This window comes from Typopeltis vanoorti, chromosome 3, assembly GCF_054136105.1.
Source record: "Typopeltis vanoorti isolate ZY-2024b chromosome 3, IOZ_Tvanoo_1.0, whole genome shotgun sequence".
NCBI classification, from domain to species: Eukaryota; Metazoa; Arthropoda; class Arachnida; order Uropygi; family Thelyphonidae; genus Typopeltis; species Typopeltis vanoorti.
The window spans coordinates 85,052,956-85,341,313 of record NC_143551.1 but is presented as its reverse complement, the minus strand read 5'-3'; the positions used below and the strand labels follow the sequence as shown (position 1 = coordinate 85,341,313).

Below are 288,358 nucleotides of genomic sequence, written 5' to 3'. Positions count from 1 at the left end.
CGAGCCAATTGCTAAAACATGACCTTCCTTTAGTAAACAATTTAAGAGATACTTCAAAAGCTCAAATTCCGTGTTGCTGTTATGATATTTGGAATTACGACCAAAGAAACTAAGGGTTCTGACGTCAGTATTTGCTAATGGTGCGTGTTCTTCTAGCCTGTTTTATGAGATGAAAGACTCAACTTTTACGGAGGGGGAGAAGAACCCTTCCAGCTGTTATGAGACCGAGTAGCATATCTTCAGTTGAAAAATGAATCCAGGTCTTTCTAGCCAAAAGAGAAAATTCTGTTTGCCAGAGAATATACAAGCCGAAATCTGGAGAAAAAAAAAAAAAAAACTACAAAAAAAAAAAGGATAAATTAAAAATAAAATAAAAACAAAATACAAATACAAAACTAAATTCTCGTTTTGAACATATTACTTGGGAACATATCTTGTGACCATATCATTTGTTTTATAAAAATAAATAAAAACTACACAGAATATTAAAATTTTTATTTAAAAATACAACTTAATGGTCGACCGTGTTTTAAATGAGTATAATTGCAGCATTTTTTTCCACACCGAAAGAAGAGATATGAAGAGATAAAACTGTGTGAGGTTATAATCCCACTTGACTTCGAACTTAAAGGAAGCATTTATGAAGAGAGAATGAAAGAAAAACAGTTTGTCATTTATGCTATTTGGAACTGTTCACAGCCAGAATGTATTTTCTCCTTGAACTCATTAGTTGCTAACCTTATCGTAGTCCCCTATTGTTTTGTGCAGTGTGGGTGTACCCTGTTTATGATGTACGAATTGTGTTGGTACAACTTTCAATTAGCGATTCAATGTTCTGCACTGTTTAGGCATTTCAAGTTGTGTAAGTAGGTTGTTGAGTAGTGCGGGTACTATCTTTTTACAGTTCCATGGTATGAGTTTTTATAGCGTGTGATGGTATAAAGAATTTGTTGGGGTGTGTAATATTTCTGTTATTACGGTAAGCACTATTAAAGCAATGACAGTTATTAATAAATTAATAATTTATTATCACACCCATAAGGAATCTGATTATAAGCTAATGTACACACATTGCACCCTGAGGGAATGGAGTTCCTCGCTGTCCCTGTTGTAACTGTGTACTGGGGTCTATGTCTATATACTATGGCCATGATCTGTGCCTAATTTTGTTACTTGGATATCATGTCATACAGAATTCCTAAACTAAGCATGCACAGTTCCTTTAATTCCAACGGAGTCTAATTTGTCCTGTAATTTTATGATCAAGTATGTCGAATTCTTTGGTGAAATCAACAAGTATATGGATAACAAATTTTTTTTTTATTTGTTACTTACTTTGGTTAATTCAAGAGTATCAAAAAATTTGTTTTTATTTGTTTTGTTTTGTCAATAAATGTCATAATTGTACTTCCTTCATTTCTAAAAACCGTATTGGTTTTGAGAGATGTGGCTGTATTTTTGTAGATGGTTTAATAGTCTTGTATGTCTTCTATTTTTTTTTAAAGAATTTTAGAAATAGCTTAAAGAATAGATGTAGCCTCCGATATCGCTTTTTTTTTTTTTTTTTGCTGGTCCTTTATTAATAGCGTAAGTATTGAGGTGATTAATTGATGGAGACTAATGCTTGTATTACAGATCACGTTCACAGCTTTTAGAAATACTGGATGAAGTTCAAAATGTACTATGAAATCCGGAAGTCAGATTGTGGCTAAGAGGACGGTAAGAGGATATTTAAAATCAAAAGAATCTCATGTTTACTTTGAGCTAGAATAAGGGATTTAAATAAAGTTGCCTGTAAGCAGAATGATAAATTATGCAGGTTTTATGTTAGCGGGAACGAATGATTTAAAACTGGATTTATTTACAGTAGTTTCCCCCCCCCCCCTTATCTGCAGTCCGAAAATATTAAACCCGGACGTGAATCATCGCTTTGTCGAACTAGCCATGTTGTACTCTATACGCTACCCACCCGTTAGTCACTTAATAGCAGTCTTAGTTATCAGATCGACTGTCGCGGTTTCGCAGTGCATGTGTTCAGCTAAGACTAATTTTACTTAAGAATGGCCCCAAAGCGCAAAAGTAGTGATGCTGACAATTCGGATATGCCAAAGAAAAGCCGTGAAGTGCTTCCTTTTAAGTGAAAAAGGTAAAAGTTCTCGACTTCATAAAATAATAAATAAATAAATAAATAATATTAATAATAAAAACGTATGCTGAGGTTGCTAAGATTCCATTCACATAACTTTTATTACAGTACATTGTTATAATTTTTCTATTTTATTATTAGTTGTTGTTAATCTCTTATTGTGCCTAATTTATGAATTAAACTTCATCCTAGGTATGTGTGTGTGTATAGGAAAAACATAGTATATATATATAGAGTTCGGTACTATCAGCGGTTTCAGGTCTCCATGAAGGCGGGGTGCACTTGGAACGTATCTCCCGCAGATGAGGGGAGACTACTGCTTTTTATTACAATAAATAAATTGAAAACATCCACTATATCTTGAATGGTGAACCTACAGAACAACTTGTACTTGTTCTGAACAAGTAAAACATTTCATCTACCTAGGCAATTTTTATTGAAGATAGCAAATTAAATATAAAAATGGACCACAGAATTAGTAAAGCTAGTATGGTATGGTAGGAAGTTACTGGAATCAATTTATATGACATAAGAGAGAAATTAGTCAAAACACTAAATTAGCTGTATACAAAACACCAATTTTAACTAGTGGATCTGAGAGCTGGGTCAGAAGTAAAACAATTGCCCAAAGACTAGAGACCGCGGAGGAGTCCTGAGAAAGATTAGGGGTATGAACAGATGGCATCAATGGCAATATCATATTAAAAACGAGGATATTAGGAAAGAACTTGACATTGTCAGCATCTAGGAATGCGTTAGCAGAGCTAATCTCAGGGTAGTATGGTCACTGAAACAGAATGGGCGGGGAAAAATCAGCAAAACAATAATAAGATTGAATAGTGTTCTCTGCCAGGCTGGCAGAGAACACTATTCAAAGGTTACAGGTGGATTGATACAATAAAAAGTGCCTTAGAAGACAGAAATATAAGCTCTGATAATGTTGGAGTCTTCACAGATAACAGATTGATTTGGAGGAAAATTGTAGATGGTAAGTTAATAATGATGACAATTTTTCATGTAGTACTAACATAATATCCTGTACACCCCCTGAGGGTACATGGCAGGAATGTGATGATGATGCAGGGGTATTTTTATGCTTGGTTTGTTGTTAAATCAAAAAAGTTAAAAAAATGAGACTATCTCATTTTTTAAACTTTTTTTTTAACTATCCTGAGACTATTAAGGCTCTTTTTACTGTATCAATCCATCTACATCTTGGCCTTCCTCTAGGTCTTTTCGTAATATTCAGACAAGATACGAATGTAAACTAACAGAATTGATGTGAGAATGCAGATTATTCCGAATAGTAACAGGAGAGGTACTCTGCTTATTTAATAGTAAGAGAAAATCGACATTGAAACAGTAATTTATATTCTTCTATATTAATGTACTAAACTTAAAACGGATAACGATATTTAGAAGATGGGCTGAAGCATATTGACCTTTCATTCTATTGACCTTTCATGCTAATTATATTAGCAGTCTTCGTACTGCTAATATATAATTCTTATATATTAGCAGTACGAAGAATTAGCATTCTTCGTACTGCTAATATATAAGCTCGCCTTTGAGGGCTTATATATTAGCAGTACGAAGCTTAAAGAACAAATTGACGTGACTTTTTAAACTGGAGAAATGAAGGCACACATTCTGATTTCTGAGTTTTGGTTCATACGGATGACCGAATTCAGGTGACTATTCAATCTCATTATTGTTAGAAATAGTTTTCTATGTGTTTGTCTATAAACATCTACAGTAAAAAAACAGATAATACAGAAATTACAAAATTAATAAAAAATACTGGTTAGTTAGGATGTGGTGATGCGACGACCATGTTTAAAAATTTGTCGTTGTAATCAAATTTTAAAAGATTATTATACCATTATTTTGTTAAAAAAATCTATCATTCTTTAAATTTATACTATACTATTAATTTTTTAAAAAATTATTTTCTATAAAATATTTTATTATTTTTACAGCAATCCTTCGATTAATGCGATTTTTGCAATTTTTTTTTCGATAAACAAATTCGATTAGTGCGCCTCTAAAATTCGATTAGTATACATCTTAAAAATAAATGTTATAGATTTTTAAAATGTTCTATCTATACATTTTTTTGTGGTTAACTATTTTAAAAAATCACTCACGAGAATGAAATAATTTAGTTACCGATTTAAAACATTTTACAAAGTTATTTTTAATGGCATACTACACTACTTCCAATGTACGCTATGTATACCATGTTCCAAATTTTTACCGCCAAAATTTATGTCGTCTACTAATTACATAGCATTTTCTCGTACCTGCTTTGCAATTATTTTCCTTCCATTTTTTTTTTATTTTAAAGTATTTTCCCAACCTTTCATCGTGAGTAAAAGAATTAGTGAGCAAAAAAGTGAAAGTGTGAAAAGGATTCGAAAAGTGATCTCACTGGAAGAAAAACTTGAAATAATAAAGAAAGTGAACAAGGCGAGTCCAGAGCAAAGATAGGACAAGAACACAAAAATGGGTGAATCAACTATAAGAGCAATTTTAAGCAAAGCTGCTGAATACAAAGTATTATAATGATTGAATCGGAGAGATTTCTTTGTACACGGATCGAAGATTGTAACCAAAAACGGATCCTAAGAACTGACCTTATTAAATCAAAAGCATTAAGTCTCTTTGCAACCTTGAAAGAAAGGGCTATCAATGATGGAAAAGAAGAATTCCACGCTAGTGCTGGGTGGTTTGAGAAATAGCCTACATAATGTTCTAATCACAGGCGAAGCTGCAAGTGCCGATAAGGAGGTGGCCTCAAATTATCCAGAAATTTGAAGAAAATTGTATAAGAAGGTGGCTATTGTGACCAACAAATATTTAATGTCGACGAAACTGGCCTTTTTTTGGAAGCCAATGCCTTCTAAGACTTTTCTGGCTAAATCAGAGAAATCTCAGCCTGGTTATAAAGTCGAATGAAATTACTGCTAGCAATATGCGATCCATTTGGAAGCACATTCTTCCACATTGTGCAAATGATTTTAGAGGCTTTTCAAATCAATCTAAGTTAATTCAATCTCATTCTGAGAAACTGAGTGATTCCGACCTGCTAAATTTAGATGCACAGCGGGAAGATCCTGAAGAATATGAAGAAAATTTAATCACTGACAAGCCCAAAGATATTTCACAGAAACAAATTTAAAATATTTTTCGTGCAACCGAAACTTTTAAGTAGCAGTGCTTAGAGACTGGTTCTTGCGAAGAGAGAAGCAGAAAAATTTGCAGAAGAGAAGTTGTATGAAAAAAAAAAATAAGAAACAGAAGGCCGAATAATAGATTTATATTTTGAATATGTTTTATTGCCTTTCAGCTTCATAGTTTTCCTTTAACTAGACCCTCAGACATACCCTAATTCTTTTATAAAAAAATCAAGGGTAAAAAAATAAATTTGAGGAACGAATTATACTTTTTTAGTGCGTTATCGATTAATGCGCCTGTTTTAAAGAACGCATTAGGCGCACTAATCGAGAGATTGCTGTATATCGCAAATCAGTGTCGTCTGTGAGTCAAATTTGACTCACAGACGACACCGATTTCCCACTTGAAGATCCCTCACGAACGATGGAGTTGAGATAAGCTAGCTTAGGCCATAATTTGCATTATTGAGAGTTTAAGTATCCATAGCACAGTTTCTTTACCTTTGAAATTATATTGTATTGATGATAAAAAGAAAATTCTTCAAAAATTCTTTAAAAAAATAATCTCAAAAGTTCGACTAACGGCAGAATATTGGAATAACTTTCTAATTGTCGGTCAAAGGTTATCCTTAAAGAAATAAAAAAGACACACACACACACACACACAGAGAGAGAGAGAGAGAGAGTCTTGCTTCATTATGAAAGAATAATTAAAACATACTTAAGGTTAAAGTGTCCTATAGATAGATCTATTTATAGTTCCTATGCAGGGTGTGTCGTTCAAAAGTTTACCCAACTAATGATTTTAAATATTTATAACAGAAAGAATAAATATTTCAAAAAGTCACTTGAGTAGACTTTTAAAAGCCACACCCAACTTTGGCGTGGTGATTATAATTACCATCCCATAGGAGAATTTCTTCTTCTTAACATACAACTTCAGTATATAAAAAAGTGTTGTTGGATTTTTTTTTTTGTTTCAAATAAAGAACATACGTCCGTATTATACCGTCTAAGACTGATACTTTGAAACTTTGGTTGCTGAAGAAAAATTGGGTAGTATTAATATCTGGTTTATCGCAAAATGATCTGCTTGTTACCTCTTTACATGAAATTTAAATCAATAAAGTAACTTTCTTAAAGCTATTTGCAATTCCTGATGAACTGTGAATTCTTCTTCGATGAGATAAGGACAATATCGGATATGTAAAACAGCGAATTGATAATTTCAAAGTCGCAATTGAATAAGTTAGTAAATACGTAAATGAGCTTTTTTTTTTTTTTTAACGTATACTGAGGGAAAAAGTTGTTTATATCAAGCATTTTCTTCTCAGAAAGATTTGCAGTTTCTTTTATAGTTTATATACGAGTAGCTCTTCAATGGCTGTAAAAATAATTCGCGTAAGAGAGAACAATAAGATTAAAAAAAACATCCGAAATTAAGTGTCAGTGAGGGTATCGAAAATTTTCGTTACTGAGCAGATTTTCTTTTTGAGTTCTATAACTTGACACCATTCGCTTTTAGGTAGCTGAGCTTGATAGAACTTTTAGAGGGAGGGGTGGGGTGAAAGGAATGTTGCTGCTAATTTTTTTTTTTTTTTTGTGCGTGAATTATTTCAGTTTTCTTAATATAGCTTCAACAATATTTCTAGGATTCAAATTGGAAATATTTATTGAAAAAAAAATTAAGATACAGCAATAACAAAAATTTTGAGTAACAGTCAGAGTTTTTTTTTTAATTTTTTAAATTAATAGTGAACAAGTTCACTGTGAGCTACCTAAATTTTAGGTTGTTATGCTTAACCTTCATATGAATATGAAGGTTAAGCATAACAACCTAAAATTCAACTCTTGCTTTGTGAGTCCCAACATTTCCTGAACTCTTGTAGTAAAGTCACTTGTGATGTGTACACTTTTTTTCTTTACGTAATTTCCCTCCCCCCAAATAAGATATGTTTGAAATTATGAGGTGAATGACGAGTAAATTGGTCCTTTTATATTTAATCTGTTCTGGAAATAGCATCCAAAACTACAGAATTCAAACACCCAATCGATCATTAATTAATTTTCAAGCATAGCAGTTATGGTAATATTACAAGCAACAAAAAAAAAAAAAAAAAAAAAAAATTGTTCATCTCTGCTTTTTAATCGTATTACATTATAACACAACAATGGTTTTAGTATGGTGCAATACAGTTAAAAAGCCATTTATATAATAAAAACAGGTATTAATTTTATAAATGACGTATTTCTTCGGATTTTAAACCATTTCAGATACAATTACTAAAGATCCTAGGTTATCATAATGATAGTAACATCATCCACATAACGCAACCACACTAAAAGTTTTGAAAGTAGCTATTTTATGAGTTAAAAGTAGCTGTGCTCTAAATATGAAATTATTCCATAATTATTCATAACAACACTTTTTTTCTTCATTATTCATAACAACATAGTTTAGAGAACAATACAAGTATTTGGAGAACAATGCACTTAGCACCACTGGTTTCAAATTCTTTCAACTCTTTCTTTGACACGTCCATCATAAGCTTTTCACATGGTTCTACCCTTTTCTATTTACAGAACGCCAACACATGAAAAATACTTCATAAACGATCACACCGTCATTCAGCCTATAGTATACAGCCAGAGCTATTTATTCTGGCGACGTACCTCTTAGCCACATAATTCGCTGTGTTGGTCAATGGCCAAAGTCCTTCAAAATCGACAAAATACCATGTACTCTTCTACCAGTCCTCTATCTGAACACCCAAGGCCAAAACACTTGTTTCTATCCATATATCCAAAATACAACCGCACTTCAAACTAGCAATCCTGATTTATTCACCAGGAAACTAACTCCATCCGCTTTCCCAACGTCCACTGCATTGAAGTGACCAATGATATACTTGGACTACTGTTGACAGATAGAAAGATCTATTGATATTCACCTTGTGGATCACAAGAAGTATGCTCACTACCATCATTATGACAAGTCAAGACTGGATGGCCATGCTTTAGACACTCCATCGCACACGATTAAATGGAAGAAGACCAATTTGGTCATGGCAATGAAACACATTCCTAACATAGCACGCATAGTTTCATTAATCTGCTAAATATTTGGGAGACGATTATCTAAAGATGAGCTGCAACCCAACGACTGTAAAAAAATAATAAAAAAATAAAAAAAATCTATAAAACACTAGAGATTAGGACTTCAGATATTGATGCCCGTTATAATTTGAATTTTTTCCTATATTTATTGTTGCTTGTTACTTGAAACAAGTAATTGTGCTCTGAATATGGGTTTGAAATCTAGCGAAATATAACTAGCTCCCCGAATTTCATATATTAACTGTTTTGGGGTACTGAATAATTTTTAAAGCTTGCTGTAATATAGAGGATCGAAAATCCACCTCCCTCTTCGCCCAAAGATATATATCCCGAAATCCTCGTATTTTAAACCTACACTGGATCGAATTTATACTGGACTTACAGTATAAATTCGATCCAGCACCGCTGAATATTAACACCACCGCTGAATCAAATCCACTCGCATCTCTCTCTCTCTCTCTCTCTCTCTCTCTCTCTCTCTCTCTCTCTTCCCTATCAAAATATTGCGTGAGTTTAAGTCTCTCATCACTGGCTTTTTGAGTATTAAATTGGCCCTGAGATTCAGCAGACAGAAGAGAAAGAGAAACAGATAAAGTGAGATAGTAAAACAGGAAAGAAATAGACCTCCGTTGACCAGTTTGAGCTGTTAACCCATGCGGGTACTTCTAAAACAGTCGTTTGACTTTTCACTCATTAAAAGAAAGTTCCAAAAAGGAAAAATATACATTAAAAACCTAACAAATAAAATATAAATAATGGAATACATTAAAAATACTATAAAAAGCAATATAACCCAACGAAGAATAAAAACATGTAAACCTAATAAACGGATTAAAACAAGGAAACAAATTTGGGGAGACCTGGCCCGGAGATCCCACCCTAAAAAGGACTCAAGACCGTTTCGATGTTCGCCTTCGCATCTCAGGTTTGATCAGGCCAACCCCCCCCCCCTACTTTGAAAGAAAATCAAAGTAATCTAAAATGAAAATAATGATATTAAAATCTGAGTTTGAAATGTCATAAAATCAATGATGTTAAAGTTTGTCCCTGAGTGATATGACAAATGGTGGATAGGCTAAACCAACTCCTTATGAACCGTTATTCACCCACGAAGTATCTTCCCTGTTCCACGAATCGAAGGAGATAGGCGAAGGAGTTCCTAATTCAAATGGTTGGTTCTGTTTTCCTCGGTGAGGAGATGTTTTACGTATTTTCCATATGTGATACTTTAGAACATTGATGAGAAAAATGTTTTGTTTTTTTTTCTCACCGGGAGAAAGGCAGGGGGGAAGGTAACTGCAATATTACCACCTTAGAGAGTTGGCAGTGAGATCCTAAGCACTTCAGCCAGCCTTCGCCAAATACGCTGCAGCGGTAGAGGAGGTGCCGGACAGCAGGGTTCTCAACCTTTGTGTGACCGTGGTCAGGGAAAATTATTTTTTTATAAGACCTGTCCCAACAAATTTACTCGTACGTACCTTTCCAAATTTTTTAAAGTTCATACATTAAACTAACATAAGTACTAATAATTAATTATGGCATAATCATAAAGAGTATTATGTATACGGTGTGGCATGTTAACAAATATAAAATTATATTTAAATCAGTTATCAATCACTGGACTAATGAAATCTTGTAGCATATTGTAGTTTCCTCAGGCCAACATCATTAAATTAATTTGTGCTGATTTTCATTGACGTATCCCATTCTGATCACCAAAAATTTATAATATTAATTATAAGTACTTACGAGTGAATGCAAACTTTTTCTCCTGAGTGCTGGTAGTTTTCCCCTCCTTTTGTACATCCTGGAGATCGCTTTGTAGGCTGGAGGTGAATGACTCACTATCTGTTGCGTCACAAACACCTTCGATAAGAGATTTCTTAACAGCAAAATTAAACAAAGTCCTTTGTCTCTTATTCATATTAGAATTTAAATCTGTAGGCCTATTACTTTTAAAAAATCACGGCACTACGGTTTCGAAACAAGCACTTTCACCCTACAATACGAACTTGCGAAGAAAGCATTCAGTATTACTAGATTTGAGAACCAGACACAGACTACCTTGATCTTCAATTTCAGTGGAAAAATGTTCTTTATACTTCCTTGCTGATTGGTCACTGACATTTGCAACACAGATGTTATTTCGTTCAGTTTTGAGAACAGAGGATACGCCGCCCATTGTTGTAATCGACTTACAGGCAATTTTTATGACCGGTCATAAACAGCGGTATTCCCTTTCCCAAATGTTGAAAGATTTCGACGTCTGAAAATTAACGATAATTCATGAATACTTCCATGTTTAAAAATACGCGGCTTGGCCACTGACATTTGCTACTGAGATGTTATTTAGGCGTTCTGGGTCTCAGCTTTTCGACACATACACGAATATTTTATTTTCCTCAGAATATTTCCACTATAAAATATTTATGCATGAAAAATGCTTAGAAAACTAAAATGACAAATTCCAGGAGAACTTATCACGGTCCAGCGGTTGAGAAACAGTACCCTACAGTTTCAAACGCATTACGTACTTCATAAAAGGGATCACAAGGTCGTGGGCGGTATTGTGATTTCACTAATTTCACTGGGAGTTGGCCTAAGCGATCCTCCAGGCGAAATCTCGGTGAAAAAAGGCTGTTCCCCAGGTGTTTTTGATATGTTTGAAGAGCACCTCTTCATTCGTGCCCAGATCAGCCGTTTCAAAACCGAAGAAATCAAAAATTTTCGAAGATTGTTTGGAGTTAGCTGCTGTACCCGAAACCCGTCTATTAAGAATCTTTTTAGTGTTTTGCATATGAAATAATACCATTCTGATGTTCAGACCAGAAAGTGGTCCTAAAACAGAGCAGGGCTTTCCGTATGGTTCGAACAGTGTTAATGAAATATGAATATTTTAAGTTCAACAGGGCGAACGTTCCTTGCGTGGTGGGGGGAGATGAAGAAAAGCCCTGCGTATCTGATGTTTCCTTTGACTGCAGTAGAAATCAATAAGCAGTCGATAATTAACTATCTTGTGCGTGATAGTTAACACTGCCGATATTATAACTCCGCAACTTCTGTTGTGGAATTTTTGGTCTTCCTGTAAATGTTCTGATTAGGAACATTTATAGGAATATTTAGAAACATCATAAATCATATTGATTGATGATGTTTGTTATGTTAATCGTGCGTAGTAATATTTAGTGCTATGATGACTGTTGCTTTTATGACAGATAATTTTCACGAAGGAATTTATCAGTTTTTGTATCCTCCTACCAATGTACCGTAAACACTGAAAAAACTTGGGCGATCCCTCAAGTCACCCAACCAATGAGTTTTTTTTTTTTTGGGGGGGGTGGGAGATAGACCGAGTTTGACTCTTTATCCCTTCATCTGATTGAAGAAAATGCGTGGATGGGGTGTTATTGAGTGTTAAAAGCTCTAATCATGGCTGGATAACGGCAATGGCCGAGCCTCAGTCAAAACTTCATTGGCTACAGCATTGCCATCCCTGGGTTTGTTCTATCCACTTCCAACCAATGATTATGCTTACGGGAGCAATTATACTATAGAATGTATTAATAAATAAATAATATAATATTATATTATCCAAAAATGAAACTAAATTTAATATTTTAAATAAATAACACTTAATATAAAACTTTATTTATCTATTCTATATGAAATAGTTACATTTTTAGATTATTTACCTAATTGCTTTACTTTCTTTGTAATCTTTATACTAAATATGTTTTGTGAATCTAAGAACGTTGCAATTTAACTTTATTATTAGGGAAAACAGATTAGAAACATTAATCTACCCTGCTTACACGACTTCGTCGACTCTAAACCTAATTGTTATAACGACTGTTGCATTTTGATTTGCTGTTCTCACGAGAGAATGATATATTGATTTAACAAATAATGAGAAAAAAAGTTTGGCATTGTACAGTTAGGACATTTTTTTTTGCAAGTTCTTTTACACATGCGTGATGAGGTGAAAGAAGTCAATGACGTTTATTCTGTAATAGACTTCGCCGTGTAATCAATTGAAAACATGGTCATGAATAAAGTGACGTAGATTACTTTAAAAGGAGTAAAAGTTAATTAATCCAGTCCTTGTTAGGAACATTTTTCAAGGAGTTAGCTACTGTTTGAATAGTAGAATTAATCTTTTTTTATAGCACAATAAGGGGGAAAAAGCCATTTTTACGGTATACCGATGTCAAGATTCAATGGCTAGGAGTGATCAAAAGATGCCGTCCCAGCTGGAAGTGACATAAGAAACTACACAACAAATCCATTAGTCTTCAACATCCCACGAGCTGTTGCCCAAGACAAGGGCAAAAGTGTCAGGGAAGAAATCACTAAGCAGGTAATTAGAGAAGAGTAGGGCTTTTAAGAAGAGCTAATCACACTGCAGCTGTAGCTACACGACGACCTCGGGGATTTACCTCCCCCCCTACTCTTACCCCATCAAGTAGCTTCTTCCTCAAATTAATGACGTATATTTGTCTAAGTCCGAGCAAATTAAACGCGCCAAATCTTGTCTACGGTTTATTAGCGGTTCTTTCGCCCGTCAACTTGAAGAGAGAGAGAAAGACAAAATCCCCCCCCCCTCTCCCTCCTGTGCTTTTCTAAGGACCGTAGTATGTATGCGAGAAAGAGAGAGTGAAGAACACCTGGTTAGTGGCACGTGCACGTACGACTCAGATGTACTGCAGTATTCAGAACGCGAACGGGGCGACTGTCGAGTTTACAATGGTGGTCAGAATGATGGGTAGGCGGCTCCAGAGGTGATAGAACGCTGCTGAAACTAGACAGCTACTGGATGCACGTGAGTGGCGACTTACCCTCAAGGCTTCCTCAGAGCGTTTTTCAGAGCGGAACGTTGTTGGTCTTAATGGGAAGTTTGAGTGGAAACAGTCATGACTTCGTAAATTATAAAGCAGTTGAACTTTTCGGAGTCTAGAATGGCTGTAGATCTAACCCCCCCCACACACACACGTTTCTTCCCCTCTGCATTCTCGTGATTCTTCCTGATTGTTTTCCACATTTTTTTTTAGTTCATTTCGCATTTTTATCTCGCATTGTTTTCATGTTTTAGTAGGTGTCTTATTTTGTTACCACTCTTTTATAACAATGTTTAAAATTCGAAGTTCGAAACTTCGGACTTGTTCTAGGACCACATTTATTTTTTTTAGTTTTTTTTCCCGCCCTTATAAAGTAGTCATTCATGTTCAAAAAAGGTTGTATAATACCATCGGATAAAGAAGGAACTTATTGGAATTGTTTATTGAATAATCCGCGCGGTTAGCCTAGTGGCTTTGCGCTTCGCAACCATATGCCTGGGGAAGGAGTGTCCTAGGTTCGATTCCCGTCCACAACGTGAGGAGCTGAAGGATCTTCCTCAGCCATAGCCAAGTTAGCCGGTCTTGGGCAGCAGGGTTTTTTCCGCCAGTTTATCTGGGGTTTTTCATTCCGCAAGCAGGCAAACCGGCCCCGTGAACACACAGGTTACAGTCATAAATACTTACGGCAAGGAAGGCAACGGGAAACCACCTTGCTCATAATCATCTCTCCCTAGAATGGTAGCATTTAGCTACCCTCCCGCGGCCGTATGGCAGATGGGAACCAGAAGAATATTGAATAATTGTTGTAATCCTCAGGAATCAGACCAGGAAGGCTTTACCAGAGGCCCAAACGTAATGAAAAGATAGAAAATACAACTGTTTTGGTAAGTGTGAATTTGCACAGCATGCATTAATGGTCAATACCTGATTTTCAAGGTTTGGGGTAAAGTAGACGGTGTATGAACACCAGTTCTGTCAAGCAGTGTTCATGTAAATACCCACAGAAATGGTATAAAAGAATACATAACCATCTTTGTAACAGTGCCGAGTAAGATAAAGAAGGACCATTAATCCCAAAAGATTAATATTTAAGGTAAAGTTAAAATTTGTATAATGATTACTGAGGCATCAACAGATGGGATGTATCTATGCCCAAGAAAATGATCTTGTCTAAAGTTCGCAATCTTATCGAAGGTGGTTATTAAAGGTAGAGGAACTTGGGGTATGTGAGATCCATAACTCATATTCAGTTAAAAAGCCTTTATAAATATCTTCCATAGTGTAGTCGCCACTGCTGACTACACTATGGAAGAGTTATATCCTGGACACTCGCATGTTGACTTTTATCTGTGCACTAGTCTGACCGAGTGGAACTTATACCCATTCTTCAACCAACACTCTGCGAGTTCGAATCCCGTCATGGGCAGGGATACTTGTGATTATCCTTTGATTGGAGATGAATTTTATCTCCCGGTGTGAGACTACCGCCCAGCTTATTGGGAGCTGGAAGTAGCTTGAGTACGTTCTATGTTTAGTCTCCTATAGTAGGATAAAAAAACCTTTAGCTCACCCTCAATGTTAATGTACTATAGCTTTACAATCTTTTGTGGGTGAGAATCGCGTTAAAATCACATTTTAGAAAAAATATTTGAAATCTACTTTTTATGAGCGCCATGAGTATCGAACTCAATAAACCTTACAACTTCATGACATGGAGTTGTAAGGTATACTGCGTACAACAGACCAAAAGTTTTATAACTGCATGAAGGCCACCGTACAGCTGCTAGGCTGTTGTATTTTCAACTCTGAACCATCAGAACATTTATAGGAAGACCAAAAATTCCACAACAGAAGTTGCGGAGTTATAATATCGGCAGTGTTAACTGTATGCACTTAAAAAAAAAAAAAATCAGAATACCAATAAAAAAATCGGACAGCTTCCCACCAACCAATTCAAGATCATTATTTAAGTTGTCTGGAAGTTTCACGTTAATGATGAAAAACCATCAAAAGCTTCTAACAATGAATGCGTGTTGGAAATCGAGTGAGATGTGGTTCAGTTAGAACGAACTGAAATGCCAGACATTCCAACAGGAGTTCTTTACATGACGAGGTCATGCAGTGGTTAGAACATCGCTGTGACCGCCACGTAGGTCAAGTGAAGCTTCGAAGAAGTCCGTAGAGAGTACCCCGAAGCACAAGCAAGATTGATGAATAGTTCATTAAGTCAATCAATCACCTAACCGTCTTCGTTACCCTCCGTAATTAATTACAGGAATCCAAGTCCTAGCGATATCCGATTATCTCCATCAGATCAGTCATGCTTAATCAGTCTCTTGTGCGTCATTCTTCTTCTTTTTCTTACGGACTATTCTACATCCGACTGGTTACCTGACAACTCCCCCCCCCCCTTCATTTCTTCCCGCTGTAGTCGGTGCTCTGAAGTAGAACATTTCCTGATACAACCCAAACACAATGCAATCGAGTACAATGAGAAGCCAAATGTCCACAGTAAGCTGTCTGATCTACTTGTCGAGGAGCGATGACTCATGAGACAGACCACCTGACTTGACTTATTATTTCGATGAAATTGTGTCACACAACAATGTTGACTTTAAGGTCACCAAAGTTATTTTTCTTAATTTAGATTAAAGGACCTCTTAGAAGAGAGCTTTAAGTCGTGATTTTCCCTCTCCATTATTATCCCTGTTTCATTCTCTCTCTACTATCTTTTCCCCATATAATTTGTTCCTTTCTCACGAGCGGAAACGTGTTGTCAGTGGGGGTGGGGGGTGGAAACCCAGATCATAAAAGAAAATCTGTTTAAATCTTTTATTAAATGCGTTACATCTTGTATTGTTTTACAATTATTTGTTTTAAAAATCATATAAGAAATAATTTTGAATATTCTTAGAAATATCGTTTTAAAGTCCTGATGTCTCTTTTATTTGCTGTCTACTACCAAAGTAAATAACGTCAATGGATAAAAAAAAAAAATTCTGAAATTTATTCCAACTGCTAACTTGAATCATCAAAATATGTTTGGGATTCATACTAAAATCGGAAAACCCATCCGGACATTTATAATACAGTTATTATTAAAGGTTCTGAAGTTTAATTTGAAATGTCTTGGGTTTATAGTACAAGCTCTCTGCATCTGAACTAAAGCAGAAATAGCTAAAATTCAAATACTATTACCTTCTTTCTGTTCGACGAAGTATTGCTACAGATTAGTGAATCTATAACTAAAAACAATGAAGCTAACAACAACAACATCACTGACCCAAGGGGTGAAGCAAATGCTTTTCATATTCCTCGCTATCTGGAGAGAAACTGTGAGTGGAGAAAACTTTATGAGCTAATTGCTGGGCTTGAAGATTAGTCCTCAGTATTGTAGTTTAGGATGGCTTTTGGTCTTTTATGTTTGAAATAATTCGTTGTGTCATAATCCGCAGCCAATCAGTTGGTTAGGGTGCACAGATGCTTTGGAGACGAATTTTGTTGCTATAGTCTGAATGAAAGTGTAAATATAGGGGACATTTTTGTCCTGATGAAGTTGCACAGCACGCACGAACCATGGGGTGTTCAGGATCATTCTGAGACATTTATTTTGCACACGATGTAACTTAAGAATATTAGTATTAGCGGTGCGGCTCCAGGCCGGAGAAGCGTAGGTGAGTACTGGACGAACCATCAATTTGTATATCAGTAGTTTGATTCTGGTGCTCAGCTTACTGTTCCTGTTAATTAGTGGGTAGAGCTGGGCTATGGTTTTTGATGTTTTTACATAGAGAGTCTTGATATGGGAGATGAAAATCAGTTTTCTGTCTAATAGTACGCCCAGATATTTGATCTCAGTTAGCCATGGAATTTTTGCGTTAAATAGGAGGATGTCTCCTTTAGGAAGCATTAATCTTCGGGAGAATAGCACGGCTACGCTCATCTGAGGATTCACTTGGAGTCGCCATTTGGCGAAATATTGTTCGATTAGCAATAGGTTTTCCTGTAGTTTCTTGATGGCTAGGTGCGGCTTTAAAGATCTGGCTAATATCGCTGTATCATCAGCGTATAGGGCTTCGATTGATAACAATGGGTTGTGCGGGATATCATGCATGTATATGGAAAACAGTATCGGTGCCAGTAAGGATCCTTATGGGACTCCAGCCAAGATGCGTTTTTGAGTCGAAACTGTACCGCACAATCCTAACTTGCATGCACCTATCGTAGAGGTATGACTTGATTAGATGAATCATTCCCACTGGTATTCCAGTTGATATCAGTTTGTATAGCAAACCATAATGCCAAATCGAATCACTGGCTATGTCAAGGAAAACAGCCCCAGTGCACTGACGCCAGTTAAAACCCGTGGTGATATATTCCACTAATCTGTATATTGCGTGGTGCTGTGAAATTGACGAAACCCAAACTGCTCCTCAGGAAGAATATTTAGCTTGTGTACTGATTCTTGGAGTCTGATAAGAATTACCTTCTCGGCGATTTTCCCCAGGTTTGAGATGAGGCTGATTGGTCTGTAACTTTGAGGCAATAGGGGTGTTTTCCAGACTTATGGATTGGCATTATATCCACCATCTTCCAGTAGGAAGGAAAATATTTGTAGTGAAGAATGGAGTTTATTATATTTGTCAGATGCACAAGAGCTCTGCGAGGTAGTAGCTTTATCACCTTGTTGGTGATGCCGTCAGGACTGGGAGCCTTTTTGTTGTTTAGCTTTTTGATTATATCATGTTACAGCAGGTGATGTGGGTGCAGTTTGACTGGAGTATGTGACAGAAGATTTGAGTGAACATCTGACGTGTCGACAGATCTTATATATGTGATTGAAATCGATATAATCATATGAGGATTTACATTGCTTTTCTAAATGTTTTGCTATTGCTTCAGCTTTATCCGCATCAGTGCGGATGAGGCCTAGATCTGTTTGGAGAGGGGAAAGAGATTTATTTCTGTTTTTAATCTTTCTGATAAGATTCCATATGGAGTGATTATCAGAAGAGATGGAGGTCAGTTTTTCTTCCCAAAGTTGACTTCTATGGGCTGTGAGGGCATCTCTCACTGCGGAGTTGAGTCTGTTCAATATCCATTTGTCTTGTGGTGTCCTGGTGTTGTGGTATCTTTTTCTTGCTTTGTTTTTTTTCCTGATCAGGTTCATACTATCTTCTGGCAAGTGGTTGGATCTGTGGGTAGTTGCGGAGGTTAGTAACTGCTGCACAGGCTGCATTAATTTGTTCAGTCAGATCTTTTACAGCTGTTTCAATTTCCTCTCTAGATTTTATGATGGGTACGGGACCAATATATTTCGGGAGTACCTTGGACAACCTTTCCCAAGGAATGAATGAGTGGGAGGGGGATAGAGAGAGTTTTTCTTGGTTTCCCAACATTAACAGTATTGGGTTGTGGTCAGATGATAGATCATTAAGTGTCATTATGCTGTATTGGAGTCTGATATTCTGTAGCATGGCTATGTCCAAGACATCAGCCCGACCATACGTGTTGTGATGGGTGGGTTCGGCGGGACCTACCACAACCACGTTGTTGAATCCCGTATAGTTTGCTAGTATGTGTCCGTTTTTGTTTGTAGAACGGCTATTCCACACTGGATGCTTGGCGTTTAAGTCGCCGACCATGATGGTAGCTCTCTGGTATCCAATATGGCGTTCAAATCTGAGGACAGTAATATTTTTTATGGAGGATTATATGCTGCGAAGATTTTTAGTTTGCCAGCCGAGCTCGTGAGAATCTCAATGCCGGTGACCTCGAGGTTACTGGTAGGAGGGATGTTTATAGAATGATGAGTGATGTAATTCTTAATGAAAATGTCAGTACCGCCACCTCTGTGGGACAGTCTGTCTGTTCTGTACAGTTGATATCTCCTAATTTTGGGATTGTCTGAAGGTCTTAGGTGCGTTTCATTTAGTAAAAGTACTGGCTGATGTCTTTGGGCGAAGTCCTGGAGTTCTAAGATCTTACTCCTCAGGCCGTTCGCGTTCCACGCGATGATCTCTAGTGAGTCTAGTTTTAATTTATTCCTGTTCATTAGTGAGTGCTGTGATGTTAGTTTATGTGTCCTTTAGGAATCTTTTAGTGGAGGACGGTGAGGGGTTGGATCTGCTAAAGTCCAGCAGCATATTTGCTAGAGAGGCGGTGATGATAGCTGTCAAATTTGATAGTGGTGCTAGCTGAATCCTTTCCTGGGTTGATTTTTTTGTACGAACTACGTCTGCATATGCCCATGTTTGACTCTGTTGAGATGATCTTTTAGAGACCTCTGGTTTCGGAGGATGGATTTCTGAGCGTTTTTGCTTGTCCGTGGGGGACTGTAGAGTTGTGATCTTTGGGATAGATCTGCTAGGGGAGGAAGAGAGTCTGCCTGCTTCCGACTCTCTGTTTTTCAGTGCAACCTCTTTAATTAGCGGGGTGAGGGGGGGGGCCGCCGTAGTTGGTTCATTTTGCCGGGATAGTTTTTGGTTTTGTGCAGGTGTTAGTATGGTGACTTTTTGCACACTTCAGGCATTTGTACTCTGCCTTGCAGAGTCTCTGAGCATGACCGAATCTCTGGCATCTGTGGCACTGCCTAGTTGACGCCTTCTTTCTCAAAGGCTCTGGGAAGATTCGGAGTCCACATACTGATTTGAGATCATAGATGTTTTTATAGGCTTGATGTATCTCTATTAAAACTAGAGGCATAGGGTTTTGTCCGCTAATGGGTGTTACAGAGATTATATCCTCTGTAATACCCCTTAGGACCACCTTCAGATTTCGTTCCGAGCCAAGAGAGAATGTATAGTACTGGATATTATTTGAATCCAGTTCTTTTGTTAGTTTTTAAAGTCAGTTACAGTAGCAGGCTGGATTTTAATGCTATCATCCGTATTTTTAGCCGAGACGTACTGTATTTGTAAGTTTGTAATGGTGGACCTTAAGTGTGTCCATTTTTTCTTTTCCCGGAGGACAATCGGAGGTACCCTCTCTTTGGGGGAGGCTGTGAGTTCAAAACTGCGAGTGTCTTGTTCCATACCTAAATCCACGAGGTTCTACGTGAGAGGTTTTACGTTTCTTGCGTGGCCGAGCTTCTTCGAAGTCTGTAGAAGGAGAAATCACCGAATCAAGTTTCTCCTCTGTCTGGGGGAGAGTCTTCACACTCTTCGATTTCTCCTGGCAAGGAGTAGAATTTAAGACTACCGGGCCATTCATTTTCCACTTTTTTCAGTATCTTTTTGAGAATGCTAATCACATGCCCTTTGTTGTTGAGCGATTTAATGTAAGCATCATCATCTTCTTCTTCGCTCATTGTGAAGTATTTAGTATAGTAAGTTAGCAATGGCGGTTAGGCCTAGCGAATCGCCCTCTTATAAATACAGTTCACTTACCTGTGTGTGTTTTGTTTCAAAAAACCTCAATCAATTCTGTTCTATTGAATCTTGCAGTTTCAGGATTCCAAAATGCAACTCACTGACTAAAGATACTCGCGAACTACATTAAAAAAACTTCTTCTTCGCTAAAGACAAATTACTATCAAAACCTCACTTCAACGTTGTAGTCAGTATTCTGCCAACAATGAAGTTACGCAGAACGCTACTGTCTATAAGGCTGAAGCAGAATGCTTTACAGAATGCTGAAGCAGAATGCTATACAGTAACCTATCAGATAGCAGAATCCTGCTATCTGATAGGTTACTGTATAGGGAAAAATTTATGAGCTACGCGCTCAGCCCGAGTTGGGCAAATTATAGATCTTGGAAGGGAACTAGGATGGTCTTAGGTCGTCTACATTTGCATAATTCCGATTCATCATAATTTGTTGCTTGTTGAACTAGTTCATTTGGATGTGAGGACGATTTTGAGAAGTACTTTACTGTGAGAGATTGCAGGAAAGAGTAGATATAAAGGATATTTGTGTCTCGATGAAGTTGAACATTTCTAATGTACCATGGTGCATTTAAGATCATGCGTAAGCATTTGTTTTGCAGTCTTTGCAGTGTAAGGATATTTGAGTTTGAAGTATGGCTCCAGGCGGGGAACGCATAAGTGATAATGGGACGAATCATCAACTGGTAGAGGAGCAATTTGATTTTAATTCTAGTTTGCTGTTCCTATTGATAAGAGGGTAAAGTCGTGCTATGACTTTTGATGCCTTTGCACATAAGGATTTTGTATGCGGGCTGAAGGTTAGTTTTTTATCTAGCCGAACACCTAGATATTTGGCTTCTGTTTTCCAGGGAATCCTGATGTTAAATAGAAAGATGTCTTCTTTGGGAGATTTTGAATTTTTTTGTGAACAGAAGAGCACTGCTTTTTTGAGGGTTTACTTGCAGTCTCCAACTGGAGAACCAGTGTTCCAGTTTCAGCAGGTTATCTTGTAGTTTCTTTGAAACAAGATGCGGTTTAAGAGATCTGGCCAGTATTGCTGTATCGTCGGCATAGAGAGCAATGATAGATGACGTCGGGGTATGCGGGATGTCCGCCATGTAAATCGAGAAAAGTATCGGCGCCAGGAGGAATGCTTGAGGCACTCCAGCCAAGATCCACCGCAGGGTAGAAACCGCCCCCATTTAGTTTAACTTGCATGCGTCTTCCAGAAAGAAAGAACTTAATGAGGTGGATCAGATCCAGTGGAATGCCGGCTAAAATCAACTTGTATAGGAGTCCAAAGTGCCATAATTTATCGAAGGCCTTTTTCTAAGTCAAGAAAGACTGCTCCAGTGTATTGATGCCAGTTGAAGCTGGTGGTAATAATGTATTCAACTAGTCTATGGATCTGTTGAGTAGCGCTGTAGAGTTTGCGAAAACCAAACTGACCTATAGGTAGGATATTTAGCTTGTTAACAGAAACTTGAATTTTGGAGAGGATGACTCTTTCAGCGATCCCAAAAACAAATGGAACGATCCAAATAATCAATCTACCTCGTCATCTAGTGCGAGAGCTCCTGAAGTTCAGGCTCCTCAGTCCTCCAAGAGTGAGAAAATGACAACAGGTGCTCTCCCACCATTAACTGAGTCCCTTAAGAAAATGAATCTTCAACATCAAGCGAGAACGTATGCTGATGTGGCCCGCTCCAAACAGATAGTACAAACCCAGAACAACCTGGCTAATCCACATTCAAATCTATCACCTATTATCACCTCTTCTCTTGCAAATATGCTGCAGGATTTTAGCAACTCAAATACATCACTAAGTGTTACAAAAAATATTCTTACAGCAAACCCAATCCATATTATCTGCACTCTCTGATGCATAGGAAAAAAATCACCCCAGATTCGCTTAGGATTATCGCTTGGAACGCCAACGGTATCAAAAACAAAGTGTTGGAAATCCATGAATTCAATAATAGATATAATCCAGACATATTTCTAATCAATGAAACTCACCTGAGGCCTGCTGACCTGCTTTTTAGGTTTAAAAATCAGAGGGTATCAGATTTACAGATACGACAGACTTGACTATAGAGGTGGAGGTACAGCCACCCTTATCAAAAACTATATCAACCATCATTCAATAACCAACCCTGCAACCACCAACCTCAAAATCACAGGCATTGTCCTCACAAACTCAATTGGAAACCTAAAAATGTTTGCTGCTTACAACCCTCCATCAAAAACATCGTTGACCTCAGATCTGGATGCCATCCTTGGAGTAAAAGGACCGGTCATCATCGCTGGAGCTTCAATGCAAAACATCCTGCCTGGAACAGTAAATCTACCAACAAAAATGGCCGTATACCGTTTAACTACTCAAGTTCCAATTGCATAGCTATGGCTGGTCCTTCTATACCAACTCATATCAGTCCAGTTGGCTCCTCCGACGTCCTAGATATAGTTGTCCTCCAAAATGTCAAATTGCAGTACAACTTGGATTCATTTGACGAATTAACCTCTGACCACAATCCTATTCTGCTCCAATTAGGCAATCAGAAGGGACTGTTCCCCCCGGCCTCACACCTTCATACCTTGGGAAAACTATCCAGTGTGCTCCCCAAACTACTTTGGTCCTATTCCTCATATTAACTCTAAAGAAGAAATTGCAATCAATAAATTTACTCAACATATCAATGCAGCCTTATCATCTATCACCTCAAATACGCTGCTTCTAAGCCTAAAAGACTTCCAGAAGATATTATGAACTTAATCAGGGAAAAAAATAAGGCAAGAAAAAAGATACTTTAATACCAGGGCTCCCCAGGATAAAAAGTTACTCAACCGGTTGATTGTGCAGTGCGAGATACACTGAAGGCCCACAGAAACAAACTATAGGAAGATAAATCAGCTTCCATTTCACCCAGTGATCAAACCGTTTGGAAACTGTTAAGAAATATCAAAAATAAAAATAAAACTCTTCCTCCTCTCAAATAGGATTTAGGCAGAGTTCACTCAGATGCTGAAAAAGTTGAAACTATAGTCAAAAACTTAGAAAATCAGCGCAGTCCATCTTATGATAACCTGAACTTCAATCATATTTATAAAATCCACCGCCACGTCAGATACGTACTGAAACAGTGTGATATTGTACCAGCCAACTCACACCTACTTCTCCAGCCGAAATCTACGACATCATACAAAATTTAAAAAATAAAAAAGCTCCTGGACCTGACGGCATCCCAAATAAAGTTATTAAATTGCTACCCCGAAAAGGCAATTGCACATCTTACATCAATAATAAATGCTATGCTTAGATTAAAATACTTTCCCTATGCTTGAAAGTTGGCAGATGTGGTCCCTCTTTATAAGCCTGGTAAGGACCCACAGCTGCCACAAAGTTATCGCCCCATCAGTCTTATTTCCAGTTTGGGCACAATGAAGTTATAGTCCTTATAAGGACTGGCTTAAAGGGGCGAAGCAAGAATTCTTTTTATCTTCCCCGTTATCTGTAGAGGACAGTGTAGGGATAAGGTGTTATTGAGCTATTAAAGCTCTGATCATGGCAGGAGGGTTACAGAAATAGCCGAGCCTCAGTTAGAACTTCATTGGCTACAGCATTGCCATATGTAAAGGTAAAGCCGTCTCTAAAAATTCGGACGATCCCTAAGCCACTCAATCGTGGGCGAAAGACCGTCCATCTCAGCGTTGGCTCCACTCGGTGATGGCCTTCTACCCACACACCACCACCGAGAAGAACCGCTCATATTCCGAAGAAAAGCATTCACCGACAAAGCCCCTCACCGGAGAACACTTTCTCCGGAGACTCAAATTGCTCCCTTAAGGCAAAAATCTTAAGAGAGCGAACTCAAACTCTCGAATCTCTGCGTCCAAGGGGGTAACAGCAACAGCCGAACCTCAGTTGAACTTCATTGGTACAGCATCATCCATTACCCTCCAAGGGTATTAATTGCCCATGAATCTCCACAATGAAGTTATATATAAGGACTGGCTTAAAGGGGCGAAGAAAGAATGCTTTTCATATTCCCCGTTATCTGTAGAGGACAGTGTAGGGATAAGGTGTTATTGAGCTATTAAAGCTCTGATCATGGCAGAAGAGTAACAGCAATTGCGAGCCTCAGTTAGAACTTCATTGGCTACAACATTGCCATCCATTACCCTCCAAGAGTATTAATCACCGCATCTCACGGTCGATCAATCCTTAACTACCGAGATTCACAATGAAGTTAAATCCTTATAAGGACTGGCTTAAATGGGCGAAGCAAGAATGCTTTTCATCTTCCCCGTTTTATCTGTAGAGGACAGTGTAGGGATAAGGTGTTATTGAGCTATTAAAACTGATCATGGCAGGAGGGTAACAGCAATAGCCGAGCCTCAGTTAGAGCTTCATTGGCTACAGCATTGCTATCCGTTACCCTCCAAGGGTATTGAACTGGTTCGAGCCAAATCAACCCCTCCAACATATATAGTCCTTATAAGGACTGGCTTAAAGGGGCGAAGCAAAAATGCTTTTCATAATCCTCGTTATCTGTATATCTGTATAGGACAGTGTAGGGATAAGGTGTTATTGAACTATTAAGGCTCTGATCATAGCAGGAGGGTATCAGCAATAGCCGAGTCTCAGTGAGGACTTCATTGGCTACAGCATTGCCATCCATTACCCACCAAGGGTATTAATTAATCACCACATCTCATGGTTCTCATGGTCGATTCTCACCACTCCTCCCACACCCACCTCCAACTAAATTTGTAGTGGTTGGCCTTATAGTTTGACTTGTTTAACATTATAAGGTGTTCTTTCTTATTACTAAATTTTATAAGGTGTTCTTTCTTATTACTAAATTATTAAGGCAAAGCATTAGAATTTGATTTAATCAAAATAATACAACGAGAATATTATAGATCCATCTTTATTTTATAGCTAAAATATTAAAACTTTCTAAACTTTTTTTCTAAAAATTTACTGCTTCCTCAACTTTTTACAACTTTTCTTTCTAAAATCGTAAGAAATCTGGCTATGAAATATAGATGGATTCCTAATATACTCCATTGTGATTTTCATTTTTTTAAAATATATTTTTACATATAAACAATAAGATGCTAAACTTTGTCTATAAATTATCTTTGTATTTCTTAAACTTCAGTTACAAAAAAAAAAAAAAAAAAAACTCTCATTTATTTAAAACACACAACGCCATATTTAGAATGTTTTCCCCAACGATCCAACAACGTTTTGAACTTAGTAAAAGGTACAATTATTACTAAAATGACATTCGTTTGAAAAATCGCATCTAAGTTGTCATTGCTTATGTTGGAACCATAACATTACAGTGTCATATGGAGATCGCTGTGCAGTGAAAATATTGTCATTATACAACACTCCCTTATGTGTATTTATCACATGACTCGGTGGTACGCACAAACACACACGCACACTAGAGATCGATTAATTCACTTGCCCAAGGGAAAGTCGATGTAATAAGAGTCTGGAACAAGACAATCACTCTAAATACCCTACCAAGACTAGCTATAAACCAACACGGATGTCCATCACCTTAATGACACAGGTTACGTTCGATGAGAGACACCTCGTGTAGGATTATCTGTTCCCCATCTTTCCATTGACGATTACCGCATGTTTTGGGATAGGCATTGTCGCAAGGAAACCATTTATTGGGCGTTGTCTGGTCAGAATATCTTTTAAGTTGTTGTCTCACAAATCTTTCTTGTATGTGTGTGCATCAACATAGATCTTGCGATACATATTGATAACACTGACATTAGTGGGTCGAACCTTGTTTAATACTCTTTATTATAATTAAAAATAGATTTCTTGGACCTCACATAGGGACAGTTATTTACCGTAGTTACCCGTTTGTGACTTGCAATATATTATGAGTGTCACAGTCCCACGTGTGTCGTTAGAAACGAAATAGTATTTAAACATCTTTCTGAAATTTCGAGATAAGATGCTTAATGAATCTAGTTGAGATAAAATTTACTTTTACTCGTTTTACGGTAACTAAAATAATGTCTTAACTAGCATAGTACAAAGTCTTTATGACACCTGCAACGGTATTTCTCGTTGACATACTGTGGTTGCATTTTATGGCTGGTCACTGCCTAAGAATACGGCAATCATGCATCACTTCAATCACTAGATAGAAATCTATCCTCTTACTGTCTCTATCTACTGGATGATGCGTTTCTTGTTTCTCCGACCCCCATCGCGAAATAACATTCCATGAATTTTAGTTGGCCTTCAAGACACACATCAAGATTTGTATTGTTTATTACAGACTAACAAATTCCCTTTGGGGGGGGGGGGGGATTCAGGGTCTTTATCTGATGACGACAGGTATATTAAATCCTCGTGTAGTAGCTAATGGGTCTTGCTGTATACACTACATCGCCAAAATATCAGGAACCCACATGTACAAAGCTGAAATGCGAATCTATTAGGTCATTTAACTGTACCGTGCAAATCACACACATACACTACAACTTGGGAATTAGATCATAAAATCAATATTATATTCCCGGTACTATACACGATCCCCCCCCCCCCCCCCACCCACTCCCATAGCGAACCAAACAGACTGTTATGAAGACTGTCCCTTTGTGTACATGCAGGCATGCTAAACTCGTGAGTCACACACACCCTAACCTCACTCATGGCATGGCTGTTCGGTATGCACAGCCGCCCCAAGTGAAGACAACCAAACAGGTAATCAGCCAAGGACGGGCGGGAAAAAAACGAGCTACCCACGTGGAGGGGCGGCACAAGGCGGGCCTGAGGGCGCACAGGGTCAGCCTCAGGCACGCGGCTACAGTCACCCCTCCCTGACTGCAGTTAAGGTTGATCACAGCCACCGCCACTGTGGGAAGCAAACGGAAAGAAACTAGAGCAACTCCTTTGGGGCCATGAAGATGACAGACGTTGATACACGACGACACTGGAAACTCCGTGTTGCTCTCTGCTGGGGACGACTTCGGAACCCACGCATGACAGATACCGTAAGATCGTTACCTGCCGCTTTAGCAATGGAAAAAGTCGCAACAGAAAGAACACAAACCGGCAATATAAATTTTAATGCCGTTTCTTGATGAATGGGAAATGGCCATTTTTTCCCCTTTAAATTATGTTTTTTAATAGCCAGAGAGAGAGAGAGAGAGAGAGAGAGAAACTAAAAAATGAAAGAGAAAGAAAGACGAAAATGGAAAGGAAAAACAGAGAGAGAGAAAAGCAGAAAGATGCTGGGGAACAAGACAGAAGGAGAAAGACTTAAAACAAAATGGAGAAAGAAAAGATCGAGAGAGAAACCGAGAAGTAAGAAATAAAAGAAAAAGAATGAGAACGAACAAGTGCGAGAGAGAGAGAGAGAGAGAGAGAGAGAGAGAGAGAGAGAAGGAACAAATAAGAAGAGAGGGCAGGACCCGAGTATCTGGATGTGATCAAAACGTAAGAATCAGCAGAGGAGCAAGTCAACGCGCTATGATTCAAAATGAAGGAAATTTTGCTTATTTGAAAATTTCATTAATTGAGTGATGTATTCTCTTCCTGATGCAGAGTCCCAGTAATTCTGTCGGTTTTGATGAAGCTTTTTGACTGGAAAGACCGGGAATTAGAATCTCGTCTGGGACTCGGGAAAAAAAAAATTACTAGATTTTTTTTTTTTTTTGAAGGTATATTAGTCGGTCTCATGTGAATACCACCTTACTGTTTCCCTTCTGAAAAATGTTTTTTTTGTCCCGCAATCAGGCAACCCGAAGAGAAAAACACACAAAATTTACATACAAGAATATATATTTAGGCATATATTAAAATTATGATTACGAAAGCCATTCTGAGCAGATCGCAGGCGTTAAGGGTCTGTGACTATCCCAGATTATCGTCATAATTTTTGTTCTTTCTGTGATAATAATAGTTATGGTGACAGAGCCTCCGTAGCTCAGTCGGTATAAAGGAAGATGTCTTGGTCAGAAAGGCCTGGGTTCGATTCCCGTCAGTGACGTCAGGAACCTTTATCTGGTCTCTTTCGACGAACGGTGAGTTAGCCCGTCTCATACGGAGGTAGTGGGGAGTTTCCACTCGGAAACTCGAGTTTCACGTCCCTCAGAACAGGCAAACCAGCCCCGTGAACACATCTACAGACAAAGTACACTCCTGGAATAAGAATTAACCGACCTAGTGCGTAAATCAGGAAGAATCTGTTGACAAAAGCGAAAAGTACGACATCACTCGGTTGTTTACAGCAAAGAAACCGTGAAAATTGAAAGAAGTTATTGACATTGAGAAAAAGCACTTATTTTCTTATTCTGTTTCTTTTTTTTAAAGAGCCTTGTGCGCCAAAAGAACAGTGTATATAAATAAACTAACAAGCGCTTCTTTGCTGTTAAAAAGAGAAAAAATAATAATTTAGAGGACATTGTATGAGATTCACATAGTAACGTCCATTTTGTTTTCTTTTGATAAATTCTTTATTTATATGGTATTCAATAACCAAAATGTAATTTATTTTCCATTCCACAAACTGTCATATTCTTATTAATCCTCAACTGGAAGTTCCTTCTTCGGTGTGTCATATTTGCCACAAGAACCTTAAATGTAGAATATCATTCTGCAGTTGCTTCGCTAATAGATTTATGGTAATATTTGAATTAGCAGCAATTATTACAAGAACTGAATTCCAGAGAAACTAGTAATGACTGGCCCATTGTTCTTCAAAGTAACAAAGTGTTATTATGTTATAGCGTGCCACTATCAACGCCGATGATTTGAGTCTGGCAACAGTTATTCTGTATACAGAAATGGTTGTTAAGGTATATACTTAAACCTTTAGTCACACATGTTCTAGTGACGTCTTATGAATGTTATATCTCTCTGTAAGATATTTTAAATTCTTGTTGTCAGTGGATGGCATCTGAAAATAAATAAATATTAATAAATTTTGTGTTACGCACGTACATTATTAACTACACAGACAAAAAAAAAAAAAAGAGAGAATTCGGTAGTTCCTTGTTTCCATGTGTCAAAGCCATCTTGACCAAATATGGTCAACAGGTTGTGGGAATGATTTGTGACGCCATTTTCACTGTGCCATGAAGAACAATGTACAAGTCAACGAAGGGTTTTTCCAAGAATGATTTTCAGTGTCCACACCCACTTACAGACGCCTCTTACGTAATTTCTGTCTGAATGTTTTTTTTTTTTTTGCAAAGCTGTCATCTTAGTTCGAAGGATGCTCTTGTTTTCTATTGTGTTGCATCGAATTGTGTGGGAAGATTAGATGGAGCAGCGAGACATTAACAAGAAAGATGGTGTCTCTCTCTCTCTCTCTCTCTCTCTCTCGATGAAGGCTTTATTGTTCAAATGAGAATTCGTACGTGGGTGGTTAATCCAATTTCAATAAATCCGCATTAAATTTATTTTGAATAGTTTTTCCTTTTCCATCTGCACTTCTAATTTTACTCAAACTGTTTTTAACGATTTTAGTGACCATTTTAAGTTCAAGCACAGGTGGAAAGGTACCGGAAGTTATGTAGGGAAGGTCAGGGTCATTCATAACCGTGCATAATTAATGATTCGTTTGAATAGAATCTTTGAAAGGATGCAAATGTAACCCTACGACGGCGACACCTTTTGTCATTAATTAGGAAAGCATAACTCTGACCTGCATCCTGTCTTAATCCCACCCATCTTTTGGAGGACATCTACGGGCGTCGGAAACAGTGTTAAGAAGTGTCAATTTTCACGAGCTAGTAGCTTTTATTCCATCGGATATCCAATCGGGAGGATTCCAAAAATGGGACGAGTTTCTAGGTAAATGTCTTTTCTGCTCTGTGATTACAAAAGAAAGAAAGATTGAATGAATACACCGAAAAGAAAGAAGGGGGGAAGAAGAAGTAGGAGGAGGTACGTGCGGCATTCACCTAATGTGATGGTAATTAGGGGCACCTGTTTAGTGCATTGCCCTAACTTTTGTGAGATGCCAGCCGCGCCCTCTGTCGTCAACGGTTTTTTTTTTTTTGAAGTACAGATGTAATAATTTCGATCGAAATTTCCAATGTGTGAATCTAGACGTTTCGAGTGTAGTAGGTTGACCTTTATCAGAATAAAATCAAGTGATAAAAAAGTATGTCGAGAATTCAATGTTTCGAATAAAATCTCGTTTATTTTACATTGAATCCTGCCAGCTGTGTACTTTCTTTGAAAAGTGTATACATTTATTTCAAAAGCATTTATTCTCTGACAATCTTTAACAACGATCGATCATGGCTTAGGAATGATAATGCGTAAATAGAAATAACGTGTGAACGCACAACAGATGTACGAAACAGATAAAAATATCGCGTGACTTCGCTCCAACTAAGCTCAGCAGCTCGAATGAAAAACGATTCTCCGTCACGTTACACTCGGACTCACTTTAATGGCAATCCCCTTTAATACTCCGTATAATTTGATCTCAGTCATAAATTATAAACAGTCATTTTTCGGAAGATTTTGGTATCATGTTAGTTCTCGCCACCTACGTGACTCTATTCATCATTATAACAAGACAACACGTGACCAAGTCATCCCCCCACTCCATCCCCAATAGTTATACCAACGATATGCAATGAGTAGCCATTGGGTTGCCGAACATTCATAGGCATCGACTCCATGAGGTCCGCTAACACTCAAATATTCTACTACCCCAGGCGAACATGATGGAATTTTTGAAGTTAAAGCAAATTTCTTTGGCGATGAATCCCCATGAGCATATCGTTCTACCACATCCCATCAATGTTCAATGGTATTACGATCTAGTACTGACGGGTGTTACAAGCAAAGTCGTCATTACGTTCCTATCATACCCGGATGATAGGAACGTAGTTGCTCTGAAACTTAGCGCGTTATATTGTTGGAAGCGTCCAGCACATGCAGAGTAAATGTTAACATGAGTGGTTATAGATGTCAGTAACTGGGTTCACATTAGCACCGTTTAGCTTTTATTCAACTGATATGAGGGACTAGAATATCACGAATACATTCCTCAGATATCACCATTTCAGATCTACCACCTTGTAGTTTTGCAATCGACCATGTTGGATTCTTGTGCCTCCATTCGAATGAAATAAGAATCGGGATTGATTAGCTCATGCAACTTTTTCTAGTTCTCTGGCGTCTACTGATAATCCCTCGTAATTGGAAGCTGCTCGTTTTTATTGAGCAAGAGACAAACTAGAGACAAACCCTCAATGGTTTGTCTCTAGTTAAACACAACAGCAACAACAACAAAAAGTTGTGATCAGTAATTTTCTGCCAAATGTCCAACGTTGACTATCCATTTTGACAACTGAGTGAGTTGTCCAAATGGATAGAAAGCCGAAATATGAAAACCACTACTGACTTCATATACGTCAGGAATCAAGCAACTGTCAATTGCCCATGTAAAGATTATTTTACTATGGCTCACATACTGCCGTGTTTCGTTTTAAACCACTGACTAATAGGGAGGCAGCCGAAATAAAATAAAACGGATATAGAGTAAGAAAAAAGTATAGAAAGGCAGAGAGACTTTCTTTAATAACATCTGCTAGCAAGAAAGGTCACAAATGCCTTGCTCTTGTACGTGATGCGTCTATGCTGTCACTCTTCTTGTTGTGTGTCCTTCAACGCGCACACTCAGGGTGACAATCGTTTTGCCATTTACATAGTCGACGTGTAGATTACGGACAGATAAGAGAACACGCAAATGGGGCATTAACGGGGATCATCGTTAGCCCCGGGTGGAGGGGAGGGGGAGATGTAATGGGACAGCCAGTCAACACTTACCGAAAACGGAACGAACGCAAATCGGGTTTCATTCAGACATCTCCCTTTCGGAGAGTTCATTTTGCCTTCAAAATTGTTCCATCGGAGTTCCATTGGGTCGTTGGCCGTCTTGATCAGTGTGCATACGAGCATATTTGTATTCAAATGTTACACGGTGGAAGACCGAATCGCCAATGAATTTTCATTCCTAGTGTGTAAGAAATAGGTCTTGTGCCTTGAGGGATTATCCTGTCCTAGTACTTCTCTTAATCAGGTCAAAGTCGGAGGGCCACATTAACACCAAATGTGGAAAGCAATTGTCCTATTTACAAGCGCTATAGTTTATTTTTGGTCAAAATTCGTAAGAAATATTTGACTTTCGGCACTAAGTTGGGCTTCATCCATCGCGTTTTAACTCATATGTACAGTTCGTACTGTGGAAGATTATTATTCTATCGCTGCTGTCGTACTTTTCCTCCACTTTATTTTGTCTTTTTCTTTCATTCCATTTTTCAGTTTTTTTTTTCTTTTTACAATTCCCTCTGTCTCACTTCTTAAATTATAGAGAAGACAGACATAAGAAATATAGTACAATATATCAAGGTCAGACTTGGATGTGTATGTCTGTCAAGTCTCGTTATTTCATTATCGATGTCACACCGTCTAGATCCTGTCCGGATTCTTATCTGTCTGCTTTTCTACTGCATTTCTCTGCATATCTACTTATAAATATATATCCGACTCTGTATATTCATCTATTCGTTTTTCTCTGTCTGCCTGTCTGGTTACGCTGTCTATCTATCTATCGGTCACTGATTGTTTTGAAATACTGATTAATTCCCTGCTAGGCCTTAAGAAGAATTTGTATTCGGCACATCTCTCTCTCTCTCTCTCTCTCTCTCTTCCCCCTTTTCCCAAAATCGTGGCTTGAAAGTCGAATTGATTAACTTATTGTTATGTTCCTTCACCACCTTTCTTATTTTGTTACTGTGATGCCCGGGTTGCCTGGAATAATCCAACGAATGGAGAATGTGTGTAATATAAGAGCCTGCTCTAACTTTGAAGATAAATATTGATGATGATAGATGGGAAAATGTCATGGAAAGACACGTATAGAAGCAGCGGTAGGAGGCAAACACTCTCAGTTCTGTCCCCGGGCTTTTGTCGTGTGTCCAAACAATTTTCTTGTGTAGTTAGAATGTGTTTCATTGGGATTTTTAAAAACGAGACATCCAACCGAGTGAAGAATGCAGGCGTTTTATCAGTGTCGCAATAATTTGCATGAAAAGAAAGAAAGAAAGAAGAAGATAATGATTACAACGTTACCAACCAAGAGACAACAACGTTAAAGAAAAGAAAGGGATGTCACCATACTGCTGCACGATTCTTTATCTCTAGATTGAAGGTGTAATTGAAATACAATTCAGTACAGTATTTAGTACTGATCACAATGAAAAATGACTTTGTTATTGCACATACCTATCATCGCTCATGGGACTACATAGGAACCCTTACGCATTCTTAACTTTAAAACATGCAAAGAAAAAAAAAAAAAAAACTTCCTCAGCCATCGAAATCCTGTTGAACTGTGATTATCAATTCTTTGAAACTCGAAGCTGATACATCTGATTACAGCCAAATTTACATAAGGCTTTAGGCTATGCGTATTTTTTTTTATTCTTCTTAACACCAGATGGCGTTCCTGCATCTGGATTCGTAGACACATTACATAAAAAAAGAAGATGTTAGAGAGAGACTTATCATTGGAATACACCAATGCGACGTCATCACTTTATCTTGGATAACCAAAAACAAAACCAAAACTGGAAGTTGCGTCATCTCTCAACTACCGATTAGCTTTCATCAATTATTGCTGCGGACGCCACTAATCGATTCCGTAGATAAGTGTGGGATGAAACCAGAGATGTGGCTATGATGCTGACAGCCACGATTGATTAACGTTCGTTGGTCATATAAGAGAATTTTCAAAACCGGTCTAATTACAGAAGAAGTGATAAATGTCATTGCAAAAGCTTAGTAAAGAGAACAGAGAAAGGGGGGGGGGATTTATTCTTTAATAATAATACCTAACAAGCCAAAAAGAGAAGTTAATAATAATAATGATAATAAAATTACATCAATTCGTCCTGTTAATAAATTGACAAATTTCCCCTTCGTTTTAATTGAATACGTTTGTTTTTACTTGTCACCTTGGGTGCTAATAATGATTCGCTTTCTCAATTCCAAATTAAACGATGTGATCAACCTATCGGTGGTCACTTAAGTAATGAATTTAGTTATTCGCAGAACGGTTTTTAGTATGAACTGGTTAAAACTTTGACATACAAAGACGAGTGGAGATGTCACTCGCTGAAGATGCGTTAAGACAACACTAGACACGACTCCAAAGTACCACAAAGGTTAGCTGGACGGACTTAGCACATCCAGCACGATTCCGCCTTCTTTTTGACATCCAATATCGAGGTCGTTGGAGTGGTTAAAGCGACAATTAAGAACTCCGAATCTCCATCAAGTCGTGTACAGGAGTTGTCTTCTCTTTGCTTGGCATTTCGCAGCGGCCGACAACACACGGTGGGGGAGAGAAGAAGGGGGGGATTAAAAGACTGAACGATCCGGCCAATCAGGATGCCGGTGCTCACAATGCAAACGGCTACCTTCGATGCTGAAGCTCGGCTTTGGCCCTAGGGGTGGAGATACTACGGTAGCTCAACGTGCATGGGAAAAAAGAGAGCGAGCCTTGGCCGATCTGCTCGAGAGGGAGGGAACACCTTTTTTCTCGTAGCGTCACCGACGCTGCTGCTGCTGCCTGTGTCTGTCTTCTTCCATGGCTGATCCGTTACTGAGTACCGCTCGCGCGGACTTGCTGTAGACACACCTGCTTTGCCGATATCTCGACGCTACAAGAACATCGGAAACGGGCAGAGAGAGAGAGAAAAAAAAAGGTGGCGCGAGACAAATACCACGCGGAAGCAGCGGCAGCATCAGGCGGACGGAATCCTTGTGTTTTGCCGGTGTTTTTCGAGAAGCTAAAGGATGCGTGTAATGTGAAGATGCACGAGGGTTGGATGGTTCCAAGGGGAGTTCTGCTATCTGTGTTGTTCTTCTGGCTGTTGCACTCCACTGCCAATATCAGGTGAGTTGATTGCGGTGTCAGACATTTCATATTATATGTGATCTTTGGGAAGGGTTTTATACATCGTTTTGAATACTTCCTCCCCCCCCTTTTTTTTAAAGATAATTTCCTATTCAGGAGAACCAACAAGAAGTATTCATTCAGCAAAGTTCCGATCCTTTCAATCAGACAGAATGTTTTTGTGTATAACCTTTAGTTTGTTCTTACTTTTGTGTGGTCGAGGCGAATACTGATCATATAGGTACACTTTATTTTGAAATATTTTATATTAATTGCCAACTTATCGAAACAATTAAATAACATACAATATAAATTTTTTAATATTGCGCGCATTTTAACCGCAGTTTTTAATTAAAAACTATTAAACGAAGACAATGTCATATTGAAAACTGAAGACCCATAATCATCAAATAAAAGCTCAAAAAATCTCTATTTAATTTGATTTAGAATTCTAATTTAACTTTAAATATATTTTTAGAACATTTCATCGGTCTTAAGTGTGATAATTTCTGAAGCCCGTTTTAAACAGGATTTTTCTGCTAGTCAATAACATTTAGCGAATAATGTCGTTTTGTTCCTATGTCATGGAAACAATTGATTCGTATTTCTAGAATATTTTTCTGCTTATTGTAAAACAAGACATTCGGAGTGCATTAACATTTAATTATGTCTTAAATGGAAAAAAAGGCGATCGCCTATTGCGAAAATGGAATCATTTATCGCCTATTTCGTCCTTGATCACGTCATTTACTTTTACGATTCCATATATAACTTTTTTACTTTACTTTTACACTGGCTATACATTTCATTTTGAATATTGGAAGCATGATGTCACATTTCTGTCAACGGTAAACAAACCATTTTATTATAAAGTGAATAATATGTTGATAAGGAAGCTAAATATAATATATCGATACTATATACTGTCTTGTGGGAAACGAAATTATTCTGAAATTGTCCGCTTATTTTGGGATATCTCCATACTATGGAGTTTGGATCTCAAGGAATTATACATTCTATACAATGTTTTTAGTATGGATCGTTTAAAACCTTTAAGGGAAAAAAAAAATATCACTTGCTCAAGACACGAAGACATGACTCGATATTTTTTGAATGTGATCTTCCGTATTTTATTTTAAATGAATAAAGAAGAGAGAAAATCTTGGTTTAGAAACTGCAGACAATATGACCAACAGAATCTAACGAACTGTTAGTAAATGTATCTCGAAATTGCATCTGTTGCCAAAATATCTATCTCTATCTATGTTTATGAGCGAAAATTATCTAACGCCACATTATTACGATCCTTATCCTTATAAGGACTGACTTAAAGGGGCGAAGCAAGAATGCTTTTCATCTTCCCCGTTATCTGTAGAGGACAGTGTAGGGATAAGGTGTTATTGAGCTATGAAAGCTCTGATCATGGCAGGAGGGTAACAGCAACAGCCGAACCTCAGTTAAAACTTCATTGGTACAGCATTGCCATCCATTACCCTCCAAGGGTATTGGAGTGAATGAATCAATCACCGCATCTCACGGTCGATTCGATTCACCCCATCCATACTCATTTCTACATTGAAATCCCCCATTACGATCCATATAATGATCAGTAACTTTATTTAGGATTTGTATAAAATTAAAAACGGTGTAAATAATTCCTTCTATATAATTATCTTGTTAATGTGATTTTAAAGAGAAATATCTTCTAGAAATAATATCTTTTTAGAGTGCAGTATATTTTTATTTATTAGATTTTATTTATTAGCATTTATTAGATTTACAGACTGATAGACAACACCGTTTGAATTTATTTAACCTCGTCAGAGATTAGTAAACTTTCAGAATACTTGAAATAGTTTGGGTTTCTACATGGATATCGAATTTTTTTTTTTTTTGAATTTTCTTTCTTTTCTTTTCTTTTTACTTGTATATGTTTCTTTGCTCATCCTGTTCATAACTTTTGTTTCAAATCCTTCAAAAGCGTTTGGCTTATTCCTTTGCCTGTCTATATATCTATAATATAGACGTTCTAGTTGAATGAATTTACGTAACATTTAGAATATTTATAACTATGATATAAAACTCATAGATTTGATATAATTTCAAATCATTTTTAAGTCTCTCCAAATCATTTTCATACTTCTTTTTAATCTCTGCAATATCCATTTATCTCCTCAAGATTTCTTTTACTTTTTTTTTTTTAAATTAAATATTTCATTATTGGAACTGTAAAAATATTGTTGTGAAATGTCCAATACTTGGAAACAGCAAGCCCAAGTACACAGAGTGCTGCATATCTCATCCATTTCGTTATCCCTAGCACCTCATTAATGTTATCGGTAATTAAAGATACCGTTTGGTTAACAAGACCAGGTTCAACTCCCATTTCAGTACGAGAAAATTCTTTATAGGATAATTTTTAACTAAAAGTGAGTTAGCTGGTCTCATGTGGAGATGACAGAAGTTTTTCGTTTTTCCTTTCCACAATACAATCAAACTGACTAGAGAACACACGCAGTTTATAGACAGAATACATTTGCCAACATAGCCTTCATCTACACCACCTCTGCCAGAATCTAAATAAACACCCAATCTTTTACCTATATGAAAAACAGCAGAGGTAAAATCTCTGAAAAAAAACTAAAAATCGCCAATAAACAACTGTAATTACCTTACAGTATCTTTTATTTTACTTTTTTTTTTCATTATGGGGATGGATTCGTTAAAACTCATGGTAAGGGTGAAAATGGCACTCGGGGTTACCATAATCACCTGTGTGGGGAGGGGGGGGGGGGAACTAAATCTAGGTATGCAACTGACGTCATCCCAAAGACTTCATAGGAGAAAATTGATCGCATGTTGTTACCGCATCCCATCACGATTCCGATGACCTCTCCATTCACCTATGAGTTTGGCGGGTAATTGCCGACACTAGCAGTGCAGGAGGGTGTAGGCAAATGGGAACTAAACAACAGTTATTACCAGTGTACCGGATGACCGAGTAGACGGCGACCATTGCCGACACCGAGAGAAAGCTACTCGGTGGGGAGGTGCTTTGCCATCGGACTGCTCCGTTACACTCGACCCGAAAAGCAACCCTGGGGAAGGTTAAGAGAAAGATACATCTGTTGACACGAGATAAGAATCGCACGGACCCAACCGAAGATTCATGATCACCTTCACCCGAAGCGGGAAAGAACTCTACGCACGTGGCGACTGCTAACCCCATCCGTTGTCAGCGTTCGTCTTAAACGTATAATTTACCTGCGTCACATCTACGGGACCGAGAAACGGACGCCCTGATATCTTAAAGAAGACGACGAAGAACCGCAGACGAGAGAGAGAAGAGTTCCGTACTACTGCGAATAATACACGAAGGGTGTCGTTAGTGAGGACAAACAGTCACTTTTTCCATTGCTTAAAATAATATTAAAACAAATATACAAATAGCTAAGTTTATGTCCAACAAATAAATATATATATATATATATATATATATTAGGCTTAAAGCATGAAGATTATTTCAAATCAGTACATGAATTTTTTTTTTCTGTACTAATTTTTATCGCTTCGTCAGTTTTCAAAGATATATAAACGCCTAACCTAATCAAAGCACAGATAACTTATAGGAGAGGTAATTTAATGCATAGACGAAGATGGAGAGAAGAACTATAAGCTTTGTCTCCGAACAATCACTAGATTAAGTTGTTTAAAGATGCTTTTTAAATTTTTTTAAAGATAATTCTTTGGTGCTAATTTCATATATGATAAGGATTGTTTGTTTGTTTGCTTATTTTCTGTTTCGTTGGATCTATTACCATTAAAACTGTATATGTGCACTCCATTGGGATGATTGTGGGCAATATTTTTGGATCTCAAATTTGGATTAAGTTTACCCTTAGTAGTTTCGGGTAAGTGTTACGAGAACAATTGACAGTAGAGACACTCATATTTTTTTCTTCTGTCTTTGTCAGTTTGTACACAATAACACCAGTTAGAATTAGAAACATGAAATGGCAGCAATTGTCTACCGTACAATAAATTTTACCGAATTAATTAAAGAAAGTGAGCTGAAAAAAAATCCCCTATATTGGCAATATCTATTATTCTCTACAAAATTTTATTTTATAAAAAAACTGCTTATTTTTTTTCTATAAATTTTCAAATTTATAGAAAAAAAATACTTTGAATGTACCTTAACGTCTGCAGAGTTAGTATATTAGTTTTCAGTGTGTTGATATGTTAACTGGAATTTGAGAAATGAAGCCAGAAAATGAAAAACCGAATTATATAATAAAGGGATATTATGAATCCATCATTATTTCAAAGCCAAATATTTTTAAGAGAACACAATGTTCGCCATTGCAGTTGGTTTGCACCATTAAAAAGACACGTATTTAAAAGACAAAGGAGTCCATATGTTCACTTTTATTAGTGAAAATGATTAATATTTTACTTGCTTGATAGCTTTTTCGAAAAAGAGAAAAACTCCTCGATATCTTAGCAATCCTACGTCAGAATTTGTATTCTGTATAAGCGGACTCTCGGTCAGTGCATGAATCTACAAGAACCATCAGAGTTCAAAATTGCATTTTTATGTTTTTAAAAGACTAATTGAGTAAAACTGACACATTTAGTAACAGAGACTAATTAAGTTTGCTATGCTTTTTCTATATAAATTATATTTAATAAACTTAATGTAGGAAATGCCTTTTCCTTGGCTAATTATTTTTATCTTTCATTCTTTCTGCACTCAAACAATAGTCAGACTTGAAAATTATCTGAGTTGATAAGACTGAACTTATTATAGTTCTAATCATGTAAAAATGTTTTAATTTGGTGCGTCTAAAAGTTTACGCCATGAAAGAGGAAAGAATATCAAACTTGTCAATAAAGAGTGCGCGCAACCGCCAACTACTTTGAATTCCATGGCATTTATATATAGTTCCTCTCTAATATTTATATAAGCAACAGTTCTTTTCGATCTGTTCCGTATATCGCATATTGGTTCGATACGTGACTAATAGATATCATTCTAGAAATGGATAAAGGATCCCTAGATGTTGTTAAGCAGAGTGGTTTTTCTCGGAAGAAAGACAATCGAGTTTTTAATCCGAAGATTCAAAAAATGGACCGGAAAACTCATATATATGATTCACACAATATTACTAAGGATGTCAAGAGATGGTTGTAACTATCTGACGTATTCTTGTGTCAGTTTCTTTTCTGCATGTCCACACACACACACACACACACACACACTGGAAATAACTGACCAAAACAACAATTCAAAAGCCGGCTAGAATTTTAGTTGCATTGCAAATTTAAGTTTGTAAACCAAACATCGTTTTTTTATTCAGCCAAAGTTCTATTAAAATGTCACGCAATAGCTTTCCCCCATTGGTATGCTTTATAGATGGCAGTTCTGTCCAACTTCAGCCAGACATCAAGTCATAAAATACAGGTAGAACGTTATATTCGCACAGTGAAGAAGATCGATGATCGAAAACTTAGCAAACCTAATACTGTCGGTTGTCTCTTCAATTATCTCTTGGTGTGCATGTCCTCCCCCCCCCCTCCTCCCGACGTATTTGTTTCTAGTTGATATTCCAGCGGTGTGCCTTTTTCTTGTGTCGTACAGGCGGTAACATGTTCTGGAAAGCAATGTTTGGCATGGTCACTCGAAATGACAATGCACGAAGTACTGTTTGTCCAAACATATTTTATCAGGAGTGTTGTAAGAGGGCGTGTCGGCTGTTTTTCAAGATCATCCGTGTCTTAAAGTTACCACCCACTAAGGTTGCAGCGACTAGTAATTTACTTTAAGATTACATCGCCTTTAACAATTGTCTAAGAGGTGTCGTCTGAACAATGAGTGAGTTTCGAAACTAAGAAAGACGCAAGCTAATAACAGAGCTTTCTTGTGTCAGAAACATCTTAAACTTTTGCTTACACACACTCTTAAGTTGGTATCATGACAAGATGTCATTTATTACCTTGTTATCTGCGTTGCTCATTACACGAAATGGAGATTTATTATGCTAATGCTTAACACCTGCTCTACTAGCTTTTCCAGAGAAGGAGTGTACGTAATCTTAGTAAATAAAACGACAAAGCAGCCCAAGAATATTGAAAAGTTGGAAGGAGGAATGTTTCTCTTTTTTTTTTTAGAGGTATTCCTTAAAACTGACACCAAAGAGAAATATTATAAAAGAGAAATAAAGAGCGATGCCATCTGAATTCATTATTATCAACTCAAAGTGATGCGATGTTCAAGAGAAACAAATATGCAAATGATGAGACAATCCTATAAACAAGGTTTTGTAATTGTATTCTTGTATAATGACACTTATTCGCTATTATAAGTAAAATCTTAGACTTTTTTTTTATGTACCCGTAGGTTAAGCAGTTCTGTGGGAAGTTTTTGGCATTGTGGCCACATTATAATATAAATAAGGAGTTTAGTAAAAAAATAAGCAATTAAAACCCAAGTTTCGCATGTCATCAGACTTTCATCATCAGGGGTAGTTTTACATGAAAGTTTTACACAACAAAAGCCTATTAACGATCGATTATACATATTAGATGTTTTTGATAACTGTTAAATATAATTGATAAATCAGAAAAGCTGAATCAATCTGCCTTAAATATTCATACATTGAACCAAAAAAAATATAAATAAATAAATAAATAAATAAATAAAGCGATAAGCGTACGATGGAAATCTAAATAAAATGGTATGAGATCCTTAGTTCAGTTGATATAAACGAGTCATTTGGTTGGATCGAGTTCAAATCCCTTCCATGACAAGAGAAAACCTTTATCAGGTGTTTTCAATCAAATGGTGAGTAGAGTCTTCTCATACTGAGCTTGAGGGTTTCTTCTCCTGGAAATTTAGGTTTTTCGTTTCCCAGAACAGTCGAACCAGTCCCGTGAACACACTGATCTATAGATAAATGTTTACCCTCAGGGAATGCTACCGAGGAGGAGCATGACATGCCGACGGCAATCATTTGCAGTAACTCTACCGTGGTAAGGGACGAACGAACAAATTATTAACTAGCTGCTGGTTTTTTTATTTCGTTTTATTTCCGAAATAACAATTAAATATGATAATTATTAATGGCACCCATTAATAGTTTCCTAGAATGTTTTTGGTAAATTGTTGTCATCATAAAAAGTTTAGATGGACATCGGATGAATTATTTCTAAATTTCGATAGGCTGATGAAAATAATGAACTTATAAAGATCGCTTAGGAAAGTTGCTGTGGGGAAAATGACTCGGGCAACAGTCGAAAAAAAATATAAAACAATTATTAGACGAGTACAGTGGCAGAAATGGTTTCAAAAAGTAGAGATTAGTCATAAAATTCAAATGTGTAAAATTACAAACACGGACTCATTTTCCCATGGATTTTTTTTTTAATGCTATAGAATTTGAAAATCTTTTTCTCTCAGAAACTAGTGAATGATACATATAAAGCAGCAAAAAATACATAAATGATATTAGAAATTATCAATACTCAGAAGCAGTGTCATGCCTTAACCACGTGATATACCATTGAGCGAAAGAATATTACTTCATCTCATTAATGAGCGATGTTATTGAATCAGAATCACCTGCTTTGATCTGTTATGACTGGAAGTGAGGCTTGTATACTTTAGCTCGTAATAAGTTTCGTTTATAATTTTTAGTCGAAGATCAAAAACATTTTTGGCAGTTAAGACTGTTTCATTAAGAGTAAAGACTGTTTCATTGCTATTTAGGATTTGTCTTTATGTTGCATTGTTTAGGATGAAAGAGAATATTAATGATAGGATAAATTTTCCTCAGGATCAGTAATAGGATAAATTGTCATCAGGATCAGTAATAGGATAAATTGTCCTCAGGATCAGTAATAGGATAAATTGTCCTCAGGATAAGTAATAGGATAAATTGTTCTAAACACCATATAAATAATAGGATAAATTATCTTAAAGAGAATAGAAATGATGGATGAATTGTCCTAAAGAGAATATAAATAATAGGATAAATTATCCTTAGTTACTTTATTTCTAATAAAGTAACTAAGTTTACATTTACGAATCGAACTGTAATTTCTTCGACTAAACTCTTATACAATGTGATAGTTCAGTCCGCAGAATAAGAAGATTGGTTTGTTAAAAAAAATCGTTTTAAGGTACAAAGGATGCTCTGAAGCATGGCATGAACAAGTTGTTCTGCCCTGAAGGAGTGAATGTGAAGGTCGGAAAGAAAGGAAAAAAAACTTTCGGAAACAGAAATCCAGTTTTTATTCAGACACCGATCTATTTATCAATATTATTTGCAAAAACTGGGATATATGAACTTTATTAATTTAGTTTTTTCCATGTTAGTTTCTTATGTACATGTACCACATAAGTGAAATTCTTTTAACTGTAATCATTTTTTTTTGGGGGGGGGGGACAAATTCAAGATATTATTAAGAGAATCATTCTCCTCGATAGACTAACTAAAATCTTCAATGCTCGTAATTCTTTCTCTCTCTCTTGGAACTAATAAAAGCATCAATGTGAGTTTCCCCCTGTCTTCCCGTTCCCCACAAGAGGGCGTAGTGATCTCCTTAAAATAGCCATCTCAAGTTCAAATCTAAGCGACAAAGAAAAAGACCCACAAGTCTTTTTTTAAGGCTGTCTTTTAGTCGGACGGGCGCGGATTCAGAACAATTCTTCTCCGCTGCGTCTCCTGACACCAATTACACCCCCTGGTGGTGACAAGTGTAGCTAATCAGGCGGAGACACCGTGACTAGACGTTCTTTACCGAGAACACAAAACACGTGAATTGGATGAAGAAGGAAGAAAAAGCCTTCTCTAATCCGGCTGCATGCGTGTATTGTTTCCTGGTCACAGTTCTTTATATCCCCCCCCCAGTAATCGGCCTACACTCAAAAGAAGAAAAAGAAAAAATCATTGTCTTTATCCCCCTCCCATGTTTCCCTTCAAGCCTTGGCAGATTCTTTCTACAAAGGGTTGAAGGAGATTGAGTGTGAGGATCAGGTTATCTTAACTTTTTTTTTTCTTCGCTTTGCTTTATTTGGGTTCTTCTACTCTTTTAATGCTCATGTTTTCTTTAGCACTTTTCTTTATCTTCCTGCTTTTATATTTCCCTATGTCATTGGTATTTATAACTTCAGAGTTTTTCAATTTCATTTTTTAGTCCTTAGGCAGATTTTTCGTTAAATTTTTGTTCCGTTTTCATTTTTACTTTTATTATTGCTTTTGCGTGCGTTGGATGTCTCCTTGCTTCTCATTTTAAGCACATTTATTTGACTGAAAACAGAATATTTTATATATATATATATATATATATATATATATATATATATATATATATATATTTAGGCAACTCTCCGATTGTAGAAAAATAATCAGTAGAAAAGAAAGATCACAATGATAGAATGAAACAGTACGTTAAATGCATACAACAGTGATGTACTTTAGCGTGAAGTTGCAAGAGAGAGAGAGAGAGAGATTGGTTTCTTAAATTCCGTAGGTTTGTATCTACGTGGAATGCAAACATAGAACAATAAACATGAAAACTTCTACCAGTAACATATCAAGGCGATTTTTAATGAAAGCCCGAAAATAAAATCAATCTCCCCCACAACACACACATGCACACACACCACCTAATGTAACAAGTTTTCATAGATACATCCGAATTGCTCGAAAAAAAAAAAACCTCTCACCTCCGTTTGAGACTGGATTCACTAGGTTATTCTACGAAGGCTTCATATGACTTCATCGTCCTTCTGTCTGCTATGGAGGCGTTCGGTAAATACGAACTTCTTCACAAAAGTAGATACCATATTCTTGAGATTCATGGCAAACAGAAGAGATGGTAGTTCGTTAATAGTTATCGACAGTTAGTGTGTCTAATTGCTTGGATTATACATATATTATAGTAAGGTTAACCAAATACTATTTAGTTTATTCCGTCTGTTTAAATTAATTTGAGTCTGTAGGATTTCTGACGTTCCTTTGCCATCTACTTGAAATTTTGATCGCATTAAAAATCAAAATCTTTTCTCCGAATCCTGCAATTGTTATGGTCTGTTCATTTAGATCTTGTCATGTTCAGAAATGTAATATCACCAGCGTTTTTATCGATATCTACTGAAAAGCTATCCACAAACATGAACCATCCTTCCACCTTAAAGATCGGTAGCACATTAATATTGGTGATAACTCACCAATATTAATCAGAAGCAACTTAATGGGAAAAGCGTTTATAACAACACGATATTAAGTACGGGTATCAAATTCAAGGTTTGGCAGCATATAATATGAATTTTTAGTGATTCGAGAAGGGGCAGGTAAACATAACATAATATTTTATGAATTCTGTTTTCTATGTATAGTTTTTGTTATAAGGATGATAATTCATATAAATTAAAATTAGAAATTTTGTACAACTAAATAATTTTATAATTTAATTATAAGATATATGTAAATATTATAAACAAAACAATTTAATGTTTTATTTTAATTAATTTTAGAAATCTGTGAAATATTTATAAAAATAATTAAACACCTTTTAAATGTTAGAATAATGAATAATGACATGGAGCAAAGTTGCAATTGTATTGTTTCAAGCTCCTGGACCAGACGGCATTACTAATCGTGTGATTAAACTTCTGCCCCGGAGGGCAGTAGTGTACCTGACCAGTATAATAAATGCAATTTTAAGATTTCACTATTTTCCTTCCACCTGGAAACTGGCTGACGTAATTCCCATACATAAGCCAGGCAAAGACTCACACCTACCCCAAAATTATCGTCCAATCAGTCTCATCTCAAATCTGGGTAAGGTTGCAGAGAAGGTCATCCTCTCACGACTTCAAACCTCAATAAATGACCTAAACATCCTTCCAAAAGAACAGTTTGGTTTTAGGCAACACCATAGTACTACCCAGCAAATCCACAGAATTGTTGAATACATCACAACCAGCTACAACTGGCGCCAGTGCACAGGTGCTGTTTTCCTAGATTTATCCAAAGCATTTGACAAAATCTGGCATTTTGGACTCCTGCACAAGCTTATCTCACCTAAAATGGTTCATTTAATCCACTCATATCTTCAAAATAGATCAATGCAAGTAAAAATCAACGGTTCTACATCCTCCCAGCGCCACATCTTTGCTGGAGTGCCGCAGGGATCTCTGCTGGCTCCATTGCTGTTCTCTGTATACATGTCAGACATCCCACACAATCCGATGACTTCCATTTTGGCCCTATATGCAGACGATACGGCAATACTAACCAGATCTCTCAGACCCCTTTTCATTACCAGAAAGCTTCAAGAAAACATTCTAAAGCTGGAGGGTTGGTTCTCTAAATGGAGATTGGAAGTCAACCCCCAGAAAAGCTCAGCCGTTCTTTTCTCAAAAAGGCCAATGTCTCCTGTAGGAGATTTGTTACTATTCAATATTAAAATTCCCTGGCAGTCAGAAACAAATTACCTGGGTGTAATTCTCGACAAAAAGCTATCTTTCAATCAACACACCAAGTCTGCATGCACAAAGGCATCTAAAGTCATAGCACAGATCTATCCGCTAATTAATAGAAATAGCAAGCTCAGCAACAGAATCAAATTGCAGCTATACCAGTTGACGATTCGTCCTATAATCACCTATGCCTCTCCGGCCTGGAGCCACACCTCTAATGCTAACATCATCAAAATACAGCGAGTGCAGAACAAGTGCCTGAGAATGATTTTGAATGCTCCGTGGTATGTTAGAAACATTCAACTCCACAGAGACACAAATATTCCCTATATCTTCTCTTTTCTACGATCCTTAGCCACCAAGTTTTTCCTAAAGACGTCCACACATCCCAACGATTTGGTTCAACAAGCTACAGCATACGATCCAACGGACATATTCAAATACAGAAGACCAAAAGCTATATTGGCCTCCTTTAGTGATGCATAATCTCCATGCCCAATCAGGGCGAGCATTCTGCTCATAAATTTTACCTTCACTGCAACCACAACAGATAGCGGGGAATATGAAAAGCATCTTGCTTCACCCCTAAAGACATAAATGTCAATTGTCAATTGTCAATTGTATTGTTTCGCGGTTGGGAAGGGATGGTGGTGATTGATTCATTCAATCCAATACCCCGTGGAGGGTAATGAATGGCAATGCTATAGCCAATGAAGTTCTAACTGAGGCTCGGCTATTGCTGTTACTCTCCTGCCATGATCAGAGCTTTAATTGCTCATTAACACCTTATCCACACACTGTCCTCTACAGATAACGGGGAAGATGAAAAGCATTCTTGCTTCGCCCCTTTAAGCCAGTCCTTACTTATAAGGAGTATAAGAATTGTATTGTTTCATTGTGTTAATTTTATTAGGTGGAACCTTTATCCATATTTAAGAGTTTAAGAATCACTAAGAATAGTGATTCTTCAAAAAAAAAAAAACAATAAAATAATATAATGTGATAAATGAAATGGAGAAGTTTTTTTTTTCTGGAATTTGTTTTTTTCTTGCAACTAGCACATGTGTAAATTAATGATATTCTCTATTCTTGGATTTGTGAAAAGATACAGAGCAAACTATGAATATTTTCATGAAAGAGTAACGCAAAACGAAAATCTTAAAATACCTGAAAAATTTACCTTGTAGATAAATAATATACAGTAATTCTAGTAAAGTGTTAGAAAAATAAAAAGAAACATAAGGATTCTGTCTTGAAAGGTTGGCGCCAAAAAGATATTTAGCACTGCACTATATGGTATTAAGCAAAATGAGACATTTAATAAGGATTAAATGTAACTATGAAATAATAATAAAATGGAGTAAAAATTTACATCAAGGAATTAAACTTTCAGATACAGTTAACTTAAACACTCTCCTCTTTGCAGACGACCAAATAATAATTACAAATTCTGAAGATAACTTACAGAAAGCTATTTTAAATCTAAATGAGATATCCAAAGATTATGGTATGATAATATCAACGGAAAAATCAAAAACTATGGCCTTTAAAGGACAAGATCCAGCAAGAACTAAAATAGTATTAGATAACAAGATCTTAGAACAGGTAAATTCATTTAACTATCTAGAATGTATGATCACTTATGAAAATGAAAAAGATATAAACATAAAAATTGCAAAATATTTAAAAATAACATGAGTAATTAACTCTATATTTAAACCAAGCCTAGTTCAAAAACAAACCAGGCTAAAAGTATACAATACATTAGCCCTACCGGTCTTAATGTATGGAAGCGAAATCTGGACAATAAAACAAAAAGACAAACAAAGATTAACAACAGCAGAAATGAAGTTTATGAGAAAAACTGCAAAGTATACCCTATTTGATCACAAAAGAAACGAAGATATTATGAAAGAATTAAACCAAGAACCAGTAATTGAAAAAATTAAAAAATATAAACATAGATGGATGGAACACGTTCAAAGAATGAAAACAGAAAGATTACCAAAACAAGCCTTAAAGTACAAGCCATTAGGAAAAAGAAAACCAGGACGTCCTCTTAAACGATGACTTCTAAGGCCGGAACAGGCCATACTAGACCTAAATCCTTGATACGTATGATGATGAATGATGATAAATGTAACTAAGAATAATATTTATTCTAAAACTTCAGTACCTAGTTCAAATCTAAATTTGTGAAAACTCTTAAGACTTGAACGAGTTTTAGAATGAGTTCTGCAAAGAGGAAAGGGTTAGGTAGACCCTGATATTATCAAAAAACATGTAGAAATCCTTATAAAAGAAGATGGTCATAGACTGAGATATAGTTTATGGCTACTGAAGTGGAACATGCAGGTCACCATAGCTCAGCCAGTATCGATAATACTCTTGGGTTAAAGAGATTTCGGTTTGAACCCTGTCGAGGACGCTAAGAATCTTCATCAGGGCTTTTGAAATGAAGCTAAGTTAGCTGGTCTCGTACGGAGGTTTTTCCTTCCGGAAACTATGATTTTTCATTCTGTCAAACAGGTATTTACCGTATCCTAATCATATTAAGGTTATGAAAGCTCAGGACACTTGGCAGATTGTGGCCTGTAAGCATCACCGATGATGATAGCAATGAGGTGGAACAGGAACATATTCTTCTCTCAAGGGTAACCTCAGATCATATAAATGACTGTTAACAATTTCACTCAGAAATTAAAAATCTTCCTATGATACTTTCTAAATGTGTTTCATGAAACATTATTGTGCCACTAGTAGCTTAATGCGTGTCAAGTTTCCGTTTCCAGTTCATTTATGGAAAATTAAATATTATGTGTGAAATGAAAATTAAACATAATTTTGACCAATAAATCCATCATGGATCTTTCTAGATCCATGATGGATTTATTGGTCAAAATTATGAATTAAAAAGAAATTATGAATTAAAAAGAATTATGAATTAGAAAAAAAATGAATTAAAAAGCGAATTTTTTTAAAGTTATTTATTTTTCTAAGTCAATTTTTTATCCAATTTGGGCTAAACACACTGAGTTTTAAATATATAAATCTTGAAGCATTAGTAGCCCCCGACATCTTAAACTTTGATTTCTAACCCCATGCAAAGCAGACATACCAGTCAGCGAATTTGTATCCGTTGACTATTGTGGTTACTAGCTAGCTACTGAGAAGGGTCCAAACAGACTAAAACTGGCTATTAATCCTTAAAACGTTATAACATAATATATATATATATATATATGATAAAATAATAATATAAGAAGATAGGACTTATGGATATGAGGGAAGGACACTTTTTTCCTCTCCATTTTGCTTCAAGTTCCCGCAATATGCGACAAACGAAAACTTACACGAAGCGGTGACTGTCAAGAAAAGGGGAGAAAATAAAAAAAAAAAAAAAAAGAAAGAAAGAAAGAAAAATGAATAGACAGATAGAAGGAGAAAGAGAGATGAATTATTGAGATAGCGCGTGAATCGAATGTCATCGTGATCTAATTCCTCTTCTCTGTCTGGCTTCTGCTGGGGATGTCTTGTACGGCGTAGATCCAATGCGACGAATGGTGACCGGTTCTTTACCCCTGCCCCGCTGTCTATTCAGGTGATAAAGATGGAGCCGTAGAAACGTTTGATATTTATTACGCCACCTTCGTGCGACATTCCTTTCTTACCGGTCGACGGGCAGCCAAGAAGCTCATCACTTTAGCGGTGACAGAGGCCGTAAATAGACAAGCGGTAAAAAGCTCCGAATCGTACACCGTCGTAAATCTGAAGTGTGCAATCGAAGATTTGTCATTTAATTGGCGAGTAATTGTTTTCGGTAGATGCATTCTGTATCTCTTCTTCCTCCCCTCACCTCAGTTTGAAGAATTGGACGCCATTTTTCATAAGTTCGTAGCGGCACAAAGGATTTCTCTTATTTGTCGGGGATCGCCTTGAAGGATGAAACTTTTAGCTGGACGGAACGGGCACGGTGATAAGCTTGATAAATTTATATTGTAAAGCCGTAGATAAATCAGCATTTACGGGGTTACCTTTTAGATGTAATCCCACAGTCTTTTTTTTTTTTTTTTTTTTTTTTTTGAGACGGGAGAACATTTATCACGTAATGCGAACAATTTAAAAAGCTTGGGAACAAAAGTGTTCATCTGTAGCTCTTCCCCACCCATCTAAAACGTTTATCAACTTCGATTTTTTTTTTTTTTTAAATACTTGTCAGACTAGCAGATGTATTCCGTCACTTATTTTTATAAAGTAGCACAGTTTTATTTTTTTTTTCGACATAGGTGGCGTGACAGATCTCATTGTTCGTTTGGAATTCATAAGTTACAGTAACGACATCATTATTTCCCAAACTCTAATGTCAGTCAGTTTTCAAAATTTATAAATAATAAATTAATTAACTGTCTATGAAATAATAAATTAATTTATACTATCCTCTATGTCCATAATTTTATAACACCAAATTGATGCTTTCTAGACTCCTCCATCAACTATTTATAATTACAGTATTTATGTTATGTTAAGAATTAAATTTAGGAACGTGGAAATAAAAAAAGAAATTTATAAATACCAAACGAAACTTTTTGATCATTAAGTAATCATCATGTTTGCATTTAATAATATTATTCTATTACCACCTTTTTAAAATACAAAACTCCGTTGAATTTTAATATGATGCTAGAGTGTCCTACACCATACTGGATAAAATATAACCCTTATTTATCATTGGAAATTTATTCATTACCTAATTGCTTTGGTGAAAATTCGTGAATGGGTTCGTTTTTATTAGCTCATTGAATTGATATATTAACATCCAAATATGATCACAGCGTTAATAGGTTTACCTTATCGAAAACTAAATCAATGAAATGGCGACAAAACGAGGACACATTTTTTATCATTATAATAGACATTGACAGACATTTTTTCTTAAATTAATAGGTTTCGATTAGTTTTATGGTGAAGACAACATCTTAAGCCGATAGTTATAGAAGATTAATGTTTACCTACCTTACGTGGAACACTACGACAAATAAGAGGACATTCTTCATACGCCTATGTGTCTTTGTGCGTAATTGATGGCCCTTAAAGTATGACTGTAAACATCATATCGCTGCAGCTGTCTCATGTTGCACTTCCAAATACGGATTGCTGGGTAGTTGGCTAACAAAATACAAAATATGAACTACTAATATGAGTTTATTTTCTTTATTTTTTCCACATTTGTTGTGAAGTTTATTTCGTTCTCCATTCTAGTTTTTAGACTAAGACCAAATCCACAAGAGAGTATGTTGTATTTCCACTTTATTCGTAGATCCGTTTGTCTCTTTTACAGGAGAAAACTGAATTTACGAAGTAAAATCTTGCTCTAGACTAGCTAAGTTAGCATTTTCTTTGAATAAAAATGTTTTGGATGGCTCATCTTTAGTTCAAAAACTCATAAATAATTCTCTCTGTCGCATAACTAGAATGGACTCAAATGAAAAGCATTATCACTACCATCTACACTCGGTGATCTATAAACCGCTTGGGAAGGCATACTTCTTGAATTAATACTATACTTGTTTGTTCTTTTAAACTAAAATTTTTAATGTTTTTTCTTTATCAGTATGGTCTGTATGGTTAGTTTTTGTCTGTATGGTTTTAAGATTGTTTGTGCTATGGTAATTGAATTCTATTTGAAGTTTAACAGTTGTTGTCCTGTCAAGTGTCATCTCCATGAGGAGATGACACTTGACAGGAGGAACTTAAGGATTTTCCTCAGTCATAGCCAAGTTAGCCGGTCTTGAGGCCGGACAGCAGGTTTTTTTTCCACCAGTTTATCTGGGGTTTTTCATCCCGCAAGTAGGCAAACTGGCCCCGTGAACACACAGGCTACAGTCATAGGATAAAGTACGGCAAGGAAGGCAACGGGAAACCACCTTGCTCATAATCATTTCCCTAGATGGTGGCGTATATATAACTTCCCCTGAACAGCCGAAAGGCTATAACCACAATATCGCATAACAAGAATCTTTTATTTTTTTGGTGAAAAGTAGCACTTGATTTTTCTCATGTTATGCGAGCTTAATGAATTACATTTTAATTAACTCCACGTGCAAAAACAATTCTAAACCATCCTTTTTTTTTTTTTTTGTAAAATAGTAGCAACTGAAGGTTAAAATATTACTTTAAAAAGCATGAATTGAAGAATTTTTAACAAATTATTTTTAAAAGTAGTTTTTTTCTTCTTCTAGCAACTGCAGTTTTTTTTTTTTTTTGAGTAGTGAAAAGCAAGGAACAGGTTATTACATAATTTATCTTATAGCCCTATAGCAAGTTGTAATTAAATTATTAATTGTTGATCTCATTAATACTCTGACAGTTCATTTGATTGATGTAGTTCCATTCTTCAAGAGACAGCTATGTAGTCCAGAGGGCAAGGCAACAACAGTTTTTATAGAGGGCTTTGTTAGGAATATTTGGGCTAAAACTTGTTCACAAGAGAATCGTGGATGATAATGTGAAAAATTTAAGTGACCTTTCCTAGTATCTCAATTTTTTTTTCTTTATTTATTATTCTCTCTCTCTCTCTCTCTCTCTCGTCTCTGTCTATCTGTTGTTATCTATTCTGCTTCTAATGATGTGAAAGTTTGTAGTTAACCAATGAGATGGACCGCAGAGAACTTCAAAGATGTAATTAAGTTTATTGGCAACTAGTTAAATGTACTGACAGAACCATTATCAAGTCTTATTAGTGTTTCGTGTAAGATAAAACAAAAAGTCGAGATTTTCATCGATCCAAGTTATGCATCTTAATTAGTTTATTTTTATCTTATTTTTAAAGGCGTCGCATTACGTATAACCATTTCAAAGAAGTTTTAAACGAATCCAATTTCTAAAAGAAGCTTATATGAAGGCAAGGTTACAGAATCAGGAAAAAAAAAAAACTCTGCTGTATTATTATTTTCAAACCAAATAATTTTTTTTTGTTTGGGCCACGTCTGTTTTTCTGAATGTACAAAGAAGACATGTAGTTCGTAAAATATGTCGTAAAAGATTTGATTTTATATTTGAATGAATTTGAATGTACTTTCTTTGAGTTCAACACACCTCTTTTGCTTTTTTTTTGTACTTAATAATCATTGTTATATTCTCAATACAGAAGTTAAATAAGATCCCATGACGTGTTTGTTGCAAATCAAAAATTGCTTTCTGTATATCACTTAGGTAAATTATTTCTCTGCCATTTCTCTGTTATTATACTGTTGATCTACTACTTCATTTTTGTCAGGAATTTCATGTCACAAGTCATTAAATTTAATAAGAATTGGAAATAATTAACTTTTACAAAAAATGTTCTGGTGATGAATCCCACAGTCGGGAAAACTGGACAGGAGAACATGCGTAATTTACATATAAAGTATGCTTCATAAGAATAGGAGACGCTAACTGCCTTATCCTAGAATTATAGTTAAGAAATCCAAGGCCGTTTTATCGCCCTTAAACCACTAATGATGATGATGAGATGAATTTTATCGCTTGGTGTGAAACCACCACCTCCATCATAGACCTAAAGTAGCTTGAAAGATATCTAACCCTTTACGTTTACTACCTAAGAGTTACGACCATAGGTTTACTCCCTTCCTTGGATTATCAGATTGATTAAGATATTCATATTATCAACTTAGCTTCTTATATAATTTACTTTAATTGTAATATAAACTTGTTGGCATATTCTAATATACCTATTATTGTGTGTTCTCTAGCTGGTTTATCTATTTTGTAGGAGTAAAAACTCGCAATTCCGAGAGGGATGAAAACACCCCCATTGCCATACGAGACCGGTTGACTTACCTTAAGATGAAAAAGTCCTTTAAAGTTCCTCGCATCCTTGAGATCATTCGAGCTCAGGTTTTTCTTACTAAGAGAAAGATCTGGTGCTTAGATTACTCAATGCACTACCGAAATTCCTTTTGCATATTTTTCAATTACTTCAGCGAAGTAGTCATAAAACGTGGAGCGCATTGATGGTTGTTTATCTTATGGCTAGTAATTTATCGTACGGACAACTTATAATTAAATCATTAATTGTCTTTCTCATTAGTATTCTTGTAATTCCCATGACATATTAATCTCTCTCTCATCTATTCATCGATTTTGTTGTCGTTGTATTTACATTCACATTTCATCTTTCTCGAAGTAATTTTTTTCTCCTTTTTCTCTTTCACACTTTTTTCTTTCTTCCAATATCTCTTCCATCTTTTTTTTTTTCTTTTACTTTCCAACTAAGAGGGATTTTTATACTAACTATTCGTACATTAATTCACGTGCTATGATACCAGAAATAGCTGCGAAGATAAATGTTCTCTTTTCTCCAAGACTCGTAGTCGAAATACGTGGAGTGTTCAAGTATAAAAGAGTCAATGGCCATTATCAGATTTTCACCAGCAAGCTGAACGTACGAATCATCGAGAAGCCATTTATAACGTGCAAGAAGAAAGGAAGAAGGAGGAGGAACAAGCTAATATGAAATAACATTAATTAATTTAAAAAAAAAAACCCGGCAGAAAGTGCTTAAACGTGATTTGAAAATCCCCTGCAGCTCATCCAAATTGTTAATGTGAAGATGTAAAAAAAAAAATTTGTAATGTTCAACAGTTGTTGTTATGATCGTCATTACAAACATTGACTGTAAACTGATCACGTTAGTCTTTTGGAAAAAAAAAAAAACAGACAGATGGAATAGCATTTAATATGTGATCAACACAGAATATAATTAACTATAATTGATGTTGGCTAACTCAGTCCACTACGATTTGTCTAAGATTAAAATTTAGTGTACGTGTGTGTGCGTGTGTGTGTGTGTGAGAGAGAGAGAGAGAGAGAGAGAGAGAGAGTTGAAGTTAAAACGCTATCCACTTGACTAACAAGACCGGCTAACTTGCTTTCTATCCAAACCTTAAAACAGGCTGAGCACAACGTGCAAAAAAACTGAAAGTATTTTCTTCATAATTCGTTCCAATTTATCAATTGAAAAATATTAAACCAAAGAAGATAAACTATGATATTAAACATAACAAATTCACACCATTAATTAATATTTTTGTATTTTATTACATTATCTCTGCTTATTTCATATCGACAAGGAAATATGCTCAAAACGTTTGCATTTGTTTAGAAGAATATGTCAAAATACCACAAAAAAAATCAAGAACAGCTACCCCTTACCTAAGTAGCACCATAGACGCATGTTCAGTAACTGATGTTACCTCACCATCATTGTACTTATAGAGGAACCCAAAGTGGCAAAGGAAGATTGTTTAAGTTATAAGCGCGGTTTCGGTTTTATATAATCGAAATAAACGAAGGTATTAATGTGGACAAGAGGTTTTAAAACATTAATCTCTAGTATATATCATCTCCTTATAAGCAATGCATAATATAGTAGAGTTAAACCTCCACATGCACCTTAACATTTGCAATGGACAATTTTTTTTTTTTTTTAACCAGTATGCATGCCTAACATAAATCAATGCTTCGTCCCCCATTTTCTTTCTGGTGACCACAAGGAAGTAATGACACGATTTTACCACAGGAGTCCTGCTGTGAGGATAGATTCCAAAAGAACTCATGGAATGATTCTTCTAACGTCACTAAGCTTTGAATTAATGATTTCTTAAATCCTCCTGTCATAACAATCTCTCTGTTGTTAACTTCCTCATGAAAGGAAGACTTAAGCCAGTGTGGTTCACTTTCGGTACTGAGGGTCAAAAGGTCGCTCTGAATATACGATACAATAGCGTCATTATGTTCCGAAACGTTCTGAAAGTTGTACATCAGGAAATCTTTGGACCTAAATTCGTCTTGAGGGTTGTGTGAAAAAGAATCTTTCTTCTTCTTTTTCTTCTTCTTATTATTTAATTTTTGTATTACGGACAATATAAAGAAACACATTGGTATAGAGGATACAATCAATTTTGGTCTCCAAATGAAAAATTTTCGATTTATTTTTGATTGCTTTATTTGTTTTATTTTATTTTTATTCTTCAGTTTCCTAAGCTTCAGCAGTGCTTAATTTATTCCTCAGAGTTAATGTAATTTTTTTAAAAATATTATTGGAGATAGGGAGTCGGCAATCTGGTTGCAAAGACCTAGGTTGAATTTTCATCCATCGCACGAGCAATCGTAATGAAAGTTTTTCAACTAGCGGAGAGTTAATCAGTCTCATATAGAAGCGAAATAGATTTATCTCTAAAACGGACAGACTATAGAATATATTCCGCCGACAGCCATTAACGGACTATATAGAACGAATAAACTGTCCTGTCATAATATTAATTAGGATCATATGAAGCCAAATTATTGGAGTTTATCACGTCAAGGGATGAGATGAGACGAATCACAGCTAGTTTGCTGTGTCTTAAATATTTCTTTGTAACTTCATTAAGAGAAAAAGAATGGAAAAAGAATCGATGAATGCCACTAATACGTTTATAACTTTCTCCCTTTCTCTCATGCGCGCACACGCACACATCTCTCTCCTTCATCCAGGGGTGAGTATGGTTTTGTGTTAAATAAAACCTTAATAGCAGGTGGGGAGACGACAAAAAAGTGAAAAGTAGAAATTTCCCTTTAGGTTCCAAGCACGAAGATTCACCTTTTACAACACGAACTGTTAAAAATGCCTGGATGTTTTGTTCCTTGAGTGCCCTGAACTTTGGCTTTCCGAAACATGACATCTACATCAAGTTGAACGATAAAACAGTCCGAAAGGTACTTCTTTATTGAAACTTTTCATTGACGGAATTCGTCATTATCTTTTGCTACCTATCAGTTATCAAAAGCCGCTCGACCCGGGTCACTAAGAAACCTGCGAAGACCAATTGGGAGGGTTATGTAGCTCCGTAGAACAACTAATTACACTTGGCCTGCAAATTAGAGGGTTGGTTCACCATGATCCGCTATTCTTGTGTGCCTTCGAGCACACCAAGAGGCGAGGTACGAATTAAGGGGATCCCGGAGACCATGTTTATCTTCGGGGTGGTCAAAATTGCCGTCAAAAAAAAAAAAAAAAAAAAAAAGCGAGAAATTTGCTTTTTAGATCCCTCATATTCACAGTCTAGTTTCTTGAATATTTCCAGAAAGATAACGCACAATTCTTTCAGTTTTTTTTTGGCATGTAAGAAATCAAATATATTTACAGAAAAACGTTAATGAGAATATAATGTTAGGATAGAAGAGCTGGAGGAGGATACGTATAACACTGCACATAAATTTGTTTTCTTTTGTTTTCGGGAAAAAAAAAAGCGACCTGAAACTTTCAGTATAAAACAAAAGATAATAACATTAACGAGACAACAAAATAACGTTGTCAGTGTACTTTTGTAATCTTCTTATTGGTTAGTAATGTGGAATTTTTTTCTAGTTTGGATCTAGGATCAATGAACCATTAGTAAGGCCGAGGAGAAATCTTAAAAATTCACTGTTGTTACAGTGAATAGTAGTAGCTAACAAGAGCATGCATTATTCACTCCTAAATTCCAGAACTTTATCAAGAAAATCAAAATAAATAACTCCGCTTGAGTTTATTAACTTCCGACTGTTATTTTATCAACAGTAGTCAATAATATTGGCAGTTCAAATAACAAGATTTTAAACAGATGAAGTTTTGCTCATTATTGATTCGTTTATTTTGTCTTATAATATTTTATGATAATATTTATCTTGTTCAATTTATTTAATTTTTGGGTTTATAAATAATTTTCATAATAAATATGAGAGAGAGAGAGAGAGATAATCTCATGTTTCCAATGTTGAACAGAAAGAAAGACAATCCTGGGTGCATAACGTATTATATGCAATAGGCTTATTGCATCACAAACGAGCCAAGTCTAAGATTTTTTAAGGAGATGGTTCGTCTCTTCCAAAACAAGTTCGAAGATTACGGGAAACCAAATAATCTTCCAATCAAATATTCCCGCATAAAGTGGAGTCCAAGGTAAATTATATCGAACATAATACTAAAACCAAATATTGGTGAGAAATCAAAGAGAAGTGACGTATATCTGAGAAATTGTCAGTTACAATCTTAACAAATTTAGCTTCACTTGCTATTTTAGACTCAGCCAATACGATGCTTTATTACTTTTTTATTTAGCACCCTTGATAAGTTCTGGTATGCAGCAATTTGTTTAACGATTATCAAATGTTATAAAATCAACTTTACTTAATATTAATGAAATAATTAAGATATCAGCTTGGTTAACCAAGCTGTGGTTAGCGTATTCGCTTTCCAACTAGCATGCTGAGATCGAATCCTGTCATAGGCATGGATGCCTGTCATTGACCTGGGAAATGAATTTCATTGTCTCGCTTGCTGGAGGCGTGACGTTCAATTTTTGGTCTCCCATGTATGGCGTTTGGTTTGGTTTGCTTAGATTTACGGCCGAAGCAACTCAAGCTACGAAGCCAGTGCATTATGTGTGTTAATTGCGTGTGTTCTAATGGCTGGTTTGCCTGCTTTGAGGGATGAAAAAACCCTGCCACCTCCGTATGAGACGGACTAACTCACCTTCAGTTGAAAAGTTGGATATTCTTTGCGTCCTAGATTGGATTGGAACTCAGGTCTTTCCAATCAACCGAATATGCGCGTGTATGGGAAGACTATACATATATTTTTTCTTGTGGCGTCCTTAAGGGATTGTTTTCGGGGTCATAACATCCTGTGGTTTAGTGTCGAGACACACACAAAAAAAAAGGGAGGGGGGGTCTTATTCAGCGCAAAAAATCTAGGAATAGTATTATGCAAAAGTGTTAGTATCGTCCGAGTTTAATGTACCAGATACTTTTTTTCAAGATCATCCACAACTTATTGAGAATGAACGTTTTAAGAAAAGGTGATGAGAGCTAGAAAGTATTCTCAGTCAGTATAAAGAAACATGCCTAACTACGTATAGAAACATTTAAAGAAAACTCCTGTTGTGGATTCAGGAGATAATTAAATAAAAATCTCTTGAAATCCCCGGTGGTTGCAGCGCTTTTAGCAACATCTCAAACTGGAAACGAATACAGCATTATTAGAATAATAACCCCGTTGATTATAAAACTGTATTCCACTCTTTCACCGTTCTTTGGCTGGCCTCGTTGGCCGAAGGGGTTAGCGTATCCGCTCAAGGGCGGGGGTTTGAATCGTGTCGTAGGTATGGAAGTTTGAAGTTATGTTTAAGTGGAAGATAAACTTCATCTCCCGGTGTGGGATTTTAATTTAAAAAATAGAAAAATCCTTAACCCACCTACACTACTAATGTCCTATACGCTTACAACCTTTCCGAGGGCGGGAGTCATATAAACCAAAAAAAATGTATGCTTTTTTTTTTTTTTTTTTACAATGTGTATTTGCAAGGATTTGAAAGAAAGGCTTTAATAATATTATTAAGGAAACTGAGAATGCTGATAGTTATCTCCAACAATTATTTCTACCATTCCATGAAAACAATGTCAGCGTTATAATAAAAATAACGCTTATGTCAAACAACGCATCCAGAAAGGGCATTATCCACGCCCATTCGTTTCAGCACGTGAAGACATTCAGATTTTGCATCCTTTAATAGACAATTTCATACACGCATTTAAAGTCAGTCTGTTTGCTCTTCCATATCAAGTCAGAGCATCAATAAAACAAATAAAAACCTACATATTTTGTTGTCCCCCCCCCTCTTTTTTTTTTTTTCTTAAAGTATCGAACGTATTTCGAGAAAAGCAGGTTAAAGGTGGACAATAATCAAATATAAAGACTGGGCGGCAACGCCTTCACGCACGAACAGCTGATATTACAGTCTTATCATGCTTTAAAACAAGATGGGCGTGATAGGCCAAGAAAATGGTTGCCCTTGGAAACAATTAGTCAGCCCGGTGATAAGGGGGGAGTGGTAGTGCGAACCATATTTCGAAACAAGCCGTCTGGGAATTGTGATTTATTTTTCGTGCTGTTTAGGGAAGAAAAACTGCATGTCACTATTCAGCAATTGGCCCTTTGTGGGTGGTATCTCTTGAGCCCCCTCCCCTACCTCCTGTTAGCTACGGGACGGTAGCATTCCAGTCCCCTCTCGATATAACAGAGAGAGAGAAGGAATGATTTCTTGTTATTAAAAGAAAAACAACTACACTAAACGTGGCGTGGTAAAACTATATATTTGAATGACTGGAACCAAAACTATTACAAAATGAAAAAAAAAAAAAACATAAAGAAACAAATAAAGCAGAGGACTTTCTGTTCACACAGTCTTCTCCAGTCAAGAGGAGGGCATCGTTTGAGTTCCACTTCATTGTATCGGACTGCAATTCTTCTTTTCTTGTGATATTCGAGCGAGAGCCTGCTTTGGAGTTTCCTGCGCATGCTCCATATGAGGTGTTGTTCCAACTTAGTGCTTGATGATCAGCAAACACGTAAGAGATGATCAGCATCTCTTACGTGTTTGTAGTAAAAGCTGTAGATTACGGCTTTAGTGCATATGAAGAGGAGGTTGCATCTTCTGTCACTTCTTATGTGTATGTCTTCGTCTTCTCGGTTATATGCGTGGTTTTATAGGTGATAGAGGCAGTGTCCAGGGCACATATGTGATAATCGCTTTGTTTGAAGGAGCAGGTCAAGTGTGTGTGTGTGTGATCTGGGATGTTGCAAAATAAAAGAAAAATGATCTTTGGATCTAATCTAGTATACATTGTCGTGTAGGAAAAATCTTATTGTAATTTGAGTTGGTCTATGGCCATATGAAGATGAGGATGCATATGAAGAGGGTGAGGATAGATGCACCTCTATAAGGAGATATAAATTCTCTTGAAGTTGCCAGGTAGAGCAGAGTAAAGTACAGATGATTAGAAGACGTTGTGAGCTGAAATATGGATTCTTAATTTCGATTTTGCTTTTGGAGTCAGCACGTTTTTCACAGTTTTCCTTTTCAGGTTCTAGGTTAGGATGTTTCCTATAGTTCTTATTCTTGCCCAACTTCATATTAGAAAAAAATGTTGGTCAATTGTGATGTTTATTTTGTTTATGTTTGAAAACAGTGGCTCCGTAAGCACACCAGACTGGATTCCACTCAGTGGGATGAGGCTCTGTGCTTTACAAACATCACAAAGGTAAACAAAATCATTCAAATGGAAATTAAACTACATGAAAAAAAATATATATTTCGATTTTTTTTTTTATTATTAGCGTCACTCACGGTAATTAGAGAGTGCGAACTTCAACTCATAAACGAATACGTCGCGCCATTGAATAAATTAAAGTTCAGTCAACCAGGTGCGAATATTTTTTCAGCAGCGTTTCTCAGCATGACAGTGAATAAAGGACACGGTAGATTCTTCTAAAATATATTTTAACCAAATATAGTTTAACCCATGGACGCACAAGCGTTTCTTTACTTTTTAGACACATTTTTTTTTAAAACATTTTATTTGTGGACCAGTCATTTTTCTTTCAGACACAACAGCAGGTTTGACAACTTTTAAGTAGCGTGAGATATTTGGGCTCTCCAGGAAACCATGACATGTACAAAATATCATGTTTCGCATGCCACGAAACAAACTGAAAACGCTAGATGAGAGTAATAACTTACACTGTAGAGAATGATTTGTATATACAATATTAAAAATCTTGTAAATGATAGAAGGGACAGCGTTGCAATATTTTTTTCTTCGACCTACTGACACAGCTGATGTAACCTACTGTTTCGATCGCAGGCTCTCGTAATTCATGGGAAATATTCGCAGTAAAAGACGAAATTTGAATTCTGTGAACAAAGTAATATTTGAATAGAGATGTTAGAAATATCGCATTCTTTCACAAGAAATACTTGAACCTATACAGATCTTGATTCTTTGAACTTTAAGCCATGCTATTTCTTATATCCCTATAAGGACTGGCTTAAAGGGGCGAAGCAAGAATGCTTTCCATCTTCCCCGTTATCTGTAGAGGACAGTGTAAGGATAAGGTGTTATTGAGCTATTAAAGCTCTGATCATGGCAAGAGGGTAACAGCAATAGCGAAGCCTGGTGTACGAAGCTTGAAATATTTAGTTAAAGAATATTAAAGAATACTGAAAATTATTTTCTGAAAATTTACTGAGTATTTTAAATTAAATAATATTTTATAGATATTCTCAGCTGATTTTAGCCGATTCTTACAGCTAGTTTGCAAACCAAACTTCTTGATAGATTCATTATTAATGAGCAAATAAAATTTTTTTCGTGTTTGGTAGTTCAAACATCTATTCTGTTATAATAGATATGTAACAAATCTTCACGCAGTTCTTACAGGTTATTATCACATTTATTACGAATGTTATTTGAATTCCATTCAAGTTGTTTTGGTTATGATACCAACAAATGGAATTTTTTTCCCCTTTTCTTTTATTTTTTTTAAAGAAACCAATCTATCTTATGTAAGAAATCTTCGATTGTAATTGTTAAATCGTCTCAAAAAAAAGAAATATGCCTTTCATACATTTTTAACACGAAGAAATATAGGAAGATAAACAACCTGCTTCCCCTCCTCTTAGCAATCAATTCCATGTAAGGAGACAAGGAAGTGAAAATTCCTTTCAGATGCACACATAAATCAGTACATATATTGGCGTTCATCTTCCTCGTTCATCAGCAACTACATTTTGCTCATTGATATTCAGGCCACTAGTTAAACTTCGACAGCCATATCCTGTTCGTTAATATCCGACAGGTCAGAAGTTGAGAGTTTCTTCACGAGGACAAAAGTTGTTTAGAATGCTAAAAACCTTTCACGTGTAATTGCATACTTTTTAAACAGAAAATTGAAATAATGAGAGAGAGAGAGAGAGAGAGAGAGAGAGAGAGAGAGAGAGAGAGATGGGTTCTTTGAAATCAACTAAAATTATGAGGTCCTGTACTGTATGTTTTTCTGACATTGTTTTTTGTAGAATGTAAAAACTAACAGTCACCGCAAGGAATATGTTAAGAACAATGGGAGTACCAGAGCATTGCATTATCCTTCTGAGGAATCTTTATTAGATTCCTCAGAAAGATAATAACTCCAAACAGATCTTGGAGTAACTAAGTCTTTCACAATAGGTAAAGGGGTGCCACAAGGATGTATCTTATCTCCGTACCTGTTTAACTTGTACAGAGAATACATTTTAAGAATGGCAGGGCTGGAGGAGTCTTCAGATGGAATTAAAATTGGTGGAAGAAATATTAATAATTTGAGGTATGCAAATGATATCACCTTGCTAGCAGAATGCAAAGAAGATTTGAGGAACGTATGAAAGTTAAGAAGAAAGTGCTAAATATGGCCTTAAACTTAACCTCAAAAAGACAAAAGTTATGGCAACATGTGAACTTAATGATTTTGAAGTAGATGGGGAGAAAATGGAAGTAATTAACATGTGCTCCTAGGAGGATCCAGAATTGATAAAGATGGGTATCGTACTGAAGAAGTTAGAAGAAGATTATTACTCGAAAAAAAGCAATGACAAATTTAAGCAAGATCTTTAAAGATAAAGATATTAGCCTCACAACAAACATCAGAATCATGAACGCAATGGTATTCCTATGGCACTGTATGGATGTGAAAGTTGAACCCTGAGAAAGAGTGAAAGAAGGAAGATAGATGCATTGGAATTATGGGTTTGGAGACGCTTACTAAGAATACCATGGGCTGCAAAGCAAACCAATAAATCAGTGATAGACAGAATAAAGCCAGATTGCTCCCTTGAAGCTATGATCATCAAGCAAAAATTGTCATACTTTGGACATATTATGCGAGCAAATGACAGTCTGGAGAAGATGATGATGCTTGCTAAAGTTGATGGAAGCAGGAGAAGAGTTAGATGGCTGGATGGAGTTAAAGAAGCAACTAGAATGCGCTTGGAAATTCTGAAAGATATGGCCAGGGACAGATCTGAATGGAGAATGTTTGTTCATAGAATCACCAGGAGTCGAAAACGACTCGATGGAACATAACAACAACCGCATGAGACCGGGCAACTCACCTTCAACTGAAAAAATGACAAGACAGAGAGAGAGTAAAAATTACATTATGCAATATTTATGGTTAAATATTGCGTAATTTATCTTACATGTTGTCAAGAGGTTGCAGAACCTACAACACACACACACATCGATACTGTGTGTTGGAAAGAACAGTTAAAGATTAGCAGCCCTTGGATGAATGCTCAGATTGGGCCAACAGAATAAATATCAAGGATATAAATATAATACAAGTGCAAACTAGGATTCGTTGTTGTTTTTTCAGTTAAGGATTTCTGTTAAACAAAACCAAATATAATGAACAACTCAGAACTCCATCTATTGCATTAATAATTTTTGAACATTCTATCAATAAAAATAAACCAGCCGTGTAGACATTTTAGACTAAGCCTGGCCAAAGCGGTAGCGCACAAGCAAGATAAAACGTCAGTGCGCATGTCGACATGCCTCCTGGTATCCTACGGTGCTATACTTCATAGTGATCCCTAAATTACCGGTCTTGTAACCTGCCGTCACTCAATGGGCGTCTTAGAAATGAAAGTTTAATCCGCCGGAAGGCTTGGGTGTTGACAGTAGGGAAGAATGACCTGTGAGTGACAGGGAAGGGTACTTGGCACGTTAGACGTTGCTTTCATCTAAGAGGTCAGGAAGTACGTTAAAGTTAACTCCTAAGAGAAATTTCGCATTTAATAAATTGAAATCCCTTCTTTATCGGGTATTGTGAATGAGGTGTGTGTTTGTGCTTTAGCTTTGCATAGAAAACTGGAATAGTATGGAACTGTTCTGGCTGGGTAAAATATCTTAAAATCGTATTTTGAAATCCAATGAAAGTAGGAGTGCGAATTAATTAAAGCTGCTCATCGTACTTCGTAAACATTCGTAATTGCTTCGTAAACATCCGGTTCTGCTTCGTATACATTCGGTTCTGCTTTGTCTGTATTCGGATTTGCTTCGTTTATATTCGGACTTGCTTCGTCTGTATTCGGACTTGCTTCGTCTGTATTCGGACTTGCTTCGTCTGTATTCGGACTTGCTTCGTCTGTATTCGGACTTGCTTCGTCTGTATTCGGACTTGCTTTTTCGAATCGTAAGAATTTCGAAATTGTAATTATTACGATTTCGAAAAAAATTGTTTTCGAAGAAACAGGCCCAAGTAAAAATTCTGAGTTTTTTCATCCATTGTGTCATATCTGAAACATAAATTCAGATAGCTCTCGTTTATCCGATGTCTGCACATCATATGATCCTCCGTAGTTTACAGTAGAATATGTGTCCTTAAGTTCGAAAGACTTGGGTTCGAGTCCAGCACATGAAACGCGAGGAATCTTTATCAGAGATATTCGGTCAAAGGCGAGTTAAATGGTCCACACGATGGTGGAGATTCTCCTCCAAGAAATTAACTTCTGGAAAACAGACAAACAATACATGCATTGGACAATCATAATTAAGCTTTGGCTCATCACATCGTACGGATTCATCATTAATACCATTCTATTCACTTATTAGATAGAAGCTAATTATCTCATACTCGAAGAAACTTTAATGTTTCAACAAAAGAAAATTAATTTTGATGTCCCCTATTATGGTCCATTTTATTTGGTTATTCTTATTTCCGAATAAGTAAAAAAAGAAAAGAAAAAGTCTTCGATGTCTTTAGTAGAATTTTGAAACGCTGAGGACTCTGTTAGGCCGTACGTACTCAAAAGACAATCCGAACAGTAATTAATTTTATTGCAGGATGGAAAAACTCAAAATCTGGAATAAAGAATTATATTCAGCGTTGAATGTCTATTAATGTGGCCACAATATTTAAAATTGCATTGTAAGTTGAAAGATATACAATAGGACTTACAATAAGAATCTTAAGACACAACATAAGATTCTTATTGTAAGTATTCACGCACTTATTGTACTAACGAAGTATTTACAGCAGCACAGTCTTAGCCAAGACCGTGCCTCGCTACTAGCGTTGCTGCTTAGGGTCAGGCAAACTCAATGGTTGGATCTGTTGGTAAGGGTTCCCTTAGGCATTTTAAAGCAAGGAAAACTTGTATAAAATTAAAGGGAATGTTTTTTCGGTTATTTGATCATAAAAAGATCACGAACCTAAGGATTATTTAATTGATAATACTAACTGTAACGGGGAAACAGATTATGCAATATTTAATAAAGGAATGTTTGGAATCAGATATACGGACTGCTCGTAATATCATGTTTACCTTCCGATGTAGATAATTCTACAGCAGAAGTTATTAATTTATATTTAGATGATTATTGTTTTGGCAACATGCCATGAATATCACATTAAACATAATTCTTTCTTTAGCCAGCAGAGCTAAATTTTTCTATCGATATAACTATTCGTTCATCGGTGGTACTTACAAGACTCAATAACCCTAAATCTGACTATCCTTGATAGGTTTTAGATATCCTTGATAGGTTATCGATAAAAACCTATCCTTGATAGGTTTTTATCGATAGGCTTCTATCGACAGGCTTTTATCGATCGACAAGATTTTGTCGGTAAATTGCGTGCGTTCTTTTGCTCAGTTTGTCTGTTTATCAGGATGAAAATCTCACCTCTCTGTAAGACTATGGATATTTTCTCCCTAATTAACTTAATCTTTTTGTTAATTTTTTTAAAAATTTGACAATGATTTATATGTCCAAATTTTTGTTATCCCGATGGATCAGAACATTAATGGTCAAGTCACTGAGTCGTTCTTCCATCTGGAATATTATTACCTTCCTCTTTTCTGGCATCTTATTTTACAGACGTATGTCAACGATGTCCTGTGCATCGGCGAAAGAAGCTGTGTATTATATTTACAAACTTCACTTAATGACTTTAGAAGTAGATCACATTTTACAAAAGAATACGAGTAAGATGACTCTATTAATTTCCTTAATTTGACGCTAACCACATCAAATAATCACACTGAAACTAAAATCTATCACAAACCGACGCATATGGGCATTTGTTTAAATTTTAATTCCACTCATTCCTATTCCATAAAAAATGTCATATTTATGAATATAAGTTCTCTACAACTTCAGAATTTAAATGAGAAAACCAACAGAAGCTGTTATTCAGCTTACCCGTAGCAATTAATTCATAACTTCAATATCATAGCCAAGATTTGAACCATTACCCTCTCTCTCCCTAAAAAATGAAAATTAATTTTGATGTCCCCTTCTTCCCTTCTTCCAATAAAATATTATGGTTCCCTTATATACAAATACACGCAAAACCCTTAAATATATTTTCAAACACGCCAACTATAAAACTGTATTCACCGCCAATTGAAAATTTGAATATTTTGAAACTTCCTAAAGAAGCAGACAAAAAATAAAAGTTCAGCATCACAATATCGTTGTACACAGTAGCGTAACTAGGGGGGTGCGGAGGGGGTGGTCCATCCTGGGCGGCACCTTGAACCTTTTTGAACTTTTAAAGTTAATTCTAAAATACAGTCTGGAGAACTCAGTTCGAAATATTGTAATACTTTGCGAATTTTCCTCACAATTGCTGTAAGTGTTGCTAGTTGTGAGAGGAGTTTTTCTAAATAAAATTTGATTAAGAATTATCTACATTACTATGAAATAGACTTCGCCAATGTCATCGACGATTTTGCTAACAGAAAAGCAAAAAAAAAAAAAAAAAAAAAAAAAAACCATTTTAGAATGTTGAAATTAAAGTTTTACATCAAAATTTTATTTTAATTTATTTCCTTATACGTCGTTTTGACTTTTTGTAGTATTTTTGGTGTGAATTGAGAGGGGCGGCAAACTCAGAGACTACCCCGGGCGGCAACAGCTCTACTCTAGCTATGCCACTGGGTGTACAGTTTTTCTTGTTAATCCGTCTTTGAGTTTCTTTACATCGATTCCACAGTTAGATCGTTATGGTCTCAGTCGCAAGAACATTTTACAGAACTGTAATATTCCTATTCCAGACAACCTTCATAGAACTAGTGAAAAGAAGAATACTCAATAAAAAACCTAAAAGTGTAAAAACAGAAGTTACGATCGATGATATAGAAAACAACCACATACCACAGATTGAAGCAACTATTATTTTAGACTTCCAAAACACTGAAACAAAATCACACATTTCAGAAACCCTCGCAACCAGAACTATTAAGTCATAAACATCCACCGCCCCCTGTGTGCTATCAGAAAAATGACAACTCAACATTAAGAGTAATCCTAAACGCTAACCAATAAGAATGCTCTCGGCTTTTCGATGCCATTGGTCAATATTTTATGTTGTTGTTTTTTTATGTTCGAGAAAGAGAAGATCTAAATATGTCGAAGGTGGGCCATTCCATTTATCTTTACAGATCGAGCATGTCTGATTGCTTAACTTATATGGTTGATTAATGCTCCTTGTAGAATAAACTTATAGGTTTTTTTCTGGACGCGATTCGAATCTAGATCTATCCAACCAGGCATCATTACACTAAGAAAATTCTCATTGTAGCTATGTATTAACGTTTTAATTTTAAAAGTTGGAACGAATTCCCGAGTTTACACTATTCACAATTTCGGCATCAATCTTGCTCTCCTATTATGAAGAATCAACAGATTTCCCTGTGTTTTATTGTTTTTTATTAAAGCGCTAGTATTATAGTATCCATCTAATTCGTTCACGATATCACACGTTTTTTAAAGAGAAGATAAAACAGTCAAAACGAAGAAAAAAACAGAGTAAAACTAATGTCCAACACCTAATGATTACGGTACATAGCAAAGGCATTTAAATTACATATTGATGTCGAATAACTTATGGCATTCGTAGGACAGTAGCTGATTAATCCAAAAACTAGATGCGCTAAGCGTATATTTAAAGAGATATTTTTCCATTTAGTTCCCATTAATTTTTTCCCCACATCATTTTTATATGATACGCTCATATGCATTGCATCTCATAACAATGATGTTTGATGGCACCTGTACACGAACAGCGCATAGTTAATGTGTGAAATATTTTTAATAGCCATCCTTTTTAACACTACCAAGAAAATGTGCAATTATCAGGTCTAAATGATAAATGAGATTTAAAGGAAACCCTCATTTAGGTACGTACTCATCACGATTCGAGGCCGTTTAATTTATAATATTAGTTGACTGACAGAACATGAATTGATAAGTAGAAAATAATAGAATATTTTATACCGATTAATAAGCTATTATAATAAGGGTGTAAGTACTTCTAAGAAATATTAATCTTATTATTAATTCTTTTTTTTTAGATAAAAAATCACATACGACCAAAGTTCTATAACAATATTGTCGGTTCAGTAGATAATGAACCACATTCCCGCTGGTACGTTATTACTAACCATGTAAATCGTTCTGGAAATTTAAAGCTTATATAAACTTTATAGGAATATTCAAATTTCTGTAACTGTTTTTGTCAGATTTTCACAAACAATATGTACATTTACCATTTGCAGTCTTGCAAATAAAGCACGGGTTATGAGGCTAAATCATAACCATGTTTGTTCGTCAATAATTGGACGAGGGGCGTCGAGTTCCCGGAAAAATTAGGGAGAAAAAGGGTGGAGCAGACATCGGGCTCTTGACAGACTAGTTTTGTCAAGCTCGATGTTAGACTAGTTTTGTCATTCCTAATTAAATGTATGAACAAAATAAGGCAGACAATCTACGTATACGAGACTATATTAATTCGAATATACGTAACATACGTGCACGTGCTTTATTTAAAAATGCAGTAAAAGTTATCGTTTTTATTTGTATGTGTTTCATTTTTCTGAAACTAATAATAAGGAATACGTTTTAGAATTTGAAATACCTGATTTAGAAGAAAGATATTTTTTTTATATCTTTTGTTGTTAATGTCCAAGGCTAATAACGTTATAATCATCATATCCTAAACAATAGGATAATAGCTAGTCCGGAGGAGTTATGTTGGACAGCAGTCAATTAACATCGCCTAACAATTTTACTATCTAATAGGCTTGGGGGGGGGGGGAGTGCACTAAGGTCCATAGTTCTGATGTAACCCTACTAGGGTTTGCTTCACTTTCAGAGATCATGAGAACTTTGTCTGTATTATTTCTTTTATTTATATTTCACATCAAATAATAAAATCGCCAGGCTAATTATGTAAGGCTAACTCAACACAGACTGTTGTTACTAATGTCGAACGGAACTGGAATGAAGAATAGACAATTTTAAATATTCAAATAATGATATCCTAAATGCATAAATTGCGCCTTTTTTTTTGTTAATGCATAATAAATTTGATTGCACGTTTTTTTTTTTGTGTTTTTTTTTTTGTAATATAAGTTACGTATATGCTCGTGGCGACTCATTTTTGCATTATTTGCAATTAGCATCGCGTGATTTAAATTTAAGAAAAATCCATGTAACTTAAAATCTGACTCTTCATCGAAAACACGAACAGACGTTACACACGAAGCTGATTACATATAATCAGCTCTGTGGTCTTGGTCGATTAATGTAAGTGCGAATATATGGTTTCTTTTATCAATATCACAATGTCTCTCATCCTTGTGTTTTGTTATTTTTTTTTTTAAAACTCAGTTGAACACACGAACAATTGTTATTAGATTTTATTATTTTACTAATAACATAAAGTTTATTTTGTACAGAAAAAAAATATTCTCCGACAAATGGCACCGGCTACATTTCGGTTGCAGCACATGACGAAGAATTAAACATTTCTACTTCGAAAACGATCTTATCAAAGTAATAAGAAAATATTCTTGGACAAAAATTGAGCTCGTCTCCGCGAATAATGTGGGGGCTTCCAGAAACGTGTGCACAAATCAAAATCCTAACGTTCATTGATCCCATTAGGCTTACAATTTCATCTATCAAAATTATAATCGTTATAATCCGCAAATGTGTTTATTTGTTAGCAGAATTGCTGATAAAGTGTTAAGAATATTTCCAAGCTCTATCATTTTCTTTTTCTTCTTCTAGAGCGATGTCCTCAGTTGTAGCTTTCACAGCCAGAGTCATCTGTAGCAAGATTCCAGGTTTAACACCAGCTCAGCAAATCATGTGCCAAGAACGTCCCGATGCCATCGTGGCCATCGGAGACGGAGCTCGCATGGGAATCACGGAATGCCAACGACAATTCAAGCATCGACGGTGGAACTGTACGGCCATTGGAAGCAAGGCAGTATTTGGACACGTCATAATCGTCGGTAAGTTAGGAATGTTGCGTTTTTTTTAGCGATCCATTTAGAAATCATCCGGATTCGCAACAACCAAGCGAGTTTCGTGCTACCCAGCGTTAAAACGTGTATTTATGACCGATGTTCTTTCAGGTAAGAAGAACAAATTTAAATTTCACGAGCCATTGACGATCTTTGTTTGGTAGCGGCGTTCGCATTGCGACCAAATAAATAGTAGGGCCTTACCGCATCTTAAAATTGACGTAAAAAATAGTCTGCAATGGCTCGCAGTTGAATTTTCGATAGTCCGTACGAATCTAGACGTTTTCGCAATTTGCGAAAACGCATCTAAAAAAAACCCAGTCTTAAGTTGTATTGTAATAATGATATACAATAATAGGCTGCAATAATATTGTTGCAAAACTCACCTTTTTTTTTTTAATGATCGTCTCGGAATTATTTCTATACTTTTTCAAGTCTTTTAAAGTGTTTGCAGGAACTTAACAAATGTTAAAATTGTTCCCGACTAAAATCTACACACGATTTCCCTTTATAGTTTTTCAGATGCTATTTATCGTGTCTATTAGATCACCCCCCCCCCCTCAACTCTACATTTGTAAAGATTCGAGACATGGCAGTCTTTTATTTTATTTATTTATTTATTTTTTTGCTCATCCACACATTTCAGTTTCTTTTGATATCGAAATGAGAGAGTTTTAAGCATCGACTAAGAAAAAAAAAAAAAACATTTAGTAAACATTAACACATTACACTGACTTCAGACCGCTGACCCTATTCCTGCAGGTGGTCTCATGTCTCCGCAACCGATTAACGACAGTGTCAGAAGTGATCCAGGTGGGTTGGTTCGCCCACCGTGGTAGATACTTTCGTCACCTAGTAGGTGGCCCCTATCACTCAGTCAACTGAAGTTGCGTTCGACAACTGTACAGATGGTGTCGATAGCCTTTCAAACAGAGACGTAAGTTGCTTACAAAACAAGACAAAACTGTCTCTCTTCCCCCCCGATTGCCACCCACCCACTACCTATTAACTAACTCGGTGCATCATGATAGAGAAAGCTGTCGCGGAGATAAAAACAAAGTGGGGAATATTTTCTTTACAGCAATGCCGAAGACGAATAGCAAATTGCCAACAGCAGTGGTTGAGCTCAGTGGGAAGTTAAAAGATTAGCGTACAAGGCAGGATGTTTATCCCATTCTGTAGAATGCGGATAATAATTTATTTGCCTTCTCTTATGCCAAAATAAGGGTGGTAGTTTGGCTGACGGAAATGATAACAAATTTCCTAAGCTTAGGAAGAATTAAGAGGTATAGTTGAAGTCTTAACAGGTTCTGAAGAAGTGGCAACATCGTGGTTGTCCATTTGAACGAATGATGACTGGAAATATTTGTAGATGATGCAGACAGCAGAAACACGGCAACTATATGATGAATCAGAACTTATTGTTGTTGTTTAGGATTACAGTTGAAGAAACATCGACTGTGTATAGAAAAACAACTTTTTGGGAGGGGAAAAAAACGAATGCTGTCATTTCCATCTGGGACCGCTCACTCACCTTTACAAAAGTCTTTATAAACAGTTCAGAAACTCAGCATTTGCGTTTCAAGAAGCGAGATCAATTAGTGAGCACTCATCCACTCTCTTTTCTGATTCGGATGGAAAGATCTGAGCTCGAATTCGGTCTTAGATGTGAGTTACTTTAAAATAAGGATGTTTTTTTAATTGAACTTAAAGTAGACAGTCTCATATGATGGAAGGAGGGATTTCTCCTGGAAACTCGGGTTTTTCATCCTTCAAACAGGAATAAAATTCAGAAGAACACACATAATTAACAGAACACAATGTACTGGCCTTATAGTCTTAGTTACAACCAACGCAACACTTTTTTTTTTTTTTTGAACTTGTCCAGTTACATGCTTTACAACATAATCTTGCGTATGAATGATATCCAACTTATACATCAGAATTCTGACCAACATTTACTACTAAAACTATCTTAGACTGCTATTTGATTTTAATAGAGGACTTTGTGTACAATCCTTGTGTGTGTGTGTGTGTGTGTGTGTGTGTGTGTGTGTGTGTAGTTTATTACGGATGCAACGTCATACTTTCATGTTTCCGTGGTCCAAATAGATCTGCTTGCGTATCTTCCGCTGTCATCCAAATGATATTCGGAATGACAAATCATTTATTCTATTTAGCTTTTGTTTTTTTTGCTACTTAATCGTTTTATAAACTGGGTACCCGCATTCTCTTCTACTGAACGATGGGGTTCACGACTGTCCAATGCGAACATCTCATCGGTCTCCTTTCATCAGCGTATAGGTCTACTTAAAAAATAATTACTCTTGTCACATAACGTAACTTGTATGCACGTGATTCATTTCTCATTTTTGCTGTCTCTCAGGCGATCAGTTAAAGTCAACAAGAACTCCAAAAGCTCATTATTATTTCGAAGTCTCCACAGAAGTTTTTTTCTTCTTACATTCCGAAGATTCAGACATGTCTAAGTGAGTAGCAAACGAAAGAAATACTGACAGATAATCACAAAGATCATCATTTCCTTTTTTTTGTTTCTTTCTGTCTTTCAAAACCAACCGCGACCCGAAAAGGTGACTAATAGAGACAGCGAACGAAAATTTATCTTCAACGTTTATGAAGGGAGGAGGTCGTTTTGTCTCCGGTGATTCCGTGGTTTTTCTTTACCTGCTTTAACTTATGTTTCTGTTTCCCTCGAAGGGTAGATGTCATAGCTTTCCGCTACACGGCAGTCTAAATGTAGCTGTTCGTATAACTGCCGGGGAGGGAGGGTGGTCATGGGAGCATCATTCATACTGTGATTTATCGCAGTGAGGATAAGCTGTCTTCCACTTGCAACCGACCGCAGATTTAATGGAAGAGAACTAAGTGTTAACATGCTGGGGACTAGCAGGGGGTGTGTATGGGGAACAGACTGAATGGCTTTCAGGTAGCCGTGTTCTGAACACTAAATTCCTTGTTTGACCCCATGGGTAACATATCCAACAATAATGATATCGGCTCTTTTCGGAATCGCTACCTACTATGAGTCCGCTTGAAAAGTTTGGAGTCTCTTTTTATTTATTTTTTTTTCCCCTGTAAAAGCCTTCGTTCCCTTGAGAAAAATATTTTCTTGTAGGCCACACGCATACACACACACACACATAGAGAGAAAGAACGTAAATTGCCGAAACGATCATTAAAAAGAGACACCGAAGGTCATCATCTCCAAATAACAGTTATCGCATCATCGTAAAGGAAATATATGAGTCAAGTGATCCAAAGTTTTAAAGATTTCCTCAATTACGACATCGGAGTGTTCCCCCCCCCCCCCCCAATACACCAAACTGTTCGCATTTCGAAATGGATTTCCATCCACATTCTAAAACCTTTTATCGTGGTTCTTTATTCATTGGACTTAACTTTCAATGGTTTTTATAGTCAAAACATTTCCGCATTCTTGACATGAATAACTTAACGACATAAAAAAAACTATTTAAGACTGGATTACTCTACCCTGCCGTTGAAAGAACAAGGGTTTCCTCCTCTTTCCTCCAACTAGCATCTCATTTGCTGGCGCAAGACTCTTCATCTTTCTTCTCCGAATAACAATTCCATCGCCGTCTCTAGGAGAGTCTCGGTAGTCCAGTTCGCATCGACGAAAGACGGTTGAATTCCGTCTATGATATGAAGAACCTTTAAAGGACTTTTTTTTTTATTCATGTGAAAGTGAGTTAGACTATTATAGGGAGGTCGTAGAGGTTTTCTATCTCGTAAAACAGATAAACTGGACAAAAGAACATACGTAATTTACAGAATTAACATGGTCTTATAGATGCTTTGGCTGTAAATCAAAAGTAACAAGCGACGTCTCAAGGAAATTGGTAAAATTTATCAGAATTTCAATTAATCTTAACAGAAATGACAGATCATTTTTCAAGGATATATGGATAATGATTTTATTATAACATCCTCTGTTCATGTGGATTAATTTACATTGGTCAGACCTCAAGAAGTTTGGAAATTAGAAAAAAAGAACATGTAGAAGATGTAAACAATAACAGAGAAGACAATTCTGGGTTAGCCCTTCATTTCTCGAGGACAAACCATACCATTGAATGGGACAAAAGCTCCATGCCTTACTTAGAGGAAGATTTCCGCTCCCGATACATAAATGAAGCCATAACAGTCATCCATTCTAAACACAAACTCAATAGAAACCAAGGATTAATTCTAGCTGATATTTGGAAGACCCTCATAAGATCATTAAGCACGCCAGAGTTAAATGTCGCTGCTAATTACAGAGCGTTTCTGCATAACAACTGTTGACATCATACACGCTCCATGCGGTTGATGTAAACGTTCTTCTGTATTGGTAAAAAAATACAATTGCATTCGATTCATTCTTTCATGAACAGTTTAAGTTGTTTTGTATCTCTTTTATTTACCCTGAATAAGCCAAACAGCTAAGTTGGCGAAACTTTGTTGGTATTCCTTATTTACAATTAAAATCATTCGGCCAATATAAAACCCAGTTTATGTCATTTTTTCTTAAGTTTAGATGGTCGAACATAACATAGAATCATGGACAATGATTATTAGTGATAATAAGCACTTTTATGGCAATATTTTATTCTGATCTATGTCTTGATTTGAATAGACTGGAATTGCGGGCATGGAAAAATGGATGTCAGTTCACTGTCAGTAAATGTAAAGTCATTCACTTCGGCGTGATTAGATATCCAATTATGCTAGAAGAAACTGATGAGACTAGGAATCTTGGACTGTTAATAGATAGGAAGTTAAGATCAGGGGTCATGTAGCAAAGATTGTAAATACAACTCAAAAGATAATGGCAATGCTGAAACGAACTTTAACATGTAAAAACAAGGATGTCATTTTGCCTCTTTACAAGGCCTTGATAAGACCTCATTTGGGCTATTGTGCGCAGATCTGGTCTCCTGATTTCCGCTGTGATTAGGATATATTGGAGAAAGTACAAAGGAGAGTGTGTTAAAAATGATATCAGGATTGTGGAATACTGATTATGAAGACAGATTGAGAATTTGTAGACTGCAGACACTAGCAAACAGGAGAAAGAGGGATGATATGATTGAGACTTACAAACTTCTGAAAGAGTCATACAGGATTTCAATTGATGGAATTTTTCAATTTATGGAGGGTGGAGAAAGGACATCTTTGGAAGCTGAGAATGAATTCCGCTAAGAAGGGGGTGAAGGCTAAATTTTTCTCTGAGAGGGTGGTGCGTAATTGGAATGGATTACCATTGGATGTGACATGTGCACACAGTGTGAATGAATTCAAGAATAAGTATGATAGCTGGTGCGTGTAGTGTGTGGCATCCCTCGATGAGTCCCGGACTCCCTGGAGGTCCCTCTTAATAATGATAATCTCTTCTCTACTTAGTGGCCAAAGTTGTTTTATTCACTTCTCCTACTGTAGCATCAAAAGACATTTCAATCCAGCATACAAGAACTGCGCATCCTTAACCAGGAAACCACTCGTGCCGCACATCGCCATCGGTTACAAATCGTTCGTCCGCAAAGTGCTTCGTCAGTTGTCCTAAGAGATGGAAATCACTGCGTAAAAGATTAAGACGGTGCGGTAATGGTTCACATTTAATTTGGCACTCAGCGCCCCCAACCTTTTCTATAGTCAACACGGTCACACTACCTAGTGAGATGTTAAAGCTCTTAGGCAATGTCACGCAGTTTAATGCGTCTGTCTTTTCTGATTAAGGCATCTACGCAATAAACGTTGTCATGTGGTGGCCAAGCTTAGATCCCCCTTCATGTCTTGGACGTCTTTCTTGACATTAATAAACGCATTACATGAAACGGAATGTGACATGGCGTTGTATACACTCCTCAACTGGTGGAGATTATGTCGGTGTGCTCATACCTGCTGTTCATTCCTGATTATGTTTTATTTATTTGCATACACACGTACAAAGCCTATTTGGAAAGCTTATTGGCCATAAATTGTGTTCATGTTGTTATAAAGAAATCAACAGGTCGAAACATTTTTGATTTTTTTACAGTTAACACCTTTCATGAACATATTTTCACAATTTCACAAATTTCTTATGTTTCCGATTGTTGCAATTGATAATGTGGCCGACGATGTTGTTTCCATCTAGTGGTCGTATGAAGAAACAGAAGATGCAAACGATTTTTTCACTTATTCCCCATCTCTTTTCTATGCCGTTTTCTCATGCGATGAACTAATTTTTTGAAATACTCTTGGATATTTCTAGCAACGTATGTGCGAGAGGAACAAGCTGCATCATTAGTTCGTTCCGTTGAGTACCCTTTTTATTTTCTTATTGTCACTAGGTATGACTAATGGAATAAATGTTTTATTCAAATGTCAATTATTATCTCTCAAAATAATCTCTCGTGCAAATAATAGGAACGACTACAGGAATTTATTCTTATTTCGTTGATGATTTTTAAGAATAAAAAAAAAAAAGAAATGCCAAGAAATAGATGAAGAAAAAAATTAGTTTAAAACGTAGAACAAACTTTGAAACTGTTTCTAATTTGTTTGGTTTCTTGTTTATCTAAAGTCTGTCATGTTCGTCCACGATTGTTACTCAGAAACAGTACTATCCAACCTTTTATTGTCTACGTGACATCTTCAAGGGATTATCGAAAACTTTGTGACACTTTATTTAAAAACAAAAAAGAAATACAGATTTATTTATAAGAAATGAAAACAAGTACATAAATTTCAACACTTTCTACCACCGAAACCTTCGCCGCGGTCTTCACCCGTCTAAAAAGACGTCTTTAAAATTCTTCACCATTTTGACATTTGTGCATACTCGCATTCTCCTAATCTAAAGTTCAAGTGAAATGCTAATTAAGCGAAAAATTATTATTAAATTAGATGAAAAGAATCAACGAAAACTAAATTACACGAATGGCGTTCCAAGTGTATTTGAAGTCGGTATTTCGATCTTTATTCATTCATTGCGATAAGCTTGTTTAGACTAAATTCATTATTATTTTAATTCAAAGAATGGGAATAGTAACGGATTTTCTTTTCCAAACTCAAATGTTCGCCTATAAATGCGTACTGACAGACATTCAAATTATCCTTAACAATACCCGAGCTGTATTTCCTTAAGAATTTCTAAATCCTTTGCAATGTCATTTGGAGGAGCAAAGATATTTAAGATGTAATATGACTTGTATCGACTGTTGAGAGAAGTTAAAATGATCTCAAATGACCACGTTTAGTAAATTAAAGGACAAAGATGCCTTTACTGTGGAGGGGGTGCGTTAGTGGAGAATATCGAAGTCTTTAAAATCCAAGAAATGTCACGAGGTTTTATGAATCCCGATGAAATACGAATATTCTAAAAAAACACTTTCACAACATACATGGAATAATGTACGTTATCCTTTGCGGTGGGGAAAACACATGGTTCGAATTCCGTTTGACATGAAGATACATATAAGAAACTGAGATAAGTCATCCAGTCTCCTACGAAGGACAGGATTATCCTCACTATAAAATAGACATGTCAGTTGCAGAAAACTCACAGTTAGCAAATACAGCGCCCTCTCACGGTCGTAGCAAACATTGGATAATATCAAAAACAACAACACGAAATCAACAATGCTCATTTCAAATTCTCTCTTTCTCGTGCATATTCATGAACACACCAAGTCTACCATTCCAACATTTTTTGGTTTGTCTTTCGAATACTTAATACTTTACATATGATAATTTTATTGCCTGGAATATCAAGTACGCTGCTAACATCAGCATTATTCAAAAAAGCATTGGGAGGGAGGGCGAAAAACACATTTCCGGTCCAGTCGCGTGCAGTTATGTAATCAGAAGTGTATCTTTAATATTACCGTAGGCCTAAGCATTGTTTTCCCTAATTTCCCATGTCGATTACCTATCATTAAGGCAACCTCCCCTCTCGTTATCGGCTTCGATCTTCCTAAACATGCAATCAACGTACTCGTAAACCTTATACGATCATCCACACGCTTCACGAAAACTTAAGTCTCAAATAAATTATTAGCATTTTTTTTATATTGAAATTGTAAAATAAAATAGCTCTGTACTACCGTCATTATTTAATAGACCGATTCCTTCCCCCCCTACTCCCCTTACCCTCATAAACCTACCATCAAAGAAGCATAGGAAGGTTAATAACCAGAAAGCGGTCCTGATGAGTCGGTGACAAAGTGATTTCGGCCGTTCCTAGTGCCTGACTGGCCAACAAAGAGCTGAGTGACAGCCGTAATTTCCCTGGGAGACATTGCGTCCGCCACATTTTGACATCTGTTATGACCCCGATTCTCCCTTACCTTTAGGGACCATGTTTCCACTGCCAGGGTTCTTTACCTCCTAATGTGCTACTCTGTGTTTTATTGCCTACCCAACCGTACCTTCGTCGCCACTCTATTCACATGGCGCCACTTTTGTCGACACCCGGGGTTAGGTGGACGGATCCTCTATTAGTTGCTTGCCGAGCACATTAGTATGTGTTTGGAATAATAGAATCACCATGCTTTGGATCGTCATAGAGTAGCGAAGTGAGTCTGAAAAAGAATATGCTAACGCATGGCTAATTTAGTTTCTTGTAGCCGAAATAAAGATTTCGACTCTTTTCCCAGATCCGCTAAATTACGGCCAGCCAAGTGGAGTCATTCAAAATACACCAACGTGCTTTGAACAAGTCGATTTTCTTTGCTACGTATCGAAAATATACTCTCGTGCACAAACAATGCTCTCCGTATTAACACGTCTAGCTAGTTTTGCGAGCGCTGTTGTTAATAAGCTCCATTGTTACTCACGTGTTCTTTTTTGTATGGTTTCTTAACTCACAAATGTTAACAATCACAGAATCCTAACAGCACCATTGTTAATAATACGAAGTCTTTTTCCACGTGGTTTTCCAAGCGTCATTGTTACTAATTTGTATCATTTAAATTCAATTGTTACCTTTGTCATACTCACAAATCACGTTCCAAGTTGTGAAATTTACAAAATTAGTTGTCATGGTATTCTATTTGATAACTTATTGGCTATTTAACTTACTTAGAGCGCGTGCACTTGCGTGTAATTGTTATGTAACTTTCTTTTTACTTCACGTGTACAGTCTCACTAACGACTGTGTATACATTTTTAACCGCAGGAAGCCGAGAAGCAGCCTACACGTATGCCATCAACTCTGCAGGTGTCACATATGCCGTCACTCAAGCTTGCAGCCGTGGGAATCTTAGTCAGTGTGGCTGCGACAAGACAAAGGATGGAATCTACGTCCCAGGAGGGTGGAAATGGGGAGGATGTAGCGCCGACGTACGCTACGGAATGAAGCTTGGACGTAAGTTTGTTGACGCTAGAGAAATTGAGGGAGATGAAAGATCGCTAATGAACTTACATAACAACAGAGCTGGAAGAAAGGTAGGTGATTGGAAAACATAATGTAACATTTTGATAGCAGACAAATATGGTAACTGTAAAACAGTCATTGCAAATCTTTCTCAGTTGAAACAATACTCGGTGTTCTGACAAATCAGTTTATAGGCCATTAGTCAATCGATGCAGGCTTTGAATTTGTAACAAAAGAAAAGTTATCGTGTAGAGCTATGCAAATAAAAGGGAAGGCCCTTGTTTTATACGAAAATGTAAAAAGATGTTTTTGAAAAAAAAAAAAAACTTTTGTGAATATTTTTCTTTTTAGCAACTCTGTCGTCAGGGGCATAGTGGATAGGCCTCCAGATTCCTAAATAATGCAACGGATGGACTGCCAAAACGCCTTTGCATTTTGGTAGTCCATCTATTGGCCCTGTTAAAACCCGATTAAGCTGTGAATAGAACCATTAATCGTCTTATTTCCATTACCTGCCATGTTTGTCAATCCTGTGTATTCTTCGGCCGATTTATCTGTTTTGTGGAATGAAAAATCCATGTTTCTGGAAGGTAAAACCCTGTCATCTCCATCTGAGGCCGGCTAACCCACATTCACTTCAGAAAACCTTATAAACGTCCTCTGAACCCAAAATGGGATTCAAACTCAGGTCTTTCCACGTGCACCGTCGTTACCCATTGAACTATGGAGGCTGCCTATATTGTTGCTTTGATTTTAAATTGAAAACTTTCCAAAAATAAAAATTAAAATAAGGCAGCATTCATTACTTAAGCCCAAAGATAGTAGTTTTTAACGTCTAGTTTTTAAACTTCGTTTTGAAAAAACAAGTATAATAATCTTGCATAGTTAATGGTACGACTACAGTGAATATTATTTGTACATAATGTGCTTATAAGTAAAATACAGCTATTTGTTTTAAATAACGTAGCTCTTTATTTTTTAATCATGTATCTGTTTTTATGGTAGTAACGTTATCCATGTATAACGTAAAAGACTTATTTTGTTTGAGAAGGGTATGGCACGCTTCGATGTTAGCAATAGGTTTCATGCTAGCTTAGTGGCAACATGCTCGTTATTACTTTTAAATATTCTGCTTTCTAGTCGCCCAACAAATATGAAGGATGGACTTCAACCAGTAGGCGGATTATAAGAGTGACTAAGGAAAACATATTGCTGAGAAATTTTCATTGATTTGAGAGAAATACCCTAGTGCATCCAAGCGATAGTATATTTATTTATTCTTTCATATAATCCTATCATCAGAATATTATACATATTTTGACGTTACTTTAAAATCCTTAGATTACTAATGTAGTACTGTAGGTTTAAAACCTTTCTTCAGTGATGATTGATACAACAGAACTTGCTACATTTTATTAAGAATGTTTTCATGAACAGAAGCAAATGAGATGTATAACATAATGTTCGGCGATTTTTATATGCACGTTTTTTTTGCCAACCTTAATTTATTTTCAAAACAAATCTTAAAAATAACAATTGTATGCGAATGCTAAACAGTTAATGACAATTGTTGTTATTATCGATGCCGCTTTAGGTTTACATCAATGATATAATCGATGCCCTACGGTAATGCAATTAAAATAATCAAAATCGGAGTTGATTAATTAAGAAGTGTTTAATTGCAGGTCATGAAAATAAGCACGAAATCACAATTTGACACTTATTTTCTTAATAACTGGAAGTAATAAGTTCACAATCAAATATTAATTTCTATTAATGACATAACAATCATATATTTCCACACATGTTAACATTTTATGTTTACAAATTCCAATACTTATTTACAAGCAACCCATAAAACTAAGTAGTTCTAAATAAAAGTCTTCACAGAAACTAACTAACTTCATCTAGTTACAGCCTCAATTGATCTGATTGCACATATTCATTCATTCTCGGCTTTTCCTTGATGCGTTAACAGTTACCCCTGTATATCCCGATTTCCCGTATAACACCTCAGTTGCGCAAGGAAATATCAAGAGAAAATTAATTAGGATTCTAATTACGAGTAGTTCACAATCTATGCTATAGATGGGTCTTCCCTTTTCGTTAATGTATGTCAATTGCGTGTGTTGTATCCTTCAAGTTGCTTGACGTGACGCTAGATCTTCTAAATGAAAATCCTCCCCCCCCTCCTTCTCTGCCTTACCATGAAAGATAATGAAAATATGTTTTTATTTTTATTTCATATGATCATACAACAGCCGTGGGTCCCTTTTTTACGAGGAGGTACGGCACCATCTCAATCACCCCTCCCTAATTTTATCCTAGCTCGGGACCGGCATAACTGACGAATCAGGCCTCTGGCTGGGTTCTTAAGTATTCCTGATTGTAATCCGTGTGTGTGTGTTCAAGGTGCCGTTTTGGGGAACAAAAAACCCGAGTTCCCGAGTGCAAAAAAAAAAAAATTCCTCGCCCCGTGGCTAACTTACTTTTCGTCGAAAAAAACCAGATAAAGGTTCCTCACCTCACGAACGGGAATCGAACCCAGGTCTTTCCGACCCCACAGCTTCATCTATGACGACTGAGCTACGGAGGCTCACAAAATATGTTGTGTCTGGTGGAGATGAAAGATATTTGAACTTTTATTAATAATATGAGGATAGATTATCCCAATTAATAATAGAACAATATCAATACTTGAAATTCTTTCATCACAAGAGGCAGCGGACTTCTTATTTTAGCATGAATGCTTATGAAATTATGTAGGTGGATGATGATTTTTATCACACGGTGTGACACTCGTCTCCTGCTTACTGGATCTCACGTGACAGGGGAAAAAAAAGCTGAGAACGAACTCAGCGGTTTTTTTTTTTTTGTGTGTGTGTGATTCTAGTGGAAGAAGGAAGTTTATTATTTGTTTAACGAAGACCACTTATATGTAAATAAACCCAAAAAGGCAATAAATGATCATTTTAAACAAATGAGTGACAGAAAAAAGGACATCGGATAGAACAATTTACTTGACGACATTTTTGACAAATATTTGGAATGACATTCTGGAAAACTGTTTACAGTAACAAAACAGACCATTGTGGTGTGATAAGAACCCTATTATGGACCGAAGGAAGTTCTCTAAGTCTTTCTTAGCTGAAACTGAATTAGTCGGTCTCCAACCATTGTAGCAAGGTTATAATTTTCGCCAAACATACAAAACACAGATGCATAGCACTTAGGAAGTAGCCTTTCAGGAACATCCTGAAAGTTTTGGTAAAAGCCATTGGATATTTGTCATAAAAAAAAAAAAAAAAAGCTGGCTCGCATTTTCCGTAAGACATATATTTGTAAACTGTACTCTAAATAAGATAATAGCACTTGAATTATGCCGTAACATTTAGGTTTCTTTGTCAACATATCCCATGGCTGACTGTATAGACTGGCAAATAATTAGTCAAGTGAATAAAAATATTAAAATTATGAAATATTCATGGCCTGAATAAAACGTAATCTAAATTTTCACAGTTCATTAGCTACCTTCAAAAACTAGTTAAAACTAACAACTCTATGATGTAGTTATAGTGGTCAGTAATTTTTACTGTTATGTGTGGCAGCAATAAATAAAATCAGTTAATTTTAGAACGATATATAAAAAAAGTCGAATCTTCGTGTGATTTTTAGTTTATTTTCTAGTTTAGTGTCAACATAACAAAAATGATTACACGTAAAAAACGCCTACAAATTCTCCTTGTTCTAGCAAAATAAAGGCCTACAGTAATTACGTGGTTCGTCATGACAAGTGTGCATTTTGTACAAAATACGGTATCAACACATACCACTTAATGTGATGCGTGGTGTCGGCACTACTTGGGGAGTCTTGACGAACCTCGAGAAGCAAGGGGAGGGGTGGAACGCGGCACACATATAAACCGTAAACATGGGCTACTATGTCACTCCATTATCCTGATCGCCCCAACGGTCACCCGAAGTCTTAGAATACGGACAATGGCCACAAGACCTCCTGGGTGGATACTGTATTTCGGGCTCGCCGCTAAATGGTGATGAGGTCTTTGGAAGATCCCCCGCTGACAAGTCTGCCTGTTTCTCAATGGAGATAGCCTTGGAAATGTGATCAGTGTCGGACATAAATCAGGTATGGGTCGGGCGTGTCGGGACGCTTTGTACTTTTGCCGCTAGCTACTTTCTCCCTCTTGTGCTCACCTGGAACAGAACCCAGGAGGAGTAACAACAATAATCCCCTTTGCCAGACCCGAACTAATGAATCTACTCTTTGAAAAATGCCTTAACTACAGTATACGTGCTGTACTAACGACCACAATGATATTTCTCTCCCATGGTTCCGCGTCACAATTTAAAATCTTCAGGTCACGTGGCCGAACAGCAAGTGACCTAACAAAGAAACCCTCAGTGTGGGAATATTTTCAACTATTTAAGTTCCTTGAAATAGTTTAGCGTTGCTTCTTCCTTTTTTGACAAGAGTAGCCTATTCAAAAGATGAATGACTTTCACGTCCAACTAAACAGGATTAATTTCAGAATGTTGTGAGGCAACATAACATGAATTTGTACTTAAGAGTTGATGACAATGAAGTAGCCAAGGAGTCCAATACATTCCAATGATAAAAATGGTCATGTAATTATGAATTATGAGGGAATTTCGCGTTTGGATCCTATCGAAATTCAGAGCACAAGGCATATGTAAAGACAGACCTCATTAAAACATTATTAGTTTGTTTTACTAGTCTGTGTCTTCTTCTTAATCTTAATTACAACTTGATAAAGAGTAATCATAAATAGATACTTAAAACGTACGAGTTTATTGAGGTTAAATGATTACAGATTTTTGAGATCATCTACGGTACTAATGACAATAAACGGCTTGAAGGTAATCCTTCGACCACCCAACGACTAGGTGGAAAACCAGAAAGAAAAAAAAAACGAAAGAGAAATTATTTTTTTCTTTCTTTGCTTTTTAAGCAAGACGAATACATAAAGAACTCTTCATACATCATTAAGTTTGGAATGAATATGATATTCGCTACTAGATGATAAGGCTGATATGCAATGTCATAAAGTTGTCGTGAACTTGAAAGTAATGGTGATTTTGTCATGTACTTGGGTGACCGAAAGATCCCTAAGTAACAACTTAGCTGTCAACTCTAGCCTCCATTTTTAACAACGTCATCAACAATGGTAGTCATCTAGTTCTACATGACCACCACTCATCTACAATTCTCAGCAGCTTCAGCATATGAATAATGCAAAAAGCATCCCCCAGGTGGCGGGAATGAATCATGGAGACACATGAAGAATTTCTGGTTGCCCTGCGGATGTCTAAGAACTAAAGAATTCTTTATGATATAATGCAACAACAAAGTTGCTGTCCTAGAAAAAAAAAAGATTGGATTTTATGTCTTGACTAGTCTAAATGCATCCTGCATTGATCTAAATCACGACAACAAAACAAAAGAGAGAAAAAATACTTCGGAAATATAAGCTTAAGATGATAATATCCGAGTATTTTGAGGAATGTAAAACTAACTGAATGGTATTATCAACGAACAGAGTTGTATTAATCTCTAAACACTGTTTAAAGTTTCCCAACAGCCTGATGGGAAAAAAGTAACGAACTGAAACGGATCTTGGAACTTCTAGAAAAGACTCAAGCAAGTGGAACCCCGTAGTGTCTATTAACGTCTTTGAAGTGTCTCTCTCTCTCTCTCTCCGTAAGCTAAGCAGCCGTGATTCGGCTGCGGCTGCCCGGAATGGCCGTTTGTTCCGAACCCACCTTTTGGGAGAAGCCAACGACTTATTTGTCCACTTAGAGCTCGTGTGCGTCTGTCATCAAGAGTCAAGTGGGGGAAAAGCTACTTGACGGCCTTTAGTTCGACGGCTTGCGCGACGATTGTTGGTAGGACGGTGGGGGATGACGAGAAATAAGCTGCCGATTACACTCCGGGCATACAGATGTTCTCATTAGCGATCCTGAAAATCTTACATTCTCTACATCATTTGTATAGACAAATCCCTTCCCACGCATGCCAACACTTATTAGAATGTAAGTTTCGATAAGGGGGGGGGGGATATATATCACACACGAGAGGCCACAAAGTTCAAAGCAAAAATGTATGAGGGCAGGAATCAAGAGAAAAGTAATTTGTTGATATTTTTCTTTTTTGAAAAACTGCAGACTCTAGTTTTCCAAACATTCATGTTTGTGATGGTCCTACTAACTCTGGGTAGAAATGGAATCTGCAACTTTACCATTTCTTCTAGCAGAAGGCTTCACTCCCACAATCCTATGCGGTACGGACGTGACCATACGGCATCCAGTGACACCAAATGTGAATAACTAATCCGCATGCACTTGAAAGGCTTAACCCAGTATTTTCCAACGATTTTTGGATCATGCCCCGTCTCAACGCCTCAAAGATTTTGATGTCCCACCTCAACGCTGATAGTTGATGGTTGAGTATATCAGTGATGAGGTGACGAATGAAATATATTTTCTAATTTCTCCCCAAAATATTCAAATCCCCCCCTTCGGTGGGGCGTAAGCCCCACGTTAAGAAACACTGGCTTAACCGAAGTGTTTGAAGAAAGGGCGTAAGGTCAGTGAGAGAGGATCATTTATATCTGCGTGTATATATTCATATTGGATAATAATAATAATAATATTCATATTGGATAATAATAATAAAAGCATACGATGGCATATTCTTTCGTTTAGTATTATGATACAGTGGGAACGACAGAAGCAAACACAATATTGAAAAATTATCAAATCAGTCAATGCTCTTTAAACTTCCTATTCTTGCTTACACCCCAAACTCTAGACCAGTGAAAGCTTAAAGGGTTGCCTGTATATTATATGTTTTTGAGGTTCACAGAATTCTTTTTATAAATATTTCACTTCTATCAAATAAACTGTACAATCAAGTCCACAAAATAATTTTTTGTTATAAAAGATGATTCCATATGGCTATCAGGACATCAATACAACAGTGATTGTCCAATATTATCGCAAATAATTGTTTTGGAAACAGCTGTTTGTCCCAAAGTTCCAAATTTTACACGTTTTCTTTCTGAACAAGTGGACTAAATTGGCCAGTTTTTATTATTAGTATTTTTAATAGACTTTAATAATTTTACTGATGCACTGTATTAGAAATCTGTTTGCGTAAAAACAGGTTCATATGAAGTGTTAATATCCAATTACTTTTAATATGTAAAATAGTTGCAGATGATATTCACACACACACACACACACGCTTGCTCGATGTTTTTAAACAGATTACTTATTATTTTTTTTTAATATTCATTTTGAGGCAATCTTTTCAACTCTCTTTTGTAAAATATTTTTTCGACAAAATATTAGTTGATTAATATTTTCAAAAACATTTCTAATAAAAAAAGACTATTTTCACGGCTAATTTGTTTATAACAACTCTTGGATGGTAACGGGTTCACAGAATCCACCCGAATAGTAACATTGGCTGGGGATATCGTGATCAAATAGACAGCGCATAGACTTCCAGCTTTTGCCAGCCACACGCACACACACACAATCTCCAAATCACCCACTCACCCGCCCACACATGCTGCTGATTGAGATAGCACTAAGTAATGAAAGTGAGTCTGGATCTGAACAGTCGTTTGAATAACTGCGTACCTTACTACACGGTCCTAATTTAGTCTAGTGCTTTTATCCATAGAAACATTTATTACATAAATAAATATTTATGTAATAAATGTTTCTTCAGAGAAGATAAATAAAATATACTGCTAAGAAAAAAATCAGTGGACAGGGTAGATCATGCCATGTAACGAGTCATGTGTTTCTATCAGGTATAAATTGCAGGATGCTCTCAAAGAAGTGCAACTGTGTACCTGTGAAATAGCTGCTAGAAGGGAACTGATGGAGTTTGAAAGCGGCGTTGTGATAGGATGCCATGTGCAGGCCCATCTGGTCGACAAATTGGGCCATCGCAGGTCAAAAATCAGTGATACCATAATGAAATCAAAGTGCAGGGTGTCAAGTGATCAGTAATTATGCTGTTGTCAAAGCATCGTCTATCATCGCCGATATCACTTATTATTCTTGACGACGTAATTTACTTTGGTTAGTTCCTTGTTTGTTTTCGTACGGTAATTGTAATATTTCAGCTATTTGAAAATATAAACTAGGCTATCGCACTTGGGTTAAATCAAATGCGACACCATTCTATGATACCACAACCGCATCGATGACCCAATATCAAGTTATATAGAGGGTGGTCTGAAACGTTTTCGGCCTCGACCATAAATGGCAACACTATCGGCAAGATATTTTGTTTCTAAGTTGGGACATCTGTCATAAGCATCCATGTGAAATTGCAAGTCATTCCATCAAGTAGTCTGTTTTATACAGCTGTCTAAAGCAAACGTGTTGTCTGTATTCCCTTGAAATGGATAAAATTGAGTATCGTGCGGTTATAAAATTCTTTGTAAAAGAAGGTTTAACGCCAAAAGAAATTCATCCGAAGTTCATAAAAGTTTATGGGCACTCTTCTCCTTCGTTTTCGACAATTAAGAAATGGGCTGCCGAGTTTAAACGTAGCCGTACCAGCCTTGAAGATGATCCAGTGAAGGACGTCCAAAGAGTGTAACAATACTAGAAATCATTGATCAAGTGCATGATATGGTATTGGATGACCGGCGAGTCAAAGTGTGTGAAATTGCTGAGACTATTGGCATTTCAAAAGAACGTTTAGGATATATTTTCATGAAGAATTGCAAATGAAAAAGCTTTGTGCAAAATGGGTGCCACGCTTGCACACAGCAGATCAAAAACGCACTCGCATGAAAATCTCTGAACAGTGCCTGGAGCGTTTTAACAAGAATAAAACTGGTTTTGTTCGTCTATTTATTACTATGGACGAGATTTGGATTCACCAATACACACCAGAATCCAAACAGCAGTCAAAACAGTGGACAGAAGCCGGTTGTTCAGAGCCAAAGAAGACGAACTCGGTTCCATCAGCAGGAAAGGTCACAGCATCGGTGTTTTGGGATGCTAAAGACATTTTGTTTATCAGTTATCTTGAAAAGGGTAAAACAATAACCGGGGAATATTACTCCGATCTTTTAACCAGACTAGACAAAACAATTCGTGAGAAAAGACTCGGTTTGCAGAAGAAAAAATCATCTTTCATCAGGACAATGCACCTGCCCACAAAGGTGTTTTGGCAATGGAAAATTAAGGGATCTGCACTATGAATTGTTGGAACATCCACCCTATTCCCCAGATTTGGCTTCCTCTGACTTCTATCTCTTCCCAAAACTAAAACTCTTCCTCGCTGGTCAGCGTTTTATTTGAATCAAGAGGTGATTGCAGCTGTAGAGGGGTATTTTGCAGATCTTACTGAGAAACACTACAGGAATAAATGTATTCCTGTAATGCTGGAATAAATGTATTAGTCTTACATTTCAGAACTTTTCAGACCACCCTCTGAGAGAGAGAGAGAGAGAGAGAGAGAGAGAGAGAGAGAGAGAGAGAGAGAGAGAGAGAGAGAGAGAGAGAGACTGACTGACTGACTGCCGGGCTTGGTTGGCCGAGTGGTTAGCGTATCCGCTCTCCAGCCAAAGAGGCTGCGGGTTCGAATCCCGCGCAGGCATGGATGTTTGTGACACTCTCCCAATGTGGACTGGGTCACCATGGGAGTAGTAGACCCAAAACATCCCGCAATGGGAGAGGCCTTCATCCTGCAGGGGGTAGAAATATAGACTGTTCATTTTTTTGTCATTACATGACACTATCATGGAATCCAAAGATACCACGAGAGGGCACTTTACACCGTGCAACTCACTTTCTGTAATACTTAATCTGCCCTCTAAGCGCTACACCATCTACCTCCTACTAACTGTATTTTTGTTTGTTGACTGTGTGCTCCGATAGATTTTCCTAGTAATGGTAGCTAGTTCATCTGCATTGCAAAGAGAGAGAGAAAAAAAAGAGACCAGATATTTACACAATGTTTGTTTGTAATTAGAAGAAACACACGTATAAACCACAGTGAAAATTATTTAATTGTAAATATTTCAATTTAAAAAAAAAAATGTTTGTTTGTATCTGTGGTATTGCATATACATGACACACCGCCACCGTTCTAAAAACAATACAGAAACAGAAACAGCATCTCCCCAGTGATGTTCTATCATTTTGGCAATAATATTGTGTTGTCCCATGAAGACCTATGTCATCAAATTCCTGATATATATACCCCTTAAGGAGCATGCAGAATACTATGACAGTGCCATCCATATGAATTGTAGACATTATTACTAACTTATTATCTTCCTATCAACAATTTTCCTCATTTTAATCTAATTCTCATCCGTCTACAGACGGTTGAGAATTAGTTTACTATTCTCAACCCGTCCGGTTTACCTGCTTTGAGAGATGAAAAACCCGAGTTTTGGGGAGAAAAAAATTGAGATCGGCAAGTTTACCTTTAACTGAAAAGCTGTTATCTGTCAGGACTCCAATATTATCGGATATTGTATTTCTAAGACTTCTTACTTTTTTTTTTAATTTTTCAGATTAAATCTTAGTATACAAGAAGAGGACGTAAATGAATTGGTTTAGCTAATGTTTGTTTTCTTATTTTCCAGGCAGTACTTCTGAATATGGAGATGGAATGCAAGTGCCACGGTGTGTCAGGCTCATGTACGATGAAGACTTGTTGGAACACATTACCACCTTTTGTTCAAGTGGGAGATTTTCTCATGAAGCAATACCACAAAGCTAAGAAAGTACAACCCTATTGGGGTAAAAGATCACGACTTTCGAGGCCGCTGTACTTAAGACAACGCAAATCCAAGCGCCCTCATAGGAAACCCAGGCCCAGAGATTTAGTTTTTCTTCAAAAATCTCCCAATTACTGCGAGGTGGACTTAGCTCGCGGTTCTGTAGGGACTATTGGAAGACGATGCAATCGAACTTCGAAAGGCACCGATGGTTGTGATCTCATGTGCTGTGGACGAGGCTACAACACTCATCAATTCACTAGAACTTGGCAATGCAACTGTAAGTTTCACTGGTGTTGTTTTGTTCATTGCCACGTGTGTAACGAGAGGACTGAGGAATATACATGCAAATAAGACACACCCATTTCTTGAATGGGTCTCGGTTTATACGAAGATGAACTAGTTATCACAAGTGATATTCCACTCCCACTTCATTTGTATAGTTTGTGTATAAAAATTGATCTGATTTCGAGAAGAAATATTTACTCGTAGAGATTTGGGGGGAGGGGAGGAACAATGACGTAAGCTGGACCTGTTTGCAATAATATGGCAGTGAAAAGTGTCTGGAAAAAAGTCTACTTGTGGTATAAACATGATCTTATTCTTGTATTACAAATATCAAGAATGGAATGTAGATTCATTAAGCTTTTCACATATATAATAACAGTATCATTTCACAGCAAACTGCATATTTCAGAACTTATGCAATCCTAATATTTCCTAAACATAATGTATCCATTTCCCCCAAACATCATCTTCATAAAATGCGTGTTTTTAATAAGTTTAAGTGCCTTGACAGAGTAAGTGTGTTGACATCAGAAATACACTCTTTATTTATTTTTTTTCCCCATTAACTTCCCGTCGTATCCCCAAGAATGGACAAATAATAATTCTATGAGAGAATCATTCAAAAATAAACGACATTTAAAATAAAACAGAAGGATCAATCATGTTGAAATAGAATTATCATGTAACAGAGTGAAATGAAGGATGATTTTTTTTTTTTTGGTTTCGTCTGCTACATATGTAACAGATGAAACTAAAAAAAAAATTCTTAGTTAAATGCACACGTGCTTCGATTGTTTCTACGAGAAATCATAAAGTTTTTAATGTCGATAAAACCAAATCGACAGAAATATATCAACATGTACATACATCTGAGGCTCAATATTTATACTAACAGAATTATGTTAAAGATTAAATAAACTGTTTCATATGAAATGTTTTGCACTATTTTTTTTTATCACAAACTGACAAACAGCGTTTGGCTATTTTATTTAAGGAACAGAAGAAAAGCGATCCAAGTACCGAGAAACCCTATTTAAAGAACTTCCACATTTCTAAACATCTGAAAGGTCTGGATACGTAACAGGTCTATCAGTTTCCTGCTAAGAAGACCTTCTTCGGCGTACCTTCTGGCAAAATTCTTATCACCTCCGAGAGGCCTAACATGCACTAAAGGAGACGTCAACACCTGTTACAATGGAAAACCCTAATCTGCGGGTGAAACTTGTTTTGTTTTTTGTAATGAATGTGGATCGGTTGTCCAAGAAAATCGCCATTTAGGGAGACTACGTGAGGAATATAAAGCTACTGATTAAAACTTCGACTCCAATTACTTTTATTTACCGCCATTATCGCGATGATAAAATCAAAGTATTTAAAATTAATTTGTCTCCATTCTGTTGGCATTTTGTCTGCGTATAGAATTACAAATAAGATTGGACAACCTCGTTGTTTATGAAGGTAATATTTAGTTGACGATTTCAAGTGGTAATGGAATATTTCCTCATTTTTTCTTTATTATTATTATTACTTGTCACCTCCAGGGACTCGTCATGTGTGTGTGTGGGGGGGAGGACACTCTACTCCACTACACGCAATTCACAGTCTCTCCAACTTAATCCTCAAACTACAGCACATAACGACATTACTACTATTACCACCATCAATACACAGCGCCATCTACCGCCCACCACACCACTGCAAATACAATTCTTTTATCTGTAAATTGTGTTCTGATGACCGATTTGCTTGTGTGCGGAATGATAAAAACCAAGTTTCCGGGAGAAAAAAAACTCTGCTATCCCCGTATGAGATCCACTAACTAACCTTCAACTGAAAAAGTCCATATAAAGTAAAGATTTGCCGGTTCAGTTGCAAAATTTTAACCGTTTCGCAAATCTTTTTCTGCTTTAAGTTTTTTCTTCATAAACCCTAGAAATTAAAATAATAATAATAATGATTATTTTAATTTATAAGATTTATGAAGATGAATTATATTCTAAATGAGTGCTTTTCAACCGGTTTTAAAAACGGACTTGTCATTCGACAAGTCCGTGTAAGAGTTCAGCGAGCTTTATGAAATATAAATACAAATCAAATAAAAATGAAAAGAATGATGGTTCAAAAACAGGATGTGGGGATAATTTCTTAACTAAAACTATGTGAGAATATAAAAACAATAAAATTTTTCTGTTAATACTTTTTATCAAAATCGATGTCATTAAATAAATTGGAACACAGAATGATTGTCATTAAGAATAATACAGTATCCCTTTTTACTGCATATTATATGCGTGTGTGTGATAGAGAGAGAGAGAGAGAGAGAGAGAGAATTCTGAAATAAGTAGACTAACACCCTCGGTGATATTGAAGAGGTAAAACTTGCCAAATTTTCTTCAGATTTGGGATTACAATCAATATTTTAATTGATGATTATACAGTACAATTTGGGGGTAACAGGAAAAACAGAACATGGAAAAAAGTGAGACAACATTTTCAGCCTTAAGAATAATAAAATTTATTATATCAAAGCAAAGACATCGGTTATCTAGTTCTATCTAAAGTTTTGCAGTTACGTCTTTCATTTCAAGGAGAGAAAAATTATCGACGAAAAAGAACAAAAATAATCATATATTTAGTATAATATTTATACAATGTATGTTTATAATAAATAATCATTTTAGTAAATAATTTTTAATAAATAAATAAATTATTTAGTACATAATTTTTACTGTGCTAATTGTATATTCTTCCGCTTTCAAAATATACGACATAATTCTATTCATTCTCTCCTTTAAGTTCTCTAAGAAATTTTGTTTCAACTGCATATATTCTACTTTCATTCTCCCCCCTTTCTCCCCTTAATGTTTTAGCGATAAGCTCTTATTCATCCCAGAACATCATACTTTCACTTTTAAAAAAAAGTGGGAAAAAAAAAAACTTTGCAAGTTACATGAAGAGCGTAGCTCTATCATCTGTAAAGAGCATCGTAAGTGTGTGTGTGTGTTTCCTTCACCGACACACACACACATACACACAGGAATTAGAAGGAAAAGCCCTTCGAATTCCTTGATTGATTTCCATTTCTACCGCTAAGTTATCTTAAGTAGAATTACAAGTAAGTCGACCATCATCTGATGTGCCTTTTTGAAGAATGTTTACGTCGCATTCTTGGGTCACTCCGGTTCATACAGTTAACAAACTACTAAGAGATTTTTTTATTGATCGAAAAGATGCGAATTTTGAATGGATACATTTTTCTGATGATGCGTCTCTTGACGAAAATATTCCACACAGCTACAGACACTTCCTGTTTTGGATCGCCTAAAACTTTATTTTGGGTGACTGTTATCAAAGTAGTTGATAAATAACTAGAAAGTATATACAGTAAACCCTCGATTTAACGGACAAAATTTCCGATCCGTATGTCACATGTGAAAATTAACACCCTGTTAATTTTAAAAAGCTTTTAACCGAGATTAGCTTATAATTAAATTAACAAGTCATTTTTGTTATTAATTTCTTGTTATTTTTAACAAATTTTGGCGAATAGGCCATCATATGTTGGAAAAACACTGTAGTAATTTAGCCGACATAAATGAGTCACCGCTCATAAAACATGTTCGGCGAATGATTAGCACGTGATCACACCAATCGCGCTGTAATTAGTTATTTTGTCGCGTGGCGTGTCTTTCTGCGGCAGTTTTATTACACACGTTTTCGTAATTTTAGGGAGTTAATTATAAAAAAACAGCAGAATTCAAAAGTTCAAAAAAAAAAAAAAAAGAAACTTGACAGTTTTTCAAAGCAGGATTACCTAAACCAAGCGACTCAACATCGAACATTAACTTATCTAAAAGTGTAAAACAATTTTTTTTGTTATTACAGTGCTAATATTGATAAAATTGCAGTATAATGTTACAGATATTTTATTTTAAAAAATTCGCGATTTAACGGACACCCCTTAGCCTTTATTAGTCCGTTAAATCGAGGGTTTACTGTATATAAAAAAGAAATAATAACAAACAGCATTACGAGTATTCAGATATTAAGCCTACTCACCACAGAAAACTGAATATGTACTGTGAAGATTTAAAAATTATCTGCTTCATAAGGCTTACAGTCATTTCCAATTCTTACCGAAATCCAAAGAAGAATTACTATGTCTATGGTTGAGATTTTTTTTAAATCCCAGACATAGATATAGATTTAAAAAAACAAACAAAAACCCTTTCCTACACAGTGTAACATGCTTCTGAAGACGGTTCTTAAAAATATATCGAATTGGGAAGCAGCTGTCAGCGTTTCTTTTTTCTTATTTATTTTTTTAAGATATATATTTTGGTCAACACTTTTTGAATATTGTCGACCATGGTGTGGAATGTTCATTTGAAGGTGGAGAAAGTAGAAATACATTTGCAACTATCGTTAAGGTATAAAGATGACAATTTTTGAGAAAGAAATCATGCCCAACAAACAAAGAAAAAATTAAAAAAATAAAATAATCTGCGGTGCTTACAGGCCTTTAAGGCCCATGACTTGTCTGGATTGGCTTTCGTCACCATAATTTTAGGATAAGGTGATTAGTCTTATGGCTAAAATATATATATATATATTCTTATGCGTAAATTATGTATGTTCTCTTGGCTGGTTTGCGGAATGAAGAGCTTCCGAAAGGAAAATCCCTACTACTTCGTATGAGACAGGCTAACCTCATCTTCAATTGATAAGTCCCGATAATAGTTCTTCGTTTACTAGATGGGATTCGAACCAAGGTCTTTCCACCCAAAGAACTTCGTCGAAACCAACTGAAGAGACTATACCAGTGTTTTTTAAACTTTCTTGACCCCGACCAACGTTCCTTCTAAGTTTTGTCAGCCCATGAGCGCATAAAAACCATTTTGTCCTCAAGTTTCTCTGACTCAAAGTGTGCGCTAATGTAACATTTCTCATCTTAATGTAGCCCTTTTTTTTTTTTTTCGTCTAGCTAATTTCGTCTGTAAAATTGTGAGCTCTAAATTAATTCACTTAAATCCGCGTAGCTACAAATCCATCGCAGTTTGTACGAGTTTAAGGGACTATATTGCGTAGACCAGTGATGGCGAACCTTTTTACCTAGGTGTGTCAAACATCTTTTTTTTTTTTTTTTTAATATTGACGTTGTTGATGTGCCACTTGCATACATGCATTATAAATTTAACTACATAATCATAGATTGTAACTTATACATATCATATTAGGCTATTTATTTAATAGGACATTGATCTAAAATCTATGAATTCATATTATACAATTAATTTAATAAAGTGAAATTACAAAACTTACATTTAATGACTTTTCTGTTGCTGAGTACTGGTAGAAAGGCTATATAGAAGGGCTATAGTGTGTACATTTTAATGCTACACAGGTAGCGCTCAAATCATTGCTCAATCTATTTCTCCCTTTCGATTTGATATTATTTAAGGCAGAAAATAGAGTTTCACAAGAGTATGTAGAAGAGAAAATTGTTAGAAGAGCTTTAGCAAAGATTTTAAGAGCATGAAAGTTTTCGGAGCTTTTCGGGTGAAGTGAGGTATGCTTTGTTATACAGAATTTGTAGGGTCCCTCCACCACCACCACCAGAAACTCGACTTTTTCGTCCGAAACAAGCAAACTTGAAGTCAAGAATACTTATAGAAAAAGAGCTGGGCACCTCATCCAGGCGTTGTTTCGAAATCTATTGCTTAGAATTTCACAATCTGAATTTTTACACGCGGGTATCATGCAGACGTTTCCCGCTCAAGTTCTTCTAATTCATTTCTAAGAGCAATAAACTTTCTTTTCCAGATAGGATTACACTGGAAGTCGGCTAGTTGCATTTCGAGATCTTTTAAATCCAACTACTCAAACCATCTAATTTAAGGTCCATGAATTCTGTTTCATCAGGATACTTTATGAATTGGATTGTTTGTTCCAACATTCGAAATTGCTCAAATCTAGAAGAAAACTGCTGAGTTACTGACTTTAGAACTTCGATAGATTGGTTGATATGTTATTCACGATTTTTGGGGCTGATTTCGTTAAAAAAAAAATTTTCATTCTTGGGAAATACTTAAAATTGTTACTTTCTAAATCACGTTAAAATATTTTGAGTTTGTTCTCAAAGCCGAAACCTACCTTCGCCTTAACTGAGAGCGATCTTACACGATTGATCGCAGTTTTTTCCATCAGAATACCAATATTTTTCGACATCCAAGGTGTGTCACCTGAAACCCTCAAGTGTGTCAGTGCTGACGGTAAATTAGAAATTCTGCAAGAAAAAAATTTTGTGCGTACGCGTAGCTTAGAGGGAACATTGACCGCAACCCACAATAAGAAATATATTTTGCATCGCGACCCAATACACACACACATACATACACCTTTGATGTTACGTTTGTCATCAACCATCGTATACACACACGTTGAAAGAATAGCTTTTTCCGTAGCTGTGTGGGCGATTTTTCTCTTTTGACGCTCAGTATAAAATACGATGATAATAAGACTTTCTCATTAACACTCATGGATCGACTAAGAAATTGTGTCGATAACTGTGTTTTTAATTTCTTTGAAAATATTCAACAAACTTATCAGAAAGTTCAGTATGGTGTGTTTCTAAGTGTCTTAATTTTAAAGACTTTAAGCTTTCATTTTCATTATAAATAACTCATGGGGAGGGGAGGGGAGGAAGGGAGTTTGTCATTTTCGTTGGATTTGGCATATTTGATGAAACCATATTTTAAATAATTTTAATTATAAAGTTATTTACTTACTTTTTTTTTTCTTTTAGACTTAAATAAAGTCAAAGTTTACGATTAAGATCAACATTTTTCTTAACATTGTTAAGAAAAATTTCTGAATATATTTAAGAAAATGTAGGACGTATTTCTGTACTTTCTGCTTCATCATTCGTTCTAATAATAAAACGATTCATTTTGAGAACCATATTGAAGTGCAACTTGAATGTCACACTTGGTAACGTCCTTTCGAAGAAAAACGAAACCGCTAATTCGCAACCAACATCGGTCTGACAGCTAATTGGAATTTAAAAAAAAAAAAAAAAAAAAAACACTTATGAAGATAGATGACACGAGAGGTGTGTAGCAAAGGCAAACGTCACATCCCCCTCCCCTATTTTACGCATTAAGGGAACCCATGCTTACGAAAATATTTACCAATGAAATTTGATATCAAATCAAAGTGTTTTAAAGCTACGAAATATGCGATGCTTAAGGATGGCAACGTTTTTATTTTTATAATTTTGAAAGAGGTCAATAAAATAAAATTACAAAAAGGTATAAAAACGTATTCAGCGTTATAAATAAGACCGTTATGAATTATCATGGTACTACTTAATTCTGTCATAATCCCAATAAAAATTCTAGATACGTTTTTGGACTTTTATGTTACGATTATTGGGAAATTATTTATATTATGTTAGTTGATTAAATACTGACGGCCTCAAATGAAATGCTTTATTTTTATTGTTTTATTTATTTATTTATTTTTTTTTGAAAAATTATGTGTCACTGCTCCCTCACTTCATTAATCTTCGGAGATCTAGAGAAAGTAATGCCAATTAGGGCATTATTATTTTCATTAAAAAATGCTACAATTGTTTTAAGTTTTAGTAACGGATTCAAACAAAAAGCAAACCACTCAACAGACGTACGAGGAAAAAAAAAATCTTTGAGAAACCTAAAAAAAAGAAAGGGGAAGCAAAGAAAGTGAAGAGATTACCTACTGAATTAGAGCTTTCTTCCATGGAGCAGGGGTGGCGTACAAAGCAGTATATAAGTAGAGAGACAGCAGATAATGTCGCTGACAATTTGACGCTTCGTTGCACAAACAAGGATTCCTTGACAGGTCGAGGTCGCAGTAATGCCATCTTAATGACCTTACCTTTGATAACACCAGTCTACATGCAGCTGCTACTGCAACAAGAAAAGAAACAAATAACTATGGAAACGTTTGGTGGGAATAGATTTCTCACAAGGCATAGAAATTAGCTGTCGGGTTTCAATTGATGTCAGCTTAGCCTTTGATCATGCTTCAGTTAACATACTGTTTGGTATTAGCTGTTATTTTCCGAAGTCTTCGAAGAACTGAGATATAAAGTTTCGAAGAAAACTGAGAAGTGAATGGAATTATATCTCTTATATTTAAAGACGTTCCAAGTGGTATGTCTATACTCAATATACGCTAATACAGTTTGCGAACGGAGTAAAAATTTTCGTGTTTTTATTTAGTTTACATTTTATGTTAACATATTTAAAAGCAATATTAAACTGGGTGATACAAACGTTTATGGTTTTATTCTAGTATTTACCATAATCAGGAAATCACAGACATAGCCAAAGCAGTACGAGGAGCGCACGGAAACATCTAAGACTCTTCAAAGGACAAGACAACAACAACAACAACAACCATAATCAGGGCTCGATATATTATGCAAAATCCTATTCGTCACGAAAAAATGTACACGCCCAAGTTCCTCCCCCCCCCGTCTTTTAAACGATATGTTCCAACAAGGAGTTCCATAAAGTGATGAGTGGTGCTGTATCATTGTGTGGAGAATATTTCCTTTGTGTGAGAATCATTCAGGAGTAGTGAATAAATAATAAGAAGAACAGTGAAAGCAATATTCATGTTATGGAAGATATAATTGGTTATAGGATTGGTTTTTACTAGCGCGCATATTTGGTGTTTTCTTAAAGTAAAAAAGATTTTGTTTAGAAAGTTATTTTTAATTAAATAAAAAATATTCTATTTTTTCCAGTTTGAAGTCACTCGCCAGATGGCAAAATCTCTACTCTCCATGGACCAGTGAGCGAGAGTATTTGTAGAGATCGGACTATAATCAAACAGGAACTTCTTAGCAATAACTGCATTCGTTTCATAGGTTTCGATTGATAGAAATTGCTTCTAAACAAGTATGGAAATTATAGAAAATCATTTCGAAAAAAAAAAAAGAAAGTAAGACAGTATTCTTATATGGTATGTTATTATCATAGCTACTGAATATACAGCCATTTTTGGATTATGTGGTAGTGGTGGCTAAAATTTACTTATTATTGTTTGTTTGGCTTCCAGACTCCACAAATTTCTGTGAAATTCATTTTCCCAGAGCAGCATTGTCATAAGCGTACGATCAAACAGCTAGATAGGAAAAAAATAAAATATAAAATAAAAAAAGAATTTAATATATAGATAGTTATGCATTTTGCTTCAAAGGCCCCTAAAAATAATAATAAAATCGTGCAGAGTATTTCTTATGGGTGGTATATGCAAACTGTTTGAAGAGGCAATAATAACCAATACTTCTAAAAACTTGTAGGTTTTATGTTATTAAGAAAAAATATATATACAACGTAGGAATAGTATTCTATGGGGGAAGGCGTAATAGTATATATACAGCATATATTGTCCAGAAAAGAATAAAGCATACAGCGAAAGAGAATACCTAACTTATTGAATGTTAAGAAAGTTGAGTTAGCCAGTCTTATGCTAAGGGGCAGTGAAGTTTCTTTCCAGAAATTAATTCTGGTCTTGAACTCCGCAAAAGAGAAAAACGGCCGGGGAACACAAGAATTAATACAATATATTGTCCTCGTGGCTTTAGTTAGCTCAACAGAAATTCCAATAAATCCCAATCCAAATGCTCAGGTAGTTATATACGTTAAAGTTAAAAAAAAATTGACGATATCTAACTATTATAAAATTAAATGAAAACAGTGCAGTTTACAGATTTCAGAGGATCAGATGATTTCAGCATTTGTCGAAATTTAACTGTTGAGAAAGCGAATTGTTTGACATTCGTGGATTAATAGCGACAGACCATATTAGTGATCATAATTAGGCAGATTATTTCTCGTTGGCAGAAAGTTAACTGTTACTTAGGAATTTTTCTATTAATTATGAAAGGATCTACAAATCCTAGGACACTTCGTAGTAGTGTGTGGAAAGTTGAAATTTGCCACATATAACGTGCCAAATTTCTAACGGTGGTAAACCTTAAGGAAAAATAATTTTAATTAATTGATGAAATTTCATTTATAATTGGCATATAAATTTGCTTTTTAGAGTTTGAAATTATTATATAGAATTCATACAAAAACTAGTGAATCCAATCTACATCATTTCAAAAAGATATTTTATGCTTAGGCATTTATTTACGACCAAAGGAAGTTCGCTTAATTTTATCCTCAGATACATTTTTTGTTTGATTTTAATTTCTTCGAAAGGAAGCACATTTATGAATTGATGCCAAATTCTCTAGATCAATAGTAATCCGACAGTAGACCGAAAGATCGGGGTTCGAACCTGTTCTGGAAAGCAAGAAACATTTACGAGTTTTTCAACAGAAGATCAGTTTAGCTTGTTCATCCTTGGTATTTTTTATCCCTCAAATTAAATAAACCCGACGAAGAACACATGCAATTAACAGATATAATGCACTGGGCTCATAATCTTAGTTCATGTGGTGGTAATTACAAACAAACCAAGTTGACTTATGGTTTAAAAATATTAAATTCGACCTCTTTCTTTACATATCAAATTGTTATCACAAATCGTCTAATTCGGTAAAATAAATCTGCAGTTCTTTCTCTCTTTCCCTGTTAATAATATTAGACGAAGACAACAGAAGGCATCACTGTAATGGAAACTTACTTTTCAATAAATATGACTTAGATAACAATTTAATATTTCAAGTTCCTATGAAATATAAAACCCAACCTAAAATAATGCTCGTACATTCTCATTTAAAGAAAACGATCGACATTCGTCCATCGACATTGAAGAGAATTAGAATTGATTCATCTCCACTTGACTTGGATTTCATTTTGGAGAAATATTAAAAGAGGAATGGGGTCCTATGTATCGGGCAGCGAAAGCCTTGCTCAGATTGTTAAGAATACTGTACTGTACTGTTACCTGGAAATACACAGGGGCGGCTCGTGCATAGGCACTGCGGAACTGCAGCACCCCCAATTTTTCTCGATATATAAATATATTTATTTATATTTGCTTGTAATATTTCATTTTATCATCAACAATCCTATACAATTCTCTTATTTTGTATAAAAAATAATAAAAATCCGTCTTGTAGCACTTAGGAGGGAGAAAGACGCTAGCAGCACTGTATTTACCACAGTGTCATGTTGCTACGCGCGCAAGCACAACCATATGCATATCATAGTGAGATACGAGCTAGTAGCGTAATGCGGCACTGTCCGTCGCGCAGTTCCACTGTTGTTTATATGCAATGTGCGCCAGTAGTAGAGTGTTCGTAGTACTTATCGTGTTTACTCCGTCTCTTTAAATATTTGGACATTACAATTAAAGACATAACACTTGTTATAGTAATTTTTAAGTAATTTGGAATTATACTAAATTACAATTTTATCGATAATAAACAATATTTTTTCATGTTTCACTTTAAAATTTTTACCATAATTTTGATATTTTATCCAAACACGTATACACTGTACTTACAGTGCGTATGCATATTTCGAAAGTTGCAGCACCCCCACGATTTCAAGCCACGAGCTACCACTGGAAATACATAATGCAAGTGTGTCCCCAAAAAATTAACAAAATGGAAGAAATTTTTTTTTTTTTTAATTTGAAGTTTTACTGTGAAGCGTTATGACTGGCCACTACATTCTGTCATAACATACTATTTAGAAGAACGGTCGGAAACTGACTACACCATTCTAATAAACCAGAGTAACAGGTTTACCTGAACACTTTTCTCATGCTACTTAAGCAAATCATTGATCATAAGATAACTTTAGCTATATTTTTTTTTTTTGTTTACGATTTGGAGAAGTTTAGTTTTAGGTTAGCTTTATTAGATCTACAGACGGAAACGTTTTGCATAATAAAACTATACATTTAGAAAAATGTAAATTATATGTGTATATAACTTAGAAAAAAACATTTTTTTAGATGGTGAGGTTGGATATATTTCTTCAGGTGATAATAGCAGCAACAATACTAATTTAAAAAAAAAACAAATCATTTATTATACATCTATTTATTACTCTTATTAAATATACTCACAAAATAGCAACGTGAATTAACAACTACGAGACTTCAATAAAATGCCCAAACTGATTAACAAAACAAAAACACAACTAATGAACAAAATGAGTTGAGAGAACGACTCATTTAAAATTAACTGACCAACAAAAGAAAACAGAAAATGTATATATATATATATATATATGTGTGTGTATATAATTAACACAAGCATAAATCTTTTAAGATTTTATTTTATAGCAATCCAAAGATTAGTCTCGTATACGATAAATATATATTAGAAGCTAATATCGTATCTCCAGACTATCGTTCAAACTCATTAGTCTGTCTCTTTACTTTCAGTTCAGTGGTCATAATTATGGCTATATATATATTTTTTTCTTTTTCTTTACTGTAAATTGACTTTTACTGCGTAGCTCCTCCCCAAATGGTAATACAGATGTTGTTAAGACATTTTAATGTTTTATGTCAATCATCATTCTTTTGGAGTCTAGCTCATTCACAATTGGAAAAAAAAAAAAAATCACTTCGTGTTTAATAATACTTTTTTGCTGCATTTTTCTACACCTATTTTCGAGGTCTATCTATTCTAATAGAAAAAATAATTCGCTGACGGTCTTTCTGCAGCCCTATTGATAGGGAAATGTTTTGTTCGTGTCTTTAGAAAAACAAAACTAAATTTTTTTCCTTCAGTTCGCAAATCATGTCAATCATAAAGTGGACGGCGAAGAATTAAATCGAAGCAAATTTCGATTTGTTTTCTAAACGGTAAGACCGTTTAGATATCACATCCGTAGAATTAGTAACGAAGTAAATAATACCATGAGGCGTCTACATATTTTGTCTGTAAATTGCGTGTGTTCTGAGGAGAGTGTCTTTGCATGCTTGCCTTGATGTTCGAATTCTCTGCACTTGTTTCGTTGTTTCCAACAAAAGATCATGTGAAATACTAAATCCTATATATATAACGGCATTTGCACTTTTAATTTTTACAGTCATCTATATGTAAACTACCAATTCCGTAAGCACCAGAATCGGTAGTTTACATATAGATGACATTTACATTGCTTGCTTTTCTGCCGGAGTTTTAACAATAACATAGAAAGGAAGTTTATATAAGAGTAACTCCGTTAAAAATGAAATTCTACGAAAGAATTCCTACAGAAACATAAAAACTGCAACTAAACAGTTGTCTCCTTTCTCAAACACAACAAGTAAAAGGCTTGACAGATTGTATTTTCTGTAAACTATTTCCTTAAACAACACTAGTTTCGCATATGGCTCATCATTAAGACCATGCATCATTTTTGAAGCATCACACTGAAGTTGCAAAAGAAATAATCGTAACATGGCTATAGATGAACGTATATTTTGTATTTAATACATAAACTATTTCAGCTATCATTAAGAAATCGTGTCCTAAACAACATGCATTTTTCTTATTTTTAACTACTTTAAATGTAGCACGGTTTTTTTAGTTTATCATGGAATGCAGTGCAACTAGTTTAAACTACAAGTGTGTATTTTATTTTATTATTTTAATGAAGCTTAAGCTATGGCTCTTTATATAGGTTGATAGCTACAGCTCTCTAATACTAATAAACTAAACTGAAATCAATATTGGTACACTCGGTAGTTTAGAATGAAACCACCAGTGTACTGATATGTACACTACTTGGAAAGAAGTCAACGGACACCATAGTGTGAGGGACAAACAGCCATGCCGCCCACCTTAATAAGATGTAGAACCTCCTTTCGCTGCGATGACTACAGCAATCAATGCGATTAATGGGAATTTTGGACCATTCTTTTTGTAGGCATGTACTGAGGTCCTGGATTGTTGTGGGGCAGATGTCTCTTGACCTCACCCGACGTTCCAGTTCATCCCACAGATGTTCAGTAGGATTGAGATCAGGACTCTCTGGAGGCCAGTCAAGTGTGGTGACGTTCATATCCACAAACCACGCAGTTACGGCAGCAGACTTATGACACAGTACATTGTCTTGCTGAAAGAGACAGTGGTCAGATCCATAGAAATGCCACAAAGTAGGAAGCATTGCATTGTCCAAAATGTTCAGATGCTTCTCGGAGTTCAATGTTCGTCCACGAACAGATGTCCAAGGCTAAACCAGAAAAAATTAGGATTATACCATCACATCTCCACCTCCAAATTTCATAGCAGAAGGGGGGGGGGTATCCACTCTGGAAAGAGACGTTCACCAGGCATCCACCACTCCCATATCCAAACGTGTCCATCTGCTCCATAGAGAGAGAGAGAGAGAGAGTCTAGCGTGATTTATCGCTAGACAACACAGATTTTCAATCATCTACGTCCCGTTGTACACGCTCTTTGCACTGAAGACGACGCTGCATGTTGGTTTGGGTAATATGGAGCTTGCATATCGCGGTCCTACCGTGGAAACATATGGAAACTCCAACTCTAAAATGCGGAGTTCCAATCGATGCCTGGAACGCCGCATTCAACGAGTCGGCCGACGAATGGCGGTTTTTACATATTACGATTCGCAGCAGCCTATGGTGAGTCGTCTACTGCGGATAGTACTTGCACTTGACTCCATGTGCTTCCATGTATAGTATTACTGTTTGTTGACCTGGAATGGCCCAATATGTCGACAGTTTGCCGAGCAAATAGGTTTGCAACATGACACCTCACAACGTTCCTTTCAAACTCCGTCAGTTCCCTTCTCGCCTGGACATAGTTGCACTGACTTGGGAGCATCATATGCGTCTAATTTATATATGCCGCAAAACACGTAACTCGTTACATAGCACGATGCGCCTTGTCCATGGAGGGCGTCCACTGACTTCTTTTCAAGCAGTGTATACTGTTGTTATACGTAACCTATACCGCTATATAGGGTTAACATATTTAACATATATAGAGTGGACCGTAGATCTGTACATTCTGAATGACGAAGAGAAATTATGGACTTCAATGGAGGTATTATCGTAGGATGCTACATCAGTGTCATATGTGTATGTGACACCGAAGAAACATTTTAGCAACCTTTCAGCCAACAGTAGAGTGCCACCACTTTAAGTGCTGTGCTGGTCCATAAAGAGAAATGCAGCACTATCATTAAACAACAACAGCGCAGATTACGATAGTGTAAGGAACAGTGTGTATAGGACCGAAGAGCATTAGATGTTCGATGTTATGGAACAACGAATCACAATCCACCAGTCTTCGATCGGATGGGCGAATGTGGGTATGGTGGATGCCTGAGTAACGAACGCATTATGACTAAGCACATCATCCCAATCATGAAGTTTGTGGTGAAGATGTAAGAGTTCGAGTTGTTTCTCATAGCATGAAAGAGGTCCTTTTGTAGTACCTGCGATAACGAACGTCGAAGGACATGGAACACCTCCAGATAATAAAGATATAGAACACTTTCCTACATATTCAACCCTTCCCCTAAAATTACTATTTATGCTCAATGGCCTGTCGCAGCTAAGAAATTTGGCTTCACATAAGCCAAATTAATGCTACTTATCTAATTAGTCTGCCATATTTCTTAGTTGCGTGCATTTTATGATCAGTTTCTCTCTCTCTAGTGGGAACTTCCACCGACATATGAATTAATTAGCATATGATGAGATAACCGAGATCCATAAGGGAAGGTACAGCACCATCATTAAGCCAGTATTTGTTGTAGTATCTGTAAATGTAGTGAATTCTCTGACGGGTTTGGAGGTAGAAGTTTTTTAGCCACCACCGTGAAAGTGGCTAACTCATCTTTAATTCAAGAGCCCTATTAAAGGTTCTAAAGCATCCTAGATGGGATTCGCATCTAGGTTTTTCCCAAAAGGTATCATCACGAGATACAGAGCGCTACTGCTCCCTATATATTGGTATTTTCAGTGCTGTTGCGACATGATTTGAATATAATGCTGTCGAAACTTTGACAGGCGTACCCACAGAGATCCCAATTTCAGTATAAAATGATACTTACTAGAACGACAGATGCAAGCTACATATACCAGCCACTGAATTAGAAACTTTTATTTAATACCGTGTTGGACCTCCTTTAGCCTGAATTACAGCACATATCCGATTTGGCATAGATTACACAAGGTGTTGGGTATCTACTTCTACAACATACCATACGTTCACCAGATAGTTCTTTAACTGGCTCAAGTTTGACGGACAAGGAATTTGCTCCCGGATCTGTCTTTCTAACATGTCCCGTACATTCTCAATGGGGTTCCGATCCGGGCTTTGTGGTGGTCAGGAAAGATGGCGGAAGTCAGTCATGCTCGCTGAAACACTGCTGAACAATTCTTGCCCTGTTGACAGTAGCATTGTCATCCACGAAATACCAGCCGGATAAAAAGTCAGCATTGCAGGATGGACTCGATCGGCAATAATGTTCAGTTATTTCTTGGACTTCCAGGGGACCAGTTCGGTACCAACAGAACATGTCCCACACTGTGACACCATCTACAGAACCTCGAGTTGTACTTGCAAGGTAACTGAATTCACTGCTTCATGGAGATCACGCCAAACTCTGTCTCGCTTTCATTAAACGCTTCGGTCAATTGCTACACACACACACACACACACAGGAAGTCCGTTTGTTCATTCAAACCTTTTCAGCCGACGGCGATCTTTTAGGATCAAAGTTATGCCTCTTGGACAAGCAATGTGGATTATTTTTACACTGATTAAACATCCGGGATATCTCACCTTTTCAGAAAACAGCCAGCTGTTTTCAAAATCACGACTCCAGCCACCCACAATAAGCCATTTATCGAACTCCGAAAGATCCTTTATTTTTCTCATTGTGATTAAACTATTGGTGATTAATGACCAGCAGTAGCATTCTTAAATAGTTGCCTAGAATACGTGACCAAATGTTTTGCATATATATACAGTAAGTGAAGTTTACGTATATCTGTATAAAATGTTCTAATTCAGTGGCCCACGTGTGTGTGCTAATTCAGTTACCTAATTCAGTGGCCCACGTCTATCACAGCAGAGACTGTGAATACTGAATGGTACAAAATACTGTTATCAGAAACTGAATGGGGGGAAGGCTATGTAAAAAGCGGAACAGGCGTTGTCCGGTACCAACATACTATTAAAGTTTATTATGATTATTCTTAAACATTGGATGATCCAGTACCAATTTCAGGGTATATGAATTTCATTTCATTTTAAACCTTATTAATAGTAACTATACCAAATATTTAGTTGGAAGAAGATGATCGAAATTATTACGGCATTTCGGACTCAAAACTGATAGCACTGTTGTCTCTTTCGAGATCCAGTAATTAGATTTGATTTTGAATTACGGCTGAAGCAATTGAAAGTCAAAACTTCTATATCTGTTGTGTTTATCTGGCCAGCTTGAGGGAAGAAAGCCTCAAGTTTCCGAGAGGAAACTCCTTTCCACCATCGCGTATAAGATCGGCTGACTTTTAGCAGAAATCAGCTCGAATAGCAATGCAGCAGTTTGAGTTTAGTCATCTAGTTGACTGTCGAAAAGAATGATTAAATTATTAGTGATATCACTTAACGTATTGGACCAATATGCACCATTAGAGCTGCCTCGTTATGCTAGTCATCGACTTCGCGAAGTTCTTGAAACTCTGTAAGTATCCTAAACCAATCAGACAATATGAATTCTCCCAATTCAATCAGATTTATCGACGGTTCGTACCAGTAGCGAATATATGGTTCCATCATACCCTAAGACATTAAATGGGATTGACATCCAGCGACTGAGGAAGACAAGCCATCAAGATGAAGGAACTCATGTTCCCCTATTTTGGCACTATATGTGCCTGATTCATCACATGCAGGGGTAAATGGTCAACAGGGATGGATGTATTTTATCGGCGATATTCAGATAGGCTGTACTATTCAACTTTCAAATCTGCAGTATCTTGCATTATTGCGATTAAGGCAATGGGTTCACGGATTAACATTAGTGTCGCCATGTCCTTATTCTTTCGCCTACGTGAAATAGCAGGAACCGGAATATTTTGGCACTATATGTGCCTGATTCATCACATGCAGGGGTAAATGGTCAACAGGGATGGATGTATTTTATCGGCGATATTCAGATAGGCTGTACTATTCAACTTTCAAATCTGCAGTATCTTGCATTATTGCGATTAAGGCAATGGGTTCACGGATTAACATTAGTGTCGCCATGTCCTTATTCTTTCGCCTACGTGAAATAGCAGGAACCGGAATTTACCTACCATACAACTTTTATTTACTCCTCTAGTGTCCAGTGTTAATGTTCCTCCATCCAGCTTAGTGTAGTTGCTTGTTTTTGCTGGAGACAGACAGTAGTGATCCCTGTCAATAGTTATGCCCCATTCTTGACGGCGTCCAACACACTGCGTACGCTCAGATATATATATATATATATATATATATATATATGCTCTTCATATCCCTTGATTATATCGGTCATTTGATCTATTTTAGAAGCCTATTGAACGCTAGGACACTATCGATAATTTGCCTTTCTAGCATCGGTCTCAGCTATATTCAGCCATATATCCATCCCGTTGGCTTGATGCTTTTTATCACACCATTCTCGGTATACTCCATTGTGTGGCACGGGGCCATGTAGCAGACAAAGGATTGCCGAGATACTCTTACCTGCCTATCTAGTTCTTGATTCTCACTCCCCCTTCAACGTGTAACGTTCGTTTATCAATATTTAATTAATATAAATCCCATTCGCTAGAGTAGTATCTATAATCGCGGTCCAAGGTAGGCTTTGGCTGCCATTACATGTGTTATGTATAGCTTGGGTTTGCTAACAATCGTTAGTTGCCTACTATAATAGATTCTATTTATTACACGGGAAGGCTGATTTTTATTTATTTTTTTTGGTACTGTGTGTGTGTGTGTGTATATATATATATATATAAACTGTGTTACAAAAACATCTTAGTGTTCAAATATCAACAAACTATTGTCCTTTGATCATGATCACAGTTAATACTCTATCGGATATGGCTTCTCCTGAATGTAGACAAACAGATAATTTGGCCCATTTCAATAACAAAAAAGTCATTTTCTATAATTCGCCTTTATTTTTAGGCTTATGTACTGACATAACATACAATTCAAAGTAGCATTATGACTACATCCGGTATTTCACAATGTCCCTTCCATTCAGCCAAGTGGCACTCATATCACAGTGAAAGCCAGTATACACGATACTGTAGTTGAGTGTGTGACGAACTTTTCATTCGAAGTTGTTGATCGACATATGCAAGGGAGATGTGATCCAAAGGACTTCGAAAACGGAAATAACAGTAGGATACCAGTTCAGGGGTGGCAGTATTCAGAAAACTGAAAATATTGTAGGCTGTTGCAGTCATTGGCGCACCCAGGGAAGGGGCCAAAGGGGTCCTTCCCCCCTCCAAGAAAAAGGAAAGAAAGACTAGAAAACCTAAAAGAAAAAGGGAAAAAGACTAGAAAAATTTCCAAAAATCTTTTCCTAATTAAAATTCATTTTTTTATTTATGTTGTGTCGTGTCTTCTATTTCTATACTAGTTATGTATTAGCTGTCACATAAGGTAGGAATACTCTTTGGCTCTAGGGAATCACGGCCGCTGTGAACGCAAGGCGAACGAAGTAGTGAAGTAGTGCTCGGGCGATACTTTGTTTGCCGAGCTGGGGCCAGAGATCACGGGTATCATGTATTGGCAACACTGCAGATACTCAGTCATAGGTCGTATGCAATGCGTAGTGTGTATTCTCAATTCATCTACTCAACTCCCCTCCCCCCCAAAAAATTAAATCATGAGTGCTCCTTTCCCCCAAGATTAAATCTTGAGTACTCGGCCCCCTCCAAGATTAAATTCTGAGTGCGCCACTGTGCAGAGTGCTGTAGTTAAGGTGTTCTAAGAATGGGAGAATACCGACAGAACAACAGCTGTCGGCGTCCAAGCCTCATCGATGGCTCATGTGAAAGTAGGCTGTCCCCGCCTTGCACAAGTTGTAAAGAACTTGTTCTGCAGAATATAACTCAGGTAATTTCCAATGTAGATGGAGGTCAGTAAGTGTAATCAGTTTAAGGTTGAAAGACGACGTTTTCTTTAAATTAAGATACTGGACAGAGAAAACACAATTACCAAAATTATTTTATTTTTTGAAATTCCAAGTTAACATAAATAGTTATAAGAGTTTTTATCGCTGCATTATATACATGAAACAGTGGTTTCCTTTATTCAATACAAAAAATAACATTGCATGGACTAATTCTTAGTCTTGCATTTCAGAGTTATACAACCATTTCTGTCTTCAACGGCAAGACCTAATTCGGCGAGAAGAGGTGAATTGACTAGATCGCCAGTTACGGATATGCTTGCAACAACAGCCTGGTTTTCAGGATTTTTGTCTAATAGGTTCCTTATAGCTAGAATACACCACTGTATGATGACTATGTGTATATCAAGGAATATATACACACATCTAAAGGATAACGGTTAAAAAGTAATAAATAAATAAATAATATATATATATCATACACACAGCAACATAAAGTCAGGGTAATATAAGCAAAGTTTTTTTTTTCCCCAAGAGTTTTCATTTATAAACTTCGTTTTTTTTTTTTTTTTTTTTTTTTCCCTCTGAGGGGAGGAATGGATCCGCAGTAAAAATGTTCAAGCATACAGAATACGATATTTCAAAGCCTAAACACTGGCAATAATGAATTATGCTTTCGTTAAACTTATTAATAATCAAAATATATTCTGAGTGAACAGTTTAATAGGTATACCTATCCAGTAACGAATAGGCCAGTACTCGGTGTAAAGTCGATCGAGCCAATAATATATAGTCAAGTCACCCCCATGTTTCAAAACTTTTTCTGAATGATTTGTGTTTTGTAATAATATAATATAATATTGATGGAAATAACCATTACCAGATAGAAATTGTGAGCATGAAAAGATGTACTTGTCAGCAAATATGTTCCGGTAGCCTCGAGCAGTACTGCTCCTGGAGGGATTGGCATCTAAGATAAATTATCATGCCATAATCAAGTCGTAACATCGTCGTGATGGTTTCCTTGAATGAAAAAAAAGCAAGACACTGGAAATAATGTTCGCACGTGAATCGCCAGTTTCAGTGATAATTATTGTTTTTCTCACTTGAAAATAAGTTTTAACAATTGGACGGATTTTGCGGCAGTTTTTCCCAGTCGAAGTGATCGGTTTTTTGAAATCGAAAAGAACACAACACACAATCTCATTAATACAAGGTATTACTTCCCAATACACGCTAGAACTATGTAATAAATGGCGAATGTCATAGCAGATTTTACTATACCTAAAGCGAAGGAGCATTGTATTAATTACAGAAATGTCATATGGCAGTCAGTAAGGAATATTTTTCGACCCCACTTCATATGCAGAAGAAATTGAATGACAAGAACAATAACTCGTTGACTCATCTCTCTTTCGTTTTTGTCCCACTGTCTAGTATGTACTGACACAAACATCTCCGTGGAAAGTGATTGCAAAATTATATTTCTGGGATTAGTTCAAATTAACACGGACAATTTTACGTTATTTTTTTTATTGCGAATTTAAAGCATTTCAAGACAGTAGATAGTGTTCACTTTAATAAGCATATTTTGCTTAACAAAGATTATAATAATATTTCATCAGGTATATTCTTTTCATAAGACACTTCTGTTTTATTATTACAAACCAGTACGTTTCACAGTATGACCAACTTTGATATAAAAGGCCACACCATGCAATCTGAATATTTGGTGTTTAGAGTTTAAGCGGCTATTCTCCCTTTTTTAGCTTAAAAACTCTTCTGAGTTCTCGCATCCTAGATTCTAACCGGATTATTCTAAGCAAAGAGCGTGTCGTTCTTCCATTCAATTTTGCTGCTTCCATGTGCACTAGGGAAGCATCAGAAATGAATCAGATTACATGGAATTACAACCGTTATGAGGACTTAACTTCTGATTCCAATAAATGGTGCTTAATGGAAATAACCATTTCGTAAAGAAACTGTATTTCGCACACAAAATGTGTAGTATATAAAATGTACCCCCCCCCCCCAAAAAAATGAACTAGGGAGAAAGGAGTACAGTACTGAAACAAAAATATTTTTCAAGAATTAAAACACGGCTTTAGTATGTACTACCTTATAAACTAATATTTTCACTTAAGAATGTTACACCTATTGATCTACTGCAAAGCACCGACAGTCATTATATGTGATAAAAAAAAAAGCAGAACTCATTAAACGCAATACATTTTGAACTACAAATCCCGTTAGAAGAAATGTGCTATGAAGTGTTAATTTGTGAAATGTGAATTCTTTAAAGTACGCCCTGTTTTCCAGCACCTCTGTTATTTGCCGCTGTCCAAGGGCGCTGAATCCACCCAAAATAAGAAAGAAAGTTGGGTGGGCGATGTGAGAAACCTAGAGAGTAATAGTAGCGCACCGCCTTCTTTAGGAATGCAAAGAAACCTGTGTACATCTGCTTACATTTCATAAGCAGAGGTACACAGCTTTCTCATCAATCTTTGCCATCCTCCGCTATGATGCATAGTTGATTTCCTTGCTAACGTTCCTTTCAAATTCCATCAGGCAACAACGCACCACTAAAATCCTACTGAGATCTATAGATATCAATAGGATTTTAATGGTAAAAGAATAGGAACAAGTTAACCCTACTCGCACTAGTCACATTTTGTAATGCTAATAATATAAAGCACCGTTTTGATGCTAATAAGAGAGTGCATACTTGTTAAATCCAACAAGTATCAATTTAAATAACTGTAATACTTAACATGAGGGTACATGAACACTAAAACGAATATCATTATCGATATCTGAATTATAAACAATACCACAACAATAATTTAACCATTGCAGCTAAGAAATGTGTGTGTGTGTATGTATGTATATATATATATATATATATATATATATATATATATATACACACACACACACACACACACACAGCTCCCAAATCAGTGCAGCTGGTCCGGAATACTTTTTGCTACTAGTAAAATAGCTGCGAGAAGAGGAACTGACGGAGTTTGAAAGAGGCGCAGGTTGCCATGTTGCAGTCCTATCTGTATCTGTTCGGCAAACTGTTGACAAATTGGGCCATCCCAGGTCAACAATCAGCGAAACCATACTGAAATGGAACGGAGGGAGTCAACTGCAAGTGCTACTCGCGATGGACGACTCACCACACTCATTGAACGTGATCATAGGCTGTTACGAAGGATAATATGTAAAAATCGACATTCGCCGGCCGATACGTTGAATGTGGAGTTCTAGGCATTCGATTGGAACACGAATCTGCACAAGAACATTCAGAACAGAAGCTCACAACATGGGTTTCCATGGTAGGATATACAAGTCCCACATTACTCAAACTAACATGCAGTGTCGTCTTATCTACCGAGCAAATGCCCGGTGAACGTCTTATCAGAATGCATAATCCCCCCCACAACTATAAAAATACGGAGGTGGCAGTGTGATCCTGTTCGTGGCATTTCTACGGAAATGACCATTTCAAATAATTATAATACCAGATAAAAACTCACGTATATATTTTATTAACGTAGAATTTCTGCCTAAGTATCATAGGCATCTTTCAGTACAAGAACACGTGAAGGCAACTGAACATTAACAGACAATTCTAAAAAAGCGTCGTCTAAGTAGCTAATATAAGGTAACTAAAAAGGTCAGTAAATTTCCTAACTTATTAAAAACAAAAACATATATATTTAGACAAAATAAAGTTAGGAAAGATTAGCGGATTTAAAAAGTACTACTCAACAACAAAATCCCCGTAGTTTTTTGTTGTTATCACGCGCATAAAACTAATAGGTGAACAACAGTGACTCATCAACAATTTGGTTTGAAAAATATCCTAGGCAATCTTTTCGCAGCAGACGTTTAATAGCTTGGGGCATTCGGTGAAATTAATGGACACGAACTGTTAGGCGGGCTACTATATTATGACAATAACTTAATATGATTTTGATGTTTTTAGTTTTCATTAATAATACTGTTCATTCTTCATATTTAATCCATTAGTGACAGTGATTCCCATGAAAATACTTATTTTAAATGACTTCATAATATTTATTATCTTTACTAGATTTTTCTCTTAGTAGTCACTTCATTACGGGGGAAGATCCATGCATAATTTTATTTATTATTATTTTTGTTTACCGAGGGAAACAAACAGCTGTTGGCAGACTAGTCTTCGACAAGTGATTTCATGATAAAAATCGTAACGGCTTACTTGGAGAAAAGCACAATTTTTGTAAACGATGAAAATTTAAGCTTTACAATTTCCAATGATAAAACAGGTCGTCTTTAATCGGTGGCCTGCATTGAGGGAACCATGTCGTTGTCTATAATTACAGTAAAGAAGGTTGAGTGACTATCACGCAGCAGATGGGAACACGGTAGGCCGCTGCTCTCAATTAACCCATAAATTATCAAAGCAATTTAGTCATAAAATTGTAATTACCTTTACATTCTGTTCCTGTCGAAATCGAGCAGAGTGTATGTGGAATATGAATAGTGGATAACAAATGAAACGACGCTCAATGCTCCGGGCACGGGGATTAAGGAATGCACTTGCCGGCCTAGTTGGCAGAGTGGTTAGCTTACCTGCTCTCCAACCAACAAGTCGTGGTTTCGAATCCCATGGATGTTTGAGATTGTCTTTAGGTGGGAGATGAATCTCATCGACCGGTATGAGACCATCGCCCCGCTTACTGGAAGCCTGAAGTGGCTGAACAAAGTTCCATGTTTGGTCTCTAGAGCAGGACTTCCAGACCATGTAAAAATAAATAAAAAAAAATGACAAAAATGGGGGAAAAAATCCTTACCCACCCATGGTACGAATGTACTGTAGGTTGAATAATAACCTTTCGTGGGTGGTAATCACATAAAAAAAAAGAAAAAAAGAGCACAACTTACCTCTGTAATAGTAAAGTTATATGGACTTACTAAGATTTGGACTGTCTCAGGATGATTTTAAGATGTTCTACATGCACTGCGGTGCACACTGGCAACATGGAGGATTTACAAGAGGATTTCTCGAATCTGCAAGGTCTGAAGTTAGACACTGCAAGATATTGTTGGGGGCTTAGGTCTTTTCTAGTTCCACATGTGAAACCATTGTATGTAGCACTGTTTTCAGTGCAAAGTTAGGAAAAAAAAAAAAAGCTTTCGATGGCTAGTAACCCACGGACGATAGCCACAATATCAAACTATGGATGAAGAATGTATTAATAAAGTAGAAAAACTAATTGTCCGATTATTATGGAAAAAAAAAGTATAAGTTTCATTTCTTTTTTATCCGAACAATATAGTTCTATCAATTCCCAGTGCTATTCTTTCTAAAATAATGATCATTATTTTAGATGCAAAAGATTCAATCTAATAATTTGTACACTCAATGGGCAAATTATTAGAGACATCTCCATGCTAAATGTAATCCATCGGTAACATGCAATCAACATGTGACAAGCACAGAGATGGACTAATAAGAGTATCTCTGAAACCATTGCCCTGCTGGGTCACTGCATGCCACAGTGTCTTAAAGCTACTTTCTTACCCAATCTAATAATTAACTATCCAGGCCATTTGTCAATTTAAATCTTAGTTTACAATGTGGCAATCAATCTTTGCAAGGGCCAGAAATATCACAATATATGTTATTTACTTGGAGAATGGTGAACGAGTGGAATGGACTGCCAGAGGTAGTTGTGAGCACCCCAACAGTGAATAGGTTTAAGGAGATGTATGATAGGTATTGTGCTAATGGATAGATTGGGTCTCCTGCAATGCAAATGAGGGTGAAGTGGAGTGCCCCAGCACTCTGCATTAGGACCACTGCTCTTTAATTTGTACACTAATGATATAGTAAAAGATTTGAAGGGGAATATTCAGTTGTTTGCCGATGATGCGAAAATAGGGAAGGCAATAGTTGATAAAGGTGACGTAGATATCTTACAGGATGATTTAAATGCACTTCAGGATGAAAAGTTTACATACTATGTATCACACTGATGAGGCTAGAGATCTGGAGGTGATGGTGGATACAGATTTGAAATTCAGAGGACAAATTGCAAGAGTTAGCAAAATAGCTCAGAGGCTTACCTGGATGCTGAAGATCACAGTTACAAGTAAAGATAGGGAGGTTATTATCCCTCTTTATAAGACCTATAATTCAGCTAAATGTTGACTACTGTGCACAGATTTGGTCATCTGCATTTCTTGGGGGATTGGGAGATGAGTAACTAAGAAGCTCGTGATAGGTCTGTGGAATGTTCCCTATCAGGATAGATCAAGGGTGTGTGGGTTGCAGAGTTTAGCTGACAGGCAGAGGAGAGGGGATATGATATGAACTTATAAGTTACTAAAGGAATACTGTAAGATTGAGAGAAGACATTTCTCAATATATGGGGGAACAGGGGGAAAACAAGGGGTCACATTTGGAAACTGTCTAAGGGTGTGGTTACTAAGGGCGTACATACTAGGTTCTTTATTTGGAGAGTGGAGAATGAGTGGAATGGATTTCCAGAGGCGGTTATGAGTACTCCAACAGTGAATAGGTTTAAGGAGATGTATAATACGAGTAGGTATTGTGCTAATGGATAGAGTGGGTAGCTGGAAATGAATCTTTTGGAGTTGTCATATAAATAATAATAATAATAATAATAATAATGTTGTTTTCCTTTGTTCACCTTATTATAAAGCAACTAGATTAATAAAAACAACTTTATCCTGGCAAAACCCTGTCTAGTCTCCATACAGAACTTTCTCATGGACAATGGTTATCAATTCACAATCTTACATCTAAGAAAGGGGGTTCCCAAACAGAAGTCTGCAAAAAATTTTCATGTAGCCTGCAAAGTGAAAAAATCCATTATATAAAACAACACAGTGAATATTGTTTCCATTTTGTCCTTCTTACACTGATCTCCAAGAAACATCGTAAAGGCAAAACTGCTAGCAGCACAGGAGGTGAAGTTCTTAATAACTGTTTCAGTTATTTTATTTCTAATCTTTATTTACAACTGCCCATATCAATCCCATGTTGAAATGTAGACGGTACTATATGATAAGGATAATATTTGTCAAACAAATTAAAGTTCTTCCTTTCTATCTGTTGAGTTCTATGGTATTATTTTCTGAGTTGTTATACTGAGGTAAGTTCAATGAGAAAACATCACTGAACTATCTTAAAGTTCCCTATAAGTACTGCTTTATACTGATTACTAAAACATAACCAGAATTTCTCCTTCCTTCAGCCATCTTTGAGTGATACAAGAATTCTAAATTTTACAAGACCATCCACTCCCTCAACACACACATGCACATAACAGATTCATCCAAAAGGAGTTGGGATTTACACTTGCTCCTGTGTCTGCTCTGTTTATGCTAGTCTCAGCATGTTCATATCTGGGAACATGTCTATACCTTTCAAACATATGCAACTTAATGTTAATTTTCTGCATACATTTTTGCCAGTTAGTTGATTTTGCTCAGAAAAACTATATGTATATTGTTCATATATTTTTCTAATTTCTAGTACCTTATAAATATTTCTGTGTGTGTCTCAACTATCTAAACAGCTTTTGGGCATGTCAGAAGCAAGAAGTCATGAACACACAATGGAACACACACACACACACGGTGTCCAAGTCCTGACCTTACAACCAAAATGAATCTCTCTTATAAAATGCTATTTGTTGTTTTGTTCTCCATTAATGTGGAAAGTACTGAAACACTATTTATATAATAAACTGTTATTTTGTTAACAAACGTATTATGAACTGCAGAAGTCTAAACATGTGCAATATCCAAATTTACCATCAAGTCAATACAAAGATTACTGGGAATGTGGAGATGAAAATGAAAGTAATGGATCGCAAAATGTAATGTGTACTCCACATTTTGAATCATTTGATTGATGCATGTTCGCTAATATTCAAAACAAAAGTTCACCAATATTTCCAGAATATCTGAGTGAATTTATCTATGGTCACAAGCTGTTAAAATAAAAAAAATAATAATAAATAAATAAATAAATAAAATAAAATAATAATAATATCTTGATTTTTTGACTTTAGATGGAAACATTAGAATGTTCTCAAAAAAAAAGGCACTATAATATTTTTTCTCCAAGCATCAAAAATACATTTTTATTTTTCTTCCCTCAAAGTAAATTTACTATACTTTAATATGTCCCGAAACGGAATTACCGTACATGTTGGCATATAATACAATAGTTGAAGTTATAAAAACAATTGCTGAAACATGAGATCATATACTTCAGGTATAAAATCTGAACCTTTGAATTTAGCAATGGAAAACATCATCAAGCAATCATCTAGCTCCTACTATAGTAACATATTGTGTAGTAGTGTTATGTTAGAATGCATGTACTGTGTTCTAATAAGCTTTTGCTTTTATATTATGTTAATTAAAATATTAATATACTGATATTAGTATATTAATATATTTTGTATACAAATATAATCATTAGAACAAGCACTGCATGCTTATCCTAATGATTCTGCATATGCATTCTGACACTGCTTTCTTCAAACACCCCTTAACCACCTCCCATGCACCACCAACATCTCTTCCCCCCACTCCAAATTCTTATGCCATGGAACTACTGAAAGGTGACTTTTCATCTTGTCATTATCACCTGTTGTGATAATGACAAGATGAGGTAATTCCAGTTATACCCCTTCATAACAGAAAATCCTGTATGTCTTGCAATTTTCCAGGTGAAGACTATATGATCACTTTCTCCAAGTGGAGGCAGCATAGCTAGATTGGTTATTGTTAAATTCTCTGATGCTATGATCAGCTCCAACACTCTCACACTTCATGTTCCCTCCCTTATATGTTATTTCATTGAAATATTAATCAGACCTCACTAGCATGATCACATGAATTATAACTGAAACTGAAGAATAGAGGCCTACAGAAAAAAAAAAAAATAATTTTTTACTATAATCCAGGGAGTATAATAGAGAATGTAGATGATATACACTAGCAAATTAGCATGATGAGTGCTAGTTGAGCAATTATTATGGGGAATTTCAACTATGGAGACATGGATTGGGAAGAGGAAAGGTCACAAGGGGAATGAAATGTAATTTATACATCTCTTGAGAAATAACTATCTCAACATATAAGAGAGGAGACATGAAGTATGGGAGTGCTGGCTGATCATAGCATCAGAGAACTTAACAATAACCAATCTAGCAATGCTACTGCCACTTGGGTAAAGGGATCATATATTCTTCACCTGGAGATAGCAAGACATGCAGGATTTTCTGTTATGAAGGGATATAAGTGGAATTACAAGGCAGGTGATTATGACAAGATGAAAAGTCACCTTTCAGCAGTGCTATGGTGTAAGAATTTGAAGGGGGGGGAGGAGATGTTGATGGTGCATGGGAGGTGGCCAAGTGGTGTTTGAAGAAAGCAGTGTCAGAATGTATACCCAAAATCAGAAGGATAAATCAGGTAAGAGTTAAATGGATAGATGAACAGCTTCATTAAACAGGAGTTGTACTCAAAGAAAAAGTTGTGGAGGAATTATAAAGAAAAGAGTGATCAGCATGCCCATGAGCAGTATAAGGCACAGGCAAGAAGGGTCACCTGAATGGTAAGGAAGGCCAAAGCTAATTATGAAATAAAGCTATCTGATGAGGCCAAAAGAAATCCTAAAGAGTTCTTTTGCTATATAGCAAGTAAAAGGAGGAATGCCTATGGAAGAATGACTTTAAAAAGTGCTGATGGTGGGGAGATAAATCAAGTAGTTGAATTATGAGTGAGCATTTTGCAAGGATTTTGCAACATCACCATCTAGGTGGTGATGTTGCAACACCAGATGTGACATTGATGGGAGAATAGAAGTTAAAGAAATAAAGATATTTAGAATATTGAAGAACTTCAACATGAACACAGCCATGGGATTAGATGATATATCAGCCCATATATTACGAAGATGTGCAAAGGTTTTATCAGCTCTAACAAAGCTGTTTAATTTAAGTCTCAGTACTAGGAAGGTGCCAATGGAGTGGAAAGAGGTCAAAATAGACCCATTGCATAAAGGATGCTTCAAGACAGAAGTAGCAAATTATAGGCCAATCAGTATCCCAGGAGTGGTGGTTAAGGTATTGGAGAAATTGGTGAAAGACAGAATTCAAGACTGGGTGGATAGGAATATGATATTCTATAAGGGACATGGTTTTGTAAAGGGCAGGTGTTGCCATAGTAATTTGCTTACATTTTATAATAAAGTGACAATGGAGTTGGACAAAGGAAATAGTTACCCAGTGATAATGCACGACTTTGCAAAGACATTTTTGATAGAGCATTCCACACAGAACTCTGTTGCATAAATTGGAGCAAATAAGGATGGATATGAATCTGGTGATTTGGATTAGAGGGCAGATATCAAAGAATGGTTTAAGGAGGAGTTGAATCCAGGAGATGGTAAGTGACCAGTTACTTTGAAATTTTAAATATGATTGGTGATGATCTGAGTATAATAATACTACAATTCAAAGTATTTTAACTTATCAGTATTAACCCCCCTCTTTTTTTTGTTATTTTCTTTCCTTTTTTTTTTTTTTTTTCAGCAGTCAATGAAAAGATAAGCTGAGTGCACTTAGGAAGCAGGAATAGACTTTCACTAATATTTCTGTTAATATCAATGGGATTAACAATTTTATAGTATATAAATAATTTTATATTTTATCAAAACAAAATATTGAGTACCAGAAACATAAGGATACATGGATTCCTAGAATCAATGTTGCAGCAGTCCAAAATTAGAGGAATTCCATCCATCTTCCTTACCTATTGATTACAGAAATAAAAGTTCTAAGTTATATGAAGAAAATATACGTTGTTTTCTTTTTAAATAGAAGTAAATATTTGAGAAATGAGGTAGACGAACCAGAAGTGCAATTGGATGGCATGTTGACCTCCACATTATGAGAATGAGTAAGAGAATTAGCAGTGCCTCTGACCAAGCTGTTTTTCTTAGTTCTTTCAAGGTTTCTGAGAGAGCAGAAGGTGGACAAGACAGATCCATTATATAAAGGAGGCTCCATGATACTAGTAGCAAATTACAGCCTGATTAGTATCTCAGAAGTAGTGGTTAAAGCAGTGGTTCTCAAACTTTTTGAAGTCGGGGCACATTTAAAATCCTACAAATAATTGTAGACGCACTATATACAAATTTCTGAGAAATATGTTATAATAATTAAGTCAAATATTACAGAAAAAAAAATAATGCGATAAAAAAAAATAAAATGAAACATACCTTAAGTTTATTCATTCTTGTGTTTATGAGAAACATGAGCCTGATGTGTCCTAGCAATTGCTTCAATGTTTGGGCATATATTTGAAAGGCAAACTCTCATTTCCTAGTTAATATTGAAGAGTTCTTCTCTTTTTACGCTTAATTGTGGTGAGGGTAGAAAATCCTAATTCACATAAATATGATGTTGAAAATTGTAGTAAAATGTTCAAAGCTTTTTTAGCTATCGACATATATTCTTCTTTTATAGAAATCCAAAAGACTTCGAGACAATTCCTTATGTTTAATCATCAATCCACGATCAGTGGATATAGCTGCCAGTTCTTCTTCTTCTGTTAATGTTAAGCCAAAATCACTTGAAGTTTCCATAAATGGGTTTCTAATCCAATCGTATTGTTCAGTGTTAAGTGATGGAAAATAAGAACTCAATTTTTCTTCTAAACTTGTTAAATGTTCAACTATTATTGGAAGTGTTTCATTTATGCAAGTGTTACTTACCAATGGAAACATTTCCAAATTACCTTCAACAGCTTTTCTTTTCCAAATCTGTAGTTTTCTCTGAAACACTTTCATTTTGTCAGTGGATGTGAGAATATTTTTCTTCTTTCCCTTGCATGCTAGTATTCAAAATATTGAGCTGCTGAAATATATCGGCCAAATATTGTAACCTGGCAATCCAAAGCACCGAAGGAGGTTACAAAAATGTAATTGTTTCATCTCTTCAAAAAACGCAAGAAGTCCTTGTCGTAGCTCGTGTACACGGGTAAGTACTTTCCCCCTTGACAGCTACCTCACCTCAGTGTGTAAAAGCAGCCGTCTGTGTTGTGAATCCATATCGATACAAAGCTTTTCGAATAAACGCAAAAGGCCTCCCTATGAAGAAAGCAGTGAGTTATGATAACATTCTCATTTTGTTTTTTACAAAAGATGTAAGGCCCTTAACACAGCCTACCATGGAAGGGGCTCCATCTGTACAAATGCCTACACATGATTTCCATGTTAACTGCCATTTATCAAGATAGCTATTCAAAATGTTAAAAACGTCCTCACCTTTTGTAGACACACTCAATTCTTTGCAAAAAAGAAACTGATTTACTATTTGATCTTCATTAATAAAACGGATGAATGCTAAGAGTTGTGCCTTGTTGGTAATGTCTGTTGACTCATCAACTTGCAATGCAAAATTTGAATACTGAAGTTTATTACTGCATACATTTTTATCGATATCAGAAGACATTTCTATAATACGCCTGTGAACTGTATCATTGGACAGAGGAATCTTGCTTATTTTCATTGCTGCTTCATTTCCTAGCATTGTCATGACCATTTTTTTGCATGCAGGCAAAATAAGTGACTCACCAAAAGTATGATCTTCCATATTTTTTGCTATCAGTTCTGAGACTTGATAAGAAGCGATTTGATCTTTATCAGAAACAGTCATTATACTTTTAAAAGAATTTGCCACTTTTGTTTGCTGTTCAGACAATCTCTTGAAAAAACTTACAGATTTATCTTGTAAATTAGAGTGTATAGTTTTAAAATGTTTACTCAATTTACTAGGAAGCAATGATTGATTTGCCATTTTACATCCACATACTAAACATAGCGGCAAAGGATGATCTTCACTTCTGGTCCAAGTGAAACCAAAGCTTAAATAACTTTCATTATATTTGCAAGTAGGCCACGATTTTGCTTTCTTGCTTGCACTTAACTTTTGCTCACTTCCAGAATCTGATTCTTCAATATCACGCTTCTTTTTGAGAAATCTATCCATTTTATTTGGGTGTATTTATCTGAAAATAAGTAATATGCACATAACATCCACTTCCAACACTTTTAAAATAAGTAATATACACAAGAATAAACCATATTCTTGTTCTCTTTGCAAGAAAAACCGCTGTTATTAACATAATAATGATGTGTTGACAAAAAGAGCAGTATATCCGTAATGAAAAGGTATAATAGAGTAACTATGTTTATTTTTATATCTGGACACATATTTCTCTGGAATACCACAGGGCGCACCCTTTGAGAACCACTGGGTTAAGGTTGGAAAAGTTGGTTAAAAGTAAAATTCAGGAACGGGTGGATACAAATACGATACTCTAGGGTGGATAGCAGTGGATAGTATGGATTCGTGAAAGGTATATCCTACTTTAGTAATTTACTCCCATTATGAGTTAGATAAGGGAAATGGCTACACCATGATACTGCAGAATTTTGTGAAGGCATCTGACAGAATGCTGCAAAGCAAACTATTACATAAGTTGAGCAAATGGGAATAGATACAAAACATAGTATAAATGGTGTGTGTGTGTACTATTCTCTTAAAATTATTCATAGAAAACATTCACAATCATATCCACTAGTGAGTCTTAATATAACCATTATCTGCAAGCATCATTTCCATTAACGTTAACTTCTATTAACATGCTGACTGCCACTATGAGATACTTTGCAGTTGGCCATTTAAATCAGAAAGCCAACTAACAATTATCTCACATTTGTCATACTGAACTTTGTCACTGACTACAAGATAATTCATAGAAGATGCAGGTATTTCTAATCGGGGGAATGAGAAACTTTAAATATAGTAGTAATAGAGAAAATGAACTGACTCAGGTAATTGACAACACAATTTCAGGAAATATTTTTATTTAAAAATTACAATAATGAGCCTATTAAGTAAGCTCCCATCATTCAGTCTGTCCCATGACTTCTGTTACTACACTGCCAGCTTTCTGGTTAGATTCACACTGCGTGTGAATGGTTCCTTATCTTCCGACTATGAAAGTGATGTTGGGATTCCACAAGGTTCTGTTTGCCCACCCACTCTCTTCCTTCTGTATACAACTTGCTCCAGTTGATTGCCAGTCCAATACACTGTTCTGAAATAGTACACTTCACTCCTCCTTCTCACTTGATAAACCTTGCACTACATAAATCACCACAACTTACAGAACATCAATCTCATTAACCATAATTCTGATCCCTAAACCATTCTTCAATGGTGTTTAGATAATATTGTCAATTTTAATGCTAATAAAATGCAGTTCTATCTCGTTTCTTTTAGTATTACCTTTGACAACGCTAAAATCTCTACATTCTTGTCTAAATATTTTCCATCCCTAGATTTCCCTTCTTGGATTTATCATACAATCAGGCCTCACTTGGCATAAGCATATTACAACCATTGCTTCCTTAGCAGCTAGAATTCTTTATTGCTCAATGTGTTACTTTATCTCCAAACAGCTATTAAAACTATTATCATCATTGCCCATTAGTCTAATGTCTGTTGGTGCCTCTTTCACCATCCTTTGCCATTTCTCTTCTCTCTGTCCACTGCCAGATGACTGAAATCCAGCAAACTCTTTCCACACCCACTCTCGCCTTGGCCATCCTCTTCTAATTATACCATCCACTATACTAAGCAGCAATAATAACAATAATAATAATAATATCATTGTTTTTGCTTTATCAGAATGTTGTATATGAGGGTGCAGTATCCAGAAAGAGAAAGATCACTAGTGGTGTACCACAGGGGGTTAGTTTTGGGGTCGTTGTTGTTCAATTTGTATGTTAATGATGTTGGGATGGGTTTAACTAGTGATATGCAGCTGTTTGCAGATGATGCCAAACTGGGGAGAGAAATGCAGAGTCAAGTGGATGTTATGGTCTTACAAGAGGACTTGAATAGATATTCCACACAATGCTCATTCAACAACTTTGAACTGCAATATTGCAAAATTGTTAGATGAGCATTATGTGGAATAGTGTGTACCTCCCACGATGAGTCTCTGATTCGATTGGTAGAGCCTCTGCTACTAATGGCTCAGTTAAGTAAGTTTGAGCGCGGTTAGTAGTTGGAAGGGGACCAATCGTTCGATGCTGTTGGCACACTCTCCCTCGATGAGTCTTTAGACTCCCTGGAGGTGTCAAATAATAATAATAATAATAATAATAATATCATTGTTTTTGCTTTATTGATGTTCTTTATCAGCCCACATCTCTTTCATTCTTCACTTAACTTCTGCACTGTTCTTTTCTAGTTCTTCTTCTTTGATAATGACTATGTAACTCTGCCTGAAGTTGGTTACTCTGAGTAGTGATCACTGCAGCCAGTTCCTAGCCTGGATGAAGGTTGTGCATTGGGCTGGCAACCCAATTACATAAAAAAATTGATGCTATGAAACATCCGAATAGTACTCAATGGCCACCGACCTGGAATGGAAAAAAGAATATGATTGGATTACAAAATAGACAGAAAAAATAAGAATAAAATAAGGAGAGCTATCAAAATGGCAACATGGAATGTAAGGACAATGAAACAAATAGGAAAAATGAATGAAGTTGCTAATGAAATGCTGAAATATAAAATAGACCTCATTGCACTACAAGAAATGCGATGGTAAGGACAAGGAAGAATTGATAAACAGCATTATAGTGTTATTTATAATGGTCCCAATGAACGAACTGGTCAGCTGTGTACTGGCTTCATAGTAAGCAAGGAAATGCAGAAAAGTATGTTAGAATACGAAGCTATCAGTGAACGAATATGCAAAATAAGATTAAAAGGAAAATTCAGAAACATTATTGTCATTTCAGCTCATGCACCAACTGAGGAGAAAGAAGAAATTGATAAAGATCGATTTTATGAGCAACTTGAAGAAGTTTGCTGCAAGACACAAAGGTATGATATTCTATTAATCATGGGAGACTTCAAAGCTATGATTGGGAGAGATGAAAATCAAAAGCAAGTGGCAGGAATATTTATGTTACATGATAGAAACAATGAAAATTGTGATTTACTGATGTAATTTGCACTCAGAAAAACAAATTATTCATAAGAAGCATATCATTTGCACATAAAGCAACTCACCTGGAAAATTGGAGGATACCATGCATGAACGAAGTAACCTACACAGATCATGTTTTAGTTTCGAGATATCATTTCTCCTCTTTATTCTGTATTCTATTATCCTATTTATTAGGAGAGGAAAATAAAATAGTAGAGAGATGGGCAGAATATTTTAAGGATTTATTAAATAGAGAAGAAAATGGAGAAAATATTCAATTAGAAACAAGAAAGGACATTGATGTAGAAGAGAATACCCCTATAAAACCACTGACAACTAGTGAAATTGAAGCTAAAATACAAAAAATGAGAAATAATAAAGCACCAGGAGAAGATAATATAGTTGCAGAATTACTGAAACATGGAGGGGATTCAATATGCTTTGTACTACAGGATATATTTACAACAATCTGGTCAAAGGAAGAAATGCCAGACAGCTGGAATGTTGGCATAATTTGTCCTATTTATAAAAAAGGAGATAAATTCGACTGTAATAATTATAGAGGTATTACGTTACTTAATGTAGTTTATAAAATTCTTACATCCATAATAAATGACAGGCTTAAAGAAATTACAGAAAAGAAAACAGGAGAATATCAATGTGGATTTAGATCAAACAGAAGTATACCATTGATCAACTTTTCATTATCAGACAGATGGTGGAAAAATGTTTTGAGCATGCAATAGACCTATACATATGTTATTTATAGACTTTAAGCAAGCATTTGCCAGTCTAAACAGAGATAGTCTACAAAAGGCTATGAAAGAATTAGAGATACCACCAAAATTAATTAGATTAGTAATGATGACCATGAAAAAAACAAAAGCGAAAGTTAAAATAGATAATAAATTTAGTGACCCCTTCGAATTTAATAAAGGTGTAAAACAAGGAGATGCACTATCAACATTATTTATTATAGTTTTACATTATGCGATTAAAGATTTAGATCAAAGAAGGACAATTTTCAATAAATCAAGTCAATTATGTGCTTATGCTGATGATATAGTCATCGTTTCAAGAACTAAGAAAAAATGGTTAATTGACATGCATAATGAACTGGAAAGAAAAACTAATGACATGGGATTAGAGATCAATGTAAATAAAACTAAATATATGGTGATGTCAACTTCAGAAATAAGAAGAACCACAGAATCTACAAGTTGGACAGAAAATTTTTGAAGGAGTGGCCAGATTTAAGTATCCAGGAGATAATGTAGAGAATGAGGCCTGATCAGCTATAGCAATTAAATAATGTATTCAAACTGGTAATAAAGCATATTATGCAAATATGAACGTGATTAAAAGCAAGCTAATAAACAGAAGTACTAAAATATTTATATATAAAACACTCATAAGACCTGTGGTTACATATGGAAGCGAAGCATGGACTCTCAGTGAAAAAAGACCAAGACAATTTGAAGAAAATTGAAAGGAAAATTATAAGAATTTATGGACTCGTCGAAGAAAATAGTGTATGAAGAATACGGTACAACAAAGAAATTAGTCAAATACTAAAAGAAGAAGCTATTATTAGGTTCATAAAAGAGCAGAGATTGCATTGGTTAAGAGAAATACAGTGGTATCTTGCTAATCCGAACCCTCCAGTAATCTGAACTGCGGTTTGAAAGAAAAAAAGTTTTATTTATTACATATTATTATTTTGTGTACTATTATTTTTAATTAATAATTATTATTTTAACTATTATTATTTATTTTATTATTATTACAGTACAGTATTTTTTTTGTACTGTCAATTGTATGGTTATACTGGAGGCCTATTTTGATGTATTGTGTGTTCACGTTTGCTTTTTTATACTGTACAGTACGTACTGTATTGTCGGCATGCATCACAAATATACACAAAAAGAGGAAATTGAAAAACATGCATAATTTGGTTAAAAATATAAATCCAGTTGATGAAATTTCACAAACAGATGTTACAGAATGGATTACAGGTAGAACCGAAAGTGAATTCGGAATCAAATCAGATGCTGAAATTATAAATATGACGCTACATATTTATGATGTATTATGTAGAATCATCATCATCATCGTCTTCTAATGAATTAGAAGACGATGATGACGATGAAGAACTCGAAGGAAAAAAAAAGTAAAACATGAAGAGGCAGCTGACAGTTTTAATATGTGTATAGAATGTGCTAAGCAAAATGATACGCTATTCCACAAAATTTTGTTGCTAATGCAGTTCCGAGAAGAAGCATTCGAAAAAAAAAGTTTAACTTCGAAGAAACAAAAGAAAATCAGTGACAAAAAAATAAAAACCTTCTTTTTATGTGTTATTTTGTGAAACTTTTTTGTGTTGTGTACAAGAAGTGATATTTTTTACGCAAATTAAGTTAAGTACTGAACTATGCAATTTTATTAAATCAGAATCCTCAACAATACAGGTACATACAAATTAAATTTTTCACTAAAATAAGCTTGTGTACTGTATTATTTTTTTGTTTTACATTACAGTATGGTAGCTTTTTTTTATCAGTTACTTCATTTATTTACAGAATTAAACTGATGTACCATTAGAATCTGATTATTTTTGTCTTAAACGCTAGTTATTGTTGTCTCTTGGGGGGAAATTTGCTAATCCGAACGGGCACGGTTTTTATTAGTTCGAATTAGCGAGATACCACTGTATATGCAACAAGGAGAAAAGGAAGATCAAGATTAAGATGCATTGATAACGTAATCCAAGACTTGACTACTATGAAAGTGAAAGGCCTCGGAAAGACTAGTTAAGGATAGCAGACAGGAGGCTAAGGCTCACAACAGGCTGTAACACAGGATGGTAGGTAGATAGGTCGTGACTATGCCATCTGCAAATCGCAAGTTATATGAAAGAAGGATAAAGATGTTTGGGGATAATGGTTCTCATGACTCTTATTGTTTGGAACCATCCTCCTATTTCTCCACAGTTTCTCACAGCAGCCTCTGCATTCTCACTGATGTTCTGCAAGAGACATATCATGTTCTTGTCCACTCAATAAGATTCAAGTACAGTCCATGTCACTTTCTGATCTACTGTGAAATGCTTTCTGAAAGTCCATAAAACAGGTACAGTGGAATCTTGGTTGTCGAACTTAATTTGTTCTTGAAGGCTGTTCGGAAACCGAATTGTTCGAAAACTGAAACCATTTTCCCATAAGAATTAATGTAAAATGGATTAATCCCTTTCCAAACTCCAGATGATTGTTTATTTAAACCTTTACAACGGTACTTCATGCATAAGATCGTATACAAACATAATGAAAATGCATAAAATCTTACATAAAAAGAATAAACACAATAAATAGATAAAATACAAAAGAAAATTTACCTTCACTTTAACTATACATACAGAGGAGAGTTGATGGCGTAAGTGGAAGGAGGGGAGTCCCCTTCCATAAAAACATCAGGTTACTGTCCATCTGGGATTTTTCTCTTTCTCTTTTCTGTTTCTTGGCACCACTCAACTCTGCTTGAGACACACTGGGCCTCTGTCTCACTAATAACCTGTCCAATGATATTTGTTTTTGCCTGCGTTTTAAAATGTTTCTGAAGTGAGACATGGCACTGTCATTGAAATGGTTTATGATGCGGTTTGCTACAGCTTTGTGAGGGTGATATCTTGCCACAAAACTTTGCACCTCACCCCATTTCGCACACATTTCTTTGTTCAAAGAACTAGGAACATTCTCAATTCCTTCCTCTGTGTCTGAAGACATTTCCTCCACCTCCGTCTTTTGCTGCTCCTTCTGAAGGTGTTCCAGTTCTTCCGTGGTGAGCTCATTCCTGTGATCCTCCACTAACTCCTCCATATCAACATTGTCAACTTCTAAGCCTATGCTTTTGCCCAGAGACACAATATCATCGACAAGAGCAACATGCTCAGCCTCAATGTCTCTGTCTGCTACACAGTCAGGCCACAATTTCCTCCAGGCTGAGTTCATCGTCCTGTAAGTCACTTGCACCCAGGCTTTGTCCAGGATACTTAAGCAATGGAGGATGTTGAAGTGATTTTTCCAGAATTCTCTGAGTGTTAATTCTGTGTCAGAGGTCACTTCAAAACACCTTTGAAACAGTGCTTTGGTGTAGAGTTTCTTAAAGTTCGAAATGACCTGCTGGTCCATGGGCTGAATTAGAGAAGTTGTGTTAGGATGCAGGAACTTCACTGTGATAAAATCAGACTCCTCCACTAACTCGTCCTCCAAGATTGGACAGTGAGCAGGAGCATTGTCCATCACAAGAAGGCATCTAATTGGCAAATTTTTTTCTTGAAGGTATTTTCTCACGCTTGGGGCAAAGACTTCATGGATCCACTCAATAAGCAATTGCCTGGTTACCCAAGCCCTACCATTAGCCCTCCACATAACAGGCAATTTACTTTTCATCACGTTTTTTTTAAACACCCTCGGATTCTCAGAGTGGTATACAAGCAATGGCTTGACCTTGAAGTCTCCACTTGCGTTTCCACATAGCAAAAGAGTCAGCCTGTCCTTCACTGGCTTGTGTCCTGGCAATGCTTTTTCCTCCTGAGTGATGTAAGTCCTCTTTGGCAATTTTTTTCAAAATAGTTCCGGTTTCATCACAATTGAACACGTGTTGGGTAAGGAAACCCTCAGCCTTTACATAGTCACTAAATTCTTGCACATATTTCTCAGCAGCTTCTCGGTTCGAACTCGCAGCCTCCCCATGCCTAACCGCACTATGTATGCCACTTCTCCTCTTAAATTTCTCGAACCATCCTCTACTTGCTTTGAACACATCAGTATCAGCACTCATATCAGGGTTTTTCTTTAACAGGTCATCATGTAATTGCCTCACTTTTTCACAAATTATAGCCTCAGAAACACTATCACCAGCTAACTGTTTCTCATTTATCCAAATCAGCAACAATTTTTCCACTTCTTCAATTGTCTGCAATTTTTGTTTAGTAAGAACTTTCACTCCTCTTGCAACATCAGCTCTCTTGATCACCTCTTTTTTTTGAGTATTGTACACATTGTTGATTTTGCCATACCAAATTGCATAGCAAGATTCAAGACACAAATGTCATTTTCATGTTTGGATATGATTTCTTTTTTAATCTCTATTGTGGTTCTAACAACTTTTCTTTTCACTTTGCTGCTATCACTATTCTTCTATAGCCATATCATAGCTGTAGAAGAATAATTTATGAAAAAAAAAAAAAAACACAAAGAAAATCAAGAAAACTCACTGCAAGGTTGATGCGTAACTGACGCTTTCCTGCCTTACAGCTCAGCACGTGGAGCACGTGGTTGCTGCCTGCCTGTTTGAGAACCAAAATTCTGTTCGGGAACCAAATTGTTTGAAAACAGAGGTTCCACTGTATAACCATTTTTATTTTTACGTAGAGCTTTTTCCACAATTAATCATAAGATTAGTATTTGGAGCACAGTACTTCTGTGTCTTCTAAATTCTGCTTGCTTATCTTCCAGAATTTCTTCCATTAGTTTCCTTATTCTTTCTGTTAACATCATCATAAGTACTTTCCCACATGACTCATTAGAACTATTGTTTTGCAATTTTTGCAGAACAATAGTTCTAATGAGTTTTTTTTTTTTTGTGAATAGGAATTAGGATTGATCTTATCCATTCTTTTGATGTTTTGCCATGTTACATACTGGTACAGTTGATCTATTATCATCTAATCACCATATTTCAACATTTCTCCAGTAATCTCATTATTCACAGGGCTTTTATGGTTTATGAGATCTTTTACTGCCATTACAACCTTATCCTTCAGTATAAATAAGAACTTGGTGGTGGACACAAGAAGTTAAAGAAGTAGTGGAAAAGAAGAAAGTATATCAAATGTTACTATCAAATAAGTTGGCAGATGCCCTGATAGAATACAGAGAAAAATGTCAGCTAAGCTCTGTGTAAAAATAGTTAAACAAGAGGCATGGGAAGACTGCAGAAAGAATTTTAAGATCTACGAATGAAAATATTTCATGATGTAGTATTGCACAAAACCTACCAACATTCAATTTCAAAGGATTATCAGGTTTGAAAATTGATCGTGCAAGTTTGCCTATACAGGATTTGGTAAATATAGTTTTTGTTGAAGAATTCCTCAGTGTGTGTGTGTGTGTGTGTGTTAGTTTTATGTTGATCCCATATAGAAGAGGCCTCACCTAGGGAAACAACTTTTTTGTAGAGAACATGTTGTGGCCTTACAAGAAGACTTGAATAGATTGAGTGAATGGGTATGGAACAGGGATGCAAGTTCAACATTGCAAAATGTAAGGTTTTAAAATTTGGGAAACAAAGATGGGATGTAGAATTTACGTTTGGTGGAATATATTGTTGGAGGTGGAGGAAATTCGAGATCTTGGGATGATAGTGGATAAGGATCTGAAATTTAGGGGACACACTGCCAAAATTGTGAGGACAATACAAAGAATTCTGGGAATGATGTGGAGGACAGTGACTTGTGTAAGGAGATTCTTGTTCCATTGTATAAAGCTCTGGCTAGGCCACATGGACTACAGTGCACAGATTTGGTCACAAAAAGGATGAAGAGATGTTGGAAAGAGTCCAGAGGCGACTGACTAAGGTAGTTTCTGATCTCTGGAATGTCGAATATGAGGAAAAGTTGAGAAGATGCAATTTACAGTCTAGTGGATAGGAGGAAGGGTGATATGATAGAGACCTACAAGTTAGTAAGGAGTTTTTATAGAATCATTCAGACATTGACAGACTATTTATGCTAAGAAATTTTACACTGTCAACCATTTATTTCTAATTTTAAAAATGATCTATCAAATAATAATTATTTATTCAAACTACTTAATCGCAGTTTATCCAAACTTTACAATTGCTCTCTGGATTCTTTTGTCATTACTGGTATCTGTGGAACAGTCCTTTTCTAAACTTAAAATTATTAAAAAGTACTTGCGCTCCACAATGGTACAAGACAGACTTTCAAATCTCGCCATTATATCAATAGAGTCAGATATTTTGGATCAACTTGATATTATTCGAGAATTTTCATTAATGAAAACTAGAAAAGTTCAATTCATTAAGTGATTTTTCTTTCTGTTTAAATATTTATTTAACTATTTCTTTACCCAATAATGTTTAATATGTTCCTATTTCATATATACTTGTAAGTTACTATTATTTGTTTATTTTATTATTTATTTGCTTTATTTTTTTCCAAATTATTTTTGTAGTTTTTGTACCCTTCTTGTATGTTTATTGTTTTTTATACATTTTGTTTGTAATTTCTGCTTTTTGTTCAATAAACTTATAATTAATATATTTCATATTTCATTTTTACTCCCTTATACATTTTAATAAAGTGATTTTTTATTGGAGGGAGGGGTATAGGGTCACCAACTAAAGTTTTGCACATAGGCATGCCCATGTGTTTCATTCACAACTACACCATCTGAGGCTATCTCCAAAATCTTCAAATCCAACACTGTAAAACATTACATTACTTCCAGCACATTTTTTCTAGGGTAGTTTCCTCAGAAACTTTAGAAATGAAATGAACTCTTTACTTCTTTGATTGGAAATAGGAGCACATACACAATTTCCTATTTCCAATATACAGTGGCCTCTCACTAATCCGAACTAATAAAAACTGTGCTCGTTCGGATTAGTGAATTTTCCCCCAAGAGACAACAATAACTAGCATTTAAGACAAAAATAATCAGATTCTAATGGTACATCAATTTAATTCTGTAAATAAATAACTGATAGAATAATAGCTACTGTACTGTAATGTAAAACTTAAAAAAAATAATACAGTACACAAGTTTATTTAAGTAAAAAATTTAGTTTGTATGTACCTGTATTGTTGAGGATTCTAATTTAATAAAATTGCATAGTTCAGTACATAACTTAATTTTTGTTATGTAAATTTTATGTACTGAACTACACATCAGACTGGTGTAGTTCAGTACATAAAAAATATCACTTTCTTGCACACAATACAAAAAAAGTTTCACAAAATAACACACAAAAAAGTTTTTTTTTATTTATTTGTAAAAAAGTCACCGATTTTCTTTTGCTTCTTGGAAGCTAAACTTTTTTTTTTGAATGCTTCTTCTCAGAGCTGCATTAGCAATAAAAATTTGTGGAATGGAGTATCATTCTGCTTAGCCCATTCTATTCACATATTAAAACTGTCAACTGCCTCTTCATGTTTTACTTTTTTTCTTTGAGTACTTTATCGTCAGCCTCATCTTCTAATCCATTCTGTAGCATCATATTTATAATTTCTGCATCTGATTTGATTTCAAATTCGGTGATTCACGCCGACAATACAGTACGTACTGTACAGTATAAAAAAGCAAACATAAACACACACACACACACAATAAATCAAAATAGGCCTACAATATAACTGTACAATCGACAGTATGAAAAAAATACTGTACTGTAATAATAATAAAATAAATAATAATAGTTAAAATAATAATTATTAAATAAAAATAATAGTGCATAAAATAATAATATGTAATAAATAATTTTTTTTAATTTCAAACCGCCGTTCGGATTACTGGATGGTTCGGACTAAAGAGGTTCGGATTAGCGAGATACCACTGTATATATATATTCCATAATTTAAACATTCCCATTAGGGCTCTCTTTACTTATCCAATCTTGGACATTGATTGTCTAAAATTGGAAAAGTAAAGAGACAATGAATGTCTAAATATTTTGTAATCACTGCTCTACTACATTTCCAAGCATGCAACATCCTGTTAGATAGACCTTTATTTTAACTTCTCTTCAAATAACAGCAAAGCCATTAGATATGCTGCCATCTTTCATGTCTACCCTGAACAGGCATAATTCCTCTGCTATCATTAATTCTCCTCTTTTTTCCTTTCTTCTCCTCTCAAAATATTCTACATTCCTTCACTTCTATTTTTGCCTTTATATTAACCTCGGTTAACCAAGTTTACCATTAAGCTATACTGACTAGATCAATGTTACAACCTCAGCAACATTATTTCTGATACTCCTTGCATTATACAAATAAACCATCAACATCAAAGTCATATTTATGTCCTTACTCCTTTATGCGGTCTTACTAGTTCAAAACCTTGCTAACCTTTCCTCCATCACTCCATTTTAATATGTTTCCAGATATAATTGATCTCATTCTGTATGAGGCCATTAGACTGACACTCCCTTTAAATTTATTAAAGAAATAGAGTAGTAGTAGTACAAGTGGGATTGATTACATATTTCATGCAATGATAACCCTTTTAGTGAAGCAAGCAAGAAAGTTGAGTGAAGAAAAACCCAATCACCTCCCTAAGAGAAAATAATTTCTTAAAAAAAAAGTTCATATTTAGAAGCCTATTTCTGATGGTAAAACTATTAATGTAAACTTGTATGAACATATTCTTCAATGCCTATGAATATATTATCACCATCTCCTGGGATGCGGGTATTCAGAAAGTGGCTCTTTTTTGCAGAATGGTCTACATGCAAAGTAGTACATGTTGATTCCAGAAAAAACAAAACAATCCACAAAGAGAAAAATCAATATTTCAAACATAATGTATATAGCAACTAAAAGAAACTTTCAAGGGGAAAAAAAAAAGTTAGGATGTAAACTTCAAAATCAAATGATATATAATACATACTGCATCCTGATTAGTTATGCTTTGTGCACACATATTTCCTATGAGCCGTATCAAATCTCTCTTAAAGCCAAATGCAGGATTCATCATATCATTCTCATCTATTTCATTGGTGGCCTTTAAACTGGAAACTGGTGTGAAGACATTGGAGCTAGTCTTTCCAAGGAAATGAATACTTTTTAATGTATCTGAAAAAAAAAGCAAAAACACTAAACCCGAAGTAAAAGACAATGCTCAAAGCAGTGCTTGTCTTTTCTAAAAAAGAAAGAAAGAAAAAAGTGCCTGTATTCATTCTTCGCTAGAGAAAATAATTGAAAATTAAAATATGAAAAGAAAAAAAAAATTAATGATATTTTTACTTCATAGTGTGATAAGGATTTTTGGAATAAGAATACAAAGTAAGTATATAACACAGTTTTTGAGCATAAATTTATTGTATAAGTATAATAAAATAACTAGATAAATAGCAAATATCTTAACAACAGACATAGTGAAAAATGTAAATTGCTATAAATAACTAAGCTTATTTGCATACTAAGTAAATGTGCAAAAAAGTTACTAAACATTACAAGTTTCTAAATGTGCTTAATTTGTATATCACATGCCACTGTTAATAAAGGTGCCAATATGCTATACCATTCCATGCCATCCCTCAAAAAGCACTGGATTAAACCAATTTTAACTTATTGATCAAAGATTACAGAAGACCACGGATATGAGAGTTCTTAAACAAAATTCGAGGAGGAACAGATCACATTAATCAGATAAAAATCAGAATCAGATAAAAATATCTTAATTTTTATCTGATGCTGTTAGCATTCCAGAATGCATCAGCAGAGTTAATCTAAAATGGTATGATCACTTAAACAGAACAGGAGAGAAATGGTTAACAGAAGTAGCAGAAGTCACATTGCTAGCATCTTTCTCAGTATGTTGAGTCCAATTCATTCAAATGTGATGAAACCTAACCACACTCTTCCACATTCCCAGCAAGGCAGTATACGACAAAATAGCATCCTTTTCAACATGTGGTGATTCCAATTCATTCATATGTGATGAAATTTGATCATCCTTACAGCCTTGCCAATTAATGTCGATGACTTGTGTGAGGCTGTTTACCTTAAGCGTTTCAGCAATTTTCAGAAGTTCAGGTAAACGATTATGAGATACACTAACTTCACCACTATACATAAAATCTACAACTACTTTTAAATCTGCATATCCTATATCTTTCATAATTACAATAGGATGCATACATGGATTTTCCACAAACAAAGGACTACAGACTGCAAGTACTATTTTATGAAGTTTTAAACTTAATCCTTCACGTGCTAAAGTTACATCAACAAGCGATTCACTAGAAAGCAAGCACATACATTGAACATAGTGGCCTGATGATTATTCCACTTCAAAAGCAACTTAGTCTCCATTTTCATAACTTCTCATAAAAAATAATTTATAATGTAATTAAACTACTATGCATACCCAATAAGTAAATGTACAAAATGAGAGAGATAGCAAGGTTAGGCTTAACAACAACTATCTAATACTTACACAATCTGATACTATACCAAATACAAATCAATAAACAACCCAAAAATACACAACACAAAAATTTACACACATAACTTCAAAGCAGCATCTTACAGTGAATTATACCTTATAATAAAACATGCTTTTAAATTTTTTTCCATGATTCCTCTTGAGTAGGCCACTCTGCAGACTTGACTCTACTCAAAGGCAGAAGGTCAAAGTTTCCAGGATTAAAATTTTCCCTAGGCCTTTGAAATCTGCTCACTTGCTTTAAGTTGAAGAAAAAGTCAAGTCTTTTTTCCAGCCAAAGGGCATGGGGTGCATTGCCTTTCCAACATGCAACATGCATTTCCTCTGTCTATTCTAAGATCTCCTGTATTCCTACTACTCTATGCCTATGATCAACAACCCCTTCACATTTCACCTCAATAAAGATCAAAACCAGTCTGGATACTGACCTCTCCTATAACGCATAGTAACATACTCAAAAGGGATTCTGTACATTTGCTTATTGCCTGCTATGCATTACTGGATAGCAGGTAATTTCATGAAAAGCCATTGCTTGTGTATATAAGTAGCCTAGTCATGAGGATAATTTCATATGCAAATGTTTGCTCACACTTTGGTAAAGGATTTAATAGTAATTTACATCAGATTTTGCACTCAACTTGATGCTACTTCCTATATTTCATTTCAGTCAGCATATGGAGTAAAATACATTGAATATTTCAGAGTACAGAAAATACATGGCATGTGTTCACATATATAAGTTATTGGAGAATTTTAGGTTCATATTTAAATTCAACACGTGAAAATTGATCAACAACTTCGCTTCATGGTAAAGCTTGTTTCTCTGTGTTACTTTTAATGGTAAGGAAAATTCCACATTAAAAGGTATAGCTATGGATTCTTACACTTCCCCTTCTCTGGCTGACTATTCCATAAAATGACTCTAGTTTTATCTTCCTATCATCAGCCCCACTGAGTTTCAAAAAATTTACATTAATGATATACACTGGTTGCCATATATCAAGGAAAACAAAGAAAAAAAAATCATAATGACTCAAAAACTGTATGATCAATTTTTAGGCAATTCAGTGGAAAGAAGTATGATATGAGATGTGAAAGAACACCCACAAAAGTTATAAATAAATAGCTTAATTCAGTAACAAATGGATGCATGAAGACAATGATCTAAAACATGAGGTAAAAACGAGATTGTCAAAGTGCCTCAATAAGCTATGTGATCAGTCCTCAGAGCAATATAGTGCTCACAATAATATTTCATATTGTTTATTACGGTGTCTAGGAGCTCAGTTGGTAATAACAACTATTGCACCTGCAAAGCTCTCTTAAGGTACTCCCTACAAGGATAGGTTGAAAGTTTGTGGATTACAAAGTTTAGTTCATAGGCGAAAAACGGAATATGATAGAAACTTTTAAGATATTAAAGGGGTTTTATAAAATTTATGCAAGTGAAAATTTTCAATATATGACAAACAGTCAGAGAACTAGGGCCACCCGTGGAAGTTGTGTAAGAGTGTAGTTAGTGTGTGTGTATATGGGGGGGGGGGGGGGGTTTGCACAGACCAGATTTTTTGTGTGGAGAGTGAGTGGAATGGATTGCCAGAATTGGTTGTGAGTTCTCTGATGGTGATTAGATTTAAGGAGAGTATGATAAGGAGACTGGATTTGTGTGCATGATGGTTGATTTGGGATTCCCGCAATGAGTCTCGGGACTCCTCCATGAAGATGCTGTAAATAATAATACAGCAATTCCTTGATAAATGCATTTTCAATTAGTGCATCATTTTTTTTCTATACCCAAATTCAATTAATGCACCTCTAAAATTCTATTAGTGCACCTATATATTTTAAAAATTTTCTATCCATACGTTTTTTTATGGCTAACTATTTTAAAAATCACTCACCCAGGATAAAATAATTTAGTTACTGATTTAAAACATTTTACAAAGTTATTTGTTTAATGGCATACAATGCTATTTCCATTACACTATGTTCCAAATTTACTACCAAAATTTATTGTCTGCTAATTACATAGCATTTTGCATCATATCTTGTGCATCCTTTGTAATCGTTTTCCTTACTTTTTTATTTTAAAGTATTTTCCCGATTTAATCACGAGTAAAAGAATTAGTGAGCAAAAAAGTGGAAGTGTGAAAAAGAATTGAAAAGAATCTCAATGGAAGAAAAACTTGAAATAATAAAGAAAAATGAACAAGGCAAGTCCAGAGCAAAGATAGGACAAGAACATGGGTGAATTATCAACTATAAGAGCAATTTTAAGCAAAGCTGCTGAATACAAAGAGAAAGGTAATGCTGCTTAAAGTTCATCATGAATGCAGACCACTCGAAATCAAAGTATTATAATGATTGAATTAGAGAGACTTCTTTCTACATGGATCAAAGATTGTGACACAAAAACAAATCCTGCTAAGCAGCGACCGACCTTATTAAATCAAAAGCATTGTCTCTTTGCAACCTTGAAAGAAAGGACTATCAATGATGGAAAAGAAGAAGAATTTCATGCTAATGCTGGGCAGTTTGAGTGTTTCAAAAAGAGAAATAGCCCACATGATGTTCGAATCACAGGTGAAGCTGCAAGTGTAGATAAGAGGTGCCTGCAAATTATCCAGAGATTTTGAAGAAAATTGTGGAAGGGGGGGGCCTATTGTGACCAACAAGCCATTCACTTGGAAGTGAATGCCTTCCAAGATTTTTCTGGCCAAATCAGAGAAATCTCAGCTTCTGATTTATTTTATAAAGTCGCAAAGTTGAATGAAATTACTGCTAGCAATATGTGAGCTGTTTGGAAGCAAGTTCTTCCACATTGTGCAAATGATTTTAGAGGCTTTTCAAATGAATTGGATAATGTTGTTGAGGAAATTGCCAACATTGAGGATGAACTGGGTTTCGATGAGATTGACAACGATAACATCCAAGAGTTAATTAAATCTCATTCTGAGGAATTGAGTGATTCTGACCTGCTAAATTAAGATGCATGGCAGGAAGATCCTGAAGAATATGAAAATTTATCCACCGACAGTCAGCCAAAAGAGATTTCGCAGAAACAATTTGAAAATATTTTTCGTACAATCGAAGTTTTTAAGCAGCAATATTTAGGGGCTGACCAAGATGAAGAGAGAAGCAGTAAAATTTGCAGAAGAGGCAATAGGGCTATACCACCAGTTGTATGAAAAAAGAAACAGAATGCTTTCCAAACTATGTTAGCTCAATTCTTTGTTAAGAAGTAGAATAATAAATTTATATTCTGTATATGTTTTGTCTTTCAGCTTCATAATTTCCTTTAACTAGGCCCTGTGACATATCCTAATTCTTTTATAAAAAAAAAATTAAGGATCAAAAAAGAAATTTGAGGAATGAATTATATACTTTTTCCCATAGGCTATTATATTTGAATTTAAAAAAAATTATATTTGATTAGTGCATTTTCGATGAATATGCCTATTTTAAAGAACACGTTAGGTGCATTAATAGATGGATTGCTATAATAATAATAATAATGAGGTCCTCGAGATTTTGAGGAGAGGGTTGAAAGCAGCAATACATCTACCTAGAGCATCCTAGACATGCTCAATAGGATTAAGGTTGGAAGACTTAGTGGCCAGTCCATACATATGACAGACTCTTCTTGAAGATATTGGTCAACAAGCTTTGCTCAATGAGGACGAGCATTATCATCTTGTAGGATAAATTTCACTGCTATCACACTCACATATCGACAAACAAAAGGTCCAGGAGATCTTGTCTCTATAAGTTGCAGCATCCATAGTTCCACTAGGAAGCACACATACAGGTCTGTGTATCCATCCAATGAGTTGTGTCTGCAAACTATCACACTACTTTCTCTATAAGTGTCTCTTTCATGGATATTAGAGGGATGATAATGTGTCCCTGGTTCTCTCCAGATCAGAGTATGCCTGGTATCACTCTGTAGAGCAAATTGAGGCTCTTCTCAACACCAACCCTATTGGTAGCACACTCAGGATTCAATTTTTTGGGGGGAGGGGGCGAGTTGAGTAGATGATTTGAGCTGGGCTTGTGGAAGCAGGCATGCAGAGCATGTGGGCGCCGCTACAAAGGGGTGCTGCCACCAGGGCACAGTTCATAAGTTCATTTTTAAGAAACAAAATTTTTATCATAAAAACAAAAAATTCTTAGAATGATCAATATTAAAATAAATAAGGCTGGATACACCCAATAAAAAAAAAAATTGTATATTGCTGGCCGTTTACAATTTTGCATCGAGAGCAGGCTAAATGCTTGCCTGCAGAATCTAAAGTGAAACGGTCAGTGGTTTTTATGCACAGAAACAAATTTTCGTAAAAAACATTTGTTGTTACATAACCAGTCATATGGTACTGTAAAAACTCGATTGTAGCTTAAATATTCCAAAGCACATTACATTCGATTGTTTACTTAGGTTAAGTCACATGTGAATATTGTAAAAATAAACTTTGTCTCTGTATAGTTTGTTTTAGATGTTATTGTAAATAACACTCTGGAAGTTAACTGTATATACTGTTTTAATAAGAATATGTTAGAGTGTTAAAACAAAGGCAATGTTTGTATCGCCGAAGCTGAATGTAATAGATCTACATGGCGGCATTAGAAAGATTGTTATTAAAATTTGTTTGTATGAGAAAGGCTTGCAGGCTCTAAGTGTAAATATCTGCTAAGTCAGTCAGATAGGTTTAAATAACTTTCCGATGGCCGTCAACTTACAATTAAAAGAAAGCGGAGGAGAACAAAAGGTGTGCCGAACTTGAAACTTAAGATGAAAGAATCATACCGATTCTTTGGGGGGTTGCCAAACTTCATGCAAGATCTCAGAGGCATAATAAAATGGAACTGAAGCAAACAGAAGGGGCTGCCCAGATCCAGAGATTGCTGCAGAAGTAGAGGGGGGGGGGGGCAGTTCCAGAGACGTCCACAGAGAGACAGGAGAGGCTGCTCAGTTCCAGATGCTGTCAAAGAGGAGGCTGCCCAGTTCTAGACATTGCTAAAGCTGCCCGGTCCCAGACGTTGCTGAAGAGAGACAGAGCTGCTCAGTTCCAGACATCGTCAGAGAGCATCCCAGATCCAGACGTTGGTTGAGAGAGTTTTCCACTTCCAGAAAGGAGCTTCTTGGTTCGAGATATCGCTAGAGAGAAACAACTTCTAGGCCACAGACAGGACTTTCAAATTGCCAAAAGGAGAACTCCCAAATGCCGTAGAAGAGAAAAGTTTCCAGTCCAGAGAGGGATGCTGATTGACAATTGATGGCAGTTTCATTTTTTCTTGGAGGTGGCATTTTCAGTTTCTTAGAGGCGGCAATTCAAGCTACTTGAGACGGCAGTTGGCCAAGTATTTTCGGCGAGTCCAAGTAGAGGAGAAAAGGCGAGGCAAATTTCCCGAAGTACCTTCGCTCGTAAGTTTTTCTTTTCGCCGTGGGAGAATAACATTTTTCCAGATCTGTACGATCCCACTACACTCCCGATGAGATATAGCCAAAGCCAAAATTCCAGATGAAGATCTGAGATGAAAGAATTGCCATAGAACTTTTAGTAAAAGACTTTTGACTGATTGTGAGATACAGAGCCTTTGTAAGTTCAAAACTTTTATATAATTCCTCTTATAGTTGTATTAGAAAGACTTTTAAGATATATGTTTAATAAGGTTAAGAAGTGTCCTTAAGAGAATTAATTGGCATGTTAGAAGTTGATATCAAATTTGTAAAGATAACTTAACAGAGAGATTTATGTAACCTCTTTGCAAGTAAGCTTGGAGTTTAATAAGTAACATTTGTAAACTGAGAGTAGATAATTTTTTTTGTTAAAGAAAGTATTTAAAGTTGAAGAAAAAGGTTCTAAATTTTGCTAAAGTTTTTATAGAAGGTTAGAGAAAGCCATCTCCCTAATGTTTAAATTCCTGTACATTTCATAGTAATGTAAATAAACGTTATTTGACTTTCTTGTAAACATAGCATGTAATAATATAAACAAGAGAGAGAGATTCTGAGAAAGGGAGAGAGAGAGAGAGAGAGAGAGAGAGAAAGCGTGCACAGCTACATTAGAATAATGGAGAATAAAGTATAAAGTAAAGAAAAAAGACATCACAAGTAATTAACAGAAATTACAAGTATACAAAGTTAAATAATAATTAAAGTTTACAATGTCGCAGTAATGACAGGATAGCAACAGTAGATTTATAACCCTATGCATCTCAGTAGGCTACTGACAGTAGCGCAGTGCAGACTATTGTTTCGTCTCTATGTCGTGTTGTGTAATAATTTCTTGTGGGTATAAAACAGAAATGGAATCAAAAATTAAAAAAAAGTTATCCGGAGCACAAAATCTTAAGCGTCATGCTGTGAAAGAAGCAGATATTAAGAAACAAACTGAGGCTCTTAATAAATTTCTTAAAATATTAAAATATTCTGATGCAGATTGTAACCAACTCGATAAATCAGAAATCAGAGTTGATACATCATCCAGTTTTCATGAAAGTACTATTGCAACAATTGAACAAGACGCAGGATTTAAGAGAAAAGCAGTTAGGAGAAGATTTAACTGTAGTTGACCAGAGATACATATGGTCGTAAATTTGGCAACATGTATTATAATAGAAAACGGGGAGCTCGTGCCAAGAACATGGCTCATTTATTCCAAAACTTTAAATTCTGTTTTTTTGCTTTTGTTGCAAACTTTTTGCACCTACTGAATCGAGTAGTCTTGTAGAAGGTTATAACGAATGGAGAAATGTAAGTACAACTTTGCATAGACATGAGACCAGTTTAACTCACATGAAAAATTTCTTAAAATGGAAGGAACTTGATAAAAATTTAAAAAACAAAACTACTATTGATTACCAGACTCAAAGCATGTATGAAATGGAAAAGAAACATTGGATGAGTGTTTTAGAATGCTTGATTGAAATTATAAAATTCCTTGGTAGCCAAAATTTAGTTTTTCGCAGATCATCTGATAAATTATATGAAAGGAATAATGGCAATTTTTAAAATTAGTCGAACTGTTTGCGAAGTATGATCCAGTAGAGCCCTTTCAACATGATTTTATGGAAAATCATGTTGAAAGGGCTCTAGAAGGAAACAATAGAGTACACTATTTGAGTAAAAGACAGTCAAAATGAAATATTGGGAACTTTAAGTAACGAAACCAGGGATACAATTTTATTATCAATTCGAAAATCTAAATATTATTCCATAATTTTAGACTGCACACCCGATGCAAGTAAAACAGAACAAATGACCATTATTTGCTTTGTTTCCTGTGACAATGGAATTGTCAAGATCAGGGAAAACATTTTAGATTTTGGAGATGTATCAGATTCCACAGGATGTGGCTTATGTACAACAATAATGGAACAACTGGAAAAATGATGGAACATTCCCATTGAAGACATGCGAGGTCGAGGGTATAACAATGGGGCAAATATGAAAGGGAAAAAAATATGGGCTCCAAAACTTGCTTTTGAACAAAAATCCTCGAGCTTTTTACGTGCCATGTGCTGCTCATACTCTAAATTTAATCATTAATCATTTTGGAGATGTATCAGATTCCACAGGATGTGGTTTATGTACAACAATAATGGAACAACTGGAAAAATGATGGAACATTCCCATTGAAGACATGCGAGGTCGAGGGTATGACAATGGGGCAAATATGAAAGGGAAAAAATATGGGCTCCAAAATTTGCTTTTGAACAAAAATCCTCGAGCTTTTTACGTGCCATGTGCTGCTCATACTCTAAATTTAATCATTGATGATGCCGCCAAAGTGAATGCAGATACAATTAGTTTCTTTGCAATTATTCAAGAAATATACAATTTCTTTTTATTCTCTTACAAACGTTGGGCAATTCTTTTAAAGTTCGTAAAAAATTTAACATTGAAACAGTCATCAGAAATGTGATGGGAAAGTAAAATTAATGCAATCCGTCCTCTATAATATCAGTTAGGAGAAATTTACGATGCCCTTTTTGAAATTTTAAAGAATGAAAATTTTAATAAAGAAACTCAGCATGAAGCACAAACGTGCTAAAATAAAGGACTACAAATTTATTTGCTCTCTTATAACCTGGCATGATTTACTTAACAGAATAAACCCTGTGAGTAAAATGCTTCAAGACAAAAATATGAACATTACACTTGCTTTAGAATCTATCGAAAACTTAGAAATATTCTTACAAGAGCGTCGATCAGATACAAATTTTAAAGAAGTTCTAAAAATGGCAAAAGAACTGAGTGAAGAGGTGGATGGAGAACAAGAATTAAAAACTGGTACGGAAGTTCGACGACAAAAGAAGACATGACAATTTGATTATGAGCATCATGACGAAACGCCACAATCACCAGAAGATAAATTTAGGGTGAATGTTTTATACACTTCTAGACGTTGCAATGTGTTTGTTAATAGAACGTTTTGAACAACTAAAAACATATTATGATAATTTCAATTTCTTGTATAGATTACTACAAATTAATAACGAAGATTTACAAAAAAATTGTGACGATTTAGCGATTCTCTTGAAGGACGGTGACAATAAAGACGTAAATGCAATAGAACTATATGACGAGTTATGTGCTTTCCGGGATATTTTTCGGAAGGTTAATTTAAATATTCAAAACCCTTTCGATATTCTTAATTTTATTGTGTCCAATAATTTATCTTTCCCTAACTTTTCAATTGCTTTAAGAATACTATTAACCTAAGCTGCTAGTGTAGGGAGCGGTGAACGTTCCTTTCCCAAGTTGAAATTGATTAAAACCTACTTAAGAACAAGTATGTCACAAAAAAGGCTTGTTAATTTGGCGTTAATAGCTATTGAGAATGATATATGTGCAGAATTAGACATTAAGACCATTATTTCTAATTTTGTGAATATGAAATCAAAAACCCTAAAATTTTAATAAAAAAAAATTCCAAGTATATTTATGTAATTTAATTTATTTTCTGTTATTCTGTAAAGATGTTATTTTTTGAATACTTATATTAAATGTTCTAATTATTTCTGAATTTTTTTCTTATTTTATCATCTATCTTGAGTTTCTTTTATTTTCCTAAAAGATAGTTCCACTTGTAAAAATTTTTTTATAATTTTTATAAGTTACTAAGAATTTAGTAACTTGTAAAATGCAAGAATTTTTTAAACTTTAGTTCAAATAAATTTTAACTTTAATTAAAATTCATTTTAATTTTGTTAGTGATTCGGGTCAGAGAGAAGGCTATAATCCCTGTATCATTATATTCAACAATTAAAGTTGAGTGGCTTTATCAAAATTTGCTTTAACTTTTGAGAATTTTTTGAATATTCGGATTTTTAACAATTATCCTGCCTAGTCAAAACCCACAGTTCGTTACATTTAGTGAACCAACGTGTGTCTGTTCTGTCAAAATTTATTTAAGAAATTTCAAATAATTTAAATTTTTATTATCGTAGAAGAACCACACACACCTGGATCGTTACAGGGGTGCTTAGATAGAAATTGCATGCGGGCGGCAAAGACCCTAGTGCCGGCACCGGATTTGAGAATACACATTGCATACTACCCATGACTGAGCATCAGCAATGATCGCTAATTCATAAGTAGTATAGAAATAGAAGACACACACACAACATAAATTAAAATAAATAAATTTTAATTAGGAAAATATTTTTGGAAAATTTTCTAGTGTTTTTTTCCTTTTTTTGGGGGGGGGGCACCTTCCCCCCCTCTGGGTGCGCCACTGGGTCTTGGGTGCAGTTGATGTGGAGACTGCCTGATTTCAAATGTTCTCTCTTCTGTGGCATGGGGATACAGGTACACAGTCTATTGGTTGCCTAACAAACAGACTACCTTCGTGAAACCTTCTGTACACAGTGGAAGCAGACTACAATGTTACTGTAGCTGATGTCAGGTCAGATCATAGCTGATTCAGGGCACTCCTGCTTGCCAAAGTAGATAATCAGAGATACTGGTCACCCACTGCAGTTGTAACTCATGGCCATCCTTCACTGTATCTTCAAGATGCTGTTTGTATCTGATGGAATTGGTTTCAGAGTCCATGGAACAACTCACAAGCAACCATCTGGCTGCCTCTGCCTGACCTCTAGTCTCACGATGGCTAGCCACCTGAATTTATTGGTTAAATCATGTCTTGCAGTTCTATCCAAGAATTCTGCTATTATGAAATGCCTTGCTCTCACTCTAAACATGAAATGGAAAACTACTCTAAAATGTCTACTTTTATGCCGTGGCTCATTTGTATACACTGCTGACAGTGCTACTCATCTGTATATGAAAACCAGACAGCAACACTTTTTACACAATAAACACCTGACTTTCAGATGTTTTTCCCCCACTTGCACCCCAAGTTATTATGATTTTTCTATTTGTTCTTTAATTCATGGAAACTAAGTATTTGTGATACTGTCTTGTGACAGAAAAGTCTGAATTCCTTGCTTATTATTATTTAAATTCAGCATTTTACAAAAAACTTCCTGCTGAAAAGCAAAAAAAAAAGTAAAAACAATGTTACCATTCCTGGATACTTTGATAATATACTACAATCAGAGTTCTAGACATTGCCATATAGAAATCCACACAAAGGTGAAAAGAATTCTAGGACAAGAAGAACCTTTATAAGGGATTTCAACTACAGGTAAGCTAGCTAATTTCATATACAGGTGACAGGGCATTTTCTTTTGAAAACTTGCGTTTTTTTCATCCCATATTTTATTTGTGCTTTCAAGATTGCTAATTTAACTTTGGCAAGAGTGAGGTTAAAAGTCCTAAATTAAAGACACCAAGAAATTATATACTGGGTTTAATCCTTTATCCAAGAGTAAGAAAACAAAGTTTGCACCTGAAGTATTTTCAGGACTGGGGCAACTCGTACATAGAGGCTAATGACTTCACATCACTTGCCTTAGTATTCCATAATGCAGAGCACATATCCTTGCAGACATGTATAATGCTATGCATTATGGGAAGGATCACTACTCAGACTGATTTCAACTTTTATTAAGGTCTCATCAGTGGGAGCCATAGTTGAAGTAATGCTGAAGTCATATTTTCATAAGTAGCCAAAAGGTGTCACACCTCATTATTAAAATACTCTTATAATTATAATTAAAAGTATATAATTTCTTGGTATCTTTAATTTATATTATAACCAAGTGAAACAACTTCCAACAAGGTTAAAAGCTGTTAAAAAGTATTATTTATTCACTATGATCATTTCTGTTAATTAACTTTGATGAAAATTGGTTTGATTACAACAAAATATTTGGTTAAGTTGACTATTCATTGTTTAAGATGTTTATGAATGAGATTTATTCAACATTACAGCACAAAACAGTCTAACAATGTGATGCTGATTGAAGCTACATAGCTAATTTTGATCAACAGCTTTCTTTCAAATTGGCTTGACAGGTCGGCCTGTGATTTGATCTGATTTTTGTAATTGCATCAAAACACTTCTTCTTTCACTGCGTGTTATTTCCGCTTCCTCTGCAGGGTCCGTGTGTTACTTAGATGCGACTACTTGTTAGTACCACTCCCAACTGACCTGTTGCCTAGTCTGCAGCTGGGAGGGGGGGAATATATTTTTGGCTGTATAGGCGTATGTTCACGGGGCCGGTTTGCCTGCTTGCGGGACGAAAAACGCCAGATAAACTGATGGAAAAAATCCTACTGCCCGTGCCCAAGACCAGCTAACTTGGCTATGGCTGAGGAAGATCCTCAAATTCCTCACGTCTTTGACGGGAATCGAACCTGGGACACTCCTTCCCCAATCATATGGTTGCGAAGCGCAAAGCCACTAGGCTAACTGTACGGACAATTGCATCAAAACACTAATATTCTTTTTTTTTTGCTACCATTGTTACATAAAATACTTGTTTTGAATACATTCTTGAATATTAATAGTAATAAATTATTTTCTGATATTTCTGATTTTAATTGTGGTTCTACTATTGACACCTTTTATTCTCTCCCTTATTTCCCTTAAAGCTCTCATATCTGTTGATTATCAATTTTTAATCAAACATTTAATTTCTAATCCAACTCTCAGTTCCATATGTTAAAAACTGGTTTGAAGAATACTGTAAGTTTAGCTGATTTCTACCACCAAAATAAACCCCAACAAAAAAATTCCAATAATGTAATCAATGTTTTCTGTTCTTTTGCCTATTTTCAGACTTTTTTTATTGACTAATTTTCATTCTGAATTTCTCAAAGCAATTATTATTTTGCTAAAGATTCTTAAAGACAGTAGAAAATTTATTTCAGATAATAATGATTCATCTGAAGAGTGAAGAACTGTGCTTGATACAGTCAACTTGCACTACAGCAAACATTGCTATAACAAATTTGCACTACAGCAAACACTGCTATAACAAAACTTACTGCAGCAAACACTGTTATAAAAAAAACTCATGCTAGAGCAACAGTACTAAAACAAACTCACTTACTATAACCATAGAGTAAAGCATTCATTTCATAGAGACAATGTTACACTGAATGAAATTTGCTACTGAGAACTATTTGCCACAAAAAACTGTCTGTGGTCCCCTATGAGTCAACTGTATCTCCTATTTGAATATCAAGTATAATACTACTTTCCTTAATAATCTGTTCAATACACATTATAAAACTGGAAATAAAGTACAATCCTGTATGATTTACGGTAAACCATTTTTTGTACATTTTTCAATTCTGTTGAACTGCAACTTAAGTGTTGGCTATACGTCAATCTGTGCAAAATTCTGCTTACTGCATGCAAATGTTCAGAACACTTATTTTCCTTGGTATCTGATCATATGATTTTCCATGATCAACAAAGATTAAACAAAGATCCATAATTATACTGGATATTCTCAGTTCAAGACGGCACTATGAGTGGTTGGTATAATTTAGTGCTCGTGTAAAATTGGTGATTTTTATCTGTTTTATCGAGTTTTTTCTCATAGAAAATTAGTGTTTATAGTATGTTAGAGTAAATTTTCATGTTTATAGAGTGCTCAATGTTTTTGTAAAATTTTTATTGTGATATTATAATATTAAATACAGCTGTAAAATGGTACCAAAAACACACACAAGTAACGGAATGCTAACAAGAACAGTGAAGTAAAGAACAAGAAGGCTTTCCCAACTAAAGATGATAATGAAGAGGATATTGAAATCAATGTAATTTCTGAAAAACACAAGGCTAAAGCAGATTATTAGAAAGATGACACAGGAATCAAAGAAAGTTGAGTGATGCTTAGAGAAACACAGGGAGAATAAGAAAGTTAAGCAGCAAAATGGAAAACAACAAAGACTGAATCAGATAAGCTAGTGCATAACAAATATCAGGCAAGTAAAGTTCAGTAAAAAGAAGGATGATATTTGATATGGTGACTCTATCATAAAACATGACATTGATGAGCAGTTATAAGTTTTCCCAGAGCAAAAATTAAAAATATAGCATATGCAATTGAAAAACAGAAAAGGAAAAACAAAAGAGATAATAATTCTAGTAGGTATGAATGACTTAACTAGCAATAAATTCAGTATGAGAGAGGATATGAAAAAGTTGTTGGAAGAAGCAAGAGTGAGAAAGTGAAAATAGTAAGTATATTGAACCGCAGGTTCAGACACTTGGTACATGTGCTTGGTCGAGTGACCAATGGTGCAAAGCTACCATCTGTGGGATTATGACTGAACTCCTCTAAGTCAGAATCCTGTCTAGCCACTACAGTATCATTGCAGTGTCTAGCCACTGCAATGATACTGTTCATGCCTCGTGTGTTGAAAGGCAGTGCTAGCCGAAGTTGTTTTCGTACTGTTACGGTGCGATTGCTCTGGAGATATGGCCACTAGAATAGAAGCATCAAGGCAGCCATTGAGACTATGCAGCCACTGCTTCCTATGCCGCACCATTCAAGTATGATGTATGGGCACTAAATCATCTGCAGACAACCTAGGTACTGTATGATGGAAATGAATTAAGAAGAAGGGCTATGATGACAAACAATTCAATGCACAGAAGGAATGGATGCAATAATTTTTGGATGTGTAGAGTGAGTTTGAGGCAGCATGGATTTGTATAAGCGGGACAGCCTACACTTGAATTCGTTTGGTATCATGAATCTTGAAAAATTATTAACTGGTATGAGACCTACCGCGGTTAGTTGAGTGGCTATGTGCTTCGCAACCATATGCCTGGGAAAGGCGTGTCCTGGGTTCAATTCCTGTAGCCGATGTGAGGAGCTTAGGATCTTTCTCAGACATAGCCAAGTTAGCCGGTCTTGGGCATAGACTGCAGGGTTTTTCTCCCCAGTTTATCTGGGATTTTTCCCAGATAAACTATCAAGCATGTGCAAAGATGTGAGGCACTAGATAAGAACACAGATCTGCAAGTTGTCAAAATGTATCACACATACTACAGACAAGAATATACATGCTTTTTTTTGGTATTATGTCTGTACATGAATAACAGGGGCATCAGAAATAAAGAGGTAGAGTTTGTATGGTCAACACGCTAGAATCTCATATTGTAGGCATTAGTGAGACCTGACTATCAGAGCAGACATACTAACTGGTATTGAGTTAGTATGTCTGATTCTGATATCTTAGTATATCTGCTTCTGATAGTCAGGTCTCACTAATGCCTACAATATGTCTCTTCCTTAAAGAGACAGTACTTTAAGGAAGGATAGGAAAGGAGGGAGTGTGTTACTAATCATATTAGATGACCAAAATCCATTTAGAAATGAGACCTATGACTGCAATACTTGTAACAGTGAGTTTGAAGCCATCTCGTGTGAGGCAGAGTCAAATACATAGTGGGGTGTTGTTACAGACCTAGTGGAGTGATTGCTAGTGACGAAGAAATGCCTTATCAAATAAAGATGATATGTGAGATACAAGTAATCATAATGGGAGACTAATTATCAGAATGTTTAGTGGATGGCTCTAAAATTTTATGAGAAGAATGAAGCTGAATTTACTGAGCTGTTGTGAAACAACTTACTCAAGTAGCATGTGACAGAAGGAACTCAATGTCAAAGAGTGTTATATTTGATTACAATGCTAGAGCAGATTTTAGTTAAAGATGTAACTTATTCTGACTCCAGCTGGTGACAGTAATCATTTAGTACTCACTTGGGAAGTGGTTAAGTTTATGAATGTTCCATTTATTATTATTATTACTGCACAGGTACCTCCATGGAGTCCTAACATTCATTACAGGAGACAAACTATCAACACAATATCTATCATACTTTTCTTTGAAAGCGTTAACAGATAAATCACTCAACAACTGACTCAGGCAACTCATTCCATTCAGCATGTAACCTTTTCTGAACTACAAAGCAGGATATTATGACCATCTGAGAAGTATGCTGGGTTCTGTGCCATGGTAACAGTTGTCGGATGGGAAGGATATTGACAGTGAATGGGAAGTGTTTAAAAATACTTAAACGATGCAACATCAGAATGCATTCCTATATTCCTATAGTTCAAAGAATAAATAGGATAGCAGTGAAATGGATGTGTAATCTTATTAAGCAAGAGATGCATAAGAAAAAGATAACATGGAAGAAATATATCAGTTATGAAAATTATAAGCAGCAGGCCAGAAAAGTCACAATTGTTGTGCTACGTCTGAGTATGAAAAAGAAACTGGCTCTGCAAGATAAAGACTAACCAAAAGAATTCTATTGTTATGCTGCAAGTAAAAAAAACAACAAACATAAAAAAATTACTCTTGGTGAATGCAGATGGTATGCAGGTGATTGATAAAGAAGAGTGTCCATTTTGCTAAAAGCTACCAACTTGGTGTACATAACATTGAGCTCACTGCTACCTCTTCACTGTATTAAGAAACTTCGGTGAATGAGAAAGCGGTACTAGACCTGTTGCACAAACTGCATAAGAATTCTGGAATAAGGACTGATGAGATATTAGTACAGATGCTAAAAGAATGTTCAGCTGAAGTGCGTATTCCTTTCACCAGGCTATATAATTTGAGTCTCAGAACAAGGCAGATTCCACAGGAGTGGAAAGAATGTATGGTAATCCCATTATATAAGGGTGAACCACAGACTGATGTATCCAACTATAGACCTATCAGTATCTCCGGAGTGGTGGTGGTGGTGGCGAAGATTTTGGAAAAGTTGGTTAGAGGTTGCATTCAGAAATGGGTTGACAGAGAAACTATACTTTGCAACGAACAGCATGGGTATACACTAAGAGAAGGATAATATGGGATTGGATTATAATATACAGGCATGGATGGCTGACTGACATATCAAAAATTGGTATATAGAGGGATGTGAGTCTGTAAGATTTAAGGTAACCAGCAGTATGCCATAAGGATCAGTCCTTGGTCCATTGTTATTCAATCTGTACATTAATGACATTGCGAAGGTACATTTGACATGGAGCATACTGCTTTTTGCTGATGATGCAAAGATACCTGGGTAATCAGGAGTGCTGATGATGTGCTGCACTTGCAGAATGATTTGAATAGGCTAGAATTGTCAGCATGTGAAAATGGCTGACAGTTCAATGCAGTAGCACACTCAGGATTTAATCGGGGGGGGGGGTTGAGTAGACGATTTGAGAATACACACTACGCATCGCATACAACCTATGACTGGGGGGGGGGTTGAGTAGACGATTTGAGAATACACACTACGCATCGCATACAACCTATGACTGAGCATCTGCAATGATTGCTAATTCATAAGTAGTATAGAAATAGAAGACACGATACAACATAAATAAAAAAATTGAATTTTAATTAGGAAAAGATTTTTGGAAAATTTTCTAGTGTTTTTTCCTTTTTCTTTGGAGGGGAAGCCCCCCCCCCCCCCCCCGTGGGTGTGCCACTGGTTCAATGCTAATAAATGTAATGTAGGGTCCTGCACTTTGATGTGATTAGATAACCAATGTCATATTATATTGAAAATACAGTCATCTCACGACTTACGTTGAGGGGTTCCATTCGTCAGGACGTAAGTCAATACATTAAATCAACCGAGTTATAGGGGTTAGGGGCTTAACTGTAATAAGTTACTGTCATTTTAATTTTTTAACCTTATAAAACTGTACTGTGCGTTACTACCACTATAAAACAGGAGAATAATCACCCAAATCTTCCTTCACCATCACATCTTCATTACCTTCCCCCCATGTGAAGGACCAGTCTGCAGCTCTTCTGGTGTAACCTTTGTTTTTTTTGATGAAAATGTATGATGTGCTTTGCTTATTCATCTTCTTCTTTTCATCATAAATTTGTTTATAGCAAGCAAAAGGCATCATGTACTTTCCTTTCTCCTAATAAGTAGCGTTCGACACTGGAGTCCATGTTTTCAGTCATTTTGAGAACATCACCAAACATTGCTAACTTCAGAGGGCATTTCTGCAAGACCTTCGCTGTGAATTGTTTAACTACCTCTTCTTGTTTCTCTTTTTTCTCTTCCTTTTCTTGTTCTTCCTCTTCCGCAACACATTATTCCTCCAGTTCGACCAATTCTTCGTTGGTCAACTCTTCACAGACACTTTCTATGAGTTGAACTATGTCATCATCATTCACTTTGAGATTCAGATTGTTTGCTAGGCCCACTATTTCTTCACTCAATTTACAAAGGTCTTCATTTTTTTTCAAAATTTCCAAAATGGTACATAAACCTTTTTAATGTCTTTTTCCATATGCCACTTTATCCCAAGAGCCATTGACCCATTGAGAGGTCACTTTATCCCAAGTCACCACAACAGTTTTAATAGCATGATAAATATTGAATACTTCCCAGAATTGCATGGGAGTCTGGTCATTTTCTTCAGTGGCAGAAATGACTTGTGAAAAAGTTCTCCATAGATTAATAAGACTTAAACACCAAAAGAACCACCTGATCCATTAGTTGGATCAATGAAGATCAATGAAAAAGTGTTTGGATAGAGAAACATGACCTTGATCTTAGGGTGAAGATCACCAATGTAAGGTGGATGACCTGGAGCATTATCTAGAATTAATCAAATTTTAAATTCTACATTTTCTTTCACACAATAGCTTTCCATTTCACTCACATAACAGTTGATTAAGGCACCCTCAATCAATTTTTGAGTCATCCATGACTTCTTATTGCTCCGATAATGAATTGGAAGAGTATGCTTCTTAACGTTTTTGAAGGCTCGTGGATTCTCACTGTGCCATATCACAAATGGTTTCAGCTTATATCCGGCACATTACTCCTTAACAGAATTGCATGGGAGTTTCAGCTTATAATCCGGCACATTACCCCTTAACAGAATCGTAATATGGTCTTTAAGAGCTTTAAAACCAGGCATAGATTTTAACTTTTTTTGTGGATAAATGTCTACTCAGGCATTTTTTTCCCAACACAAAGAGGTCTCATCCATATTAAATATTTGCTGTGACAAATAATTTTCCCCAGTAATAATTTTATCCAATTTCTCCACAAACTCCTTGGCAGGCTTCTCATCGGTACTTGCAGATTCATCATACATTTACACATTATGCCACAACTCTACCTTCAACCTCATGAATCAACTGGAAGAAGCGTTGAATTTGTAATTGTAACTGAGCTCTGCTTTCTCCTTCCTTCAACATGTTGAAGAGACTTAGTGCCTCAGTGGTTATGATCATAGTGCTAAAGGGCACTTTTGGTTCAGGTCCTCTATCCATGATGCAAGTAGCTTTTCCATATCGCCGATAGGACCTTGTCATTGCTTCATCACTATCGCATATTTAATGGAAGCAGATGGGCTTACCAGCTTCATTTCAAGATCAATTGCTCACCTCTTTTTCTATGATTCTTCACTAGGTTTCTTGTTTGGTGTATAGGGGGGGGGGGGGCTATGTTGCACAAAACATCGAAAATATTATGTTAAAGATACCAAGCAATTTTAAACCTGGTTTTACTCCATTTTTCCCAAGTAAGCAAACAGACAAAAATGTCAAGTTTGCGTCTGCAAGTGATGCAAGACTAGCTGATCCTACAGGTAGTGCAAGACCAAGGCAACTCGTGGTAGAGGTGCAACAAGCTCCGATCACTAATCTTAATATTTACCCTTAATGCCAAAACACATCTCCAAGAAGGGGATGTATGATGTTTTGTATTAAAGGCAAGGGGCCAATACCCAGACCGGTTTCGACCTTTTTTTGAGGTCTCATCAGTGGGAGCTGGGCTTGGAATACCAAGATTTAGTATTACAGAGCTTGTAAGTATTTTACCAAAACAAGTTACCATAAGGTGTTTTAACCTTATTAAATAAAAATCTCAGGCTTCTACATTGAAAATATTAATTGCACAAAACCTCTTGATAAGAGGCCTTGTAAAGAGAGAGTGCAAAATGATATCAGGATTGTGGAATACTGATTATGAAGACAGATTGAGAATTTGTAGATGGCAGACTCTAGCAAATAGGAGAATGAGGGATGCATATCATCCCTCTTTGACTGAGACTTGTAAATTTCTGAAAGGATCATACAGGATTTCGGTTGATGGAATTTTTTATTTTATGGAGGGTGAGGAAAGGATGCAAGAGAATCCTTGAAAGTTGAGAATGAATGCTGTCAATATGGGGATGAGGGCTAGATTTTTCTCTCATTCAGTGGTTCATGACTGGAGATAATTACCAGTGGATGATGTGTATGCAAGTAGTGCGAATGAATTCAAGAATATGTATGACAGCTAGTGCAGGTAGTATGGTTTCCTTCAATGAGTTCCTGACTCCTTTTGTGTCTCTTTTAATAATACTTATAATATATTCACATGATTTCCAAAGTATTTGTTGTAATGATATATCAGGGCACAGCAATTCCTATAGTCTCAATCCATCTTGTTGTTAAGCCCTTTCTAAGGTTAACCAAGATTTAGGTCTAAATCTTTCCCAGAACAACCTGATAATCATCATGAAACTATTGATATGTACCTTTGGTGAGTGTACAGGATCTTATGGTAGTAGTACTACTACTACATAAGAGGTTTATATCATAACCTGCCAATTGACAATCTTCCTCCACTCCATATAACGCAGGAATTTATTAGTCATTACCTAAAATAAATAAATTACACCGAACTAGTTTCACCACCTAAAAGAGAGCAGGTGGCTTCTTCAGGGTTAGACACATCAAAACAAATATAAACACAAAGATAATGAATTTGATTAAACATTGAAAAACTCTTTACAATGCAACTAGGTAAGTTCATGCTAGACAATAAACATAAAAATGCATGGCATGGATTAACTGTCTGCAGATAGTGATAGAAGGTGATTGTTGGCAAAACTGAAATCTCTAATGTTGAAAGATTTAATGAGAGATGGTGATTTACAACTCAAATATAGACTATGCATCGATCGACATAATGTACGATTTACACAATATAATTGCAATATTTTTAAACAACTTTGGTATCTTGTCACGTCTTTTTGAGATCTACAAAATTCAAATACAGATCCTTGTTACATTCCCATGATTTCTTAACTTGGTGATATGTGCCATCCAGCTGTTTTCGACTCTTGGTGATTGGCCGAGTGATTAGTATATCTGCTCTCCAGCCAAAAGGCTGTGGGTTTGAATCCTGCCGTGGGCATGGATGTTTGGGTTTGTCCATGAAAATAATAGTGATGGTGGTGGTCAGTAGATGGTGTTGGTATAGATGATGAGGTTGAGCGATGGAGACGGAAAGCTGTAGAGTAGGTGCCCTCCCTCAATGAGTCTTTGGACTCCCTGGAAGTGTCAAATAATAGTAATAGTAAACAAAGGTTCTCCACTCCACTAGACCTCTTGCTCTTTCTTTCAGTAATTAAGTAATTGTAAGTTCAAGTTGGTAAGTTCTTTTTATGTTGTTCATCCAACTCTTTTGTGGTCTTCCTCTTCTTCTCCTTCCCTCAATCTAACACAACATAACTGCCTTTTTTCAACGATTCATTGGTTTGCATAATATGTCCAAAGTACATCATTTTCTGTTTAGTGATCATCGCCTCCAAGGAGCATTCTGCCTTTATATTCTCTAAAACCTTCTCATTGGTCATTCTTGCAGTTCATGAGATTCTTAATAGTCTCCTCCACACCCATAATTCAAATGAATCAATTCGCTTTCTATCTTTTTTCTTAATAATCCAGCTTTCACATCCATACATCACTACTGAAAATACCACTGCTTTGACAATTCTAACTTTCGTGGCCTTACTCACACCTCTATCTTCCATAATTTTTGTCAGGTTTAACATTGCATTTTTCCCTATGACTATCCTTCTTTTAATTTCTTCTTTACATTTACCATCATTTCTGTTGAAAGTTATGATCCTAGTAAATCATAACTTTCAACAAGTGTCTCTGTAGCACAATTGGAAGAACAACAGTAGGCTGCAGCCTTCGATTGGAAAAGACATAAGTTAGATTCTTGTCATGATGGGAGGAATTTTTACATGGATTTTTTCAATCGAAGGTGAGTTAGCGATCTCATACAGAGGTAGCAGGATTTTTTCTCCCAGAAACTCAGAGTTTTTCATCCTGCATACAGACAAATCGGCCCTTCACAACACACACAATTTACAGACAAAAAATACTAGTGGTAGTGATGGGCAGTAGATGTCATTGATGTAAATGACAATGGTAGTAGAGACTTGGTGTAGTTGGTAGATGGAGTGGTGAAGATGGAGAGTTGTAGAATAGATGTCCTCCCTCGATGAGTCTTAGGACTCCTTGGAGATGTCATGAATAATAACAATAATTATAAATTCATTTAAATTGCCAGAAGCCATCACTTTTGTTTTGCTGATGTTTACATTAAGCCTGGCTTTTTTACTTTTCATCTTAACCAATAGAATCAACTGCTCTAGATCTTCCTTAGTTTCTCCTATTAGGGTTGTATGATCTGCATATCTTAAATTATTCATTTTTCTGCTGCCAATCTTAATTCCAGCTGGATCTTTGTCTAAATCAGCTATTCTTATATATATTAAAAAGGTAGAGCGACAGTATACAACCTTGCACCACTCCTTTTTCCAGTTACCTTTATCATCTGTAACAATTAGTAAGGAAACTACTCTATTAATTTCTTACATTTAGTTTTGTTTATTTATTTATTTTTATAAATGGATGAGGAGGAAATGATGAAATTATCTGGGATTCAAATTTGTGACTAAATCTTCTCTATCAGTAGAAAGTTTTATGTTATTACATTTTATAATTTTAGTCACTTCTGATCTAATCCAGCTACATGTCAATATTTCTGGTTTATGATTACTTTTTCCTGCCTCAAATACTTATATGTTGCTCCTGATTGCATTTTTACCGAACCTTTTCCCCAACTTTCTCTTATACTATTACCTCATTTAATAATTTTTAAAGTAATTACTCCCAAACTAAATCACCTATAAATCAACTATAATATGTAACATAATACACTTATGTTACTATAATGTAACATAAGTGTATTATGTTACAAAATATACTTATGTTACTATAGTAATAGCAAATAACCAAAGAGAACTAGAAGAAACAATGAATGAATTAAATACAGTATTTTGATTTTACATAGACCAAAAAACTAAAATAATGACAAATATATTGAAGGAAACTAGGCAACAGAAAACAAATAACAATAGACAATAATAAAATATGACAAGTACAAGAATATGTACACCTTGGAAGAACTTTTACATTAGGAAAAAGAAGAAAATTCATATAGGATAGATAACCATACAAATGTTTGGTTATTGCAGTCTAATAAACTAATGTTTATTAGACTGCTTTTTTTAAATTTTTTATTAGATTCTTTTTATATCACCATTACAAGCTTTGATTCCTTTTAAACTGCTCTTCCTTCATTTGTAAGCTTTCTTATTAGAATCAGAAACAACTTATCAATATTGTGATAGTTATTCATTCCAAAATGTTTCCATGTCTTTTGTTTAGCTGCTTTTTTACGCTAACTTTTTTTTTCTATATTCTCTACAAACATGCTGACTTGTTAGCCAAGAACCTTCTATATATGATTTCTTCTTTCCATGTGCTGTTTATTTAACTTTTTATACTCATTAAGTTCATATTTTTTGTCCTCGAAGAAACTTCACAATATGCTTCTCTTGCTGAATAAATCAACAGTTTTCTTCAGATTTACTATTCATCTTAAAGGAGTAATTTTTTTGGTTTTCAAATTTGCCTTTTGTCCAATAATATTTGCATATTTGAGTCTCTACAAGTCTCTAAACATCGTTTGATGGTTTATTTAGTGTAAATTTCACTAAATAAACCATCAAAGTGTAAATTTCACTATACATTTTTTTTTTTTTTTTTTTTCAGTGCAATACTCATTGTACTACTCAACACTAGAGAGTGGTAATACCTTGTATCTTGGACAAATCTGAGATATCACCATCATTTGCTGGTCAAGTAGATAGCATAAATGATCTCCAAACAACAGGCTATGGGTTCAAATTCCATTCTGGGCATGGATGCTTGTGAATGTCCTTATTCCTTATGTGGTAAATGATTTTCATCACCTGTTGTGAGAGACATTCTGTTTACTGAAAGCCTGAATTTGCCATAAAAAGTTCATATGGTATGTAGAGAAAGGTTTCCGGATATACAAATTTATCACCTTTCACTGATGGGATTCCCACATTAAAAAAAAAAAAAAAAAAAAATCATATAAATGATACGACTTCTTATTTTGCATGCATTCTTGCCAGATGAATTTATGCACATTTTTATGCTAGAATATGATGTTAGCATTGATTGGCTGCTCCAGAAATCTAACAGTGCTGCTCATACCTTTTTTTGAATCCCGAATAAATCATCTTATTATTTAGAATGTGCTTGCCTGTCTTAGTCTCTCAGTCACGCCAACTATCATGACATGGGATTTCTGAAATTCTTCTGCTAGGTTCATGTCTTTCCTAATAATGTTTATTATACTGATGGGCCACTTACAGACCACATACGAAATTGACATCTCTTATCTGCTCCACCAAAGACCAGCCACATTCCCTAGACCTACCAGGTTCTGCCCCCCCCCCCCCTGAAATTGCAAACTGTTCTACTACAGCCAAATAGGCAGGACAGCCAATATGAGAATTTCTGAATACAAAGACTACGGGTTTCGCCAATACAGCCACTCAGAAGTTACTGACCATGCTTTGAAACCCCACCACAGGATATGCAGAAAGAAGAGATGTTGGAAAGGGTCAAGAGGTAACTGCCAAAGGTAGCTTCTGATTTCTGGAATGCTGAATATGAGGAAAGGTTGAGAAGATGCAGTTTATAGAGTCCAGTGGATAGGAGGAAGAGGGGGTGACATGATAGAGACGTGCAAGTTGGTAAGGAGTTGTTATAGGATTAATGTTGAAGTGGTTTTTTCATAAAATGATGGGAGATCAGAGAGGGCATCCCTGGAAGCTGTATAAGGAAATTGTGAACAAGGGAGTGAGAAGCAGGTTTTTTTTACATGCAGAGTTATGAATGATTGAAATGCCTTGTCTGAGAGTGCTGTGCCTGCAGAGAGAATTTGAATGTGTTTAAGGTGCAGTATGATGAGCTGTGTGTATGACCAAGGGACCTCCTAGATGAGTCTTTGGATTTCATGGAGTCTTAGGATAATAATAATAATAATATTATTATTACACTGCAGCAAATACAAATATGAAAGGCTATTCCTCGAATCTGCCTCAGCTCTGAAAAACTTTCCAACCCTCAACAAATTTGGCTGCGTGAGACTGCTCCAAATGTGAGAAGCATTCATCCTAAGATCTTCAGCCCAACGGCCAAGACTACCAGTGAGCTATCCACTAGGGAGTGCCATTTAGGACTCTAGGCTTGACTTCGATTTGCCTTTCTTCAACCTCATTTGCCAGTGTTAGTGCTCGTGTGCACATATCATTGTTTTTTGTAACATTTGATGATGACAATGTAATGTTTCCAAAATATAGGAAAGTATTAATTAAAGATTTTATAATTAATATTTTAATATAAGTTATTTCCTGAAAAATAATAGTTATGAATAAGCAAAGTATAATCCTATCTACCAGAATATGTTGTACTATATAACATGCTGCATATGCAGTTTCAGTCAATATAGAATACAATTTGGTTTGCAAAGTCCCAAATTTCCAGTCCATAGGCTATATACAGCAGTCTCCTTCTAGTTATCTAGCTTTGAATCTTGTTCCTTATTTTATAATTATATTTATTTCCTAAATCGCTATTATTTGAAATTTAATGTATTCATTTAAAATTACTGTATTCAATTTCAAGAAAAAAAAAGTACATTGAATTATTTTATTTCTTACCCATAGCTATTTCAAGCAGTGCCTGATCATCTTTAAATAAAGGATATTTGTCTGTAGATGAAGCAATACACAATATCGTAAGCAGCTTAACTATTTCTACAGGTTCCTACAAATAAAAATAGGTAAATAACCATCATGATACTTTTAAAAATTAAACAAAAACGTGTTAAACTGATTAAAATTAAAATTTTTATACAGTTTAACACATGTAAAAGAAATTAGAATTAATTCCTTTATATTCAAAATTAATATTTTGAATGCTGTAACCAATTATTTTGTCCTCTCCCTGTATGATGTTCATGTTATAGTGAGCAAAATATATAAAACTGTACAGAAATTTTAATTTTTTTTTGTGTGTGCTAAACTATTTTTTAAAAGTATCATTATGTCTACCACATATTTTTCTATAAAATGTCTAGTAAATAAACATCATTAAAACATATTCTTATTAATACAATATATAAAATTATTTATATATTGTATTAATAAGAATAATATGTCAATACAAATTATAATAAAATAGGACAACAAGGGAAATATCACATGGAAAAACAATATCATATTTTTAAAGGGAATATAGTAGAAGCTTTTCAAACTTTTACAAAATCAACATTGAAGGTTTAATTTACTTTCAGTGGATACCGAAGTATCCATTTTTCTATAGCCTAGTGGTTTAAGTCCAGGGAGTCCAAAGACTCATCGAGTCTTTGGACTCCCTGGAGGTATGATGTAATAATAATAATATTAAGTGATATCTTTTCCATAATTTTTCTGACAAGTGGGTTCTCATCAAATAGAAAAATTTTTGGAGTGAGACTGTAGATCATGCAATTGATGCACTCAACAAAGAAGCATCTGTGATCATAAAATCCAGATATGGTGAAATTATCAGATGGTGGAAGACATACATATTTGAGATGTTGTTGACATTTTCTTAGCTGCTACCCTCTCAGCATAAGAGAATCTCAGAACAGGTGTAGTGGTGGCTAACTTCCTTTTTGCATCCTGATATAACATATTTTGTTCTGTTTTAATTATTTGTATTTCTTTTTCATCTTTCTGCTTCTGACATGTGCAGGAATAAGCTGGATGCTCTCTCTCTCTCTCTGACAATTTACACATTTTTTAGCTTTCTTTGCAGAAAATAATTAGTTATCATGCTCTTTACTACCAAATCAGGCACAGGCATAGAGCCATGACAGACTTTTTTGGATATGTCCATATTTCGGACATTTAAAGCATCTTAGTGGATTAAGGATGTGGATTTACAGACAATTCATCATGGGGAAAATTCATCGCAGAAAAAAATTGCTAGAGAATTGAAATGATATTGCATTGATACTAATATAAGAAAAGTAAACTCAGTGCAAGATGAATTTATTTCACAAAATATAGTTTTTTTATGTATTTATGAATTATTTGTTTAGATTTTAATTAGATTTTCATAATATTTTTATTCTTATACAATGAAAGTAATATATTTACTGATTCTGTTTCATTGTAATTTTTATTATTTTAACCTGGTTTGGAAATCCTGCTCAAATTCCATGACCAAACATGGAAACCACTCAAGCCACCACTTCAGGCCTCTAATATGTAGTCCTGTGGCCTCACATCAGACGATGAAATTCATCTCTTACCTAGAAACAATTATAAACATCCATGCCAATTGCGAGTTTCAAACCCACAGCTCATTGGTGGGAGAAGGTATGCTATCTAGTCAGTTGTGAACAACATATTTCTGATTACAGTTTATTTTTGAACATTTCACAAGAAAAGTAATTAATTATGTATTTCACTTTAGGAGCATCTATCTACCTATCTATCTACCTGTAAAATAGGCTCGTCCTGCAGAAATAGTTATGCTGCAGGAAACTAACCTGCATTCCACTAGCAAAGCTTCAGATGAGCACTGGAAGAACTGGTCATATATACCATGCATCACTGTCCTGCCACACAACTTCATGGATCAGGAATCCATAAAAAAGCACCCTAAAATTAGGAATAATCGGTAGATTTCCTGGGTGTGCAATATATGCACTCATTACTACTCAGACAGGAAAGAAAATACATATTATTAATATATACAGCTTGCAGTGCAGGTACTAGAGTTCGTCCAAAACCACCTCGGCAAGGTCGATGACCACCTCATACTGGCAGGGGATTTCAACTGCACTCTGGATTCTGCAATGGACAGACAACAATGTCAAGAACATCGACTCTCACTAGCTCAGCTTCTCCAGGATGTAATCAATGACTACGAGCTGACTGATATCTTCAGACACCTGCACCCACATAAAAAAGTGTTCTCCTGAAGGGCCAAAGGTGGTCCTACAATACCCTTCATAAGGAGAGTTATATACCATTCATGTCATGCATAGGACCATGATCCCATCCTTCTGAGCATTTGCATTCCTGGACACAAAGGAGGAGCATATTGGATATTTAATAACAGTTTACTACAGGACACAGAATATCTCAGAACCTCCAAAAACTATATCACACTCATCAGAGACATGCTTACTTCCCAATCAATTTCTGAGTGGTAGTCACCTTTTAAGGTCAAAGTCAAAGTATTTACCCAAAAGTATAGTCACCAGAGGAATTTGAATAAACATTCAGTCCTAAAAAATTTGCAACAACAGCAGCAATTACATCATCTGGAATCTGAGGAATACCAGTCCCTAGAAGCCACTATATGCTCACACCTAGAGCACTCTGCAAGAGTAAGAGCATGATGCAAACACATTAACTTCACAGATGCACCCACAAGGCATTTCTTATCACTGGAAAAAAACGTCAACCAGAGTGCACCACTATATGTTCATCTGCTATAACAACAGATAGTGTAAACATCATAGAAAATCATGATGAAATCCTGTTATTTACCTTGCAGTACTACAAAAATTTATACCAAGCTAACTCAACATCCATGGGTGCCACTGATATAATTCTCTCTGATGTGAAAAGTCTCTCACTAGCAATGCGGCATAAGACAGAACTCCCCATCATGCTACACAATTTGACAACTGCCTGCAGTTCCTTACCTAAAGATAAATCTTCTGGCATAGACAGACTCACCACTCAATATTACCAGTTGTGGGAACAGCTTGGACCTATCTTCAACAGAATATATGTCAAAGCCAATACTAATGGCTTCCCACTCAATGTGACAACATCTGTTATTAAGCTTATTCCAAAGAAAGGAGATGTTAAGAAATTAGGAAACTAGTGACCCATCTCCATCATAAACACTGACTGTAAAATAATATCAAAAGTCATTGCCAACAAACTTAAATCTGCTCTCAACAAAATAATTGATAAGCATTAGAGCTATTCCATCGCTGGACGACCTATCCATGAAAACTTACACCTCATAAGGGATCTCATACGCATAACCAACAGCAACAGTGAAACAATGAGTCTTGTAACACTAGACCAAGAAAAAACTTTCAGCCGAATTGAACACCCCTAACTATTCAACTGCTTGAAAGCCTTCAGTTTTGGTATCATTCAATCTATTAAGATGTCATATGCTAAAGCACACTTTTGCATGAAAATAAACAACAGACTCACCATATCTGTACCATACAGCAGAGGTATTAAACAAGACTGTCCACTTTCTGGTCCTCTTTACACAATTGCCATTGAGCCCTTTTTAATAGAATAAACTGACAGCTTATCCTAAACTGACAGCTTATGCTGATGATGTTAGAGTTATAGCCCACAAAGAAGAGGATTTCTATAACATACAAACAGCATACCAAAAATACCAAGCAGCCTCAGGAAACAAACTAAATGCACATAAAAATACAGGACTATGGTGTGGCAAATGGAAAACTGAATCAATTCCCTGATGTCTGGTCACTGGTCGGCAGAGGGGAAACAAATACCTGGGAATTTACCTAGAAAACACGGTACTTACATGGATAAGAACTGGGAAATACTTGTTAAATTTCAAGCAAGTACTAGGAAAGTGGACAGCAATACGAGCCTCTGCCTCCACAAGAGGGAGAACAATAATTGTTAACCAAATAGCCATCAGTGTCCTTTGCATACACTAAAGATTCTCATGCCACCAATGTAATTTATCAAACAAATACAGTCAACTATCTATAGATTCATATGGAACAAAACAAAGTGGTTTTCCTACTCCAAGCTAAGTACCTCTCTCTCTCAAAGGAGGAGGACAAAACTTGACCTCCATTGACAACGTTCTGCACTCGCTTTCTTCTTAATACCCTACAAGAGGAAATGGCACACAAATGCACCAGAATAGATTTTCACTTCTGCCACTAGAAGTCTCTCTTTTTCCACAACCTTAAGAATGACAACAGTGCACATGCCTGTGAATCTAACAATCTTCTACAAATATGCCCTTTGAAGATGGAAGAAGCTAAACCAGCACACAGTGAAGACAGCATCTCTTCTTGAAATTCTCATGGAACCCATCTTCCACAACATGATGGAAGGAACCCCATCACTCGGAAAGAGATTTTCTTTCCTCCATGGAGCTGGTGAGGCGTGAGGGTCTTGGGTGGCATTTTTTCTCTGAGCCTCACCTGGCACTTTCCAAAATCACTCATGAACTTGGATACGGGAATCAGGCTGAACAGATGCACACTGTTAAATCTGCTTTTCAAGTTGCTATGCCTGATAGCATAAGAGAAGAGGCGTTCAGCCCTTCTAACTCAGAAGATCCAGTGCCTATCTTTCTGATTAAAACCAACGATGCATGGTAGAAACTTATACCCTGGAAAATCTTGCATCATCCCACCAAATGCTATTTCAATGGGACCTACCATATCACGCAAGAGCCACCAAACCCAACGCAGATATTCAGTGGAGAATGTGACACAATGCCCTACCCACTCCAACTATATTATGAAAATTTAACCCAGATGTTTCAGATAACTGCTTGTTCTGCTAACAATCAGGAACAGTCTGGCATATCTACTGACAATGCCCAGTCAACACCTAATTAATCCGTTTGGCTCTGGAAATGGCAGCATTAACCTGCAGTAGTCTTCATACAGAAGAGGAGTATTTCAATCTCTTCCATACAGAGTCAAATAATCATTCGATCTGTAACTAACTTTTGATCACTGCGAAAGCAGTAATATACAGCTTCTATTTTCAACATACAAGACCAGACAGCACAACAGCTTCACAGAGAGGCAGTTGATCAGATCCTTGCAGCCTTCAAGCAAAAGGTTAGAAGTCGGCTCCTTCATAAGCATCACCACCACAAGCAGAACAACACCTTAGATCTTTTCCACTAAGACTGGAATTCAAAGAATCAACTCCTGGCTGAGCAGTGTGACTGCAGCATAGTCCACTTTCCAACATCCCCTCCTCCCAAAGAAAGGGGGAAGAAATATTTTTTGTGCTCAACAGTATGGATAATGATCATCTGTTACTTTCATGTAAATTGTAAATATATAATATTGTCCTATAGCAACTGTTATGTTCTTATACAGTATCATCCTCAAAATAACTGTTAATGACATAGAAAAATGTAATTCATCTTATAACAACTGTTATTCCTATGTAATATACCTCAACAAAGAATGAGCATGTAACCTCTCTGCCTGACTGCAGAGAATCAAAAACCGGTTAATCCTGTATATAACATTGTTGTTTTTAAAATAAATAAGCTTACTAAATAACTTAAGGAAATTACAGTGTACAATAGAATATACATTAAATTAAACTTTAATATATTTCCAATATTTCGGCAAAAGCACGTTGCCATCTTCAAAGGAACTTACAATAAAGACATGTGCATACAGGCACTAAACACAGTAAATGAGAAATGAAGCGAGGAAGCATGGTTTTCCTAAAAGTCCTGATGGTGTCCCCTAGTGGGTTATGTAGATATTCTTTGCCGTTGGGCTGAAGGTCTCCTGATGTAAGCCTCCCAAATTTGGGGCAGTCTCATGCAACCAAATTTGTTGAGGTTTGGCATGTTTCTTAGGGCGGAGGCTGATTCCATGAATAGTCTTTCAAATTTGAACTTGCTATGGTATATTATTGTGGCTTTCTTCCACCATATTCTGTGGTGTGAATCCAGAGCATGGTCTGCAAGACCAGAGTGGCTGTACTGGTGAAACCGGATGTAGTCCTTGTGTTCTGAAATTCTGATATTCGCTGTCCTGCCTGTTTGGCCAAAGTAGGATAACTTACAGCTGCAAGGGACCTGGTATACACTAGGTAGGTCTAGGGGGAGTGGTTGGTCTTTAGTGGAGTGGATAAAGGATGCCAATTTTCTATATGGTCTGTAACAAGAGGTGAAGTCATGTTTTTTTATTAGGATTTTGGTAATTTTTTCCGAGGTGCCTCAGATGTAGGGAATGGTGATGGATTAAGATTAATCCCTGTTGTGAGGGAGAGGGGGGGGGGGGGTTGTGGTTTACTGGTTTCAATTTTTTTTTGGGGGGGGGGTAGTCATTGGCTGAGAAAGTGTTGAGGATGTGATTTAGTTCATTGGTTAGGGCACTGTCATTTGAACAGATTAGTTTAGCCCTGTTGTATAGTGTCTTAACAACTCATGGTTGCATGAGGCTGCCCCAAATTTGGGAGGCTTACATCAGGAGATCTTCAGCCCAACGACCAAGAATATCTACATAACCAGCTAGGGGGCACTATCACGACTTTTAGGAAAACCATAGCTTCCTCGCTTCGTTTCTCATTCACTGTGTTTAGTGCCTGTGTGCACGTCTTTATTGTAGGTTCCTTTGAAGATGGCAACGTGACGTTGTTGAAATATTGGAAATATATTAAAGTTTAATTTAATGTATATTCTATTGTACGTTGTAATTTCCTTAAGTTATTTAGTAAGCATGTATAATCAACATTTAAGAGCCTTTCTACGAGAATTAAAATAAATAAACGCACGCACACACACACATATATATATATAAATATTTTTTTTCAGTAAAGAAGACTCAATATAAGATTTAAAATTTCTTAGTGTTATAAAATACTAGTATTGGAGGAAAAGATAGACTAGTATTGCACCTGCAGATGGCAATTTAGCTTATGCTGCTTTACATACTGATGAATGATAGGATTTATGTAATTTTATCATCATTTTCTTTAATATAATTACTCAAAAGTGCACCTATGATCTTAAACTAGCTCTGTAAACAATAACATCGTACAAGATATCTTTCCTATATAGGAAAAGTGGAGTCATTTTCAAAAAACTTGTGTATTCAATAATCGAAACATCATGTTCTGAATTAGTTCAGATAAAAAAAAATATATCACACCTGGATGGACTGTCTAAATGAACAGAATGGAAAAATAGTGAATGGTTAGAAGAATAAATATTCTTAAATATTTTATTCTCCCTAATAATTATTCTAACTATTAATAGAATAGTTAATAGGAATAATAGGAATATGTAAATAGTTAACTATAAATATTAGTTGGATATAACGATTCTCCCTAAATATTCTTAAATATGGTGCTGTTTCTCCCTAACCATCCTGTTTCAGTTCTGTAACAATTAATATTCCATCTACAGAGCCTGTAGTAAGAAAGAATATTAATAACTTTATATGGAATAAAAATTTTTAGAAAGCTAAATATAATCAAAATATTAGATAATATATAAAATATTTCTATTATGGGAAATATATATATATTTTTATCACATATATCTGCGAAGAATTTTCTGGCGATAAATTGTCTGGATACGAGGGATGTGCAATTTAACAGGACAGTTGAGATCCTCTACATTTACTGATGTTATCAAAAGTAAGGTGATGTTTAATTCTGGTCAGAACCAGGTGATCATCCCTACATAACAGGATGCACCTTACACATCACTCCCTGATCTTTAAACTGTGATCACCTCTCCTCATCAAGGAGATCCCATTCTGATATCACATATTACTCCTTTACAAGAATTGAGTGTTTATAAAGTGTTACTGTGATTGGTATTTCACCCATTTGATGTTGCTCTTGGTAGTTTTTTGGAATGTTGATAACATGATGTTTCCACAAGGATATCACCAGAACAAAGTTTCTTAACAGTTTTGAGAAATCCTGCTAATCCTTCTAAACCCTTTTGTGTAAAGAAGGGTGAAATTTTTCCTACTGGCTTTTTACCTGTTGCAAAAATGACGAGAAACACTGGCATGTTTATACTGGTATCACACATCTTTTGTTTCTTACTTCTGTTACCAAATGATATATCTATGGTATCAGCACTTGGTTGGGACTTTGTTAGGGCCCCTGAAACATGTGAGGATAAAGAATTCATGATCAAGAAAGTTTTTGGTTCGCTACCAGAGCTTTTCCACTCACAATGGAGGCATACATTGATGTCCACTGACTAGTAAGCAATGGCTGCACTTGGGGGGTGGAACACCAGGGCTATACCAGCACCACAGCGAGCCTTGGGTCCTGATGCTTGGGTCCAAGCACATAATCAGGTTTAGCAAAAATGCTTACCTACTTACTAAACGACCATCTTGTGGCCTTTCTTTCATCCTTTTGCAACTAAGCTGCCAGTTTTCTCTCTGCTTGTTTTCTACATGTTATGGTAGATATCTTCCTCTCCTAGATTTCCTCATTAATGCTGAGATACCTCAGGACTCTATACTTTTGCCTCTGTTCATCTTTCTATGTACACAATTCTTCCTCTTCATTTGACAAACCTTGTACTGCTTGAACATTTCAAGTTGCAAGATCTTCCATAATCAATGCCATAAGCATTGATCTCCCATTCTCCAGTAACAAGAAAACAACTTGTGAAGTTAAATGCTACTGAAATGAAATAGTCTTATGTCTCACAAGAAGAGCTCACTTCGTTTTCCTTTACCTATGATAATACCTAGTCTCCAGGTAAGATTAGATTTTTCTTCTTGAGCTGTCTTATACCATCTCTAGCCTTTCCTGGCACAAATACATTACATACATAGCTTCTTCAACCTTCAAAATACTTGACCCATCCTTTTCTTTCATGATACCGCATCTCACCAGTACAACTGCTAACCCTATTTAAATTCCAAATATGAATAATCTGAACAACCTTAAAATATTATACTAAAATTATTAAATATTAAATAGAAATACTATTCTAATATTGAGGTAGGGCACCAAAAACCTCCCTAAAATGTCTGATGCTGGGCTTAAGAGAATAATTCAGTTAATAGATGCATCAGCTCCGTATCTATTAACCGACAGATTCACTACGATCACCTGCTCATAGTGTGTATGTCCTTTCAACCTTTCTTACATGATTTTTTATTTTAATAATGCTATTCTGCTGAAATGATCACTATCACTCCTTCACTTTTCTTTCATCATGTAAAAATATGCTCAGGTGCTGGTTAATATGCATTCACTGTCCAGTTTTAAATAAAAGTTTGGCATTCAAGCATATATCAGTAGAGTTAATATATGGTAGTATAATCATTTAAACAAAATGATTACTGCAAATTATTGCAAATGAAGACTGAAACATAAGATCTGATAATATGGAAGAACTATAAATAACATTGATTTGGAAGAAAAACTGTTGATAGGAAGCTAGTAAAGATGTAAACTTTATTTTGTAGTACTATCATAGCATCCTGTTCACTCCTTAATCGAACATATCAGAAAATGGTGATTAAAAAAAAGTAGTACAGCTTTAAAACAGTTATTCCACATACGCTGCTGGTACACTGAATCAAACCTAAGGCAAGCTAGTGAACAATCTTGTTCCTACTATTTCATAAGGTATACATGGGAGTGGGGGGGGGGGGGGTTGTGTAGTGGTAGGTATACTGACAAGGTGATGATAGAAGATTTTCAGCTAACCACTCTATAAATAGAAAGATTTATAGAGTGGTTAGCTGAAATTCTCCAAATACGGTAAACTCACCATCTCAATATGCTAAACCATAATTACTTTTCCTAAACAGAAATTCAAATTTCTGTTTTTTTAATCACTGGTAATTTCACTCTTCCCAATAACACATTTTTTGTCTCAATGGTAGCATCTGAGCATGTTTACTCTGAATGACCATTTTGGAGAGTTTCTTGGAATCTCCTCTTTTTGATTTTTTTTTGGGGGGGGCAGGGATGGTTAAAATCTCTCTCTCTCTGTCTCATTCTAGTAAACTAGTTTGTTGTGTGTTGCTTTCCAAATATTGCTAACCAATCTAAACTTTGATTTCCTTTCTTTAAATGTTGATTTTGTATAGTTAAGTTCCTAATAGTGAAGTCATCTTTTTCTTGTAAGATTCAATGCTCACAGCTGCAAATGGCTTTTTTTTTTTATTCCCCAACTATACTGATCCAGTATAGTTGTTTTGCTGGACATTTGTTATCACCAATGATCCCATACAAATTTATCAAGTAGCTACCAGAAAATGAGATAATCTGAGCTGCTTAATAAAAATTCTTGATTGGTTCCCCCACTGATGACTCTTTTAAGAATAACATGTATGTTGTTGGTGCTCTCATAGTGATTTCATTTCCTAGGAGCAAAATATACATAGCTATTCAAAAATTTGTCAAAAATGCGAAGTGGAACGACATTCATAATTTCCATGCTTGATTTGCTTTGCCAGATTACTGATTACTTCTAATCCAAACATTCACAGTGAATACATCACTGAAATAATTATTATTACTATGCAAACATTTATTTCTCATTCAACTTTAAATTCTTATCCCTTATCTAAGCTTTGATTTTTCAAGGAAGTGTATCAAAGCAGTACAATAGAAGAAAAAGACATATCACAAATGGCTTTAATTGAAATCTCCTTTTTTTAATTCTGTTTCTACCAAAGCCAAAAATAGCTCCAAGAAAATTATCAACACATCTAAAACTAATTTTGAAAGTGACTGCCAAAAGCAGGAAACTTGCATCATGTCCAAACGACAATCCTGCTTTCTAGTTTCTTACAAAAGCTACTGGCTGTAAGGTTTAGCCAGCTATTCCACCTCTTCTGTACTATGATAACTATAATAGTTCTATTGCATTGTTACCTTTAAGAAAAGGTCAATCTCCTGGCTTCTAACTTTTATTGATGAGTTTGGTAAATGTCTTTACTATTCCTGCATGCAAATCAATGCTTCCTTTGATTTTCCATCATAAAATACTAGAAGAATTTTGCCAAATCTGGATAACAAAAATATACTGGTCATGATGACATTTTGTTCTGGAGTTTACTCCTTTATGTTGCCACTTTACTTTTCATACATTCCACCGGTATCTATTCTGTAACTTAGAAACTTAAATGAGCTTATCCAATTTGTCTCACTTGAATTCTGCTTAAAGTAATGGGAAAAGTCATTAAGAGTCAATTTCTACACTATTCAAAAAATCTCTCAACTAATTTAGATGTTGTCAAAAATAAACTGGAGGAAAAGAGTTTTTTTTTGCAAGAAAAGGACAAGATTGACCATTAAAATTAACATAGTTATCAGAAGTCCATTGAAGTTGAAGAATTGCGTGAAGATCAGAATTTAGTGTATTGTCATCAGCAAAAGAGTCAATCAAACTGGCAGTCAATTGGAGAAAGTCATTAATATATATATATATGTGTGTGTGTGTGTGTGTGTATGTATATGGTATACCATATATAAAATACATAAATATACCATATCGAAAAATATGGTATATATATATATATATATATATATATATATACATATATATATACACACACACACACACACCATATTTTTCGATAGATACGCACCTAATGTATAACGCACACTCCCAACATTTTCATCACTCCTTTTGATGTATAGATAACATGCATGCGCTATCTATACATCAGAAGAAGACAGAAGTACTTCTCAGAGAAAATCCTACACAGTGCAGTTCAAGCTTGAAGTGGTAGAAATAGCAAAGGAAAAAGGGAATCGTGAAGCTGGTAGATTGTTCAGTGTTGGGGAAAGTAGTGTTCGTGAATGTAAAAGGCTGAAACAGTCCTGAAATGTTTACATACAAGGAAACATGCTATGAGGTTTAGAAGATGCTTGTGGCCAACCATAGAAAAAAAAAACTGTTTGATTGGGTTGTTAGTGAAAGAGCAAAAAAGGTATGAGAATATCTACTGTCCGTGTGTTGCAGGAATCGAAAAGAATTGCGCAAAACAATAATATAAAGGATTTCAAGGCCTACCCATCTTCGGTTTTTGGATTTATGAAGAGAAACAATTTAAGTGTGCACTCCTCCACTAGTGTTGGACAAAATTTGCCATGCGACTGGGAAGCGAAAGTAGCTAAATTTCGTTTGTTTCTGAGAGAAAACTTGTGTGTGGTTGATGCTTGTCACTTTGGAAATATGGATGAGGTTCCTGTAAGTTTTGACATGCCTAGTTCTAGGACTGTGAATCTGAAGGGAGCAAAAGAGGTTTCAATTGCTACAACAGGGCACGAAAGGTCTAACTTTACTGTAGTTCTCTGCGTAACTGAAGATGGTTCCAAACTGCCACCAATGGTGATTTTCAAAAAAAAGACTGTTCCAAAAGGTTGTGATTCCAAAAATATTATTGTTACTGCTAATGATAAAGTCTGGATAAATTTCAAGGTTATAAAATTTTGGTTGGAGAATGTGTGGCGAAAGAGAAAAATGCCATTTTTCAACCCAAAATTTTTGTTAGTGTTGGATTCGTGTAGGGCACACATGACAGCAGAAGTTAAAACAATTGTAAGTATTCCAAATTGGCCATCATTCCAGGTGGTTTAACAAAAAAAACTCCAACCCCTTGATCTTGCAGTAAATAAACCATTCAAAGACAATTTGCAGGCTAAATGGGAAGACTGGATGATGAATGGCATCCATGAATATAACAAAACAGGGCAAGTGAAAAGAACTTCATATAAAGATATAGTTATGTGGATTGTAGAAAGCTGGGCTGCTGTAAGTGAAAACTGTGTTAGAAATGGTTTCATTAAAGCACAAGGAAATGCAGTGGTGTCCAGTGACAATGATTATGAAGCTGAAGAAATACCAAACGAAATTTTTAATGCAATTAATTCTTTCAATATTGAGTCTGATGGAGAATTTTTTGGATTTGAATGGTGAAATGTTCAATAAATATTAAGTGATACTTCTACCTTAGTTTTGTTATTACATTTGATTTACCTCTCATACCTTTCAAATGTATACTGCGCATGTTCATTTTTAACGAATTTAGACTTTTTTGTATAGATAATGTGCGCGTTATCTATTGAAAAATACTGTGTGTATATATATATATATATATATATATATATATATACATAGATAGATAGATAGATAGATAGATAGATAAAAAAAAAAGAAAATGAACTTGAAAGAGTTCTTTCACATGCTTGCAAGTATTGATTCAGATACTGTCAATCAAGAGGGAACCTTCTTGTTTGTCACTTAACTTTTTTACAAATGCCATGAAAAAATTTGGGAAATTCAAAGTAGCTGCTCTTGATATCTCTAATGCATCTGATGTGTTTGGCACACAAAAGTCTATGGAATAAACTTACATTGTATGGTCTGTCTTAACTTCAGCAACTAGGTTGATCATTGCTTGTGATGGTGAATGGATATTTATTTTTGCAAGTACAAAGCTTGAATTCCAAAGATCTCTGTTCTTTCACTTCTCTCTCTCTCTCTCTCTCTCTATATATATATATATATATGACAACATACTAAATTCTGATTTTCAGGCAATTCAATTCTTCAATAGAGTTTTGATAACTATGTTAATTTTAATGGTCAATCATGTCCTATTCTTGCAAAAATTCCAGTTTACTTCCGACAACACCTAAATTGTTGGAGACATAGAGATTTCACTTCTTGATATTATTATTATTTGATATTTCTTCCACACACACACAAAATGCAGAAGAGTCTACAGCAAACAGATACCATGTGAGGGCAGGGTCAGGAGGAATAGAGTAATCTGTTGAAGATTGTAGTCCTTTGGAAATGCTTCATGAGGAAGACTGTTCCACAGAATTGAGTAGAAGGAATGATGACTGGGAGCAGCAGGTAAACAGTGAGTAGCCAAATGACTGTAAAAAGATGCTGAGTAGATGTAGCATGAGTTCCTGTAGATTTGGCAGAAATGGGAGCCATAATGGATGCTAGTTCTGCTGAAAAATGGCCATGGAAATACCTGTAGAAGAGACATAATGCAGAAACTGTTCTATTGGAAAGTGGTTGAAGAAAGTCTGTAAGATAAGTGTTATTTATCAACTGGATTGTCCTTTTATGAACAACATCAAGAATTTTTAGGGGGGGGGATCTTTGGGGTGCCACTCTATACATGAGAACAGTATTCCAATGTTGGTTGGATTTGTTTTTTATACAGAGTAAGTGTTCAGCAGAGAGGTACCATATTGACCAGAAAAGGATACCAGGTTTTTTGAAAGCTGATTCTGCTACAGAAGTGATATGATTGTGCATTATGAAAAGTAAATGGAGGACATCTGAGGGTTTTTTTTTTTTTTTTAGGAGGTGCGTTGAACAGTTCAGCACAATTAGTATCCATCTGTAGAGGACCCACAATGCAGAAACTGATCATCTATGAGACAGTGGCTGTGGCTGAAGAGAGTCTGTGAGAGATGGGTATCAATCAACAACACCAATCTCTTCTGGACTCGTCAACAATTTTTAGAAAAGTGCTCCAAATATGAGAGCAGTATTCCAAGGTTGTGCAGACTTAAGATTTGTACAGAGTAAGCAACTGGGCAGAAGAGAAGTAAAGTTTTACTACAGAAAAGTATGCCACATTATCTGGAAGCTGAAGATGCTATAGAAGTGATGTGATTAGTCAGTCCCAGAAGGGAGATCTGGCCTTGACTGTTAAGTTGAGCATTATCAAAAGTAAGTGAAGAATAACTAAGTTCTTTTTTGTGAAAAAAAAAAAAAAAAAAAAACTTTTGGAAGCACTGAGGGTGACTAGGTTGTTGTATCCCCATTGCAGGATGGTGTGAACATCAGTGTTTAGAGTACTTAAATAGAAACATCTTGAACTTCAGTGCACAAACACCAAAATGTTTGTGCAGTATAAGGTTCACTGTATGAGTATAATGAGTGAAGAGTGCTACCCACCGGCAAAACTGTGAACAGGGTCTGTGAGAGCAGATCATTTTTATATATAAGGAAGAGGGTTGGTGAAATAATGGCTTTAAGACATTAGCGAGGCAGAAATGGGGATAACAATGGATACCAGTTGTGCTGAACAGTGTTTGTGGAAACCATCTGTAGAAGAGAAGAAATAAAGAAAAGATGAAAGCATATTCAAAGTTCCTACTAGCAAGTAAGCAGGCAGATGCCATGGATGAATACAGAAAAATGCAAGAGAGCCAAGCTATGCATAAACATAGCTAAATATTATGAAAATGACAAAATGTTGTGGAGGTTATTGAAAGAAGCTTCAAAAGAAAGATAGCATACCATAAAAGGTATCAGAGATGACAACAGTGATATATAAGAGTGAACATCACATACACATCATATGTGCATAATAGTGTTAAATCTGGAATGAAAGGCTTAATTTATTCTTGAGCATTTCATTCAGGATTTAACTTAGTTGCAAAAATTTCAAAAGAAAAAATGCTTCATTTTTCTATGTATTATTTCATAAATGGTCCTATAAACAGCAGGCAGGAAACAAAACATTGTTTAGATTATGTTGTATTACGAATGCAGAGCAAAGTATAGATAAATGTAACCGAATTGTAAACATAACCCTAGGCGGTTGCCATGCGAAGTTGGGACATGTGCGTTATACCCACATGGGGATGCTATCGAATGGAGAAGGTGCTGTGTGCAGAAAAAGCTTAGGTGACGTAATAGGGAGAGCAGACGTGGGGAGCATAAAAGGAAGTGGCGGCACGAGCAGAGCTCTCTCTCTCTAGTTTTTTTTATTTTTTTGGTTTATGTTCGTGAGTGGGTAGTAGAGTGGGCGAAAATGGTCAGCGGTGATGATATGGTCTAGTAGCGGTTCTGTCTGAGCATTTTCTTCAATGCAAAGAGATAACTAACGAACGCCAAAATTCACGGAGCTCCAGTCTTACCGCTCCGTTAGAAGAGTTCTGAGCAGGAGTTCTGAATCATGACTGTATTCACAGCAAAAATCGAAACGGAGGACGACCAATCTCAAGACAAGCAAGGCACCTACTCAAAGAAAGCCTGAAATAGGATCAGATAAAGAAGAATCTCTTGAATGTCTAAGCCGGTCGGTAATGTTAAGCTTTTATATCCTTGTATTGTATTCTTAGACCACTGTGAATGAAAGTACTAAATTTCTAATAATCGGACCTGTTGATATATCATAGGAGTTTAGGACTTTAGAGATTAAATCTTCCAATATGGAATTGTGTTAGTTCTAGAAGTAAGTTGTTCCAGATATTGTTAATACTCTAATCTAGAGTGTTGTATTTTAACATCTAAGAGGAGAGAAAGATAATAATCTACAAAGTTGTGTTAAGTGAATGGGAATAAGATTGCTTGTCTCTGCTAATGTCTTTCAATATGATATACTGATTGTAAAATAGACTTTGTCTGCTTGTGTGGTATTGCATTTTTGGGACATAGCATTTAGTTTGATTAACATGTATCATGTCTTAGTGAGAACAAACATTTCTATTTTATTTACCAAAAATATGTGTCTGATATTTCAAGTCAATGCACCTCTTGCTTAAAATTAGAACATGAATAAGTTAAAGCACGGGAGATTAAGATAAGAATGGGCTACGACGGCAATCTAGTCTGAAATAAGTATAGTAAGATTATTTAAATTAAGGGGATATTAAATTCCACATTATTTTAAAACCGAATAAGAAACTCAAAGATCGGAATCAAAGAGTTTCATGCCGAATATAGTAACTATAAAAGTATTGGCAACTACTAGTGTAAGTAGTCGAAGTATGTAGTACGAACTAGGGCAACTCGTAGCAAAGGTGGAGAAAGTTCTGATCCCTATTCTTGGTATTTTCCATAATGTAAAACCCATCTCCTAGGAGATGTATGATGTTATACATTATGGTGGGAGGTCACTACTCAGACCGGTTTCGATCTTTATTGAGTTCTCATCAGTGAGTAGCTAGACCAAAATAATACTAAGGGTATAGTGAAAAGAACTTATATATTCTGCTATACGAGTTGTCAAAAAGGTGCACCCATAAATTATTTAAAATAAAGAGCCATTAGGCTTCATTTCAAAGTATAGATAAATGTAACCAAATTGTAAACATAACCCCAGGCGGTTGCCATGCGAAGTTGGGACATGTGCGTCATGCCCACGTGGGGACGCTATTGAATGGAGAAGATGCTGTGTGCAGAAAAGGCTTAGGTGACATAATAAGGAGAGCAGATGAGGGGAGTATAAAAGGAAGTGGCGGCACAAACAAAGCTCTCTCTCTCTCTCTCTAGTTTTTTTGGTTTGTGTTCGAGTGTGGGTCGTAGAGTGGGCGAAAATGGTCAGTGGCGATGATACGGTCTAGTAGCGGTTCCGTCCGAGCATTTTCTTCAATGCAAAGAGATAACCAACGAACGCCAAAGTTCGCAGAGCTCCAGCCATACCGCTCCGTTAGAAGAGTTCCGAGCACAAGAGGTTTAAGTGAATCGTGACATTATTCACAACAAAAATCGAAACAGAGGATGACCAATCTCAAGGCACCTACTCGAAGAAAGCCTGAAATAGGATCAGATAAAGAAGAATCTCTTGAATGTCTAAGCCGGTCAGTAACGTTAAGCTTTTATATCCTTGTATTGTATTCTTAGACCACTGTGAATGAAAGTACAGGTAGGCATTCAAAAATCCGGCCATCGATAATCCGGTTCCTTCAGATCTCCGGAATGGATTTCAGAGTGCGCATTTTCAAATTTACAGAGTTGCCGCGCCACTGTTTTCTGTTTATATTTTGATGGTGCTGTAGTCGATAAGCACTGCGATAACCTGCTTATTCCTTCTCATTTTATCATTTATTTGCTGTATAGCCCTATTATGGATTCAGCTAAGAGAAGAGGTGGTGTAAAACGTAAACATTGTGCGTTGTCGATCGCAGAGAGAGTGGAAGTGCTAAAAAAAACTTGATAGCAGCGTGTCTGTGCAAGCCATTTGTGAAACATACAACATTGGCTCTTCAACAGTGTATGATATTAAAAAACAGAAAAAAAAACTGTTAAAGTTCTTTTCTGACAGTGTATCAAAAAAGCAAATGATTGTAAGGAAGTTAATGATGGAAGGAAAAAGTTCGGAACTGGACCAAGTTCTCATAACCTGGTTTAATTTTCGTGTAAGTGAAGGTATTGAAATTTCTAGTGATCTATTAAAGGAACAAGCCAAAACGTTTCATGAAGAGCTGGGATTGCAACACAAGTGGGAATATTCAGAAGGTTGGCTGCATCGTTTCAAGTCGCAACATGGCTTACAGTTTCATGCGGTGCGGGGAAAAACGTTAAGCAGACAAAGATGTGGCTAGTGCATATGTGGATGAATTTGCAAAGTTAGTTAGTGATGAACATTTAAGGCCTGAACAAGTGTACAATGCTGATGAGACTGCCTTGTTTTGGAGATGTATGCCAAAAAGAACTCTAACAACTGAGGATGCAGAATCGCCATCGGGGGTTTAAAGCTTCGAAGGATCACATCACGGTAATATGCTGCAGGTACCCATAGATGTAAGTTGCTCATTATCGGAAAAAGTTTACATCTGAGGGCCTTCAAGAGTATAATACAGTTTCCTGTCCATTATCGTGCCAACAAGAAGGGGTGGGTTACCACTGATATTATATTGGATTGGTTTCAAAACTGTTTTGTTCCTGAGGATAGGGCTCACTGTAACTCGGTTGGATTAGACCCTAATTGCAAGATACTTCTTATTTTAGACAATTGTTCAGCACATCCAAAAGCCGATCTCCTAGTGAAAGATGATGTTTTTGTTGTCTACTTCCCACCCAACTGCACATCACTAATTCAACCACAGGACAATGGTATTATATGTTCTATGAAGTGTAAGTATCGATCCCTGTTAATGAGGCACCTAGTGAGTTCAGTTAATTCAGGCATCCCAATACAGAAGTTCATAAAAGAATTCAACATTAAGGATGCAGTGTACTGTGTTGCCAATGCGTGGAAGTCTGTGAAAACATCATGTGAAAAATGGATGGCATAAATTGTGGCCAAGTTTAATGTTTACTTCTCATTCTAACAAAGACACTGAAAATAATATTGTTTAGGGTTCCCAAAGAAAAGCAGCTTATACAGGAACTTCTTATTTATGTTAAAGATGTAACTAATCCTGATGCCAAGGAGCTTTCATCAAGGATAAATGAAGATGTTTTAATGGAATGGATGAATGTCGATGATAATGTGCCTACAGTTCATCATTACACTGATTCTGAAATTGTAGATATGGTTAAAAGTCTGGAGAGAAATGTCTCTACAGGTAGTGATGAAGATGAAAGCAGTGACGAACATGAGGAAGATGTGAGAGAAAGAATCGCTATTGACAGGTTAATTACGTTGACAACTGAACTGCTGACTGGACTAGAGCAACGAAGTTTTGTAAGTGAATAAGAAATCATGAATGTTTACTTGCTCTAAGATAAACTTATTAGAGAAAGACCCAAATATATGAAGCAGCAGTGGTGTTCACACTTGATAATCCACTGCCATTAACTTCAAGTCAACCAGATGTGCTGTCACCACCATCAACATTTTATTAATTAAAATTCTGTAGAACCGTTATATTTAGTTGGTGAACATTAAAATTTCATAAGCTTTTCATTTAGTGTTTAATTTTCTTTCTTTAAAGGTCTTTTCTGTTAAAAATATACAGCATATATAACCATCCAAAATCCAAAATCTTGCAACCTCCGGACCAGAAGGGTCCGGAGGTTGCAAGATTTTTGAATACCTACCTGTAGTAAATTTCTAATAACTGGACCTGTTGATATATCATAGGACTTTAGAGATTAATCCTCCAGTATGGAATTGTGTTAGTTCTAGAAGTTCCAGATATTATTAATAAGTCTAATCTAGAGTGTCGTATTTTAACATCTAAGAGGAGAGAAAGATAATAATCTACAAAGTTGTGTTAAGTGAATGGGAATAAGATTGCTTGTCTCTGCTAATGTCTTTCAACATGATATGCTGATTGTAAAATAGACTGTCTGCTTGTGTGGTATTGCATTTTTGGGACATAGCATTTAGTTTGATTAACATGTATCATGTCTTAGTGAGAACAAACATTCCTATTTTATTTACCAATAAAATAGGAATGTGTCTGATATTTCAAGTCAATGCACCTCTTGCTTAAAATTATAACCTGAATAAGTTGAAGCATGGGAGATTAAGATAAGAATGGGCTATGACTACAATCTAGTCTGAAATAAGTATAGTAAGATTATTTAAATTAAGGGGATATTAAATTCCACATTATTTTAAAACCGAATAAGAAACTCAAAGATCGGAATCAAAGAGTTTCATGCCAAATATAGTAACTATAAAAGTATCAGGCGACTACTAGCGTAAGCTAAAGCACGTAGTCCAAGTAAGCAGTACAAACCAGGGCAACTCGTAGCAAAGTGGAGAAAGTTCTGATCGCTATTCTTGGTATTTTCCATAATGTAAAACCCATCTTCTGGGTGTTATAATGTAAAACATCATACATCTCCTATGCAATGAGAGAGGATGTGAAAATTTGGCTCAGATACGTCGACGATATTTTCACCATTTGGCCCCACGGCCACGAAGCACTAAATACGTTCCTTAGCCACCTGAACAAACAACACAAACGCATCCAATTCACCATTGAAATAGAAAAAACAGCTCTCTCTTCCATTCCTAGACACACTTGTTATATGTCTTCCTTCAGGCCGTCTCTCCTTCTCAGTTTACTGCAAACCTACACACACACATCCCAGTACATACACAAAACTTCTTATCACCACCCAATACAAAAACTAGGGGTCATAAGCCATTAAACACAGAGCTCAAACTATTTGTTCAAATGAACAAGCTCTTAACCATGAATATGAGATCATCAAAAATACCTTTATAAAAAATGGATACAGTATAAAAACCATTCACAAGATCCTCCACAAAGATACCACTAATAATAAAAAAGATTTCAAGAATGCTATTGCTATACCATATGTTAGAGGCATTTCCAAAAAATAGACAGAACACTACACAAATACAACATCAAAGCCACCTTTAAACCCCCGACAAAATTAAGACACCTACTCAGTTCTTCCAAGGATCCTCTGCCACACCTAGCCCACCCAGAGGTTTACAAAATACATTGCACATGTAACATACCATACATAGGGGAAACAGGGCAAACCATCCCAATCAGGAAGGATGAACACAAACGACACATAAAATACCTCCATTTTTGGAAAAACCAGCCTTTCTGACCACGTGCTCCAAACATACCACAGAATTGATTGGAAAGTTACCAAGTCCCTACACTGCACCAAAACCTGGTTCAAGTGGAAATTCAAGGAAGCATGTGAAATGTTCAAACATAACCCGAATCTGAATAAGAATAATGGTGGACCCATCTGCAACCTTCATAGCAACCACAAAGAAAAATCTCAATACAAGAAGACTTGGTGAAGTGTTTTTTTTTTTTTTCCCTGAACATTCAATAGCAACCTGTACCATACCAATCCAGAAGATAATCATAATATAACAATATGAATGTATAATTCCAGAAGAATCATAGTACGTGAGGACTTTAGCAGAGTTTATTGTAGTTTTTATTGGTGTTTTTTTTTTTTTTTTTTAATCATTAGAGGGCAGGCCAAGAAAAAAGATTAGTTAACAACGTAGATGTAATTTACCTGTATAGAGTGCAACAGCATGTAGCTTGGTTCTTATACACATGTATCCTTCTGATGATGACCTCAATACAGGGGTCGAAACGTCAAGTTATTATTAATCAGTAAAATAATCTTTTCAACACATGTGTTTTGTGTCCCTAAATTCATAAATACGAATGTTGATCACCGTATAACCTTAAAAGAAACAATGTATCCATATTTATGCAGCATTATTGTCTTCTTGAACTTATCCTATTTGAAGGAGTATCCTGAGCATGATCTGCCAAACCTAACTTATTTACAGATAATCACAAATGTAGTTATGTTCTTCAGCACAGATGTTAACAGATCCACCAGTACCGCAGAAAAGAAACCTTTGACCTTACTAAGCCACATTTTTTCTCCTGTCATACTGGAATTATTCAAATTCATCTTATCTGGTTAATGTATGTAACCATAGGTTACATACATTAACCAGATAAGATGAATTTGGTTCTCTACATTAAATTCTATATTGAATTTCTAGAAAAATATCAAGCACTTAACACTGCTATGCACAAATCAGTCTGCCTATGCTATATAGATAATGCGTTTGCTATTTGGTTTCATGCTCTGTGTGTAAGAAAGTCATGCTCTTGGGATAATTGGTGTGACTGCTTATGTAAATACCTTCCAGTGTGCATTTTCAGCCACATTTTAGCGCATTTAAAATGGCTCTAAAAATACATTTCACTACAGAAAAAATAAACATTTCCAGGTAGGTATACCAGCTACAAGTGGTTCTTTATTCTTTTCTGTTTATAGGAAACATATTGACATTGGAAGGTATTCTCATAAGCAGTCACACTATCTTTCCCAAGAACATAGCATTCTAAATAACCAAGTTCTATAGAACTTCGTTATTTTTAATACACTATTTTATCCAATTAATACAAAACACATAAAACAGACTAAATACTGTGCCCCATGATCTTTCCACACATGATACACAAAATCGCAGCAAAACTATTTTCTTCTATTTCTGGGGTACATCTGAAAAGATACCTAAAGTTTTTCATAAATATAACCTTTAAGCTGTTTTCAAATTGCACGTTCAGCTAGCAACTTTCAGCAATATTCTGAAGCATTAACATCATCCTCTTGTGCATGCAACTTAGCCTACTTTTCACTGGTAGATCTTTTAACATCTGTTTTGAAAAACATAATGACATTTGTGATCATCTGCATAGTAAGTCAGGGCTGGCTGACCATGCTCTGGATAGATACCCTTTCAAACAGGATTAGATGTGCTACATAGAAGCTTCTACAGCAGAGAGACTATTTTTAGAATCAGCATCAACTACAAACCACTCCTGAATCTTTTTGTCTAAGATATAGGAATCAGTTATTCCAAGACCACATTTAACTTAACTTATCTGAATTAACTTTTTTTTTTTTTTTTTTTTTTAATTCATCACCTAAGATGGCCTTGATAGGACATTAGTTCCTTTCACTTACAATCTGAATTGTTTCGGCAATAATCTAATTGAGTGCACAGCATCTTACCAGAGTTGTAACCTGTGCTCTGGCTGGTTTAAAATCTAGTGAAATATTAGTAGCTCAAAAATTATTTATTTATTTTGTTCCTCTGGTACTGTTTATACCATAAAGTACTATTATGAATTATCACCAACATCTAAGCCTATTCTGGATGACTGGAGTAGAGTTCTTATATACACCTAAACCTCTTTTTATGCAAATTCGGAGTTACATGAATTGGGATATCAAAAAAAAAAATTTTTTTTTACGCAATTTTTATTCACTTTTACCTTATCTAAAGCATCAGCACAGCAATTAATAACTGAGTTCATGCCTAAAACTACTGAAACAACCAGTGTACTTTTGTTCAAGACACGATAAGAGGAATTCCACAAGTTGAGGTGGAAGTCGATGACGATAATACCATATCTAGTAGTTCTAGTGATATTACAGTCTCACGAAAACAAAAGCTTTCGTGTTTATTGTCAGAAACTGATAGTGAATAACATAGTTTTTTTATAGAATCGTTAGCAAACAATTAAAATATGTTTTTTTAAAGTTATTAAAATTCTTTATATGTATGTGTGTTCTCCATGAAATGTAAATAAAAATCTTATGATCTTAACAAATTTAATGTTCGTTTTTTTTCATTATTTTGCTTATATTTCAGGTTTGGAACCAATCTCCACTTTTTATATGGAGTCAGTGGTTCTTTTTACGCATAATTTTTAGGAATGTATCTATCATGTAAAAAGAAGTTTAGGTGTATATATAAAAGGAAATTAATGAAGAATTTCCCTACTGAGGATTCCAGGTAAGATTCATGCAAGTATATTTGAAAAGAACATGCTGGTTTCAGGCAAATAGGTTGCAGGGATCAGATTTTCATTTTGCACCAATCATCATCATCACCAATTTCCTGATTTCAGGCTACTATGACAACACTATATGATTAAATTTACATTATTAAAAATCTCCTGTCAACAATTTTCCTTCAAATTAATGTATCGCTTGTCAGCACTTCAATATTGTCATATTTAACATTTCATTCTTCTAAGGCACTTCTGACTGAATCAATCCACCTAATCTTTGGTCTTCCTCTGGGTCTTTTTCCTGTCATCTTGGCATCAAATACCTGTTTTGCTAACCTTTCCTCTCTTATTCTACTTAAGTGACCATACCGCCTAAGATTAGCCTTGCTCACACATTCTTGAATGCAAATAATGCCAAATTCCTTCCTAATGTCTTCATTTTTAATATGATTCTGTTACTGATGCCATCTGTTCAGGCCCCTCATTTTTCTAAGAACTCTAATTTCCTTTCTAATTTTATTTTATAAGAAAGAGTTAGGGAAATTAGGAATATCACAAGTAGTTTCGTAGATCTGGAAAAGGCTTATAACAAGATGCCAAAGAGAAAAGCTGTTTGAAATGATACAATTATAAGGAGTAAATCGAACATCACATAAAGTCCACAGTCTATATATATTTAAGTTAGCAGTTAGAATTTAAGGAAATAGAGGAAGATTTTTATGTGATTTCTACACAGAAAAATTTGGAACCTGTAGTACATTAATACCATGAGGGAGCTGAGGATATTTTTCTATTTTTTTTTTTTCATTTTTATATATTCTTTTGGAATTTTTATTGATTTTTACACAGTCTGTAAATCCTGCTATAGAGACCAAAGCGACCTTTTGTGAGTTACTTCAAACTTTTAATAAGTAGAGGCAGTGGTCTTACACCCAGTGATGAAATTCATCTACCACCTGAGGAAAATGTTAAATGCATTCACTTGTTCATAGGTTCTCCATTGAGAACCTATGAACAAGTAAATATTTGATATTTAAGCACAATGGTTTAAGACTGTTTAAGATTTAAGACAAGAGATGCCATCAACTGCATGGATCATTTTATGGACCTTATAATTATGGACTCCTTATAATTGTATCATTAAACCTGATATCAGAACTGGAGATATCAAACTTAGTTCTTTATGTGGATTTATACTCCTAATCTCCAGGATTTGTTAACTTTAAATAACTGCTTTAACAAAATTGGCATGAAAATCAGCAATAAAAAGATGAAACTATGAAAACAGGCAACAATATGTAAAACATCAAATGCATTCTCACTGGAGAACCAATAAACAAGTAAATATTTCAGCTTTTTAGGTATCATATTTAGTGAAGATGAAAACTTAAATATGGAAAGCAACAACAGAATAAGCAAAACTAGCATGTGGTGGAGAGCTACTGAATAAATTTATATAGAATAAGAGAGAAATTAGCCAAAACACTAAACTGCTTCCTTTGCAGAATAAAAAGATGTTAAAGGATCCATTATTATTATTATTTATTATACATAAAACAAATTTTATGTATAATAAATTTCAATTTCAATAATAATGAAATGAAAGTTTTTTTTAACTGAGAAACAATTTAGAAAACAGGAGTTTACAAAGAAAGATACTAAGTTAGTAGAATGAAATCGACTCACAAGCTTGTTGCATTCCACTGAACATATTTTGACAATATCCAGAGCTTGTTTCTTGAAACTTTCACTAATATGTGAAATTATAGGAAGTGGTTCCATCTTCTTCTCTGCATATTTAGTTGAATGTTCTGCTATGATGTCCAATATAAGTAACCTGAAAGTAAAACCTAATGAAATACCATAATGCACAAAATAAGTCTAATTATAATATAAGGTTTAATAAATAAATGAAGTTCAAATTTAGGTCAAATTTTAAGACAAAATTGTTCTGATATATGTGTGCCTTACACAGATGAGAACTGAGTGCTCACTAATATACTTAAAAAAAAAATCAAAACTTTATTTTTATTATTTTTTACAGTCCTCAACATATAAGATATTGTAAAAACCTGTAGTACACCAACAGGGTGAATGAATTAGAGGATGGGAAGAGAGAAGGTCGCACTTCTGTCTAAATACATATTTAATCCTTTGAAAATACTGAAATTCATAAATGTTCCAGAAAGTGTGGAGTGGAATGAAAGTAAAGAAAGAAAAAGTAGGTCACTAAATATGAGGTTGAATATATGGATGTTGCTTTGTCACTATTCTTGAAATCCGCAGGGAGGAGGGCGAGGGGAGGAGAATACTGTTCAACTATCTTGCTCTCTTCTGAACAATGAAGGATTTTTAAGTTGGCTATAGGGAAAACCACAACTACATTTGGGTTGTTGTGTGATGATGGATTTGAGGTTTGTATAAATTAAGCAAACTCTCTGAGAATGAAGCAACACCTGGTTACAGAAGAGAAAGCCAGACTTTCTACAGTTGGTGAGGCAGATACATGAAGTAATCAACCATCACTGGACATCTGTGTTAAGGTAGTGTTAGATGAAATATAGAATCCATTCTGAATGTGTGTATAAAGAAAGAGAGATAAGCAGTGATTCTTTTTTTTGAAAACACACTGATCAGTGAAAATTCACTGCAATATGTGAAGAAGTAGTCTGAAAATGATCAAAAAGTTTGAAACTGTACATTTTTTTATTTTCTTTTTATTTATCTAATATGACTGCATATGAGATACTGTATTAACATTTAAACCAAAGTTTGAAGCAATGAGTGCCTAAACAACTGACAGAGAATCTGCATCACTCACCAACCTATACAGTGATACAGGTGAGGACTTTAGGGATTAAATCATCACAAGGATAAGTGTTCAATTTAGTCCCAAGGCTGGAATCTATTGCATGGAAGCATCCATCAAAATTCAAGATACCAAGTGCATGAAAGGTAATAATAACCATGTTTTGGGAAAAGCACAGAGCTATTGATGAGACCCCCACTGCCTTAACTGCAGCAACAGCAGCAGTGTTGTTGCTACTATAAGATATTAGCTCACATGAACATTGCCCAAACCAGATTCTTCATTCATTCTCCCACTAATCCTCTTCCTAGAACATGACTGGCCCTCATCTAACCTCTTATAGGTCAGTGGTGGCGAACCTTTTTATGTCCCCGTGCCAAAAATTTACAAATCAAGTTGCTGACATGCCCAGCACTTCAGCAACTAATTAATACAACACTAATTAATTAATACAAAATTAATTGCAGAATTTTATTGAGACAATGTTTAAAATTAACATAGAATTTCATAAAAACGAACTCACAATTGTACATACACATTGTCGTATACAAATCAATATCAACCTATTATAAATTTATTAATTTATCAATATATCAATTTATTAATGAGATTTTGCTGTTGTACATTAGATGCCAAATGCTTTATATCAGGTTCATATTTTGTCACTTTTAGTAATACATACATGGAACTATATTCATCAGTCATTCTATTTCTTAAACTGTCTTTTATAAAATTCATTTCGAAAAATAATGACTCACAAGCATATGTAGAGAAGAAAATTGATAATTAGCCATCACTAGTTTTTTAAAAAAGGTTTTAGGAATGGCATTCCAAGTTCGCAATATTTCCTCTTCTGCATTCTTTTTAATTGCGCCCAATAATCGATCATTTTCCATTATTTCCAAGCCATTTCTCAAATCGACAAACTTTTGTTTCCATATAGAACTAGATTAAAAATCGATTAGTTGCATTTCTATCCTCCAAATTCAGCCACTCGAAAATCTCCAAATTGAGTTTATTTGTTGATGCTGTATCCGGATGCAAAATAAATTTTGATGTCTCTGCAAATTGCCTGAACTGCGTAAATCTTGAAGAAAATTCGTTGATTATCGACTGAGTAACTATAGAAAACTCTTTTGTCAATTTAACTTGATCTGTTTTTCATTGGGATTCTATTATTCAGAAGGTATTGGAAATACGTCATGATTAAAAATTGGTAATTTAGCTTTGAATGCTTTGATTAAATCAAACATGACAATAATTGTCTTGTTAACACCTTGCAGTTTAACATTTAATTCATTTAAATGTAAACACAAATCAGTAAAAAATATTAATTTCGAAAGCCATTCAACATTCATTAATTGATTGTATTTTTCAATGATTTTCTCATTATGTAAAAAAAGTCTGACTTTGTCTAAACACTCAACAAATCTTTGAAGAACTTTCCCATGACTTAACCATTGGACGTTGTTGTACATAAGTAAACCATTGTACACCGAGTTTACCTCACTTAATAATTCTATAAATTTTCGTTTATTTAAAGCACGTGCCGATATAAAATTGACCAATTTTGTTATAATGCTCATAATATCTTCCAGTGGCTTAAAACTAGCCTTTGCGCATAAAGCCTGCTGATGTATAATACAATGAAAACTCAGAACTGAATGTCCAATACGTTTGGTAAATAAATTGACGAACCCATTTTCCTCTCCAGTCATATTGCGAACACCATCAGTAGTTACTGATACAATTTTGGAGGGATCTATATCTCTTTCAGCAAGTGCATTTACAAATGCGTTGTAAATATGTATTACTTTTGTTGTTGTTACTAATGCCATTAAACTTATCAATTCTTCTTTGATGTTATTCCCAACACAATAACGAATAAATATTGCTAAACGAGCTGATCCAGTTATGTCAGTACTCTCATCAAGACAAAGAGAAATTAAACCAGAAGATTTTATATCTGTTTTTTGCTGATGAGTTATATTTTTAGCCATTTCTATGATTCTATCTTTCGCTGTGTTTCTAGCCAAAGGCATATTCTTTTATTCTTTGAATAATTTTTTCCTTGTTTTCAAAATCTTCAAAGAGAACTGGTGCACATTTTAACCATGCTTCTTTTATATATTCCCCATCACTAAAAGGTTTCTGTGTTTGGCATTTGATGCAAAAAAAAAAATACATTTGAGGCAAAAAAACTAGCAGCAGTTATATTGAATGACTGCCAATAAATTTTATTAGGGTTGTTGACTGGATATTCCTATTTTTAATTGCCCGAGCAATAAATTCTTTCTGTTCGTCCTTGCTTTTCTCAAGGAGTGATTTATGGTTTGTCTCATAATGCCGTTTTACTGACGACGTTCTGCACGCAACTGTCCCGGAACATAAAACGCACATTGCTTTATTGTCTTTATTAATCATGCCATACTCTTCAGTCCACCAGCTTTGGAACTCTCTGCTGCTTGACTGTGATAATTTTCGTTTTTTATTTTCGCCAGCCATGTTCAGTAGAACTGTAACAAAATAATTTCACAACTTAAATCAAATGCATTTTTTATAGTTTCAAAAAATAATCAACATTTTATTATATGCCTAAATTAAATTATCTTTATAATTTAATTCCCATTTACAGTAGCAAAAACAAAACAGTTGACATATGCAACAATAATGCACTTGCCGCTGCTTATTTCTGCCTACTGGCGGATGCGTGGTGCGAAATGCATAATGAATGCACATGCGATTAGAAAAGGGAAAAATCTTAAGGGTCAGTCATTCTCAATTCTTTTTCTATCAGACTGTATTTTTATTTATTCTTACTGTATTAGATGGCTCAGTCCCTACAAACTAACTCGTAAATACCGTTCCCATTTTTTTAAAGTTCATACATTAAACTAACATAAGTATTAATATTATATAAATTAAGTGGATATTAAATCCAACATTATTTCAAAGCCGACTACAGTAACTATAGAATTTCCTATGAAACGTCTATAGTTTCTGTAGTCTTTAAAATATAGCTTTGAAATAATGTTGGATTTAATATCCACTTAATTTATATAATTTTGTATCGGCGATGTGAAGCCTTTTGGCTATTTATTTTAGTAAATAAGTATTATTAATTAATTATGGCATAATCATAAAGAGTATTAATACACTTAATGTATATGGTGTAGCATGTTGACAAATATCACAGGACTAATGCTACAATATTGTAGTTTCCTCAGGTCAACATCATTAAATTAACTTCTGGCAAGTTTCATTGACATATCCTATTCTGATCACCAAAATTTATAATATTATTCAGTATAAAATTAATTTTAATGATGTTAGTTTGAAAAAAAAAAAAATAGTAGTGAGAAAAATATTTATGCTTTGTAACTCACCATAGAAGTCAGCAGAGCAGGAAAGCAGCAGAAGGATGTCGACTTGTCGGCGAACACTTACCATAAAATATAACTTGCCCTCGCATATAACTGGCACCCCTGATTTCACTTTACGAAAAAAGACATTAAAAGGTTTTGCATATATACCTCCCACACAAAAAACAACACGTCCTCCCCAACAGCTATTATATACTGTACATGCAAGAAAAAAAAAAGTTTTATTGTATCCCTGAATAAGGTACAGAGGCTTTTGCAGTTCTGTGTAATATATTTCTCAACAAATAGTGCAATTAGAGACAGCTGGAATAAAAACGGTGCTAACTAATGAATCACATGTACCCCTCGCACAGAAACTACGCTGTATAGGCAAGCAAAACCATATGTTGCACCGGAAACACAGTATCTAACTAAAACTATTGTCCAATTTTTCAATTACATGAAATAAGTGTTTGTTTGATTGCATTTGAAATTCTCAATGTCATTATGACAGATCACAAAGGCTAACTTCAAATAAAATTCTACCACGAATTGAAAGATGCCATATAATGCCAGTGTGAGTTCCCCTTCCAGCTCAAACGCAAACAAGCAGCAATAAAAATCAGCCAAGGGTTGAAACTTTGTGTGAGTTGAGCCCGCCGGTAATGAGAAGTTCTGTGGGAATGATAAACGACATCCCGTCGTGAATGTCTTAAAACTAAGAAATATATAGTGAATGTTGATACAAAATTAATAATGGAAAAAACTCGCATACAAGATTATTAATAGTATAATTTTCACCTGTGTGTCACAGGCATCTTCAGTACATAATAAGCTCAAATTAAACAATAACTGACAATTCCAAAAAATGCCACCTAAGTAGCTGGTGTAAATTATACTATTAGTAATCTTGTACATGAGTTTTTTCCATTATTAATTTTGTATCGATATGTCTACTCACAGTATACCTCTTTTAAAACTTATAGTGAATGTTGTTATGACAGTTGCAGATGTTATAGAATTCGGTTGAAGAGAATTAGCATTTCAACTCAAAAATTGTCGGTTCCATTTGTCTTTGGTTCGTGTGATCTTTTGTTAATACCGCACCAATCAAATTCATGTCTTCATAACTGCTCTCTCCTGTTAAACAAAATTTAACTGATACGTATTGCAAGAATTAAAGAAAAGGTGGAATAATTTATAAGCATATAAAAGGATATCATATGTAAATCGTTGACGTGCCAGCAAAATTCTTGGGCATGCCATAGGTTCGCCACCACTGTTATAGGTAATGGCTACCAAAGCAGAACATTTTTCTACTGCATGACTAATAATGAAATATTACACCAAATGCCCAAGCAAGCATAGACTGCAAAAAAAAGTAGCTTAAGGATGGGCCTTATATTTATCCACCTATATATATATACGTGTATTTGCTTCATTTGAAAAAAAAAAAAAAAAAAGATAACCTTTTCCATCTTTTTTTTTAAATTATAAATGTGATGATATTTATATTGCCAGCCTGGTTGGCCAAGTAGTTAGCGTATCTGCTCTCCGGCCAAAAGGCTGGGGGTTTCGAATCCCGATGTGCGCATGGATGTTTGTGATTGTCTGTGAAAATATTAGTAGTGATGGTGGGGGGGGGGGGAAGTAGATGGCGTTGGTGTAGGTGCAGTTCCTTGTGATTGGTGGATTGAGGTGGTAGAGACAGAGTTGTAGAGTAGGTGCCCTCTCTTGATGAGTCTTTGGACTCCCTGGAGGTGTCAAGTAATAATAATAATAATATTTATATTAGAAAGGTCAGAAGTAAGTTAAGGCATACCTGCTCATATAATGAAATGTACAAACAATTAAGTGATTAAAGAAGAAGATTGAGATAAACAGTCAACTGATTACATTTAATAAAAACCCCAAACACCTTGGAGTTACTCTGGATCCATCGCTAAGCTTCAATAAACATATCAACAATGTTGCAGTCAGAGCAAAAAGAAGACTAAATACCATGAAAAGTATCTCAGGTAAAGAGTGGGGAGCCTATGCTAAAACCTTAAAAGTCACATATACCTCTATTATCCATCTCATAATGGAATATGCTTCGCCTATCTGGATGCAAACATCACAAACCAGTTTAGACAAGCTTATAAAAATTCAGAAAAATGCTGCTAAAATCATATGTGGACTAAGGAATACAACTCCTGGAAAAATAGCAGAATTTGAATCCAACCTTGTTCCTTTAAAAATTAGGTGGCAAGAAAATCTTACCAAATTTGTAGAAAAAAGAGCCAACTTTGCACATTATAGAACAAGCGAACTTCTTAAAAACTGGAAACCAACAAACAGAATAAAGAAAAAATCAACACTGCATGAAATCATAGAAAATAAAATTCCCTTGGATTGTCAAAATAAAATAGCCGACTACCCAGCATTTCCTCCAAATCAAGACAGGAAAAATATAGTTATCAACTCTGAAATAGGGAAACATGAGAAAAAAAAGCCTAGAAAACCCTGAAATCTTGAGATCATCAGCCCTTTCAAAAATAATGGAATATGGACCAGACTCAATAAAGATCTACACAGATGGCTCCAAAAATCCAAATGGCAATTCTGGGAGTGGCGTACTCATCTATGGCTCTCATAGTATTGGATGCAACTCATATCATGCAGAATTAATAGCCATTAACACAGCACTGCAATATTTGGACAAACAAAACCCGAAGGAGTTTATATTTTTCACAGATTCCTTGGCAGCCCTTCAAGCTATTAAGAACTGCTACACTCCATCAAGAAATACTTAGAGACAAGCAAAAAACATAAACTCCATAAGGATTCCGAAATAATCTTCCAATGGATTCCATCCCATGTAGGATTAAAGGGAAACGAAACTGCAGATGAAGTAGCAAAAATAGCCACAACATCAAGTGATACCACAGATTTTGATCTTTTTTAAAACCACCCAAAAAGAAAACATAAAAAGAACAATTCTTCAGGACATGACTCACCACTGGTACTCAGCAGAAAATCCAGGAGCTACTGTCAACTCCAAGTTTAATCGCAGTGCCACTACCATGATCTCTTGCCTCAAGACCAGCCACACAAGACCAATCAAGTTTAGCAATGGCATAAAAGTCTTCCCCCACCTGCAAAATCTGTAATATCGAGGAAGCATCACCAATGCATTTGCTAAACTGTATGAATATTTCCAAATGTGAACTCTATAACAACCCAGAAAAGGTGCTGTATAAAATACATGAACTTGACTTCTATGATCTGGTGTAATACCATGGGATAATAATAATAATAAAAAAAAAAAAAAAAAGAAGAAACTGTTTGTACCAGATTTTTTCTTAGAATATTAGAATTTATATTAATTCCCAGAATACTACTCCACTGCCATTACAATAAAAATTTAAGTTTAAGATTTGCTGAAAAAAATAAAAAATAAAAAATAACCAACCAGGATACTTTTTAAAATCTAGTAAAATATTCCATTACTATATGGTAAAAAGATTTTAAGACAAACTATTTTAGGATACATCTACAGAGATCAGTCAGGAGGAAAATGTTACATGTGATTTTTATTTTTTATTTTTTTTATATATGTTTGAGTTCAAAATCCAAGATGAGTTGGCCAACCTATAATACACTAGTACCGTGTGGATGGGCAAGAAGGAACTTGTTCACATTTATCTTGAAAAGCCGTGGATTGTATTCCTTAAGAAACACACCAGATGGCAGACTGTTCCAGAGGGCAGCAATGGAAGGGATGAACAAGAAGGAGGAGAAATTTATTCTGTGAATATGGAGATGCATTGTGTGGAAGTGTTGATTAGTTACTGCATGCATTTCAACTAATTTGACAGAGAGTGGGGATATGACTGATGTTAATTTAGATGAACAGCAGTTGTAGAAGTATTTGTAAAATATGCAAGCAGCAGAAACTGAGTGCCTGTGTGAAAGTGAGTAAAATGTATCAATGAGTGGAGGATCACTGATCAGTCTGACTGCCCTTTTCTGTACAGAGTCCAGTATCTTTAAGGAGTACTTTGGGGCGTACCCCAAATGAAAGGGGAGGAATGCAATGTGCTGTCATCAGCAAAATGTACTGGATGTATGGTAGTCTGCTGGAATAAGTCCAGCAGAAAGAATAGAATGGGTGAAAGAACAGAGCCTTGTGGAACCCCTGCATTTGTTGTATACTTAGAAGATAAGTGACCATCCAGTTAGAATGCTGGTAGTCCAATGTAGAAAGGGGGAAGACCAAATGATGGGAGTTTGCTTAACAGGCCTTTGTGCCAGACCTAGCCAAAGGTCTTGGAGATATCAAGGGCAACAACTTGGTACTCGCCAAACATTTTCATGATATTTTTCCAGATGTGGATGACATAGGTTGAAAAAAAAAAAAAAAAAAAAAAAAAACTGGGTTTTGTTTTCATCATATGAGGAATCTTTCATGAGTTTTTTTTTTTTTTTTTTCAAGTGAAGCATTAGTACAAACAGGATAAAAATACATACATATTGAAAAGAATAATATGTAAGAAATGCACAAAAAAAAAATTCTGAAAGCTGTTCAGCTTATTCTTTTGAAGAACTTTGATTCTTGTTTTGAAGCAGGAACCAAACCTTGGGAGAGACAAAATCTGAAGAAATCATTTCAGCAAGAGCGAGAGAGAGATGTGGTGAAGTTGTCTGCAAAAATAGAAAAACCTCAACTATATGACAGACAAAGAAGTCCTAGATAAGAAGATAACATACCTGAGAGAATATAGTAAAATGAGAGAAAGCTATGGTATATATAAAAGTAGCTATACAAAAGTCATTGCTTCAAAAGATTGGTAAGATTACTGAAGATAAATATCACTAGGGAAGCAAATTCTTCTGAAGGTTACTGGAAAAAGCTTAGAAATGGAGAAAAGAATAATGTAAAAGGAATCAGAGATGATAATGGTAAAATAAAAACAGAAGATAAATTATATAAATCAAGTGGATATTAAATCCAGCATTATTTCAAAGCCGAATGTAGAAACTATGAAAATTTCATATGAAATTTGATCACAGAGCTTAAAGGAACACACACAGCATTTACGAGTTGCCCTAGCACGGATCTTATAGAAAACATGATCGCTTGCCCAAGTGTCCATATATTTGTCATCTATTGGTCTAATTTGATGTGGTTTCACTGGCCTGACAGCTGTTTTGAACTGGTTGGTTCTCCTCAGAGACCAGGCAGAAACCTTAAGAGAGCAAAAACTCTTATTCAGTACTAAGGAACTCGAAGTGTCGGAGAGGTGTATTTTGTGTAAGTGAACTCTCGGTCGGTGCATAAAGTATTTACTAAAATAAAGAGCCAAAAGGCTTCAGTTTACCTTATAAAAATGGATCAATAGATGGTGAATATATGGACGCTTGGGCAAGCGATCATGTTTTCTATAAGATCTGAGCTAGTGCAACTCATAAATGCGGCAGGTGTATTCCCGTAAGCTCTCTGGTCAAATTTCATACGCAACTTCCATAGTTTCTACATTCAGATTTTAAATAATGCTGGATTCAATATCCACTTGATTTATATAATTTTGCATTACCGAACTGAAGTCCTTTGGCACTTTATTTTAGTAAATACTTTATGCACCGATTGAGAGTTCGCTTGCCAAAAATACACCTCTCCGACACTTCGAGTTCCTTAGTACTGAACAAGAGTTTTTGCTCTCTCTTAAGGTTTCTGTCTGGTCTCTGAGGAGAACCAACCAGTTTAAAACAGCTGCAAGGCAAGTGAAACCTTATCAAAATGGAACAATAGGTGGCAAATATATGGATGCCTGGACAAGTGATCATATTTTCTATAAGGTCTGAGCTAGAGCAACTTGTAAATGCCGGTGAGTGTATTCCCATAAGCTCTCTGGTCAAATTTCGTATGAAACTTTCATAGTTTCTACATTCGGCTTTGAATAATGCTGGATTTAATATGCACAATTTATATAATTTTGCATCACCGAACTGAAGCCTTTTGGTTCTTTATTGTAGTAAAAAGAAGATAAAGACATTCAGACAGAAAAAACAGAACTTTGTGGTGGGCTCAAGATGTTAAAGAGGCAGTCCAGAAAAAGAAGAAAACATATCAAAAAGTCCCTTGTAATTCAATACGCACCCTGAAAGAACACAAAAAAAAAAAAAAAAAAATAATGCAGTTCAGCTGTGTGTAAAAGTAGCTAAACAGAAGTCATAGAAGACGAAAGAAGATAAAAGTAAGAAGGAATAATATATATATCATGAAGGCAGCAAAATGTTCTGGATGCTATTTAAAAGCTTAGAAACAGAAAAAAGAATACTCCATTTCTAATTCAGTTTGTATGCCATGATAATGACATACAAACTACTTATCTCAACTGTCATTAATGTAATCACAATTGGCAGCAAATATAAAAAAATTAACATATTGTCAGCATTCAAGAATGTGTTAACAGAGCTAATCTAATTATTATTAGATACACACAGTTCATCATGCAGTGCTTTGAACACATCCAATTCCTCTGCAGATACTACACTCTCAGGCAAGGCATTCCAATTATTCACAACTCTGCATGCAAAAAAACTGCTTCTTATTCCCTTGTTCACATCCTCCTCATACAGCTTCTTGGAGAGTGATTTAATACCTCATTTATAATAACATCCTCTAATGAGATAATCAAATCCAAGACCTCAATTCTAGTGTGCTCTCTGTTACATACTGCCTGAAGTAGTTGTCCCTCAAAAACTCAAGAAATTCATTTTCTTTACTTCCAGCTGCTATCTCATCATTCCAGTCTCTATATTGCCATGATTAAAATTGCTCATAATGATCACTCTTTTCTAATTTGCTTGGCTAATTTGATTATACATTTCATAGTCACTACCATCCATCTAATTACCAGGTCTATAACAACATCCAACTAAGCATTTCATTCTATTCACCTCTATCTCACACCACTTGCTATTTACTTCTTGCATCTCTACCTTGTATGGACATAACTCTTTCTCTATCATCAATAGCATCTCCCCCTCCCTTTTTACTCTTTCTATCTTCACAAAACATATCATACCCTTATATCTCTATTTCTGTCAGAATGTCATCCTCATCCAACCATGTCTCACTTATTCCAACAATTCTTTGGTGAACAGACTCAATTAATGCAATCATTTCATTCGCCACTCATTTCTTACATTTCTAGCATACAAACACTTCTCGTATACAAACATAACAGCTCATTCCTGGATCTATAGCAATTTTTTCACTGATACCACTTATTAATTGTGACTTCTCAATACTTAACTCAAGCCATTTCGTTTTTCTTCTTATTCATCTTAGAACTTTCTTCAGATCCAACTATTTTCCCTCTATCCCAGGTTATCCTCCTTCCTTTTTGTCTCTACATACACATATTCAAATCCCCCTTGGAGCATCAACCTTTTTGATGCTGTGTTCCCCTGTCCACCGTAAGTCTTCCCATTTCCCTGTTTGTCTTGCACACTTGTTCTCTCATTCTCTATATGCACATGCTAGCCACTTCTTCCTTCATAACCACTACTTCAATCTCTCTTTTCTTACTCTCCTTCTCTTTCACATTGCTTCTTACTTGATCAGATTCATTCTCTGCACTCGTTTCTCTACCTTCCAGCAGCAGTCTCTCCAAATGACTCACACCAAATCTATTCAAATGCAGTCCATCAGTCTTATACAGTTCAATTTGCCCTTCAAACTCATTTCACACATTAACAATCATTACTCTCCATCTCATTTCATCACTGTTGTACTTGGGGAACACGCTGACTACTTTTCCTATCACACTATTATCTTTTATCCTTCTAAACAACTTCCTGATATCCAATAACTTGTTCCCTGTTCCCAGTCATTTGTCCCTATTACCACTACCAACTCTTTTGGTCACTTACTCCTCATATCCAACACCTCAATCACTCTAATTTATTTTATCCCCCATACAACATCACTTGGGGGGGGGGGTCTTTCATTATCTCTTTCAAACCGATATCATTTGCTTTCATCATTTTCACTCTTCCATACATATCTTGAATTTTCTTAATTTCACTCCACATTCATTTCATCTCTTGTCTCATCTTTCAAATCTTGCGTCACATTTTCGTTCTCATGCACTCTCTCAATTTTATTGCCAGCCATACGTGCTTGTTAGCCGTTGATGGCACTTGCCGCCTTACCTTTAATTGCACTCTGTTTTTCAACTTCTGCTACATTCGTATTGCTTTTGACTTTTTTACCATCGATTATTAAGTTCAATGGATCACTCGTTTGCTTTACAAAACTTTTTTACCATTTTTTGCTGCTCTTTTTGCTGGATGAGCACTCATCTTCCTTGTGGCATTCTCACTACTAACACTTTCAGTTACCAATACATTACCACTCATCAAGTCCTCATTCAGATTACACTTCACACACACACCCTCTTTCCATCCACCTTAAATATCTATGCTGTATCTACATAATCAAACGAATACACACAGCACACCTCACATTTCACAAACGACTGAAATCAAAATTAAATTCCTGCATAGGCAAAGCCGGCGCATCTTTCCTTTGCTGGTTACAATACTAAGCTCTAAGTTTAATGATTTCGTAAACAAACTTAAACTAACATGTCCACAACTTTTACAGCAACTCTTACTCATAAACTTACACACTTATTTACAATTAATTATTTTAAAAAACTTATCTAAAATGGGAGCCTTCTTTACACAAATATTCCAATGAAAAGTCTACTGCTGGACATAATGTGGTATAGACATTTAAAGAGAATGGGAAATGAAAAGTTTCTGATACTAAAACATCTGTTTGAGACTAAGATGGTAGGAAAGACTTAGAGGAAGAATAATATCTAGTTAGAGTGATGCAGTCAGAATTGCTTTAGAATAATGAAATATAAATGTCATCATATATGGAAACCTGGCAAATAACAGATTAATTTGGAAGGAAGCTAGCAATAATGCAAACTTATAAATTTGGATTATCGCTAAGCACAATGCACACAATCATATGAAATAATAAAAAGAGTGGAAATTATAGGGACTCTTGTTTGGTATATTTTCCCATCCTCATCTCCTCCATTACCAAATCTTTCCCCATGACATCCACTCCAAATATTCCTAGTACTTCTTTTTGAATAAAAAAAAATTCAGTGGGATCACAGGCATACATAGGTCTGTCTCATTGTTCAATTTCGAATTTGAAATGAGCCCACATTACTATACTAGAAATTGCTTGGCATTCAAGTTTATCTTCATGTTTAATGTTAACTATTTTAGCTATTCCTTCCCTTCCTTGATTATTAATGACAGAATTTAAACAATAACATCTTATAGTTATTGTTTAGCAGCACCTCACCTGTTTTAATCATCTTAATTTCAGTAACAAAAATTATGTTAATATGATACTTCTCATCTTAGTGGTGTCTATTTTTAATTCTATTGACAGTGAGTTTCTTCCAGTAGCTGATGTTTCATTGTTCACATTGGTTCTCTGACAAAAACAGTGGGAACCTTAATTCACTAGGCAATGCCCTAAATGTCATAATTTCATCACAGGCCATATAATATTTAGTACGATAGAATGTGTGTGTGTTGCTGGCCATCATGAAGCACACTTCAAATTGCAGCAAAAGTGGATATTTCTTCTGAATGGAAGCATGAATTTTGAACACTACAATACAATTCAATATTAAGAGTGCAGTCCACAGATAAAAAATCACCCTAAAACAATCTGTTTGCTGTTCCAAAAGTACACTAAAGTCATTTGTAAGTTTCAGCAAAACAAACAACTTTTCTGCATAATTGACACTAGTCTATGCTTGTTTTAAACTGCATCACCAGTTTATCATCCAATTTGACAAACAAACAAACACCCTGAATACAAGGGTTATCTGCCAATAAATGTCACCTGGCATGATATTCAGGAAATGCAAAAAAAGGTAACTATTCTTCTCTTGCTGATATGAGTATGAACAAGATAAATGCCCAGTTTGTCATAACAATTAGCGCAATGTCCTTTTGAAGTGGCAGAAAAAGTTATGCAAAGCATATTAAGTGACTTAAATATAAAGAATTCTAACCAATTATTTTTCTCTATTTCTACCAATCTAGTTTAGTGATGCAATTTAAATATAATTATTATGTTTGAATTACATTGCTAAGCTAAGTAACAGGAACAGCTTAAAGATAAAAACTTGATAACTGAGAGGAGAACTCCAGTAACCTTTCAAAAATGTAGAGGACTGATTTGGGGTGGGAGGGTCTGACCTTATGTCCAATCCCCACCTTCTCATGTTGCATCCAGTTAGTAGGTATCTGCCTGGATACCTGAGCAAACAAGGATGGGCTCGTAATTTGGGATTTAGCTAACAAAACTATTCTTACTGACTTAGACCAAAATAAAACGATGGTAACACTTGATAGAATTTCATGCCATCTGGAGCATCATCCAGTTAAACAAGGTCCCACTGTTTTTGCAAGGAAATCAGGGCAAATGAAAAGTCAGCTACTGAAATGAACTCGAACTAAACATCAGTAGAGTTCAAGATTGGCATCAACATAAGAAGTGTCAATGGAAAAGAAATGGAGCTAGCAGAAAAAAAATGGATAAGTAGTAGATCAATGTAATAGGTGTTATCAAACCAAAGAAGACAAGATCAGGTGAGATTTTTTATGTAAAAAAATACAAAGTGTTAGATTCATTTATGCAATAATAATCAGGGAAAAGAAGGGCCAGCTATATTATTCAAACACTAAATAAAGGATAATCTTCTTCAATCAGGCAATATAAAGTAAAGTGACATTAGAGAAGAAGCTGACAAGGAAAAAAGCAAAGTTGTTCTTTGGAGATCTAAATAGCAGAGTAGGAAATGATTATCAAACATACAGAAATATTTTGGGAAAATTTGGAGAAAACAGCAAAGCTAATGATAATCATAAGTACCTACTGGATTTCTGTTCTGGACATGGATTATTCATTACTAACACCATGTTCCGACATAAAAATGTGCACAAATTCATATGGAGAGACGACACAAGCCCTACTGACAATGTCAGTGGTTCTCAAACTTTTTTTTTTGTCTGGAGGCACACTAAAATCAATAAATAAATTTCACGGCACCCCTAGTATTATTTGCTTTTTTATAGAGAGTAAAGTGCCGATTATTTGATTCTGAAAGACTTGCATATATAACCCATAAATAAATTGATATTACAGATACTAAAGGTATGAAGGAAAGCGTGTTTAAAAGAAAACAGATTTTATTTAAACTAAATTGGTTTATTTTCAAACAACCCAAAAACATACAAAACAAAAGTTATTATAAAGGTTCAGATAATAAAATATGAACTTAATGAAATATGTGCCTGGTGTTGTTTGCATATTTCTTTGATACTAGGCCTTGTTTTTGAGAGACATATTCTCATCTCATTTCAAGGGCCTTTAGTCTTTCTCTCTTCTTTGTTTTAATATTTACGAGTGCAGAAAAACCCAGTTCACACAAATAAGATGTAGAAAATTGCAATAAGATGTTAAGTGCTTTGAATCCTATATTGGGGTACTCCTTCATAGTTGTTATCCAAAATGAATTCAGACACATTTCTGAATGCTTCAATCTCAACGTACGATCGTTACTTATATCAATTAATTCTTCGGCTTCTATAAGACTTAACTTACTCATTGCTGATGTTGACTCTACAAATGGATTTCGAATCCAATCATATAAATTGACTGAAATGTCTGGAAAATAATGGTCAATTTTTTCTTCTAACAATGTTAAATGACTGTAAATAAGCTTTTGCAGATCAGTGTTCTTACATTTTCTGGAGGCAACTTTAAGTAACATTTCTAGATTGTTGGTGCTTAATTTTATCTGTAGATATCAAAATATTCTCATTTCTTCCTTGCATGTTGGAGTTCAGCTTGTTCAGATGATCGAATATGTCTGTTAAATAGGCTAGTTTGGAACACCAAAAATCATCTTGTAATAATTTATAGAATTCTGGGTTGTCTTCATTTTGGAAAAACATTAATATTTCTTCTTTAAGTTAAAAAAAAAGATCCAATATGCGACCTTTTGAAAGCCATCTTACTTCGGTATGAAGAAGAAGATTCTTGTAATGAGATTGCATTCTCTTCACATAGTCCTGCAAATATTCTAGATTTTAATGGTCTGGCCTTGATATAATTAACCATCTGAATGATTTCTTCTAATACACTTTTTAATTCCGAGCCTATTGTCTTTGCCACCAATGATTCACGATGAATGAAGCAATGAGTCGTTATAATGTTCTCATTTTCTTTTCTAGCAAAGGAAACAAACCCTTTTGTAATTCCAACCATAGAAGGTGCACCATCTGTACATATACCCACACAAGTTTTCCAAGATAGACCATTTGTATTAAAATATGTGTTCATTATATCAAAAACATCTTTTCCCGTGAAAGTTTTTTCGAATTCCTTGCAGCATAGAAATTCTTCGATAATATTATCATCTTCAATGAATCGAGTAAAAACAAGTAGGTGTGCTTTACCACCGATATCAGTTGACTCATCTAACTGCAAACTGAAAAATTTTGATTTGATTATTTTGGTTATAACTGACTTTTCAATATCGACAGACAGATCATTAATATGTCTACTCATGGTATCATTTGATAATGGAATCTTCTTTATTTCTTCTTCTGCCTCAGTACCAAAAATTGTTCTCATAATTGCTGAACAGGCTGGATGAATCAAGGTTTCGACGATAGTATGAGACTTCATTTCCTTCACAATTATTTCAGCGACTAAATAACTCGCTTCTTGAACTCAGTCGCAAATTGCAAACTTTCTTAAACTTTTACTTTGTTTTTCTTGTAATCTTATTAAACTCTTTGAAATATTTAGGATTTTTATTCGACAAGTTGTCATGTTTTGTGGAGAAATGTCGCAATAATTTGCTAGGAACCATAGCCTCATTTGATAGAACCAAACCACACAAAATATACTTAGTTTTGAGAATTAATTTATCACCACACCACGTAAATCCCATTTTTAGATAGCTCCCTTGATATAAACGAGTTTTTACATTCTTTTTCATTGTTCCCTTTTTACATGAACTTATTCTTTTTGTTTCTGTTGTTTCATTAGTGCTTTTTTGTTGCTAACGTTAAAAATACTCAAATCTTCATTAATGCAAGTATCAGTTTTTGATCTGTAGATGTCTGCAGATTTATTAGTGCGAATTGGTTCGTTAGCTTTGCTACAAGTAAACATTTCTTGATTGTCAGAATCTTCACTTCTTCTTTTTTTAAGGAAAAATTATTCATGATTTTGAAGGGCATATGTAACTTTAATATTTTATTTTTAAATTTATTTCAAGTAAATAATTTTTTTTCCAGATGGAAAAAGGAAAAACATTTGTTTATGATGTCTCTTGTTATAGTCGGAATATATAACAATAAGAAAAACCTCTACTCACTGAATTTAACGACTTTAATATCGTACTTCGTTTATTCTCCGATGACAAAAGACTCATGATTTTTGTTTAGGGGAAATGATCATATATAATCATATATATGATCATATATATACTTGTCACACTGAACAGAGAAATACTAAAACAGACAGCAGGACAACTAACCATTCATTAGTTCATTTTCCCCAGTATTTATGTGCCTTCACATATCTAGTTACTACGACACGGGGTGGTCTAATGAAATCCCAGGATATAATATAAGAGTGATACAAAAAATGATAATTTTTATATACGCTTCATCCATTAAAAACAAAATATATAATTTTTTTGTTTTTGATTTAGTTATTTGTTGCAATTGAATATTTTGCTTTTTTCAAATAAATGATTCAAAATTTCGTGCACCTTTGCGGCACCCAGTTTGAGAACCACTGGACTATGTTATTGTTGATAGCAATATCTTCATGTTGGTTCAGGATGGAAGAGTATAAGTGATCACCACCTGATTCTGAGTAAGATGAAACTGAATATAATACTACAAATAAAAGTCAATGTCAAGTTTCTAACAAAAAGTACTAAATTTGATTATAAATTTGATTTTTTATGTAAAGATTAGTGGATGAGGTATTATTTTTTTGGATTTTTCAAGGGCATTTGACAAGGTGCCACATGACAAGTTGATTTTTAGGTTGTATTATGTGGGTTTTGATGTTTTTTGGTGGATTGGATTGGTGATTGGCTCTCTGATAGATATACAACTTTCTGATATCTATCTACCACATCTACCCGTAGTCCTGTGACAATATCATTGACATAAAGATTGACTATGGATAGATGTTCAGTTGTTTGCAAATGATGAGAAGCTTGGAAGGGTTATTAGTCATAGTGCTGATGTTTTGCTTCTTCAAGAAGATTTGAATTGGCTGGAATTATGGACAGATGAATGTGGATATCAGTCTGGTGGGACTAAGTGTAAGGTTTTAAAATTTGGGATCCACAGATGAGATGCTTCATAGTGAATTGGTGGAGATTCAGGAAGCAGGGGATTTTGGGATGATTATGAATAGTTGTTTCAAGGATACTTGCAACATAAGACTGAATGATATAATCACGTAATCACAAGAAAGATATTTATTTAACCAAATATTTCGGTCTGGAAATAGCAGACCATCTTCAGTGGTATTACAAGAACAGTTTAAAAAATACAAGCTAGAATACTAACAATAGATCATTAAAATTAGAACAATTCAATCATGTTTCTACTTCAAAATATTCAGTTTCATACTTAGTGATATAACATCACACGCCGTGTTCTAATTTTAATGATCTATTGTTAGTATTCTAGCTTGTATTTTTTAAACTGTTCTTGTAATACCACTGAAGATGGTCTGCTATTTCCAGACCGAAATATTTGGTTAAATAAATATCTTTCTTGTGATTACGTGATTATATCATTCGGATTATGAATAGAGATTTGAGGTTCCATGGATCAAGGAGTGTGGAGACATCGTAGAGAATTGCAGCCATATTGAAGAGAACATTCACCATGAGAGATAAAAAGTGTGCTGGTGCTATTGTATAAAGCTTTAATCAGACTACATCTGGATTTCTGTGCTCAAAGCTGTTCACCAGGATTTGTAGGGGACGAGATAACCTTGGACAGGGTGCAGGGACAGATGGCCAAGGTATTATCAGGACTGTACAATGTTGATTGTCAGAACAGACTGAGGGCATGCAGACTGCAGAATTTGGAGGATTGAAGCCAAAGTTGATGATGTGATTGAAACATTTAAGTTGTCGAAGGGATATTATCATATTAACACTAAGGAAATTTTTCATAAGGTAGAACACGAGAAAGAAGCTAGGACAAGAGGACCATACCCGGAAGTCAAAAGGTGGTAGTGAGTAAAAGATAAGAATTAAGTTTTTTGCATGTAGAGTGGTAGGAGCATGGAATGCATTGCCTGAGAGGGTGATGAACAGGCACACTGTGGATGAGCTTAAAGAGTGGTATGATAAACTTTGTGCTGACTAATGTTGACTTCCCATGATGAGTCTTGTAACTACATGGAGGTAGGGAAAATAATAATAATAATATATGCGTGTGTTGATATGTTGACAAATTTATTTTAAAATGTACCATTATTTATGCATCTGATTTTTCTTTGCAAGATTTGGCTCATGCCATTGTCAAAAACTGTTTTTAAGTTTTAAACAGAAGTTTCAACAAAGTTTCACAGGTGCTTAAGGGTCAAAGCTGTAAAACTGAGGGGAGACCTCCACATAGCCTTTAAAAGAATGTGAAAAACTGACCAGGGCTTCTGAGCTAATGTCCAATCCTCACCTTCTCGTGGTGCTCCTTGTTATGCATCTACCTGAATGAGGATGGGCTGTCAATATGGGATTTAGCAAACCAAATTGTATTCTTATTGGCTTAAACCACAATTTAAAATGATGGTATAACATGACAGAATTTTATGCCAGCTGGGGAGGGAATTGCCTAATTAAACAAGGCCTTCGTTGTTTTCGCCAGGGAACCAGAGAAAAAGCAAAAAGTCAGATAATGGAACAAATCCTGAAACACATCCCAACTCAACATCACCAGAGTTCAAGATTGGTACTATCAACATAAGAACCCAAATGGAGCTAGCTGAAGAATTGGATAAGTACTAGATCGACATAATAGGGGTGTCTGAAACAAAAAAGACAAAAACTGGCGAGATCTTTCTAAGCAATAAATACAAAATGTTATATTCAGACAATAATAATCAAGGAAAAAGGAGTAGCTATGGTATTCAACACTAAATACGAGGCTAATCTTGAATTGCAGGCAATAATCAAGTAGAGTGTCGGATACAAATATCAGAATGGGGAATTGGACAATGAGACTTATTTGTGCTTATAGTCCCACAGAAGGTTCTACTAAGGTAGAAGTGGGGAATTTTTTGATGCTTTAGAAAAAGCAACTGACACAATAAAAAAGTTATTCCTTGTTGGGGATCTAAATAGCAAAGTAGGAAATGATTGTCAGACGTACAAAAATATTTTGGCAAAATTTGGACAAAAGAGCAAAATTAAGAATAATGGCAAATACCTGTTGGATTTCTGCTCAGGACATGGACTGGTTATTACTAACACAATGTTCCAATATATGGACAGAAAAGGCAAGGAATAAGAAAAGTCTCATTGACTATGTTATTGTTGATAATGATGTTTTCTCACTGGTGCAGGATACTAGAGTGCATAGAGGATTCGAAATTGAAAGTGATTGCGATTTAGTCTTGAGCAAGATAAAATTGAATTTCATATTGAAAAGAGGAACATATAAGAAAGTTTTAAAGCAAATAAAAGTTGAGCAGCTCCCAGATGTGAAGTGTAGACTAAAATACACAAACATTATTCAAGAAAAAAATGAAAGAGTTTGAGAACAGGAACCAAACCTTGGAGATTCACTGGCAACCCCTGAAGAAAACATTGACTGATTCAGCCAGAGAGGCATGTGGTGAGGTTGCCTACAAGGATAGAAAAATCAGAAAGCATATCAAAAGTTCCTGGCAAATAAGTCAGCTTGTGCTCTTAGAGAATATAGAGACAAATGTAAGAAAGCTAAACATTTTGTAAAACTAGCAAAACAAAAGTCAGGGGAAGACTTTGGCAAGAACATAGAAAATAAATATCAGGAAGGTGGAAAGATATTCTGGAGGCTGTTGGAAAAGCTCAGAAATGGAGGAATGGGTGCTATAAAAGGAATTAGATAATAAAGGTGACATGAAAACTGGAGAAAAGATATCCTTGATATATGGAGTAATTATTTCGAAAACTTGCTAAACGAAACAATCAGTGATGACAGCACAGTGGTAAAAATCACTCAACAGGCATGCAATCGGGAATACATATCCATACCTGAAATAGAAAAAGTCATCAAAAGTCTGAAATGTGGAAAGGCAGCTGGAGTAGATGATATTCGACCAGATATGCTCAAGTATGGCTGAATTGCATAGTTCAGAAGGCCTGGACAGAGGGACAAATTCCCGATGATTGGAGTAGAGCTCTCATAGTATCCATATATAAAAAGGAAATAAAACTGAATGTGAGAATTACAGAGATATTTCCTTACTGAGTATTCCTGGTAAAATTTATGCAAGAATACTTGAGAAACCATTGAGAAGGATTGTAGAAGAGAAGCTTGGTAAAGAACAAGCTGGATTCAGGCCAAATAGAGAGTGTCAGGATCAGATCTTCACTTTACGACAAATAGTCGAGAAAGCATGGGAATATAACAAAGATCTGTATTAAGTTTTGCAGATCTGTAAAAGGCATATCCAAGAGAAAAGCTATTCTCTTGGATTTGTATTCAAAATGCTACAGACTGATAATGATGTTTTCTCACTGGTGCAGAACACTAGAGTGTACAGAGGATTTGAAATTGATCACCATTTAGTCTTTAGCAGGATAAAATTGAATTTCATATTGAAAAGAAGAACATATAAGAAAATTTTAAGCAAATAAAAGTTGAGCAGCTCTCAGATGTGAAGTATAGACTAAAATACACAAACTATACAGTGTCAATGGAGCATCATATCAAGAATTTTTCATCCCGCATACAGACAAATCGGCCCTTCAGAACACACACAATTTACAGACAAAAAATACTAGTTGTGTAGGTGGGCAGTAGATGGTGTTGATGGAGATGATTCGCAGTAGAGGTTCGGTGTAGTGGTTGAGACGGTTGTGGGTGTCCTCCCGCGATGAGTCTTCAGACTCCTTGGAGGTGTCATGAATAATAATAATAATTACAGTCTTTATTTGAGTTGTAAGTCAGCAGTTAGAATTGAAGGAAGTACAGGAAGGGTTGATGTCAAATCTAGTATCAAACAAGGATGTACATTATTCCTCTGTCATTCATTATCTGTATGGACCACATTACAAAGGAAAATGGTATTAAACCTGATATCAAAATTGGAGATTTAATGTCAGCTCTTTACTTAGATGATGCTATACTTTTAAATAAATCCACAACAAGTATGCAAGATTCCCTGACTAAACTGAATAACTGTTTTAACAGATTTGATATAAAGGTCAACAATTACAAGGCAAAGACAATGAAAATAGTCACAAGCATTGAAAATATCAACTGCATTTTTGAATGGAGAACCTATAGAACAAATAATATATTTCAGATATAGGCACAATTTTTAGTGGAGATGGTAAATTAAATATGGAAACAGACAACAGAATCAACAAAGCTGGTATAGTAGGAAGACAACTGAATAAATTAATAAGGAAGAGAGAAATTACTCAAAACACTAAATCAGCTGTATACAAGATGGTATTTCAAACCAATTTTAACTTATGGATCTAGAGACGGGTTAGAAATAAAACACTTCACCAAAGACTAGAGACCACATGTATGAGAGTCCCGAGAAAGATTAGGGGCATGAACAGATGGCATCAGGGACAATATCATATTAAAAACAAGGATATTAGGAAAGAACTTGAGATTGTTAGCATCCAGGAATGTGTTAGCAGAGCTAATTTCAGGTGGTATGATCACTTAAACAGGAAAGATTAGCAAAACAAGTGTTTTTTCCCAGGTTTGGCAGGAAAAAGACACAGAGGAAGACCAAGATATACGTGGATTGATCAGTAAAAAGTGCCTTAATTTACAGAAATATAGGATCTCATAATATTGGAGTCTTGACAGGTAACAGATTGATTTGGAAGAAAATTGTAGACAGGAAGTTAGTAATCATGTAAGTTTTCATGTAGTACTATCATATCCTGTACAACCCTTGAGGGTACATATCAAGAATTTGACGACGATGATGACGATGATGAACAAAGTTTCAATAAAATAAGTGAAAATACACAGGTAAGTTTAAAGTTTAAGTATTTTATTACATGCGGCCTGCACTACTTTGGGTACAAACTTAAGTGGCTCATGTTCCTATTTGAGTTTGACCCTGCTGGTGTGCATTACCTCTACTCATATAGAATGAATGAAGCAAAGTGACATGAAATCTGATATGAAAATTGGATATATATTCATCTCAGCTATTTACTTTATGTTAGATAATGCTATACTCCTAAATGAAACAAGTACTAGTCTGCAGGATTCCCTAGAAAAGGTTTGAATAACTGTAGTAATAAATTTGGTGTGAAAATTGGTGATGAAAAGACAAAAAATATGAAAATAGGCAGGAACATGGAAATTAGCAAGTATATCCTATCCTGAACAGAGAACCTAAAGAAAAATAAAAAAATTTAGGTATTTAGGCAAATTTTTAGTAAAGATGACAAATTAAATATGAAAAATACAACAGAATTAACAAAACTGGAATAGCAGGAAGTCAACTAAACAAATTTATTGAGAATAAGATAGAAATTACTGAAAATACTAAACTAGATGAATACAGGACAGTGATCAAAACAATTTAAAAATTTAACTTGTGGATCTGAAAGATCAGTTAGAAACAAAATGCTTGTTCAAAATATGCCATAAATAAATATATATATATCAGTGGCATTATATGCCCATTTAGGTTGGGTGTGCTTTCATGTGGCTTATGCAACCCATTCTACAAAATTCAAGTCAATAAAAATTCAAGTCATACGACTGTTTGATTGCATTTTTATTGATGTGTGAAAGTTTTTAGAGTGCATAGTGCATCAAGGCTCATCTTAATTAGTCCAATACAATTAATTGTAGGATAACAAATACTTTAATTTATTGATTAATATAATTTTAAATATGAAAAGCATAAAGATCTAATGAATAATAGCTATGCTTATTGATTGATTCTGTTAAGGATGCATGTGGTGAAGTTTTCTGAAAGGATAAAAAAATAAGAATTCCATGGTGGACACAGGACGATAAAGTAGTCCTGAAAAAAAAAAAGAAGCATATTGAAAGTTCTTCCTAGCAAATAAGCTGACAGATGCTCTAAAGAATAAAGAAAAAAAGTAAGAGAGCTAAGCTATGTGTAAAAGTAGCCAAACAAAAGTCATAAGACTTCAATAACAATACAGAAGATAAATATCAGGAAGGCAGGCAAGTGTTCTGGAGGCTATTGAAAAAACTTAGAAATGGAGGAAAGGACTGTAAAAGGAATCAAAGATGATAAAGGTGACATGGAAACTGATGATAAGGATATCATAGATTTCTGGAATAATTACTTTGAAAAACTGTTAAATCAAACTGGAGTAGAACTCTCAGAGTTCCTGTCCATGAAAAAAAAAAGGATACAGCTGAATTGGGAAAATTAAAGAGGAGTTTCTTTACTAAGTGTTCCAGGTAAATTCATGCAAAATTAACTGAAAAAGAGGTTCAGAAAAATTGTGAAAGGGAAACTTAGAGAACAAGCTGGGCTCAGGCTAAACAGAGGTATTCAAGATCAGATTTTCACTTTATGACAAAAAACTTCAGAAGTCAGGATCTGTACTTAAGTGTTGTAGAGCTGGAAAAGACATATGACACAGTGCCCAAAAGAAAGCTGTTTAAAACACTATAATTATATTGATGAATGGAACATTATACAGAGCAATATAGTCTATATTTAAGTTGTCAGTCAGCAGTTAGAATTGAAAGAAATACAGGAAGATGGTTTGATGTAAAATCAGGGGTAAAACAAGGATGCACATTATCTCCACTCTTATTCATTATCTATATGGAACATTGTGAAAGAAAGTGTCATCAAGCTTGATATGAGAATTTGAGACGTCAAACTTAGCTCTTTGTTTTATGCAGATGATATTATACTCCTAAACACATCTAGTGCAAGTCTTCAGGATTCATTAATTAAATTGAATAACAGCTGTAACAAATTTGGAATGAAAATCAGCAATAAAAAACAATAAAACGACCAAAACAATGAAATAGGTAAGATTATAGAAAACTTCAGTTGTATTCTGAATGGAGATCCTATAGAACAAGTAAAATATTTCAGCTATTTATTGCAGAGATTTTAGTGAAGATGGCAAATTAAATCTGTAAAAAGACAACAGAATAAGCAAAGCCAGTATGACAGGGAGCCAGTTTAATAAATTTATATGGAATAAGAGAGAAATTAGAGAAAATACTAAACTAACTGTATACAAGACAGTTTTCAAACCAGTTCAGGACAGTGCTGTTCCATGGGCACTACTCTCTTGAGCTGACTGCTAGCATCCCTCCATTTTCTATTACTGTTATACAAATACAAGCAACTGCTGATTTAACATGCATATGCAGCTTAACTTCAAACTTAGTGAACTAACTTTTCATACTCTGCTCTTTCGACAGTCTTCCCCATTGATTGCAATTACCTTCAAAAAACACACCAGCAAATTCCTTTCTTCCTTCTTACCATTTGCAAACAAATGACACTGTCATGCTATAGGACGGGACCTCTTCTGGAAGCCGATTAAAAAAAAAAAAAAAAAACTACTCAGATCACAGTAGCTTCTCCACAGATATCAATCACATCTGGAGAACTGTTTTAGCCAATGATTCCTCTTTATAAAATCAACAGAGTTCTCAGCCCATTCTCCAAAATTCAGAAAACAAAAAACATTCGGGGCACTTCAGAAAAAAAATTGCACACATCTTAAAAGGTATAGCACATAGACCTTTTTCAGGCCATACCAAAAACCACCCTTATCCACTTGCCAAAACATTCCTCTCCATCAATCAGATCGTCCTGATATCTATAATATTCCTTGCACCTGGGAAAACTATTAATATCTGTCTAGAAGAACACAGAAACCATGTTCATCGTTTGCACTACAGCTGTTCTAGGAAAACAGCCATTATATGGATACAGATCACCAGAAACAATGAGAAAAAAGGAATAACCTCTATAATTTCTTCTCTTCCCCAGTTGAATGCTACTTTTTTTTTTTTTTTTTTTTTTTGCTATTTGATCCCAACATTTGTTCTGAACATATTGCCAAAATTATTTTAAGTGACATGAGAATCTTGATCCCATTTTGAATTAATATCCTCAATTTTCTAAGCAATCCATGAAGATAGTTCACAATCAAAATAAAGCATAATATAATTTAAAAGAAAAAAAAACTCCAATTCTTTTTTCTGCCATAATATTTCCAAAGAAATTAGACAATCCAAGTGCATTTTTTTTTTTTTTTGAGGGGGTAGGGGGATAATTCATTAATGATACTGGTTCAACTTCTGCCCTTCGTGTGAAGAAATATTACATAGGCTTTCAAGTAAAGTCAATGTAGATAAGGGGGACAACAGGAATTTCCTTTCCCCCAAAAATCTCTGGTTTTAAATAACAAAATAGACAATACATCAGACAGAAGAGCACATTCAATTTACAGACAAGAACTTTGATCTCACAGCTTTAGTTATTTCAGCCATAATTTCACAAACAACCCAAAATGCATTATTTGCAATTATTTGTTGACCTTCTCCTGCAAAAACAATGCCCACTGACTCCTTTTCACACTCTTGCATCAATTATAAAGGAGAGTTTCCTTCTTCCTTCTACCAGCCCTGAATCTTTAGTTAGTGAAAGAGAAAACTAGATGCCACAAATTTTTCTATGAGAGGCATTTCCATATGTTCTCAAAAAACCTATGCTCTGAAGCATAAAATGTAGGGTTTCCAAACCTTAACTGTTGTGACCAACGAAATATAAGGTACAGAGCATTGTTTTTTTTATTTCATTTCATACTCTTTTCTGATCCTGATTCAACATTAATTCCAAATGCTAAAGTTGAATATATCCATTTTTTTAACTTTTTCATTTAATCTTTATTTTCACTTCATTTTCTGGCTTCTTTATGTTCTAGTTTCTTGATTGTATTTTTGATTGTATCTTTCAAATGATGATTTTAAAACTAGTAATACTTATGATTTTCAAAAGTTATATTACTAGTTTTAAAATCATCTGCTTGTTTGTGATGTAAGAGATACTCAAGTCTTAAAAAATTCATCATCATCAAATTCCTGCTATGCACCCTCAAGGGATGTACAGGATATGATAGTACTACACGAAAAATTTACATCATTACTAACTTCCTATCTACAATTTTCCTCCAATTCAGTCTGTTACTTGTCAAGACTCCAACATTACCAGATCTTATATTTCTATCATCTAAGGCACTTTGTACCGTATCAATCCACCTATATCTTGGTCTTCCTCTGGGTCGTTTTCCTGCCAACCTGGCAGAGAATACTTGTTTTGCTAATTTTCCTTCGCTCATTCTGTTTAAGTGACAATACCACCTGAGATTAGCTCTGCTAACGCATTCCTGGATGATGACAATGTCAAGTTCTTTCCTAATATCCTCGTTTTTTAATATGATACTGCCATTGATGCCATCTGTTCATGCCTATAATCTTTCTCAGGACTCTCATATCTGCAGTCTCTAGTCTTCGGTCAAGTGTTTTACTTCTGACCCAGTTCTCAGATCCATAAGTTAAAACTGGTTTGAACACTGTCTTGTATACAGCTAATTTAGTGTTCCGACTAATTTCTCTCTTATTCCATATGAATTTATTCAATTGACTTCCTACCATACCAGCTTTGTTGATTCGGTTGTCTATTTCTATATTTAATTTACCATCTTCACTAAAATTCGTGTCTGAGTAGCTGAAATGTTTTACTTGTTCCACCAGTTCTCCATTCACAAAACACTTGACATTTTCAATGATTCTGCCTATTTTCATTGTCAATGTCTTTTTATTGCTGACCTTCAAAACATATCTATTACAACAGTTATTCAATTTAGTCAGTGAATCTTGCAGACTTGTAGAGGATTTATTTAGAAGTATAACATCATCCGCATAAAGCAAAAAGCTGATATTAACATCTCCAATTTTGATATCAGGTTTAATACCACTTTGCTTCATAATGTTATTCATATAGATAATGAATAACAGAGAGGATAATGTACATCCTTGTCTCACACCAGATTTAACATTAAACCTATATTTACTGTATTATCTTCAATTCTAACTGCTGACTTACAACTCAAATAAAGACTAAATATTGCTTGATATAATGCCTCATTGACACCATATAATTGTAGCATATTGAATAGCTTCTCTCTTGGCACCTTGTTGTATGCCTTTTCCAGATCTACAAAACTTAAATACAGATCTCTGTTATATTCTCATGTTTTCTCAACTATTTGTTGTAAATTGAAGATCTGATCCTGAGAGTCTCTATTATTTGGCCTGAATCCAGCCTGTTCTTCACCAAGCTTTTCTTCCACAATTCTTCTCAACCGTTTCTCAAGTATACTGGCATAAATCTTGCCCGGAACACTCAGTAGGGAAATACCTCTGTAATTCTCACATTCAGTTTTATTTCTCTTTCTATATATGGGCACTATGAGAGCTCTACTCCAATCATCGGAAATTCGTCCCTCTGTCGAGGCATTCTGAACTATGCAGTGCAGCCACTGTAAGACTCTTATACCACCATACTTCAGCATTTCTGGTCGAATATCATCTACTCCTGCTGCCTTTCCACATTTCAAGCCTTTGATGGCTTTTTCTACTTCAAGTATGGATATGTATTCCTGACTGCATGCCTGGTCGGTATTTTTTATCACTGTGCTATCATCACTGCTTGTTTCATTTAGCAGTTTTTCAAAGTAATTACTCCATACTTCAAGGATATCTTTTTCTCCCATTTTCATGTCACCTTTATCATCTCTAACTCCTTTTACAGCACTCTTTCCTCCATTCCTAAGCTTCTTCAACAACATCCAGAATATTTTGCCACCTTCTTGATATTTATTTTCTATGTTCCTGCCAAAGTCCTCCCATGACTTTTGTTTAGCTAATTTTACACATTGTTTAGCTTTCATGCATTTGTCTATGTATTCTCTAAGAGCAAAAGCTGACTTATTTGCAGGAACTTTTGATATGCTTTCTTCTTTTCCTTCACTGCCTCTTTAACTTCCTGTGTCCACCATGGAGTTCTAATATTTCTATCCTTGCAGACAACTTCACCACATGCTTCTCTAGCTGAATCAATCAGGGTTTTCTTCAAGGCTTGCCACTGAATCTCCAAGGTTTGGTTCCTGTTCTCAAACTCTTTCATTTTTTCTTCAATAATCTTCGTGTATGTATTTTAGTCTACAATTCACATCTGAGAGCTGCTCAACTTTTATTAGCTTTAAAACTTTCTTACATATTATTCTTTTCAATATGAAATTCAATTTTATCCTGTTCAAGACTAAAATAGTGCTCACTACCAATTTCAAATCCTCTGTACACTCTGGTGTCCTGCACTGGGGAGAAAACATCACTATCAACAATAACATAGTCAATGAGACTTTTCTTATTCCTTGCCTCTTCTCTCCATGTGAATTTGTGCACATTTTTATGTTGGAACATGGTGTTAGTAATAACCAGTCCATGTCCTGAGCAGAAATCCAACAGGTATTTGCTATTATTATTAGCTTTGTTCTTTTCTCCAAATTTTCCCACAATATTTTTGTATGTGTGACAATCATTTCCTACTCTGCTATTTAGATCACTAACAAGGACCAAATTTTCCTTTTTCATTGTGTCAGTTGCTTTTTCTAAAGTATCAAAAAATTCCCCACTTTTACCTTAGTAGAACCTTCTGTGGGACCATAGGCACAAATAAGTCTCATTGTCCAATTCCCCATTCTGATATTTTTCCCACATCACTCTACTTGAGACTGCCTGCCATTCAAGAAGATTAGCCTTGTATTTTGTGTTGAATACTATGGCTACTCCTTCTTTTCCTTGATTGTAATTTCCTGAATATAACATTTTGTATTTATTGCTCAGAAAGATCTCACCAGTTTTTGTCTTTTTTGTTTCAGTCACCCCTATTATGTCGATCTGGTACTTATCTAATTCCTCAGCTAGCTCCATTTCTTTGCCATTCAGGCTTCTTATGTTGATAGTACCAATCTTAACTCTGGTGATGCTGGGTTGGTGTGTGTTTTCCGATTTGTTCCAGCAGCTGACTTTTTGCTGTTTGCCCTGGTGAAACCAACTGGGGCCTTGTTTAACCGGGCGACGCCCCAGCCATCATGAAATTTTGTCATGCTGTACCATCATTTTTATTTTGGTTTAACCAATAAGAATACAATTTGGTTGGCTAAATCCCAAATTGCCAGCCCATCCTCGTTCGTTCAGTATCCAAGTAGATACCCAACAGGGTGCAATACGAGAAGGTGAGGATTGGACATTAGGTCAGAAGTCCTGGTCGGTTCTCCGCATTCCTTTAAAGGCTTTGTGGAGGTCTCCTCTCAGTTATACAGCTTTGACTCTTGCAAAAGATAAGGTAATCTGACTATCAATTAAATATTGAAATTATAGCTACTGAGATACTAGTTTATAAGGCGAGGTGTTCAAATACATAAGTCTTGCTATCAATACTCCATCTGAATAATTGGAAAGTATGAAATACAAACAGAGAATGTGAAGCCATGGAAAGAATGTATGCACCAGTAAACAATTTATAGGCTATTTTATAAATCACACTAACAATGCAGATCTTAAGTGAATATCTAACCAATTATTGATATCAATAATATAATATGTAATACTATGTCGTTACAAATTACAGTATATAATTTAATCATTCAAGTAGATTACAACATCAATTTTCATTACAGTGATCTTGCATAGACCAAAGGAATGGTTTGTTTTGGTGGGAGATTCAATACAGTCAACTCTCATTACTTACAGGGACCATAGGAAAAGTTTATTCTGGTGACAAGCCTGTTTCATTAGTGTTTGCTATAGTCAGATTTGAATGTATGACAAATTTTTCAATTTTCTTTAGAATGGGATCAATGTTATGAAAATCTGAATGGGATGTAATGGTAGTCTGTTTGAATGAGTTCATTATACAGTAATGGCATTGATATAGTTGGGATTGGTTGTATCATACTTAATGCTGATAATTGTATACAAATGCAATTTACAGCTGATGTGTATTATACATTTACCCTTATTGTGTTAAGTTAAATAGTTATTGTATAATTCAAATAATTTTTCTTTCTTACCTATTTTGTACTGGAAGATTAACAAAGCACTCTGAAATATCTACTTTCTGTATGAGGTATTCCAGACACAAGAAACTACATTTGCAACAACAACAAAAAAAATAATAAAATAAATAAATATATAAAAAGAAGAATTTACACTGGATAATATTATTTAAATAGTTTTTCTTAAAAACAATGGATGAAAAATCATGTAAAATGTTTAGCAATCAGAAAAAACATGATCAGGTATGTTGCAGACTTGTTGTAAACTGTATAAGACAGTCAATTGCAATCAAATGTAGATGAGAGAGAAAGGATGAAAGAATAACATGCCCATGTGAACAACATTAGCATACTACAAGGTACCTCGTGAATCCTACTCACAAAAGCTTTTCACCTATGTAAAAGCCCACCCACAATACATTAGTACCCATACTACATTGATGTGGGTAGGCTAAGGAACAGATAATACAGAAATCCTGCTCTAAAATCCACACATGGAACTTTTTTTTAAGCTATGGTCTCGCACAGGCAATGCAATTCAACTAATTCTGAATAAAGTCAATTATGTTTCAAATAATATAGCAATAGTAGATGATTGCAAGCCATACTTCAGCTGCAGTTATGGGTTCTAGATGATGTCATTAACACCAGATTTCCATGGGTCAAAAGACTTATCATGGAAGGTAACACATTCATCAAACTGTACTTTAGACTCATTCAGTGTGTGTGTGTGTGTGTGTGTGTGTGTCCATATTAGCCACCCTCTTTAATGAATTCCACTTATCCATCACTCTCCACACAAAGAACCTGCTTCTTACTCCCATCTTCCTTATATAGTTTCCAGGTAAGGTCTCTTATTCTACCTATCTCCTATTTCATGAAAAATTCTTCTGCATTAATCTAGTATAACTTCTTGCCAACTTATATGTCTCAATCATATCTCCGCTCCTCCAATTCACGAGGTTGTTGGAAGTTTTTTCCCTTGGTTATGTTATAAATTAAAGATATCAAGAATCTATATACACCTAAACCTCTTTTTATGCGAATTTTTTTATGCAAATTGGGATATCAAAAATAATTTTTTTATGCAATTTTTATTCACTTTTACGTGACCAACCTAAAGTCTAAGTTAGGAAAAAATCCATAATTCAAGAAAATTCTAAATTCTAGAAAATGCTGAGATTTTTTTTTTTTTTTTTTTTTTGCATTCTCGTTTCAATTAAGAAAATTCTAAATTCTTAAGAATTTCATTTATTGAGAATTCCCTGAATTACATAACTGACTGCGCATAAAAAAACAGTTCTTAGCAGTTTGAATTTGGTGTTTGAGTAGACAACACAGTTACCACATTTTTTGCATTTGCATTTTTTAAGTCTCTCAGGGGACCCTGTAACCCCTAGAGAGCGTGTCCCCTGAGTGGCAGATAGGGGAGCCCACCATATGTGTGTGCGTGTGTGTACATGCCCGTGCGAGTGTGTGTGTGTGTATATATATATGGTGGGGTGGTCCGAATACACTGAATAAGGACTCGTGGACCAACAGGGCCATAAGGGGCAATCATCTTGATTGTAAGGGAAGCGGCACTCCCATGTACCCCTAGCTGGATCTATCCTCTTCTTCTTCTACTTTGAGGAAGATCCACTTACTTTAATCTTTCCTATAAGGCCTTATCAGCCAACTCTTCTTACTTTATGACCTTTATGCTATTAGAGTACTCGAGGGCCATGGGGTCTTTTCATTTCTGGCCTTACAACTATGCCCTCTCTATAAACCTTACTATATTTCTTCTATAATCTACTCTTTCCCCTTCAATATACCCTATTCCTCCAATGGGTTTAAATTCGGAAGAAGGCTAGTTCAGAAACCTTAAGGTAGCAACCCTACCACTGAACTATTCCATTGTCAGGCTAGTCCTCTGACATGGAGAACATAATCCTACTTGTAAGCTGACAGAAAAAGATAATCGGATTGAATCTATGGGAAACGACCCTGGAATGGAAAAGGGAAAACGAAAATGGAAATGACAAAATATAATACACATAGCAAACTGGAATGTAAGAGGAATAGCATATAAAGAAATAGAATTAGACCAGTTACTAAATGAAAGAAATTTTAAAATAGCAGTAATCACTGAAACAAAAAAGAAATTAAAAGGAACTATGAGAACTGAAAATTTTAATGTGATATACAGTGGAGTCGACAGAGACCAAAGAGCACAAGCAGGAGTCATGATTTGGATTCATAACTCCCTTTCAAAACAGTTAAAACATTATAAATTATGGAATGAAAGAATAATAGAAGCTAGAATAAAAATAGATAGAGACTATTTAACAATAATTTGTTTATATGCCCCAGAAGAAGGAAGAGAACAGGATAATATTGATTTTTATAATCAGCTACAAAACATATATAATAAAATAAATAAAAATGACTACATAATTTTAGCAGGAGACTTAAATGCAAGAATTGGAAACACGAAAATTAATAATAATATAGGAATACATGGAGAACACGCTCTAAACAGAAATGGTAAAAAATTGATTGACTTTGTAGTTTATAATAACCTAAAAATAATGTATTCCTTCTATAAACATAAAGACATACATAAATATACTTGGGCAGCAAGAAGATGGAAATCAATATTAGATTACTTCATATTAAATGAAAAGACATCAAAATTTTCACTAGATGTTAGAGTTCACAGAGGATATGAAATAAGCAGTGACCACTTCCTTGTTAAAATAAAATTAAGATTACCACCTAAATGGCTACAAGTAACAAGAACAGAAAAAAAAATTGAAACATTTGCTTATAAAACTAGACTATTGAATGACACAAATGTACAATGGCTATATGAACAAAGAATTAACCAATATCTAGATAAATAAAACAAAATGAAGAAATAGAAATAGAATGGCTTAATATAAAAACGATACTAAATGCAGCAGCAAATGAAAGCTTAGGAAAGACCAAAAAATTCAATAAAAGAAAAAAACTGAAGATCTGGGATGATACAATCAAAGAAATAATTAAAAAGAAAAAAGAAGCCTATCACAAATGGTTAAGCAGTAAAAGATTAGAAGATGAAATAGAATATAAAAGAATAAGAGCCATAGATAAAAGAGAAGTCAGAAAAAGACATACATGGAATACATTTGTTTCTAATTTGGAACATGATTTATATAAAATAAGACCCAATGTATATAAGATTTTGAAACACCTAAATGCAGATACCAAAGAAAACATAAAATTAAACACAATTAAAATTAGAAGAATTTCTAAATTACTACACAGAACTGTGGACAGACAAATATTTTAAAAAAGATGACTGGCAAACAATTAACGAAAATGAAAAGGAAATAATTGAAGAAGAATTAGAAATCAGCCTGAAAGAAACAAGAAACGGAAAATCACCTGGAGAAGATAAGCTAGGTTCAGAACTATATAAATATGCAGGAACAAGATTCAAAAAAAGACTCTTATTATTTTTAAATAAAATTTACTCAACTGGTATCCCCCCAATAGAATGGAAAAAAGCAATTGTGATTCCTATCTTTAAGAAAGGTAATAGAGATGACCCTAAAAACTATAGAGGTATCAGTATACTAAATTCCTGTTACAAAATATATAGCAGAATCTTAAATAACAAACTAATGAAATATTCCGAAAACTTTATTCTAAGAGGTACAGAATGGATTTAGAAAAGGACGATCATGTATAGACCCAGCCTTTTGCCTAAAATTAATAGTAGAGAAAAGAAGAGAATATAATTTGGAAACACATATTGCATTTATTGACTTTGAAAAAGCATTTGACAAAGTTAAAAGAAACATATTATTTAACATATTAAAAGAAAGACAAATACCAAATAATATCCTAAAAACTATCACAAGTATATATGAAAATAATCAAATACAAATAAGATTAAATCACGAGCTATCATATACAAGAGAGATAAACCAAGAGGTCTGACAGGGATGCCCCCTCTCAGCAACGCTTTTTAATATCTACTTAAATGAAATAATAATAAAATGGAGTAAAAATTTACACCAAGGAATTAAACTTTCACCTACAGTTAACTTAAACACTCTCCTCTTTGCAGACGACCAAATAATAATTACAAATTCTGAAGATAACTTGCAGAAAGCTATTTTAAATCTAAATGAGATATCCAAAGATTATGGTATGATAATATCAACAGAAAAATCAAAAAACCATGGCCTTTAAAGGACAAGATCCAGCAAGAACTAAAATAGTAATAGATAACAAGATCTTAGAACAGGTGAATTCATTTAACTACCTAGGATGTATGATAACATATGAAAATGAAAAAGATATAAACGTAAAAATTGCAAAATATTTAAAAATAACAGGTGTAATTAACTCTATATTTAAACCAAACCTAGTTCAAAAACAAACCAGGCTAAAAGTATACAATACATTAGCCTTACCAGTCTTAATGTATGGAAGCAAAATCTGGACAATAAAACAAAAAGACAAACAAAGATTAACAACAGCAGAAATGAAGTTTATGAGAAAAACTGCAAAGTATACCCTATTTGGTCACAAAAGAAACGAAGATATTATGAAAGAATTAAACCAAGAACCAGTAATAGAAAAAATTAAAAAATATAAACATAAATGGATGGAACACGTTCAAAGAATGAAAACAGAAAGATTACCAAAACAAGCCTTAAAGTACAAGCCATTAGGAAAAAGAAAACCAGGACGTCCTCTTAAACGATTCAACGATGACTTCTAAGGCCGGAACAGGCCATACTAGGCCTAAATCCTTGATACGTATGATGATGATTATTTTTTAAGTGAAATCAAAATAAAAATCGCGTTATAAAATTAATAATTTTGCCAAGAAATAATAAATGGTAAGCTATATGTAATTTTTAAACTTTAATTTCATTAATCGAAGATTTTAATCCAGCCCTCACATGATGTTGCCGATAACCCCCCCAAAAAGGAAAGCCGTTTCCTTGGATATAAAAATTTAAATTTTAGATCGTCTTCAAACTGGGGAAGGTGCAATGGCTGTGGGTAAGCATTTTGGAGTCCGTGAATCAACTGTCAGATCTATAAAGAAAAATGAAGAGTCTATTAGAAATGTGGTATGCTCTAGTACCAAATCGGGTGCAAAATTAGCATCATACACAAGAGATGTTGTTCTAGAAAAGGCTGAAAAAGCTTTAGTGATGTGGATAGAAGATAATGTACAAAAAAGAATGCCAGTTGACGGAAATTCCATCAAGCAATCAGCATTGAGATTTTATGAACAGATTAAAAAATTGCATGCAGATACTTCATCTCAATCGAGGAAAAAATATGAATTTCATGCAAGCAATGGTTGGCTGGCTAAGTTTATTAAAAGACATGCTCTTCATGATATAAAAATTAAAGGTGAAACGGCTTCTACTGATGAAACAGCTGCTAAAGCATTTCCACAAAGACTTACTAAAATAATTGAAGATGGAGGTTACACTCGTGAACAAGTTTGGAATATGGATGAAACCAGCCTTTTCTGGAAAAAAATGCCAAACAGAACTTACGTATCAAAAATGCAAAAAACTGTTGGTGGGTTCAAAGCAGCAAAGGATCGCATAACACTCCTATTTTGTTCGAACGCTTTAGGAGATCAGATGTTAAAACCACTGCTCATAAATCGATCATTAAGACCAAGGACAATGAAAGGCGAAGATTTTCAAAAATTGCCAGTTCATTGGATGGCCAACAAAAAAGCTTGAGTGACCATTGATATTTTCACTGAATGGTTCCACAAACATTTTGTGCCAGAGGTTAGATGCTATTTGAATGACAAGGGTCTTGAATTTAAAGTGTTTTTGATTCTTGATAATGCACCCGGTCATCCTGCTATAGAACACCCAAATGTGCAGTTTTTTTTTTCTGCTGCCCAATACCACATCATTGCTACAACCTCTAGATCAGGGTATAATTGCGACTTTTAAAACATATTATGTCAGACGAACATTTCAGTACGTTTTGAACAAGCTAAATGATGATGAAACACTGTCAGTTATGGATGTGTGGAAAAAATTTTCAATTATGGATTGTATTGATCAGGTTCGATTATCGCTATCTGAATTGAGACCAGAAACTATGAATGCATGCTGGAAAGCTATTTGGCCTGCATGTGTTAAAGAGATTGCTCCTGTTCCCTTCAATCATACTACAGAATTCCCCAACATAATAAGTTTGGCATGTGAAATGGGCGGAGAAGGATTCGATGATCTTACTTCGGCAGATATCAAAGAATTGTTAATTGATAAACCTCTTAGCAAAGACGAAATAGTGGAGATTGTTTCTGAGACTCCTGAAAGCGAAGAAGTTAATGATAATAATCATTAACTTCTTTGCGTTTCAGGAAAAAGTAGGATCAATGATAATGATCCTACTTTTACTGCTGATATTATTAAAGGAGGTCTTAAACTGGCCAGTAATTTAGGCAATTATTTTGCCCGACATGATCCAAATGAAGAACGTGCTGGGAAGTTTTCACGTGAGCTTAAGTTGTTAATGTCTTCATACAGAGAATTATATCGCAACTTATCTAAAGCATCAACACAGCGATTAATAACTGAGTTCATGCCTAAAACTACTGAAACAACCAGTGGTACTTTTGTTCAAGAAATGACAAGAAGAATTCCACAAGTTGAGGCGGAAGTCGATGACGATAATACCATATCTAGTAGTTCTAGTGATATTACAGTCTCACGAAAACGAAAGCTTTTGCGTTTATTGTCAGAAACTGATAGTGAATAACATAATTTTTTTATAGAATCATTAGCAAACAATTGAAATATGTTTTCTTAAAGTTATTAAAATCTTTATAAGTATGTGTGTTCTCCATGAAATGTAAATAAAAATCTTATGATCCTAACGAATTTAATGTTTGTTTTTTTCATTATTTTGCTTATATTTCAGGTTTGGAACCAATCTTCACTTTTTCTATGGAGTCAGTAGTTCTTTTTACACGAATATTTATGCGTAATTTTTAGGAACATATCTATCACGTAAAAAGAGGTTTAGGTGTACTTGGTTTAATCCATTATCCAAGTGTAAGCAAACAAAGTTTGCACCTGAAGTATTTTCAGGATTCGGGCAACTCGTGGTAAAGGTGGTATTGACTTCCCATCACTTGCTTTAGTATCCCATAATGATGCAAAACACATCTCCTTGGGGACATGTATAATGCTATGCATTAAGGGAAGGATCATTACCCAGACTGGTAATGATCCTTACCGCTTCATCTATACAAAGGTTTCGACCTTTGTATAGATGAAGCGGGCTCTAAAAATAAGACAATCCAGAAAGATCGTCCAACTCAGCATTGTTCCAGTCAGTGACAGGCTCACCTCATCACCAAGAAGAACTTCTCAGCATTGGCTCTACCCAGTGGCAGGCTCACCCCACCATCAAGCAGAGCCATAATCTCAGCGATGGCCCCACTCAAAGACAGGCAAAAACCTACCTACAAGCGAAGCCTGGAGGTAGGTTTTTGAGGGTTGAAACCAGTGCAGGGGTGCCTCTCAGAGCCAGATCCACCCCTGCACTGGTTTCAACCCTCATTTGGGTCTCATCAGTGAATAGGTAGACCAGACCGGTTTCGACCTTTATTGAGGTCTCTTCAGTGGGAGCCAGGCCCACAGGTGATACTAAGGTTGAAATAATGCAGAAATCATATTTTCATATACGAGTTGCCAAAAGGTGTCACACCTTATTATTAAATTGCTCTGGATTAGAGAAAAGTGGTTGGAAGTTTCTTCATTTGGTTTTTCATTTCAGGTGTAAACTTGGTTTGCTTACACTTGGATAATGAATTAAACCAAGTGTATAAATTCTTGGTATCTTTAATTTATTTATGAGTTTATGAAAATTGCATTCCTTCAATCTGTCTTTATACTCTACCAAATTTATACCAAAGACTAGATACTGTCCCCCCCCCATCAACCGTCTCTGTATTCTTTAGGTGACCAAATCAGTACATAATAATCCACATGACCTGATGAAGATTTTATATGATCAAACTTAACCTCTCTATTTCTGCATGTCAAGGTCCTCCACATTGCTATAATCCGATGTGATGACTTCACAATTTGTGCAATGTTACCCCCTAAATAAGAAAGTTTCTGCACCAAGTGGCATATACTTTGCAACACATACTTGCCTACCAAATTTCAAAAATCTTACACTTTGCAACAATGAAGTGACAGTTCTGCTCACTTGTCCACTCATATATTCTATTCAAATCCTCTTGTAAGGCCACAACATCAACATGACTCCTCATTGTTTACCCAATTTTGTATCATCTGCCATATCTATATATCTCCAGTTAAACCTGTTCCTATATCATTAATATACAATTTAAACAACAATGGCCATAAAACAGACCCCAGCAGCATACCACTAGTTACTTTTCTCTTTTGGGATACTGTACCCCAAACCCAACACAACGTTTATAGTAACACCGATCTGACAGTCAATCGCCTATTAGCTCTACCCAGTGGCAGTGGCAACTTGTCATGTAAAAATCTATCAAAAGACTTTTATATAATGACATCATATAAAAGAAATGCTAGATCTTTTGACTGCAAGTAAATAAGGTGAATGATGTTCTGATACATTCTCACAGTAGAATGGCTAATGTTAAACAGTCAGAGATGGGTAACTATTGTCTTTATAATCACATAATTAAAATGTAGAACTAGATGGAAAGGATATTGGCAGTACATGGGAAGTACTTAAAAAACACATTGAGATGCAATATCAGAATATGTCCCTAGAGGGGTTCTAAGAATAAACAGAGTGGGATAAATAAACAAGAATAACCAAGAGGTTCTTATGAAAAAGATTATGTGGAAAGAATACTGCATAAGGATGATGCCAGTTATGAAAATTATAAGGTGCAGATCAGAAGAGTTACAACTATTGTATGGAAAGCTATAAGAGCATGAAAAGATACTGGCTCTTCAAGCAAAAAAAGACAATCCAAAAGAATTCTGTTGTTATGTTGCAAGTAAAAAAAGAATGAATGTGAATGAATCTCTCATTAATGTGAATAGTGTGCTGATGCAGAAGAGATGATTCAACTTAATAAGCGCCCACTTTGCTAAAAGCTATCAACCTAGTAACAACACTGAGCTTTACACTAGAGAAAAGAACTCAGGTGTATGAGGATGAGGTATACTAGCTGTTGTACAAACTGATTATGAATTTGGTGATAGGTACTAATAATAAAACAACATAGATGCTAAAAGAGTATTCAGCTGAATTGGCAGTATAATTCGATTCTCAGCACAGGAAAGATTCCATAGAAGTGGAAAGAATACATGATAATTTCATTGCACAAGGGTGGTGCAAAGACTGATGTATCTATCTATTGACATATCAGTATCTCTAGAGTGGTGGTGACAATTTTGGAAAAATTGATAAGAGATCACATACTTTGCAATGAACAGCATGGGTTTACTAAGGGAAGGTCCCATTTAAGTAACCTGCTCACATTTTATAATAATACCACAGATGAGTTAGACAAGGGAAATGGATACACAATGATTCTTTTGTACTTTGCTAAAACTTTGGACAGGATTCAGCATGGAAGACTGTTGCATAAGTTGGAGGATATGGATTGGATTATAAATTACTATTCTGGATAAAAGAATGTCTGAGTGACAGATATCAAAAAGTGATGTATTGGGGATCTTTGTATCATCAGCAAATAGCTTCATGTCACTTGTTAAATTCTTCCCAATGTCATGCAGCTATTTGCTGATGATGCAAAAATTGACAGGGTAACTAGTAATGCAGAATATACTAGAACTGGGGAATTGAAAATGACTATCAGTCCAATGTTATTAAATGTAAAGCTAATTATTTTGGTGTAATGAGATAGCTAATGGTGTATTATACTGCCAGGATTATGGTAGAAAAACTGAACCCCTGCCAGGGATCTTGGAGATTCAGTAGATAGGAAGTTGAAGTTCAGAGGTCATATAGTAAAAATTGTGAATTCAACTCAGAGAATAACTGAAATGTTGAAACAAACACTGACATGTAAGAATAAGGAAGTCATTTTGCCTCTTTATTTTATAAGGCTTTGATAAGAGCTCATCTGGACTATTGGGTGCAGATCTGGACTCCTGGTTTTCAATACAGTGGAGAAGGTCAAAGGAAAGTGTTAAAGATGATATCATGACTATGGAATGCAATTATAAGGAGAGATTGAGAATTTGTGGACTGCAGATACTAGCAGAGAGGAAAAAGAGGAGGTGATATGATAAACACCTACAAACTTCTGAAAGAGTACCACAGGATACAATTAGATAGAATTTTTCATTTTATAGAAGTAGCAGGGAGGGGGGGGATGAGAGGGATTCCATAAAAGTTGAGAATGAATGCAGTTCAAGACATGGGGTGAGAGTTAAATTTTTTCTCATAGAGTGGTGCATAACTGGAATGGCTTGCCTTTGAGATTGTGAGTGCAGATAGCATGAATGAATTCAAGAGAATGTAGGGCATGGTGTGAGTATTATGTGCTCCCTCAATAAGTCCCTGATAGCCTGGAGGTCTCTTGTAGTAATAATAATAATAATAATATTGAATTTTGTGTGTGTGTGTGTGTTTGGAATCGGAGGCCATTTACCAAGATTAGTTATGCAAAAATTAGTAAGAAGTCAGCAGATTGCTTTTTCTGTGGGTAAATATCAATGTCATAGTGCAAAAAGAGGTAGAAGCAAGGTGTTGTCTAAACCTTATAGCCAATAGTTTTTGCAAAAAAACCAGAAAGCATGATTGCCATTTGAATATATGATGCAAAATTTCCCACTTTTGGTGCTCACTTTCAAAATCAGTTTTAGATGTGTTGATGTGTTATCAATTTGCTTGTAGCTATTTCTGGCTTTGGTATAGACAGAAAAGAAACATGGATATTTTAATTAAATCAACTTGTGATATATCTAGTTCTTGTTTATGAAAAAACAATGAAAAAACAAATTTATAATTTCAAAATTATTTTTATTTTTCAACATAATCTCCCTTAAGACTAATACATTAATTCCAGCGATGCTCCGGTGCCATTATCCTGTCCCTGTAGTGGTTCTCAGTAAGATCTACAAAATACCCCTCTACAGCTGCAATCATCTCTTGATTCGAAGAAAAACGCTGATCAGTGAGGAAGAGTTTTAGTTTTGGGAAGAGATCAGAAGTCAGAGAGAGCCAAATCTGGGGAATAGGGTGGATGTTCTAACAATTCATAGTGCAGATCCCTTAATTTTCCCATTGCTATAACACCTCTGTGGGCAGGTGCATTGTTCTGATGAAGGATGATTTTTTTTTTTTCTGCAAAAAGGGTCTTTTCTCGTGAATTTTGTCATCTAGTCTGGTTAAAAGATCGGAATAATATTCCCCGGTTATTGTTTTATCCTTTTCAAGATAATTAATAAACAAAATGCATTTAGCATCCCAAAATACCGATGCCATGACCTTTCCTGCTGATGGAACCAACCTTGTCTTCTTTGGCGCTGAACAACTGGCTTCTGTTTGGATTTTGCTGTGCAATGGTGAATCCAAGTCTCATCCACAGTACTAAATCGATGCACAAAATCAATTTTATTCTTGTTAAAACGCTCCTGCAATGTTCAGAGATTTTCATGTGAGTGCGTTTTTGATCTGCAGTGAGCAAGCGTGGCATCCATCTTGCACAAAGCTCTTTCATATGCAATTCTTCACGCAAAATATATCCTACACATTCTTTTGAAATGCTTATAGTCTCAGCAATTTCACGTGCTTTGACTCACCGTCATCCAATACCATAACGTGCACTTGATCAATGATTTCTGGTGTTGTTACACTTTTTGGACATCCTTCACGTGGATCATTTTGAAGGCTGGTATGGCCACGTTTAAACTCGGCAGCCCATTTCTTAATTGTCAAAAATGAAGGAGAAAAGTGCCCATAAACTTTCATGAACTTTGAATGAATTTCTTTTGGCGTTAAACCTTCTTTTACAAAGAATTTTATAATCGCACGGTACTCAATTTTATCCATTTCAAGGTATACAGACAATACTTTTTCAGACAGCAGAATGACTTGCAATTTCACATGGATGCTTATGACAGATGTACCCACTTAGAAATAAAAAATCTTGCCGATAGTGTTGCCATCTATGGTCAACGATGAGAACTTTTCACACCACCCTCGTACTTCCAGAAAAAAAACAACTTAGATTAAGTGGTGTGAATTTAAAACAGAAAGGGAAACAAATATTTTCATATCAGTAAGAATTGCTTTAGTGTTACATTCAGTACAAATGGAAGAATGAAAACAATCATCTAATCAAGGAAATGAGACATAAAAATCATGAAAGTCATCCCACTGGGGAATCCTACAATGCTAAATAACACTGAGGCATGAGTAGGTGTAGTGATGAAAGGCATTGCTCCATGAGAAAAGAAATCAATAATAGACTGTTGTCTGAATTGCCTAGATGATAAACCACATCCACAGTATACTTATTTATTATTGCTCTAGTGAGCAAGAGATCCAGTGATCCAAATTAGAGTAAATGTCCGAGCCTTCCTATCTGCTTGAGTAGTTACTGTTGAGAACACTAACATCTCCATAGAAGATAACCTGTATTAGAAAAGTTGAATTAGAGATAACCAATGTGTAGAGAAAGAAAAGCAAAAAAGTTCAGAATGGGTAATGGCATCAGGAGAGCAATAGAGATAGAAAATGAATTTATTACAATGGAGCATTGAGATTTTTAGTCAAAGAAGATTAAAAAGAGGAAATAATGAGTTGGAAACTCTAACATGGTATATCAGAGCAAATTTACACATAAATGCCACTTCTGTGACAGAAAGAGTCAAAGCAAGTACAACTGGGAAAAAGTGAGGTGAGTTGTGATGGAAGAAGCTGAAACTTAAATTCCTAGAAAATGTAGGTGTGGTTTTGCATTCTGGAGATGGAAATCATCATTGTCGAAGTTGGAACTAAGACCACATATAATTATGAAATGAATCTGGAAAGTTTATATGCATGTAACCTATTCCTCTTTGCTGATTTGGCAGTTGGAGTACCAAGATAACTGCTTCCACCTTTATCTAATTGCTGCTTGAAAAAGAAAGAACAAACTAAAGCCTTAAATTTGATATTAATTCATTTGAATGTAAAACTTTTCATGCTACATAAACAATGACGTTAATGAAATGATATAAACAGCATACCTCCAATCAGATAAATTTTCAGCAACTCTGTCAGACAGCAAACTAATTATAGCATGTCCATCACTGCTGTAAGCTAATTGCTTGCTGTGTTCTGGTGTTAGACAGTTGTATAAAAGCATACAACTATATTCTTGAACTTTGGCATCATTTATTCCTAACAATGTCCTAATTCATACATAAATTACATCATTATGGTCATACAAAATTAGAATTTAATGAACAAAAAACTTCAATTATATAATATAATAGCAAGTCTTTTCTCTTGATTATAAAGTAATTATACTTAACAAGAAATTATATTATTCTTTTTATGCATTACTCAAGGTTGAGCACACGAAGTAACATTGCAATAGAAGTATTGCAATGCTATTTCATGTGGAGGAAAAACAAGTTCACATTAAATTGTCTTAGTATCCCATAATGTACATCAGACTTCCTTTCAGACATATATATTGCCATGCATTATGGGAATAGGTAGTACTCAACTAATTTCAATCTTTATTAAATTCTAATCAGTGGCAGATAGATCCAGAAAGATAGCACATCTGAGATTTTTTGAGTTTATTAAAATACTCTGGATGACAGATAATTGTGGCAAATATTTATGCTTTGTTACAAAGTAAACTGCACTTAGCAAGAAATTATATTATTGTTTTTATCCTTTACCCAAGCAAAAGTACACTGATGTGAAGTCATCCACCTCCATATACAAGTAACAAGAAAATTACATTTGGCATAATTGGAAATCATATTACACTTTATATAGAACATTACACATAATAAAACTGACTATATTTAACAACTTCTGTATAAGACATCTGGTACACTGAGTTCCAAATATGATGTATAATTAAAACACTTTAAGGAATTGAACAATGTAGTTAAGGATATAAATTAAATTAAACTTTAATAAATATTTTCTGATATTTCGGCAACGTCACGTTGCCATCTTCTAAAGGAACTTACAAAAAAAGGCACTACAACACAGAAACTGGGAATGAAGAGATGAAGCTATTGTTCTCCTAACAGTCCTGATGGTGCCCTCTAGCAGGCTAAGTAGGTGTTCTTGGCCGTTGGGCTGAAGGTCTGCTGATGTAGGCCTCCCAGATTTGGGGCAGTCGCATACAACCAAATTTGTTGAGGTTTGGAGAATTTCTTAGGGCTGAGGCTGATTCCATAAGGAGTCTTTCAAATTTGTATTTGCTACGGTGTATCACTGTAGCTTTCTTCCACCGTATTCTGTGGCATGTATCCAGAGCATGGTCCACAAGCCCAGAATGACTGTATTTGTGAAAACGGATGTAGTCCTTGTATTCCAAAATTCTGATATTCGCTGTCCTGCCTGTTTGGCCAAAGTAAGACAGTTTACAACTGCAAGGGACCTGGTAACATCAGGTCCCTTGCAGGTCTAGGGGAAGTGGTTGGTCTTTAGTGGAGCGGATAAGGGATGCCAATTTTCTGTAAGGTTTGTAACAGGAGGTCAGGTCATGTTTTTTTAAGATTTTGGTAATCTTTTCCGAGGTGCCTCGGATGTAGGGAATGGTGATGGATTTAGAGTAATCCTTGTTGTGGAAAGGGGGGAGGGGAATCTGTGGTTTGTAAGTTCTAATATTTTTTGGATTTTTTTTTTTTGGGGGTGGGGGTAGCCATTGGCTGAGAAAGTGTTGAGGATGTGATTTAGTTCAGTGTTTAGGGCCAAGTCGTTTGAACAGATTAGTTTAGCCCCGTTGTACAGTGTTTTCACTACTCCATATTTGTGATGGGGGTGGTGGGATAGTTGGTGAATGTATCTGCCTGTATGGGTGGGTTTTCTGTAAACTGAGAAAACCAAGGTTCCATTAGGCTGGCGGGTGACTAGTGTGTCTAGGAAAGGAAGGTTGTTGTTTTCCTCTTTTTCCAGAGTGAATTTGATTCTGGGGTGTTGGTTGTTTAAGTGTATTAAGAAGGTGAGAAGTGTTTCAGAGACATGTGGCCAAATAGCGAACACATCATCAACGTAGCGAAGCTATATGGCTGGTTTTTGTGGGGCAGAGGCTAAGGCTTTTTCTTCAAAGGTCTCCATAAAGAAATTGGCCAAGGGTGGGGAGAGTGGTGAACCCATGACTGTCCCCTCTATTTGTTTGTAGAATTTTCCCTGCCAAACGAAATAGCCTGAGTTCATTGTGAACTGAAACAAGGCTGAGATGTCGGGAGAAAATTTAGCTTGGATTAGCTCTAAAGTTTCCTTGAGTGGGACATTTGTAAATAAAGAGGAGACATCAAAGCTGACCATTATGTCAGTATGTTGGAGTGTAAGGTTTTCTATGCTGGCTTTGAAATGGGCTGAGTTTTTTATGTGTGATGGTGTGTTGCCAGTATAGTGTGTGAGCTCTTTGGTCAAATGTTTAGCTAATTTGTATGCGGGGGAATCAATGCCATCCACTATGGGACGTAATGGCACATTTTCTTTGTGTATTTTTGGGAGTCCGTAAATATGGGGGGGGGGGTATAGGGTTAAACGGCTTTAATCTGTTGGTAACTTCTACAGGCCAAGAAGTGACTCTCTTAAGGAGCCTGTGAAGTTTTCTAATTTGAGAGTTGGTGGGATTGTAATTGATAGGGAGGTAAGTGGCCCGATCTAATAGAAGAGCATTCAGCTTACCTGTGTAGTCCTTTTGGTTAAGTACTACAGTTGCATTTCCCTTATCTGCTTTGGTGATAACTAATTCTTTATTATTCTTCATTTCCTGTAGAGCTTTATATTCCTTGTTGGATATGTTGGTTTTTGGTAGTCTTGTTTGGAATTTATATTTTAATTTATATCCTTAACTACGTTGTTCAATTCCTTAAGTGTTTTAATTATGCATAACCAACGTATAAGCCTGTCTACAAGAAATAAACATAATGTAATGACATACTTTCATCGTAAAAACATTTTCAGTATATCCCTTCGCTTTTTTATTCGATAATTTTGCTAATAATTTATCTTAATAAGTATTTTATTTATATAAATTAAAAAAAAAAATTAACACACAGATGTTTGAATAACAGAATAACTGTAATTGCAACATACTGTAACCTAATAACATATTTGTAATTTACAGCATTTATAGCATGCAAGGAGGTTGTTTTTCGATGAAAATAATTTCTCATATTGCAGTATTCTTAAGTGAATTCATATAATATCACTGTCACTGAACTACAAACAGTGCAAAGTTGTTAACCCAAAAATCTCGGCCTCATGTCCTTTAGCACTATGTTACTGACTGGGATGATCCCTGGAATTGCTACATCTCTTTTCTATAGCCTCATTACTGTTTCTTGCTCTCTAATCTAAATACCAACTCTAACCAAATAACTAAAATAATCCTTATTGGAATGAATGTTTTCATTTCCCACTCCATGCAAAATTCCCAACTACTTGCCAAAACCCTGGTTCTGTTCTCCATCTAATATGCCAGAAGAGTCCAAGATTTTTTTTTTTTTTTTTTTTTTTTTTTTTTTTTTTTTTTTAAAGGAGCATATCTTATAACAGATCAAATTGAAATTAGCCACTTCGCATTCAGCCTACACTACAGCCCAAGACACCTGGTAGAAAAAAAAAAATTAACAAAGCCATTCTAAGCATCAACTAAAGATAAGGCTAATATGTTGACAATGGCCTTCTGCAACTTTATTTAGATGACCATGGAAAAATCATCTCCAACTACCATGAACAATTGTCCCTCTGATTTTCTGTCAGAAAGATTTAAGAAAAATGCTCAGTCTAAATACTAACAAGGTCTGGATAGTATCTCTTCAATTGTGCTAAAGTTATACTCCAGAATTAACAACCAATTTGTATTGCCCACACAAACTGTCACACTCATCTGGCATTTATTCCATCATGGAAGCAAGTCTTTATCAAATCTATTCTTAAAAAAAAAAAAAAGGCAGATAAAAGTCTGCCATCAAATTATCATCCCACCACCCTAATCTCAATCCTCTCAAAAATAATGGAGAAGGTTATTAACAGCTAACTTCTTCACTACCTCAAGGCTCATCCCTAGTATATATTCTACCTTCTTCTGGTTCCACAGCAAATCTTCTGTCTATCCCTACTAGCTTTGGATATAAGTAAAGAAAAGTTTGGAGAAAGTCACATTGGTCATCTTGACATTTCTAAGGCTTTCTTTTTTTTTTTTTAAATGTGAATATCTTAAATAGATCAAGCTGAAATTAGTAGCGTTGCATTCAGTCTACACTACAGACCACAACATCTGAAAAAAAAAAAAAATCAACAAAGCCAACCATTTTTAGCTATTTGTGAGACTGGACATTACTTTCAGAAAATGCCCAACTTAGAATACTCTGCTTCTGATCTACTGTGGATAAAGGTTTTCTTGTCCCATTCAGTAATGTTTTCTTCTGTATTTACCACTCTACAAATTTCAAAAACCATCCTGACTTCTTCACTTTTCAAATTTGGTACAGAGGTCCTCTTACCAAGCTGCCAACTTATAGTCTTCCTTTGTGACTGGGTTAGCAGTTTGATACCTGGTCATTCACCCATCCTGTAACATGTATTTATTGTGAATGGTTTCCGCTCACCATTTTCTATTAATGCTAGTACAGTTTTGTGTTTTTGCATGCACACACACACACACACACACGCGCACGCGCGCGCACACACACACACTCTATCTCCTATACTTCAATAATCTTCTCACTCCATTCTTTTTCAATCTACAAACCTCATAGTGCTCAAACAATTTGTGCTTCAGGATCTTACATAACCTACGTTTTAAAGCACAGTCGTGTCTTACTTTTTGGAAAAAAAGATACCTTCTAAACTGTTCAAATTTTTTTTATGCTTAAGATACCTTCTAATCAGTTTTCTTTTTCTAATAAAAGCTTAGTGCTCTGGTTATTTCAAGCAATACTTCTTGCACACAACTCCTAAATTTTAAAAATCCCAAATCTGTCCAAATAAGAATGTGAGCAGCTATCATCAACACCAATACACTCCTCAGTTTCAAACTTATTATACCAACTTCTCATCCTCCTCTTTTATTCCATTCACTTCTGTTTCTTTGGAATAGCTTTCTGCATACCATTTTTCACAATGGCTATAAATTCTAGTTATTTGAGAAATATATTAAGAGGTTCTTACATTCTCTCTAACCATTTGCTCACACATGGCATTATTGTCTTAAAAGGGCTTTGACTGCTCATGCAGAGTTGATACACAAAAATGATCATTTAAAATGCTATGTCATTTAGTAGCTAAGTAATACATCCACTGAAAGTAAATCATGGATAGTGATGCTTTTAATTATGCCCAATGAACATAATCTTTTACTCACATTATTATTATTATTATTATTATTATTATTATTATTATGGGCTACTCCAAGGAGTCCTTAGACTCATCGAGAGAGGTCCTAAACATCATGTCAAGAACTATCTATCATACTTTGCTTTGAACTCATTCACAGTCATGGCACCAACAACAGACTCTGGAAACATATTCCACTCATTCACTATTCTGTAAGCAAAAAAACCTGGTTCTAAAACATTTGCTAACTACACTCTTCCTCATTTACCATGGCCTCTAGTTCTCCCACCATCAGACCTGTTCTGAAAAATTTCCTCTGAATTATCCTTATAAAAATCATTCAGTAATTTGTATGTGTCAATCATATCACTCCTTTTCTGCCTATCACCAGTTTCTGTAATCCACAAATCTTCAACCTGTTTTCATAAGGTTCATTGCATAGAAAACAGAATGAACCATCTTGGTCACTCACCTCTGGATCCTCTTTACCTCCTTCTCATCACCAAGAAACCCTGGCACCCAGATCTGCACGCAGTAGTCAAGATGGGGGTCTTATCAAGGCTTGATAAAGAGGAACAATAGCCTGCTTGTCTCTGCTCATACCAAGTAGCCAAGTAATCTGATGAGCTACTTCAGCCGCTTTTGCTATGTACACCCTAAACTTTAACTTCCTATCCATTTGTCAATTTTCTGGAGTACAATTCCACCAATGTGGAATACAGATGGCAATCTTTTCACTCCAAAATGCATAACCTTACACTTTGGCACATTAAACTGACATCCATTCTCCCTTGCCAAGTCAGCCAATCTATCCAAATCATCCTGCAAAATTTTGACATGTGCATTAGAATTGCTCTACACAACTTTGCGTCATTGGCAAATAAATAAGTTCCTCTCAGATCCTTTCCTATATCATTAATATAAAAATTAAACAGTAGCAGTCCTAGAACAGAACCCTGCAGCATGCCACTAGTCACAGGCCTTCTTTTGGACTCTACTCCTAAATAAACTACTCCCTGATATCTCGCCATCAACCACCCTCCTACCCATCTCACCAATCCTGTATCCATCTCCATGTGCTGCAGTTTACTGATTAGAATTCCATGTAGTATCCTGTCAAAAGCCTTTGCAAAGTCCAGGAGTAAATTTGACTTTTGTTTGGAATCAATGTTGTCATTTATGTTATCAGTTATCCTGCCTGGGATAGTATTTTACCTTGGGTATATTAAATGTTAAGAATTCTTAACATTTAATATACCCAAGGTAAAATACTTTCTACATTTATATCTCCTCCAGAGATTTTTAATTAATAAGGTTAAAACACCTCATGGCAACTTGTTCTGGTAAAATACTTACGAGCTCTGTATTACTAAATCTTGGTATTTCTAGCCTAGCTCCCACTGATGAGGCCTCAATAAAGGTCGAAACCGGTCTGGGTAGTGGCCCCTTGCCTTTAATACAAAATAGCATACATCCCCTTTATTGGAGATGTGTTTTGGCATTAAGGGAAAATATTAAGATTAGTGATCGGAGCTTGTTCCACGTCTACCACGAGTTGCCCTGGTCTTGCACTACTTGTAGGATCAGCTAGACTTGCATCATTTGCAGGCGCAAACTTGACTTATTTGTCTGTTTGCTTACTTGGGAAATGGAGTAAAACCAGGTTTAAAAATTGCTTGGTATTCTTAACATATATATATATATATATATATATATATATGCAAACAAAAGATAAATCCTAGATCACAGAGAAACAATTATTTTTGCTAATTTTAAGCCCTATTATGTTTTTATTTATTTTAGTAATTACTACCAATTTAATTCACTTTTTTAATTATTAGGCAAATTATAAAGAAAAAAAAAATTAAAACTTGTGTGTTATTTTCAACAACAAGGTAAACAAGGAGTGTTCAAAAAATGACTGAACTTTGGCTATAAAGACTTTATTGCTCATTTCACAACATTTTAGGCAATGTCCCCTTCAAGTAGTCTCCTATACTGGTGATTCACCATTCCCAATCCTTCTTCAATTGTTGGAATGCTTCCTGGAACACACTTTCTGTTATGGCACACAGCTCTCTTATTGCATTTTCCTGAATCTCCTCTATAGTTTCCAAACCATAGAGGAGATTCAGGAAAACTGACTACTTTCAAAATGCTTTTAAGTTTGGGGAAAAAGTCTGCTGGGGCTAAGTTTGCAGAATAGGGTGGATGGGGCAAAATGGATGTCTGATGTTTTGCTGTTTTTATCATATCACCTCTATTTCTTCTATCTATCAAGCTCTGCAGCCCACATTCCCTAAGTCAATCTTCATAACTAACATTGTACAGTCCTGATACTATCTTTGTTATCTGCCTCTGCACTCTTTCCACAGTCAATTTATCCTCTTCAAATCCTGGAGACCAAATTTGAGAACAATAGTCTAAGTGATCAGGGCTTTATACATGGAATGACAACTCTTTATCTCTGCAGGTCAGCTGCCTTCTCAGTATTGCAGCAGTCCTCTGGGTTACCTTCACCACTTTTGAAATATGTTCCCTGAATTTCAGGTTTCTATCAATCATCACCTGCGGATCCCTTCCCCCCCCCCACTTCCTCCAGTACAGTTCCTCCAACAGAGTATGCAGCCTCCCATCGATGTATCCCAAACTTCTAGACTTTACATTTAGCTGTATTAAACTGATAATCCCCATTCATTTGCCCATCTATCCAGTTTATTCAAACCTTCTTGCAGAGCACTATATCTGCACCTATTACTAATAATCCTTCCTAGCTTCATGTTATCTGCAAACAACTGAATATTCCTCTGCAATCCATTGACAATGTCAATGATATAAAAGTTAAACAATACAGGTCCCAGTACTGAGCCTTGTGGAACCCCCACTTATAATACGTGTGTAGAGGCTTAAGTGCTGTGAGGACATCATGTTGGAGGTTTAATAAATTTTTTACAACACTCAAAAAGAATTGAAATAGAATTTAATACTTCCTATATTTCGTATATTTCGTCCTAGTCACTAGGACATCTATGGGGATTACAAAAACAATTAATGTAACATATACACAAATAACAAACAATACTAAGCCCAACCACATGGGTGACTCTAAAGTCCTATTTAGGTAGAGCGCCCTCTAAGGGCAGTAGTAGGTGGCCTGGAATGTAAGGTGGGAACTCTGGTGATGAGTGTTTCCCAAATCTTCGGAAGCTTAATGCAACCATATTTATTGAGATTTGGTTGGTTTTTGAGAGCTGCTGCTGCTTCTAAGAAAAGTCTCTCTTTCTTGAATTTGCTGTGGTGGAGCATGGTGGTTTTCTTCCATGATACCCTGTGGGTGGTGTCCAAAACATGGTCAGCCAAGCCTGAATGGCCATAGTTGTGTTTGAAGATGTAAGACTTGTGTTCCTCTAGATGGATGGATGCTGATCTGCCTGTCTGTCCAAAGTATGCCAGCTTACAGGAACAGGGTACTTTGTAAACTCCAGGCAGAGAGAGAGGAGGGAGCTGATCTTTCGTAGAACGGATAAGGGTAGCCAGTTTGCAGTGGGGCTTATATGCTGTGTGTAGATTGTACTGTTTTAGTATCTTGGCTATTTTTTCGGATGTGCCAAGGATGTAGGGTATGGTGATGGCATTTTTAAAATCTTGTTGACGAGAGGGACGGGGAATGGGGGAGAAGTTGATTATTTTTTTGATAGTGTGATCACTGTAGCCATTGGAGAGGAAAGTGCTGTGTATGTGGTTAAGCTCAGTAGTAAGGGCGGTTCCACTGGAACAAAGATTGTGGGCTCTCTTGGTAAGAGTTTTAATAATGCCATATTGTTGAGAGGGGTGGTGGTTGGAGAGTTTGTGAATGTATCTGCCTGTGTGTGTGTGTGGATTTTCTGTATACGGTGAAGGTAAGTGTATCATTAGGCAGGCGTGTGACTAAGGTGTCTAGGAAGGGTAAACAATTGTTCTTTTTCTTTTCCATAGTGAACTGGATTCTTGGATGTAGACTATTGAGATGACTGAGGAAGGAGTCTAACGTGTCTGGGCCATGAGGCCAAATAGAGAACACATCATCTACATATCTTAGCCAGATAGAAGGTTTGAGTGGGGCTGAGTCTATGGCTCGTTTTTCAAAATCTTCCATATAGAAATTGGCAAGGGGGGTGAGAGGGGGGGGGGAACCCATGGCAGTTCCCTCTATCTGCTTGTAGATTTTGTTGTTCCAAGAGAAATACCCAGAGTTAATGGCAAAGGAAAAGAGATCTAAGATGTCAGAGGGAAAAACGTTTTCTAAGAGAGATAAGGTGTCAATTAAGGGAATATTGGTAAACAAAGAGGAGATATCAAAGCTTACCAATATGTCTGTCTTCTTCAAGGTTAAATTTTTTGTGAGGGCTTTAAAGTGGGTTGAGTTTTTTATATAGGAAGGGGACCTTCCGGAGAGGGGAATCAGAGAGTTGGCCAGCTGTTTAGATAGTCTATAGCAAGGTGCATTGGTAGCATCTACTATAGGCCTGAGTGGGGAATTGGGTTTGTGGATTTTTGGTAAACCGTATATTCAGGGGGGACGGGAGCAGAAAGGTTTAAGTTTTTTCGTGACATCAGGGGGCCAGGAAGATACTTTTTTGAGTAAAATTTTTAGTTTCTTAACTTGTGTTTTTGTGGGGTCGTGTTCTAGCGGGATGTAGGTAGCACGATCGCGGAGGATAATGTTCATTTTATGATTATATTCACTGGTATTAAGAACGACTGTGGCATTACCCTTATCCGCTCTGGTGATGACGATACTTTTTTCTTTACGTAGTTTCAGGAGAGCCGTGCGTTGGGCATATGATAAATTACTTTTTGGCAGCGAAGAATGCGCGAGGATGTTGGCTACATCCAGTCTGATGTTGTTAGCTATCTCCGACGGTAAGCGACCGATTCCACGTTCGATGTTCACCATTACGTCAAGCACCGGTACTACCTTCGGAGCGACGGCAAAATTACGGCCAAGGCAAAGGGCGCTGACGGCATCGTCGTTGAGCCTTTTGGAAGAGAGGTTTATTACTGTCTGGAGCAGTTGAATTTGTAGTTGTGGTTTGTTTTTCACAAGGTTGCTATATTTCTTGATGTGTTTATTTTTTATTTTTTGGAATTCTCTCTGTGCGGAAGTTTCCGAAATGCCAGAGAGAATCGACCAAAGTTCAGGGTTAAGAACGGTGGAGAGCTCTGAATGTAAGGAGCCAATGGCGGCGTTCGTCACTGCGAGGGTAGCACGTGTAGAGGCGATTTGCTCGCGGAGTAGTGCCTGGCTGGCACGGTTATATATACGAAGTGCTTTTTTGGAATGGAAATTGATCTTCATTTTAACGCAGTTTGGTATCACTCTTGTATCCCGACATCGTTTTAGAAAGGCCAGCCTATTTAGTTGCCTAGATAGTCGTAGTTTTGACTTACCGTATTGCTTGGATTTGCATGCTAGTTCTTCTCCATGGATGATTAGAATACATGTGTAGAGGCTTAAGTGCTGTGAGGACATCATGTTGGAGGTTTAATGGATTTTTTACAACACTCAAAAAGAATTAAAATAGAATTTAATACTTCCTATATTTCGTCCTAGTCACTAGGACATCTACGGGGATTACAAAAACAATTAATGTAACATATACACAAATAACAAACAATACTAAGCCCAACCACGTGGGTGACCCACTTATAATCTTCTGCTTCTTTGATATTGCCCCATCATACCTAACTCTCTGATACCTATCAGACAGCCAATCCTGAATCCAGTTGACTAACTCGACATCTAAACCCATGTGCTGCAACTTAAATATCAGCTTATCATGTGGCACCCTGTCAAATGCCTTTTCAAAATCCAAAAAAATGGCAGCAGTATATGCCTTTCCCTCATCAACTGCTCTTGTCACTTTATTATAAAAGGCAATCATGTTACTAAAGCAAGAGCACCCCTTAACAAATCCATATTGACTCTCACAGATAACATTACCATCATCTGACTAACACTGTATATGGTCCCTCACTAATTTCTCCAAGATCTTAACAACTACTGATGAAACACAAACTGGCCTATAATTAGACACTTCCAGTCTGTTATTACCCTTATTCAATAGCACTATCTTACCCTCCTTCTACTCCCTGGTACCTTTCCCTTGGCCAGACTTTTACTGAAAAGCTAGGTCATGTGAGTTCAGTTCTTTAGCGCATTCTCTCAAAACCCATGTTGAAATTCCACGAAGTCCCATTGCTTTATTGACATAAAACTCAGTATTTAAAACACACTCTCCTCTTGCATTTCTAAACCTCAAACCTGTCCTATCCCTCTAGTATTAAAACCTACTTCTCTGGAATGAAATACTCCAATAAAGTGCTCACTGAACAATTCCACTTTGTCCTTTACATTAGTCACTCTATTCCAATTTTTATTCATCATTCTTTTCCTCACATAGCTAAAAAAATTTCTTAGGATTTTCTTTTGATCTCAGGGCCAACCTCCTCATATTCTAGTTTTGCCTTCCTTAGCATACTAGTCACTCTCCTGGCCTGAGTCTTATATTCTTCATACATCTGTTCTCCATCCCTCTCCTAATATCTCTTCCATAACTTCTTTTTTACATGCAGTTCCTATTTGATATTGTTTGTTATCCACTTTACACCAAATTGTGTTCTCTTCTTCATTTGTGGTATACAGCTTGCTATTGCTATTAATAAATATTCCTACACAAGTTCTCCAGGACTAATGATATATCGCCCTTCCAATTCTTCCCTCCATGGAAAACTGCCCAAAGTTCATATCTAAGACTATTATAATCATCTGCCTTATAATTTCAGCCAATCCTGAATACATACATACATACATTTCTTTCTTTTTGATACTTCTGCATGTCTATTCATCTTCCAAGTCAAAACCACATGATCACTCTCTCCAACTGGGGAAAGAGATGCCCATCTCAGTTATAATTAGTTCTTCTGATGCTATGACCAAATTCAAAACTCTTGAACCTCATGTTCCCTAAAAACATATTTCCCTAAAGAATTCTAGAAAATTCATTCCCTTATTACTACATGCAGTTTCCTCTTCCTAATTTATACTGCTGTAGTTAAAATCTCCAATAACAATCATTCTTCTTGAACTAGCCAAGCTTGGCTGCCTAAACATCTCCTGTTTCTCACCCTCTACACTCCATGGCTTGTAACACATCCCACTAAATATCCTGTCCTTCCCACCTCTACTTCACAATATGCTTTCAAAACCATCAGTGCCCATTTCCCTTCAAATGGCACTAATCGTTTTAGTCATAAGCAGTACTCCACTGTTGTGTTTTCCCTTCTTATCCTGTCAAAAAAAATGGTTTACCCTGCTACTTCTATTCCTGTCAGTATATCATGTCTCAGAGATCCCAATAATCTTTGAACAGGCTGATGCTATCAGCATCACCACTTCATCTCCTTTATTCCAAATACTCCTGGCATTAGTATAAAGATTCAAGGCATTGTCATTGTTTCTATACCTATCATTATTCCCCTCTAGACTCCATTGGATTCAGCATTACCTTATGTATTCTCCCTTCTCTCCAGCACCTATTCCCACAAGAGGCCACTCCTGCTACCATCCACCCTAATAATTCTAGTTTCCCTGCAATGACATTGACTCGTTCAGAGAACAGCATTCTCTCTCTCTCTCTCTAGATGCCTATGTCCTTCCTCATTCAAATGCAAGCTGTCACTCCCATACAGTTCCTTTCTGTCCTCAATGCCCTCCAAGCATCCACATATTCCAAGCCTCTCTTTCTACACATTCTGGCTATCATACTATTCATTATTAATGCTCTTCTCCGCAGCTCTGCATCATATCACACCTGGGCAACACGCATACTATCTTCCCTCTTTGTCTTCTTCCATACAACTTCAAGCATGAACCTCAGATCTCTTGCCACCCTATTCACACTGCCTCTCCAGTCATTTGCACCCACCATCACAATCATCTTATCCATCCTTTTGCCTCGCTTAACTGCCACAGCAACATTTTCTATCATTCCTCCAGACAAATACTCTTCAAGCATTCTATCTTGCATACCACATATTCTCCTGTTTCTGACGTGATGTTGAGGTCCTTTATAATAATCTCTAAATCACAAAGTTCTTCCCATTTTCTACATTTTGCACATATATACTCCCCAATCTCCTACTTGCCACATATCTAAATTATAATATCAGAGAAAAAATGTGTATGTCAAGTTATACAGATTGCATTGCTCTATAATTATGAGGTCCTTATGAGTGAAGCTAAAAAGATGCAAACTGAAATTGCTTTGGCTTCATCATGAGAGTGAATATAGTATTTCAAAAAAGAAAGAACATGAATAAATATCATTTATAATGGGGTGATATGAAAATTATATATATTTAGTCAAATGATGATATCACCTGGATATATCATCATTCAGGTGATATCATAGAAACCTATGGTTACTATGATATTCTGGATATCAGAAACCTATACTACATCTGAGATGCACAATGCACTCAAAAGAAACATTTTGGCTGCTGCTTATTTACCCATTAAATGATTGGTTACAGGTGATAGCTGACTATAGATCCCACTTGTCAACAAGGATTTTGTAAATCAGTGGAGCTATTTATTTTAGGACAAAGAATTTAAAAATGGAAATGACCCACCACGATCACACCAGGGTTCATGGGAAAACATATATAAGCTTGGATATATCTTGTTCAATAATAATAATAAAAAAAAAAGTCTGTTACAATAAAACTGCATATAAGTTTTATGTATACATCAAATTCTAGTACTTGCATGTTTTCCTATGTTTACAAAAAGTAAGAAAATAAGCACTTGTTAAAACAACATACATTTAAAGTACTTATTTCGCCTCTACTATGCATCTTTACACGTATCTCATTAAAAGACGGTGATATCTTATCACACCAACATTCCATTTTCACAGAAGACATTCTTCATTACCATGATGTTCTTATGAAAATGAATTTCAACTATATCAACCATAGCCCAGTGTTCAAATCACCCACTACATGATTCTTTTTGCCACACTGGTGGTAGCTTGAATTTGTGAGATTGGATGTTGCTTGCAAAGAATGCCAAATTTAGAAATCTTTCCTTTAGACCTCCTCCTGTATTTATGCCACAAATTCCGAAAACCATTCTGACCTCTTCATCTTCTTATCCCTGAAGGTGTATCAAAGTAGATGAGGAAGGAGAAGTAGTCAGTATACTGCAGTGGCTTGCAACAAGCATCTCAGCTTCATACTTAGGCATTACACTATGCACTCAATAAATTCATAACAGCCTTCATAAAATCAACAAAATCTGATTTCACAATGGTCAACTTGCCTCCTAATGAAATGGATAGCAGGTAAGTTTTCTGCTATTGGCCTTCCTTTACAAAGACCACTGAATGCAATTTCTGCTTCTTTGCTTCTACCTCTCATCCAGATGGCACCATTGTTACAGCACCTAAAGATAAAGCTGATCCCCTAGCTTTACTCTTTCTCCAGTTCCTGCATAGAAAACCAATGTAAATCACCTCCTTTTTCAAAAACAGTGTGGTTTATACCTTCCATAGTTTTCTAGGAGAAATAAGAATATCAGAAGAAAAGAATAACTTAGACACTTAAGTCTTTTCAAATGTATTTAAATGTTGTGCTCCAGAATTGACACCTATTTTATATCTCTACATTTTATACTCAGCTGGCACTTAATTCCAATGTGAGGAAGCAAGCATATATTCAGTCCATTCCAAAAAAAAGGGAGATAAAAGTCAGTCATTACTCAGTCCTCTCAAAAATAATGGAGAACGTCAACAGTCAACCTCTTCACTACCTAGAGACCTCCCAGTTAATCCAGTATAAATTCTGCCACTTTAGATCCGTGGCTACCCCTTAGCTTACAACACCTATTACTGGACATATGCCATGGAAAGGATTCTGAAAAAATGTGCTGGTATGGCATCGAGATTGCTCAGCAAATTTATCATCCTTTGGTCTACTCATCACTCTCTGTAATGGAGTAAGCAAGCTTTCTCTGTTCACTTCATGTCATGTTGGATGGCCCTTTATGTAGGAATGCTTCAGAATTCTTTAAATAAATGATCTATTCTCAGCTGCTCATACCAAGCTTCAAGATTGTCTGCAACCAATGCCTTAAATACTGATCACCATACCATTCTTTAACAGGGTGACAATACCCTGATCACCTTCAATGCCATCAAAATAGTCTTGCCTTTTTTCTTGCAAAAAAAAAAAAATCTCAACTCACCTAATAAACAAATCATCAGACAGACAAATCTTGAAGATCAGACCATTTTACCACCAGCCTCATCTCACATAAACAAATTATATCAATAGCTTCATCAGCCTCTTAGTTTGGGGGGGGGGGGACTCAAAACATTCTTCCTAAAAATTCTTGATGCTGTCTGGAGGAGAGCGACTTGGCTGACAGATGATCCCTTCCTCCCTAACTTACTTCAACCACTATCTTACAGATGCACTGTTTCAGATCTGCTTTTTCTACAGGTACTTCCATGGCTACTGCTCTGATGAACTGGCAGCCATCATTCCTCAACTTTTTGTTGGGCCTATTAAAACAAGAGCAGTAGTTGTCAAACATCCCTTTTCAGTCCAACTGCAAGCACACTGAACTTCCTTCTCCTCTTCCTTTATTTATGCCCTCTACTTCTGTCATCTGGAACAGTCTTCCTTATAAAGTGTTCTCCAATAACAATAACCTCCAACTCTTCAAGAAAAATGCCAATAAATTTCTTCTTTTTCAACTGACACCTGCACCCCACACATGCCACTGATGATAATGATTGACACTGTCATGATTGACAAAAAAAAAATACTAACCAGTAGTGCTATTCTTATGTTGCCACAGATATTCCAATAGCAGTCCTTGCATCACATATGAAGGGTTGCAAAACCTAAGCACAAGATGTGTGAGTGGGCAAGAAATAAAGGCAAGGGAAGGGGATAAGGACTGTTGAAATTTTTCTTGAACACCTGAAAGGTGGGATGTTTGAGGAAGAAATAACATCAGGCAATTGGTTCCAAATAAAAGAGGTGAATGGAATGAAAGAGAAAGAAAAGATGATGGTTCAGTATGACAGCTGGACAGTTTATTAATGGATACTAGGCAGGAGTTTCTTTTGCTCTTATAGTCTTAGAAGAAAATGGAGAAATGCTTGTGGCAAGCTCAGAAGAACAGTGTAGGAAAATACTTTATGCCTACAGGTGAGATATAAGGCAAAAAGAGAACATCTATGAAAAAGTGACAACGAATCTGTGTGTGTGTGTGAGAGAGAGAGAGAAAGGGGGGGGGAGAAGGATTCCCTCAATTAATTGGACTACTTCTTCTGAACAGCATCAAGCAAAGAGAATGTTTTGGGTGAACCTCCCAAAGTGCGAGAACAATATTTTAAGGTTGAGCAGACTTAGGATTCAATAATCTTAAAAATAGCAATTATTCTAACTCCAACCAACTTCTTTGCATTACCACAGGCTGTTGCTCAATAATACAGGACCTGTCCCAGAGATAAGTAGCACAAAGAAATGAACATGCCACCTATGAGAAAGGGGAAAAAAAAAAAAAAACCTCCTAGCAAAGATGAGATAATTGCTGAACTATTAAAATTTGACTAGAAGAATTGCGATTTATTCTGGTGAAACTCAACAACAAGTTATTATCAATGAATCATCTCAGACCAATGGCTAAAACTGAAGATAATCTTTGATTATCTTTTTATCTTTCTGATCTGATCTGATCCTGTGGCTTCCTCTCTCTCGAGAAGGTTGCAGCTGATTACTAGGGAGATAGTAATGCAAGGTGGTTTCCCGTTGCCTTCCTTGCCATATTTATGACTGTAGCCTATGTGTTCACGGATCTGGTTTGCCTGCTTGCGGGATGAAAAACCCCAGATAAACTGATGGAAAAACTCTGCTGTCCACACTCAAGACTGGCTAACTTGGCTAAGGCTGAGGAAGATCCTTCAGCTCTTCAAACCTAGGACACTCCTTCCCCAGGCATATAGTTGCAAAGTGCAAAGCCACTAGGCTAACCGTGTAGACTTTAAACATTTAACATAAAAAAAATTACCTTATTTAATATAAAAAAAATACTTTATTTATAAATAAAAAAATACTGAGGTCCCCAACTTTGTATTTCTAGGCTCTGCCAGGGTAGTAGTCAACTACCCTGGTGTAAGAAAGCAATGTTTTCGGTGCGGATCACTCGAACATCTAGGTGCAGACTGCCCGAAGAACAAATGCAGGAACTGCATGGCGGCAGGACATGCCCTAGGTCAGTGTGAGGCACCTTGCTTGAAATGTGGAAATACAACCCACAAGGTAGACGTTTGTCCCAACAGGACACAAGCAGAACGAATAGGAGGTGCTATATCGCCAACCCCAGCAGCCACTCCAGTAAATAAACCTGAACCCGAAAAAAAGGACGACATTCTAATTATAGGCAAAACAGCAGAGGAGCCTAAAACAACGGAGCCGGAAGACTTTCCAGTCATTCAACCCTCAGCTATCGTGACAGTAACAACAGGAAATCAAGCCGCCACCACGAAAAACTCAAAATGGAAAATAAAGAAAAAAAAGAAACGTAATGCAAGGAAAACTCGCATCGAGACGGAAGAGTCCACAGAAGTAGAAGACATGGAAGCCAGCAACAACATAGAAAAAAGACCAATCAGCCCTGAAGAAGGAGAAACGAAGAGAACAAAACCAGATAACAGATGCCCAGAAGAAGTATCTGACTCTGAGGAAGAGGAAGAAAGGGAGATCAGAATAGAAAACCAAGAAGAGACTGAGGAATCAAGAAAAGGCAATATTACCTCAGCCGAGGAATCGGAAGAAGAATCCATCCCCGCCGTGGACGCCGAAAGGGTTCTAATGCGTTTAATCCCAGAAGACTCCGCAGTAATCCTCCAAAGGGCAATAGACAAAAGAGGAGCACCTATACTCCTCCTCACAGGTCCTGAGACCATAAGCTTCGAATGGGGAGACCTCTATATAGAAAGATTAAGTGAACTAAACCCAGCACAGCTAAAAGGAATCCCTGAACTAAACGAAGAAACGGAAAGGAGTCTGTATAAAGCTCTTCACCAAATAATAAATGGCCGGGAAAAAAAAGTAGCTTCTCAAATCTTACAGAAAAATACAACAAAAAAAGAGTTAAGGGCAAACTAAAAACTTGTCCTCCTTTCAAGACCAACTAAATCCTTAATTCTATTGTACAACTTGTTGGTTTCTCTAGTTCACTAAGGAGGGGGTAGACCTGAGAACCCGGGCTGCGAAGGCTTACGTCGAGGCGGTGCAGCTCCTTGTGGGCTGCATCACTCGGGCCGGGTTCTTCCCCCAACTCTTAGTTCTCTGGTTGATAAAGTCCACCTCAATACGGATTCCGCTATCGTAGTTTTTTTTTATTTTTCCTTTTTAGTTATAAGGGCTAGTTTAAGAATAATCTAAGTTCCAAATTTTAACAAACGTCTTTCCTTTTTTTTTAGGGGTTACGAGATGACGTCTCCAGACACCTGAATTAATGTAATCTAAAGTTATCCTTTTCGTATAAAGTGAAGTGTAATTTTTAAGTTTTTTTTTAGAACAGGTGTAAGGAGATTATGTTTTACAGACCTTTTAGCCACAACCTCTGGGTTACACAGCTAAACAGGTTGACTGAGGCCTCTTTTTACCTCCTACTATCTACTCTACCTTTTTTAAACTTCCCCTATTACTACCTGCTGACCCTCAGCAATCTTTTATACTCCAAAGGCCGATGATGAAAGACATGAACTCCCATTCTTGCCTACTCACTGATGAGGCCTCAATAAAGGCTGAAACCGGTCTGGGTAGTGACCTTCTCTCATAATGTCGAACAATAATACAGCTCCTAGGAGCTAAGTTCACATTATGGGTAAATATCAAGAATAGTGATCGGAGCTTGCTCCACCTTTGACACGAGTTGCCTCAGCTTGCACTACCTTTAGGGTCAGTTGCTGCAGTATCCAGGTATTTGCTTACGCTTGGAATCGCCGAACTTTATATAGTTTCTACTATATTCGGCATGAAACTCTGAGTTTCTTATTCGGCTAAGAAACTATATGGGATGTAATATCCCTTAACTTAAACAAGTTATATGTCGCCGAATTGAAGCCTTTGGCTCTTCATATATCTAATAATTTATTAGGACACCTCATGGCAAAACTTGTAGAAGGGTTGTAAGTTCTGTTCGCTACAAACTTGATATTAACTAGGTCTGCCTACTCACTGATGAGGCCTCAATAAAGGCTGAAACCGGTCTGGGTAGTGACCTTCTCTCATAATGTCGAACAATAATACAGCTCCTAGGAGCTAAGTTTACATTATGGGTAAATATCAAGAATAGTGATCGGAGCTTGCTCCACCTTTGACACGAGTTGCCTCAGCTTGCACTACCTTTAGGGTCATTTGCTGCAGTATCCAGGTATTTGCTTACGCTTGGAATCGCCGAACTAAACTATATATATATATATATATATATATATAGTTTCTACTATATTCGGCATGAAACTCTTTGAGTTTCTTATTCGGCTAAGAAACTATATGGGATGTAATATCCCTTAACTTAAATAAAAAAAATACTGTTTTTATCTTTACAGAAGAAAAATTGTAAATCAGATATAAACAATTATAGGAAAATCAGTCTTATTTCCCATAAGTACAAGTTGTTCATTCTCTCTCTATGTTCACTGGGCATTTACAGATGCCGTATGGTCACTCCGATGCTCGGTGATGTTCCACACCAGGCCTCGCCATGTAGTCCTGTTGTTTGCTTTTCTGGCAGCCTCAACTCTCTGAAGATCAGTCACTCCACACACGCCATCCATCCATCTCACTGATGGTCTACCCCTGCCTCTTTTTCCAGGAACTTTACCTTCTATTACTGTTCTGAGAAGTTCTCCTTCCATCCTTTCTATGTGTCCAAAATATTTTAACTTTCTTCTGTCAATATCCTTAAGGAGCCTTAAAGTTCTACAAATCTTTTCTAACACCCATTCATTTGTATATGCCTTTCAGTATATGATATCCTCAACATCCTCAACAGCCTTCTGTAACACCACATCTCAAAAGCAGATATCCGTTTCTTATCTGACTTCTTTAGATTCAAAGTCTCGCATCCATAAGTCGCTGTTGGAAAAACAACCGCATCTAAAATCCTCAACTTTGTTCCCATGGAGATAGATCCATTCTTCCAGATTTTAGACAAGTCTCTGACTGTTGTTTTAGCCATTCCTAACCTTTTTCTGACATCTTCTGAGCAGCAATTCTGGATCCCAGGTACTGAAACTTGCTGACTTCCTCAATTCTTTCTCCATTAAGATACACTTGGTTCTCAAGAGCTTCTCTATTTGTTTTTCCTTTGAGAACTATGATTTTTGTCTTGCTAGAATTGAGTTGAAGTCCTCTGTTATTACTGATCTTGTTAATTTTGTCAAGAATTAGTCCTAGTTCTTCCATGTCATTACAAAGGAGTACTGTATCATCAGCGTACCTCTGATTACTGATCAATCTACCTCCTATCGTAATTCCTGTCCTGAGCTCATCCAATGCTTCACGCATGATGTCCTCTGCATATATACTAAACAAATGAGGAGAAAGTAAACATCCTTGTCTAACTCCTTTTCCAACTTGAAGCCAGTCAGTCAATCCAACACCTGTTCTTACTATAGCTTCTTGCTCCTTATACAAGTTGGCTATCAACCTGATAGTGTGTTGCAGAAAACCCATTCTTTTCATTACTTCCCACAGTTTCACATGCTCAACACAGTCAAAAGCTTCAGAGTAGTCTAAGAAACACATTACCAGAGGGAGTCTGAATTCTTTATATTTTTCTATGATCTGTCTAAGGCAAAGGATCTGATCTCAGGTGCCCCTACCTTTCCTAAAATCTGCTTGTTCCTCGGGCATCTCTGCCTCAACTTTGGCCTCAATCCTATTTAGCATGATCTTTAATAAAATTTTGCTTGCATGAGATAGCAAACTAATAGTTCTATAATTCTTGCATGCCTTCATATCACCTTTCTTGTGTAGTGGTATGAAAAACTGATTTCTTCCAGTCTTTAGGCCATGATCCTGTCTCCCATATCCTTGTAATCAATCTATGAAACACTCTTATCCCTCCATCCCCTGTGGCCTTAATTAACTCTGCTGGAATTTCATTTGCACCTGGGGCCTTATTGCTGTTGACTGCTCTTTCAACTTCATGCCTAAGTGGAGGAGGTTCCAAATCAAAATTTTCTTGGTAAGAGGACTCCACATTTTCTTTATCCACTCTGCTGTACAGTTCCTCACAGTATTCTTTCCATCTGTTTTTGATTTCCAACTCTTCTGTTAGTAATGATCCATTCCTGTCTTTGATGACATTCAATTTAGGCTTAAACTTGTGCTTTAAGTCACGAACTAAATAAAACATCCTTTAATAATTATGCCTTCTCATCTGGAACTCTATTTCTTCACATTTATTAGTATAGAACTTTTCCTTGTCCTGCTTGATGGCTCTTCTGACTTCTCTATGTAATCTGCTGTACACTTCGGTCCCTGTATCTCTTTGTTTTTCCAACCGCCTTCTTTTGATTAGTTCCCATGTTGAATCTGCTATCCATGAGTCTCTTGGTTTTCTTATTGGGCCGAGATATGTCTTCGCTGCATCCTGTATTATCATCTTGACTTCTTCCCAAAGCATTTCTGGTGAGATTTCCTCATTGGTCTCCAAAAAATCATCCAGCCGAGTTGATGTTTCTTCTGTGAATCCACTAGGAATTACTCTAACATCCAATCTAGTGGAATGTGCCTGACCTGGACGTTTTCGGAGTCTTAGTCTTACTTTGGCTCTTACCAGCTGATAGTCTGTACCACAATCTGCTCCAGGACAAGTATGCACATCAGAGATGCTTGTCTTCCACCGCTAGAGAGCCAGGATGTAATCAATCTGGTACCTTGACTTATCAATGTTAGATGTCCAAGTCTGTTGTGAATGTTTCTGGAAGCAGGTATTGGTAATAACTAATCTGTTAGCATGGGCAAATTCCAACAGTCTTTCACCATGGGTGTTACGTTCACCCAGGCCAAACATGCCACACTCTGGCCTGACTCTCATACTCTTTCCCACTTTTGCGTTTAAGTCTCCTAAGATGTACAGTATGTCTCTCCTTGGTAGGCAGTCCAAAACAGTTTATAAGTTTTCACAGAATTCTTCACTCTCTTCTTCATTAGAGTTGTTCATTAGAGCTACTGAAAACAGAATCTCTGGCTAACAAGAACCAAACCAGCCATATGAGGAGCAATTTTTCTACAACAGATTGCCTGCATACAAGAAATCAAATTATTGAAAGATCATAGGTAGGAAATGAACTATGGATTAAGTGACATTTCCTTGTGTGTTTAGAGGCTTAAAGGAAAAAAAAGAGAGAGAGAGAGAGAGGGAGGAGAAGGAATGATAGTATGCCAGTTCAGAAGAACAGCACCCATGAAAATACCTATAAGCAGAGGCATAAGAAGAAACAGAATGTTCATGAGAAAGTGATTGGAGTGAATCTGTGGAACAGAGAGGGAGTAGGTCATCAGTTATTTGGATTACCATTTTTCTGAATGGCATCAAGCATTATAGGGAGGTTTTTGGTGCATCATCGCAAACATAAGAACAGTATTCTAAGGCTGAGAAGATTTATGATTTATACATTGTTAAAAGTTACACAAGTGTGAAGATTACCATTTTTCTGAACAGCATCAAGTATTTTAGGGAGGTTTCTGGTGTATCATCCCAAACATAAGAACAGTATTCTAAGGCTGAGAAGATTTATGATTTATACATTGTTAAAAGTTACACAAGTGTGAAGTAGTGTACGATCTGAGCAGAAAATAGGACACAGTTTTTGGAGGTAGAGAAGGCTATGGATATGTTGTGTTTATGCCAGGAGAGGCTAGAGATGTAAGTCAGCTCATGGGGGAGGGGGATATCTGAATATTATCAAATGTAAGGGGAGGTGAGGTATTAAGATATGAATGTGTTTTGGTAATAACCTGAAACAACTTACCTAAAAAATTCCAAATGACAACTATTCCACAAAATATTCTGAGTCATTTCATTCTGAACAACAAGGTTGCCTAAGAACTGTACACAGCATCGCAGGGCAATGATTCCTAGCAGAAACAGAAAAACAAAAGTATTTATAAATGCATAAAGATATGTATAGAAACTGTGCACAGAAAAAAAAAAAGAACTTAAATTGAAAATTTAACATAAAAAAATTACAAGAGTGTTCAAACCAGTTTTAATTTATGGATCTGAGAGCTGGGTCAGTAGTAAAACACTTGACCAAAGACTAGAGACTGCAGATATGAGAGTCCTGAGAAAGATTAGAGGCATGAACAGATGGCATCAATTGCAATATCATATTAAAAACGATTATATTAGGAAAGAACTTGACATTGTCAGCATCCAGGAATGCATTAGCAGAGTTAATCTCAGGTGGTATGGTCACTTAAACAGAATGGGCAAAGAAAGATTAACAAAACAAGTGTTCTCTGCCAAGTTGGCAGGAAAACGACCCAGAGGAAGATCAAGATATAGGTGGATTGATACGGTACAAAGTGCCTTAGATGATAGAAATATAAGATCTGGTAATGTTGGAGTCTTGACAAGTAACAGACTGAATTGGAGGAAAATTGTAGATAGGAAGTTAGTAATGATGTAAATTTTTCATGTAGTACTATCATATCCTGTACATCCCTTGAGGGTACATGGCAGGAATTTGATGATGACATAAAAAAATTACTGCTGAAAATCAACACTTGATAATGTTGATAATAATTCTGATAGCATCATGTATTTTATACACAATAATCATTTGCAGAATTTTTCCATTAATTTGGAAAGAAAGTTTTGAAGAAATATTTTCTCAACATTTTCTACAATTATTATTAGCAGCTCTCATGGCCAGAGCCAGATGTTTAGTTATCCAAACATCTTCAGGTGGTTGCCTCCGCATCTACTGCACTAGGCCTGACCATAAACTATGCAAAATTCATGTGTACTTTGAAAATGCTTTTGTTCCTTGCATGGTTTGCTCAAACACTGGTTTGTGTAAAATTTTATCATAAAACAAATTTTTTGACATGAAAGGGAGAATTTTTTTAAAATTATATAGTTTTCATTTGGCATAGCTCAGAAAAAATGAATCATCAGCTAAATTACCGTGAGTGGTTTATAAATTTAAAAAAATAAAATAAATAAAAAACATATTTTTCTTGAATATGCTGAACCAGTGACAAACTGTATGCAACCAAAGAGTATAAATGCATACATTTATGCAAATGATCCCACAGAAGGTCTAATAAGTTGAAGCAGAAGCTTAAGAAAATTATTAACCTTTATGAACCCCTTGACAGCTCCATCCATTTGCTTAATGGACCTCTCAAGTGGCTTGAAAAAGTTCCATGTTTCTTCTTCAGTGCAGGGTTTCTGGACTATATAAAAATAAATAAAAAGTATATTTAAAAAGTATATAAAAAGTAAACAAAAAATTATATAAATTAATAAAAAAATTTAAAAAAAAAATCCATAGCCCACTCACATTACTAATGTACTATGGGCTTACAAGCTTCTGTGAGTGGGAACCACATAAAAAAAATAATAATCATAAACAGCTTACTTCTGATTCTAGTGTTAACATATAGTGACATCTTAGGTCCCATTAAGTAAACTAGAACAGAGCATAAATACTTATATATTAAGTTACTCATGCATGTTCTTACACACTTGATTTCTATATGTGAGAAATCAGGTTTGAGGTGTTAGCACAAGTTCACATACACAGAGAAATTCCACCTAAGTCACAATGCAGCATTTACTGCATTTCTGTCAATCCATAGAATAATTCTGAAACATTCTTTACAGGGCGATAATTCTGGCCTTCCATATATGCAATTTCCAGGTATTAGTCTGCATAGTTGAGAGTCTAACATTTTGAATGACTGAATTTACTAGGAGCTTGAAGCAAATACCTGAGTGAAACTTTTCCTTTCAAGCACTATTTCTTTCATAAGGTTTTCTCAAAACAAGTATACAGTGGTGCCTTGGTTAGCAACAGCCTCAGATAATGATGAGTGGCTGCAAGAAAAAAATCTCTTGGTTAACGATACAGGCTTTGGTTAGCGACTCTCGATTATGTGAACCTCTATCCAATCTAAAAAACCGGAATTTTCCGATCACACTCAGCCACGCACGGGAAGACATTGTTGAACAGAGAACAGCCACACTGCATAGCTGTGAAGCTCAGCCATGTTTGACCCATCATAGCCAGCTGGTTACGTTTTCCGTTTATTGTTTCTTTTCTTGTAGCGTACTGTGCTTTATTTTAAAATTTGTGGTTATAAATGCATTTTACGGTGAAAATTAGTATTAAGCATTTATTTTTTATGTGTTGGTTCATATAGACAATAAATCAGTGGGTGAGTGTCACTGTTTGTTTGCATGCATCAAAAGGCAAAATCAAATCTCATCTGTATAATAACCATTGTATCTATAAGCTGCTAAGCAGTGTATGTTATGGTAAGTGCTGTATCTAATATCGTCACCTTACAAGCAAAATGCACTAAGTCAAAAATTGCACGTTTCGAATTTAACTGTTAACTTTGTAGAGGAAGTTGAGGAAGAAGATGTTGAAGAATTATTGGAGATGCATGACTGAGAAGTGACTACTAATGAGCTAAAAGAACTTTTCAAGCAGCAATGTGAAGAAAAGGAAATTTCATCTGAAGATGAGGATGGAGAGAAAGAACAAATTACGACTGCTGAAATCAAAAATGTTTTGGCAAAGTGGGAGGAAGTTCAAAATGTTGCTATGAAATGGAATCCAAACAAATCTGAGGTTATCAGAACTGCAGATCTATTTAATGAAAAGTCCATGCAGTTTTTCAGAAACATTTTAAAAAAGAGGCAGAAGCAAACAACCCTAGACATGTTTTTTACAGGACCATTTCTCAAAAAACTCTGAAGTGAGCCCAATTGTTCTTCTGGTGAAGATTTCATGAACAATTCATTTTATTAATGTTAATTTTTTTGTAGCAAATACATATACTGTATAATAAATAAATGATATTTACCATATTTTTATGGCATTTTAAATGAGTTTTATCTGCATTTTTAATATGTACTATGGTTGTGGGGAGGAGTTGGAACATATTAATCGATTTTCAATTAAATCTTATGGGGAATCATGCCTTGGATAATGACGGTAATCCTGGAATGGATTACCATCGTTAACCAAGACACCACTGTATAGCAAAATCAGATTTATAATTTTGCTATTTCAACAGAGCTGTCATTATTCACTCCCTTTTCTAGCACCTTTTGGTTCAGTCTTGCTTTCTTATCCTTCTTTCCTCTCATGCATTCCATTTCTTCCACAATTCATGTGTAGTTGTCATTCTTAGATGGTCCAACCTCCATCACAAACTTTCTAATTTCCACCTTCTGAGTCTTCTTCTTTTGACTCTCTCCTCAGAATTGCTCATTAGATAGCCTCCTTGAGCTTACTTCTCACTCTCCTTTTATATCAAATCACCTTCCTTCATATCCTTCAGTTCTAGCTGCTCACCTTAGATATAGGCTATGTATACTGCTCTGTATAATGACCAATTTGCATCATATAAATGTAATGTTGTGAATTGCTTTTCTCTTGGCAACTTATATGTGTTTTCCAGATCAACATAACTTATATAATCCTTATTATATTCCTACTATTTCTGAATTTGTCATAAAAATCTCAGTCCTAACAATAAATATTTGGCTTGAACATAACTCTTCCTTTCAAGCACTATTTCAAGCAAAGTTTCTGTTCCACAGCTTTTCTTAGACTCTTCTCATATGCTTGCACAAATCTTATCTGAAATAATCAATATAGAGATCCATTGTAATTCTCACACACAGTTTTATTTCCTTTTTTTTCTCTTTTAAATTGATACTATAAGCTCTCTCTACTTCAATAAACTGGAATTTGACCTCACCAAGCCTTCTGATTTATCCAATATATCCACAGGAAACTTTTATACCTCAATGTCTAAGCATTTCTCATCATGTATCATCTTCTCTAGCTGCCTTTGGACAATTCAGTTTCTCGTTGCTTTTCATACCTAAAGAGCTGGAGATACTTCTCATATTCTTGAATATTTTTTTATCAAGAGAAATTACAAAAAGGTATATGATAAGTTACCAAGTGAAAATTGTTCAAAGCATGAAATCAACTATAAGTGTCAATGTAACCTTATATAAAGATATATATATAAGCTGCAAATTAGCAGTTAGAAATGAAGGATACATACAGGTTTGATGCAAAATTAGGTGTATGTAGAATTACATGCCATCCCCATTGTTACTTATAATCTACATCAGTGGTCGCCAAAGTGGTCGATATCGACCCCCAGGGGTCGATATAACACTGTTAGGGGTTGATTCGGACTCAGGGGTCGATAGAAAAATATAAGACATCATTGTATGGGTAAATTTAAATTGGTTAACTTGGATTACCTCCATCGTGAATGACAACGCAATTAAGAGTGAATCGTGGGAACAGTGACATGAATAGGCTCTGTAAGATGGAACAAAGTCATGAAAATAGTTATGGAAGCCAATTAAGTGGGCTAGAATGATGTATTTACCAATAAACGGATGTTGTGGTTCCTGCCAGGCCAGCAGGGCGGGAGCGAGATCGAATATGTGTAAGTATAAATAAATACGAACCGTGCACGTGTTGATCCCAGTCTCATTTTTGCGCATCGATATACAAGTGATCATTAATGTTCTAAAATTCATCAACATACATATTATAATACAATCGTTATCCATTCATGAACTAAACTTCTCTATGTTAAAGAGTTCAGTTAAAGAATCCCACCAGGGGCATGGATGTTTCTGATTGTTCTACTAACCATTTGCCAAATGTACTGCTGCAAACCTGTGTCCATGCAGTATGACCTTGGATGTCTTTGCACCATTAAAAAAAAAAATCAAATTGAATCAAGCTTTTCTGCTAGATATAGTGAAATTATCTGACTTTATCATTCACTCTGGTTATTTTCTTTGTCAAACAGAATCTACAGACAAGTTGAAGGATCTTCAATGGGAAGTCCACTCTCCTGCTCTCATCAACTTCTCTTCTAAATGTCAACATTTAGAAGACATCATTTTCTTTTCCATACATCCCAGCTTTTTTTTTGGGGGTACATTATATAGATGACATTTTTGCAATCTGGCCCCACAACATTACTTGCATTTTTAGCAAGCATAAACAATTTACATCCACAAATTAATTTCACTATGGAAATAGAAAAAAAAAAAATTATCCTTCTTAGCCATCCTACTCCTCTGCTCATCATCAGGTGAACTAATTGCTTCCATTTATCGAACGCCCACCTTCACTGGATTCAACAACAATCTGCTCACCATTCCTCTCAAAAGAGGGAATTATTATTATTATTATAGGCTACTTCATGCAGTCCTTATACTCAAGGGAGACCCTAAATATCATGCTAAGTACTATCCAACATTCGTGCACTATCACACTTTGCTTTGAACTCATTCACAGTCATGGCACCCACAGCAGACTCTAGCAACCTATTCCATTCATTCCCCACTCTCCAAGCAAAAAATCTAGTCCTGACAGCCCCCTGCTAACTACACTCTTGCTCAGTTTCCAAGGATGGCCCTAGTTCTCCCACCACCAGACCTGTTCTGAAAAATTTCTTCTGTATTAATCTTATAAAAATCCTTCAGCAATTAGTATGTCTCAATCATATCCCCCTTTTCTGCCTTGTCAACCAATTTCTGTAAGACACAATTCTTCAACCTGTCCACATAAGGTGTATTCTACAGACATGATACCATCTTAGTCACTCACCTCTGGATCTTCTCCACCTCCTACTCATCCCCAAAGAAATCCAGGTAACCAGATCTGCATGTAGTAGTCAAGATGGGATGTCATAGTCTCCATAAACAGGTATAAAAACTGTCTTGGCTTTGCTTGTCAGGGTAGTCTTCAGTAACTACTTGATCTGATGACCTGTAATAAATTTGATCCTTTATCCAAGTGTAAACAAACAAAGTTTGCACCTGAAGTACCTTCAGGACTGAGGCAACTCTTGGTAAAGGTGGACTAAGCTCTCATCACTCCTTGTCTTAGTTTCTCCCATAATGCAAAGCACATCTCCTTGAGGACATGTATAATGCTATGCATTAAGGAAAGGGCCACTACCCAGACCGGTTTCGACCTTTATTGAGGTCTCGTCACATCTGATGAGCTGCTTTAGCCACTTTTGCAATATGCCCTCTAAACTTTAATGCCCTATCCACTAACACCCGAAATCCCTGGCTTCATCAATTTCCTGGAGTACAGTTCCATCAATGCAGTACACAGCTGGTAATTTTCTTCCTTTTTCCCTCTTTTATCTTGTGGTGTCGAGGGTTTTCTATCCATTTAACCGCAACCATACACAAGGATAAAGTGGTTACCCTATGCCTCCTGGTGTATCTTACGTCTGTAGAAGCATTGAGTTCTCAAGGCCAGATTGCCTGCTTGCGGGATTAAAAATCCCATATAAACAGGGATATGGCGGTTTTCACTCCAAAATGAATAATATGCACTTTGCCACATTAAACTGATTTGCCCAGACAAATCATCCTGCAAAATTTTAGCATCATCTGTATTAACTATTGCTCTACCTAATTTTGCATCATCAGCAAACAACTGAATAGTTCCTTTCAGATCCTTTACAGAAACCCATGGCATAGCACTAGCCACAGGCCTTTTACTGGACTCTGCTCCTGAATAAACTACTCTCTGATATCTCTCCATCAGACTATCCTCTTATCCATTTCACCAAAGGTATATATCCATTCTCATGTGCTGCAATTTACTGATTAGAATTCCATGCAGTATCTTGTAAAAAGCTTTTGCAAAATCCAGCAGTATCACTGTAAACCCATTACCTTCATCCAGTTCAGCTTTCACTGTACTATAAAACGTGAGCAAGTTAGTGAGGCATGACCTATCCTTCATGAAACCATGTCCCTCCCACCACATACAGTATCCCAATTCTGTCTATCAATTCCCATATTTTGCTGTTGACCAACTTCTCCAGTAACTTGACTACAACTCCTTATATGCTGATCAGTCAGTAATTTGCTACATCAGTCTTGGGGCCTCCTTTATGCAACAGAACTATTTCCCCCCTCTTTCCCAGAGCCAAAACTTAGATTAAACAACGTGGTCAAAGACGCTGCCAATTCCCTAGCATCTTCTCATAAAACTCAAGCTAGTATACTGTCTAATCCAATAGCTGTATTCACATCAAGGTTCTGTAACATGTTTTACACCTCCAGTTCATTTATCTCAGTTTCCATATAAGTCTTTGCCTCTCTTGTTACTGCAATGTCTCCATCTGGATGATATACTCTTGCAAAGTGTTCACTTAGTATATCATCCAGATGGAGACATTGTTGCAATCAAAGGAAGAATGTTTATGGTAGAATGATTTTAATAAATGCTGATGGTAGGGAGGTAACTGAATCAGGCAAAATAGTAGAATCATTCTACTATAAACATTCTTCCTTTTACTTGCAACATACCAAATCAACTCTTTGGGGTTATCTTTGGCCCACTGCTAATTCCCTTTCATACTCTTCTTTTGCCTTTCTTGCTACACTGGTTACTGTTCTGGCCTGTGCTTAGTGTTGCTCATGTGCCTGCAGGTCTCCTCAAATTCCCTCCACAAATTTTTATTTTTTTTTGTAGCTCTAAGCTTAATGATGGCGTTCATCCATTTAACTCCCACTTGATTTATTCACCTGACTCTCAGTATGCAGTCTGTTATTACTTCCCTCAAACACTCCACTTCCCATGCACTATCAACACTCAATCAATCCAAGCAATCTCCTAAGAGCTTCTCATACTTAGTAGCCTTGTAATTCCACATATGCCCTCCCTCTTAACTGAAAATTCCACACGTTTAGCCACCTCCCAAGTCAAGACCACATGATCACCTCTCACTAATTGGTGGTAATGTGTTCATATTGGTTATAGACAAATTCTTTGATGCAAGTACTAAACTAGCACTCTCAAACCTTTAGTAGACATCAAGTAATTATTATCAAAACTTTATCACACTGTGCTCACATTATATACTCTATGCCACAACAACTACAACAAGGACTTTTAATCAGTCCTTGTTGTAGTTGTGATATATGAAATATATGAAACTCAATGGCTTCTCAGATTATACAACAGAATGTTTTTTTGATTCTCATAATCATAGCTCAAATAACAAGGAAACAGTATGTAGAGTCCCTATCAGTTTCAGCATCTCAGAACTGATTTCTAGAATTCTTAAGAAGTATAATCTAGTCATCATCTGTTCACTGGGCATCCACAGAAGCTGTATGGTCACTCTGATGCTCAGCGATGTTCCACACCAGTCCTCGCCATGTAGTCCTGTTGTATGCTTTTCTGGAGGCTTCAACTCTCTGAAGATCAGTCACTCCTCACACACCATCCATCCATCTCATCGACTGTCTACCCCTTCTTCCAGAAACTTTACCTTCCATTACTGTTCTGAGAAGTCCTCCTTCCATCCTTTCAATATGTCCAAAATATTTTAACTTTCTTTTGTCAATATCCTTAAGGACCCTTAAAGTTCTACTGATCTTTTCTAACACCCATTCATTTGTATGCCTTTCAGTATATGATATCCTCAATAGCCTTCTGTAACACCACATCTCAAAAGCAGCTATCTTTTTCTGATCTGACTTCTTTGGGTTCCAAGTCTCACATTCATAAGTCACTGTTAGAAAAAGAACTGCATCCAAAATCCTCAACTTTGATCCCATGGAGATAGATCCAACCCTCCAGATTTTAGATAAGTCTCTGATTGTTGTTTTAGCCATTCCTTATCTTCTTCTGAACAGCAATTCTTTGCATTAATAATGGATCCCAGGTACTCAACTTGCTGACTTCCTCAATTCTTTCTCCACATCTTTCTCAAGAGCTTCCTTGTTTGTATTTCCTTTAAGAATCATAATCGTTGTCTTGAATCAGTAATCTTAGGTCTGCTGATGATACCAAACTTTTCTGTAATGACAAGGAAGAACTAGGACAAATTCTTGATAAAGTTAACAAGATCAGTAATAACAGAGGACTTCAATATCATCAGCAGACCTAAGATTACTGATCAATCTACCACCTATCCTAATTCCTGTCTTGAGCTCATCCAAAACTTCATGCACAATGTCTTCAGCATATATATGTAAAATCTCGATGTAGCTTAAAAATACCAAAGCATTTTACATCGATTTTTTACAGAGGTCACTTCTCATGTGAACTGTTACAAAAATAATCTTGTTTGTATGTATGTATTTTATTAATGTAGTTAACCCCATGGGAAGTGAATATATTTACTGTTTTAACGTCAAAAACAAAGGCAATGCTTTCCCTGGGGAACTTTGTATATGTATAAGAGAACAGGAAAAGTTGTTTACTAATTTTATATATAAGAGTTGCTTACTGCACTAACACCTTTAAAGATAGTATCTAAGAGTGCCGCTAGGTTTAGAGAAGTTTCCTCTGTCCCAAAAGGAGAAGCAAAGTATCAAAGAAGTCCACTAGTTTTAGAGACAAGTTTCTGTGCCCGGAAAAATACGATCAAAATATTGCACGGAGGAGAACAAACAGCGGGTTAAACTTAAAAGAAGATAAAAGCGTCATGCCAAATTCCTTAGGGTTTACCACCCTTAGTGTAAGGTTGTGAGATCGCAAAATAAAAGGAGACTGAGTGGAGCATAAGGGGACTTCCCGGTTCCACTCGTTGCTAGAAAGAGGAGCTTCCAGGCCAGAGAGAGAACTTCCAGACGTTGCCGAAGAAAGAAAGGCTTCCAGACGCCAGAGAGAAGGATCCCAGTTGAGAGTTGGCGGCACTTCGAGCTATTGGAGACGGCAGTTGTCCAGGCATTTTCGGCAAGCCAAAGCAGAGGAGAAAAGGCGATGTAAATTACCCGAGGCTGCTTCGCTTGGAGGTTTTCTTTTCACCGTGGGAGAACAACCTTTTGCCGGAGCTGAATGAGTACCGCAGTCCACAGTCCGCTATTTTCCTGATGAGATATTACTGAAGCCAGACATTCCTGAGGAAACTCAAGATCTGAGATGAAAGAATTGCCTTAGAACTTTATGTGAAAAACTTTTGACTGAATGTGCGATACAGAGCCTTTGTAAGTTCCATACTTTTGTACAATTCCTCTTATAATATGTTATAGAAAGACTTTTAAGAATTTGGTTAATAGCAGTAAGAAGTGTCAGTAAGAGAATCAATTGGCATGTTGGAAGTTGATATAAAAATTATAAAGATAACTTAACAGAGAGTTAGCTAACCTCTTTGCAAGTAAACTAGAAGTTTAATAAGGAATTTGTAAGCAGAAAGTGAGTTAAAGAAGTTAATTAGTGTTAAAGTAAAAAGTTCTAATTTATGCTAAAGATTTTATAAATGGTTAGAGAAAGCAAATCTCCCTATTGTTTAATTCATGTATAATTTGTAAATAAATGTGTTTTAATTATCTGTTAAAAGAGTGCTGCCTGATCTTTCATTTTACAACTGCACTGTTCTTAAATAAATCGTACTTGTGAGCGGGAAATAATTTAAGGCAATAAAAATGCAGTTTAATTACTTACGAACCACGACTGTTAAAGTAAACATTGATAAAAGAAACTTCGCTCGTGAGAGAGGGAAATCTACCGGAGGTTTTATTTAGTCTTATGCCAATTAAATGATATATTGGTGGCGCAGTCTGACAAATAAATTTCCAGTATTCATATTCATTCGACTAGTAAATACGGAAGGTGGATAATCATAGTACGCAGTAGAGTAAATGAGAAAGGATAAGAGACAAAAAAGCGCATTAGAGTAAAGCTATAAAGAATTAGGAATAGAATTAAGATAGAAGAGAGTAAAGATAAAGTTACAACATATAGGCAAAAAATAACATAAGTTTACAATGGTGCAGACAGCTGAAGATATTACATATACATACTAAACAAGTGAGGAGAAAGTAAACGTCCTTGCCTAACTCTTTCTAACCTGAAACCAATCAGTTAATCTGACACCTGTTCTTACTGTGGCTTCTTGCTCCCTCTACAAGTTAGCTATCAACCTGATAGTGTGTTGAGGAAACCCATCACCATTTTTCTCATTATGCTGAACACAGTCAAAAACTTTAGAGTAGTCTAAGAAACACATACCAGAGGGAGTCTAAATGCTAAATTCTTCACTCCAAAATGTTAATATGGTTGTATAATCTAGGAACTACATTTATTCCAGTCAACAAACTATCATAATGGTTCCCATCTTCTAAAGATAAATGTTCCACTCTTACTCTTCCTGGCATCTGCCAAGTTCCTTGTGACTGTCACTTTTCTTACTTCAGACAAATTGAACATTCAGTGGAGAAAAGAATATAAGACACCAGTCTTATATCATCAGTAGGAAATCTGGCCTTGAACAACATGGAAGAGATACAGACCACAGTATCCTATGGTCTTAATACCACTTACTCCATCATTGTCACTAAACGTTGGAATGGGTAATTAGAAAAAATAAAAAGATAAAATTAATATTCCAAAATGCATACAGTTTTTGCTCTTGAAATTTACCTTCTTGAGATTCACTAGAACTGTAAACTTGGATCATGATTCTAAGCTGATGAAGAGTTGCTCTTAGTATATTTTTGGCACTGCAATGAAAAATTAAAATGAAATTGAATACCAAGATATTTTAAAAATATATATAAAATTCAAAGAATATTAATAAACGAGAAGTTCAACAATGTAAGACCAATGGCAGCATCACTGCTTTGAGAATATATAGCTTTCCAAGATGATTTCTGAAGAGGAATTTCAATTGACAACAAAGGCATGAATCTTATCATTATTACTTTATAACCATATGTTGAACATAAGTAATTCAACTTAAAATTTATATAAAAATAAGTTTCTTTTAATAATGATTTTAATGAAAACTTGGATTTGAATGGAAAACATTCCAAAGTTTGATTTTAAACTGGATATAGTTGCAATTCTTTTTTCTGGATACTTATTTCTTAATTTTATATAAGTTCTAAAAAAAATATAGTTTTTTTATGACAAGACCAAACATGAAAGGCTGTTCAACTTGTAGCATGTTATCCTATGAATTTTAAACAGCTCATTGTTTAAATTTGAAAATCTGTACATAATGGCTTGTCATAAATACAAAAATCTGACAGTTCTGAAACTCAAATAAATATTTATGATTAGGAAAACATTACCCGTATTTTTCTTTTGAATACATTTCATGGTTGTGGGAAGCTCTTTCACTTGGTTGCAAAGTAAATTATACTTGCCAAGAAATTATATTCTTGTTTAACCCAAGGCAAGCAAAGTTTGAACATGAAGTACTTTCAAGACTAGGCTACTTGTATATAGAAGCTGATGACTTCACATCGATTGCTTCAGTATCTCATACTGCAAAGCACACTTCCTTTTGGTAGTGTGCTTTAGGTAGTGTGCTTCAGTATCTCATACTGCAAAGCACACTTCCTTTTGGTAGTGTGCTTCTGATAATGCAATAGCAATATCAGAAGGATCACTAAAAAGACCAGTTTTGAGCTTTACTGAGTTCTCATCAGTAGGTATCTAACTGAGAAAGATACTAAGGATAAATTAATGCAGAACTCACATATTTTCAATATACAAGTAGATAAAATGTGTATTGCTTTATTATTAAAATACTCAGGAGTATAGATAGGTGTATTATAATTTCCTTCACTTAGTTACAAAGTAAATTATATTATTTACTTGAAATTATATTCTTCTTTGATCCTGTACCCAAGTGTAAGCTAACAAAGTACCATATTTTGTACTTTTAGCTTACACTTATACAATATGTGAAGATACTTCACATAAAAAGTTTTTGTATGTAAAGTATCGTCACAATGCATATGCAATCGCAATGAAGTGTGCTTTACGTTGTGGAATACTGATGCAATTGGTGTATAGGCATCACATCTATATACAAGTAGCCTAGTCTTGAAGATACTTCCTGGGCAAACTCTGCTTCCTTATCCTTGGATTAAACAAGAATATAATTTGTTGGCAAGTAATTAAGTGAAAAAAACTTCCTACAAGCATGAAATCTTCTCAAAAGAAAACAGGAAACTAGACTTTACTTGCTAGTGTCATCATCATCTGTTCATTGGGCATCCACAGATGCCATATGGACACTCTGATGCTCAGTGATGTGCCACAAATGTCCTCATCATGTAGTCCTGCTGTATACTTTTCTGGAGGCTTCAACTCTCTATAGTTGTGTAAGTGTACACTCTAATACATAAGAGGGGAGACTGCTGGATTAAGGACAGGATTAACCATCCTATCAATGTATGAATTAGGTTTCAAGAAGCCAAGTTACTTGGTAACAGGCCATTAAGCCTAACATGCAATGTAAAATGGGAATAGGAGTTTTTCTATACACAATCTATTTCATTTTTAACTGTTTATGGTTATTGTTTTGGATGAAATTGGGAGCAACATGGGATATCCAATAATGAATTCTTTATAACATTTAAAATTTCATTCATCCATTAATGCAGAACTCACATATTTTCAACATACAAGTAGATAAAATGTGTATCGCTTTATTATTAAAATACTCAGGAGTATAGATAGGTGTATCATTTCATAAGTGTATCATTAATTCATATGAATTAATGCAGAACTGACATATTTTCAATATACAAGTAGATAAAAGGTGTATCACTTTATTAATAAAATATTCAGGAGTATAGATAGGTGTATCATTTCCTTCACTTAGTTACGAAGTAAATTATATTATTTACTTGAAATTATATTCTTCTTTGATCCATGGCTTGAAATCATGGCTTTGTCAGTGCCTCCACATTCCAGTGACTGGGCTCTCTTTAGGCACAAGTGGCAGTAAAAATATTTGGAAGCTGACTTTGAATTATCCTAAAATGTCATGTTATGTTTGGACCATCATATCATCTAATAGCCAGTCTGTAAACATAATAGCCATTTTAAAGCTATACCCTCAAAAAAAAAAAAAAGTCGCATTTTTCATTACCGATATTGAGTAACGAGAAATGAGTAATTGAGAAATGAGAAAACATTAATCATATTGCATGCTGGAAGAAACAGGGAAAATAAAGCTGGGTTTTTACTATTGAGTCCAAACATGGTTTCTGACCATATGAAGTTTTCAATAAGTGGTAGTATTACATAGTATTACAGAGGCTTGACCTTTCCTCCAAAAGGTATGTTACACTTGATTCCTGCCAGATCAGTTTTCTACAGTCCAGTTTAATGTTTAATGCCTGTTAGGCAGAGAATTATTAGCAAGAGCAGTAGTTACCAAACTGTGTGCTGCAAAATATTCCAATAATTTAAGTGAACAACAGGCTCACCTGTCTCCCACTAATTATGATTTATTTATTAAATGATTTGATTGTTCAAAATATGTACTTATTTAATACTTTTTACATAAATTGTTTGAGAATTTTCAAATTCTCAAACAATTTATGTAAATTACATGTTTAATTTTTTTTTTAACTTAACCAACCTAACTGCACCAACTGTACACTGCAACTGTAAGGTAGGGCTATGTTCTGACTTTGGGGGTCTGTGGAAAAATCCTGATATATTAAGGGTGCCGTGAACCGAAAAAGTTTGGGAACCCAATGAACTAGACAATAATTGCAATGCTGAAACAAACATGATATGCAAGGATAAAGTCATACAGCCTCTTTACAGGGCTGTGATATGACTGCTGCATCCAGATTTGGTCTCCTGGGTTTGAAGGGGGATAAGAAAGGATTGCTAAAAAAATAAGTAACAAAGTTGACATTGGAATTATGAAATGTAAATTATGAAAAGAGAGAGAGAGAGGTTGAGATTATGGGAATTGCAGATAAGAAAGAGAGGTGAGATGACAGATATCAATCAACTTCTGAAAGGGCAGTAGAGGATATCAAATGATGAAAAATTTTATTATATGGAAGGTAGGGAGAAGTCAAAGGAGAAATCCATGGAAATTAAATTTGTGTGCAGTTAAGAAAGAAGTGAGAAATCTCTCGCTTTCTCTCAGAGCAGTGAGTAAATGGAACAGTTTGCCTGTTGAAGTAGTGAAGCATCAAGTTAATCTTTCATTAACTAGTGTGAATGGGTTTAAGAGAAGGTATGACAGCTGGTGATTGATCTATAGCTTCCTTCAATGAGCCCTTGATGCCCTAGAGATCTCAGATAATAATCCTAATAATATATCCAGGACTATTAACATGTTCTGCAACATGAAGTTGCAAGCAAAAGATTTGGTTGCAGAAGACTGACTGGACCTCACTGAAGTTCAGCATACTCCACATTGTTATGGCCAGAATATCAGTTCCATCTAATTCCACTGAAATCAGTGATAAAACATCAAATTCCTGAAATCAATGCTGACAGAAAGATCTCCACCACAATTGCAAGACTATGAACAGGACATTATAGAGGAATGAAGATCAATACAGATGATACGAGAACATATAGAAACCGCAACAACTGCCCCAATACTGAACTGACACCTGTTCGCATCTTTACTTGTCCAGCAATTACAGCAGCCTTACAAGAAATAGATCCTAATCCTGAACAATAGTTCTATACAAACAAAATCATCGACATAGCCAAAGTAGTTCAAGGAGCACATGGAAACATCTAAGACTCTTCCAAGGACAAGACAATAACAACATCAGTTCCATCGGCATTTTAAACTTCTGAGGTTTAAGCCTTAGACACAGTTCAATTGTGCAATTTATCTTGGCTATATTATGAATGACCTCAGCCTTGCTTTTAACCCAAATTAGAAATAAGAGCCAATTAATTTCTTCATAACTGTTTAATATATTTTTATTCCATAACACAATCAAGTCATATGTTTTAAATTAATTATGGTAGAATCCTGGTCCAATCTGCCGTTAGTAGATATATTTGATTGCACTCTTTTGATCATGTTTCGACCTCCAGGTTGAGAGGAAGTTATTTGACTTTATTTAAAGTTAATTTTTTCTTTTTAAATAGGTTTCCTGCAGTAAATTATTAATATGAATTTTACACTATGTCTGACATTGAAACAAGAATCCTTGTAAAAGAAGTCAACTTTATAAATATTCAATATAAACTGAATAGGATATTAAATAAGGTAAACAAAAAACAAAATATATTTAATGATTTATGATTGACCGCAAAAACAAACTGTAGTGACTAGAGAAATGCATTTGGTAAAAATGAGTAAGAGGTGTGTGTATATATACCCCTTCTCTCACTCTCTCTGTCACAAAGTCATCTCATGTATAAGAGAACACTTTTTTATAATGCGGAGAAGTGTCTTTGTGTAAGTGGATTAATATTCATGCAAATAGCAGCCCTCTAAATATCTTAATAAAAAAATAAATCATGTAGATATGAAAATGATCCAGGTAAATCATAATAGGCAAGGAAACAATCATAACAATGTGCACATTCCTTTATAGCATTCTTGCATGGCACCATTTATTACTACACCTACAGTGAATTTTGGCATATGTAATGGAGATAAAATTTTGTTTAATCTAATTCTACCATTAAAATACCTGAAATAAATTGGCAAATTTTAATAATGACTCTAAATAGTAAACTCAAGTCAGGGAATAATTATCATCATCATTTAGGATTGCTGAATTATAGTGAAAAGAGATTAAAAAATATAATTTCAAGCCATACTATATAATCTTCTTCCATTAACTAATCTTGAATCCTGAGTTAAGAACAAAAATTATTGCACAGCAGCATACTGATATGACAAAATAAACATCAAGCTGGCAAATTCTAAATTGTTCAAAATAGAGTTTTTGATAATTCAGTTTTGGCAAGACTTACCATGACATTTCTGACAAATTTTACATTATTCACAGAGCACTATGGAGTGGTAGTATTTTTGTAAAAACTGATGAGTCAAGAGTTATAGCATATTTTTGACCAGTTTCTGACATATGTACTCTAATACACATAGTTCAGTTTTGCATAATTTTGCAACTGCAAATAGTTTTCAAGTGAAATGCCAAAATTGAAATACCTTAACACATTTTAATACAGAACCTAAAGTTTCCTAAGTAGTTAACAGACCACTTTCCAACCAACAGGCTGCAGCTTGAAATCATAAGGCAGGCATGGATGTTTATGATTGTCTTCAGATAGGAAATGAATTGTATCACTTAGAAGAAGACCGCTATTCCACTTATTGGAGTACCTGAAATGGCTTGAAAAAGTCTGCGTTTACTCTCTAGGGCAGTGTTTCTGGACTATGTAAAAATATACGGTATTAAAAATACAAGTCTGAAAGCACATCCCAAATCAACATTGCCAGAATTAAAGATTGGTACTATCAACGTGAGAAGACTGAATGGCAAAGAAATGGAGCTAGCTGAGGAATTAGATAAGTACCAGATCAACATAATAGGGGTGACTGAAACAAAAAAGAAAAACTGGTGAGATCTTTCTGAGCAATAAATACAAAATGTTATATTCAGGAAATTACAATCAAGGAAAAGAAGGAGTAGCCATAGTATTCAACACAAAATACAAGGCTAATCTTCTTGAATGGCAGGCAGTCTCAAGTAGAGTGATGTGGGAAAAATATCAGAATGGGGAATTGGACAATGAGACTTATTTGTGCCTATGGTCCCACAGAAGGTTCTACTAAGGTAAAAGTGGGGAATTTTTTGATACTTTAGAAAAAGCAACTGACACAATGAAAAAGGAAAATTTGGTCCTTGTTAGTGATCTAAATAGCAGAGTAGGAAATGATTGTCACACATACAAAAATATTGTGGGAAAATTTGGAGAAAAGAACAAAGCTAATAATAATGGCAAATACCTGTTGGATTTCTGCTCAGGACATGGACTGGTTATTACTAACACCATGTTCCAACATAAAAATGTGCACAAATTCACATGGAGAGAAGAGGCAAGGAATAAGAAAAGTCTCATTGACTATGTTATTGTTGATAGTGATGTTTTCTCTCTGGTGCAGACCACCAGAGTGTACAGAGGATTTGAAATCGGAAGCGATCACTATTTAGTCTTGAGCAGGATAAAATTGAATTTCATATTGAAAAGAATAACATGTAAGAAAGTTTTAAAGTGAATAAAAGTTGAGCAGCTCTCAGATGTGAACTGTAGACTAAAATACACAAAGCTTATTGAAGAAAAAAATGAAAGAGTTTGAGAACAGGAACCAAACCTTGGAGATTCAGTGGCAAGCCTTGAAGAAAACCCTGATTGATTCAGCCAGAGAGGCATGTGGTGAGGTTATCTCAAGGATAGAAAAATCAGAACTCCATGGTGGACAGAGGAAGTTAAAGAGGCAATGAAGGAAAAGAAGAAAGCATATCAAAAGTTCTTGGCAAATAAGTCAGCTTTTGTTCTTAGAGAATACAGAGACAAATGCATGAAAGCTAAACAATGTGCAAAACTAGCTAAACAAAAATCAGGAGAGGATTTTGGAACATAGAAAATAAATATCAAGAAGTGGCAAAACATTCTGGAGGTTGTTGAAGAAGCTTAGGAATGGAGGAAAGAGTACTGTAAAAGGAGTTACAGATGATAAAAGTGTTATGGGAGAAAAAGTATCCCATGAAAATGGGAGAAAAAGATATCCTTGAAGTATGGAGTAATTACTTTGAAAAACTGCTAAATGAAACAAGCAGTGATGACAGCACAGTGTTAAAAAACACCGACCAAGCATGCAGTCAGGAATACATATCCATACTTGAAGTAGAAAAAGCCATCAAAGGCTTGAAATGTGGAAAAGCAGCAGGAGTAGATGATATTCGACCAAATGCTGAAGTACGGTGGTATAAAAGTCTTACAGTGGCTGCACAGCATAGTTCAGAAAGCCTGGACAGCGGGACGAATTTCTGATAATTGGAGTAGAGCTCTAATAGTGCCCATATATAAAAAGGGAAATAAAACTGAATGTGAGAATTACAGAGGTATTTCCCTACTGAGTATTCCTTCCAAGATCTATGCAAGTGTACTTGAGAAACCGTTGAGAAGAATTGTGGAAGAAAAGCTTGGTGAAGAACAAGCTGGATTCAGGCCAAATAGAGGCTGTCAGGATCAGATCTTCAATTTACAACAAACAGTTGAGAAAGCATGGGAATATAACAAAGATCTGAATTTAAGTTTTGTCGATCTGGAAAAGGCATATGACAAGGTGCCAAGAGAGAAGCTATTCAATATGCTACAGTTATATGGTGTCAATGGGGCATTATATCAATCAATAGCTAGTCTGTATTAGAGTTGTAAGTCGGCAGTTAGAATTGAAGGAAGTACAGGAAGATGGTTTATTATTAAATCTGGTGTGAGACAAGGATGTACATTATCCCCTCTGTTATTCATTATCTATATGGATCACATTGTGAAGGAAAGTGGTATTAAACATGATATCAGAATCAGTGATGTTAATGTCAGCTCTTTGCTTTATGCGGACAATGTTATACTTCTAAATAAATCTGCTACAAGTTTGCAAGATTCCCTGACTAAATTGAATAACTGTTGTAATAGATACGGTGTGAAGGTTAGCAATAAAAAGACAAAGACAATGAAAATAGGTAGAATTGTTTTGAAAATGTCAACTGTGTTGTGAACTGGGAACCTGTGGAACAAGTAATACATTTCAACTACTTTGGCACGATTTTTACTGAAGATGGTAAATTAAATTTGGATATAGACAACAGAATCAGCAAAGCTGGTATGGTAGGAAGTCAACTGAATAAATTCATATGGAATAAGAGAGAAATTAGTCGGAACACTAAATTAGCTGTATACAAGACAGTGTTCAAACCAGTTTTAACTTATGGATCTGACAACTGGTTCAGAAGTAAAACACTTGACCAAAGACTAGAGACTGCAGATATGAGAGTCCTGAGAAAGATTAGAGGCGTGAACAGATGGCATCAATGGCAATATCATATTAAAAACGAGGATATTAGGAAAGAACTTGACATTGTCATCATCCAGGAATGTGTTAGCAGAGCTAATCTCAGGTGGTATGGTCACTTAAACAGAATGGGCATGGAAAATTAGCCAAACAAGTGTTCTCTGCCAAATTGGCAGGAAAACGACCCAGAGGAAGACCAAGATATAGGTGGATTGATACGGTACAAAGTGCCTTGGATATTAGAAATATAAGATCTGGTAATGTTGGAGTCTTGACAAGTAACAGACTGATTTGGAGGAAAATTGTAGATAGGAAGTTAGTAACGATGTAAATTTTTCATGTAGTTTTTCCCGTCATTTCCCATACACCCCTTGAGGGTACATGTCAGGAATTTGATGATGATGATAAAAATACAAAAAAAAAATAAATAAAATTTTAGCTCACTCAAGATAATAATGTACTATAGGTTTACAATCTTCCTATGGAAAGGGGAGGAGGATAACATTTAAAAAAAAAATATATATATATACAGTAAAACCCCTTTTCTACACTTTTCAGGGGACTGATGGAAAAAAGGGTAAATAGCAGGAAAGTGTAAATAGGGGGGAAATTACTGCTATATATGTCAGTCTACATACTCAATTACAAAATTTAATAACTGAAAATAAATGAATTTACAATTACTTACATTTATCTATTTAAAAAAATCTTTAATTGTTGATTGTTTTTGCTTTTCGTTTTTTTTTTTTTTTTGACATACCGCTAGATTGATTTGCATTGAGTTCAATGCTTGACTCGTTTTTTACTATCGTGTTCAAATTCAAAGTGGACACGGAGAGTCCAAGATATTTTGCTAAATTCACGTGTTCCAGCATGCCAATCTACACGTCGCAGAATTGCCATCTTTTCTTCTACCGAAACACATTTTCTGTCTTTTTTCTCATTGTTACTAACATGGATAATCCTTCACTGCAACTTGAAAGCAACTTTCACAAGCTAAATATGTAGCAGAAATTCTGCAATATCAATTCGTACTGTGATTGAAAAATCACAATATCGCTCATCACTACATTACTGCTGCAAGCGCGCAGGTCACAGTGATGGCAGAAATGAAACTACAGCTGAAAGCAACGACATCTGGGAACAGAAATGCACAGATTTCTGCAGAAATCTATTCAAAAATCAGTATTGCCACCCGAGAAAACAACGCAAATCACGGGAAATAATGTCCACATCAAGTTGTTAATGGTGGGAAAACAATATATCACAAGAATAGGCCTTAAGACGGAACCAACAGAAAATGATGTAAATGGCAGGAAAACGTAAATTGCAAGAACGTAAAAATGGGGTTTTACTGTATATATATTTCATTAAATTTCATCCAACCAGAATAAAATTATTAACATTACTTTGAATCATTTTGGAAAACAAAAAAAACCCTCTGAAAGGCAAAATGAACCACATGGACATCTAACTTCCAAACAGTCAGAGCAGAGTTACTGCAATTATCTAGCCAAAGTATTGGAAAATAACTTGTTTATGGATGAATGGACAAAACAGGCAAGAAATAATTATAATGTTCTTTTTTTAATCCTATACCCAAGGATAAGCAAACAAAATTTGTGCATGAAGTATCTTTCCGACTAGGCTCCTTGTATAGATGATGACTTCACATCAATTGCCTTAGTATCCCATAATGCAAAGTACACTTTCTTTCAGATGTGTCTGTTGCTACACCTTATGGTAGTCTAACTACGAACTCTGCTTTACACCTATGTTGTAGAACTCATAAAATTAATATAATGTTGTATCGCCCTATTTTTAAAATAATCTGGATTAGAGATAGATGCAGAAAGTTTTTCTCCCTTGGTTATCAAGTAAATTATAACAGACATGAAATAATATTCTTGTTTTACTCTTATATTCAAGTGTAAGCAAACAAGGTTTGAACACCATAACTAGGCTACTTCTATATAGATGTGATGACTTTACATCTAATAGTCTTATAGATTTTGTGAACAACGCAAAAAACTGTGTGTGTTTTGCACTTAATTTTGTAATTAAGTTAATTTAAATTTCAACTGCCATCTTCAGGAGGTAATAAATAAGAATATTATGTTCATGCAACATGACCTCTATCAATTCCATTCATATTAATATTCACAAGGATAGCTTAAATTCCTGCTACATTCACTGTTTTCTTATTAGTGAGTTTTTGTATATTTAGTACTCCACTACTAGTATAGATGGATAAGTGAATAACTTCTTTGCTTTTCACACAACAGGACTATGTGTCTGAATTCCACTTTGGCGTGAATGTCAATGAAATTATTTTGAGTGATATATGATTTTCGTTGCCTAGTACAAGACTAATTTCTTGCTTCTTACACACTTAAAGTGGTGTGTGAAAGTCAACTTAGTCCTAATAGCATCCCTGCCAACACACTGTGCTGTGTTGTGGTTGGCAAGGATGCTATCAGGACCAGGTGACTTTTTTTGGTATCAGTTTGAACAAGATTCTTCTGATTTCTTTCTAATCAAAGCAGACACTAAATGATGTGGTGTGTTCACAAAGAAAGAGACGTTTATCAAGATCAGTGCAGGAATTGTAAGAAATGTAAGCAATTATGAGATTGGCTTTGTGGTTAACAATGCAAAAGACAGAACCATCTGAGTGCAAGAGAGTCAATGGAAGCAAAGTTGAACAAAAGTAAGACAAAACATAATACAAGTTTACTTGCATTATGTTCAAATATATAGAAGAGATGAAATCAGTGGTAACATTAAAAAAGAACAATGGAAACAGCAAATGAATCTGATAAAATGAAGATGAGAGATGTATATGTTTATCACCATAAACACATACAGACTTAGAGATAAAAAGAGTATATAGTTGAAAAAACTCGATGAGTAGTAATTAAAGAAGCGGAAAGTCAAATTTTTGTTGAAAAAAGAGTAAGTGTAGTTAGATAGATTGGGAATGCATAAGAACATCATGAGGTTGAAACTGTGATTATGTGTACTTGTGAAATAAGTCTGGAGGATTTTAGAGAGGCTTGCCTTTGTCCTTTTTCATGTAATCTATTTCTTTTTTTTTGCTTGACTTTTCATAGTTATTATTTAAGATAAGATGAAAATCAGGAGGGATATGGAATACACATTAATGGATTGTTTATTTTAAAGATACCAAGCAATTTTAAACTTGGTTTTACTCCATTTTTCCCAAGATGGAGAATGTCATCAAGTCATCTTTAAATGATTGCCTTGGAAATGCTCCTGCCTCCCCAAACATAATTACTCACTCTTCAAGTAAACCAGGTACTGAGGAAGCAAGAGTATTTTGTTATGTGACCTGGAAGTGCTATCACAGGCTTAGTCCAGTATATTATCTAAGAGTTGGTCTGCATAATAATCATTTTAAAGTTGTATCCTCAAAAAAGAAGAAATGCTGGATCTCTCCATGCTGTCTGATGTAACTCAAAAACCATCCTACATATTACATGTTAAAATTAACGAGGAAAGAGTAAACTGGATCTTTGTTTTGGAGTCCAAATACGATTTGTAGTCAATTCTTGCATTCAACACATCAAGTAGTAATATTAATCATGAAGTAAAACTTGTCTACCAGTTAGTGGTGAGGGATGTGGACACCACACCACAGTTATAAAAAAAATGTTTTCAGGCAGAGATTAATTTCTAATGAAAGAAAATATTTAATAATGAAAACAAATATGAAATTCATATATTAGGAAAATGAATATGAAAAAACAAAAATTACCTTGCACACAAATTTTGATTTAGGGGACAAGCAGCACAGGCATTTCTACAGCATCGAAAAAATTCAGCTATCAAAATAAGATTTGGACATAATATTTCCTCTTCAAACCGTAACGTGCAAAGTAGTACTTCATCCAAAACTCTCCAATGTTCTTGTCCTAATGTTTCTCTGGAAAATTATTTATTATTTTCAGTTTGACAAGGTAAACTATTCACAACTAATATTAAATAGTAATTAAACAGTAAGTAGTATTTGGTATTAGATAAGGAACGTTTGAAAATAGCAAAATTCAACAACATTTATGAGAGCTATGATATATATAGATATATATATATATATATGTGTGTGTGTATGTGTGTGTGTGTGTGTGTGATGAAATAAAAGCTTAGGGTATCCTTTCATTATATGTGGATAGCAAGAATAATTATTACACTGGACAAACTTTTTTTAAAATTTATTTTTGAAATACTGAATCCAGAAGCAGCTAGAGATTTATTTTAGTACATATATCAATCCACATAAGAAACCATTATTATTATTAATAAACCTCAATGGAGTCAATAGACTTGGCATTATGACTCACTCAACCAGCAAGACAACTATTATTTTGATCCTTAAAATCCCAATCACCAAAAAATTCAATAATAATGTATTTAAATCTTTTTTTCTTCTTTTTCCAAGCTTTTACATTTGTCAACAGCTCCCTGTTCTCGGATTCCATTCTCTATGATTTTTCCAGTCCTCATCATGTAAGCCTCTTTTCTCCATAGCTTTCACAAAGGTCCCTTTCTCTATATTGTAGTCCTTAATCTTCCTCATTTCCTCCTTTTTTGTGGGGGGGGGAAGGGGTGACCAATTCATAATTCTCAATGAACATTCTTCTCTCATTTTCTGGAAACGTCCAGAAAATGAGATTCAATTGAAAGTGTGTGAGATTATGTGCACTATCAGATGCATTAAAAGATACACAAAATAAAATACAATAAAATAATTTAGTTAATAAATTATTTTTAAATACAAACAATAAATTAATTACAAATTATGGAACACACGAAGGGTGAGTATTATTCAGTATAACTTCCCAAAATTGAGAAAGTTTTAGACAATCATTTTTGTTCAGGGATTTGTTGGATTCTTTAAGTGAAATCAATTTCTGATGTTTTCAAGGTGAATTTGTGCAGAACAATCAGTCTGTCCATAATAACATAAGCCACAACAGCAAGGATTCTGTAAATTCCAGGATATTTATCTTTAGGAGAGATATGGAAGGTATTGTTTGTGAACTGGATGGAAAGAGACTTGTAAGTCAATTTGTTGAAATAGTCTTGCTATTTTTTTTCTGAAAGTCCTTTAATATACTGAATACAAATTCTGGTAATTTCTTCTTGAAGCAGGTTAAGACAATGGCCATAATTATTGATTATTTTATTAATAGTTTTGTATAGCTATTACAGATAAAAGTAGTTCTGATAATAGACAGTTCTTTGTTTAGAAGAGAAGCTGCAGAACATATTTTATGAGCCATATAGTATTGATCAAGTAATACACATATATGCATGGAATATTACACTTGTTAGTATTTGCTAATATAGCAACAACTAAATAGTTAGTCACTTTAGCACAGACTTTTCAAATTATTTTTTTTTTAACCAAAGAAAGAAACTTTTTTTTTTTTTGTATTTACATGTAATATTTGCGCTATTAATCACCTTCAAATATGCCAAACGATTCAGAGTTATGATGGTACATAACCTAAAATTAAATCAAACCGCTTAGATTTCATTGGCCATTTTACCTTGGAGTTTGAAATGAGTACAATAACACTCAAGTTACATTTAATTATTACGTGACACCTCCAGGGAGTCCAAAGACTCATTGAAGGAGAGTGTGCCAACAGCATCGAACAATTGATCGCCATCCAAATGCGCTCAAACTTGCTTAACTTTTTGCGAACCATTAATAACAGAGGCTCTACCAATCGACCAACCTTTGCTGACTTAATGATAACATTAGTACTGTTTGGAATTACAGTTGAAGAACTTATGAGGCCAATGTGTTATTGCAGTGCTATTAATTGCGTGTATTCTTGTGGTCAGTTTAATCAGTTTTAGGACGAAAAACAAGTGTTTCAAGTAGGAAAAAACTCTGCCACCGCAGTATGGAATTAGCCAACTCACTTTCACCTGGAAAAAACTTTTAAGTTTAAAATTGTATATATCTACCTATGCTCCGCCTTTTTAAATAACTCTGTAACTCGCTGAAGATACATAAACAATTCCTCATCACAATGATGATGATTAGCTTCTGAAAGTGTTATTATGTTTCGCAGATCAGCAAAAGCAGACGACAAACCGTCCATCATTACTGACATCTCCGCGCAGCAACGCAGCGACACTTACTCTGTTTCCCATAAAATCCTTCCTATTCCCCAAAGAAGCGCCCTTAAATATAATATATATATAATATATATATATATATATATATATATATATATATTCATCCTTGCAAATATATAAATTAGTAGTGCGATCCCAATCAACTTGAATCATCGAATCAAAAGAAATAGTTCTGGACCCTTCACATTTAAACAATAATCTTAGCTACAATTTACCAGATTCCCATAGCGCAGTAATCCAGTACTGGCGCTCAAAAATTAGCTGTCGCACACATTCTACTCATGCCAACGGTAGCACGCGGTCACCTATTCAAATATGACTGTTGCTATTCTGCTTTTTTATTAAGCTGTAAAGTTAATTTTTTACCGTGTTATTTTTATATCTTATGTTTTTATTTCTCACCTGAAGAAGTCGGACCACCGATGAAACTAGTTGTGATGTATTAAAGGTTTTGGTTATACTTTCTCGGGTTCTAGTCAGTTAAATTTATTTATATATATATATATATATATATATATATATATATATATATATATATATATATATATATATATATATATATATATATATATATATATATATATATATATATATATATATATATATATATATATTAGGATAACCAAGTTATTTTATAAACTTGATTATTTTACCTCCTAATCCCAAGTATGCAAACAATTAAGTTTGCGCCTGAAACAGAGTTCAAGTCTAAAGATGGATGGGACAACACCAGGGCAACTCATTGTAAAGGTGGTCACGTTCTGATCCCTATTCTTAGTATTTTTCCATAATGTAAAGTACATCTCACTAGAAGATGTATACCGCAATGCATTATGGGTGGGGTCACTACCCAGACCGGTTTCGACCTTTTTTGAGGTCTCCTCAGTGTTCTAGTGAGATGTGCTTTACATTATGGGAAAATACTAAGAATAGTGATCAGATCTTTACCCACCTTTACAATGAGTTGCCCTGGTGTTGTACCATCTTTAGACTTGAACTCTGTTTCAGGCGCAAACTTAATTGTTTGCATACTTGGGATTAGGAGTTAAAATAACCAAGTTTATAAAATAACTTGGTTATCCTAATATACAATATCCCCAAGTTAAAAAATTTATTTATTACAAATATACGGGCTTTTTTTAAATAATATATATTATTTAAAAAAACCCGTATTTTCAAATTAATTTCCCACTTTGCCTCTCCCCCCTTCTTAACAGCCTAACAGCAGAAGTATGCAGAACGAAAACAACCTACCATCCAAACACGGTATGTACAAAATTTCTTTCTCTACTAGTCTGCATATATTTATCTTTAAAATACATCTATAATGTCCTAAGAATTCTTGAGTAAAAAGCCAATGTTTTTAAATAAGGAACACTCCTAAACGAAAACAGGGAAAAATAGCCGTAAAAATAATAGTTTTTAAGAGGAGTAACTTGAGAATTTTCCCATAAATAATACCTATACTTACTGAGATAATTCTGCAGTTGTTTAATACCCTGTTAGGATAACATTTTCAAAAAAAAAATATTATGTAGCACCTCCAGGGAGTCCAAAGACTCATCGAGGGAGTGTGCCAACAGCATCGAACAATTGAACACCCTTCCAACAACTAATCGCACTCAAACTTGCTTAACTTTTTGCGGCCATTACCTATCTACCAATCGACCAACCTTTGCTGGTAAAGGTGCCGATTGGTAGAGCTAAAATCCACAAATATTTCCTTTTATAATAAGCAAATATTATAATAAGCAAATGAAACTTATGACGACCAAACAGATAAAACATATAGATTTAAAATTCACAAAGTTCTTTCTTCATTTTTTAAACCAATTTTTATTCTTCATTTTTTAATTACTTCGCTAAGAAGGACTATTTAGTCGGTCTTAGCGAAGTAATTTGCTTCATAGAAACATAATTAGGACTATGATAAGGGGACTAATCTTATCTGTAAATTGCCAATGAACTGGGAGTAATTTCTGGTCGAGTTTGTCTTGAAGGATAAAAAAAAACCTAGTTTCTGGGAAGGAAAATTATTACAAAATTCTATTAGACCAGTTAATTCAACAGCTTTAGTTAAAAAACTGTTTATGAAAGTTTCACCGCGTCGAGCTTCCCTGGAACAAAAGTTAAAGATATAATAAATATGAATAGACAAACAGGTAATAAAAGTAAAGGAGATGGTAGTGTTTGTTGGAC

General features: G+C 35.5%; 2 protein-coding genes across 2 annotated transcripts; one reads left to right on the top strand and one right to left on the bottom strand.

The window, feature by feature from the left end:
* Positions 1-72,089: 72,089 nt before the first annotated feature.
* Positions 72,090-92,859, top strand: LOC150108344 (protein Wnt-7b-like). The gene is made up of 3 exons (XM_090415748.1): positions 72,090-72,312; positions 81,506-81,774; positions 92,371-92,859. The coding sequence occupies exons 1-3, from the start codon at positions 72,090-72,092 to the stop codon at positions 92,857-92,859; spliced, it is 981 nt and encodes a 326-aa protein (XP_090271874.1).
* A 20,121-nt stretch (positions 92,860-112,980) lies between these two features.
* Positions 112,981-286,134, bottom strand: LOC150108343 (ataxin-10). Its single transcript, XM_090390449.1, has 11 exons — positions 285,986-286,134; positions 283,764-283,931; positions 271,630-271,709; positions 259,975-260,080; positions 236,572-236,736; positions 223,334-223,408; positions 191,358-191,508; positions 165,564-165,669; positions 138,701-138,885; positions 123,686-123,749; positions 112,981-113,292 (listed from the first exon to the last, which is right to left on the bottom strand). The coding sequence occupies exons 1-11, from the start codon at positions 286,132-286,134 to the stop codon at positions 113,108-113,110; spliced, it is 1,434 nt and encodes a 477-aa protein (XP_090246575.1). The 3' UTR covers positions 112,981-113,107.
* Between the last annotated feature and the right edge of the window lie 2,224 nt (positions 286,135-288,358).

Excerpts from the sequence above, each read along its gene's own strand:
- LOC150108344 (XM_090415748.1), top strand. The coding sequence starts at position 72,090 with ATGTCCTCAGTTGTAGCTTTCACAGCCAGAGTCATCTGTAGCAAGATT. Across the intron at positions 72,313-81,505 it reads TGGACACGTCATAATCGTCG|GAAGCCGAGAAGCAGCCTAC; the intron begins GTAAGTTAGGAA and ends TTTTAACCGCAG. Across the intron at positions 81,775-92,370 it reads ACAACAGAGCTGGAAGAAAG|GCAGTACTTCTGAATATGGA; the intron begins GTAGGTGATTGG and ends CTTATTTTCCAG.
- LOC150108343 (XM_090390449.1), bottom strand. The coding sequence starts at position 286,134 with ATGTCAGTAATGATGGACGGTTTGTCGTCTGCTTTTGCTGATCTGCGA. Across the intron at positions 283,932-285,985 it reads TTTAAAAAGGCGGAGCATAG|AGAAACATTAGGACAAGAAC; the intron begins GTAGATATATAC and ends ATAATTTTCCAG. Across the intron at positions 260,081-271,629 it reads TTCTAGTGAATCTCAAGAAG|GAATCATTGCCCTGCGATGC; the intron begins GTAAATTTCAAG and ends TGTTTCTGCTAG.